Source organism: Ahaetulla prasina, chromosome 5, assembly GCF_028640845.1.
Source record: "Ahaetulla prasina isolate Xishuangbanna chromosome 5, ASM2864084v1, whole genome shotgun sequence".
NCBI classification, from domain to species: Eukaryota; Metazoa; Chordata; class Lepidosauria; order Squamata; family Colubridae; genus Ahaetulla; species Ahaetulla prasina.
This window is the reverse complement of record NC_080543.1, coordinates 24,333,275-24,576,590: the sequence shown is the minus strand read 5'-3', so window position 1 is coordinate 24,576,590 and position 243,316 is coordinate 24,333,275. Positions and strand designations below refer to the sequence as shown.

The window sequence follows — 243,316 nt, the reverse complement described above, 5'->3', positions numbered from 1 at the left end:
CTAAACTAATTGAACAGAATTATTCAAAGAATGTTTGAGGGGGTTACTCAACTCTTGATAGAGCATGATGTCCGTCTCCATGCTTCTGAAACAAAGACATAACTAGAGAGGCCCTGAAAAAATAGATGTTATCATCCAGCTACCTTTGAGATGATTGATAGGTCTTAAAGATTGGGTCATTGGTGATTGGGCATTTCAGATACGTGAAGTTCATCCAGAGAGAAATCAGCCATCTCATGAAAACCTGTCTATGTTATATAATCTAGCAAATATTTTAGTATTGCAAGACCGAGCCTAGTTTTATACTTATTCTTAGTAATAATTCATTTAAAATCTGTGTTGCTTATATGGACTTGGGAAAACTAATTATACACTGATTTAATAAATCCTTTTTTAATTATTGAAGCCCCCCCAAATGTCAATTGAGATCAAATGCACAAAAGCACATTGTTTACATTTCATTCAATGAAATCAAACCTTGTTAGAAAGTATATTTCAAACATCTGCCTTTCAAAGTACACGTAGAATTATTATTTCAAGAGATCTAAAGTGGATGGCAGATGTAATCCTAACTGGCAGGGACACAAGGTTGCTTATTGTTTCATTAAAACACAGGAAAGCCAAGTAATTATGCCTATACTTGGTTGAGAAATTAAGATGACTAATGAAGAATAACAGCTTTGAAGCATGAATCCTGTAACAATTCATTATGTATAAGAAGCAGTTTTGAATACTTGAAGCACAAGAAATAGGTGTTAAATAATTATGGTGATGATGTCATCCATTCAGTTGAGTCCAACTCTTGGCAATTCTGTGGGCCAGGCTTCTCCACATCTTCTGATCTTGGGGTGGCTATATAAATTGACATAATGAATGTGATGGTTGCCCCTAGGTTTACACATCTATCATGTCTGTTGCACTGATTTCTAATTTCATTCCGGGTGCAATTCAAGGTGCTAGTCAAACATTTAAAGCCTTATATGGTACAGGGCCAAGTTATCTATGGAACCACTTTTCCCTATGGACATCCAGCCATCCTACCAGATTAGATAGTGTAGGCATGCTCCTAGTCCTGTCCTTTAAACTTTGCCATCTTATGAGAGCTAGAAACCGTGGCTTGTCCATGGCAGCCCTTGCCCTACAAAATATTCTTCTCCATGAAATTTGACAAGTCCTCACCATGTCCTGTGAAGCACTGAAGACCTGGCTTTCCCCCCAAGCACTGGGATAAGATGAGGTGACAGAACACCAGAAGATTCACTGGCACCAGGTTTTGGTTTTCATACGTTTTGGTATTTGGTTTGGTATTAATAGTTTTAATATCGTTTTTATATTCTTTTAATTTTTATTTGAGAGCTGCCCAGTTTGTTAAAATATGGGCAGCTATATCAATGTTATTAACAAACAAACCAACAAAATCCTGCATGTAGGATTTTTTTTTAAGTATAGGATTTTTAAAAGAATATATTACACTTACCCTCCTAATTTATTAATATCATTGTCAGTGTATAAGGGTTCATGAATTGGAATAGACTGGTAAGGTCAGCCAGTAGGGACTGTTTGGTGACCCAGACGGCTCAGAGCCTGGGAATAGCTTAGGTTCACTGATCTGTAAATATATATATACTGTATATACACTGCTCAAAAAAATAAAGGGAACACTAACCCAACACAATATACTGTATTTAATAAGAATATTTCTTTTGTTCAGATCTAGGATATCTTACAGTATTTTTGTGTTCCCTTTATTTGTTATTTTATTTATTTTTTATACTGTAAGACATCCTAGATCTGAACGAATGAAATATTCTTATTAAATACAGTGCATTGTGTTGGGTAGGTGTTCCCTTTATTTTTTTGAGCAGTATATATATGAGTACCTCTGTATTATATAGATACTGTACTTTTGGATTCTGGGTTCTGGTTCTGGCTTCCGCTGTATGGTATTATATATAAAGAAGTTTCTTATATAAATGAATCCTGCTGAACTGTTTATTTGTGTGCTGGTTGGATTGCTGCAAACTCTAACAATCCTGCTATAATGTCCTGAATTGTACATAGTCTTTCAGGTGTGATGTGACCAATTCAAAGTAGAAGAGAATAAGGGATTCACAAGTATTTGAGAAAATGCTTTTTGTGATACAGCCCAGAACTCTTGGCCTTTCTAGCCGCTGTCTCCTGTGCAACTTGTGGTCAATGACCAAGCCCAATTCCTTTCCCAGTGCTTTAATCCATGAACCTCACATCTTGCAGGCCATATATTTTCCCCAGCCTAAATACAATGCCTCACATTTTCACCCTTAAACAACATCTTGCTTTTCTCAGCCCGATCTGTGGAGATTAGATTGTAGTTTTGTTCTGTTTTCTGAGGTGTTTGCCAGACTTCCCAATTTTGTGACATCTGTAAATGTAATAAGTAGCTCATCAATTCCCCTTTCCACGTCATTAATAAAAATATGGACTAGTACTGACCCTCAGAGAAATTCCTGGAGGACCACACTGGTTCTGCCCTCCAGTTTGATGTAGAGCCATTAGTGCTGACTCTCTGAATGTGTTCAGCCAGCCACTTATGGACCCACCTTATCGTAGTGCATTCCAACTACATTTTAATAGCCTGCAGGAAGTATGTAAAGCGGATCTTATCAAAAGCTTTGCTGAAATCAAGTTAGATTATAATCACAACATTATCCTTGCTCATTAATTACCTTGTCAAAGGAGATGAGAATTTTTTTTCACATGGCCTAATTTTGACAAAACAGTGACAACTAATAGCAATCAGGGCATTGTCTTCAAAAAACATACAACTGGCCTTTAATGTCTTTCTGGTTTTCATGTTAAATTCATTGGGCAATTATTACTAACAGCCTTCTCTTTTCCCTCCCCTTTCCCCTCTTTTTTGAAGAGGTTACTCTTTTCCAAAACACTGGAACTTTCCTGCTTCTATAGGACTCCTCGGAAATAATTGACAGAGGTCCTGACAACGTATTTATTTGTTCCTTTATTTTTCACATTTTTGAACTGCCGGTCTCCTTCAGAAATAAAAAAAATTTTTTTGGAAAGAGTCAAGAATGGTTAAATATAGGTAGTTCTTGACTGATCACCACAACTGAGCTCAAATATTTTTTTTTTTGCTAAGTGAGACAGTTGTTAACTGAGTATTGCCCCATTTTATGACTTTTCTTGCCACCGTTAAGTGAATCACTGCAGTTGTTAAGGGAGTAGCATGGTTTTTAAGTGAATCTGGCTTCCCCATCGACTCTGCTTGTGAGAAGGTGGCGAAGGGTGATCACATGATCCCACTGCAACCATCATACATATGAACCAATTGCCAAGCATCTGAATTTTGATCATGTGATCACGGGGATGCTACAACTGCTGTAAGTGTGAAAAATAGTCTTAAGTCACTTTTGCAGTGCTGTTCTAATTTCAAATGGTCACTAAATGAATGGTTGTAAATTGAGGATTACCTGTAATGTTAACTTTACTTAAAAGGTGAAGGTAGGGCTCTCAGCGCTCCAGGCAGCCTCATGACTGCATGGTCGTCTGAGGTCCCCCCACAAGGCCACAGAGTCCTTTTTTGAAGGCCAGGATAGTGGGGGCTTGCCTCATCTCTGGGAAAGAATATTCCACAGGGTGGAGCTAATAGCAGAAAAGACTGTCTTCCTAGACCCCACCAGTTGGGGTCCTTTAACTGAAGTGTCCTTTCCCTGCTTGATTGGATGGGACAGGATAAAGTAATGTTGTCAATTCCTTCATGATTTCAGCAAGACCTAAAGTCATTCAAATGAACCAGAAGAGCTTTTGCAGTTTTGTAGAAACTGAGACTGCAGGCTGGAATCAATTTCCATGACACAGGAAGAGGACCCGCTTTGTAGTAATTTTACTTAAGGTGATGTGTTGCCAATGTCTTCATTCTCATTTTTTGAAGAAGTTGCTCTTCTGCGTATGGCAGCTAATGGCATCCACATTATTCTTCAAGAAATCTTCAGTTGAGATTAGACAGGATATGTTGGCCTCCTTTTCATCAATCTTTGGTTTCAGTACTTCTCCAAGCTAAGAGTTTACCCAGATGAAGTCTGCTTTGTCATCTGAGAGCACGGCGAACATGGGACACCTGTTGAAGGTGACTGCCAGAATTTCCTCTTTTGTTGTAAAGTCCCATATACAAAAATGAATGTCTATAGCAGGGGTGTCCAAACTTGGCAACTTTAAGACTTGTGGACTTCAACTCCCAGAATTCCTCAGCCAGAATTCTGTGAGTTGAAGTCCACAAATCTTAAAGTTGCCAAGTTTGGACACCCCTGGTCTATAGCCAGTTGACTTGACTGATGTAGAGAGTAAAGAAGATGACCTTGATGGAGATAGGTGGGATCTTTTTAACCAAAAGAACAGAGGGAAAAAAAATTCTTTCCAATTCAAAACTCTGTTTGGTCAACATGTTTAGTAAGCCATAGATTGCTTACTTGTCATAACTAAACACGTCGTCTTTTCCCATGATGCCAAATAAAATCAACTCCCAGAATTCCCATGTTTTAGTATTTAGGAACACAGTGCACTGAATTATAGTTATTTACAGTAGCTATTTGATGTGTGCCATTATCTTGCAAAAGTCCTGCTACAATTCATACTAATTTTTCTTGTGGCATTTTTCCTGCCGCAGATCTTACCATCAGCATTAAATAGTAACATGGTTTTTCACTTCCTGTAATAAATGTTAACTTAATGCTGGTTTTTCATCCTTTGGTTGTATCTAAACAAAATGTCCTTGGCAGTAAAATATATGAAAGTAGTTGGAGCCCTGAGATTACTTCTGGTATTTTATGAATTTCAGAATTGAAGAGAGCTACTGAATCAATAAAATATTGATTTGTACGTGAGGAATTGCATTTGAATTTTGCTTGACACTTACATTCTGTTTTACAAGAAATCACTCAGCCAGTTAGTTTTCATGGAGTATTTTTATATAAAAACTTGGAATATTATTTCCCCTGTTAAAGTTTTATAATTAATCCATTAATCTATAACTAGCTGTAAATATCTTTCACTTATTATGTATTACCTAAAAAAGATCAAAATACTTTGCGCTATTATATAAAAATGATTTAAAAATATATCCTTTGATTGTATAACAGATCTCTTTCATTACCAATATATGACAGTGATAGCACCATCAGACTTAAAGGAATTCTCAATATAGGAGACTTTGTGGGCTGCCCCACTAAAATAATAGCTAGTATTATTTTAGTGGGGAACCATAGCTAGTATTATTTTAGTAGGGAAAAATAATTTTAGAGTTTGAATGCCACAATTAAAAAAAACCCCGATACAATCCACCCAAAATCCCAGAACTTTATGTCAGAATTCCTGATACCGTATCAGCTGGATAGCCCTACTTTACAAATATTTTAAATAAATAAATAAGTAAGCTATTGTAGATAAAAATTATAAAATGTGAATTAAAGATATTGATTCCATGTTTACAAGACTTTTGCCAGGCATTAATTTATTAGCCAGGGTCATTGGTCAACTATGTTTGATAATACTTTGTGTGTTCTGTCCAGCTTTCTCTCCCTTACTATGGTGATATATTACTGATTTCCCTACACAGCTTTCCAAGTTTCCTTAATATTCCGACTCTATCCGAGCCAATGAGGAGGAGGTCACAATCAAACATTTGTGGGATGTTGGGCTACAGAACCATGACAATACTTGGTATGTGTTCTCCATAAACCAGTAAAATAAATCATGATCTAATCAGATGTTTTATCCAAATCCAATACATTTTATGGAATTCATTTGTTTCAAGCATATTTCTTATTAGACCGTCTTTCGTCTGCTCTTTTTAGTAGACTCCAATAAATGTACAGCAGTAAATTAATCATGACAATTATTCCCAAATTGAAGGAGCAAGTATTACTGAACTATTATTAAAATAAACAGATATCTTCAAACACATATTTTATTACTTACAGAAAACTCCAATGGTCATACTGTAGCTGTGTGTGAATGTGAGTGTGTGTGTGCACCAGACCTATTGGTTGTACATCTGGAAAACTATTATTCTCTAACCAGTGATCTCATCTGGCTAATGCACACCATCTAAGGGGCAAAGAGTAAAATCATGATTTATTCGGAATTCTTAGTGAGTTTGCAACTTGCTTATCTGCAGAAAATGATTGGTATAGGTATCAGTTCTCAACCAGTATGATGCCAGCACCATGCACCATGCATCAGGAAACATGCGGTGCCTTTTCATACTTGGGTTGTTCCATTGTATACAAGTAAGCAAAGTGGGAGGGCAATCTGCATCACAATGTATCTGTTGTTATTTTCACTTCCAACTCCATTCCCCTCCCACCCCAGAAACAGTACCTATAATTATTCCAATTTTAAAGTGGAAAACCTATTAAATCCCTTCCTTCAGGGCTTAGAGTTCTAAAAGCTGGGCAATTCCAGAAATGTCCTATTTCTTCTGGTCTGCCAGCAGCCTGTGGACCTGGCAGCGGAGTCGGATACTGAGGAGGCTGGGGAGGACAATGGGCCAGTCCTGGAGTCAGGGGAAGGCCCGGACGAGGGCTCTGCATCGGAGGTAGAGATGGAGCCAGGGCCATCTGGGAGTGATGTGCGGACTCTGTGTCTCCAGAGGTGGACAGCAGAGAGGCAGAGGAACAGGAGAAGCCTGTTCCTAGTGCACACATGTGAAGAGCTGCCAGGAGGCAAGAGCGGCTGAAGAAAAAAGGACAACTCGGGAGTAAGGCCAGAAGATGATTGGCCACTCCCATAAGACTTAAAAGAGCAGCAACGAGCCATTGGGTTCTTTGTAGGAAAGCAACATTGCTGCAATTGTTTCTTATCTCCTGTTTCTGAACTTCGTGGGGTTCTTGCCAAGAAAAGCCTTTGGCAGGGTGTCAAAGAAGACAAAGGTTTGTGATAAGGCCGAAGGACTTTGTTTTGGATTTAATTTGGACAAAGCTGAGAATGAAGTAATTCTACAAGAATCTGAGCTACTAATAGCCTCTGGTGGCTCTGGTAGGACCTCTGGTGGCTCAGCAAACTAAGTCTGTCTGTTATTAACACAGCTGCTTGCAATTACTGCAAGTTCAAGTCCCACCAGGCCCAAGGTTGACTGACTCAGCCTTCCATCCTTTATAAGGTAGGTAAAATGAGGACCTAGATTGTTGGGGGCAATAAAAGTTGACTTTGTATATAATATACAAACGGATGAAGACTATTGCTTAACACAGTATAAGCCACCATGAGTCTTCGGAGAAGGGCGGGATATAAATTCAAATTAAAAAAAACAACAAAAAACTAATGGTCAAGACAAATTGGCAGTAGATAAGAACCAATGGAATTCAAGGAGGGTTGGACTTAGATATGTTGTGGACATGTAAGCACTCCAAATGATGACATGCTTGATGCCCACCTCTGGCACAGCCTGTCATCTCCTACAATAAGTCGACAATGGTTGAACTCCTCATAAAAATCCCATCAACAAGGTCCTACAATGTGTCTTTGAATTTATTAGCAACTATTATTGTATTAATATTGTATTATTTTAGTTCTGTACTACTTCAAAAATTCCAGTTCTTGTCCAATCTTAATTCCAAATAACTGGATTAACATTAGGCATCTTCATACTGTCTTCTCCTATTCCTTTTTAAAAAAAATAGTTTGTACTAGACATTAGCAAAGAGAAAATCTTTCAAGTCCTGTTAGATTCGGGCAATGACGAGGCAGGAGACCAGGATAGTGACAACAGCTCTTTACTATATGGTGAACCCAGCAACCAGTGCTGGGAAAAACCTCTCTTTATATACAGTTTAACCGGGGGCTTCAACCAATCAGCAACGTGCTATTTTCCCGCCAAAACTTTTAAAAATACATTACACTCCTTCCCTCCCAGAAAGCACTTTACCAATATTTACATGAAATTAACATCTTATTTTTCAACGTAATCACGCAAGTAGACTGGGCGTCTCCTGACTCTTTCGGACCTCATGCATTTTCTGGGAGTGAGTCGAGCTGACCGGAGGGACTGTTTGTTCCTCTCAGCTCCTCCTCTAGGCCATCCGGCCCTGGATTATTGCAGAGTCGTCCCTGCTGTCTTCAGGAGGAACCGGTTGGCGTCGCTGGACCTCCTGGAACTCAGATAAGTCCGCGTTTGCCCGGGTTTGAGTCAGCTGTGTATTCATACATTGAATAGTCAGGGCCTGTTTCGTCTGATTCTGATTTACTGTTATCGTTTCCTTATTTGGTCTATGTGGCGCTTCCATACCCGGCCATCCTCTATCTCTACTAGATATGATTTTGGTCCTGTTATTTCTAGGATTTTCCTGCTAACCAGGTCGGGCCTCGCTGTAGTTGTGTGCCCACACTAGGTCGCCTATTGCCATCCCTCTTGTTTTACCGTGTGCCCTTTGTAACCGTCTGGTGTGTAGTTTGGGTTTAAGCGGTCTAGTGGGCACCTAAGCTTCCGACCCATTAATAGCTCTGCCGGGCTGCGCCAGTTGTTACACAGGGGTTCTGTGTTGGACTGCTAGATATGTATCAATTTTGTTTGCCAATCGCCTGGCTTGATTCTGGACAATGCTTCTTTGCGCTCGAACGAAGCGTTCTGCAAGGCCGTTCGTCGCAGGGTGGAAAGGCGCCGAGAGGACATGTCGGATGCCCTCCTCTGCCAAGTACCCTCAAACTGGGTTGCCGTGGTGCGGGCGTTATCGGAGACTAAAGTGTCGGGCAACCCGTGGGTTACAAATAGGTGCCGTAGGACTGAAATCACGGCATCGGCTGTCATGGATCTCATGAGAATGATTTCCAGCCATTTGGAGTAGGCATCGACTACTACCAGAAAGGTTTGGCCGTGGAAGGGCGGCAAAATCGATATGGATCCTAGACCAGGGCCCTGGGGTCTCTCCCATTCCCGAATCGGGGCCGTTGGGGGTAGCGGTCTGGACTCCTGGCAGGCCTGGCATTTCCCTACCCTTTCAGCAATTTCCGAGTCCATTAAGGGCCACCACACATAGCTTCTCGCTAGACCCTTCATTCTCACGATCCCTGGGTGGCCTTCGTGAAGGAGATCCAATACCTTTTTCCTCAATTTTTCCGGGATCACCACTCGATCCCCCATAGCAGGCACCCCTTGAGCCGAGAGTTCCCACGTTTTTACAAACTCTTTAAAACGCCGCGGCGCGGGCCAACCTCTTTGTACCCAACCAATTACAGTTCTTATTGTAATGTCCTTGTACGAAGCCGAGCCACCTCTTTGGATGTGACTGGGCCAGAGTCCAAAGAGTCAATTAGCAGAACTGGTATCCCGGAGTGGGGTCTTGATAGTCTCTGGTAACGGGCATCTGCTCAGGGCGTCTGCATGCCTAATTCCTTTCCTGGCGGTGTAGTAATTTGTAAGAATCGCTGCCAGGAAGATAGTCCATCGGGTCAGTCTTGGCGAAAGTGCCACGGGCGTTGGGCGATCGCCTGCCAACAGACCTAGCAAGGTCTATGGTCCGTGATGATTTCAAAATCACGACCAAATACATATTCATGGAATTTCTTTACTCCTGAGACTATAGCCAAGGCTTCCTTATCAAGCTGGCTATAATTCCTTTCAGTGGATGACATGGTTCGGGAGTAGTATGCAATAGGGGCTTCTGTGCCATTTGGTAACCTGTGGCTGTGTACAGCCCCCACCCCATAGGGAGATGCATCGCAGCTTAACACTAATGGCAGCGTGCCATTGTATTGGATAAGGAGGCTATCACTCGTTAGGAGATTCTTTACCTTGAATGCCCTAGCTTCCGCCTTTCCCCAAGACCATGCAGCCGTCTTTGCTAGTAATTTATGCAGCGGCTCGGCTACTGTTGCCTTATTCCTTAAGAATACCGCGTAGAAGTTGACCAGACCTAAGAATGCCTGCAACTCCGTTTTGTTCTTTGGAACCGGGGCCTTCCTGATGGCCCGTACCTTGCTCTCAGTGGGGTGAATCCCTTCCCTGTCTATCCGGTAGCCCAGGAATTCCACAGACTCAACCCCGATCTGGCATTTGCTTAGTTTCACCGTGAGACCGGCAGACCGGAAAATGCCCAAAACTTTTCGCAGCCTTACTCCTAATTCCTCTAGATTTTCAGCGGATACCAGTACATCGTCAAAGTATGGTACCACCCCTGGGAGGCCCTGCAATAGCCGCTCCATCAGGTTCTGAAATAACCCTGGAGCCACACTAACCCCAAACTGTAACCGGGTACACTTAAAAGCCCCTCTGTGAGTCACAATTGTCTGCGCTTCGGCTGTGCTGCTATCTACGGGCAGCTGTTGATAGGCTTGGGCCAAGTCTAGCTTGGCAAAAACTTGCCCTTGCCCCATTGAGTGCAGTAAGTGCTGTACCACCGGACGGGTAAGCACTCTTTGCAACGCTTTGTTAAGCGTTGCCTTGTAGTCAGCGCAAATCCGGACCGACCCGTCCGGTTTGACTGGGGTGACTATAGGGTCTCCCACTTAGCATGGTCAACTGGCACTAGAATTCCTGGTTTACTAGCTTGTCCAGTTCCCGGTCAATCCTGGGCTTTAGGGCTAACGGGACCCTCCTAGCCTTTAGACGGATAGGGGCAACTTGGGGTCTAAGTTAAAGAGATAGGGGTCCCCGTGTACTTGCCCAGGCAGTCTCTGAAAACGTCCCCAAATTCTTTCACGAGTCGTCTTTGAGGTCGACTTCGTTTCTGAAGATTCCAGTCACTCCCATGCCCAATGCTCGGAACCAGTCCAGTCCCAACAAGCTTGGCAGGGTCCCATCGACTATGGTGATGGGCAGAGTTTTCTTGTATTGTCCATACCGACGTGGACGGACGTTACCCCTCGAACAGGGATGCGATTCCCTTGGTAGTCTTGTACCTTTAATTTCTGTGGTTGCAGCTTGCGCTGCGATGGCGGGTAAGGCTCTCACGAGTGTCCCAGGACATGATCGTGATCGATGAGCCGGTGTCCACCTCCAATCGGCACGGCACCCCTCAATCTTTGCCTTTGTAAAGATTTTTTTCTAGGCGTGTTGATGCGTGACCCACTCTCACGACAGTCTGATTCAACTTCGCCTTTTTAAACTGACCACTGCGGGCGCTTCCGCCCCGCTCTGATTGGCGGTTTGAATTTTTGGCGGAAGGTTGGGGAGCTCGACAGACCTGTGCTAGGTGCCCCTTCCTTTCGCATCGCCGACAAGTTGCATCTTTAAATCTGCATTGTTGTCGTTGGTGTTGCCCTCCGCAACTCGCGCAGTCACCCCGGTCTTCTTTCTCCGGCCTCCCGGTGTGGAAGACTCCTTCCTCTTCCTCACCGTCCGATTCGGCCTGGACCTCTTCATTGTGGACCGGGTTGATTTCGCACCAGCCGTTGGTGTGACTTGCTTTTGTAGGGTTTCCGCCGCTTGGGTAGACATCTCGTGAGCCCTGGCTTCGTCCAGGGTGTTTGCCAGCGTTAGGTTGCTTTTAGACAGCAGCCGCCGCAAACGGATGTCCCTGACCCCGGATGAGTTGCTCCAGCAATGCCTCATCCAAGTCTCGGTACTCGCAATGTCTTGAGGCTTTCCTCAGGGCAGCCATGTATGCGCTGATGGACTCGCCCTCTTGCTGTCTGCGCTCCCCGAATTCGAACCGTTGCACGTACTTGGGGCGGCGTTGGTGCAAATGGGCTTTCAATAAAGTCTGCAGAGTTTGCCACGGTACCGACTGTACCGTTGGCTCAACCAGATTCTGCGGTGTCGAAAACTTCTGGACCGCAGTGGCTCAGGAAATACGCCGCTTCCTGTTGTCTGAAACTCCTTGAAGTTCGTTCGCCTCGAGGAAACACTCAAACGAGCCATGTATGACCCCATTTTCCTTAGCTGGGTCGAATGGCGCTGGCGGTGTGTAGCCGGACATCGCTGCTTTCCGCCTTGTTTGCTGGGTTCGGCCTTCCTGGTGAGTTCAGCTCTTTTCCTGGCGCTCTTAGCCTCGAGATCCCACCTTCGTCGCCAGTGTTAGATTCGGGCAATGACGAGGCAGGAGACCAGGATAGTGACAACAGCTCTTTACTATATGGTGAACCCAGCAACCAGTGCTGGGAAAAACCTCTCTTTATATACAGTTTAACCGGGGGCTTCAACCAATCAGCAACGTGCTATTTTCCCGCCAAAACTTTTAAAAATACATTACAAGTCCTATTCATAGCAGAGGCAAAAAACAAAACTGAGATTGTTCACTTTCCTTTTTTTCCCCTTTTCATTTATGGTAACATTTTAATATCTTTGTATTAAGAACCACGGTGGTGCAGTGGTTAGAGTGCAGTGCTGCAAGCTACTTCTGCTGATCACTGGCTGCCAGCAATTTGGCAGATCGAATCTCACCAGGCTCAAGGGTGACTCAGCCTTCCATCCTTCCGAGGTTGGTAAAATGAGGACCCAGATTGTTGGGGGAAATATGCTGACTCTGTCAACCACTTAGAGAGAGCTGTAAAGCACTGTGAAGAGGTTTATAAGTGTTATTGCTATTTTTATTGAAATTGGCATTTCCTTTCTTTTAAAAAGAAACCGAGTTCCCATGACTTCTTTTATACACACATACAAATTCATCCCCAATGTCAGGGCAGCCTTTGCTGTGGCTTGAGATGAGCCAAATTAACAACAACGCTCATAAATTAGGAATTCCCTACATTGTATTAAATGTGGATTGCTATTAAAAAAAAACACCTGAAGACATAACGTATACTCCTCTACCCTAACCAAAAGCAGAACAAATAGTGTCTATTAGTAAAATGTTTCTAATTATAACACAACCATGAAAAATAATCCATCCTATATCCAAATTAACACAGGCAAGTCCCCACCTACAAAGAAAGCCTCAGGTCAAAACATTTTTTTCTTCCAATAAACATCCTGCCATGCAGTCTGATCACCGTCTCACAGCAGAAATATTATATTCCCTCAGAAGGCATTTTTGAGCAGACATCAGCAGGAAAGATGTGATGTTGAAAACCAACATGAAGAAAACAATTAGAAACAGATACTTTTTCCTTCTTGAGTTCTCCAACGTGATTGGGAAGGTGTTTTATTAGCACCGAAATCCAAAAATAACACTCATGCACACAAAGGGATAAAAGAGGTTTTTTTTGTTTTCAAAAAAACAAGTGTTAGGAAAAATCTGCCAAAACTCATCAGACTAGTTTCATGTAAGCAGCTAATGGAAATGACAATTAAGCAAACTTCATTTTGAGAAGTTGATGTTAGGGAGATTTATTATATTAGTGATAACGTTTTTTTCAAGATGAGGGTCTCAAGTGGCCCTAAGGAATGGTTAGGTAGGAAACCAGTTAGGAAGGATCAGAAAAAAAAATGTAATTGAATTTACACCAAATGAAAAGTTTATTAATTAAATAACAGAGAGCCATTTTGGTGTGGTGATTAAGGCATCAGGCTAAAAGGTGAAGTGGGCACCAGGCTAGAAGGTGAAATGGGAAACCGTGAGTTCTAGTCCTGCTGTAGGCAAAAGCCAGCTGGGTGACCTTGGACCAGGGGTGAAATCAGTGGTGGGATTCAAATAATTTAACAACCAATTCTCCGCCCTAATAATTTCTTCCAACAACCAGTTTGCCAAACTGCTCAGAAAGTTAACAACTGGTTCTCCCGAAGTGGTGCGAACTGGCTGAATCCCACCACTGGGTGAAATCCAGCAGGTTCTGACAGGTTCTGGAGAACTGGTAGTGGAAATTTTGAGTAGTTCGGAGAACCGGAAAATGCCACCTCTGGCTGGCCTCAGAGTGGGGTGGGAATGGAGAGTTTGCAATATCCTTCCCCCAGGAGTGGGGAAGGAATGGGGATTTTGCAGTATCCTTCCCCTGCCATGCCCACCAAGCCACGCCCACAGAACTGGTAGTAAAAAAATTGAATTTCACCACTGCCTTGGACTAGCCACTTTCTCTCAGTCCTAGGAAGAGGGTAATGGCAAACCACTTCTGAAAAACCTTGCCAATAAAACTGCAGGGACTTTTCCAGGCTGTTTTCATAGAATCAGATATGACTGAACAGAAGAAAAAGAAATTAAACATCATGTGAAATGAATACAGATCCTATTCATCGTTTCCTATTTTAAATGTAGGTGCTCGGAACCTGCTTAATGAACTGGATTTAATGGAGAGGATTTACTTCTGAGTCTGCTGGCCAACAGCTCAAACTGCAAGGCTCCAGTTTTGCTATAAATCTTTCCTGCCTCTCAGCTCCATAGGTCTACTCCACACTTTGCTATGAAGGAACCAACACTCAGTACTCTCACATTGGACTATGGTCTTTTTCTAGCCAGATCAGCTATATTTTTCCCTCACAAAGACTGAATATAGAAATGGAAGGAAGCTGACCAGGATAAGGGATGATTTTGGTGCTGTTAAGCATAACCAAGGTTGGTCCTGCCCTCCCCCCTCCTCCCCCCGCAATATCTGCAGTTGGAATAATAATTTGTGAGAACTGAGAAGTTATTTGTTTGTTTCTTATTTATCAAATTTATTGCCTGCCCATCTTAACCCAGGGTAACTCTAAGAGAGGCTTGAGGACTTCTGTAGTGACCCCCATGGAGCTGGCCGTAAAAACAAGAATTTAAGGATCACAGAAAGCACATTCTTATTTCAACTGAAACAACCCTTGTGTACTGACTTTTTTAAAAATCTGTCCTTTCATGGACATGAAGGTCAGTCATCTCCAGGGTAAAAATACTTATGACAAGATTATTTTCAACTGATAGCTATTCTAGTGAACACTGATTTTTTTTTTAAAAAAAATGAACTCCCAAATTCATGTTCTTTGGGTTATTTTATACACCTGAACTTTATTGTTCTGTTTTTCTGTTTTTTTTTTCTTCTGTACCATTGTGTCCAGTTCTCAGAAACGGCCACTGATATTAAGCAAATAACTCTGGGAGGCTTCAATACAAAACTGTTGGAAGAAATATCTTTCTAGTTCAGTTCCAAGCCGGGAGAAAGACACTGGAAACATGGACGCTGATTGGAAAGATGGTTTAATGATGAAGCTGAACCACATGGATGATTCTGGTGCAGCTGTCCTCATGGAGTTGAGGGTGTTTTTATACTTTCTTGGGCTTTGAACTTGAGCTTCCTGTTCCTCTGCAAGAACATGTATTCTATTGATTGTTGTAGGGGTCATAGCTGGCTCTGTAGGTTGTCTGAGCTAAGTTTGATTGAAGTTTGGAAGGTGATGCAATGTCCTTGGGAGGTTGTGCAATGTGGTGAGCTCTGCTGCTAGATGGTAAATCCTATCTTTGTTCAAAGTGTTTGAAGGCCGTACGGGTCTGGATGGGGAGAAACAGGCTCAAGCTCAATCCCTCCAAGACTGAGTGGCTGTGGATGCCGGCATCCCGGTACAGTCAGCTGAGTCCTCGGCTGACTGTTGGGGGCGAGTCATTGGCCCCGATGGAGAGGGTGCGCAATCTGGGCGTTCTCCTGGATGAACGGCTGTCTTTTGAAGACCATTTGACGGCCGTCTCCAGGAGAGCTTTTCACCAGGTTCGCCTGCGCCAGTTGCGCCTTTCTAGACCGGGATGCCTTATGCACGGTCACTCACGCCTCGTGACGTCCCTCGCCTGGATTACTGCAATGCTCTCTACATGGGGCTCCCTTGAGGGGCATCCGGAGGCTTCAGTTGGTCCAGAACGCGGCTGCGCGGGTGATAGAGGAGCCCTCGGGGCTCCGTGTTACACCTATCCTCGCAGACTGCACTGGCTACCTGTGGCCTTCGGTGCGCTTCAAGTGTTGGTGACAATCTTTAAAGCGCTCCATGGCATAGGGCCGGGCTATTTACGGGACCGCCTACTGCTTCCAAATACCTCTCACCGACCGTGCGCTCCCACAGAGAGGACTCCTCAGGGTGCCGTCAGCTAGGCAGTGCCGTCTGGCGACACCCAGGAAGGGCCTTCTGTGGGCTCATCTGAACGAACTCCCCCAGGACTTCGTCAACTTCCGGACCTCGAACCTTCGTCATGAGCTTAAAACGCACTTATTCATCTGCGCGGGACTGGATTAGATTTTAAAGTTATTGGTTTTAAGGGGTTTTTTATTATTTATATTGTTTTTAAATTAGGCAATAGAATAAGTTTTTTAATTGTTGTTTTTTAATTTGTATTTATATGTATTTTAACTGCCTGTGAACCGCCCTGAGTCCTTAGGGAGATAGGGCGGTATATAAATTTGAAAAAATAAATAAATAAATAAATCTTGCTGCATGGAGTAATGGATTACCAAATCTGCATTTCTGAAGCTGGTCTCAGCTTAGTATCTGCTTGGGGGCAGGGAGTTGGGGCTCTGAGTTTCTTTTTCCCTTATGATTTTTATTTCTCTTTTAAGGGAAATATTTTACGCTGCCTTTTAAAAAAATATTTCTCAAAATATTTCATTCTTCTAGGAGAGGGGTGGGTGCTAACTTTCTACAACAAAACAACAGATACAGGTTCAAACAAACATAACTCATACAAAGCGAAAAATACAAAAGCTGAGGCACCTCACACATTGTCATCAGTCACAACCAAATCCTTCAGTCTGTGAGGAAAGCCAATTTTGTATTGCCTTCTGGTTGGAGCCATCTGGCATCTTCAAGGGAGAGGCTGTACTGTATCTACATCTCAGCATATCTGAACTAAAGGCATCGCTGTTTGAGAAAATTTGGTGCCAAAGCAGCTCAATGTATTTCTATTTTAGCTGAGGACTAACCCAAACAATTAAAAGGTTGCCTTTCTTTATGCAGCAGTGAAGATGGTTTCCTCACCCCTCCTCCTGGGCTTCAGTTACTTTAGAAGTCTAAAGCAGATGCTGGCTTAATTTAGCAGGGGTGAAATTGGCAAGAATTCTGGCTATCCTCCCTTTCTTCAGAGGACTAAGAAGCTTTCAAACGACCAAGCTGTGTACAGTGCGCCTGTCTGTCTGTCTGTGGGTTTCTTTTTTGGTATAGTGGAAAGGGGTAGAGATATTGAATGGCTTTTGAGTCCTCTTGAGTTGGAATGGAAAGAGCAGTGATGTGAAAATGGATGAAATGGCACATTTCAGTCCTGCCATCTAAACTCGTGATGGCGAACCTATGGCACGTGTGCCGGAAATGGCACGCACAGCTGTTTTTCTGGGCACGCAAGCTGTCGCCAAGCTCACTTGAAGTTGCGCATGCACGCATGCCCCATCTGGTGTTCAGGCCTCTGGTGCATATGCACGCAATTCAGGGGACCCAGCTGGTCTTCAGAGCTCCCCTGCGCATGCACACGTGTTTATGCCTTCATGCGAGACAACTGGTGCGCAGTGCGCACATGCACAAATAGCATTTGCGTGCATGTGTTGCACGCATGAAAGCTGTGCACATGCGCAGATGGTGAGCTTGTGCACGCAGCGCACTAGTGCACATGCGCAAAAGCTGTGCACATGCGCAGATGGTGCGGTTGCATGCACAGCGCATGGTGGGGGTGCATGTGAAAGCTGTGCGCATGTGCAGATGGTGCAGTTGCACACGCAGCACATGAGGAGGACCAGCGCGTTACCACGGATGGTGCGGGAACCTGCACAGTGTGCGAAACACATTCCTGTTTGGCACTCGGTAAGTAAAAGGTTTGCCACCACTGATCTAAACAGTATGCATTGTAATTAGAAATTACGATCTCTCCTGTTTCATTTAAATTGCCCCTGCATCCTATAACCATGATTAAGGGCACTGGGGAAAATGCATCTGTAGAAGTTTGAATGGGATAGGGAAAGGAGCGGTGGTAACTTGATAGATAAGCAGATTTTCCCTACTAGAATTGTTCAGAAGATGGTGATTCCGCTGCTGCTGCTGCTGTTGCTGCTGAATTGATCACAATGATGATAGGATAATGATGATGATTTTGCAACTGACCAAAATATGGACACGTACTGAATTATGAATGAGGGGATGGGAAGAGATTTTCGGTCAAAAAATATTCAAAAGGTTTATTTTTTGTTAAAAATTATTATTGGTCAATTGGAAGAAAAACATTAGTTTAATTTCATTATGTTCTTCTCCGTGTCCTGAGATTCACTGGGAGGAGTGAAATACATTGGTTTCAGTCACTTCAGACTATTTTGGAGAGATTGTAAAGTTGAAATGGTCTTGTACAGAAATGCCCAACCGGTTAAGTGATATCGAGCTGATGAAGACTCTTAACCACATAGATTTTCTCTATAATGGTCTACTCCTAATCTGGTCCTTCAGGTCTTTCAATAGTGCATATGTTACCACTGTAACTGAGTCCATCCACCATGCTGCTCGTTGTCCTCTTCTTCTCTTCCACCTTTCCCAGCACAGTCTTCTCATATAATGTGCCAAAAATTGGTTTTGGGGTTGAGCCTGGTTACAAATATCTCCAGTGAGAATCCTGGGTTGAAGTGTAGGAATTTAGCACCCACCCCCCTCCTAGAAGAATGAAATATTCTAGGAAATATTTTAAAAAGCAGAATATTATACCTTCCTGGATGAGAAATGGAGAAACATTTTAAAGACAAAGGAGCTCCCTGCAACTTCCTGACTCCCCCCCACCTTTGTCAATGGGCCATTAAAAGCCTCAGCTAAGCTCACTCATTCTCCCCACCTTTGTCAATGGGCAATTAAGGCTTCAACCCAAGCTCACTCAATCCCCCCATGATTTGCAACACAATACAACTGAAACTCACCACATGGCAAGGCTCAAGCAAGCTTGAGAGACAGCCAGCAAGGCTAGCTAAGACCCCCACCCCTGGGAGTCTGACAACCAATCAGGATACTCTTCCTGTGCCCCAGAAAGGTCAAAGCTCAGAAAATCATAAAACCAGGAGCACACAGGATCTCAGCCCTTTTCTGTTCAGGAACTCAAGCCATGTGATCCTGACCACCATTAAACCATCTTTCCAAGCAGCCTCCATGTTTCCAGTGTCTTTGTCCCCACTTGGAACTGAACCCAGATGGATATTTCTTCCAACAATTGGCACCCAGATGGGACTCTGTTAACCTAACCAATGGACCTGGCCCAGGTAAGCCTCCTTGCTATAGCAGACCCATTGAGTCTGTGGGTAAGTTTTCCTGGACCTTGGCCATTTGGAACTAGGTTTTAAAGGGGTTTTGAGTGTTGAGCTCAAAGACTGCTTGGAAAGAAGGTGAGTACCTCTAAATTTTAATTTTAAGCATGGAAAAGTATGGGAAATATGTGTATGCCTGCATGTGTGTGAATGAGAGAGCCCTTCTCCCAATCATAGCTGGATTTTGCATCCTCTGTGCATTTCCTAACCGCAGAAAGACCAAAAGTCTGGAGAGCATGGGGGTTTTGCCAGAGCACAGGACCTTCTGTTAGGGAAGGAGGAAGTGTGTGTGTGGGATTCCACCTAAGAAACAGTCTGATTCCACCTCTTTGAGCAACCTCTAGCCGCACCTCTGCCTACTGCTAGCTCCACCGAGCCATGACCGGTAGGATAGAGAAAGCAAGGGGGGGAAGCCAAATGTGGAACTTTGTGTTTTCGAGGAACGGAAGCTGAGCAAAAGGAAAAGAAGTGTGAAGGGGGAAAAAAAGAAATATATAGGAACTATCGGTGTATCTAAAAAGGAAAGCAAAGCCTAAAGTGGAGCATGTGGAGTGAGAGGAGGTGCTCGTACCTGCTGTAGGGGCAGCAAGGTCCTCCGGGATCACTATTTTTTATTGGTGATCTTCAAATAAGAGTTCCCTTAAGGAAGGGGCCCATACTTCGACAGAAGGGAGTCGAGTCCTTCGGATACCTTTTTTTCCGAAACTGCGGGAGTGCCCGGCTATGACAAAGTGAGCCTCACATTCCGAGGATCATGGGAAGCGTAAGCTCGAGGGTAGAGGGAAATCCCCTGAGAGACATGCTTGGGGCCTGGGACGCCAGGCAGGTGCCAGTGTTGACTGGCATGCGAGAATAGAAATTGAAGAAATTGTGTAAAAAAATGGGCTTTGCTAAGAGATAACACCAGGAAGACAAATTTGGCTAAATAAAGGTACTTAAAAGAAAAGGGAAATATATAAATAGGAATGTTTGGGTTTTTGTTTTGTTTGCTTGTTTGTCTCTTTCTCTGTCTTCTATGGAACCACGTGGTCTGTCTGTTAAGATTTGTGCCTTCCCTAATTTAACTGAGATTTATGGGAATGATCAGTGTGTGTGTAAATCTCAGAGTTTTGTTTTCCTCTCTGTCCTCCTTGTTTTTATGTGTGTATGTCTGTCTTTGTGGGCCCTTGAAGTAATTGTAACTGTAAAATGTATCTGATCTCTAGAGACAAGAATTTTAAATTATTAGGAAAACAAAACAAAAGGTTGAAGCAATAAAATAGGGAAAAGAGAGAGAGAAAAAGAAAGAAAGCTTTTGCCCTATTTTCGTGTCCACCGGAATAGGGTACAGAACTTTTCATTTCTGCTTTTTTTCTCCTCTCTATCTTAAAGTAACAACTCAAGTTTATAAGGAAACATTTTAAGTTCACTTACAAGACAAGTTTATGAGGAAACGTTTTAAGTTCACTTACAAGAGAAAAAAAAATTCAGTCTTGCATTTACTGTGTGTTTAAATGATTTTACCTGTTCCTGAAGCATGTGAATCCAGTTTTTTCTTTCTCATCAGTTGTTGAAACTGCATTTTGTTGAAACTGCATTATCTTTTAGTAACTGCAATATTGATGTGTTGTTTCTTTTCAAACTCTGCCTGCAAGATATCTACCCCCCCCCCTTTAATCCTGTTACAATGCCTTTCCTGAGAAGATTACCCACAAAAGTGGGGAGGAGATTCTGTTCTAATGTCTTTCAGCCCTGAAAAGATGACTCTGTAACTGTGGAAGCAGAGCACATGGTTCCAGATGCTGCCCCCAGAGGAGACCTTCTATTTGTTGGAGCCAGGAATTGAGTTTGAATCCAGCTCCCACTGAAAGCCATCACAGCAACCAGATTTGGAGCAGACCTTTCCAAACCTGACTGACCACCAAGCATGCCACCCAGCAGATATGAAAGAAAGGACCCTGAGATGTACAAGTAAAGACTAAAAGACTCTTTTCAATTCCCAGAAGACAACTGGAAAGACTATGGGGGAGGGTGGAAAATTCATTGTAAGGTTTTCTTTCTTGTCTCATTTACATTGTAATCAGTCTAAAGTATTCATGTAAGGATTGTATTTGAGTGGCTGCCAGTTAGTTCTGAACACCTGAGATTTGAGGGAAATTTGTCCAGCATGTTTGTATTGTTTGTATTGCCTGAATTGTAAAAGTAGCTGCATACACAGGCACACACAGAGACACACACCATTCAGAATTAGTCTATTCCCTTCACTTACCTCCACACAAGACTTCTAAGTTGATTTTGCTCTGTGGCACTAAAAGCCCAAGGAGTCAGATCTCCCTGCTAATTCCATGGGGGAGGGGCATCCCCCTCAGGCAATTCCTCTCTTGAAGAGATAGCAGAAAAAGTGATATCCAAAACCCAAGCCCTGACTATGACTCACAAATGATGCTGCCCAGTTGCCCAGTAAAGCAAGATATGTTGCACTGGTGGTCTCATGAGTAGAAGTCCCAGGGCTCATTGTGTGCAATTTTTTAAAAAAAAAAAAAAGGAAAGGAAAAAGCCTGGATTGCACACTGATTAACTTCAATTTGGACTGGAAAAAAAAATCTTGGATAGACTAAAGTAAGAGCTAGGGCAGGTTCAGTAACCAACCCTTGGAAATGGACAGCCTGTAATTTAAAGGAAAACCATGGCTGTGAAAATTTTGGGATGTGTGCTTGCTTGACCTGACTGGAAGCTCACAGAAAGTGATATCTAACAGCTGAAATTAATTGGCATAGAAAATTGGATACTGTAAAATTCTTACCAGAACTTTTCCCCTGGCTGCTAGACCTTCATGGTTGAAAGCTTTTGGGAGCCACTGAAGGAATCTTTTTTTTTCTGTTGTCTCTATCAATGGCTTCCTTTGCATCAGGAAAATTAAAAGCACCCACTGATTTGATCAATTTTAATTTTTGCCAAGAGCATGTTTCAAAACTCACGTTTTGGAAAAAAAAAAAAAAAAAAGTAGGGATTGTAGGAATTTAGCACCCACCCCCCTCCTAGAAGAATGAAATATTCTAGGAAATATTTTAAAAAGCAGAATATTATACCTTCCTGGATGAGAAATGGAGAAACATTTTAAAGACAAAGGAGCTCCCTGCAACTTCCTGACTCCCCCCCACCTTTGTCAATGGGCCATTAAAAGCCTCAGCTAAGCTCACTCATTCTCCCCACCTTTGTCAATGGGCAATTAAGGCTTCAACCCAAGCTCACTCAATCCCCCCATGATTTGCAACACAATACAACTGAAACTCACCACATGGCAAGGCTCAAGCAAGCTTGAGAGACAGCCAGCAAGGCTAGCTAAGACCCCCACCCCCTGGGAGTCTGACAACCAATCAGGATACTCTTCCTGTGCCCCAGAAAGGTCAAAGCTCAGAAAAATCATAAAACCAGGGAGCACACAGGATCTCGGGCCCTTTTCTGTTCAGGAACTCAAGCCATGTGATCCTGACCACCATTAAACCATCTTTCCAAGCAGCCTCCATGTTTCCAGTGTCTTTGTCCCCACTTGGAACTGAACCCAGATGGATATTTCTTCCAACAGAAGAAAGGCCTAAGACCCAGTGAAATAATTTTAATTGTGATTGAATTTATTGTAATTTATTTCATTGATTCGGCTCTAATCTGGATACAGTCATTTATCTCTGCATTGTTTCTTCTTTTGTTTGCAAGCATAATAGAAGAGTAGCGTATCAAAGTTTAGTATTTCACAAACACATTTTCTTGGCTTGAGACTCTTAAGCAAATAGGATTTGTTTAGGAAATAGAATAGCATAGGCCAAGTGTGATTGGACAAGTGTGATTGGACAGACAAGGAATTTGTCTCTGGTGCATAAACTCTCAGTGTACATACAAGCAACAACTGATAAATCATGATCATAATCATAAAATACATAAAAAACGATCATAAAATACAATCATCATAACTCATAAGATACAACAGTGATAGCCATAGGATACTAAATAAGTAATCAACATAAATCATACTAGGATACTAAAAAACAATCAATATAAATCATAAGACAGAAGGAACAAAGTTATAGTCATAAGATGATAAGGAAATAGGTTAATAGGAAAGATAAGAAGGATAATAGTAATACAGCCCTACTTAGTAGTTGGACAGTATTGTGGGAATTAGTTGCTTAGCAGAGTGATGGCATGTGCCTTAGCCACACAGCAATGATGGTCAGTGATTGGCACATGGTTGACTTTTAAGCAATGAAGTGCTTTTAGCTTGAAAATGGAGCAGTTATAAAAGCAAAAGCTTTTGCAATCCTTTTCTGTTTCTTTTCTTCAAATCTCTGGCATCTTTTCAAAATCAAAACCAATTTTCTGACCTTCATTTATTAAAAATAAATCTCTCTTTTTTTAAAGTGTTCTTACTGATGATGATTTCCAGAGCTGTAGTTCAGCAAAGTGCTTGACAAGGTCCTTTCTAGAACTGCATACGATAAAATGAGCCGTTAGCACTAATTTATCCTAGCTAGTCTCTCTAGGACTGCAAGATAAATAAAACCTTGAGCAACAAAGAAGGTGATTATATTTAATGATGACAGTGCTTGTGAGGAGTTTATAGGGTGTCAGGAGGGCCATGAAGCAAACAACAAATTGAAACACGGACCAGGAAAGAGCAGGCGCTTTAGAAGAATAAGTAAAATCAGTTTGGATACAATGAATAGAGCAGATGATCTCATCGGTTTTGCAAAACAGTTGATTGATATAGGAATTTTACCAATATCTAGGCAGCGGTAAGATTTCTGAATCTCATCATTTTTGCAAGCTGCAAAATGGAACCAGCATTTAGCAGTCCAACTGGAGATCCTTTCAAATTCTCTAAGGCAGACATAGAAGAGTAAATGGAAGAATCGATGAAATTTGCCTCAGAATGGAGAGGCAACATTTATTTATTTATTTATTTATTTATTATTTAAATTTTTATACCGCCCTTCTCCCGAAGGACTCAGGGCGGTTTACAGCCAGATAAAATAAACAGTCCTATTACAGAATAAATACTATTAAAATACCACTAAAAAACTTATTCAATTTGGCCGCAATTAAAATTTAGCAAATAATAAAACCCATTAAAAAACCCATTAAAAACCCATCGATAAAACCCATTAAAAAACCCATAAAAAACTAACCCAGTCCAGCGCAGATAAATAAGTGAGTTTTGAGCTCGCGGCGAAAGGTTCGGAGGTCCGGAAGTTGACGAAGTCCTGGGGGGAGTTCGTTCCAGAGGGCAGGAGCCCCCACAGAGAAGGCCCTTCCCCTGGGTGTCGCCAGACGACACTGTCGCGCCGACGGCACCCCGAGGAGTCCCTCTCTGTGAGAGCGCACGGGTCGGTGAGAGGTATTTGGTAGCAGCAGGCGGTCCCGTAAGTAACCCGGCCCTATGCCATGGAGCGCTTTAAAGACGTTCACCAACACCTTGAAGCGCACCCGGAAGGCCACAGGTAGCCAGTGCAGCCTGCGCAGGATAGGTGTCACTCGGGAGCCACGAGGCTCCCTCTATCACCAGCGCAGCTGCATTCTGACCAACTGCAGCCTCCGGATGCCCTTCAAGGGAGCCCCATGTAGAGAGCATTGCAGTAGTCCAGGCGAGGCGTCACAAGGGCGTGAGTGACTGTGCACAAGGCATCCCGGTCTAGAAAGGGGCGCAACTGGCGCACCAGGCGAACCTGGTGGAAAGCTCTCCTGGAGACGGCCGTCAAATGATCTTCAAAAGACAGCCGTGCATCCAGGAGAACGCCCAAATTGCGCACCCTCTCCATCGGGGCCAATGACTCGCTCCCGACAGTCAGCCGCGGACTCAGCTGACTGTACCGGGATGCCGCATCCACAGCCACTCCGTCTTGGAGGATTGAGCTTGAGCCTGTTTCTCCCCATCCAGACCCGACGGCTTCCAAACACCGGGACAGCACTTGATAGCTTCATTGGGGTGGCCCGTGTGGAAAAGTACAGCTGGGTGTCATCAGCGTACAGCTGGTACCTCACACGAAGCCACTGATGATCTCACCCAGCGGCTTCATATAGATGTTGAACAGAAGGGCGAGAGAATCGACCCTGTGGCACCCACAAGTGAGGCGCGGGTCCTCTGCCCCCGTCAACACCGTCTGCGACGGTCGGAGAGATAGGAGGAGAACCACCGATAAACGGTGCCTCCCACTCCCAATCCTCCAACCGCGCAGCAGGATACCATGGTCGATGGTATCAAAAGCCGCTGAGAGGTCTAATAGGACCAGGGCAGAGGAATAACCCCATCCCTGGCCCTCCAGAGATCATCCACCAACGCGACCAAAGCCGTCTCAGTGCTGTAACCGGTCGGAAGCCGGACTGAACGGGTCCAGATAGACAGTTTCCTCCAGGTGCAGGGGAAACTGATATGCCACCATACTCTCTACAACCTTCGCCGCGGGTTGGAGACCGACGATAGTTACCTAAAACAGCCGGGTCCAGGAAGGCTTCTTGAGGAGGGCCTCACCACCGCCTCTTTCAAGGCGGCCGGAAAGACTCCTCCAACAAGGAAGCACTCGTAAGCCCCTGGAGCCAGCCTCGTGTCACCTCCTGAGTGGCCAGCACCAGCCAGGAGGGGCACGGGTCCAGTAAACACGTGGTGGCATTCAATCTACCCAGCAACCTGTCCATGTCCTCGGAGTCACAGGGTCAAACTCATCCCAAACAACATCACCAAGACCGCCCTCAGATACCCCGTCTGAATCGCCACAATTTTGGTCCAGACCGTCCCTAAGCTGAGCGATTTTATCGTATAGATAACCGTTAAACTCCTCATGCGTCCCATAGCGGGTCATCCCGCTCCCCTGGTGAAGGAGGAGCGGGTCACCCGAACAGGGCAGCTGGGCGGTTATCTGCCGACGCAATGAGGAGGAGGCGAGAACGCCTCGCTTCCCTCAGTGCCACTAGGTAGGTCCTAGTATAGGATCTAACTAGTGTCCGATCAGCCTCTGAGCGGCTGGACCTCCAGGAACTCTCTAGGCGTCTTCTCTGGCATTTCATCCCCTCAGCTCCTCGGAGAACCAAGGAGCCGGTTGGGATCTGCGCGGGTCAGAGGCCGCAAAGGCACGACACGGTCTAAAGCCCCAGCCGCAGCCCGTTCCCAGGCTGCAGCTAGTTCCTCTGCCGTGCCGTGAGCCAGACCCTCAGGAAGTGGCCCAAGCTCCGTCCGAAACCTCTCTGGGTCCATCAGGCGCCTGGGACGGTACCATCGTAATGGTTCCGTCTCCCTGCGGTGTTGGGTAGCGGTCAGAAAGTCCAGGCGAAGGAGAGAGTGATCTGACCATGACAAAGGTTCAATGTCTATTTCCTGTAAGTCCAGATCTCTCGACCACTGACCAGAGACAAAATCAGGTCCAGTGTGCCTCCCGATGTGAGTGGGGCCATCCACTACTTGAGTCAGGTCCAAGGCCGTCATGGAGGCCAAGAACTCCCGAGCTACCATCGATGATGAGCGGCAGATGGCAAGTTAAAGTCCCCATGACTAACAGTCTGGGGTCTCCACTGCCACCCCGCAAGCACCTCCAGGAGCTCGGGCAGGGCAGCTGTCACGCAGCAAGGAGCCAGGTACGCGACCAGCAAGCCCATCTGACATCTATGACCCCACCTCACAAAGAGGGATTCACACCCGGCGATCTGAGGTACAGTGGTCTCCCTCGGCTCTAGACTCTCTTTAATGGCAACCGCCACCCCTCCACCCCTACCCTGGGCCCTCGGCTGATGGAATGCACGGAAACCCGGTGGGCACATCTCGACCAGGGGCACACCCCCTTCAGTGCCCAACCAGGTCTCCGTAACGCCTATAATATCCGCGGCACCCCCCTGAATCAGATCATGTATTAGGGGGGCCTTATTGGCCACGGACCGTGCGTTGCATAACATCAGACGCAGGCCCAGGCTCTGAGGGTCTTGACCATCCGGGGAACGGGAGAAGTCAGGGGGATCGGGGCACGCGATCGCCTGTAAACATCGAATGCGTGACCCCCTATGTCGATACGATCCCCCCCTTCCGCCCCTCAAAATTCTCCCTCATCCTTACCATCCTTCTCTGGGTAAAATTTTAAAATGAGCTGGAGAAAGATTCTGGCTTGGGCACCTATCTTTGTCCACAAAACCTCTTTACCTCCACCTCCCTTCTTTTCGATGGAGAGCAGGAAGATCAATAATGAAAGTACTGTATGTATAAGAATAATTTCAGGACTAAGTGATGTACAAACAAGAGTAAGTCAAGATACGATGATTCAGTGACATGACTAAAAACAAACCCAGATCGCACTTTAGAACCCTATTTTGTTGACATAAATGATAGGTGTTTTCATTTAAAGTCAGTAGATGAAGAAAAAGGAGGACACAAATTAAGTACTTGACAAAGGTGCTTGACTCTACTTTCTTTCTTTGTTTAAGCTACTTACATGGCAATGATCTTAACCAAACAGCAGGACCTTCACAAGTTCCAGCCACCTTATTGGCTTCACAGTTGGAGTTTGGCCCTTGCTGAGAGAAACTAAAAACCTTCCCCCTCACAGAATCAGGAGGGATGTTCTGTTCTGGAATGGATGGTGAAGTGGTGAGTGGCTAGGAATTCTTATCAAGTAAATAAAAGTGATGGAAATAACTTCCTTACTTGCTGTCTAGTATCAGAGAGAGGATGGATAGAAAGATGTAGAAGGACAGGGGTCTTACCAGCTTTAATCAATGAACAAATGCAGATTCTTCTCCTTCCTACTGTCCATGTAGGAGATGACTAGGCTGAGCCTGGGGGTGGGGTCAAGCGCATCCTCAAGTACCATCTAGTCTCAAGTACCTTCATTCCCACAAGAGATCTAAATACGATACATTCATTTGAACTGCTGGACTCCTAATTTCCTGCACTCTCATCTATAGTTTCAGGCAGAAGAGACCCGACAGCTGCAGCCAATGAAAATGGACAAGGTCCTCCAGCCACCCACCTCTTGAAGGAAGCAGAGGGAGAAGTCAGAGACCTGCTGACTCAGAAGGAGAAAATAGAGTAGATGATGATCCAATGAATAATGGAAGCCACCCAACAAAAATTAGTAATTCCAAATTTGAAGAGAATATAGATCAGGTACCTCCCAAGGTCCTCAAGAGCAGAGGTCTCCAACATTGGCAACTTTAAGACTTGTGGACTTCAACTCCCAGAATTTCTCAGGCAGCAAAGCTGGCTAAGGAACTCTCGGAGTTGAAGTCCACAAGTCTTAAAGTTGCCAGGTTGGAGATCCCTGCTCAAGAGAACAGCCAAGTTTCTGTTAATTCATAAGCATTTCTGTTAATTCATAAGATTTTCAAGATGGTCATGACAGTGTGATTCAAACTCCACCTGCTTTTTATATGAGTTACATATACCTCTACGTTGCATATGAAATCAGGTGGAATTCAATTGCTATCTTCATGACTCTTTTACTACATTTTGTGGACAACTCTCGAATTATGACTGTAATTAAACCTGGCAATTAAAGCTGTAATTTGTTTTCTTAATGTATTTATTTATTCTTTTATCACCAAATATAAATATCAAACAGGAAAAAAAACCAGATTAATCTACAGTTTGTAATTTGTGTCTGTCAGAGAGTGGGTCATGATCAGACCTGATTTTATGACCTCTACTGAAATGGTTGTTAAGTGAACCTATTGTTCGCTATACGTAGCGCTTTTCCGCCAGAAACCAGAAGTAAACATCAGTTTCTGTAAAAAAAAAAAAGATTGTGGTCACATGATGGCAGGACAATGTAAATAGCCATAAATGTGAGTCAGTTGCTGAACACCCAAAATATGGTCACATGAACACACGGGGGGGGGGGGCGCTTGGAAATTCAGAAGTGGATAATAAGTACTTTTTCGAGCATCCATCATAATTTAGAATGGATGCTAATTGACCAGGCATAAGTTAATTATATATGAGAGGAACATGGTGGCTCAGTGGCTAAGATGCTGAGCTTGGCGATAGAAAGGTCGGCAGTTCAGCGGTTTGAATCCCTAGTGCCGCGTAATGGGGTGAGCTCCCGTGACTTGTCCCAGCTTCTGCCAACCTAGTAGTTCAAAAGCATGTAAAAAAAATACAAGTAGAAAAATAGGGATCACCTTTTGTGGGAACATAGGAGTGTTCTGTGCGCCTTTGGCGTTTAGTCATGCCAGCCACATGACCATGGAGACATCTTTGGACAGTGCTGGCTCTTCGGCTTTGAAATGGAGATGAGCGCCGCCTCCTAGAGTTGGGAACAACTAGCACATATGTGCGAGGGGAACCTTTACCTTTAAGTCAATTGGTGGCTCAGGCTGTAAGATAGCCTGTTATTAAAACACAGCAGCCTGCAATTACTGCAGGCTCGAATCCCACCAGGCCCAAGGTTGACTCAGCCTTCCATCCTTTATAAGGTAGGTAAAATGAGGACCCAAATTGTTGGGGGGGCAATAAGTGACTTTGTAAATATACAAATAGAATGAGACTATTGCCTTACACACTGTAAGCCGCCCTGAGTCTCCGGAGAAGGGCGGGATATAAATGTAAATTTAAAAAAATTATCTGTATAGAGATAGTATACGTTCTGATTCAACCTCTTTGTAAAATGAAACCTGCCTTCTCTCATAGACTGCAGTTCTTCAGGCACTGTCTAAACAACACAGGCTGCCTAGCATAAAAGTCCATTCATTGTCTGAATTAATTGCAACATCTAAAACCTTATAAGAACACTTATCAGGATGATGCAGCAACATGTTTTTAGAAAGCATTTCAAAATTCAAAGATATTTTTATAATGCGGGGGAAAGTTAATTCATTTCAGGCTGATTATGCTTGTAACCTAACAAGGGCTGGCAGTTTCATCTCAAAGGACAAAGATGAAACAAGCAAGCATATGTAATTATAACTGATTTCCATTTTCTTTCACTCTGTAAGAATGAATGACTGGAGTCATAATTAAACCCTATGTTGAATTAGAGGCACTTTGTGTGAGAGAGAAAAAAGATGTTTACATTAAAAGTGGTCTGTGCAAGAAAAATGGAAAAGGGAAGAAAGCTCTTTCTACATGGTTTAATTAAGAGAGAAAGGTGCATTTGATATTTCAAGCATTGGAGATGCAGCTATTATTCTCTTGCAAAACTAGTAGCAGAGACTGTATTTAGAATCTACTTTATTAAAAATAGGACAAGAGAAGAAGCAACAAAATGGATTTCTAAAATAGGGTTTCTTTACTATCTACAAGGGCCATGTTTGCACATAACAATAATGCACCATAAAATTTGGCCAACTGTATGCTGTGCTGCAGATACGTGTAGCTGTACTTTGTGCCTGCACTTCTAGCTTTCTTCATCTCGTAAGATAAATGACTGAGGCTGACACATTTCCTAAGCAATAATGAGTTCTGGCTAGGATAATAAAATCTCACTTTAATGTTAATAGGTGGTTGATAAATGATGGAAGGCCGATTGAGGCCAATTAATCTTTCAGGCTCTCTCTAACTATTTAACATAGTTGTTAAGCACAATTTTTGAGGGAGATGGGCCACTTAGAAATATTTGATATAAATAAATAAGTAAATAATATCACATGAGTGCACCACGTTATTAGTTGTCCTTACGGACGTTAAGCAAAACACCATGGGCTGTTAAGTGTGATGTCACATGACTGTGACTTGTGATTTCCTGCCAGCTTCCCCATTGAATTTGCTTGTCAGAAACCAGTCAAATGGTGATCATGTGACCATAAAGCATTGAAACCATCACAAATGTGCCGCAAAGGGCTCACAGAAGGGAAGCAAACATAGGGGACCAATTTCTGCAAAAGACAGGCAGATGTAGACCTACCCACATCAAGGCCATCCAATAACGCTTAGCTTCTCTGCACAGGTGGGAAGGGCAAGAAACAGGGGAATGACCAATCAGGTCCCTCATTAATCTGAGCCTGGGATGAGCACCAACCCAATCTCATTACCAACCTGCAGCAAACTAGACTGAAATTTCTGAAATCAGCTCAGCCTTGGATTAACCGTTACACAAAATGAGATTACTTAGGGCAAGGGTCCCCAAACCTCAGTCTATGGATTGGCACTGGGCTGCAGCATGCCAGAAACTGGGCCATGGAAACAAGCAAAAACCCTGTCTGCAGGATGCAGGCAGCATGGAAAACCACGCCCCCTCTGGTCCACAGAAAAACCTCTCTCCACAAAATTGGTCCCTAGTTGGCGGATGCTGATTTAGGGTGAAGAAGACTCCCCAAAGTAAAGGTACCACTATACCCCAAAAGTTGAATACTTATAAATCTATAAGGCTTAAAGAAATTTTCCTACCATGTAAGCAGAAGTAAAAATAGTATCTTGCAGAGGCGTTCTGTCGCAATAACCAACAGGAAGATGTGAAATCTTGCTAACTATTATTCTTTGTGACCTGTGTACCAGCTACTTTCTGTAACATGATGTTGAAAGAAGAGGGCATCGAAAGGGACAGATGACTCAGGTGGTGTAAGAAGATACCTTCCATAAATGGACATTATTATACGCTGACCATGTAATCTAAATGTCAATTTCTTCTTTTCTTGTTATTTTACTTTCTGTAAGAAAGGTATATAAGTAAAATCTTGGGCGGGGCTCAGTGTTCAGATTTCTTACCGCAGGAGCGGAATCTGTTCCAATTGCGCAATTAAACCTTGGTTCTCTTCTCATTCTTGGTTAATGTCTCCTGATTTAAAGACTTAACATTTTAACTTCCTGTAACAAGGGCACCATGGGAAGGGGATACGAATGAGGGTTTTTTTTCCCTCCGGCTTTCATACTCTCAACTCTTTGGCTGCCATAGTTGACTTTAGTTTGACTTTTTTGTCATTATCCATATTTGCCGTGTTTGAGTTTAATCTGCATTGTTGCTGTTTTTTTTAAAAAAGGCTTCTTTGAATTACAAAAGTTTAAAAGTTTGGTTTAAAGGTATCATCCGATATGCCATTGTTTCTGTCTCATAGCGAAGCTGTTGAGGAGCACCTTTACTGACCTGTGTTTAGAGTTTCAGTTGGCCTTAATCCAGGCCTAACTTTTGGAGTAGAAACCAAATGCTGCCTAAATTTACCTTTGGTATTGGACAGAACATAGCTTTAATAATACAAATAATGCTTGGAAAAGGAAACATTCTTTACAACAGTATGCTGTAAAAAAAGTCTATTGTTTGCCTGAAAGGAAATGAAATTAAACTGTACAGGTAATCCTTAATTTACACCCATTTGTTTTAACAACCATTCAAAGTTATAATGGCAGTGAAAAATGTGATTTGCAACCAGTTCGTGTACGTATGATAATCACAGCATCCCCATGGTCATGTGACCAAGATTTGGGCACTCAGCAACCAGCATCTCTGGTCAAGTGATTACCATTTGAGACTTCCCAGTTGGTTTCTTTTGGAATACATTTTCATTATTTTGTGCAACAACTACAGCCAACCAGTAGAAGGCAGTGTTTATAAGTTTGCATCTATGTCTTTTTGTTCTGAGAAAAGTTTCCTGTTTCTTGTTGCAGTTAAGCAGTAGCGCACATGGTGACTGTACACTTTATTTGTTCTGTAGGGCTATATAAACAGAATTTCTAACAGCTTCCAATAAGCAAAACCACCCAGAGTCACTCAAGATAGTGAAACAAGTGGCATATAAATTTAAGAAACAAACAAACAAATAAATAAACAAATAATAAATAAATAAATATCAATGTGGGAAGCTAGATTTGCTTAATGACTATATGATTCAATAACTACATTCATTTAGCAATCATGGTCAAAATGAGTCAGTAAAGGATCATAAAACTGGAAGTGACTTGCTTAGCAATGGAAATTATGGTTGTAAATTGAGCATTACCTGCATATAGGAAATTGTTGGAAGAAATATCCATCTGGGTTCAGTTCCAAGTGGGGACAAAGACACTGGAAAGATGGTTTAATGGCGGTCAGGATCACATGGCTTGAGTTCCTGAACAGAAAAAGGCTGAGATCCTGTGTGCTCCCTGGCTTTATGCTTTTTCTGAGCTTTGAACTTTCTGGGGCACAGGAAGAGTATCTTGATTGGTTGTCAGACTCCCAGGGGGTGGGGGTCTTAGCTAGCCTTGCTGGCTGATGTAATCTTCCCAGGTGCCATGTGGTGAGTTTCAGTTGCTAGATGGGTCCTATTATGTTGCAGATGATGGTGGCCCATTGACAAAGGTGGGGAGAATGAGTTTCTACCTCTGACCCATTGACAAAGGTGCGGGGAAATGAGTGAGCTTGGCTGAGGCTTTAATGGCCCATTGACAAAGGTGGGGGGTGACAGGAAGTTGCAGGGAGCTGCTTTGTCTTTAAAACATGTTTCTCCATTTCTTATCCAGGGAAATATATTCTGCCTTTTAAATATTTTCTAAAATATTTCATTCTTCTAGGAGGGGGGTGGGTGCTAAATTCCTACAAAATAATGTGGTGCTAGCAAAGTTGCTTAAGACTGCCTACAGTTAAGGCCCTATAGTGTGTACTAGTCTGTTATGGACAGAGAGTCGAGGAAGAAAATACCTGAACTCCCAAAGTCGAACACAGAAGAGAAAAGAAAAAAATATCATCTAACCAATAGAAGAAACATGCAAAGTATATCATCTACAAAAGAAGGATATAAAAGCCCAGAATCCTTTGTCCCTCTTGCCCCAGAGATCAATGAATTTATAAGTGCAGAAGATAGTGAATGCAAACTGAATTTCAGAATTTGACTCAGCTGATGTAATATCAGTTAGTGATATTACACAGTTGTGAGCTATCTAATGTCATTTTAAATAGAGAGATCAAAAGACAGGTTTTACAAGTTTAGGTTGAAAATGTTACGTATTTGGATCAAGAACTTTCAAGCGTTGTCTTGCCAGAAGTAGATAAAGCATTTTCAAGAATTTCACCAAAAGGCAATAGAATTTCTTGCTTTTTTAGAAATCTTTCTATCTTGATGCTTAAATAAAATATTATTGAGTGCTTTTAGTGTTGCGTTTTCAAGGAAATGATAAAATTTTAAGCACTGCATTTTGAAATCCTATTTTTAGATTTTTCCCTTTGATCAAAAATCTTTTAGTAAAAACTATGTAAATTTTGAAGGTCAGTAGTGTTCAAAGGTTTCCAGAGAGTTGTTGTTTTCACTTTCAGTTTATAATTGTTATAAATTGTGTTATAATTGGAAGGACTTAAACACAGTTTTTTGACAGTGATTTTAGTAATCATATAAGGAGCCAATGAATTTTTTTCATCTGAATCCATAAGGCCTATTTCAGAAATGTTCTATTCTTCCTTGAACTCAAGAGGCCCCAGTTGGACTGTTTTTCAGTATGAGCAATTAGTGCAAAAATCTGCAATGTTTTCATCATTGTCATGCTGCACATTTATCTTTGTAGAAGCATTTGGCAACAGTCAGGAAAAGCTATCTGCTGAGTATAAAAACAAAACAAAGTATTGGATTTCATTCTTTCTTTTTCTCCTCCATGGCAGAAGTTCATTTTCTCTGTTGTCCATATAAATGTGTGTCAAGGCAACATTGCAGTAACCCTGGTCTGAACTAATTTCCTCTTTTGCTATCTACCATTTAAGCAATGTTTTGATCAGCTCTGAGCAGAATGGAAGAAAGTGAGGACATTCTAAGGAATGTCAAGTACATGGAAAATTGAGCATTTTCACGGTTAAATTTTAGTAAGAATGGAGAAGAATTCAACATCACTTCCAACAGTAGCTGCCAAAATATAGATTAACCCCCAGATCTCTAGTTGGATGACATAAGTTTTAAATGTACTTCATTATTTTATTGTTTTACACACACACATTCTCTCTCTCTCTCTCTCTTTCACACACACACATAATTCCAGAGAGGGATTATGCAAGATTATGGAAGATAGGAAATTTTCCTTCCAACAAATGGAAGTCTGTTCTTATGTGTTATGCAAAGCTATGGCTTCCTTGAAATAAAATTAATAATAATAATGTCAGAGTTGGAAAGGACCTTGGAGATCTTCTAGTCCAACCCCCTGCCCAGGCAGGAAACCCTACACCATTTCAGACAAATGGCTATCCAACATTTTCTTAAAAATTTCCAGTGTTGGAGCATTTACAACTTCTGCAGGCAAGTTGTTCCACTGATTAATTGTTCTAACTGGTTGAGTTCCTGCAACCATTCTTCATATGTTTTAGCCTCCAGTCCCCTAATCATCTTTGTTGCTCTTCTCTGCACTCTTTCTAGAGTCTCAACATCCTTTTTACATCGTGGCGACCAAAACTGAATGCAATATTCCAAGTGTGGCCTTACCAAGGCATTATAAAGTGGCACTAACACTTCACGTGATCTTGATTCTATCCCTCTGTTTATGCAGCCCAGAACTGTGTTGGCTTTTTTGGCAGCTGCTGCACACTGCTGGCTCATATCTAAATGGTTGTCCGCTAGGACTCCAAGATCCCTCTCACAGTTACTACTATTGAGCAAGGTACCACATATCCGGTACCTGTGCATTTTGGTTTTTTTGTAGGTTGTGTTTACATTGCACATTTACATTGCACATTTGCTCAAAAACTATGACAACTCAAGTCATACTATTTATAACTACTATGCCTGGATTAACACTAAACCAACAAATATCAAACCATATTTTAATGTGTTATACAAATATAGATATCTTTGTTCTCAAAGCATCTCAACTGTTCTGCTGTTTGACCAATAACCTCAAATACCTCTTTATAGATTAAGTAAAATGTCTCAGGTTGGATGTAATGAAAACTTAAAGAGAACACAACATGCTTCAGCAGTTGAGCTACATAAATCATGCCCGACATCTCATCATAGAAGTTTAAACTTTTTCTCGCACTGGAGGTAATGATCATTTGCGTAGGCTGCAATCCTAAACATACAAAAATATGTATAAAACCTGCTTACTTCACTTCCTCTACCTAGTAGGCCAGTGTTGGCTAACCTTTTTGCTGTCACATGCTAAAAGCAGGGGTCATGGGGGGGGGTGTTGCATGTGCATGTGCTCACACCATAATTATTATTTATTATTATTATTATTCTTTATTGAATTTTTATACTGCCCTTCTCCCGAAGGACTCAGGGCGGTGTACAGCCGGAGATAAAATACAAAATATGTACAATTAAAACAAATTAAAACATATCAAAATTACAAAAATGGCTAATAATTAAAATTAAATTTAAAATATTTAAGAATATTAATAAAACCCCAATTTAAAATCAAACTATTATGCCAGTCCCGCTTGAATAAATAAGTATGTCTTTAGCTCACGATGGAAGGTCCGAAGATCAAGCACTTGACGTAGGCCAGGGGGGAGTTCATTCCAGAGCGTCGATGCTCCCACAGAGAAGGCCCTGCCCCTGGGGGCCGCCAGCCGACACTGTTTGGCGGACGGCACCCTGAGGAGACCCTCTCTATGAGAGCGTATGGGTTGGTGGGAGGCAAACGGTAACAGCAGGCGGTCTCGTAAGTACCCGGGTCCTAAGCCATGGAGCGCTTTAAAGGTAGTAACCAAAATCTTGAAGCACACCCGAAAGACCACAGGAAGCCAGTGCAGACTATGGAGCAGTGATGTTACGTGGGAGCCACGAGCGGCTCCCATTACTACTCGCACAGCCACATTCTGGACTAACTGCAGCCTCCGGGTGCACCTCAAAGGCAGCCCCATGTAGAGAGCATTGCAGTAATCCAACCGAGACGTAACCAGAGCGTGAGTGACTGTGCATAAGGCATCCCTGTCAAGGAAGGGACGCAACTGGCGGACCAAGCGAACTTGGTAAAAGGCCCTCCTGGAGACGGCCGCCAGATGTTCATCAAAGGACAGCCGTCCATCCAGGAGGACGCCCAAGTTGCGAACCACCTCCTTTGGGGCCACTAACTGCTTCAACAGTCAGCTGCGGATGCAGCTGACTGTACCGGGGTGCCGGCATCCACAGCCACTCCGTCTTGGAGGGATTGAGCTTGAGTCTGTTTCTCCCCATCCAGACTCGTACAGCTTCCAGGCACCGGGACAGCACTTCGACCGCTTCGTTGGGGTGGTCCGGGGTGGAAAAGTACAGCTGAGTATCATCAGCGTACAGATGATAACTCACCCCGAAACCACTGATGACCTCACCCAGCGGCTTCATATAGATGTTGAACAGGGTAGGCGAGAGAATCGACCCCTGAGGCACCCCACAAGTGAGGCGCCTCATGGACGACCTCTAATTCAATACGTCCTGCTCCCGTGCTCCCCCGCTTTTGGCACACATGGCCCGGGAGGACTGGAAAGCCCGAAAATCAGCTGGCCACACTGGAGCTGAGCTAGGGCAACACTCACACAGTGTTGCCTTATATATATCTGTATAGCCACAGATATAGCTCCACATGCCACCTGTGGCACACGTGCCGTAGGTTCACCATCACAGTCCTAGGCAAAGGAATATAGGCCATATTGGAACAAGAGCCATATTAGGTCTTACAGCTTGTCACTAAGGGCTGTTCTAAGCTAACATAGATCATGTAGGCATTGTACTTGAATTCAAGGAACCATGAAGACAGCTTTCTTCTCTTTTTGAGTGGGTCCCAAAGATGCTTTTCATAAAGTAACTGGATTTTCTTGGGGTGGGGGGTTCCTTGAAACATTTCACTTCTCATCCTCATGCTTCTTCAGTTCATTGCGTGGGAAAGTAGAGAGTTAGGTTGTGTGGACAGTCCTTTGAAGCCAGGTAAAAGCCCACCACGTTTGCCTGAACACCCAGGGGCCGGATAGCTCAGGCTGGTAAGGCCTGTTATTAAGAACACAAAGCCTGCAATTACTGCAGGTTCAAGCCCAGCCCAAGGTTGACTCAGCCTTCCATCCTTTATAAGGTAGGTAAAATGAGGACCCAGATTGTTGGGGGGGCAATAAGTTGACTTTGTAAAAATATACAAATAGAATGAGACTATTGCCTTATACACTGTAAGCCGCCCTGAGTCTTCGGAGAAGGGCGGGGTATAAATGTAAACAAAAACAAAAACAAAAAAAACAAAACAAAAGGGCTACTGTGTTTTCTGGCAAATAAATATAAACATATTGTAGCCTTACTCTGCAATTGTGTGGACAGTTAAATGTGTCCCATTCTGTGAAAGCTGACTGACTCTGTATAAAGAGGTGTTAGAACTGCAATCCTATAATAATCATCTTGCATCTGCTATTATCTTGTAAACTCAGTTATATTCTTCCTGTTCTTCATGGAAATCTGATTTTAACTAAATTTTTAATCTATTTCTTTCCTTTATTTTGTGGTTAAGGAGCAACCCCATTCTTTATTGATGTCTTTCCAGTCACTTACAATTATATAATGATTGTTCAAATCAATAGTGAAATTCAATTTTTTTTACTACCGGTTCTGTGGGCGTGGCTTTTTGGGCATGATATGGCTTGATAGGCGTGGTTTGGTGGGCGTGGCAGGGGAAAGGATACTGCAAAATCTCCATTCCCACCCCACTCTGGGGCCAGCCAGAGGTGGCATTTGCCGGTTCTACAAACTACTCAAAATTTCCACTACCAGTTCTCCAGAACCTGTCAGAACCTGCTGGATTTCACGCCTGGTTCAAATGTTGTCTCAAATATAATGCTCAATTTATTTTCCTTTTAATGTAGCCATTGCTACAGTTTAAAGATACAGTGGTTCTGTGTGGAGAATTTAATAAAATGGTCTGTTTTATTTGCTTCATGCACTGCATCTGATAAGGCAAACTTCTAAAGGAATCTGCAAACATTTTGGAGAGCTCTCAATAGGATTCACCACTGAGAATGGGGTACATACTTGTAGTGCTTAAGAATGTCCCATCCAATCCTCGCCAAGCCTTTTGGCCAGCAATGCAGTTTACATTTCCTTTGCTCCACCAGCTTGAATATTTATGAGGTGCTATATGATTTGGTGGTGTCTGGTTCCATGTCTGATTCTGATGTCATCTGTTTTAAATTTAGAATGCCAGTTCTGTTTTGTAATGCAGTAATAATTTGTTTCTTCAACAAGCTACAGAGAGAAAAAACATACCGATATGTTGCATTTCTAGAAAAAGAGCTGTGGTGATTTAGAAATTCCTGTTTGACCATGGCTGAATTTAGTTATGCTTAAATATGATTGGTTGAATACAACACAATTGGGTGGGTTCATATAAAATAACCACCTAAGCCGTGATACATAGTCGTATTAGCTGGAGTCAGATAAAATGCTAAAATACAACCAGCCACACTATTTCAAAGCTATAAAGTCTGCGTGTCAGAGAGAGAAAGTGAGAGAGAGAAGAAAAGAGAAATGACAAATTATGGAGTTACACCTTCTTATTGTAATTATGATCACTTTAATGTTGATCCATAATTAACTGAGCTATGATTTATTGGTTTATCTCGATTGACTAAATGAACCATATAATAACTGCATTCACATACTTGACCCCCAAAATCAAGGCTATAACTTCTGGGGTATATAAAACACAGGTGCTCCAGAGTTAAAGAAGTCAAATGTGGTCCTTCTAGCCCAAGCACATTCAAGCCTGCCTTGCTATTGTTAAAAGGAGTGAAATAATACATATAGACACATTTATCAAATGGATATTTGCCATTTAAATTAATTAATCTTTTCTTTTTGTAAAAATTCCACAGCATGGTTAAAACAAACACAAGAACCGTATAAAACCAAAAGATTCAGAAATAAATCAAACTGAGCATCCTGATACTCACCATAGACCTCCAGAATAATTGAGTTTTCAAAAACTTCCAAAAAGCTGTGACAGATGAGACTTCCTGGGGGAAGCTGTTCAACAGAGAAATAAATGCAACTGAAAAGTAGTCCCTATAAGCCTTTGCACTCCATAACTCATGGATATAGGGAGGTGCAGCCATTTCTCCCAAGATTAACAGGAAAGCTTGCTTGTTTGCTTGATTCCAGTAGAGGAAACTGTCCTGAAACAACTTCATCCCACTCCACCAAAACTCTAAACTGATCTAACTTCACCTTTTTTAAATCCCAATTTCAATACTGCCATCTTCCAAAGTTGATGAAAATAGAAGTATCAGGAGAGTTATTGCTGAACTAAACATGTTCAACTTGAGCCATTTTATGTACTCAAACAATATAGGGCCCATAACAGTGGTGAAATTTGAGGGAGACGGGCTCGTAAAACAAAAATAAAATAACTAGTCAACGACATTTGAGATGAGATCTAATGGTAAATTAAGGTTCATCAAAAATTAGTCTTAGATTCATCAACATCCTTTCTCAGCTTTCAACGTGAGGAACAAGGAGAATTTTCTTTCCTGTTTAAATTAACCACACTTTTTGTACATTGTTACATCTGAAGCCAAATTACTCTACATTTTTAGCAACAGAAGACTGAAATTAGTCAAATTCATACAGCATCTTATGAAGTTACCTTGTTTTCAACACCTATTAACAAGAGTTCATACGGAATGCTAAATTGCAGTTAATGAAAAACAGAACTCTCTTTTTTTTATGGTTCTTGTCTCTTGTTACCTAAAAAAGAAATAACATTTTAGAAATAAAATATATTCATAACTCTGAAAGGTTTAGACAGAAATTAAATACCTTTCATAAATTAAAAACGTCACCCATATCCTAACTCCCCATATTTCACTACGATTCAGAATAACGTCCAACAACTGAGGGAGTACTGGGTTCTTCAGCTCAAAACACATGGCCAGATCAGGGACAATGAGAGTTGTATAAAACACACAGAATAGCACACAGAATAGATTGGGAAACCTGGCCTGAACTCACATAACATCCAAATTTTGCAATTTAAAATAGATACATCAGCATATCAAAGCTATGAGTAACCAATGTGAGCAATCCACAGCAATCCGCCGGGTATAGTGGGCGACTTGTAGCGTAAAGGAATTTTGGAGCTAGTCATTTCCAGAAAATACTGTCTCCTGGGAAACATATATATATATATATATATATATATGAATGTGGAATGCTACACATATGGTGCATTTCAAAGTTTTTGTGCATATCTAGTCTCCCCATGACTAAGAATTACAGAACTGTGTTAAATAGTTATCTATGTTAACTATGTTAAATAACAAGCAAGGATAGAAAGTGTAATGATACTGATCAGAGAAACGTCCTTTGAAGAACAGTTGAAATACAGATAGTCCTTGTCTTCCAACCATGATTGAAAATGGAATTTTCATCACTAAAATGATGAAAGTGCAACTGCTTTGTTCAATGTCATAAAGTGCAACTGCTTTGTTTAACGATAGCAATCCAGGCAGTCCTGGTTGCCATCACTAAGTGAATGCCCTGATCATCAGGTGAGGTGAATTCCTGCTGGCTTCCCGCAATCAAGTCAGTGGGGAAGCCAATAGGAAGTTGCAAGTCCCCAGCCCTGCCAGGTGGAGAGGAAGCCAGAAGGTCCATGGGAAGGTTAGGAAGGTGTGCAAGGGCCTCTGAACCAGTTGGATTTTCAATTCTATAGTCAAGAGGCTTCTGAAGGTGCTCTGAGGTGATAATCCTGCTTGGATTTCAAGCACAGACTTTTTTCAGATAGCCTGTGAAGTCTAGAGGGAGTCCTCTTGGTAGGTGGCATCAATTTCTGACTTTTCCTGCTGGAAAACAAGGAAAAAGATATTGCATATGGTGTTCACATGATCACTGGATGTTTGGCATCTGGTTATAAGGGCCCAGATTGCAATTAGGTGACCATGTAATGGTTGTGATCAGTAGTGGTATTCAGCCGGTGCTATCCGGTTCTGGTGAATCGGTAGTGCCGGATGTGGGACGCTCAGCCCATCCACCCGGACGTCATCACGTCTCATTTTTGATGTTCTGCGCATACATGGAAGGCTCTGCACATACACGGAGGTGGCGCATGTGCTCACATTAGCGAACCGGTAGCAAAGGTAAGTGAATACCACCCCTGGTTGTGATTTTTGAGGGAGATGGGCTCTTTGAAAGAGATTCAGGAATGTGAAATATAAATAAATAAATGTTAGTCATGGATCGTAAGTCCCTTCATTTAGCAATGTCATAATTTTGAACAACCCCTGAATAAAAGGTCATAAGTCAAAGACTACCTGTAGTCATCAGATCATAAATAACTATACGTTGGACAAGTAGATCTTGAAATTACCCACCAATAATATGTGTTTATTTGATAATCTATTTTTCCACAAAGCTGAAAAACCAATCAAACAGAAGGGATGACAGTACATTCTGTTTTTTCTTAGTTCAACCCTGCAATGCAATTTTAGAAATTGGCAGAACATTCTGAGATTGGAGTGTTCTGATCAAACCATAGAATTGTTTGGCAATTTAAAGGAGATAGTATTTTTTTTTTGAAAAAGAGAATTGAAGCTAATATGATAAAGCTCTTTAGTTTCTGGTTAATTGCATATTATTTTATCACAATTTTGTGATCACTCATTGTGTTTTGTAGTAGTTCTCAAATCTGCAGAATGTATTTGACCTGCTGTCAGACTTGAAGAATTAAAAAAAATATATTGAACAAACATACTAGCCTCTCCAATTCTCTTAAAATTTGTACTCTATTTCTGTCCCAAGCACAACCATTCTTGGACATTATAGAGAAAGACTGTTGTAATTGACTGTTGTTATTCAATATTTGTGAAACACAAGGTTAGCCTGTATATACAATTCATATACAATATATATTCAATTGAATTTATTGTGGTTGTTAGACCAGTAGAAGCAGAGAACTTTGAATCTCTCTCTCTCTCTCTCTCTCTCTCTCTCTCTCTCTCTCTCTCTCTCCAATTATCCATCCATCCGTCTTAGCAGATGATAAGTAAAGTCACCTACTAAGAATCCCATTTCTTGGCTTTACTGTTAATTGGTTAACTATCTCTGTTAGATCGGATGATGGAAGAGACCGACGCAGCTCTTTCAGTAACAACAGCTCTTTATTAGTTGTTGTTGTTAGTTGAGAAGTCGTGTCCGACCCATCGCGACCCCATGGACAACGTTCCTCCAGGCCTTCCTGTCCTCTACTATCCTCTGGAGTCCATTTAAACTCATGCCTACTGCTTCAGTGACTCCATCCAGCCACTTCGTTCTCTATCGTCCCTTTCTTCTTTTGCCCTCAATCTTTCCCAGCGTTAGGCTCTTCTCCAGTGAGTCCTTCTTTCTCATTAGGTGGCCAAAGTATTTCAGTTTCATCTTCAGGACTTGGCCTTCTAAAGAGCAGTCAGGGTTGATCTCCTCTAAAACTGACTTGTTTGTTCGCCTTGCAGTCCAAGGGACTCGCAGGAGTCTTCTCCAGCACCAGAGTTCAAAGGCCTCAATTCTTTGGCGCTCAGCCTTTCTTATGGTCCAACCTTCACAGCCATACATTGCAACTGGGAAAACCATAGCCTTGACTACACGCACTTTTGTTGGCAGGGTGATGTCTCTGCTTTTTAGTATGCTGTCTAGATTTGCCATAGCTTTCCTCCCCAGGAGCAAGCGTCTTTTAATTAACAGTACAACCCAACAAACTGCCTGTCTGGCAGCGTCCTCTTTTATAGAGGGCTGTCAGATGGCTTAGCCAATGAGCTTGAAGTATTTTCCCACCGTTTTAGAGGACCTGAGTGAAGCCTATAGCTCACTCCTTATATGGTACATAACAATCTCAGCTGTTGTATGTATTTATTTTTTTGATGTTTTATTGTTTTCAAGTGTTTTAACTATTTTATAATTTCAGAATTGTAAGCTGCCAGAGTCATTTGGCTGAGATGGGCACTATAGAAATTGAACAATAAATAAATAACAAAAAGTTTAAGGCAAAATTAAAATACATTTATAAAACAATCTAACTTATATAAGTGAAGAGGACCAAGATGTAGCCTATATTAAATTATAATTTAATCACTAAAATTATGTTAAATATGACAGCATCTTAAATTACAAACAAAGTAATATTATCTAAAATTTAAATGAATTAGTTAGATAAGAGTGCATTGTGGAAATTTGACCTGTCAGGGTCTGATGCAGTTTCTGTACAACTGCACAAAACCTAGTACATGAGTTGTGACAAAAGATGATGTTTGTCCATCGTGTTCGAAGAGGACCTTGACATCTAACAGGTTGTGGGCTGTTCATGATGTGTCTGCAGGTGGCTGGTAAGGCTGATAGGGGCACAAAATGTTCTGCCACATGTCAGGCAGACATGTGTGGGCACCATTGTTGCAGCATTTGCAACTCTGGCTTTGTGGAGTGCTCGCTTCTCTTGCGCTATGGTTGTTCTTCTGTCCTCTGATGTCTGGCAGTCTTGGTGGATCAGCGTGCGCCATGCTGATCGATCTTATGCCAGCGTTTCCCAGGTGGTGGTGTCGATATCCAGGGACTTGAAGGAGGCTTTCAACGTGTCTTTGTATCGCTTCCTTTGTCCCCCGTGCGATTGCTTTCCTTGAGGGCGAGCTGTTTAGGGATGCGATGGTCTAGCATCCTTGCAACATGGCCTGCCTAGCATGTTTGAGCTTTCATCAGCAGGAACTGATGGTCTGCTCTGGAAAGGACTTCTGTGTTTGGCACCTTGTCCTGCCACCGGATCAGAATTCTATGGAGGCAGGTCATGTGGAAGTGGTTCAGTTGCCTAGCATGCCCCCTGTATACAGTCCAAGTCTCACTGACATACATCAGAGTATGACAAAAGGTAATAATATAATCTAATAATATATAATATTTTATTTTTGTCAAGCATGTATTTTATGACAGATACAAGTGTAAACATAATTATAAATACATGTAAAGAATATGAATAAAAGAAAAGATTAGGACAGGGACGGTAGGCACGCTGGTGCGCTTATGCAAGCCCCTTACAGACCTCTTAGGAATGGGGTGAGGTCTACAGTAGACAGTTTAAGTTTAAAGTTTGGGGATTTGGGGAAGAAATCACAGAGTCAGGTAGTGCATTCCAGGCATTGATCACTCTGTTACTGAAGTCGTATTTTTTGCAATCTAGTTTGGATTGGTCTACCCTGAGTTTGTATCTATTGTGTGCTTGTGTATTGTGGTGGTTGAAGCTGAAGTATTCATTAGCTGGTAGGACATTGTAGCAGATGATTTTATGTACTATGCTTAGGTCAGACTGAAGACGGCGAAGTTCTAAATTGTCTAAGCCCAAAATTTCGAGTCTGGTGGCATAGGTATTTTGTTGCGAGCAGAGGAGTGGAGGACTCTTTTTGTGAAATATCTCTGGACTCGTTCTATTGTATTAATGTCTGATATGCAGTGCAGGTTCCAGACAGATGAGCTGTATTCAAGAATTGGTCTGGCAAAAGTTTTATATGCCCTAGTTTGCAGTTCAATATTACCGGAGAAGAAGCTACGCAAGATTAGGTTAACAATTCTTAATGCTTTTTTAGCATTGCTGTTACAGTGAGCTCTGGCACTTAGATCATTTGAGATGAGTACTCCAAGGTCTTTGGAGGGTTGTCTGTTAGGTCATATCCGTCTAGCTTGTATTTTGTGTTCTGATTTTTTTTTTTTTTTGCCAATGTGTAAGACAGAGCATTAATTGGTTGAGATTTGGAGTTGCCAATTGTTTGACCATTCTGAGCCATTAGACAAGGTCTTTTTGTAGAGTAGCAGCATTGTCAGTGGTGTTGAATAGTTTTACATCATCCACAAAGAGAACACAGTTGCTTATAATATGATCGCAAAGGTCATTTATATAAAATATGAAGAGTGTGGGTGCTAAAACACTGCCTTGGGGGACACCGCTGTTAACAGGTACAGGGTTAGATAACGCATTCCCTATTTTGACTACTTGCTGCCTGTTTGATAGGAACGCAGCTATCCACTTATGCAGGAATCCAGAAATGCCGTAAGATTTTAGTTTTAGAAGTAGCTTGTTGTGTATTGCTGAATCGAAAGCTTTACAGAAGCTTTACAGGTCGTTTGTAATTTGTACTTTACAGGTAGCTTGATCATGAGCAACATCTAGGCCAGGAGTCACCAACCTTGGCAACTTTAAGACTTGTGGACTTCAACTCCCAGAATATCTCAGCCAGCAAAGTTGTGTTGTTGTTTTATGTCAATGTTTGCGTATACTGTTGTGACAAAATAAAATAAAATAATAAAAAAAAAGCTGGCTGAGGAATTCTGGGAGTTGAAGTCCACAAGTCTTAAAGTTGCCAAGGTTGGAGACCCCTGATCTAGGCATTGGTTGAATCTGGGTGGCCAGGATATCTACTAATCAAAGATAGGATGAATCTGGTTTGCAGGTCTCCCTAAAAGGTCCATGAAGAACATATTCTGTAGTTTCTATCTCTCTGGAATCATAGGGGCTATGCAGTAAACTATATGACTATCGTTTTTACAATACCTAATGCAGTGTTAACATTCTTCATTTACTATATGTAAAATGTTATTATTACTATTACTACTACTACTACTACTACTGTTTTTATTTAAAGCTTAACTCCAGAGAGGATGCTACATTTAATAATAACTTCTTGGCTACACTCATTTTACTCCATATGAACAGCTGGTAGTATTTTGCACAACACTTGGACATGTTAATATATTATAAAGTCCAAGTTAAAAAAAAAGATAATCTCTCGTCTCATCAAAGAAAATAAATTCATGATGTGCAGCAAAATGTTATCCATCAAAATCTTTCATACGATGACCAGGGAAAAGTGCTGTTATATTTATGGATGAGTTCCTGCATGCAATAAAAGTAGCAATTAAATAACCCCTTCTCTGCTAGGTACTTTTAAACTTCAAATCCCTTCTCTACTAGGATTTTTAAACTTCAAATGTATGCGTTTTTTCTCTGCAAAAAATATTTTTTCTTTAGCAACACTAGAAAGTATCATGTTAGGTCCAGTATAAGTACTTGAGTACTTGTTTGAATCTGAAAGTATTGGGTATTAGGAATACTACATCTGGTCTGAAAAAATCCAGATGACCAATAGATATAGCAAAGAAATACGGTAAAACCAGAGGGAAAATGCTACCGGTTCGGGCTGGTTCGCTGTAACCAGTAGTAAAAAGTGCTTTAAAAATAAAAATAAAAATTCCGACAGTCATACGTCGCTCAGCTGATATTTGGACCTTTTTTTAAAAAAAACTTTTAAAGCATTTTTTTTTTACTCTGGACCAGTAGTTAAAAATGCTTTAAAAAGTTAAAAAAAAAAAAAAAAGCAAGAAACCGAAAAGTGTGTGTTTGGTGCAGATTGCGCGTATGTGCGCACAGCATGCACCTGGTGTGCAGTGTGCATGCACGCACAGCATGCATCCGGCATGCACCATGCATGCACGTGTGCAGCACACATCTGGCATGCACTGTGCATGCGCGGGGAGCGAACTGGTGGCGACCGGCAGAGGATTTCACCACTGCAGTGAACTCTTATCTTTTGCTGACACCTGAATTAAATCAAACTTCCCTGGAAGGAAGATTACCAACCAAAGAGACAGAAAGGGCCGCGGTGTGGCTCAGGCTGTAAGAAGCCTGTTATTAAAACACAGCTGCCTGCAATTACTGCAGGTTCTAGTCCCACCAGGTCCAAGGTTGACTCAGCCTTCCATCCTTTATAAGGTAGGTAAAATGAGGACCCAGATTGTTGGGGGGGCAATAAGTTGACTTTGTAAATATACAAATAGAATGAGACTATTGCCTTACACACTGTAAGCCGCCCTGAGTCTTCGGAGAAGGGCAGGATATAAATGTAAATAAATAAAAAAAAAACTTGGTAAAGAGAGTCAAACCAGACGATAGCCTGTAGCTATGTTAGGATGACGACTTGATCTTAGGTGCAGAAATGCAGAGAAACTTCTATTTTTGTTTTCATCCATCTTCTCCAAAGATTGTAGACCAGATGTGATAGCCCTATACATCATCTCAATAAATTGTTTTAATAACCCTATTCTGTAATTGATTAATCTGTTAGAATGGAATATGGACATGACAGAAGCTTACCTTATATTAATTAACAATGATCCCTAAGTCATGACCCTTGGTTTAAAATAGTTTGCAAATCCTGCAGATCAGTGAAACCAAAACTGAGATGGCTTTCAAAGTGAGAACTTCCAAGCGTTTATTATTCCAATCATTAAGTAGCACAAGTAAGTAATACTGTAGGATGTCATGCTGATTTTCTGTATGCTGTACATATATTTTAATCCTTGAATTTTGCCTGATTTTACACAACGATATTGCTCAAGATTTCCATTTAACCTCCATGGGGGAGGGGGAGCAGTGGTGAAATTCAATTTTTTTTACTACTGGTTTTGTGGGTGTGGCTTGGTGGGCGTGGCATGGCCTGGTGGGCATGGCAGGAAAAGGATACTGCAAAACCTCTATTTCCATCTCACTCCAGGGGAAGGATACTGCAACATCCCCATTCCCTCCCCAATCCTGGGGGAAGGATATTGCATAATCTCCATTCCCACCCACTCTGGGACCAGCCAGAGGTGGTATTTGCCAGTTCTCTGAACTACTTAAAATTTCTGCTACCGGTTCTTCAGAACCTGTAAGAACCTGCTGGATTTCACCCCGGGGGGGAGCCACTGAATAGAATAGAATAGAATAGAATTTTTTTATTGGCCAAGTGTGATTGGACACACAAGGAATTTGTCTTGGTGCATATGTTTTCATATGTGGAAGAAACTTTTTTTTTTTTTGCATTTATATCCCACCCTTCTCCGAAGACTCAGGGCGGCTTACACTATGTTAAGCAATAGTCTTCATCCATTTGTATATTATATACAAAGTCAACTTATTGCCCCCAACAATCTGGGTCCTCATTTTACCTACCTTATAAAGGATGGAAGGCTGAGTCAACCTTGGGCCTGGTGGGACTTGAACCTGCAGTAATTGCAAGCAGCTGTGTTAATAACAGACTGTCTTAGCAGTCTGAGCCACCAGAGGCCCAGAAAAATTACCAGAAAAATAAATATTGTATTGTTTCCTATATGAGCCACTGCACATAACTTCATAAAAGAGAATTTCATGCTTCCAGTCTTTAGAATTGGGGACAATTCCTCAATGATAATAGAATCTTTTACTGGTAATGTAATTAAAAGTGGCACCTTGTTGGTAAAAACTCCCAAGAATTAATTTTTGAATTAGCCAAACTCTGGCAGGGAAAAAAATCATTTAATTATTAATTGTTGCCATGTCTTCATATCACCATCAAGACACTGTCTTTTGTGTAAAAGTACTGTAAATGATTTCTTCATCGAAGAAATCCTGTATGCATTTCTTATATGCATTTCAACCTTACTTGTTTGCTAGAGTTAAGCAAACCAACCCAGAGTACTCAATGAACAAGCTCAAATTATCCTACTTCAGATACATTAAAGCTCTCTGGAGAAGTCTGTAATGCTTGGAAAGGTGGAAGGAAAGAGAAGATGAGGATAACTAACAGCAAGATGGATGGACATGGTTACAGTGTTAATGGTTGCACCTTTGAAAGATCTGAAGGACCATCTTGGGGACAGATCATTCTGCAAAACATCTATGTAGTCATTCTGAGTTGACACCAATCTGATGGCAGTCACTACCACCATCATCATCGTCATCATCAACATCATCATCATCTTTTAAAAGGTTAATGCTGTCTGTAATAATTTTTTTCAATGTTTAATCATTTCTGAATTGGGGATATGAAGCATTATCTCATCTTAGTGCCTTCACATTTATCTGGTAGGCTGTTCTTACTGCTCTGACTAGGAGACAGCCTTCCAAATTCTGCTGGCTATCTCTCTTTCTTTAGATCCAGCATAAACTCATCCAATCCCTAAATTGTCTTGCTTCCCTTTCTTTCTCGCTTTATATTTTGATACAACCAATCACATATTTCTATTTTGTGTTTGTATTAATGCTATTGTTTGTGTGGGCCTCCATAATCCAAGTTACTGTTTTTCCGGTGGTTTCGTGTTATTGAACATTTAAAAAACAAGGTACCTATATTTAAAGTATGAAGTCTTAGACTAAACCTTGAAAACATCTTCATTTGAATATACCCTAAAATGACATTATCAATCTTTGAACTGATTTGTTCTTTGAATTCACTGTTTTTCCTTCAATTTTTCATCCACACAGTTAAATTCAAGGGGGCTTGCATAATATAATGCAAAAGATAATTGAGCATAATTCAGTGGAGAACCGACCGAACTGTTTGAACACAAAATAACATACTGTATGTATACTGTACTGTGTTGTTTCTGGCACTGTTAACAAAAATTCAGCTGTGTAAAGTTCAAGCACAAAAAAGCCATCAAAACTTTCCCCACAACATGAAAGCAAAATGCACACAAGCGTTAGTCAAACTGGGGTTTACAAAGTATCTCCTTGATAAGAAAGATAGAAATGACACTCAAAGTGTGTACAAAGACTTCAACAGATTGTGGATAAACAAACACTCATTGAATTTGCTTACGTTAGAACTGTAAACTCAAGAGATCAAAAATCTCTGTTACGAGTCTGTATATTTTCTTTTTATCATTATTCTTCTTTGCTCAGAATTGTTTTTCAGAGTCATTTTTGGCAACTTGGCAAAAAGGCATTGTCTCTAGGGTCTGCATGCAGTCCACATCTCCTTTTTTGTGATAGTTATTCAGCAGAGAACTAACTTTTTCCTGAAGTTTAATGGAATCACAAAATTGTAAGTTTGATTAATACATTGTAACTAACTAAACTAAACAAACTAAAACATAATTTGGGTTATTAGTTTTGAATTAATATGTTATGTGAATCCAAGGGGATTGGTTTGTACATCATTGATTAGCAATACATTTTATTTATGACCAGAAGACCCAGAAGCAAATTACGTATGTAATCTTAACTTGATGTTGGATAAAACACTTTAATAAATAAAATATTTAATAAATATTACATAATAGACTTTAAATCCCAGCTCACGGATTTCTTACTAAAAGTTTTGTTTTCATAGCCATAGTTAGATATGGTTTGAACTAAAATGCAAACACAAATAGAATAGAATAAAATAGAATTCTTTATTGGCCAAGTGCGATTGGACACACAAGGAATTTGTCTTTGGTGCATAAGTGTACCATAAAAAGTGTACACAAGTGCATAAAAAGTGTACACAAGTGTACAAAAGTGTCTCAGTGTACATAAAAAGACAAGATACATTCGCCAAGAATCATAAGGTACAACACTTAATGATAGTCATAGAGTACAAATAAGCAATCAAATTATACTAGGAAACAATCACTATCAATATGAACGTAAGGATACAAGCAACAAAGTTACAGTCATGCAGTCATAAATGGGAGGAGATGGGTGATAGCAAACAAAACAAAAAGACCAGAACACGTCCTCACCAGCAATCAACACTCAGATAAGCAGGAATTAACAGAAGGATTTACATCAGACAACAATCAATCAGTAGTCAACACCTAATCAAAGGAGAAAACAACCTACCGAGACGGCAAACTACTGTATGTAAACAGAGGACACCCTACTTCCTTCTAGCACTGAAGATGTTACCTAGTCTGGTAACGAAACATCTGCAAGCAAACAACAAAACTCAGATAGCACCAAGGACTCCAGAATTTTTAAAATTACAATTTTTCTTTTTCACATCTAGCCACTTTTCCCCCATCACTGTTTCTCCGTGGTCCCAGTCATTTGAGGTAGCTGGGTTTCATCCTCACCCCAACACCCTATAACAAGGCTCTTACTATCTGTTGCCCGTTACGCTGTGCTGCGTTACAAAATGAATTTTGAAATCTTGCCTTCAGCATATTTAAACAAAGGTGAACATATCTACTACTCTCAATCAACATTGAGAAAGTCAGAGCAGAAGTCAGGGGTAAAACAAATATTTTCTATGAAATGGCTAAATAAAACGTATTCTTTAGATACATGTAATTTCAACTTAAATAAGCTTGACCCAACAGCTTAATAATATCTGCATGACAAAAGTGATCAGAGACATTATTAAATCAAGAGGGCAGAATGACTACGCAAAATTATTTTATTGCTGCAAAATCTATTTGTACAAAGTAATGTGCTTCACTGTTTTAAAATTGAACATAGCTAGTTTATCAATTCCTTGAATAATTGTATAAAAGTCTGACATATGACAATAGCTACTCCACTGGTTTAATCACCCTGTTTTACTTCTAAAAACGCTTTATTCACCCAAACCCAGGATGGTGCAGGGGCTAAAGTTGACATGGGACCACAACAAACTTGATTTATATATCTGAATATGAACTTGGAGCAATTCCCTACCTGAGCCTTACCCATTGTATGCAGTTACTAATAAAGATAAAATGGGGTGGGGTTAAAGTTAAACCATATCTGCTACTTCCTTGGAGAAAAAACTAAATAAAAATGCAATTCCTCGCCAAAATTTACTATGTTGTTTTGGCAGTTTATGTCATCGTGCAAAATATAAACTGAATAGATATGTCATTGTAGATGACTCTCACTCTGTCAAGGACCTTGGAGTACTCATATCAAATGATCTAAGTGTCAAAGCCCACTGCAACTACATAGCAAAAAAACCTCTAAGAGTTGTAAACCTAATCTTGCGTAGCTTCTTTTCCAAAAACACCACACTACTAACCAGGGCATATAAAACATTTGCTAGACCAATTCTAGAATACAGCTCGCCTGTTTGGAACCCTCACCACATCTCTGACATCATTACAATTGAATGTGTCCAGAAATATTTTACAAGAAGAGTTCTCCATTCCTCTAAAAACAACAAAATACCTTATCCCACCAGACTTGAAATCCTAGGCTTAGAAAACTTGGAACTCCGTCGCCTACGACAAGACCTAAGTTTAACTCACAGAATCATCTATTGTAATGTCCTTCCTGTTAAAGACTACTTCAGCTTCAATTGCAATAATACTAGATTTAAACTTAATGTCAACCGCTTTAAACTAGATTGCAGAAAATATGACTTCTGTAACAGAATCATCAGTACTTGGAATACTTTACCTGACTCTGTGGTCTCTTCCCATAATCCTAAAATCTTCAACCAAAAACTGTCTACTATTGACCTCACCCCATTCCTAAGGGGACCATAAGGGGCGTGCATAAGCGCACAAAACGTGCCTACCGTTCCTGTCCTATTGTTTTTCTTTTCTTCTTCCTATATACATATATGCTTATACCTCCTTATATTTATGTGTGTATATATTATATAATCTTTTTGTATGATACCTACATATATTGTTATGATAAAATAAATAAATAAATAAATAAATAAATAAACATCGCCAAAAAGGTTGTAAATCTAATCCTGCGTACCTTCTTCTCTGGTAATATTACACTACTAACCAGAGCATACAAAACATTTGCTAGACCAATTCTTGAATACAGCTCATCTGTCTGGAACCCGCACTGCATATCGGACATTAATACAACTGACCGTGTCCAGAAATATTTCACTAGAAGAGTTCTCCACTCGCAACAAAATATTTTATGTCACCAGATTTGAAATTTTGGGCTTAGAAAATTTAGAACTTCGCCGCCTTTGGTATGACCTAAACATAGCTCATAAAATCATCTGCTACAATGTCCTACCTGTCAATGGCTACTTCAGCTTCAAGCACAACAATACACGAGCACACAATAGATACAAACTTAAAGTGAACCGCTCCAAACTTGATTGCAGAAATATGACTTCAGCAACAGAGTGGTCAGTGCCTGGAATGCACTACCTGACTCTGTGGTTTCTTTCCCAAACCCCCCAAACTTGAACCTTAGACTGTCTACTGTTGACCTCACCCCATTCCTAAGAGGTCTGTAAGGGTCGTGCATAAGAGCACCAGTGTGCCTACTTTCCCTGTCCTAATGTTCCCTTTAATGTTGAAGACATGTTCTGTGGCTGAATGTGGATTATTTAAGCAACCTCCACCTACTTTAAATGTAGCATTGTACATCAGACAAAATTTATTCTAAGCCCATTTCCTAATTATTTCAGTGTTCAGGTTATAGCTGTCATCTAGTGTTAGAGATGAGGAAAGAAAATAGTTTCAAGATGATTCAGGAATCTGCCTTTTTTAAAGATGAAGTTTGCTTTTCAAATTACATTTTTTAAAACTGAATGTCTGCTATTGTTTAATTCTGAGCTTAATTAGATCTCAGGATAATCTGAAACTCTAGGCAAGTATTGACCAACTGTAGAAAATCCCACTTCCCTTGTTTTGGAAGTAATCTTGATTTGAGCATGCAAGCAGCAAAAGATTGGGGACCTTGTTGAAACTAGTTTGTATAATCCACAGTTTGACACCTCCTGGCCTACTACATACAGTACTTTCTGCTCTATCTGCATGCAGTTGAATGTGTGTATTTCATATTCATGTCCCTTTCATGTCTTCATTTTTCTAATCTTTGGAAACATGTCAGTGCCACCCTGGTTAATGATTTAGCAGATTAAAGTGAGTCACTTTCAGATGAGATGGGTGACCATTCATTCATTCATTCATTCATTCATTCATTCATTCATTCATTCATTCACTTTTTCATATCAGACTTATTAACCACTCGGAGGGTTTCTGGGTGGTGTAAATAAAAAAATGAATTCCATGATGAATGAATGCTATCAGTTTGCAGCTTGCAGATGGGAAAAAAGGTGATTTGAAATGAAATAGAAACCAACTACTGCTTATTTTGGGATCAAACATTGGTGAAGGGGCATTATAGGTTGTTGAGGACAGGGTTAGGGAAGACCTGTCATATGGTTTTGAGGTAAGCTGTCATCTTCCTCTCCATTATCTTGTTGAGGGCTTTAGCTTACAGTTGTCCATAATTCCCACTGCTTTATTCTGTTATGCAGATCTAATGGGGGGGGGGAGGATTACGCATTTGCTAAGGTGCTGCTGCCTGGAAGTAAATTTTGAACAAATGTTCTGTACTGAATTCTGCCATTATGTTTTAGAAAGACAGACCATACTACCATTCCACAATATGCTGGTTTAAAAAAAGATAAAAATGAAGCAGTGATTGGAGCTGCAAACATAGAGATGACCATTAGATGTCTCGGAAGAATTTTAAGTATACCTTTGCTGCCATCTATTGCTCATATGAAGATTTGCATCCCAGGTCTGGAAATCAAGAGAACTCATAAGGTGTTCAAATATTGTTGCTATTGTTATTAATTAGCATTAAGAAACCAGAGAAAATAATCCAGCACAGCCAGTTATTTATTTTCTTTAGCACTGTTCCTACTTCATTCTAGCAGTTTGAAAGGTAACACTCCCCTTTCTCCAAGTGTTTACATTTCAAACTACATTGAAGGTTATATTCTTGCAACTGATTGAAGAGATTTTGTAAATCTGTCTGGCCACGTAGTTAAAAAGTAAGTTCCCTTGCGTGCAGTGCCACTTACCTCCAAATAATCACACAGGAATGTGGTAATTTACTACTGTTTTATTAGTAGTTGGTTGGTTGGTTATTTGGTTGGTGGATTTTATGGAGGTTTTTGTAAGCTGAATCAAAGAAATCGGGACCTTTCTCTCTACTTATTCAGTGGATGCAAATGTGCTTCCTTGTGGTTGTCATGTTAGAGGGGTTACCATGAAAAGCTCCTACGCTTCAAAATTATTGATAATACTTTCGGAAGTGGAAATTAATTCTCTCTTCCCCATTTCTCTTTCCTAGACTTATAACTGAAAATCTATCTGTCACATTAAGCTTATTCCATGAGTCCTACAGGCTTTCTCAATACCTTCTAGCACTGTGTAGCAAAGAGATGGAGACCACCAAAGTCTTATGCCGTGCCTTGTTTGTTTAGGCAAAAGATACTTAAAAATGCATCTTGAGATCTGCCAATAGCGTTTGCTGCCTTTAATAGTCAGAATGAAAGGACACAAACAAAATGTCCACTTGTATGTACAAGTGTTGCTAAGTAAATGTAGAATACAGTCATGGGTGCCTGCACACTGTTACTAGAGGTTAGTAATTCATTATCTCTAAATATAAACATCATTATAACATGCAAAGAACATCATTAATCTCTTGTCACTTTTGGAGCATACAAGTTTCACTATAGAGGCTGGAAAACGGAAAACTCTTTTATTTAACTCTGCAGGTACCCCATGTGATTAGGTGTCCACCAGGGGTGGGTTCTACTTACCTTTACTACCGGTTCACAGTGGGATCACGTGCGTGTGCAGAAGCTTCCTGATGAAGTCGGGGTAGGTGGGCGGAGCCTCTCCCCGATTTTACTACCGATTTGCAAGAACCAGTCCAAACCGGGGACAACCCACCACTGGTGTACACTATAAAATGAAATTAACTTCAAAGACCAACATTTCCAAGAAATGTTGGAAATGTCTTAGAATCAGCCTCCTTCAGTGCTGAGATGGCTGAACATCTGATTTTTCAACTTGACGTTCTTAAAGATACAAATTCAAAGGGGTGCAAGGTAAAACTGAAAGAAGTAAACTAATTTGTTCCTCGATAAGAAATTTTAATTAATTAATTATATCTACTTGTTTTTCTCTCCCAGAAGTAATGGAAGAAGTCAAAGAATTATATTCCCTTTTGTATGCCTATAATTTTTATTAACGCTTAGTTAGTAAAATCTGACTAAGTTTAAAGAAAGAAAAAAGAATAGAGAGAAGTGTTAAGTTCTGGAAGTAACGAGGCTGGAGACCAGGGTAGTGACAACAGCTCTTTAATATAGGGTGAACCCAGCAGCAGGCTGGGGGAAAAACCTCTCCTTTTATACAGTTCTACTGGCAGCTTCGTCCAATCAGCAACGTGCTGATTTCCCGCCCAAATATTTAAAGGTACATACAAGAATACATAACACTCCTCCCCTCCCAGAAAACACTTTGCCTCTATCTACATATTATTTACATGTTATTTCTCGACGTAGTCACGCAAATAACCTGGGCGTCTCCTAGTTCTTTCAGACCTGCGCAGTTCAGTCCTGGGTGGTGTTTTGAGCTGTTCGGAGGGTCTGTTTTCTCCTCCCAGCTCTTTCTCTAGGCCATCGGGCCCTGGATTATTTGCAGACTCTTTTTCTTGGCCATCCGGCCTTGGATTACTTTTGTAATTTTCCCTGTCGTTTCCCTCGGGAACCTGATGGCGTCGCTGGACCTCCGGGACCTCAGCTAAGTCTTGCGCCTCCCCCGGGTCATGGTCAGCTGTGGGTTCAAATAAGGAGTGGTCATGATTTGTTTCATGTGGCTCGGTTTGTTCAGTTATTCGTCTCCTTATCTGATCTATATGTCGCCTCCATACTCGGTTGTCTTGTAATTCGACCAAGTATGACTTTGGGCCGGTTGCTTTTATGATTTGCCCTGCGAGCCAACTTGGGCCGTCCCCATAGTTGCGGGCCCACACTCGGTCGCCTATGCCCAATTCCCTTGTTTTGTCTATTTCCCCCTTGTAACCCTCTGGTGTGTAATGGGGATTCAAACGGTCAAGTGGGCACCGGAGCTTCCGTCCCATCAATAATTCGGCTGGGCTTCTGCCGGTAGCAGTGCTTGGGGTTCTGTGCTGAACAGCCAGAAAGAAATCTATCTTTGTTTGCCAGTCACCTGGCTTGAGCCTGGACAATGCCTCCTTAGCGCTCCGGACGGGACGCTCTGCAAAACCATTCGGCGCAGGGTGGAAAGGCGCAGAGGGCATGACGCATGCCCTCCTCTGCCAAGTATTCTTCGAACTGGGCTGCCGTGAATTGCGGGCCGTTGTCGGACACCAGAGTGTCAGGTAACCCATGGGTTGCGAATAGGTGGCGCAGGGCTGCGATTACTGCCTCGGCCGTAGTGGATTTCATGAGTATGATCTCCAACCATTTAGAGAATGCGTCGACAACCACTAGGAAAGTTTGGCCATGGAAAGGGCCAGCAAAATCAATGTGGATTCTTGACCAGGGCCCTTGGGGGTTTTCCCATTCCCTGACTGGGGCCGTTGGGGGTAGCGGTCTGGACTCTTGGCAAGCCTGGCACTTCCCTACCCTCTCAGCAATCTCTGAGTCCATGAGTGGCCACCACACATAGCTTCTTGCCAGCCCCTTCATCCTTACGATCCCTGGGTGACCCTCGTGGAGGAGGTCCAGTACCTTTCCCCTTAATTTATCCGGAATTACCACACGATCGCCCCATAACAGGCACCCCCCTTGAGCTGAGAGCTCATCACGTTTTTTAACAAATTCCTTAAAACGTTCGCCCGGCGCAGCGGGCCACCCTCTTTGTACCCAACCGAGTACAGTCCTCAACATAATGTCCCGGTATGATGCCCGAGCCACTTCCTTAGATGTGACTGGGCCAGAGTCCAAAGAGTCAATAAGCAGGATGGGCGTCCCCGGAGTGGGGTCTTCGATCGCCCCTGGTAGTGGGCATCTGCTTAACGCGTCCGCATGCCCCACTTCTTTCCCTGGTCGATGCTGTAGTTTGTAAGAATAAGCGGCTAAGAAAATAGTCCATCGAGTCAATCGTGGCGAAAGTGCCACAGGCGTTGGGCGGTCGCCGGCTAGTATTCCCAACAGCGGTCTGTGGTCAGTCACAATTTCAAAATTCCGCCCAAAAACATATTCGTGGAATTTTTTTACCCCTGACACAATTGCTAGCGCTTCCTTATCTAATTGGCTATAGTTCCTCTCTGGGGAGGACATTGTTCTAGAGTAGAAGGCTATAGGGGCTTCTGTACCGTTTGGAAGTCTGTGGCTGAGTACAGCCCCCACCCCGTAAGGGGAGGCATCGCAAACCAGCACTAGGGGCAATGAGTTATGATATTGGATGAGCAGGCTATCGCTCGAGAGCAGGTTTTTTACTGCTTCGAAAGCCCTGTTCTCTGACTTTCCCCAAGACCAAACAGTATTTTTTCCTAAAAGCCTATGCAGCGGTTCAGCAACGGTCGCTTTGTTTTTTAAAAAGACCGCGTAAAAATTCACTAGCCCCAGGAATGCCTGTAGCTCTGCTTTGTTTTTGGGCGCTGGAGCCTTTCTAATTGCCTTGACCTTGCTCTCAGTGGGGTGAATTCCTTTCTTGTCTATCCGGTAGCCCAAGAATTCGACGGATTCGACCCCTATTTGGCATTTGTTTACCTTGACTTTTAATCCGGCTGTCCGGAAAATGCCCAGAACCTTTCTCAAACGCTCCCCCAATTCCTCTACGTTTTCCGCTGAAATCAATACATCATCGAAGTAGGGAACTACCCCTGGGAGCCCTTGCAGAAGTCGTTCCATCAGGTTTTGGAACAGCCCTGGTGCCACACTCACCCCAAATTGCAATCGGGTACACTTGAAGGCCCCCCTGTGAGTTACAATCGTTTGGGCTTCGGCTGTGCGGGCGTCTACGGGCAGTTGTTGGTAGGCTTGAGCCAAGTCTAACTTTGCAAAGACTTGCCCTCGCCCCAAAGAGTGCAGCAAGTGTTGCACCACGGGAACCGGGTAAGCGCTTTTCTGTAAGGCTTTGTTTAACGTCGCCTTGTAGTCAGCGCAAATTCTGATTGACCCGTCTGGTTTTATTGGGGTGACGATTGGCGTCTCCCACTTTGCGTGATCGACTGGCACCAAAATTCCCTGATTTATGAGCTTATCTAGCTCCTTGTCAATTTTTGGTTTAAGGGCAAAAGGGACTCTCCTCGCCTTTAGCCTAATGGGAGCTACCTGGGGGTCTAAGTTGAAGGAAATAGGGGTCCCCTTGTACTTGCCCAGGCAGTCCTTGAAGACATCTTCGAACTCGTTAAAGAGAATGTCTTTCAGGTTACAGTCACTTCTGTAGATGCCAGTCACTCCCATGCCCAGGGCACGAAACCAGTCTAGTCCCAACAGACTGGGCAGGGTCCCTTCGATGATCGTGATGGGCAGGGTCTTCTTGTGTGGTCCGTACTCGACTCGGACGGAGGTGGTCCCTCGAACAGGGATGCGATTCCCTTGGTAGTCGTGGACTCGTAGCCGTTGTGCTTGCAGGTGGCGCTTCGCGACTGACGGCAGTGACTTCGCCAAAGTGTCCCAGGACATGATGGTGATCGCTGATCCCGTGTCTACCGAGCCGGCACCGTACTCCCTCTATTTTGGGTTTGGTGAAGATCTTCTTCTCCACTCGGGTCGAGGCGCGCCTATGACCACAGTCGTTTGGTTTGAATCCGCGCCTTTTTGTTTGAGCCAATCGCGGTCGCCTTGCCGATTCCGCTCTGATTGGCCGATTTGAATTTTCGGCGGAAGGTTGGGCCGCTCGACAAACTTGAGCTAGGTGCCCTTTCTTTCCGCACCGCCGACATGTTGCGTCCTTAAACTTGCAGCGTTGGCGCTGGTGTTGACCTCCGCAGCTTCCGCATTCGTCTCGGTCCTCTTTGTCGCGTTTCTCGGTTCGGCAGACCCCTTCCTCATCTTCACCGTCGGATTCGGTCTGAACCTCCTCCTGGTGCACTGGAGTTGGCTTTGTGCTCGCCTTTGGTGGGAGAGGCTTTTGCAGTGTCTCCGCCGCTTGGGTGGACATTTCATGTGCTCTGGCTTCGTCCAGAGCGTTGGCCAGCGTTAGGTTGCTCTTTGCTAGCAGCCGTCGCCTCAAACGGATGTCTCTGACCCCTCGGATGAGTTGCTCGAGGAGCACCTCGTCTAGGTCGCGGTATCCGCAGTCCTTGGACGCTTTCCTTAGGGCGGCCATGTAGTCACCGATGGATTCGCCCTCCATCTGTCTTCGCTCTCCGAATTCAAACCGCCGCACGTATTTGGACGGCGTTGGCGCGAAATGGTTTTTTAGTAAGGTCTGTAGAGTTGGCCACGATACCGATTGTATCGGCGTTGGCTCTGCCAGGGCTTCCGCGATATCGATGACCTCCGGACCACAGTGGCTTAAGAAATAAGCCCTTTTGCGGTTATCTGGAACTCCTTGTAGTTCGTTGGCTTCTAGAAAGCTTTCGAAATGGGTCATATACGTTCCCCATTTCTCTCTAGCCGGGTCAAACGGTGCGGGCGGAGTGTAACTGGCCATCTCCGCTTTTCTGCCCTGTGTTTGCTGGGTTCGGGTCTATCGTGCTTCAGCTCGGTTCTGGTTCTCCTCAGCCTCGAAATCCCACCTTCGTCGCCAGTGTTAAGTTCTGGAAGTAACGAGGCTGGAGACCAGGGTAGTGACAACAGCTCTTTAATATAGGGTGAACCCAGCAGCAGGCTGGGGGAAAAACCTCTCCTTTTATACAGTTCTACTGGCAGCTTCGTCCAATCAGCAACGTGCTGATTTCCCGCCCAAATATTTAAAGGTACATACAAGAATACATAACAAGAAGTAAGTACAAGAAGAAGAGAAAAAGAAAAGTAAGAATATAACAGAGAAAAGAAGCGACTTCCAAACTTCATCACAAGTATAAACAAATTTAGTAACTCTTCATCCTCTCTAAAATTACGAACAATGATCTCTTCATCCCATCCTGCATGTCTTATTTACAAAAAAAATCCATGCAACATAATCTTTTCAGTCCTGATATCAGCAGAAAGTCCATAAAGAGTGACCAGAACAACATATCCTCTTTTAACAAATAAACCAACTTTGTATTCCCTTTTTCCAATATGCTGATCTTCAAGAGTATGACACTTTTACTTTCTGGCCATTGTGGATGTACCAAATTATTATTATTATTGTTGTTGTTGTTGTTTTTGTTGTTTAATTATTAATTAATTAATAATAATTGTATTAATAACATTAATACAATTGAGCGGGTCCAGAAATATTTCACAAGAGTCCTCCACTCCTCTGCTCGCAACAAAATATCTTATGCTACCAGACTTGAAATTCTGGGTTTAGAAAATTTAGAATTACACCGCCTTCGGTCTGACCTGAGCATAGCTCATAAAATCATCTGCTACAATGTCCTACCTGTCAATGGCTACTTCAGCTTCAACCACAACAATACATGAGCACACAATAGATACAAACTGAAGGTGAACCACTCCAAATTTGATTGCAGAAAATATGACTTCAGTAAGAGAGTTGTTAATGCCTGGAATGCACTACCAGACTCTGTGGTTTCATCCCAAAACCCACAAAACTTTAACCTAAGACTGTCTACTGTCGACCTCACCCCATTCCTAAGAAGTCTATAAGGGTCGTGCATAAGCGCACCAGTGTGCTTACTGTCCCTGTTCTAATCTTCCCTTTAATTGTATTCATTTTATGTATTCAATTCATGCTTATACTTATATATATTATCTATATATTATTATATATTGAGTACTAATATGTACTCAACAAAATAAATAAATATAATAAATAAATAAATAAACCAGAGGCAGAACAGGCCAGTAAGGCTAATGTTCTAAAACAGGTCCTTCTGAAAATGAAGGGTGTTGATTTTCTCTTTCCATTTCTCGTGTATCTTTTCTAATCCTGAATCTGTATCCTTCCTACTCCATTGGACTAAATGGCATTATATTTTATTTCAAGCAAAGGTCCCCAAGCTTTTTGGCTCCACAGATGGCAGGGGTGGCAGTGGTGGTGGCAGGGGGGCAGGAAGTAGTTTTGTGAGTTCAATCTAATCCCATATATGTATAATCCTCCACAATTGGATAACAGCGTTCCTGTCAAACAGACAACAAGTGGTCAAAATAGGCAGTGCCCTATCAAATCCTGTTCCTGTCAATAGCGGCGTTCCCCAAGGCAGCGTTCTTCGACCAACACTCTTCATATTATACATTAACGATCTCTGTGACCATATTATAAGCAATTGTGTTCTCTTCGCTGACAATGTTAAATTATTTAACACTACCAACAATACAGCTACCCTTCAAAAAGACCTTGACTTTGTGTCAGAATGATCAAAAACTTGGCAACTCCAAATCTCAAACAACAGATGCTCTGTCTTACATATTGGAAAAAAGAATCTAAACACTAAATACAAACTCGATGGACACTACCTTATAGATGACCCTCACCCCGTTAAAGACCTTGGAGTTTTCATATCAAACAATCTAAGTGCCAAAGCCCACTGCAACTACATCACAAAAAAGGCTTTAAGAGTTGTAAATTTAATCTTGCGTAGCTTCTCCAGAAACACTACACTACTTACCAGAGCTTATAAAACATTTGCTAGACCAATTCTTGAATACAGCTCGCCTGTCTGGAACCCATACCTCATTTCCGACATTAATACAATTGAGCGTGTCCAGAAATATTTTACAAGAAGAGTTCTCCACTTCTCTGATTACAACAAAATACCTTATGCCACCAGACTTGAAATCCTGGGTTTAGAAAATTTAGAACTCTGCTGCCTTCGACATGACCTGAGCTTAACTCATAGAATCATCTGTTACAACGTCCTTCCTGTTGAAGACTACTTCAGCTTCAATCACAACTATTAAGGGTAATCTGGGCTCACAACCAAGGTTGTGGACTATTGAGCAGAGTACCCTTTGAGATTACGCATGAAAAGCGACTGAGACTGGTTGTGGACAGTAACAGTTACTACACAGACAAACTGGGGTTTGATATTACTTTACTTTTAGGGAAAAAGCAAAATCATAGTCCAAAACAATCCAGGTCATACACATATAAAGTCAGTCCAGAGATATTATAAATACCAAGTCTTCTTACCAAACGTAGACTTGCACAACAAAACAGAGCTTCTTTAGATTCAGCCAAAACACAGTTCAATACACAACAGTTAGTAAATATTGAGAAATCAGTAAATAGCCATGATCAAGCAATGATCATAGAGCTCAAATATACAGTTGCAGCATATCAACAGGTAACAATGCTACAGAGTCCCCACAAGCCATCATTTAGCTTTCCTTATATACATTGGCTACAGAGCTCAGCCAATCAGGATGCATGATGATGCGGCACAGCCTTAAAGCAATATAATACCTTTCTTACTGCAAACATACATAGTTAGTTTATATATTGCCTGGCCAACTAGTTAGACAAATAACAATTTCCTAACAACAACAATACACGAGTGCACAATAGATTTAAGCTTAATGTGAACCGCTCCAATCTTGATTGCAGAAAATATGATTTCAGAAACAGAGTTGTTAATGTCTGGAATGCACTACCAGACTCCGTGGTCTCATCCCAAAACCCCCAAAACTTTAACCTAAGACTGTTTACTGTTGACCTCACCCCATTCCTATGAGGTCTGTAAGGAGCGTGCATAAGAGCACCAACGTGCCTACCATTCCTGTCCTAATGTTCCCTTTGATTGTATACAATTTCATATAGTTATTACATACTTATGGTTATATATATGCTTATATATTGTATAGTTATTTCATGCTTATGCACAGTGGTGGGATTCAGCCAGTTCACACCTATTTGGGAGAGCCGGTTGTTAACTTTCTAAACAATTTGGAGAACCAGTTGTTTGAAGAAATCTTATTTTGTTTTGTTTTTTCCACTTTACAGAGCTAATCCTGTAAGGAAGGCATGAAAGAAACATTCTGGTGTTGTTTCTAGCCTAATCTTTATTGCCCTGCTTACAGAAACTGCTTCTCTGGTTAACCCTTATTACATTGTACCGGCTAAGGCAAAACACCCATTGACGTGAGTGACGTCAAGTTGGCCAAGCCCACCCAGTCACATGACCACCAAGCCATGCCTACCCAGCCGGTCAATAGGGCAGAGAACTGGTTGTTAAATTATTTGAATCCCACCACTGCTTATGCTTATATACTATATAATGTTGTGACAAAAAATAAAATAAATAAATGTGCCTATAAAGCTTTGGATGCTCGCATACCGCTTGTGGAAGTGGTTTCTGAAGGGCTGCGGACCAGTACTGGTCTGGAGCCCAGGGTTGGGGACCCCTGATTTAAAGTGTACAGTTAAAAATGTGAAGAGTGAACTTGAAAGGTACAGTTTTCTAGGTCAAAATAAGATTTATTGTGGCCTAATGCAAAGCACAAGATAATGCTCATCTCCATTTCAGAATTTGATATAAGTTGGCAGATAAAGGATTGCATCTTCCATCGAATCCTTAGACAGCAGTTTTCTTTAAGGGGTTCTAGATGAAACCATATTGTGTGTGTTAGCACATACATTATTTAAAAAATACTGGAGCTAATTTGAAGGCACATTCTAGGAATTTGTCAACACTCTATCCCAAAATCCTCCTTTTGTGTCCATCACTTTGCTTCATGAAAAGGGTTAGTCACCTGTTAGAAAACAACATAATTATCCAACACCTGGATTAGCTATCACTATTTATCTACTGTTTCAGTAGAAAATCATTAATAGCTATAGCTTGATCGAAATTGTCAATCGCCACCATCACCATCATCATCAAATGTAAGTGATGCATCGCACATTTGATAACCTCTTTATTATGAATCTGAAAAAAAATTTTTCACCCATTCCGTCATTATTCATTCTGAACATTCTGTTCATTTCAAAATAATAATAATTTGTCTAACAGTAGGAAGTCTGGTAGTGACAATCTTTTTGGGTGAACTGTGATCTAATTTAATGTCAGAAAAATCTGATGAAAAATGACTAAGCTATAAAAGTTTATTTTATTTTTCATAATGTTCATTGGATGTTCCTGTTTTTGTTATTTAACTGAAAATAATTGTGGTTTTTAGGAAAGGGGAAGGATACAATAGTTGACTGAAACTCTAAACTCTTGGGTATGAGAATGGTATGGGCATATTTAAGCATTCATCTCTGTAGCTTTGCCAGGAGTCTCAGCAATTCCTCACTCTTGTGCAACTAAGCCCTGCCTTCATGCTTTATATCCCTAAATCCTTTAAGTTGTTGATGACTTTCCATAATAGGATTGGGATCATGCCAACTAGCAATTACGAATAACATGAAAGGGGAAAATTGACAAAGACAAGTATGCTGCAGTCAGAAGAATGACAAGTTTTCATACTCATGAAACCAATGGATTTGTCCATAGTTTATTCCTGGTAATGATGATGCATCAGCCTTTGAAATTATGGACTTCACCAAATATGTAATTAGAAGACCACTCTTTATTGCTTTGATTTAAAATGGGCAAAAGAAAAGTGCATCAACAAAATATATAAAGAACTCTTGGAATGCCAAGATGATTGGAATGGTTATTAGACACATTATCTAATGGGACTTCTCGGCAACAAATTAACTATTATTTTATGAGAAGATGTAGCTGGCCCCCTGGACATTCCATTGCTGACCTTGTTGAAAGAAAGTGATATTTGACATTCTTGTTTAAATGTTATCATGGGTCTCATTATGCTTTTCTTGTTTAGTTTTTATGTTTTGCTGCATTTACATATTTTTCAATATTTCATCGAAACCAGCTGAGTTATATAACAGGGTAAATTTATAAAATGAAACTTAAAAAAATTTTTTTGACATGAGTTAGAATTAGCTAACTTATATTAGGGCACTGAACTTCTGGCCCTCCAGATATTAGATGATTAGCATTCCAGATGATAGAATTAGGTTCATCCAGCATGGCTGATGATAATGGAAGATGGGAGTTGTAGTCTAACAGCCTATGAAAAATTATATGTCCTCTTTCAGCTATACAATACAGGATTTTCATAATGGATCAGATGTTTACATTGTTTCATATTAAATGTTTGAGTGCGTGCATGCCATTCTTTTAATTTTTCTAAAAATATTTTGCCTGACTTTTCTTGAACTCTAACGATCTTAGTTGTTTAGGAAAAATAACACAGGAGTTGCTTGGGTAACCAAGCAAGTTTTGACCACCTACAGCTAGCTGTCAATGAGATTGAAATTTGTGGGAGATGGCCCAAGATCTTGAACTAACATTACCAAGCATAAACTGTTGGAAGATTCATCATATTCAGATGATAAATGATAAAAAGGGAATATTCAAAAGACTGGCTGTCAGATTATATGAGGCTCATTATGAATTTCACTGAAGATGGAACTAAGAGTAAACAATGAAATCATTAGATTTTTATTGTGTTTACATGCTGCACTGAGAAAGAAATGCGTGGATAGCATCATCATTTGATCAAGCTCTTCTTTATGTAATACATTTTAACTTACCCTGTTAACTGATCTCAAAAAGCTACCATCAAAGTACAAACTACAAAGTAGATTTATAACTTTGATTTGGCACAGGTTGCAATGTATGATTAGTACATACTCAAAATGATACACCATTTAGGTTTGATGATGCAATGGGTTGTAAGAATGACCATGGGAACAAGAGAAAGAGCTGCAACCAAGATATTGACCAGACAAGAGAAATCAGGGGTGAAAAGTAATTTTAGAAAAGGTCTCAGACTTGATCTTCCCTAATTCTCTTTAAGATAAGGCGGGGTGGGTAGGTAAAGAGGCACATTCGTACTTGCAAGATTCTGTTAATCTAACCCTATAATAAAAGTAGTATTAGTATTCACTTGGTTTTCTAGTCTAGTTCACCTTGGAAGGCTGGCAGAAAAATACATTACACTTCAGTCCATATTTGATGCATGACAGCACATTTCTTTATCATTTATGTAATGTAAATATAGCCTTTGAAAATCTGTAGAGAAAGAAACATATTTATTAGTCAAAGAGGCATATGCTAGGCAGACTGTCATCCAGTGATTAAATATGTTATATCAAAATTATTGTGTAGGTACAGTTATCTCTTGGATTAAGGATTCAGGGTTATCTCTGGGGGAGAGATTTTTAAAAAAAGTCTACCTGTTTACAACAGTAAACAGGTAGTCCTTGACTTACAACCATTTATTTAGTGACTGTTCAAAATTACAATTACTCACTGAGAAAAGTGAGATATGATCAGTTCTCACGTTTACAACCGTTGGAACCTCTCCCACAGTCACGTGATCAAAATTCAGGTGCTTGGCAACCAATATGCATTTATTGCAGCATCTCAGGGTCCCCATTTGTGACCGTCCCAGCTGGGTTCCAGCAAGCAAAGTCAATGGGAGAAGCAGGATTTTCTTAACAACCACAGTGATTTGCTTAATGGTGGCCAAAAAAAAAAAAAAAGGTTGTGAAACCAGGTGTGACTCATTTAACAACTGCCTTGCTTAGCAACAGAAATTCAGGTCCCAATTGTGCTCATAAGCCAAGGACTACTTGTACAGTAATTGAAACTCTGCCCCTCTTTATATGCAACACACACAGAAAAGGAGGCAGGGCTTTGATTGCATGGTCTTATGCGCCATGTTAATTTTCAACACCCCGCCCCCACAACACTGGCGCTCCTGTGAACATTGTTTCATACAGACAACAGTGAGCAGAATAGAGAGGATAAATAGAGTAAAAAAAACAAGGGGCAGTTAATTTTTCAATTTCTTTCAGTATTGTTATGTACATACAAAGACAGGCACATTCAAAAACTGTATTTATTTAATAGCAACGAACTGCCCATTGCAGTAAGTATAATTTTAAACTAGCCACAATTCCTGAGAATCAGCTAATTCTCTGAGGTTGTTTATAGGGGTATAGCGAGTGATCTCTAGCCATTGTTATAGTTGTCACTGAGGAGAAAACAGGCTATTTTAGTGGCTGGGAACAAAAACAACTCAGAATTGTTGCCAGAAACCTGTTTATAAAGAAAGGGGAATAGTCTTCTCTTTATCATTCAAACTGAAATGCTGTGGCTCAATAAAGATAAAAGATCAGAGTCTTCAGTGAAGTCCTCTGTAAGATCTAGGGAATGCAATATGTTGCCATCGTCCATACTGATGGTTTTCAATAAAAGGGAAACATTGGAAAATGCATAGACCGAGCATCTGCGTCCAAGATTTTGAAATGTTACAAGCTGCACGTAGCTGCAGATTTAATACTTTCTGGTGTTCTGATCAGAAATCTGATCTGGAATGTAGATTAAGTCACATTTCAATTAACTTTATAATTAATTTCTCCATCCTCCATTAATTTTTATAAGGAAATTTAAAAGATGCATTTAGGGAGATTCTGCTAATAACAGCAGTGGTGTTTAACTAATTCCTGCTAATAGAAAGAGAAAATAGCAACTGTGTAGCTCAGGTGTCTACAACCCCCCAGTCTGAGGACTGGCACTGGGCCGCGGCATGCCAGAAACAGGGCCCTGCAAACAAGCAAAGCTGCATCTGTGGGATGCAGGCAGCATGCGAATCCATGACCCCTCTGATCTGTGGAAAAACTTCTCTCCACAGAACTAGTCCCTGGTGCCCAAAGGTTTGGGGCCCTCTGGTCTAGCTCTTCTATAGTCTGATGCTCTTAAAAGAGGTTTTAAAAGCCTTCTCACCAATACCTCCAAAGTGACTCTATGGTATCTGGAACTTAATGGAAGCTTTCAGTTAAATTAAATTATTGATAGAAGAGTCATTTCTTTCAACTCAGTTTTAGATCTCATGTGATATACAACAGGCAAGCATTGAAGCTAAAGCAAACTTGAATTACGATGACTATGATACTGATCTATCACTATTGTATGTACACTGAGAGCTTATGGACCGGAGACAAATTCCTTGTGTGTTTAATCACACTTGGCCAATAAAGAATTCTATTCTATTCTATTCTATTCTATTCTATTCTATTCTATTCTATTCTATTCTATTCTATTCTATTCTATTCTAGTCTAGTCTAGTCTAGTCTAGTCTAGTCTAGTCTAGTCTAGTCTAGTCTAGTCTAGTCTAGTCTCTAGTCTAGTCTAGTCTAGTCTATTGATACTATAGTAATGATGCTTAGATACAATTAGATACAATGGCTTAGGACCGGGTTACCTTCGAGACCGCCTTCTGCCACCGATTGCCTTCCAACGACCCGTGCGCTCCCACAGAGTGGGCCTCCTCAGAGTGCCGTTGACCAAACAATGTAGGTTGGCGACCCCCAGGGGGAGGGCCTTCTCTGTGGCAGCACCAGCCCTGTGGAACGAGCTTCCTCCGGGATTATGACAACTCCCCGACCTCCGGACCTTCAGACGTGAACTGAAGACTTTATTATTTCAGCGCGCTGGACTAGCCTAAGAATAAAATGTTTTAACTAAATTTTAAGGGTTTTTAATGGGTTTTTACTGTTTTTAGTGATTTGGCTATGATAATATTTAGTTTTAATTGGGTTTTTAATGCTTATTTATTATATTGTTTTTTAATATGCCTGTGAACCGCCCTGAGTCCTACGGGAGATGGTGCGGTATAAAAGTATGATTAATAAATAAATAAATAAATAAATAAATAAATAAATAAAAATTAGTAAATTCTACTGGTGGAACAAATACGGCTACATTGATGACATATCCGTACACAAATAGACAATTGTATCAACTTCAAAATTTTGCCTGGGCCCAATGTAAATTAATTTGAACCTTATAGTTCCTGAATTACTCCTTTCTATAAAACGTATTTGTTCGGTCCTTTGGTTTTTCTTTAGATCTGTTGTCTGTCTGGCATCTTGCATTAACAATTTTGTTTTTAATTTCCCATCTCCAAAAGATCTGAGAGTCATAATAAGTTTAATAAATAATAAGAAAAATCTTTCTGTGGTTTCCTCCGGATTTAAAAGTTTCAATCTTTTGAAAGAGAAAGGATGGGTGGGGATTAAGAGGCAAATCCTCTCTAAAATAGCCAGTTGATTAGAGGGGATGTTTCTTAAGGGATAAGGGGGTACCTTAATTATGGTTTAAGATATCTACTTTGTCCTTTTTTAAATGTAAAAACCCATCCCATAAATTAGGCAAACCCTTGGCTCCCTTCTGTTCAACTGTCATGAGTTTCTGGCCCTATTTTGATGTCATTGGTGGCCAAAATTTATGAGACCCGCCCTCCCCCCACAGCTACAGAAAATTTGCTTACTTCTTTGCCCTAAGAGGTTTTTTTTAACCTTTTCCACAATCCCCTGCTTGTGTGAGGTTTAAATATTAATTTCTTCTTATTTCACAGAAATTAGGCTAAGGCAAAACAAGATGTTTTTTAGTCATATTTTTCAAAATAACGCTATAGCAAGTTTCTTCTGGTACATCTGTCTTGATATGTACATGGGCCTGCAAAGTTTACAATTTGGTTCCCCAGTTGCAATGGTGGGTTGCTACCGGTTCACCCCGCATCAGGCAAACTCGTAGCGGCGGGGACGGGACGTCCGCCCACCTAGAGACATCCGCCCACCTGCCTGGACATCTCTAGGCATGTGCAGAAGTGTCACGCATGCACCCAAGTGAGCCCATGCCCACGAGTGAACCGGTAGTGGCCAAAATTGAAACCACTACTGCCCAATTGCAATAGGCTCCTCCAACTTAAAAGTGTTTCTTCTCAATGGCTGTTTGCAGGTTGTGTTGGAACAATGAGAATTTTGGAAATTCTAATCCCAACACGTGAAGAGAAGTTGCCTGTGGACCCTCCATAGGCTGTATAGACTGTCTGCCTTTGATGAACGTCTACATCCAATCCACCAATTGTTATGTGCGATCTTATCTTCACCACTTGTGTTAATTAAACAAGTGAAATCTTTCCTTTTGTTTTTCTTTTATGCCAGAAGCTGTTCAAGATAACGGAACAATCTGAAGTGAAAATGTGCACCCGTTATTGCAGAACGGATCCAGAGAAAGACCGAGCTGCTTCCAAATAGCAGGCAGAACTATTTGAAAAGCACTTAAATTGACTTTAATTAATGATTTTTAAATGGGTTATTCCCCTCCAACCTGCCCCCGTACACTTATAATAATATGTGTTCCCTGTGAGTTGGTTCAGAATATTCCAAGCCAAAAAGAACATAGTGTTTTATTCTTTGTAATTGCCAGCATGGGATTCTGCAGGCAGGCCCAGTGGGTAGGAATGGCCTGCACCGGTCCAGAGAACATCCCTGCTGGCAACTCTGTCACAGACATTTTGTAAAACCCTGGGAGAATAGGAACATCTCATTCATCCATACAAACAGATCAAGCACTAAGCGAAGGAAATGTCAAAGATGAAAAACAAACGCCCTGTTGCACCCTGCTGTCGGATCATGTATGACATGAACTAAATGTGAGTCAGCAATCCCATGCACATTTATTTGAAGTAATTCCCATTGAACTCAGCAGGGAGTCCTTGCCATAGGATTAGGTTTTATAAGCGATAAAATATTGACTAGATCTACATGTTGTACCAAGCTCTACAGTGTCTGAATCTTGCTTTGAGGACCAAGCCAATTATGTCTTACTCATGAAACCATGATGAAGCAAACCATGAGCTCTGTTTGGCTGGGTACACATACATACTAGGCAGTGGTGGGATTCAAGTAATTTAACAACCGGTTCTCTGCCCTAATGATTTCACCCAACAACCAGTTTGCCAAACTGGCCAGACAGTTAACAACCGGTTCTCCTGAAGTGGTGCAAACTGGCTGAATCCCAACACTGATACTAGGCCCAAACTAAATCAATGACTGCTTGGTGCAGTGTTTGTTGAATAAGCTGTGTGGAAAAGGCTAAGCAACCCTTAGCATGGGTGTAGCTCTCCATGACCTTAGATGTAATCAATTGTAAGGTCCATCTTTTCCTGCTCTCTTTATCCCCTGCCTCTTCCTCCCTTCCTACTTCTGCACCTATTTTCAGCAAGGGCCTCTCCCTGCAAAGCTTCAGCAGAATACAGTCCTCTCATAGCAGATTCCAGTTTTGTCAAATACTCTGGCACCACACAGTTGTGAAACAACACCAAATAGGATCTTGTTTTGTGGGTTGTTTCTTTGAAAATCTGACAGAAATGAAAATTTCTAATAGGGAATAAAGAGAACCAATGTTATGTATTGGTAGCCCTTGACTTACAACCATTCATTCAGTGACCATCTAAAGTTAGAAAGGTGCTAAAAAGAGTGACTTATGACCAGTTTTTCACACAACCGTTGCAGCATCCCGATGGTCACATGATCAGAATTCTGGCACTTGGCAACTGACATGTATTTATGACAGTTGTACTGTCGCAGGGTCATGTGATCATCATTTGTAACCTTCCCCAGCTGGCTTCTGATGGGTAAACACAGTGGGGGAGGCCAGATTTGCTTATGTACCCTTGAATTACATTAATTGAATGGTTCTGCCTCAGCTATGAACCAAGAAGGCTTTAGCAAATTCCCTCCCTCAGCTTCAAGAATCTCACAGGATTTTTGTGAGGCTAGAATTTTTTATCAGAGAGTACTTGAAGAAAGGGATGGACAATTTTGCCTATTTTAGGCAGTTCCAGTCAAAGATTGTTGTGAATAAGAGATTGCTGTGATACCGTGCTTCCTACAATTAATCAGATGAAGCTGTAGCAAATGATTCTGTTTCCTATTCTGAGCTGTATTTGGGGTGGGGTGTTTTTCAGAGAACAACTGAAATAGCAATAGCACTTAGACTTATATACTGCTTCATAGTGCTTTACAGCCCTCTCTAAGCATTTTTACTGCTTAGGTGATGGCAAACTATCAGGTTGTATTTATTGTCACTAGGAAGGGCAATTAGTGCCTGCAGTGGTTAAGGAAGGAGGCAAATGATGGCTAAGACGCTAAGCTTGTCAATCAGAAAAGTTGGTGGTTCGAATCCCTAGCATAAGTTTCCTGTGTGAGCAGGGGGTTGGACTAGATGACCTCCAAGATCCCTTCCAACTCTCTTACTGTTACTTCAATACAATATGATTGAGCAATGGTGGCACAGTGGTCAGAATGCAGTACTGCAGGCTACTTCTGCTGACTGCAATTTGGCAGATCGAATCTCACCAGGCTCAAGGTTCACTCAGCCTTCCATCCTTCTGAGGTCAGTAAAATAAGGACCCAGATTATTGGGGGGGCAATATGCAGGCTCTGTAAACTGCTTAGAGTGGGCTGTAAAGCACTATGAAGTGGTATATAACTCTAAGTGCTATTGCTATGATGTCATAATGGAACCCCATACATAAATCTGTCTGTCTCTCTGTCTGTGTACATGTTTTGTATATGTATATATGTGTATGTACATATAGGGTTCCATTATGACATCACATTGTAACTTTCATCATTTATACTAATTGCCCTTTCTAATGACAGGAAGTACAATTTGATAATTTGCCATCATCATTTCTGTAAAACTGCTTAGAGAGGATTGTAAAGCACTATGAAGCTGTGTATAAGTGTGTGTATGTATGTATGTATGTATATATATACACGCATCGCAGAACCCAAAAACGCAGTCAGAAAAGAAGAAAAAACCTCCTCCCTTTTCCAGCACCTTAAAACCACAGGACATGAAATTGATTTTGAAGGAATCAAATTAATCTCCAAAACTGAACACTATAACAAGAGAATAATTATGGAAGCCATTGAAATAGAGAAACACCCCCACAATATGAACAAATGGGACGACTCCTCCCGCCTACCAGACATCTGGAAACCAGCCTTGGTCAACAAATGAGTCCCAGCCACGAAAATTGACCCCGGACCCAGGACAACACACAATGCCACTACCAATCATCCTCACCAGATTCAAACCCAAACCCATCCCACAGACGAAACACAACCACCATCCAGAAGCCAGACCATGCTGACACCACTGGCTGCTGCGCCCACTTCCGATCCCCACACAAAGCAGGCTGACACACACCAGGATTTGTGTGACAGGACCTCGGATTTGGAGCCAAACCAGGGCCCGGGATGCTGCATCACAGCCATCTGCTCAAGACATCACATCACAAAACTTCAGAGGCCACAACACCAAAGCTCAGGAACAAAAGACCAGGACCACACCCTCACAGGATGCTACGAAACAGCTGACCAATCTGCAAACACCCACTCCATCTACCAATCAGGATGCAACCACAGAGCCAACCAACCCACTCACAGCAACACTCCCTACCTCGACCAATCTGCAAACACCCACCCCATCTACCAATCAAGATGCAATCACACAGCCAGCCAACCCGCTAACAGCAACACTCCCCACCTCCCCAACAGTATTTATAGAGAGACGGCAGCTCCGACCACTCTTTGCTCGAGAAGCACGAAACCGAAGACACCAGCCTGAAGATGATGAGTGAGACCTCATCGAAAAATCGCCAAGAAACTCTCAACCTTACACGGGAAAAGACCCAAAAATGCCAAGACCTACACACACACACACACACGTACACGCACACGCACACACACACACACACACACATATATAAAGACTCTGCTTGGTAATGAGCTCAACCCATCTTTTCCACAATCTGCTGTAGCAAAATAAGCTGACTTGCAAAGGAACCAAATGCAGTACCCACAGCCTGTAACCACTAGTTGTTTTTCAGATGCTAACAAAACCAGCATGGCAAATATAGAAAGTTGGAGAAAGACTATAAAAATATGAAGAGGGTATATCAGCCCTGAACTGGAGGGGTGGGGCAAGAAATGCCAGCGGCAGAATGCGCTCAACGTATGAAGCCCATCAGATAAGTATGCCCATTCTTGAAGCACCTTGATTTCTGCAAGGTTAGATCAACCCAGAGCAAAATAATCTCAAACTGGGATCAGAAAGAGACTCAACGAAGAGTTTCTTAATCCCTTAGCTGCTATTTGTTTTTTTGTTTATCGAAGTTTACTTTTAGTTCATTCTTTTTTTTTACACAACTTTAAGAGAGAAAAAAAAGCTGTATTAAAATGTATATGCTTTTTTGCATCTACTTGCTAAATACATAGTATATAGTTTTCTATTTTTTTTCAACCCTTCACATGCTGTAACAAGCCTGGTATAACCCATGAGTGAGGAAAGTCACAAGCCTATACAGTGCAACCAGAATCCCAAAACAGATTTGAGGTGCATTTATCCAGACATAAGTACTACCTTGTTAATTTAGATTTACAGAATACAGAATAACAAGAGCTGGAAGGGATCTTGGAAGCCTTCAAGTCCAACCCTTTGCCCAAATAGGTGACATTATACCCTTCCATACAAATGGAATGTGAGCAATCTTATTTATTTACCTATTTATCTATTTTGTAGCAAACTATAAGAAGTCTCTAGTAGTATTAACGGATGAAATAAGCTATATCTTTTAATAAGATTTGTTAGTCGGAAACAGTGCTGCAAAACTCCTGATTTTTTTTGCCACTATAGACTAACAACAACTCTTACCTACAACTCCTGACAAATCATTTAAGTTTACAACCTGATATATGTTTCCTTCCAAAGTCGTTAACTACGCACTGGTTTCAAACTTGGTTTCCTAGTGCATTCATGCCCCATAGGTTCTTCACTTTGCGGTAAGGAAATAGGGACAAAGGAAAATAGTGTGGATATTAGTAATTCAACCAATATGGAATCCAGTGGTGGGTTTCAAATTTTTTTACTACCAGTTGTTGGTGGGTGTGGCATGGTTTGGTGGGCGTGGCTTGGTGGGCGTGGCAGGGGAAGGATGCTGTAAAATCTCCATTTCCACCCCACTCCAGGGGAAGGTTACTGCAAAATCCCCATTTCCTCCCGATCAGCTGGGAATTGGGAGGCAGAGAACAGATGGGGGCAGAGCCAGGCAGAGGTGGTATTTACCGGTTCTCTGAACTACTCAAAATATCCGCTACTGGTTCTCCAGAACTGGTCAGAACCTGCTGAAACCCACCTCTGATGGAATCCCTCTGTTACCTTTTGGAAGAGGAAAGCGATTATTGGTAGATTTTAGATTAATGACAGAAGCTGGTTTATTTTAATGCTGAGCATAGCTCATTAGTAGCAGCCACCCCTGCTAAAAATAAAATTAATTTATCAGAAAAAGTTACTGAAATGGCCATGAATAATGTAAAAGTTGCTGTTCAAAGGCTGTTTATTAAAGCAAGTTTGGACGCGGAGCACAATCATTTTCGCTAGGGCAATGAGACAATGCACCTTTTGTGTTTCCCATCTTAATGGCCAGTACTCAGCTTCAAAACAGAGGTCACTTTTATTATATTTAGTGATTCTGCCAGTCCAATAACACTGTAATAACAATTCCACGTCAGAGCACATCAAAGGCATCAGAAAGGAAACCTCTGCCTCCACCTGCTTTCCCCTAATTTTTATGCTTATAATCAAAAGGCTCCAAGGAAGATCTTTTTATTTGACTGCACAGTAGACAATTAAAGTGGGGTCAGATAGGATCTTCTGCATTCAGGAATTGATATGCAAGAAGGATCTGAGTTAAATTACACCCATAATAAATAGGGTGTACTTCGAAGGGGACAAGTGAAACTGGCATTTTTTTCCAGTTGGCAGCGATGTCTTTACTATATCTTTTGACGAAGAGCATTGACTTCCCCATCTGATATATTGGACTTCTTTTCCCATAACTGTCTGGCAATGGGTCAAGAGAGGCTTATTAATAGATACTGGTTGATTAATTGGCTGCATTTCCACCTTGCACTGCACTTCAATTTTTTTCACTATGGCTCAGGAAAGAAGCTACCATGTACTGTCATCTCATCTCATAAAGGTAAAGGTAAAGGTTCCCTTTGCACATATGTGCTAATTGTTCCTGACTCTAGGGGGCGGTGCTCATCTCCGTTTCAAAGCCGAAGAGTCAGTGCTGTCCGAAGATGGTCATGTGGCCAGCATGACTAAACGCCAAAGGCACACGGAACACTGTTACCTTCTCACCAAAGGTGGTCCCTATTTTTCTACTTGCGTTTTTTACGTGCTTTCGAACTGGTAGGTTGGCAGAAGCTGGGACAAGTAATGGGAGCTCTCCCCATTATGTGGCACTAGGGATTCGAACCGCTGAACTGCCGACCTTTCAATCGACAAGCTCAGCCTCTTAGCCACTGAGCCACCGTGTCCCTCTATTCATCTCATACTAAGTCATAAATCATGATTTATAAACCACAATGCCTCAGTTCAAATATTGCTTTAAGTCCAAATTTGTAAGGGAAGGAGTGACAGAACCTGGGGCTGGAGTTAAAAGAGGGCTCAGCCTAGAATTCTTACATTGCCACAAACGAGCTAAGTCCTACCCTCCTTGAATTCCTTTGACCCTTATTTAATTCCCAGCTGGTGCTAACCATTAGTTGAGAATATTCCCGTGCATAGGTGTGAGTACCAATAAATCAGTTTAATTGGATTACAAGTGGATCTGATCTTTCATGCCTGACAAAATCTTCTATATGTTTTTATATATAGTATATATTGGTTCCTAGCTGTAAGCCACTCATTTAGGATTGGGCAGCCTATAAATAAAATAAATATAAAACCAAATTGGTCACTTGATGGCTTAATACAACTGTACATCCTGTACGACTGAAGGCAAATCCTATAAACTGTAAATCCTGTAGTTTGGAGCAATGTGATTTCTGCAGATATAACAGCAATCCAGAGTAACAAGGAGATTGATATCCTCCATGAGCTCAAGGATTTAACATGAGATTCCTTCATTTTGTCTTAACAACAAGTCTGTGAGGTAGGATGAGCTGAGATTGACTACCGTATTTTTTGGAGGATAAGACAATCCAGACTATAAGACGCACCTACCTTTTTTGGTAAGGAAAACAAGAAAAAGAAATCTGCCTCTGCCTCCCAGCCATTTTGCCTCGTTGCAGCAAACAGCCTGCTTTACTTTCATTTCGTTTTCAGCATAGCTTGATTAGCACAAGAAAAAAAAATTTGCTCCCAGCAATTTACCTCCTTGCAGCAAGCACCAGAGGCCCGCACAGCAATAGGCAATGGCAATCTCTGCAATCTGAAACAGCTGAGAGTGGGGAGGCTGATCCAAGGGACAATCAACTTGTGCTAATTAGGCTTGCTGAAGCTGAAATGGGCTGTTTCTTCTTGCTGCTTGCTGCAAAGAGATAAATAGAATAGGGATAATAGGAATAGAATCAAGATCACGTGAAGTGTTAGTACCACTTTATAATGCCTTGGTAAGGCCACACTTGGAATATTGCATCCAGTTTTGGTTGCCACGATGTAAAAAAGATGTTGAGACTCTAGAAAGAGTGCAGAGAAGAGCAACAAAGATGATTAGGGGACTGGAGGCTAAAACATATGAAGAACGGTTGCAGGAACTGGGTATGTCTAGTTTAATAAAAAGAAGGACTAGGGGAGACATGATAGCTGTGTTCCAATATCTCAGGGGTTGCCACAAAGAAGAGGGAGTCGGGCTGTTCTCCAAAGCACCTGAGGGTAGAACAAGAAGCAATGGGTGGAAACTTAGAACTAAGGAGAAATTTCCTGACAGTTAGAACAATTAATAAGTGGAACGAGTTGCCTGCAGAAGTTGTGAATGCTCCAACACTGGAAATTTTTAAGAAAATGTTGGATAACCATCTGACTGAGATGGTGTAGGGTTTCCTGCCTGGGCAGGGGGATGGACTAGAAGGCCTCCTAGGTCCCTTCCAACTCTGTTGTTATGTTATGTTAAATTGCTGGGAGGCAGAGGCCAAAGAGTGGGGGCCAGTGGGTGGGCGGGGCTACATTCAGTGTATAAGACGCACCCAAATTTTTACCCTCTTTTAGTGGGGAAAAAAGTGTGTCTTATATTCCAAAAAATAGAGTAATTGGCTCAAAATTACTCAATAAGCTTTGATGGCTGAGTCCAAATCTTCCAGTACCTTAACCATTTCCAGTATATTTAGAGTCAATTTATAGGCATTTTTTGTTGCTGCTGGGAAAGAAAAAGTGCTTGTTGACCTCGCCTTGTTAAGGTGTACATTGATTACTTATCTGCCTTCATCTATTGGACCTCCCTGAGCGTATTAGCTGCCTTAAGAACCATTGCGGCATCAATTGACTTAAAATTTGCATGAACCTTCACATCAGGGGTGAAATTCAGCCGGATCTCTCCAGATCGCATGATCCGGTAACGCTGGCAGCGGGAGGCTACACCAACCTGCCCAGACATCATCAAGTCCTGTTTTTTACCCTCGGCGCATGCACAGAAGGTTCTGCGTGGAGGAGGTGTGCATGCTCACATTTGCGAGCCAGTAGGGAAAGGTAAGTGAATTTCACTCCTGGTTCACATATTTTTCTCCATTGTACCACATCATGGAAAGTTACAGCCCAGGCCAAAAACATCATCTTTCCATCTAGCTGGGAGCAGATGGCACATGTCACCTTCTGCTCTGGTTGCATAATTTTCACCTTTGTTGTTTCTGGCAGCAGTTTCCACTTTCCATAGGATACCATTTTGCACCAACCCAAGTAACTGGTTCCTCCATCTACATCAAGAACAAATTAATTTTCTGAGTGTCAGTTCTCATATAGCTGAAGCATATGATCTCCATCCAAGGAGACAGAGGGATGAACAGGTTTGTAATGGAAGAAAGGCATGGTTGCCAATGGGAATATCTTGGGGGGAAAAACCCCACAGGTTTGACTGGCTAGAATGCCTAAGAGAAATATACCAAAATGCAATAATATGTTCCAATTCTGACTCTTGTCAGACTTGCCACCACTTAAACCTCTAAATAGAAACGATCCTTGGCTCCATTTGTTGAGAAAGGCATAATTATATTGATTATACTGATTATATTGATTATACATAATTATACTGATCAAAGAAAGAAGCAACTTAGAACTAAGGAGAAATTTCCTGATAGTTAGAATAATTAATAAGTGGAACGACTTGCCTGCAGAAGTTGTGAATGCTCCAACACTGGAAATTTTTAAGAAAATGTTGGATAACCATCTGACTGAGATGGTGTAGGGTTTCCTGCCTGGGCAGGGGGTTGGACTAGAAGGCCTCCAAGGTCCCTTCCAACTCTGTTGTTATGTTATGTTATGTTATATTGGAAGTCACGTCAATGGTGGGTTTCAATTTTTTTTACTCCCGTTTCTGTGGGCATGGCTTGGTGGGCGTGGCAGGGGAAGGATACTGTAAAATCTCCATTCCTACCCCACTCCAGGGGAAGGATACTGTAAAATCTCCACTCCCTCCCCAATCCAGGGGAAGGCTACTGCGAAATCCCCATTTCCTCCTGATCAGCTGGGACTTGAGAGGCAGAGAATAGATGGGGGCAGGGCCAGTCAGAATTTTTACTACTGGTTCTCCAGAACTGGTCAGAACCTGCTGAAATCCACCTCTGAGTCACATGTATTGCAGTAATGCATAGCCAGAACTGATAACCGCACACCAAAATCCTCAATTTCAACTTTTCCCTCCCTTAGCTACCTTCCACCTCCATGCAATCAGTTGGGTTCAGGCAGGATGTCTTCATAATGGTCTGTCCAAGTACAGGGTGGTATGCAGCTGGTATGCCGGATGACCTTGAAGCAGCGTCTGGGAGAGATACATCGCTTGGTTTTGTTTTCCCCCCTTGCCTTCCCCCCGTCTCCACAGTTCATGGCATGTTCTGACCCGGCTCCCAAACATGACAAATCCTTTGTAGTTACTTAATTGTTCCCTTTATTAGGAGCACCAGCAGCCCTGGCAAAAAGTCTCTCTCTCACACAAAGCAAGCTAACAAGTCTGTCCGGCAAGGAGATGAATAGTTGTCTGCCACACCTATTCATCTCTGCACCTTGGCTTTTATCCCCAGAGCTAGGGTGGGGGTTTTCTAGAAGCAGTGGCTCTTCCATCCCAAAGGACTAGCCCATACATTTCCACTGCTCTCCTCTCCTCTGCCTTCTGTGCATCTGTGCATCAGGCACTGGACCCAGCTGTTCCTCCTATTCCTCATCAGCCACCTCCAGACCTGGGGGCTGTTGACTCTCCATCTGAGGGCTGATAGACAGCCCAGGCTCCGCCTCTATCTCTGACAGCTCTACTCCCTCTTCCCCCAGATTGCCTTGCTGGCCCTGACTCCCTCATCTCCTCATCTGATTCGGCTGCTGAAGAGGCAGGCAGCTGACAGGCCACAACATGGCAGTCTGTCACCGAATAGTAGTGAAGCACAAGCAAGCGATAAGGTGGCAGCTGACACCTCTGCTATTTGCCATCAAGACTATCAGGAATTTTCCAGGTTTCAGATGGAGCTATATTCCTCTTCCACTTTTCTAGAACATTCTCTTTTTTTTTGTTGGCCAAGTTGGCTTTTTAGACCAGTAGTAGTTAATCTGGTCCCTACCACCCACTAGTGGGCGTTCTAGCTTTCATGGTGGTCAGTAGGGGTTTTGTCTGATACAGAAGCACTTTCCTTTTTTTTAATTTAATTGACTTTTTAAAAAATTTTCATAGCATTATTTAAAAACATTTTCATTAGGTTTTCATAAAATTCCCCATGACAATTTAAATTTCTGAAAATATACTATTTTATATTAAGTTTAATTCACGTTACATAAATGAAACTAAACGGTGCTATAGTGCGACCACAAACAAAAGAGCCTCGTCCCAGAATAGCTCACGCATCTCCCCCCACACCACCCAGCTGTAACAGACAAGCAGAGTTGGTAGCCAGCACTGCCCCAAACCCAATCCACAATGCACGAGAGGCATGCGCAGATGACGATACACGGTGCATTACTGTGGAACCGGTGGGCAATTAGAAAATTTTACTGCTAACAGAGATACAAAAGTGGGCGGTAGGTATAAAAAGGTTGATTACCCCTGTTTTAGACAACGATGGATTTAATGAGGGAATATTCCCTTCCTTCCTACATGTGGTATTTTAACTTTATGCCAAGTGTCTATGGAGATTCTCAGTCATCCGGGTTATGGTTGTCCCAAAGGTGCCTTTTTCAAGATGCAATTGGACTTTCTGGTTTTTTCTTTGAAGACATTTTGCTTCTCATCCAAGAAGCTTCTTCAGCTCTGACTGGATGGTGAGGAATGGAAGGATTTACACTCCTTGCAGTCATTTGCATTCTTTTAGCGCAGGGATGTCCAAACTTGGCCCCTTGGAGAGTGGTGGACTTCAACTCCCAGAATTCCCCAGTCAGCAACTTGCTCATATTTATAGCTCATGCTGACTGGGGAATTCTGGGAGTTGAAGTCCACCACTCTTCAAGAGGCTAAGTTTGGACACCCCTGTTTTAGCGGGTCGTTAAGGTCACCCTGAGGTTTATCTATGTCATCAGGGTCACCTGAGTGGTGAAAATTGGTGTGGAGCCTTCTTGAAACTGTTGAATGCACTATGTTGTAGACTGGAGAAAGATGATGTCGTATCCCTCCCCCTCTGTTTGGAGACGGCTGTTCAATTTTGACATAGATGGCCCTCTTTAGCCCCTCTTTCAAACCAGCGATCCTCTCTGTCCAAACTATGGACTTGGTTGTCTTCAAAAGAGTGCCAGGTGCAGAAAGTAAGAAATGAATAAGACCAAAGCATGATGTAAGAAAAGGAAACATAGCTGAAAGTAGTTTACAATCAAAACCATTGACAATACCTAGCTATACATTTCTATACTTGGAAAATAACCTTGTTTGTATCACCTCCATCAGTACATATTTTTACTTTATACATTGATTATTGTTTCTTTCATTTCAGAAACTTTTCAGATTCTTCAGCCACAACATTCCTGGTCTTCCTCTTTTTCCTGACCCATCCTCTCCTCTTTCATCTATTTGTTTAACGATTTAATCCTTATTGTTTCTATATCATCAAATTATGCTTACTGCCTTTCTATTAGCCATTTTGTATTCCTTCTGCATTCCTTCAGCACTCATTAAATCCTGACCTTAATTTTCTGGTTTTACTACACATGCTTCTTAAATACTTTATTCCCGTTATTTTCAACTGAGTTTAATATTCCCTTTAACATACTAAAGTCTCCCTTCCATATAACAAAGTGACAGAGACATTGTTTTCTTTTACAGGTTATTCTCATTTCTTTCAACAAATATTCAATGAACAACAAACATTCATTCCTTGCAACAGACCACCGTCCCCCTGCCAGCATTTACAAATCCAGATGTCCATTCTACTTAACATGCCACCAAGGCATGCCACAGCTCATCAACTTACTCTAGTTTCTTACCATGTATGTATAATTGATGAACGTTTGCTCCATTTTTTTCTGTCAAATATTTCAAACCCTAACCATAACATTTGATATTCAATACATTGCTTTAGATGCTTACTCCTGGTTGTAACATACAAACTAGGCATTTGTTATATTTATTTATTTATTTATTTTGTCAAATACATATTAAATAATATATATAAGTATAAGCATGAATTGAATACATAAAATGAATACAACTAAAGGGAACATTAAGACAGGGACGGTAGGCATGCTGTTGCTCTAATGCACGTCCCTTACAGACCTGTTAGGAATGGGGTGAGGTCAACAGTAGACAGTCTTAGGTTAAAGTTTTGGGGGTTTTGGGATGAGACCACGGAGTCTGGTAATGCATTCCAGGCATTAACAACTCTGTTACTGAAGTCGTATTTTCTGCAATCGAGATTGGAGCGGTTCACTTTAAGTTTGAATTTATTGTGTGCTTGTGTATTGTTGTGGTTGAAGCTGAAGTAGTCATTGACAGGAAGGACATTGTAGCGGATGATTTTATGAGCTATGCTCAGGTCAGACCGAAGGTGGCGTAGTTCTAAATTTTCTATTTAATATTCACCCATGACTTATTGTCCTGTCTTCTGAAAAAAGTCTGAATTCCAAAGAGCAATACCTACAGAACAGAAATTGGGAACTATTTTGGAGATTGATGATGCTATCTGTTCAGCGGTTTCCAATTCTCAGTGAATTATTATTATTAATAAATTTTTAAAATTATTTTTATTTAGTTATTTAATTATTTTTGAGATTATCAGAAACAAATTAACCAATAAAAGGATATTATTTGTTATCAGCCCATTGGGCAATTAGAAAGAATATATATCATCAAGTGTTTGAATCGAGACCAGGGGTGTCAAACTCAAGGCCTGGAGCCCAGATCCGGCCCATGGTATACTTTGATCTGGCCCATGGGGCCACCCTGGAAACAGCGAAGGACTGACCCGTGGTGCTTCTGTCAGCAAAAACAGCCTCCCACGCTCTGTTTTCAGCTGCCACAGCCGCCTGCTACTCTCTGCAAATGAAAACAGGGGGGTGCAGCAGTGGTGGGTTTCAAATTTTTTTATTACTGGTTCTGTGGGTATGGCTTGGTGGGCGTGGCATGGCATGGAATGGATGGGCGTGGCTTAATGGGCATGGCTTGGTGGGCATGGCAGGGAAGGATACTATAAAATCTCCATTCCCTCCCCAATCCAGGGAAAGGTTATTGCAAAATCCCCATTTCCTCCCAATCAGCTGGAACTTGTGAGGCAGAGAATAAATGGGGGTGGGGCCAGTCAGAATTTTTACTACCGGTTCGCCGAACTACTTCTGCTACCGGTTCTCCAGAACTGGTCAGAATCTGCTGAAACCCATCTCTGGCGTGCAGCCCTCCTGAGCTCTGTTTTTACTGGCAGAGGGCTGCAGGAGGCCGTAGCAGTCAAAAACAGAGCTTAGGAGACTGTTTTCGCTGGCAAAGTGCTAGGGCCACCAAAAGAACCCTGACAGGACTGAGGTTGAGCTGCCATGTCCCCCCCGCCCCCCCGCCCCCCGTGAGGTCAAACACAACCCTGGTGCGGTCCTCAATGGAATCGAGTTTGACACCCCTGATCTAGACGTGTGAAATGAATATTTTCCCTATCCAATAAGAGAAAAAATCAACTTTTTAATACTAGGATATTATTGATTTTCCTCTCCATTAGTGTAATGACCTAGCTGGCCTTAGATAACCATTTCTGTCAGATTTCATTCCAGAGACTACTACTGTATAAATCTCTGCTCTCCAGATATTCAGGCCCACATTCTATAACTAGCTAACAATCGAACCATTACAAATTCACAGATCTGTCTGGACAAGCAGACAAGAAGTCATATATACATGCATGCATACATACACGCAGTAGATGGTATGTGTATTACAAAATGCAGAAATCAAGATAGATATGCACAAACACACACACACCCCTCTCTATGTCCCTACCTGCTCTCCACAGGTTTTAAATTGTAGATCTTTCCCTTTTTTTAGGCAACAAAAACTGGGCCATTCTGTTGAAAATAGGGAACACTACGTAACAGTTATACCTGTCCTGAGAATTATTGATTCCCACCTCATTGTCTTCAGCCCTTACACAACCGTTAAAGCAGTTAGCAGCCATCTTTCAGAGATTCTTTCATTTGGATTCCTGGACTAAAGGGAATGGTTTGTTCAATGGCCTAAAAGTGTCATTTTAAAAATTAAATTCTTTCATTCTTTAATTAAATCATGTAAAAAACTCTTTAATTCTGTGACTTCGTAATGGCATAACCTTGTTAAAATTAAATGTTTAGTTTCTAAAGGAAAGAAAGGCTAGAACCATTTTATTCTGAAATGCTGTCACACACTTTTGTAATTGCTTTGGTTCTAATGAAACCAGGGCTAAGGTTTTGGCATGGGTTTGGATATAACAGCTGTCTGCCTGCACATATCAGTAAACAGTATGGTCCAATGTAAAATCAGTGCTCCATTGCATTCCATCACTGACCTTTGATGCATCATTCTGCTGAACATGCTCTGTATTCTGTGGCTTTTGTCTATTAATCTTCTGTGGTTCTCTAACTGCTCATGTTGTTGCACAAACTGACCTGGATCAAAATCTTTGTGTATGTGTGTCAAAATTTGCTGGAGCATTCCAATTTATATTATGCAAGAACAGCATATTTATTGCTTAGAGAGTTTACTTTTCCCTCTAGTGTGAAAGAAAAAAAATATATATTACAGAAGGAATATTACAGCCTAGGGAAGCAGAGAAGTGTGGATAATGAGAAAGTAATAGGTAATAGGTTACAACATTTGCTCTTGGCAGGGCATGGCAAGCAGGATATGGTTAATCTGGCAGTTGGGAACCACAAAGAAGACAAGACGGAGCTTGTTTGAATATCGTTGGTGGAATTATAGGCAGGCAGAAAACTACCAGAGATTATTTCTAAGAATTATTTCTAAAAGGTAAACAGGTATTTTTAAAAGGTAAAGTAAAAAGGTAAACAGGTATTGTAGTGACATATGGGACTTGGTCCAGAGGTACATTTCAGCAGGTTCTGACCAGTTCTGGAGAACTGGTAGCGGAAATTTTGAGTAGTTCCGAGAACCGGTAGTAAAAATTCTGACTGGCCCCAGCCCCAGCTATTCTCTGCCTCCCAAGTCTCAGCTAATTGGGACGAAATGGGGATTTTGCAGTAACCTTTCCCTGGGAGGGAATGGGGATTCCAGGGAGAGTCCCATTACGAAATTAAAAAAAAATCCTTGACTCTAGACTATACAGGGGTCGCTTACAATATTTGGTCCACTGGAAAGTGTTATGTATTCATGTATGTACCTTTAAATATTTGAGCGGGAAATCAGCACGTTGCTGATTGGACAAAGTCTCCAGCAGAACTGTATAAAAGGAGAGGTTTTTCCCCCAGCCTGTTGCTGGGTTCACCCTATATTAAAGAGCTGTTGTCACTACCCTGGTCTCCAGCCTCGTTACTTCCAGAACTTAACATTGGCGACGAGGATGGGATCTCGAGGCTAAGGAGAACCAGAACTGAGCTGAAGCACGATAGACCCGAACCCAGCAAACTCAGGGCAGAAAAGCGGAGATGGCCAGTTACACTCCGCCCGCACCGTTTGACCGGCTAAGAGAAATGGGGAACGATATGACCCGTTTGAAAGCTTTCTAGAAGCCAACGAACTGCAAGGAGTTCCAGATAACCGAAAAGGGCTTATTTCTTAAGCCACTGTGGTCCGGAGGTCATTGATATCGCGGAAGCCCTGGCAGAGCCATCGCCGTTGCAGTCGTTGTCGTGGCCAACTCTACAGACTTTACTGAAAAACCACTTCGCACCAACGCCGTCCAAATACGTGCGGCGGTTTGAATTCGGAGAGCGAAGACAGATGGAGGGCGAATCCATCGGTGACTACATGGCCGCCCTAAGAAAAGCGTCCAAGGACTGCGGATACCGCGACCTAGACGAGGTGCTCCTCGAGCAACTCATCCGAGGGGTCAAAGACATCCGTTTGCAGCGACGGCTGCTAGCAAAGAGCAACCTAACGCTGGCCAACGCTCTGGACGAAGCCAGAGCACATGAAATGTCCTCCCAAGCGGCAGAGACACTGCAGAAGCCGGTCCCACCAAAGGCGGCGAAGGCAACTCCGTGCACCAGGAGGAGGTTCAGACCGAATCCGACGGTGAAGATGAGGAAGGGTCTGCCGCACCGAAACGCGACAAAGGGGACCGAGACGAATGCGGAAGCTGCGGGTCAACACCAGCGCCAACGCTGCAAGTTTAAGGACGCGACATGTCGGGCGGTGTGGGAAGAAAGGGCACCTAGCTCAAGTTTGTCGAGCGCCCAACCTTCCGCCGAAAATTCAAATCGCCAATCAGAGCGGAATCGGCAAGGCGACCCGCGATTGGCTCAAACAAAAAAGGCGCGGATTCCAACCAAACAACTGTGGTCATAGGCCGCGCCTCGACCAAGTGGAGAAGAAGATCTTCACCAAACCAAAAATAGAGGGAGTACGGTGCCGGCTTGAAGTAGACACGGGATCAGCGATCACCATCATGTCCTGGGACACTTTGGCAAAGTCGCTGCCGTCCGTCGCGGCGCCACCTGCAAGCACAACGGCTACGAGTCCACGACTACCAGGGAATCGCATCCCTGTTCGAGGACCACCTCCGTCCGAGTCAGCACGGTCCACACAAGAAGACCCTGCCCATCACGATCGTCGAAGGAACCCTGCCCAGCCTGTTGGGACTAGACTGGTTTCGTGCCCTGGGCATGGGAGTGACTGGCATCTACAGAAGTGACTGTAACCTGAAAGACATTCTCTTTAACGAGTACGAAGATGTCTTCAAGGACTGCCTGGGCAAGTACAAGGGGACCCCTATTTCCTTCAACTTAGACCCCAGGTAGCCCCATTAGGCTTAAGGCGAGGAGAGTCCTTTGCCCTAAAACCAAAAATCGATAAGGAGCTGGATAAGCTCATAAATCAGGATTTTGGTGCCAGTCGATCACGCAAAGTGGGAGGCGCCAATCGTCACCCCAATAAAGCCGGACGGGTCAATTAGAATTTGCGCTGACTACAAGGCGACGCAACAAAGCCTTACAGAAAAGCGCTTACCGGTTCCGTGGTGCAACACTTATTGCACTCTTTGGGGCAAGGGCAAGTCTTTGCAAAGTTAGACTTGGCCCAAGCCTACCAACAACTGCCCGTGAGCGCCGCACAGCGAAGCCCAAAGCGATTGTAGCAGGGGGCCTTCAAGTGCACCCGATTGCAATTTGGGGTGAGTGTGGCACCAGGGCTGTTCCAAAACCTAATGGAGCGACTACTGCAGGGGCTCCCAGGGTAGTTCCCTACTTGATGATGTCCTAATTTCAGGGAAAACATGGAGGAATTGGGGAGCGTTAAGAAAGGTTTTGGGCATATTCCGGACAGCCAGATTAAAAGTCAAGGCAAACAAATGCCAGATAGGGGTCGAATCCGTCGATTTCTTGGGCTACCGGATAGACAAGAAAGGAATTCACCCTACTGAGAGCAAGGTCAAGGCAATTAGGAAGGCTCCAGCGCCCAAAAACAAAGCAGAGCTGCAGGCATTCCTGGGATTGGTAAATTTTTACGCGGTCTTTTTAAAGAACAAAGCAACCATTGCCGAACCGCTGCATAGGCTTTTAGGGAAAAATACTGTCTGGTCTTGGGGGAAGTCGGAAAATAGGGCTTTTGAGGCAGTAAAGAACCTGCTCTCAAGTGATAGCCTGCTCATCCAATATCACAACTCATTGCCCCTAGTGCTGGTCTGCGATGCTTCCCCTTATGGGGTGGGGGCTGTACTCAGCCATAGACTTCCAAACGGCACAGAAGCCCCTATAGCTTTTTACTCTAGAACGATGTCCTCCCCAGAGAGAAACTACAGCCAATTAGATAAAGAAGCACTAGCCATTGTGTCAGGGGTTAAAAAATTCCACGAATATGTCTTTGGGCGGGATTTTGAAATCGTGACTGACCACAGACCGCTACTAGGGATACTGGCTGGCGACCGCCCAACGCCTGTGGCACTTTCGCCACGCTTGACCCGATGGACTATATTCTTAGCCGCTTATTCGTACAAGCTGCAGCATCGACCAGGAAAAGAAGTGGGGCATGCGGACGCGTTAAGCCGATGCCCACTACCAGGGGCAATCGAAGACCCCACCGGGGCGCCCATCCTACTTATTGACTCTTTGGACTCTGGCCCAGTCACATCTAAGGAAGTGGCTCGGGCATCATGCAGGACATTGTGTTAAGGACTGTACTCGGTTGGGTACAGAGGGTGGCCGCTGCGCCGGGCGAGCAGTTCAAGAATTTGTTAAAAACGAGATGAGCTCTCGGCTCAAGGGGTGCCTGTTATGGGGTGATCGTGTAATAATTCCTGATAAATTAAGGGAAAGGTATTGGACCTCCTCCACGAGGTCACCCAGGGATCGTAAGGATGAAGGGGTTAGCTAGAAGCTATGTGTGGTGGCCACTCATGGACGCAGAGATTGCTGAGAGGGTAGGAAATGCCAGGCTTGCCAAGAGTCCAGACCTCTACCCCAACGGCCCCAGTCAGGAATGGGAAAAGCCCCAAGGGCCCTGGTCAAGAATCCACATTGATTTTGCTGGCCCTTTCCACGGCCAAACGTTCCTAGTGGTTGTTGATGCATTCTCTAAATGGTTGGAGATCATACTCATGAAATCCACTACGGCGAAGCAGTAATCGCAGCCCTCGCCACCTATTCGCAACTCACGGGTTGCGGACACTCTGGTGTCCGACAATGGGCCTCAATTCACGGCAGCCCAGTTTGAAGAATACCTGGCAGAGGAGGGCATCCGACATGCCCTCTCTGCGCCTTTCCACCCCGTCGAATGGCCTTGCAGGCGTTCCATCCGGAGCGCTAAGGAGGCATTGTCCAGGCTCAAGCCAGGTGACTGGCAAACAAAGATAGATTTCTTCCTGGCCATTCAGCACAGAACCCCAAGCACGGCTACAGGCAGAAGCCCAGCCGAATTATTGATGGGACGGAAACTCCGGTGCCCACTGGACCGTTTGAATCCCCATTACACACCAGAGGGTTACAAGGGGGAACTAGAAAAAACAAGGGAAATGGGCATAGGCGACCGGGTGTGGGCCCGAAACTATGGGGATGGCCCTAGTTGGCTCGCAGGACAAATCATAAAGACAACCGGCCCAAAATCGTATTTGGTAGAACTACAAGACAACCGAGTGTGGAGGCGCCACATAGATCAGATAAGGAAACGAATAACTGATCAAACCGAACCAAATAAAACAGATCATGACCAATATCCGTTTGAATTCACAGCTGACAATGACCGGGAGGCGCAAGACTTAGCTGAGGTCCCAGAGTTCCAGCGACGCCATCAGGTTCCCGAGGACTACGTGAAAAATAACATGTAAATAAATATGTAAATAGAGGCAAAGTGTTTTCTGGGAGGGGAGGAGTGTTATGTATTCATGTATGTACCTTTAAATATTTGAGCGGGAAATCAGCACGTTGCTGATTGGACAAAGTCTCCAGCAGAACTGTATAAAAGGAGAGGTTTTTCCCCCAGCCTGTTGCTGGGTTCACCCTATATTAAAGAGCTGTTGTCACTACCCTGGTCTCCAGCCTCGTTACTTCCAGAACTTAACAGAAAGGGTACCCGTTGTCTGAAGCTACTTGGGTAAAAAGTTGGGATGTAAATGCTGATGCTCTAGTGAAGCAATTTCACGATAAATTCCCTGAGAAACCTAAGGGTCCTCCAGGAGGGGGGAGAGGGGGTTAGGAGAGTGTGTACTGGCCGTTAACCCCTTATTTTGCATTTCTGTCTGTTTTGTTTTCCAGGGTGTGGTTTCTTCTGCAGGGGGGGATGCCTGTCAGCTTTGGAAGCCATACTAGGCCGAGGGCTTCCACACGCTGCCACTTTCTCCTGTGTGGGAAAGGAGGGGAGGGGGGATGATTAGACATAACAACTTTCTTCTGCCGGTCAAGGTCAGGCTAAGTTCGCATCTGGAGAAGGAGTGGCCGGAGTGATGTCTCAAGATGGGACAGTTGAAGATTGGAGCATGTAATCGGCAGAGGGGTCATGAGGGTGGGGATTTTGGGGTTTGTATTACTGAGGGAGGAACCTGGATCCCCAGATTCGGATTTCCACCAACTGTGCCAGATTACCTATGCTAGTAAAAGAACTTTGAAAGATGTTGGCCTTGGAGTCTTTTTCTGCAGGGAGGGTTTTCTGGGACGCTGACAACAGCATCCTTCCCCTGCCACACCCACCAAGCCATGCCACGCCCACCAAGCCATACCCACACAACCAGTAGTAAAAAAATTTGAAACCCACCACTGACCTGGTCATCTTGTAGAAAGCGGCGGAGTAAGCAATCAGCCATGTTCTTTTAGTGACCTACTGCAGTAATCAGCATTACGCAGGCAACAGAGTTTCATGAAGTGTGCAGTTTTCATTTATATCACTATGTTCTAAACGGTAAACTGGTTTGCAGGGCATTTCTTTCTCTCGAAGTAAATGGGTGAGGAAATTATGGATCATCTTAAGCCAACCTTCCTTAGCTTGGTACTCTCGGAATGTACTATGTTTCAAATCCCAGAGAATTCTGGGAGGTACAGCAGCTTGTGGCAAGCAGGCTGAAATGTACATGCCTGTTTAGTCTGTTTAGACTACACTGACCTATTTGGTTGCATTTCTTAGTTGAGATGCCAGAATATCACCCCTTCTCCAACTGATTGTGAGTCTATTTATATGACTATCTGCCTGCTCATCCATCCATCCATCCATCCATCCATCCATCCATCCATCGATCCATCCATCCATCCCACATTTTATGGTTCTGTTGCTTTCATATATTTTATAATTACTGGAATGTTAATGTTATGTTATGCTTGGGGAGAAATCCATGAACTCAATCATATTTACAATGATGAGTTTATAATAAATATGGTTAAGAAAGCTTCTATTATACAATCATTTACGCAGGTTTCAAATGGCATTAGTTAGATGAATCAAACTGGATATCTGGCGACTGCTTGGATAAATGTAGGTCTTCCTGAGCTACCCTTAGAATAATTTGCAGTCCCAACACGAATATTCAGTAATTTCTTTGATTCTGCACATCTCCGTGTTACTTTCTATTACTTCTCCCAATCTTGTCAGAATACTATTTTCTGGTTCATCTTCTAGTCATATCACGTGCTCACGTGAGATTAGATATTCCTGTATCATCACCGTTTCTAATCCCAAATTTCTCAAAACAAGTTCAAAGCCGACCTATAAGGATCTTCACTTCTGCCAATTTGAAATGCAGAGAACACACAGAGATCATGATGTGTCAGACGTCTGATCATGCACCGCAACAAAGCTTGTCTCCCCAGATACCTAACTTGGTAAGCATGATCTTATTTTTAGCACTAAGGTTATAGACACAGCATAACAACATAAAGAAAATCTGCCCGCTGCAGAGCACAAAATCTTTTTCTCTCTTTTTGCCTTTTTCTCCCATCTTATCAAGTCAATGGGAATTTGTCTATTTTCTTTGGGAGTGGAAGCTGTATCTGTTTAGTACAGGTAGTCCTCGACTTACAACTGCAATTGGGACCAGAATTTCCACTGCTAAGCAAGGAGGTTGTTAAGTGAGTTACGTCTGATTTTATAAACTTTTTGGCCATGGTTGTTAAGCAAATCATTGCAGTTGTTAAGAGAAACTGTGTGGGTGTTAAGACAATCTGTTTTCCCCTATTCACTTTGCTTGTTGAAAGCCAGTTGGGAAGGTCACAAACAGTGATTATGTGACTCCAAGATACTGCAGCCATTGTAAATATATGCTGGTTGTCATCGTTTGTCTTCATTCCATGAAAAATAAAAATAAGCTCTCAAATCAGCCAATGTAATCAAATACATTCAGAGCTGGTTCTGAACCAGCCCAAAGCCTACAAGTTAGCTGTGCTCATTGTCCTCCACTGATTTGGGTATTTTTAAATTTTCATAGAAAAAAGTAAAATAAGAATGCAGTGGCTGGAAAATGTAATACTAAAGTGTGTCTTTATGGAAGCATCTAGATTTGGGATCCAAACAACCCATTTTTCCTCCATGTTGAAATGAAACCAATGTGGTAGCACTTCTGCTATTAATCCAAATACTATTCTATAGTAGTAATACTTTTCCCAGAATGACTTGGCTGCCATTCCCCCGTAGCACTATCCCCGAACAGAAGAGAGGGAAAAACTGCACTCAGTAATATATTTGCTTTTCCAGCTCCCAACTCCTGCAACTAGGTGTGGTTTTGAACTTTGGACATAATGGTATAACTGGTAAAGGATGGAATGCTTCTTTACAGAGTCACATCTGTTGTTCCAAAATGTAATTAGTTCTTCCAGTAACTTGGAAGCTTTCTTGATTATTCTTGCTCCAATGATACCTCCTGCTTTATTTAACTATTACAAGAGCTCAGATTTCAGAGCTCTTCAAATTTCTGAAGAAGAAAAGTAATAAAGGATTTCTTTCTTACAACCCCAATGTAAACAAAAAAGTCAGCAATCAACTACAACCTTTTCAAAACTGAATCATTATAAATATTTTTAAACCTGGAAGACAAAGTGAATAGGAAAGGTATGCTAGAATATTGGATAGGCTGATTCAGAATGCTTATGATATGGTTATCAGTCATTCAGGTAAGCAAGAATTAACAAGCTACCCAGTTATGTTTAGTAGCTGATTGTTTTCTTTCTGCAGCAAAAAAATGTGTTTGTTCACCCCTGGAAACCTTCTATAATGCCAAATCAGAAAGCACCAGCGTGTCTACCATCCCTGTCCTAATGTTCCCTTTAATTGTGTTCATTTTATGTATTCAATTCATGCTTATACTTATATATATTATCTAATATGTACTCAACAAAACAAATAAATAAAAAAAATGCGAATATATTCAGAAAGGTAAAATTAAATATAACTTTTAAAAAATATTTATTCCCAAAATATGCAAGTATCATTTATACTGTATTTTGTCAGGGCTTTATCAGATGAGATGGAAATGTATATAATGGACAAATTATGCTTAGGTTATTTAACACTTTCAACAACAACAAAAATAAGGTGTTCATTTATAACCATAGGGGCTGAGCATAAAACTGTTTCTATAGGAAAATTAATGAATGTTTAATTAATGAAGAGAGATCACCCTTTTCAAGAAGTGTTAATGGAAAAATAAGTAAGTGGGACAGGACACAAGTTCATTTTAAGGTCAAGCTCATCCACATGGAAGCAATATATTTTCCCATGGAAATCTGTTTTGTTGAAGTTAACCTACGCTGTACATTCCATTTCATTACAGATGGTATAAAATAACTTTAAAGGATAACGAAAAAGCTCTCCATGAAGTGTCAAGGGGCAACACAATTCCGTGGAATAAACAGCGTGTGTTTATAAATAAAAGAGCTTGCCAGACAATCTTGATTACTTATTGTGACAGAGTTTTAATATTCCTGGACAATGGGAATGCCGACAGTGAAAGGATTCTGTGAGTTCGTTAAAATAATTGATGCAATCGCACTTCAAAATATTGATATTGGCATGGATACAGACAATATCACATAGGCTGGATATTGCCAGAAAAACTATAAACATAAGGTTACAGCAAATCACATGCTATCCAACTGAGCAAGGATTAGAGAAGTACCAGCTGACATAGTTGTACTGATCTGTTTCAGATGCAAAATGCCTTTAATAACAACCTGATTAGCTTCTTAACAGAAATTTAAAAATGGGCAAAGAAGAAACCATGGGCAGAAATCTATATTTACAAATGAGAGAATTACATAGAGAATAAAACAAATCTATAGATTTTTTTAAAAAAACGGGCTATGCTATAAAGGTTGGTTCTTCAGTTTGTTGATTAATTCATGAAGTCCCTGCCATTAGAGGTGGCCTTCATCGGATGATGATGAGAGTTTTAAAAGGAAGCTGAGTATAGGACTGTATTGATCTGGACCCCTTTATATACAATTTCCTGAATCACAGACAGAAAATCTTAAAACCAGCTATTGAGGACCAATAACGAGGGAGGGTTATTACCTTCCGGTCTGTGCTTGGGACTTTCCCAAGTACATGTGGTTGGTCAGCATGTAGCAGAGATTGTTAAACTTGATGCATTTGGGGCCTGATCCAAAAGTGCAAGGAAATATGCTTGTGTTGTTGGTTAACATTCCCAGCATTTTGTGTAGCTCATAGCTCAAAAAGAGAGAAAATATTACCTCTGGTCGAATGTAGTACAGGGACAGGTTATGTCCTCTTGTGCTATGCTAAGGCTAGATAAGAGAGAGTGACAGAGAGAGAGCGGGAGGGAGGGAGGGAGGAAGGGAGGGAGGAAGAGAGAGACACAGAGAGAGAAACACACACACACACGCACACAGAGAAAGACCCAAGGAGGACAAAGACATAAAATATAAATGTATATGCTAAAAATATGAACATTGGGAAACATTTCAAATAGAAATGCAATATATATATCAGCGTATGACAAAGAAACCATAGCATCAGTAGTGGGTTTCAATTTTGTTCACCAACGGTTCACTCATGGCCACACACACACACGTGTGCATGACGCTTCTACGCATGCACATAGACGTCCGGGTGGGTGGGTAGGGCCTCCAAACTGGTAGCAACTGGTTAGCAACCTCCAAACTAGTAGCAGCTCACCACTGCATAGCATGTAACCTGATGAATTATTGTGAATGAATTATGCCAGTTGTTATGTCAGCCGACACTCTTAATAGGCTCCTTTCCCTTACCCTGACGGTGGTATGATACATCTCATTTCCTAAAGAGTTTTATAATACAGAAATAAACATTTTACATTCTATCTACTGATATAATCATTCAAAGCATATGAAGATTGGAGTGGAGGCTGACATTCGCCCTCCTGCAACAAGGACGCCAGTCCTAGAAAGAAAAAGAGAAGTTAGGGTTTGTCAGGATATTTTTATAGAATTGTGCTATCTTTTCCGATGCACGAACATCTTCTTTGTTCACCCATTCAGCTTGGGATAACGGAAGTGTTTCCAAGAAATAAGATATTGAATTTTATTTCTATGTTTTCTTGAATCTAAAATTTCTTTTATTTCAAAGTGTTGTTCTCCTCTATGAGAATTGGTATAGGAGGGGTGTATGGTTAGGACGGAAAGTAGATGTGTGTTCAGGTTTCAGCAAACTCACATGGAAAACGGGTGGATTCTCCTAAGTGTTTTGGTAAATCTAGTTGTACCGTCACGGGTTGATGATTTTACTATTGGGAAAGGTCCCACATATTTGGGTCCAAGTTTTTAGATTTCTGAGTGGTTTGAAGATATTTGGTGGAAAGATAAACCTTATCGCCCACTTGATATTTATTCTCAGGGACCTTTTTATCTGCTTGTTTTTATGCGCACGATGAGCGTCGTCGATCGCTTTGCGAGTCATTTTCCATGTGCTTTGTATTTGATCTATCCATTCTGACAAAGAGGAAACAGTAGTTTCTTCCTTTGGGAGTTCCAACTTAATGTCAGGCTACCTCCGACTATAATTAGGAAAGAATACACCTTGACTTCATTTGGAACAAAGACAAGTACTTTTACTTTTTACAGTCATGATAGCAGCCAAGCTAAGTTGGAACTGAGACAAAATATGGCTAACATATCATATCCCCCCATTTGTCCCTCCTCCCTCCAGGAGGTCAGGCTGGTTTGGTCCAATGCCAGCTTCTTCTCAGCCCCTCGTGGTAATCTTCTTCCACAGGTCTCTAGATGTCAGTCATCTTAGGAATGCAGTGTCTGTTAGAAAACGCGCGCTGATAACACTCAGTCGTTAATCATTCCTCCCCCCTGTTATGTCAGCCGACACTCTTAATAGACTCCTTTCCCTTACCCTGTACGGTGGTATGATACATCTCATTTCCTAAAGAGTTTTATAATACAGAAATAAACATTTTACATTCTATCTACTGGTATAATCATTCCAAAGCATATGAAGATTGGAGTGGAGGCTGACACACAGAGAGAGAAACACACACACACACGCACACAGAGAAAGACCCAAGGAGGACAAAGACATAAAATATAAATGTATATGCTAAAAATATGAACATTGGGAAACATTTCAAATAGAAATGCAATATATATATCAGCGTATGACAAAGAAACCATAGCATCAGTAGTGGGTTTCAATTTTGTTCGCCAACGGTTCACTCATGGCCACACACACACACATGTGCATGATGCTTCTACGCATGCACATAGACGTCCGGGTGGGTGGGTAGGGCCTCCAAACTGGTAGCAACTGGTTAGCAACCTCCAAACTAGTAGCAGCTCACCACTGCATAGCATGTAACCTGATGAATTATTGTGAATGAATTATGCCAGTTGTTCAATGCTATTGATGGACATCTTCAGTGTTGTGCTCTCAAATTCCATCAGATTGGAATCAACAATCTTTTCAGTACAGGTTGATCTGTGAAATAAGATTTTGGGCCACCCTGGCAGCAAACTATTGCTGAGAAGATGAAAAATATTGCTCAAAAGTCTTAGCTAGCTTTGGCATCTTCTAAAGAAGTTGGAACGGTGTCATCCCAAATTCCCTTTTGTCTTTGCAAATGCAAATTTTAAAATGAGACTTTTAAGATACACCCCCCCCCATTGTGAAAAATTGTTTTGTTCAAGTTGATGCGCATTTGGGCTCAAGTGCATTTTCTGTTTTGGTGTCTTAGCTTGAAAGTTTGTGGTTGCACACTTGACAGGAAACTGCACCCAAGGATTGACTTGACAGATGGAAGAATTGTCTCTTGGAAGCTTGCTGATTGTTTTTCAGCATTGTAATGTAATGAGGTAACACAGAAATTACGGCATCCTTTAAAATGTGGCATTGCAAATATTACCATAAATTCATTACAATGTCTAAAACAAGCCACTTATTCTGAGAAATGCTATTACTATGGATTGTAGCCATTCAGCACAACAGTTATTAGGGCCTGAAAAAACACAGATTATATTATATCATACTGTAAAGACATCAGAATTCCTATAAGATCCGACATACATCTTCACATGTTTAAATTATAGTTCACGGACAATGACATTTTATTTTTTGACTGCTCAAAATTAGCCCCGTAGGCACAGAACTTGTCCAGAATCCAAAATGCATTAATTTTTCTGTCAGACCTCAAGAGAACATCAATTCCCACTTATTTTTTCAACCAAAAGGGAACTCCTGCTGAACAGAATAAAGTAGTAAACCTCAAAACAGCAGGAAGAATCAAGATACTAGTCCTTTGGATATTGTTCTAGGCAAGAGTAGGCTTAATTAAAGAATGGATATTTAGGAGATAAGCAAATCCTTGTAGACTTGTCTGCAGTGATGTTAATGTAATTACTATGCTGCTGTATTTTTATACTTTTTAATTTGATAGCTTTTTCCCAATGGAATTTGAACTGGGTTTTGAGTGAAATCTTAAGAATATTCCCTATTCCCTTTCAGAATCATTGCTCCACTTTTCATATGTTTCTCTGAAGATGGATAATAATTTTAAAAACTCAATAACTAAGTTGTGCTGAGTCACTGTTCTATGGCTTTAAATGGCTGGATTTGTATGGTTTTTTATGATTTAGCAGGTTGTATGTACACATATTTTCTACTAGACAGAATAGGTTTTATACAGCATTCATGCAAGCCTACTCATTACATATTCAAAATAGCAATAGCACTTAAGACATATATACTGTTTCACAGTTCTTTACAGCCTTCTCTAAGTGGTTTACAGAGTCAACCTATTGCCCCCAACAATTTGGGTCCTCAATTTACCCACCTGGGAAGTATGGAAGGCCGAGTCAACCTTGAACCTGGTGAGATTCAAACTGCCAAATTGCAGGCGGCCAGCAGTCAGCAGAAGTAGCCTGCAGTGCTACACTCTGACCACTGTCTTGCTGTGGTTTATTTATTTAAAAAATAAACTATTGTTTTAAAGCTGGACAGGTTTGTTTGAATGCAGGCATGCATTCTTTCAGACGCTGAGAACTGTTTTACGTTAAATTTGTCATCTTGTACAACACTTTACAAAGTTTTGCAAAATGCAAGAGGGTGATTTACCTCCATGGTAAATTTACAATCTAAAATTCTACATGGGTTGGGGCGGGGGACAACAAAGAAAATGGTGAGAAGTGCAGGAAGGACTAAACCAAGCATGTTCTCTTCTCCTATCTGGTGGGTGCCCTTCAAACATATTGGGATTTGAAATTCGACTCCTGGAATATTTGATCAGGATAATCCCAGATGATGATAATGAAAATGTTTCTGGAAAACAGTACAGGATAACTTGAGAGACATTTGAAAAAAAAATGAAAGAGGGTTTGGAAGTCTAAAAAAGAAAATATAAAGAAGTTGTGCTGGATTCACAGATGGCCATGCTATCATCATAACAACAGGAAGAACCTCAATTTTTCACCAGCCACAGTAAAATAGCTGGAGGACAGGGATGATGGGAATTGCAGACAAGCAATAAACCGATAGTTATGGGTTCTCCAAACAGTTCAGATAGGAACCAATTTTTTTCCAAGGTTACAAAGAGAAACAGCTATATTTTTAAAAACTATTTAGGAAGAAGGTACATGAATTGGTGGGTTTCACTTACCTTTGCTTTACTCGTGCTCTACAAATATGCGCAGAACATATTTGATGATGTCCGGGTGGGTGGGCGGAGCCTCCTGCCGCCGCTACTTCCGGTTCACCCGAATCGGGGTGAACCGATAGCAATGCACTACTGAACAGAATAAATAACTGGAATAAAGAAGATGGAGAAAAAAACCTAACGTCAAAGCTATATAGTTCAGAGGTCTCCAACCTTGGCAACTTTAAGACTTGTGGACTTCAACTCCCAGAGTTCCCAGAACTCTGGGAGTTGAAGTCCACAAGTCTTAAAGTTGCCAAGGTTGGAGACCTCTGATATAGTGCACAATAAGACATACAGTACATCTGAGAAGACATGGATAGTTTTCAAAATAAAGGTAAAATTTTGTTTTGCAAATTAGAAAACATATAAATTTGTGGACTTCAACTCCCGGAATTCCTCAGCCAGCTTTGCTATTTACAATCTGGTGTTGGAGTTCTAAGATCACTCCTCACAGTCACATGACCATATTTTGGCAATTGACTTGCATTTACGGCTGTTTGCAGCATCCCATGGTCACATGACCACGATTTACGCTGATTTTGTTTGAAGTCAGTATTTACGTCTGTTATCTGGCAAAACTCAGGTCAAAATAAACAATGGCTTCACTTAACAATCACCATGTTCACTTACTGACTGCGGCATTCACTTTACAACTGTTGGGTTTGTGTAATGACCACCACAAAATAAGGTTGTAAAAACAGGCCCAGATCACCCACCATCATGACCTATGACTGTAATTGCCAGGCTCATTTACAGTCATAAGTCAAGAGCTGCCTGTATTTTAACTGCAAACACTAGGTATTTTATTTGTTAGTAAGCTGCGCTGAAAAAAAACCATTATCATTATAACATATCTATCTCTATTGATCTGTTGTCAGTCCTGTTTCATTTAGGTTTGGAGTTTGACAGCTTTTGCATCGGGTGAAATCCAGAAGGTTCTGACAACCAGCAAAGGTTGAGGCTTCAACCAATCAGCTACGTGCAATTTTCCCGCCCAAAATTCCCTCTCAAAGTTCAAAATACATTACAGTTCTGACAGGTTCTGAAGAACCGATAGTGGAAATTTTGAGTAGTTTGGAGAACTGGCAAATGCCACCTCTGCCTGGCCCCAGAGTGGGGTGGGAATGGAGATTTTGCAATATCCTTCCCTCAGGAGTAGGGAGGGAATGAAGATTTTGCAGTATCTTTCCCCTGCCACACCCACCAAGCCACGCCCACAGAACCAGTAGTAAAAAAATTGGAATTTCACCACTGTTTTGCATAGTCAGATTTCACATCCTAATGCCAGTGGTGGGATTCAGCCACTTTGCACCACTTCGGGAGAACCGGTTGTTAACTTTCTAAGCAGTTTGGCAAACTGGTTGTTGGGAGAAATCATTAGGGCAGAGAACCGGTTGTTAAATTACTTGAATCCCACCCCTGCCTAATGCCCTCCAGATTGGTTAGTATAGTCAATATCGGGTAGAAATTTTACAAGTCCAGTCCCAACACATCACAAAGATGTATTGAGTAATGTTATTATAAGTAATAAAGTCCGCCACAATTTTTTAAAAGATATACTGTTACAAAAAAAGAGAAGTATTGACATCTTAATTCTAGAATCTCAATCTCAACCTCCCAGCACATATGGATGAAGGTTAATGTTGTTGGAAGGCTTATGATGACACCGGTAGTGTGTTTTTAAAGATGTGCAAAAGAGGACAAAATTATTGCCCTTTGACAGTTGCATAAATGAGAAAATTTCAAGAGGTGAAGTGTCCATGACAACATGAGCCAACTGAAATTCTGTCTTCTACAACAGTTGAAGATATGGGAACTTTATTTATTTATTTAATAGATTTATCTTCTTTTCTAACCTTTTAAAAATTGGGTTGAGAATAGAAAATGGTTTTGGGAAAGCAACCGTTCAATGTTTGCTTCTATAAATACTTTCTAACACCAGCAGGCTAATCTGCAAGATTGGGATAATAGTGAAACTACTTTACAGTTCTTTGAAGATAAAGAAGTTAAATCCCAAAGTGCTTTGTAAATGAAAGAAGGCATAATAATGAGAGTTAACTGACAGGTGGTGCTATAGCATAGGGGCTGCTCCGTGGACCAGAAAGTCCCTGAATAATATCCCAGCCTAGTCTTAGAGAATATCCAAAATGTGTTCTTAAGAAGCTCCAGTCCTGTGCTCCTACCAGCTTGTCAGCTTAAGAAAATCCTGTCGAAGTTGAAACACTCTGACAACAGCCTGTAAAGTATTCAGTGGGCTCCTATACATGACCTCCCCTGGTTAATTCCCCCCATTTTTTTCTGTTTCCTCACTTTCTAAAAAAGCAGTTGTTAATTGTATGCCTTCCTCTTCCTGGATGTATCTATCTTACAAAGTTGAATTCAGCTTATATAGTGAGCGCGAAAGCATCAAAAGACACAGGCAGTCAAGCATAACAATCTGCCTTAACATTAAAAAAAAAAAAACCCTTCGTTATTGTCCTGTTGGTCTTACATTGGCAGAAAACATTTTCAATCTCTATTTTTTCTTTCTCTTTAGTTTTCCCAGGACCTTTATTTTAAAATAAATACAAAAAGTTCTTGAGGGTTGTTGGTTTTTTAAAAAATAATCTTGCAATGTTTTGAACCAGCAACTTTCTCTTTAAGGAGCAATTGTTATAAATGTGGCGCTATTTTAACACTCAAGATAAATATAGAAGACATTCAAGCAGTGGTAAAATCTGAACTGGTTTGCTACCAGTTTGGTGGCCGCACATGCGCAATGTGTGCCAAGTGTGCACTACGCATGCGCATGCACAATGTGCAACAAATGAATGCTGTGCATGCATGTGCATTACACACCAAAAGGAGGCTTGTGAAGGTAAGTAGAACAGCGAGGGGGGGGGAATCAGCTGTGGCATGCGATCTTGGGAACCTTTTTAAAAAACTTTTTTAAAGCATTTTGTACTACCAGTTTGGGCAAATAGGTAGTAAAAAATGCTTTTAAAAAGTAAAAAAAGTTCCGACGATCACACCTGTGCCGCATGATCGTAGGAACCTTTTTTTAAACTTTTTTAAAGCATTTTTTTTACTACCTAAAAAGTGGGGGGGAAAAGTTCTGAAGATCAGCTGAGTGACGTGCGAATGTTGGAACTTTTTTTTTTACATTTTTTTACTAACGGTTCGGAAAACCAGTAGCATTTTTACTAGCAATTCGGGAGAACTGGCCCAAACCGGTAGCATTTCACTCCGGCATTCAAGACCATGGTAACTATTAATTGTTGAGGTTAGCCTGGTATGAAGGAAAACATCTCAGCCCAGGCAGGACTGCTTGAGAGGATAGAAGGAAAGCAATACTATGGAATTAGAGGAGGAAAATGTGTCCAGAATTAGCAGTTGTGTTTTGGGAGATATGGGGATGGGAGAGTGAGTAGAAAGCCAAATTGCCTATTGTTGGTCTCTAAAAATGGTTGCTTGTTTATTCTGGTAATGGGTCAACTGGTAGTGCAGATAAGCCCTTAGTCCTTCTGCTGCTGTGCAATATGGGAATGATAATATTGATCCTTGTGATGGCTTGTTGCAAGGATTATTGAAATAATGACTGACTAAACATTGGATTAAGCCTTAATGTTGTTTGCTTGGTTTTGGCTTAGTGTGATATGTGAATCAGACTGTTCTGGTTTGTTCAAGCAACCAAGCATTAAAAACCATGGCTTAGTATTATGTGAGAAGACAATAATTGCATATAAACATATCTGAAAGCTCAGAAATTTGTAACTACAAGTTTTATGTATGCTTACTCTAAATCCCTACTTTACTAAAGAGATTTGCATAAATTCAAAAGCATTTCTATTTAAGCAATGTATGTGTTGAATAATAAACAGCACTGTTAAGCTTAGGTGTGCAATAATTAACACAATTATTATTATCTCGTATTCATTAAACATGAAACTCAATCAACTGACAATTTAAAAATGTATCACAAGTATCATTGAGTGGCGCTGATACGAGTTGCTGCCAGCATCCTAGGTATCGACCAAGTATCTTCTTAAAATGTACAATGTTCCAAGTAGCGCAGGTTTTTTTGCAGTTCCGCTAGTGTTATTGCAGGAAACTGCAATTTTTTGATGTATGTTATTATATTATTTGCCACCTATCTCATAGTTCGAGGAGACTGAGAGACTTATCTATGAACAAAAATGTTGGCTTATTCTCATAACATCATTAAAGCAAGCCTTTATTTGAGTTACTTTCGAAACTACATGTTTTTTTTAAATTTTATTTTGTCACAACAGTATATACAATCATCAACATAAAAATAACTCATCATGAGAGAAAAAGTATATATAAGTAAAAGTATAAGTAAAAGTATGCATATAATATTATAATGAAGAGAACAATAGGACAGGAACGGTAGGCACTTTTGTGCTCTTATGCACGCCCCTTATAGTCCTCTTAGGAATGGGGTGAAGTCAATAGTAGACAGTTTTTGGTTGAAGATTTTGGGGTTTCGAGTAGAGACTATAGAGTCAGGTAGTGAGTTCCAAGCGTTAACAACTCTGTTACAAAAGTCATATTTTCTGCAATCAAGTCTGAAGCGGTTGACATTAAGTTTGAATCTATTGTTTGCTCTTGTATTGTTGCGATTGAAGCTGAAGTAGTCTTTTACAGGAAGGACATTGCAATAGATGATTCTGTGTGTTAAACACAGATCATGTCGGAGTCGGCAGAGTTCTAAGTTTTCTAAACCCAGAATTTCAAGCCTGTTGTATAAGGTATTTTGTTGATTTCGGAGGAGCGAAGAACTCATGACTCAATGCCAAATATTTTCCAAAATTCAAACTTGCCCTGATTTTAAATTAAGAATAAGAAAATCCCACAATATAAGGGCCTGCAAACATTGTGGCAAAAGAAAGCAAAGACAATACCAATAATAATAGATGTCTTAGGTACAATCCCAAAACATCTGGAGTACCACTTGAAAACGATCAACATTGATAAAATCACCATTAGTCACCATGCAAAAGGCAGATTTACTTGGGACAGCTTACGCCCTGAGACATTACCTTTAATATCACGAAAAACAAGAATATCTGCCTATCCCATGTCCTTGGGAAGGATTTGATTAGTGATTCAAAATGTCAAATGTAGACTAAGCATCTAGCTGACTGTGTGACCAACCATAATAATAAAAATAAAACTTTAGCCGTGGCTGCATTCCCTTTAAAGGTGTCTCACAGTCTTCCTACATCCCTTCATCAAAGAGCCAAGGAAAGCTGAAATTGAAATACTAATGAAAAATATTAATTTTGACACAATGGAACATTTTGACAGCCTTGGGCAAACCCTTGCTCCAGTCATCTGAAGATACCATTATAATTTTATATTCTAAATTATAGCCATAGGTGATGTTCTGGATGTCTAAAAGAATCAGCTGCATTGCCAACACTGTATGAGTTATCTAATTAGCTGTCATCTGATGCTAAGACAAATGTCTCATTAGTATCTTATTAACCCCAACACTTACATAAGGCTTTGTTGTGCAATATGCTACAATGAGATGTTGAAAAAACCCCACATAATTTTGCTAAATGCTCTGCAAATAGCCAGTACCAGCTGTGTGGGGTGGAGTCATGCTATTCAGAAGGTGTATCCACAAAGGATGCATGTGGGTCAAAATTAGCAAATTTGTTTATAAAAAAAGACCAGAGCTTCAATCATTACATCATGCCTATCTTCCTACAGATTTTCAAACACCCCCCCCCCACTTGCAGACATCCCAGTCAACTTGTGTAAGATTCCTTGTGTAAGATGAACAATATGTATTGAACGGTATTTCCTCTTCCCATCCCCAAATATAGAACGCACCCAAATCTAGAGTTATTTCAAACTTTGGCAATGGCTGCATTTGCATAGCACCTTTGACCATTAAAAGGTAAAGGTTCCCCTCGCACATATGTGCTAGTTGTTGCCGACTCTAGGGGCTGGTGCTCATCTCTGTTTCAAAGCCGAAGAGCCAGCGCTGTCCAAAGACGTCTCCATGGTCATGTGGCCGGCATGACTCAATGCCAAAGGCTCACGGAACGCTGTTACCTTCCCACCAAAGGTGGTCCCTATTTTTTCTACTTGCATTTTTACATGCTTTCGAAACTGCTAGGTTGGCAGAAGCTGGGACAAATAACGGGAGCTCACGCCGTTACACGGCAGCCCTAGGGATTCGAAGCGCTGAGCTGCCGACCTTTCGATCGACAAGCTCAACGTCCTAGGCCCTGAGCCACCGCATCCCTTTGACCATTAGATATCAACTTTTATAATAATGTATTATCCCAAAGATGCTTTTTTTTCAAGAGGTAACTGGACTGTCTGGTTTTTCTTTGAAGATGTTTCGCTTCTCATCCAAGAAGCTGCTTCAGCTCTAACTGGATGGTGGGTAATGGAAGGATTAGAGCCACTTAGAGCTGAAGCAGCTTCTTGGGTGAGAAGTGAAACATCTTCAAAGGAAAACCAGAAAATCTAGTTGCCTCTTGGAAAAAAAAAACACCTTTGGGATAACCATGACCTGGATCACTGAGAATCTCCATAGACATAATAATGTGTTGTGCTGGTTCACTTAATGATGAGTTTATTTTTTCCAAATCAGTAATCAAGTCATGCAAAACACAGTTAGGTAGTATATACATTAGCCTCCTGGATGAAGTATTCTAGTGGAATAGCTATGTGGCACCCATTTATTTTGTTGTCATAGGTGTTGTGGTGGGGTGGGGAATCTAAAAATCAAATGCATCTACAATTGTAGGACTGCAACAATGCACTCAGGAAATTGGCATTCTTTCTATTGTGTAGTTTGGAACCAATTGTGACATTTTTGAGCTTGACTTTTGAGATGTCCCCTCTGTTGTCCTACATTAAATTGCCTTGTTAGGACAAGTAACTTACATTCACTCAATATATCAGCTGGAGCTAGATTTAAGTGCCACATGTTGTGCGCAGAAATGAGTTATTCTGTAGCTCCTTCTTTCTATTATTCAAGACTGTGCAACACATAACATGGATGGTGTCATTGCTTCCTTATGGTCTTTTGTCACATCTTAATGCTCTGGTGAGAACATCAAATAATCATGGATCTTTAAGCTCTGTGGGAAAATCAACCGGGAGATGATGCAGCTAAAATTGGTGATTTGCAAAGACCCTACTATTGGTTTGTTTCTGATTCAGTAAGGGATGAATGGTTAATGAAGAGAAAGATTAAGATTGAAACCAGAAAGAAGTCTTCCAAAGGAAAGACATATCACCTTAATACAAGTTGTTCTACCATACCCACAGCAGATATGATAGACCAGGGGTCTCCAACCTTGGCAACTTTAAGAATTGTGGACTTCAACTTCCAGAGTTCCTCAACCAGCAAAGCTGGCTGAGGAATTCTGGGAGTTGAAGTCCATAAGTCTTAAAGTTGCTAAGGTTGGAGACCCCTGTGATAGACCAGTGTTTCTCTACCTCAGCAACTTTTAGATGCATGGACTTCAACTCCCAGAATTCCATGCTGGCTGGAGAATTCTGGGAGTTGAAGTCCACATATTTAAAATTGCCAGGGTGGAGAGTCATTGTGTTAGATTTCACATCTCAGAATCTTCAAGTAACACACACATGTGGAAGTGGTGTGCTTCTTAACACATAGATAATAGCCATTTCCCCATTCTTAAAAGCACAGCAGGTAAGAGCACCTGGATCTGAATGGTTGGATTTTAAACATCTACACACATTCTCTTATTTTACCAGCTTAAAGTTGTTACAACAATTGGTATACACTTATTTGGCAGTATAAGTGAATTTCTAAAATTCCTGGTCTGCAAGAGAAGATAAATAACTACACAGACAAAATGTGAATTATCAGGTAAATCTGTATTATATAGAATTTGATTTTAACTGAGTCTGTACCTAAGCCTTTTGAACTTAATTTTTCTCTTGTGTCTCATATCCTTCATTTTTGGGTGCATGATTGATTTGACAAATGAAGAATATACGAGTGTTGTAATGACTGCATAGGTAGCAGTCACAGAAAATCTAAATGAAAACGAAGTCATTTTCTTAAAACAAAACCAAAGGGCAGAGATAGCAAAATATAATAGCCAAGAGAAGCAAATGTTGGCAAAGGAAAAAATAATAATTGGGCTTGGGTTTATAGTAGTTATAGCTTTCCAGACAAAATCTCAAGATTTGATGACTTTGGGTTATATTCAGGAGAGTTCAAGACACAGAAAAAATAGGTGTGTCCCAATTAGTCAACAAGAAATTGGATGAATTATTTGATTACATACAAAGAAGTAGAGTCTAAAAATAAAAGAAGGTTGTCAGAAAATTACTGTGGCTGTCAAATTGCCATGAACTTTGGTGACCTGGACAGATGTGCTAATGCTTCACAATTGGGTTATTTTTCTACCAGACTGCTCTAAATTGGCCAATGCAAAGGATTGCTTTTGTGGGTTTATTGGCAGGGTGGTGGCTCTTAATTTGATAGGCAATGCACGATTTCACTTCCTGAAATTTAATCAGGCACCTCTTCTTAATCCAATTATACATGCAAGCAAACAAAGTAATCAAGTCTCTCTTGTTCCTGATTGTCTCTCCGATGTCTCCTGCTGTGCCACCTTTCTCCAAAATAAAATGGAGCCTAAACTGGAGTCTTAAGCCCAAGTCTCTTGGTAATGTGACAAAAAACATAAAGCACCAAAGTATACATGTTCACAAACCTAAAACATTTGATGTTTTTGGTAACTCGAAGCATTATAACAACTGGACAAGGAATTTGGTTACGCAGCAATGAAGGTCAAGTGCAAAGAAAGGGACATCCTCAAGAAGTTGATCTTCTTGAGGAATTTAGCTATTTTTATCTATTAAAAATTCTATATTGTCTGACAATATAGAATTTTTATCTTCCTATCACATAGAAGAAACCATCCAAAGGATGGCAGTGGCCCTGCTTCCACAGCCCATAATAACAGTCATATTTCAATTTATTCTCCTTACAAATATTTCCCTGATGCGTTCTTAGGAGTATAGAAAATGGTTTTGCATTGAATTTCATTATTAACCCATCCAATTCAGAAATGACCAATCTGTGGCCCCAGGGACCACATGCAGGTCACAACGCTGTTTTCAGCCCCTGAAACCTCTTGCAACACATGGCAGAATTTTGACATAGAGATTAGCAAAACTTGATGCCGTTTCCTCCTTTTTTGAGTGAGGAACCTTTTGCCAAATGTAGAGTGAGCTGTTACAGAGACTTAGCATTATTTTAAAGAAAAATCCAAACACTGATCTTCTCAAAATAGGAAGACCAGACTCTTCGCTAAATGTGGTCCCCAAAAACTTAAGATTGCCCATCCCTGATCTAGCCTGGTGCTCTCCAGAGTTGTTAGGCTACAATTTCTATCATCCCAATAATAATTGAAAGTCCGAGAGATCTGGAAAATGCTAGCCTGCACTGACTGATTTTGATTATTTATTTTTTTAGCATTTGGGAAAAAATCTAGTCCCTTACTTTTGACAATTCATTATCTTACTTTTTCTTATTAGGCGAGGGCAGTATACATAACAGTTCCCCCCTCCATTTTTTCCTATGACAACTCTGTGACAATGAATGGCTGGTTCAAAATCACCTAGAAACGTTCCTTAGTTGCAGGGGTCTTTGACCTCCCTAATCCAGCCCCTTCACTTTTATTCCATACATGGCTATCAAGCAAGATGTACCAATGTAACCCAGGACCTTTGTTTAGCTTTTTTAAACAAACAATCCCTTTCCCAAGTGATGTCAGCACATAAAGGTGCTTCTAGTGAGTCAGGCCCTTAGTTCATCTCTAGTGTTCTGACTCATGTTAGCATTCTTACTATAGCTCAGTGTACGTGTTTAGCAGCTTTGTGCTGGATTTAATCTCTTTATGGTGTTAAAGGAGCAATATAGAAGATCTAAAGACGCTTTGAGGACTTTCAGATGGAGTTTTCCTAACATCACCATCTAAAATACACGTACACAGAAACAAATACACGATTAGCAGTAAGAAAACACAGGGAAGTTAAGAAGCAGAATTTGTCTCTTCTAGACTTTCCTTCCAACTTGTATAGTTGTATAAGTAAAAGAGGCAGGGCAATTGCACACTAAAATCTTCACCTGGAAGAACCTTTTGACTGAGAAACAACAATGTTCTTTCTTTTTAAAGTGATTTTTCTATTGAATTGGGGATGCAAATTAGTTCCAGTGAGCAATGATGCAATTAAGTGGATCTGCTGAATTGGTGATTAAGTGACATGGCTGCTGGCAATATATGATTATGATTGCAACATCCCCATATGTAAGAAGTAGGATTCAGGAATTCAAAGGCTTATAGCATATATAACAATTTTTTTTTTAGCAAACTCTTATCCAAGAGAACTGGCAGAACTGAATGAAGACTGGCAAGTTTCATTGAGCATAGAATAAGATACATTTTTAATACTTTCTTAAATAAGCTACAATTGGCTGAATTCACATATTGTGCTAAGTCATACACCCCAATTTATTGATTTATTAAATTTACACAGCTGCCTATTTCACCCTTCTGGGCAGCGCACAAATAAAAAAATAAAGCCGAACAATTAACATTATTAAAACAAAATCATTAAAATACAATTAAAAAATAACAGGGGAGAAGCATTCTACACCTAATAAAATATAGCCATTTAATGGGCTCCACCATACTTCCATGGCACCCCTAAGTCAATGGTAGAACAAAGTTTTAAGGGCCCTCTGCAAAGTCAATAGGCTCGGGTCAATCTCACCTTAGGGTGGGGGGGGGGATGATGTTCCAGATAGTGGGGGCCACATAGAAGTCTTCTCCTGGATCATGCCAAACAAAACTCCTAGGCCAACAGGACCTGCAACATGTCCCTCCTGCTGGATCTCATGGGACAGGAAGATGAATGAATGGCCATAATGCCTGGGTTCCCAAATGCTATAAGCCAATAACAACCCAGCAGACAATTAATGGTTTCATTGGCAAAATGTGCTAAGATATACAGGTATGCCTCCACTTACGACCACAACCGAGCCCAAAATTTCTGTTGCTAAGCAAGACAGTTAAGTGAATTTTGCTACATTTTATCACCTTTCTCACCTGAGCTGGTAAGTGAATCACCGCAGTTGTTAAATTAGTAACACGATTGTTAAGTGAATATGATTTCCCCATTGATTTTGCTTGTCAGAAGGTCATAAAAAGTGAGGATGTGACCTTGGGACACAGAAATGGTCATGAATATGACCTAGTTGTTAAGCCTCCGAATTTTGAATATGTGACCATGGGGATGCTGCGATGGTTATAAGTGTGAAAAATTGTCATAAGTTCCTTTTTTCAGTGCCGTTGTGACTTCGGTCAATAAAGGAATTGTTGTCACTTGAGGACTACCTGTGACTATGAAATCTGGGCCCCCAAAAATGTAGATGACAACAATGAAATATCCAACTCTTAGCTGTTTAGTGGCTAACTGGAGTTTTGTAGCACAGATCTGATAGCCCTAGTCTTAACCCAACATGTAAACCAATTCCTTCTCTGAATAGTTGGGGAAAGGGAGGATAGAAACTATAGGGGATAGAAACAAGTGGGTCAAAATGACCACGCTCCGAGATGTGGCTTTTCACTCTGTAACATATTGTGACAGAAGAGAGAAAATATGTACAGAGAAAACTTAAATTAACTACATTTAATTAATTTTAATGAAACATAAAACATTTCTTAAATTAAAAAATAGTTTTTTGAAAATCCTCTGATACCTCACTGAATGGCCAAATTCAGCCCATAGCCAGCAAAATGTACCACCGTTAAGTTTGTGTTGGGTGAACTGTATTCCCTTAACTTAGTTCTGCTCAGTATTGTTGAACAATTTCAGATTCTAATTGTGAGAAGGATAATAATGTAACAGCTCTTTTACTGGTGATGGCTGGAAAACTTTGCCTTTCCTTAGAAAATATTTAAGATATTGCTTTTTTACGCCAATGAGCCCTGCTGAAGAAGTTGCAACCACATGGCTAGTCCTCACCAATGATGAAAGATAAAACTCCCATTCATACAAACAGAATCTTAGGTTTGCTAGAAGCCAGTTCCCACTGTCTGTCTTTAACAGAGTTAAATAAGCAACCACAAGTTTTGCAGACTTGTTCATTTAGGAAATTAAAAAAAACAAGAAACACAGTGCACAGCTTGATAATAGTATATGTAAAAAGATCTTGGCATTTTAATTGATCACAAATTGAACATGTCAGCAATGTGATGTGACTTTAAAAAAATGCAACTGCAATTTAGGCTAAATCACTAGAAATATAAAATTTCCTAATGAAGATGAGCTGTATTGGGCATACATCACCTGAGGTAGCTAATCCAGTTCTGGATACTACAGGGGATTAAGATAAAGGCAGGCATAAGATTATCAGTGGAGTGGAAATTAAGTCCTGGAGGGAGAGATTGAAAGAACTGTGTATGTTTAACCTTGAACAAAGATGACTCAGGAGGCACATAGTAACATTTCTTAAGCATCTGAGGTATTCACACAAATGAAGGCATGACTTGTTTATTATTGTTGCAAACTTCAGGACACAGAATCATAGTCTTCAGTAATACAATCAGATTCTGGTTGGATATTAGGAATAATGTCCTAAAATAAGAGGAGTGGAACCAATGACCTCAAGAGATTGTGTTGATATGTTCTGCTTGGGAAAGCAGAATTCAGTTTATGTACAGTACTAAAGTGAAAGTGGATTTGATGGCTTCAGAGCAATCTTCTAATCCTCTGATTATAGAGGATTCCCAGATTAATTATGCAACCTAGGCTCACTGGATAGAGAATAAGTCGGGGTGAAATTCAGCAGGTTCTGGAGAACCAGTAGCGGAAATTTTGAGTGGTTCGGAGAACTGGCAAATGCCACCTCTGGCTGGCCCCAGAGTGGGGTGGGAATGGAGATTTTGTAATATCCTTCCCCTGCCAGACCCACCAAGCCACACCACACCCACCAAGCCACGCCCACAGAACCAGTAGTAAAAAAAGTTGAATTCCACCACTGGAATAAGTCCCATTGGATTCAGGGCAACCTATTGCTGAATCAGTATGCTTAGGACCATCCTATCAGGCTGTAGTGTAATCTTAAATTTATTTATTCAAAAGTGAATTCCAAAATATTCATGGGGACTGAGTCTTTAGAAAATGTGCTTGTGATTGCAGCTTCAGACAGTTTTGGTTTTAATGAATCTACAGTGGGTCCAGCATTCCATCCTCATGAGAGTGAAAAGAGAAAGCTCACGAAACACACACACATTCTACCTGAACAGTAATATCAATCTGCTAATTTGGAACCAATATTTTAATCTGCTTTTCAGGCACATGTCATACGAATGCCAGAAAAACTCTGATCGAGGTACAAAATAAACCAACTTAATCCTGTACTAGTACAGTTTGCTACTGTTTGCTCCATGCTGTGCAATTCTTGGTGGCTTCTGTTGGCTTGTATCCCACAAGGCTCATGGAAGTAAGGTGTGACATTTTCTAATAGGATCTGCCTTTACGTACTTCCAAGACTGCCCTTGTGTTCCTAGGATGTGTACACTGTGCCTATTCTCTCCGCCGACTTGAAGCACTACATGTTCTGAAACTTCTAGGAAGCACAGTTCATCAAGTCCCGTTTCCTCTGAGTCATGTCTAGTAGTTGCAGAGCTGTTGTGCACAGCATTCTGTTGGCTTTCTTGACTAAAGAGGGAAAGTAATTGAGCAGTAAAAGCCAATAAAGATTTACAAAAGTGACAATATTTTATTCCAGCCAGTGGGGAGCATTACACAGTATGTTAAACTTATTTGAATCCTTGTTTTATAAGCCTGGTTGGATTTACATATTTTGTTGTTGTTAGTTGTGAAGTCTTGTCCGACCCATTGCGACCCCATGGACAATGTTCCTCCAGGCCTTCTGTCCTCTACCATCCTCTTGAGTCCATTTAAGCTCACATCTACTGCTTCAGTGACTCCATCCAGCCATCCAGCCATCTCGTTCTCTGTCATATGTAATATACGTACACAATGTAAGCCGCCCTGAGTCTTCGGAGAAGGGCGGGATATAAATGTAAATTAAAAAAAAAACTTTAAATAATGGTTGGATTCACACAATATTCTAATATATATGTGTGTGTGTGTGTGTATGTGTGTGTGTGGTTCACAACTATGAGTAACCCTCATCTATATTTTTTAGTCTTCTTCCACCTAATTGGCAAGGCCTGCATGAAGAAGAATGCCTTTCAAGATATCACAAAGAATTAATAAGTGGGTTGTCTTAGATGTTCTTTGACTATGTAGTAACCACAACTACCAGAATTTTCCATCAGGGTATGCATGGGGAAAGACATTCCTCGTAATTGTGACCTATAGTAGGGCACTGATAGTTGCTGGGTTATAATTGAGTTTCCTCTCCCTGTTCTAGACAATATAGAGAGGAAGAAGGGACATATAATATATAATATAATATAGAAGGGGTGCGGTGGCTCAGTGGCTATGATGCTGAGCTTGTTGATCGAAAGGTCGGCAGTTCAGCAGTTTGAATCCCTAGTGCCGTGTAACGGGGTGAGCTCCTGTTACTTGTCCCAGCTTCTGCCAACCTAGCAGTTCGAAAGTAGAAAAATAGGGACCACCTTTGGTGGGAAGGTAACAGCACTCTGTGCACCTTTGGTGTTTAGTCATGCCGGCCACATGACCATGGAGACGTCTTCAGACAGCGCTGGCTCTTCGGCTTTGAAACGGAGATGAGCACCACCTCTAGAGTTGGGAACAACTAGCACATATGTGCGAGGGGAACTTTTACCTTTACCTTTTTATCTAGCCAAGTGTGGCTGATCAGATCTGGTTAAATAGTCAGGCGAGAGATCACCAGGAATTTTCAAGTCTGTAGACTAGACTGGGAAGTTGGAAAAAAAATATTTACCAGATGTTCCTTATTCCATCATAATAGAATATACTCAGATCTCCTCTCTAGCATTATCCAGGATAACATCTTAAAAGACTTTGTATTAATAGAACAGTGGTAGTCAACCTGGTCCTACTGCCCACTAATGGGCGTTCAAGCTTTCATGGTGAGCGGTAGGGGTTTTGTCCAATACTGAAGCACTTTCCCTTTTTTTAATTTAATTGACTTTTAAAAAAAATTTCATAGCATTATTTAAAAACATTTTGATTAAGTTTTCATAAAATTCTCTGAGAATTTAAATTTCTGAAAATATACTATTTGTATATTTGTATCGCCTGCGCATAAGTTTAGTTCACGTTACGTAAGTGAAACTAAATGGCACTATAATGTGACTGCAAGCAAAAGAGCCTCTCTCAGAATAGCTCACACATCTCCCCCTGAACCGGTGGGCGGTTAGAAAATTTTACTACTAACAGAGATACAAAAGTGAGCAGTAGGTATAAAAAGGTTGACTACCCCTGGTATAGAACATAAGTAATAACAATATGCTTCACCATCTTTTAAAAGTGCACCAATGCATTTTCCCTGCATAGTTCCACAGTGGATAGGGAATTCTGGGACTTGAAACCCGTACAATTTAAAATTGTAGAAACACTGCTCTAATCTCTCATCTACTCCCTTATATAGAGAAGTGTGCTGTGCTAGGCACAAACTATCACCATAATGAAATAAAATCAAAGTGGAGTTCTACATTTCCTGGAGAAGAAAACATCAGGTAAAGAACACTGATTCTGGGTCAATACAAAAAAACAAAACGAAAAAAAAGGGACAAAGTATGTTATGGGCACACCCTCAAAGTTGAGACCAATCCCAGGAATCAACAGGGTGTGTGAGTATGTAACACCTGGAGCTTGTGGTTCACTTAACTTTGTGTGAATTTCTTACACATAATGAAGTTTCAGAAGAACATCAAAAGGAATATTTAGTTACTTCTGTTCTCATGGTGTATGATTCTCAGTTCCTCTGGTTTTAATTCCAACGGAGCTTGGAGAAAAGTCAAATATGTGAACTTGGTTTTAACTTGTAGCATCTCTATAATTATGCCATGTTTGTTTCACCCTCAAAGGAACTTCCGCTCTTGAGACTTCCAAGATTTTTCTAGAACACAAAGAACTAGAAAATCCTCAAGCTGTTGTCCAAAAACTCAAACTAATGCATTGTTGTTGTTTTTTTAAAAAAAGATGTCTGTGAATTAAAAAAGAAGCAACTAAAGAATACAGCAAACTTAACTCATAAACAGGAATTAACACCAGGATTAACATCAGACAAACAATCAAGCAGAAAACAATAATTAAGGAATTACAGACTCAGACAAACAAGCAATAAGCAACAGCCTAACCAGGGAAATTCCAAGGAAAAAAACAACATTCCCACCAACAATAGGGAAAGCTACAGTACATAAATAGAGCAAACCTCCTCGCATGTAGCACTGAAGATGTTACCTAGCCAGGTAGTGAAACATCTGCATGAAAACAACTTCAAAGTGCACCAAGGACCTCCACAATTCAACCTAGAGCTACATATAGTGTCTTCTATTGGTAAACTTGACTGAGAACCACTTACTGAGCTTCATAATGTCCAGTTCAATCTTTGACTGGTCTCTGTCTGCTTATATCAATCAAGCACAGACCTCCAGAGGTCTGCTGTTTGCAGAAATAAGCCTCCATATGAGGGTCACATACCATGTTAAGCCATGTTTCTTTAACCACAATTTCGGTACATGACAATGACCTAGTATACACACATACTAGGTCAAAATGTTGTTTGATTTAGTATATTTGAGAATTCAAGCAGCATGGTTTACAAATCATGATTTATGATGTAATACGTTATACAAAGCCAGCCAACTGTGGCTTAATAGAATCATAAAGACAAAATTGGCCATTTCAGCCAACAGATCAATTTTACACTGTACAGTGTAAAAATAAAAATTAAAGCATCCTAGTTTGATGTCTGTATAGCATCTACTTCAGAAAATCAAATAAAGGAAATAAAGGACCAATCATCCACCTGCATGGATGATTGCTCCACTGTTAAACTAATATTGTTAACAAGCTTTTGTAACATTGAATGTGAATCCATTTTTCAACATCTTAAAATCCTTTATTCCCTGCTTTCACTCAGCAAGCTCATCTGTCTGGAACCCGCATTGCATATCGGACATTAATACAATTGAACTTGTCCAAGATATTTCACTAGAAGAGTCCTCCACTCCTCTGCTCACAACAGTATACCTTATGCCACCAGACTTCAAATTTTGGGATTAGAAAACTTAGAACTACGCTGCCTTCAGTCTGACCTAAGCATAGCTCATAAAATTATCTGCTACAATGTCCTACCTGTCAACAACTACTTCAGCTTCAACCACAATACATGAGCACATAATAGATACAAACTTAAAGTGAACCGCCCAAACTCGATTGCAGAAAATACAACTTCAGCAACAGAGTAGTCAGTGCCTGGAATGCACTACCTGATTCTGTGGTTTCTTCCCCAAACCCCAAAAACTTTAACCTAAGACTGTCTACTGTCGACCCCATTCCTAAGAAGTCTGTAAGGAGCATGCATAAGAGCACCAGCGTGCCTACCATCCCTGTCCTAATGTTTCCTCTATTTGTATCTATTTTATATATTCAATTCATGCTTATACTTATATATATTACCTAATACATTATTGACAAAAAAAGAGAGAGAGAGAGAATGGGTCTGTGACATCCTTTCAAATACAGTATCTCTACCATCCATGAATGTCTATCAGGCTGGGGAAATTTATTTAATAAAAATGATGGCTATTGCAGTCACCACACTAAATCTCCATTTTTTTCATGTGCATTGCATGTGCAACTGATCTATAATCACAAAATTGCAGTTACTATCTTGATTTTTTTTTTTTACCACTCTCTCTGGATGATACTCCTGCATTCTCAAATCACCTTTTCCGACACTAAGCAGGTCTGACTTCTTCACATTTTTCTTCATGGGACTTAATTTCTATTCCTTTGATCATATATTATGCTTCCTGTAAACCTGTTACTTGATCTGTTTCAGTTTCTCTGAACTTTTCCTAAAGTATTGAGCCAAAGAATTGGACAGAATATTTAATTCAGAGTCTGATCAAATGAAATGAAACAATTACTTTTCATGATTTGGAAATAAAACTCATTTTTGGCTACATTATTTGCTGGTTCATATTCCATTTGCAATTATCCTGAGTTCTATTTTGCCAAGTCAGGTATTCCCCATCTTTTACTGGGTGCTAATTTTTTGCTTTTTAAGTAAAGAATTGAAGGTTTATAAACAAAGGTTTGTCTATAAACAAACCTTGAGTTAGGATAGATTTACACAACACATTATGACTAATATGCAATTGGCTAGTTTGTATGGGTCCAGCCAGTGTGGTTAATTTATGATTTACTATGTACGTGAACCTAACCAAGTACTTTAATTCATTAAGGAAAATTATGAGTTATTAATATATTGCATAAAGCTCATGGGGGAATTAGCAGAATGAACAATATACAGTTTATAGACAGTGGAAGTTAATAGATTTCACTGCTGCTTCACTGCTACTCTGCACCTGCCTCTAATTAGTGGCTCAAGCAAATGATAAATTAGGACTCAGAAGCTGGCTATCTTCCTTTTGTGAAAACAAGACACTTTTTTTTTTACATAGCCATGTTAAAATTAACCTTATTTTCTGCATTTGCAGCAAATGAATCCATCATGCTAGCAGGTTTTGCATAACACCAGAAGTTAAACTATGGTTACGATTTGGTATGTTATATGAACAGTCAAATTTCACAGTCAAATTTCATTTAAAATTTGGAACATTGTTATAATTTTACTGACTAATAATTATTTAACATTATTTTCCCCTCAGGGAATTGTACCTAGCTTTGGGATAGTTTTTAGTCGTGAAAAAATAGGAATAAAAACTTCAAAAATATTTCAATTAAATGAGCATTAAGAGACATACTTAAGTCCTACTGATTTAAATATAAATGGATATATAATTGTTGTTGTTGTTGTTGTTAGTTGCGAAGTCATGTCCGACCCATCGCGACCCCTTGGACAATGCTCCTCCAGGCCTTCCTGTCCTCCACCATCCTCTGGAGTCCATTTAAACTCATGCCTACTGCTTCAGTGACTCCATCCAGCCACCTCGTTCTCTGTCGTCCCCTTCTTCTTTTGCCCTCAATCTTTCCCAGCATTAGGCTCTTCTCCAGTGAGTCCTTCTTTCTCATTAGGTGGCCAAAGTATTTTAGTTTCTTGCACCCTAAATACAATTTCTATTCACTGTGTGTGTGTATGTGTGTGTGTGTGAATACACAATTCTTTGCTCATTGTCCATCATCAAAAAAGAAGAAAGGAAATTCTTTCTAAATTCTAGATTACTAAAGACAAAGATTATCCAGCAACTTCTAGTATTTGTAATTAATGCACAAAGAGCAAGATATATAATGGGAATAAAGAATCCAGTATTTCTCAAACTTGGTAACTTTAAGTCATGTGAACTTCAATTCCCAGAATTCCAGCATTCTGACTAGGGAATTCTGAGAGTTGAAATCCACATGTTTTAAAGTCATCAAGTTTGAGAAACTGGAACTAAGAATCTAATGGTACATTTTCTTTAATTGTTACAATGCTCTAATACAGCTTTACCCAACCTGGCCATTTAATTCCCGAAGAGGGACTTTGCAAATATATATAGTGTTTTCATATGCTGTCTATGCTGTTTTATGCGTTTATATATTTCTGTTACAGTACATTTCACTTTTTACCGACCACAGTAAAGCTTTACATAAGGCACACTTAGTAATTTAATGAATTAGTATTTGATTCTCGAACTAGTTTTATAATTTAGGCAATTTTTATTCTACCACTTGTAAGGTTTTGTAGTTTGACCCATGCTACTTAGTTCTATTAATCATTCAAAAATGCCTATGTATTTGAACCTTAGAATCTTTCCCCCCAGAATTTACAACATGCTAATCAATAGCTATATATAATAAAGATACTAATTCTAATATTCAACTTTAACTATGAAGACCATCAATGGTCTTGTTTGTATAGCACCTTAAACCACAGTAAATTTTAGTTTAATATGTTGTTTGAACCCCTTCCATATGGCTCATTTTCTGGTTCAATTGTTATGACAACCCATATGGTTGGGGTTAACTGATTAAAATGATAGTTAAAATGGGAAGCATTCATGTTTGTTTTAATACCTTCTCTGCAAAGCCAAGGGCTTCTGAATTCTACACCCATAAGGAGACAAATGTTTTTTTTTCTCCTGAAATGGAAGTCAATCATAATTTCCTTGTTTCAATATCCTCAATCAGAGCAACCTGAAACCTGTAATATACTAGTCATTGATTCACTCAATTCCTATGGGTCAGCAGTTTGACCGTAGCTGTCTACGGCTAATTTGCAGGAGGGACACTGCAAGTGATTTTTTCTTAATGTAAATGTTCAAGCCATGTAGGTCTTCATTTTGTGTTGGAGAAGGAGCCTTGTTTCTCCCTATACTGGAAAAATAAACAAGCCCAGGGTCTTGCAATTTTGACTTTTGTCGCAATTCCCTCCTTTTTACAGTTGATCAGCAAAAATAAGCTTACCTTATTTTTCAAACTTCTGGCTGGTTTTTTTGTTGAAGATTGGTAAGATATCTTGATGTATAATGATTGTAAAAATCATTATAACAAACTGGTTCATGAAACTTTCCTTACCATAATCACCACAGAAGCAACTTGGGTTTAACTGATAATTCTTATATCCAACCCTTTTTTTATAACCATGGCACCTTCAACTCCCAATATTCTCCAGCAAGCATGTAGGAGAATTCTAGCAGTTGACATCCAGCCATTTTAAAGTTGCCAAAATTGAGAAGGATGTATTAAAAGGGATTCTGAAACACATTTTATACTGATATTCAAAACAAAACTTGAACCTCAGAATCCTATAGTTCTAAGATTATGTAAAGGCGCCTTACATCAAATCTTAAATAGTAGAAATAGTTCCCTCAAATCTAAGATCGATACTTAATAATTCTACAATTTTTTAAAGTATTGTCTTTTAGCTGTTGTTTTATGCCTCTTTATTTTTAATCTTAGAGTGCTCTCTACAAGATTTTTTGCAAATTCATTAAAACAATTGACACAGGAAAAATAATTACTGTAAGTACTTGCCAATCAGGGATAGAAACATATCAGCAAAAGTCTAGGAAAAGAAATGCAGCGCAATTCTACATATAGCTCCCAGAAAATAACTTCATTAAAACTTATTTTAAAGTAAGTAAATTGTGCAGAAAAATTGTAGTCAGGTAGGTACTGGAGGTTATTTTTTCCCCCAGGGTACAAGTTTTTCAATATTTTTAATTCTGTGGAAGGGATATGGTCAGGTACAGATTACAATGTTTAGGAGTTTTAAAAAATAGTAACTATCACTATTTTTATGACACACAACCATGTTGGTGGGGAAAAAAAACACACACATTGCCATAGAAGTACTAGATACGCACTTGTATTTAAAATCAGTACAGGACCTAGTTTCCCCAACAACAATAAACCAGTGAAATATATTGGGTTGTCAGAAAATTAATTAAAAAGTCACTCTGAGTTTCCAGGGCTGATGGTAAATTAGAGCTTGAGGCTAGTGGTGGGTTGCTACCAGTTCGCCCTTGATCGGGCAAACCGGTAGCGGTGAAAGGCTCCACCCACTCACCCGGACGTCTCTCTACATGCACAGAAGCGTTGTGCCCGTGAGTGAACCAGTAGCGACTGAAATTGAAATTCACTACTGCTTGAGGCCCTGTTCCTAACCTTATTAGCTACACAATCTTGACTCTCATGGGTTGTTTTTTTAAAAAAAATATCTGGTCATTTTGATGTGCTTGCATTTTAAAATTATATATCAGTAATCCCTATTTGAGAAACCACCTGATAAAACCCTTGATAAGCAGCATAAATTTGGTTATCACAGTAGAAAACACCATGTATGTACAAAAACATTACGCAGAAGGTATTAGATGGGTGTCACTTGGTCCTAGAATTACAATTTCAGCATGATATACAGGGGAGTGTTCTTTCTGATTTCAGAAAAGTTATGTGAAAAAAATTGAGTTTCTTCCAAGTTGAAAGATAGGATAAAATATATATAATAAGAGTAATAGCAAGGAGTACAAAGGTATGCACAAGCTGCTTGCTGTCATAGTACGACAATGTTTAACTTGAAAACTCAGCTAAAATTGCTTTAAAATGAGATCTAATATTCCCTTAAATCAGCAATGAGTTTGAATGCAAGAAAGATAAGACAAACAAGAATATAAACTTAAGATTTCTGGCTCTAGACTTCTTTTCCTAGCCTCCTACACAGCATTACAGATGTTTCTTATTTTAAAAAAGTATTTTCTCTCTCCTCACATCACAAGTCTTGCAAGCCCCTTATTTCTGTAATTTTGCACAATGCAGTATCACACTGTAAAGTTAACAATCTAGCTAACAATTTTCATACATCAACATAAGCCTCTTTATTTGTTCTAATAGGGTAAATATGGATTTTTAAAAAAAGATTAAAGTTTTAAACTGAAAGGTCATTCTAATCAATAGTTTTAAAATATTTCAATTAAAAATACCGGGAATGGAAGACTGAGTTTATTTTACATACTAACATATAAATTCTGATTTGTCATTGGTGAAAGGAGCTTTATTTATTCAAATTTGTTGTAGCCACCCAAGTGTGACTGACTCATAATTACAATTTATTTATTCATGGTTTATTGAATAAACTACAATTGGATGATTTTACCTGAAGGTAAAGCAAACCATGATTTGCAAGCCATAGTGGCTAGATTTACACAACAAACTCTGTCAGAACAGAAAAAAAATTGCATTATATGTAAGTCTGGTCAATATATTTTTCCATTTTATTTGCTTTTGTGGCAACTTCTTTATCTCACCTTAAATACTCACTACATTTTTTGGAGATGCATGATTTCAGGCTATATATATATTGATAAATCTCAAAGCTGTAGGCTAGACAGAAATCATACATATACGCAGTGGTGAAATCCAATTTTTTTTACTACCGGTTCTGTTTTACTACCGGCTTGGTGGGCATAGTGTGGCTTTGTGGGCGTGGCAGAAGGATATGGCAAAATCTCCATTCCCACCCCATTCCAGGGGAAGGATAGCGCAAAATCTCCATTCCCACCCCACTCTGGGGCCAGCCAGAGGTGATATTTGCTAGTTCTTTGAACTACTCAAAATTTCTGCTACCGGTTCTCCAGAACCAGTCAGAACCTGCTGGATTTCACCCCTGCATATATGGTACATGCCACAGACAGGAGCTTGTTTGGCATAGTGATTAAGGCATCAAGCTAGTAAGCAGGAGACTTTGAAGTTCTAGTCCTACCTTAGGTACAAAGACTTAGGTATACAGGTATCTCCCAGAGGAATCACAAACTTGCTAAAGACATTTTGGTCTAGCATGTTGTGTAAATCCATCTAATTCACAGTCCAATATGGTGTGAGAAACAATTTCATAAAGCATTCAAGTCCTGGTAATTTCCAGTACAGTATAGTTAAAATAGTCAAGATGGAGGCTGCAACGATGTGATCAGATTTCAACCTTTTTATTTGCATTGTGAAATGGGCAAAAGTTCAATTTAATGTTGTGGGCATCATTTTGACCGTTTTGGCCATATCCTGGGGACATCCCCCACTCCCCATTCTAGCCAAATGCTTCCTAGCACCTTCAAAGTAATATCTGTGGTCAATTCTCCACATTATAGTAAGCCATACTATAATCTGGCTGTATTTTAGCATGTGGGTATGAATCTAAGCCAACATCAGGGCTTTAATTCAAAATTAAAAGTAGCTGAAGTGCTCTTTTCTTTTAAAGAAAATAGCAGAACGAATGGTAGGGAAGTATGGGTTACTGGATATTTGTTCTTTGCATCTCTCATAAAATGCCAAGCAGAGAAAGAGTAATATTTATTCTTCTCTTCCTTACTAGTAATTATCTCTTTCCACTTATTACTATAACCATGTTTCTTGTATCTTTCAATTTATATTGTTTTTATTTGCTTCCTAGTATGATTTGATAGCTTATTAGTAACCTTGACTATCACTTAAGTATTGTATCTTTTTATTCTTGATGAATTTATTTTATTCTCCTTATGTACACTGAGAGCATTTACACCAAAGACAAATTCCTTGTGGGTCCAATCACACTTGGCCAATTAAGAATTTATTCTATTCTATTCTATTTATAAAAGCTTTGCCTGGAAATACAACTCCAGACCTATTATATATATTATGAGGTCGTATGGATGTGGCAAAGTATTCAATAAATACTTTGTCTGGAAGCAAGGGTGAAATCCAGCAGGTTCTGACAGGTTCTGGAGAAACGGTAGCAGAAATTTTGAGCAGTTCGGAGAACCTGCAAATACCACTTCTGGCTGGCCCCAGAGTGGGGTGGGAATGGAGATTTTGCGGTATCCTTCCCCTGGCATGCCCACCAAGCCACATCCATCGAGCCATACCACACCCACCACCAAGCCACATCCACAGAACATTCACCACTGGTGGGAATGGAGATTTTGCAGTATCCTTCACCTGGAGTGGGGCGAGAATGGAGATTTTGCAGTACCCTCCCCCTGGAGTGGGGTAGGAATGGAGATTTTGCAGTATCCTTCCCTGCCATGCCCACCAAGCCACGCTGATCAAGCCATACCAACCCACCAAGCCACACCCACAGAACCGGTAGTAAAAAAATTTGGATTTCACCACTGGTGGGAATGGAGATTTTGCAGTATCCTTCCTCTGCCCCGCCCACCAAGCCACGCCCACAGCACCGGTAGTAAAAAAAATTGGGATTTCCCCACTGCCTGGAGACATCCTTTTTCCAAGCACGCTGTACTTGCTTGTAGCCAGACCCAGTGACCTGAGTTAAACACCCTTCTTAGGAAACTGATACACGATCTGGCTTGTTCCTGGTTGCCTTCCCCACTTCAGTTTCACAACCAAGAGTCGCCAACGAGCTCTTCTCCTTGGGGCCCTTCGCCATTTCATGGGGTCTGACAAAAATATTTTTATAGGGTTGATCGATTCCACATGAAACCCGATTTGAGGTTACTTTATCAATTCGATATATGTTATAATATATTAATTTTAAAAACGTGTCCTGTCAGTAGGGAGCGGAGGAGGAAGGGATTATGGAAGAGCGGTTGTTTTAGTAATATTGAGATCAAATGAAGGGATAGTCATACAGATATATTAATCCTTTTTTTTTAAATTTGCAAAGGGCTTCTTCGGTCGCAGTCCAGGAAGTCCAAAGACCCGATAATCGAGGATTAATATATCTATATGACTATTAATATCTATATGACTATTAAGACATGATCCCTTCGTTCGTTCGCTCCCTCAGAAATGCAAGTCAAACGGACGACCGCGCCCACCCCCCACCTCAGAATTCTGCAGTCTCAGTTGTGGGCGGGGCTAAGAGTGCGATTAAAATAAGAGGCGGGGCTACAAAGCACGCCGGCTGGGCTTCGATTCCCCTCCGCAGGAGAAGGGGAGGGGCTTGTGCCTCGGCTTCCATTTCTGGGTGGAGCCTGGCCGCGAAACTCGGGTAGCGTTGGCCTCGAGGTGGGCGGGGCCAGCCGTGCCGCTGTCTGCCGCACTCGCTTTTGCCTCTCGCTTTGCGCGGAATCCGCTGTTGGCGCCGGCAGTTTCCGCGGCGGCGCCGCTTTCTGCGCGCTTTCCCGTTGCGTTCGCTGCCTTTAATTCTCCAATGAGAGCCGCCCGGAGAGGCTCCGAGGACGGCTGCTTTTTTTTGCCCAGGATTGAGGACCAGCCTGGGATGACCTCAGGCTCGCTTTGGGCTCTTTGAGCAGCGCGGCCGGTCCAAGGGAATCTAATGGAAGCGATGTCCCCGCAACAGGATCACGTCGGCCAGGGGCGATCTTCTTCTCTGACCGGGGGCAATCGCCGTTCCGCCGCTCCGGAGGGCAAAAAGGTGAGAGCTCCGACGCCGCCTTCCCCGGGGGAGAAGCCGCCGACCCGGCAGGAATGGAAAGCCGGCTTCTTCCTTAGGCAAACTGGGCGGGGAGAGGAGGCTTGCGCGTTTTCCTTTCCCTGCCCGATCCTTGCAGGTGGATTGGATGGATGACCCTCCATGTGCTCGTTTCCAGTTCATTGCAGCCTTTTCCCACGCCCGGGAGGGCGGGGAGGGGGCTGGTCGTTGTGCAGCCCCAAAACCTGAAAGCTTTGGCGGGTTGACTTGGTAGCAAAACCCCGTGGAGACCGGCGGGATTCCCTTCAGGATAAAGGCTGGCGCTGCGATCTGTCAGTTAAAGGGATTTTTTTGGGGGGGGGAGTTCCCCGGGTGCTGCTCGTGTCTCCCCTCCCTCTTTCTCCTTCTGCCCTTCCCTCGGGGTTTCTCTCCCCGCCGCTTATGCCCCGGGCGGTTTATATCCCCCTTTTCCTGAATGGAGTCTTTTGCCTCCGCGTCTTGCAGAAGTGGGGTGGGGGGGAATGAAACGTGAGAAGGCGACCCTATGAAGATCGCCATCCCAGCTCTGCCCGGGAACCTTTTCCCGTATAGCCTGTAGCCGGCGTCACTTCGGGGAGGGGAAAAAACGCACGCTGGGCCCGCGTCCCTCCTCCGAGGACTTTTTAGCCGTTGGTCATTGGGAGTCGTGACTCGGAGGAGCTTCGCCCGCTCGCCCGAGCCCCGATCATCTAGCGCGCTTGTGCCCGCAATACGCCGCCTCCTTTCAAAGCATCAGAGGACCCTCCGCGTGGTTGGAAGGGGAGGTGCGTGATTTCCCCCCTCCCTCCTTCCCCCCCCTTCTTTCCAGCTGGAGGGTTTGACTCCCCACCCCGGGTTCTCTTGGGTCGAGGGGTGCCTGCACTTGACCGACCGGGGATGGATGGATGGAGGCGAGCGCGCTGAGTGACGATGCGCTCTTGCAGCCGTGCGGGGAGCGCGCCCGTGGCTTAGAAATAGTACTTTTCTGAGTGGTGTGTGTGTGTGTGTGTGTGTGTGTGTGTGTGTGTGTGTATGTATGTATGTATGTATGTATGTATGTAGAGTCCGCAATCTACTAACTTGAAGATGGTTTCATACCAAGGACCGGCTGCTCTGCTAGCATCGCCTTTGGAATAACAGAGCCGAGTCTCCCACTGTGCTTTTTCAGTGGAAGAGGCGTAAATCCGAGAAAGGTTGGCACCTCGTTTCTGTTTGACTGGTTTCCTCCTCTGAAAGTGTTCCTGTTGGATATCTAATTCTGAGGGGTCCCCCCCCCCTTCTAAGCTGCGAGTCCTGTGTAGGAACTTGAACAGTGAGACTTAATTCACAGGCATGGGGTGATGCTAATGGGAAGGCTCCCAGTGCTTTCTAGAATAGAATAGAATTTTATTGGCCAAGTGTGATTGGACACACAAGGAATTTGTCTTGATGCATATGCTCTCAGTGTACATAAAAGAAAAGATACCTTCATCAAGGTACAATACTTACAACACTTAATGATAGTCATAGGGTACACATTTAATACTTAATGATACAACACTTAATGATAGTCATAGGGTACAATAAGCAATCAGGAAACAATCAATATCAATATAAATCATAAGGATACCAGCAACAAAGTTACAGTCATAAGTGGAAGGAGATGGGTGATGGGAACGATGAGAAGATTAATAGTGCAGCCTTAGTGAATAGTTTGACAGTGTTGAGGGAATTATTTGTTTAGCAGAGTGATGGTGTTTGGGGGGAAACTGTTCTTATGTCTCGTTGTTCTGGTGTGCAGTGCTCTATAGCGTCATTCTGAGGGTAGGAGTTGAAAAAATAACTTTACATAAGGGAGGCTAGTGTTGATAGTCCCAAATTAGATTTCGGGAGAGAAGAAAGAGATTGGGGTGAAAACTCTGATCAATAGGCAACCAGTAATTGTGTTTCTATGAGTCTCTCTCTCTCTCTCTCTCTCTCTTTTCCCCCCCTCTCTCCCTCTGTGTGTGTGTGTGTGTGTGTTGTGTCTTTTGTACTAGATTCCAACAGCCGAGGAATTCTAGAGATGTACAAACAGGACATTGGGATGTTATCTTTTCTTTCTATATTTGTTTTCCTCTGACAGCAGCTAGATTATGACACATGCCGGACCTGGAGTTGCTTTTCAATATGACTTTATTTAGGAATATATCATGTTGCATTTCAAAACAGTTTTCTTAGAGTGGTGCATAGAGAGCTACCAAAATTTTGTAATGATGAACAATCTGGTTCAGGACTGGCTTGTTTCGGCCAGACTTGCATTGTTTTAAATATTGCATTTTTCCTTCTCTTTGCCAGTTTTGGTCTTGTGGTTAAAGGCTCCGAGCTTAGAACTGGGAGACCATGCGTTGTAGTTCTCTCGTAGGCATGAAAGCCAGATGGGTAACTTTGGCCCAGTTACACTCTTTCAGCCCTACCCACCTCATAGGGTTGTTTGCTGGGAAAATAGGACGACGAAGGAGTATTACATATGTTTGCTTCCCTGAGTTATTTATGAAATAATAAAGGTGGGATATAAATAAATGTTGTGACCACTGGTAATCTTCAATTCTGACTGGATTTATGCAATTCTTTTTCTTGTTCTTGTCTTTCTCTAAACCTTAAGATTCTCCCAAGCCTTCCACAATCTTTCTTTTTGGTGTGGAAGGTGCTTGTTTGGACTGTTTAAGGATGCAAACTCAAAGAATGAGTTTCTTCATAGTATATTGCTTAGTTGTTTGTAGTGGCTTGTGGTTCTTATGCTTGGAGTAGTAATTCTTTTGAATTTTTCCCACTTTATTATACATATTTTTACCTTGGCATCCAAGACAATGAATGGCTTGTCCCTGTCAAAACCTTAGAAATCAGCTCTCTTCTACAGACCTTTGTATTCATTGGTTGCTGCCATCCATTTATGAAATATGGATCACTTTTTCTCTTGTAGATATAAATAGAAATGGATCTGAGACCATACTTTTGTTATACAATCTGTTCTGTGGGCTTGTCGATCGAAAGGTCGGCAGCTTGGTGGTTCGAATCCTTAGTGCTGCCGTGTAAAAGGGTGAGCTCCCGTTACTTGTCCCAGCTTCTGCCAACCCAGCAGTTTCGAAAGCACGTAAAAATGCAAGTAGAAAAAATAGGGACTACCTTTGGTGGGAAGGTAACAGTGTTCCGTGCGCCTTTGGTGTTGAGTCATGCCAGCCACATGACCATGGAGACGTCTTCGGATGGTGCTGGCTCTTCGGCTTTGAAATGGAGATGAGCACCGCCCCCTAGAGTCGGCAACGACTAGCACGTATGTGCAAGGGGAACCTTTACCTTTACCTTTTAAGTTCTTTTTAAAAAGTATTTCCAGATGGCCAGTTTTCTGAATCCAAAGTCCCTTACTCTAGAACAGTGATGGCAAACTTTTTCGGCACTGAGTTCCCAAACTGGAACACGCATGCGCAGGTGCGCACCGGCCCTCTGGTCTTCTGGTTTTGCATGGTCACAATGGAAACCCGGTGGCTGGCCAGAAACCAAAAGAGCAGCGTGTCCTAGGTTCGCCATCATGGCTCTAGAAGACGTCTTCTTGAGTTTCTGAAACTTGAGTTCCTGAAACTACAGATGGAGTGTATTGTGAAGTCAAGGATGGGTCTAATAAAAGTGGGATGGAGATGGATAGAGCTTTGAGTGATTTACAGTAGATGGGTAAAATTTCAGATGATTGTATTGGTCCTAAAAAAGTAATAACTAATAAACTAATAGCGGTCCCTGCCACTGATCATAAATTTGGTTGCCAAAACAGAATGCCTCAGGTAGAGGTGATGATACCAGAGACTGCCATTTGTCAGAAATGGTGTAGGGTTTCCTGCTTGGACGAGGGGTGGGGGTGGGGGTTGGGTTGGACTAGATGACCTACAAGGTCCCTTCCAACTCAGTCTGTAAATCTGTAAAATCTGTAAATTTTGGAATTGTATCTTTTTTTCCTGTCACAGAGGAGAAGCCATTTTTCTCGCTCTTTGTTTCTTTCTTTTTGAAAAAGAAAAGATTTGTGGACTTGCTTCTGGGATTGATCACAATTTTTGGGCTGAGCAAGTTCTTAATAATTTAGATTTGTGAGCATGAAACACTGGCTTGCACTTGGATTCAGAGTATGAATGTCTAGGCATCCTCTGAAAAAGAAAAAGAAAAGAGATTTTCCATACCCGAAGTCTGCCTGCCTCAGTTTAAGAACTGAAGTTTCACGCCCACACTTAGAAAATTTGAGTACAGGAATTTTCAGCAGGATTTCTAGGAAAGCAATATAGTACAAGCAAGGATGAGTGACCAGCTTCAGACGGCATCGTGAGAAAGGCTAGAATTGTTATCTGAATGGTGCAGCAAGATTATAAAAATAAAGAATGGCAGAATCTAGTAGGAAAAGGAGCATTTGAATTCTACCTCAGGCAGGGAAATTTTGGGTTAAGATGAGGTAACCAATAAGGTGATCCTTGAGGTTGGAAACCATCACTTCAGTAATGAAGATATTCCGAGTGTTAAAATGGTGTTTTAGTGCTTGTATGCTCCTTGTGCAAAATTCCTCCCTTTCGCTTTTATGTGTGTGGGCTTGCCACAGTGTAAGAAATCTGGCAAAAAAAGAAGTGTGATTTATGAGTCAGTGATACATTGGGATCCTGAATACTTCAGCATCTTCTTCCTTCTCCCCAGTTTTTTAAACACTGTTCCTGCTAGAGACTATTCCAGAATAAATAGAATGAAGAGTAAAGGAGGAACCTAAGAAGGAAATCTCCTATTTGCAGGGTTTGCATTAAAATGTCATTAAATCCCGGCCAGCACATTCTCCTTAGAGAATTAGTACAGCAGTCTGCCAGATGCTTATTGGGATTTTAAAGCCTGCCTGGGTTATTATAGAGCACATCATAAATATTTCCAGTCCCGATCACGTTGGGAGGAGAAAAATGGGAACACCATATATGTAGTTTCTCTCTTGGATGTCAGCCCTCAAGCCCAATGTGAGACTGGTGTACTAATAAACAGCTCACTGGAGTCAAGGACATTGAGCATCCGAAATGTTCTGCAGTTTGGCATCCAATCGAATGTTTCATTTCAACAAGAAATCATTTTAGTTTATCCTCACAGGAATAAATGCGTTGGGTCTGTTGCACTGGGAGATAGAAACATATCCATCACCCCAATCAGTCATATATTAAGTTTTTCAGGACATCCAAAAGGCTAAAGAAACTTGCTGGAGGATAAGGTTTTCAGTTTCCATGACCACTGGAGTGTCATGACTAAGAAGACCCCTTCCTATTGTGGTGTGTGTTGTTGTTGTTAGTTGCGAAGTCATGTCCGACCCATCGCGACCCCATGGACAACATTCTTCCAGGTCTTCCTGTCCTCTACCATTCTCTGGAGTCCATTTAAACTCATGCCTACTGCTTCAGTGACTCCATCCAGCCACCTCGTTCTCTGTCGTCCCCTTCTTCTTTTGCCCTCAATCTTTCCGAGCATTAGGCTCTTCTCCAGTGAGTCCTTCTTTCTCATTAGGTGGCCAAAATATTTCAGTTTCATCTTCAGGATCTGGCCTTCTAAAGAGCAGTCAGGGTTGATCTCCTCTAGAACTGACTTGTTTGTTCGCCTTGCAGTCCAAGGGACTCGCAGGAGTCTTCTCCAGCACCAGAGTTCAAAGGCCTCAATTCTTTGGTGCTCAGCCTTTCTTATGGTCCAACCTTCACAGCCATACATTGCAACTGGGAAAACCATAGCTTTGACTATACGCACTTTTGTTGGCAGGGTGATGTCTCTGCTTTTTAATACGCTGTCTAGATTTGCCATAGCTTTCCTCCCCAGGAGCAAGCGTCTTTTAATTTCTTGGCTGCAGTCCCCATCTGCGGTGATCTTGGAGCCCAGGAAAATAAAATCTTTCACTACCTCCATTTCTTCGCCATCTATCTGCCAGGAATTGAAAGGGACGGATGTCATGATTTTAGTTTTCTTAATGTTGAGTTTCAAGCCAACTTTTGCGGTGTGTAAGTCTCACTAAATTAGCTTCTGAAAATGTATAACTAAGATGGCATAGTAAATGAGATGATTGTCCAGCTGCATATATACCACAGGTGTCAAACTCGGGTGTCACATTGCCATCACGTGACGTTTTGTGATGTTTTTCCCCTTCGCAGAGCTGGGGTGGGTGTGGCCTGAGCGTAGTTCATCCAGCCGGTGGGCCACCAGTTTGACACCCCTGTATATAGGTGGTCTTCAACTTATAACCATTCATTTAGTGACTGTTCAAAGTTACAATGGCACTGAGAAAAATGACTTATGACCATTGTTCACATTGCGATCGTTGCAGCATTCCCATGGCCACGTGATCAGAATTGGGGTGCTTGACAATTGGCATATGATCGCCATTTGTAACCTTCCCAGCCAGCTTCCAACAAGCAAAGACAGTAGGGGAAGCCAGTTTCATTAACAACCACACGATTCACTTAACAACTGTAATGTTCTGCTTAACATGCGGTAAAAAGGGTTGTAAAATGGAACAAAACTCACTTAATTTTGCCTTAGTAATGGAAAACTTGGGCTCAATTATGGTCTTAAGTCAGAGATTATCTATACCAGGGGTCTCCAACCTTGGCAACTTTAAGCCTGGTGGACTTCAACTCCCAGAATCCCCCAGCCAGCAAAGCTGAGGAAGTGTTGAAATCCACAAGTCTTAAAGTTGCCAAGGTTGGAGACCCCTGATCTATACTGTATGGGTTTTTTTGTGTAAAACGCCACTTCCTGGAAAACCCCCCAAAGTTCTTGAGAATATTTTATTTATTGATTAAAGATGCAGTATTTGTAAAGTCTGTATAATATCCAGAAAAACTTAATCTATGACTGATTGAGGTGATGAATATGAGAGGTGTGTGATACTGACTAAAGTGTTGGAGTAGGAATAGACAGATCCAGATTGTAATCAAACTTTTTTTTTTTGTTTACATTTATATCCCGCCCTTCTCCGAAGGCTCAGGGCGGCTTACAGTGTATAAGGCAATAGTCTCATTCTATTTGTATATTTTTACAAAGTCAATTTATTGCCCCCCCAACAATCTGGGTCCTCATTTTACCTACCTTATAAAGGATGGAAGGCTGAGTCAACCTTGGGCCGGGCTTGAACCTGCAGTAATTGCAGGCTATTGTGTTCTAATAACAGGCTGTAACAGCCTGAGCTATTCCGGCCCTTCATCACTTCAGCCACAGAGGTGACTTAGGTGACTTTAGACCAGTCGCCCTCTCTCAGTCCAACTTTGTAATATTTTAATTTTATTTTACCAAATGTTAAACTGATTTTCAGTGATAAAAGCAAATCCCTAAAGAGGAATACAGGATGTTTTGGAAAAGTTATTGTCAGGTACTACCTAAGTGGCTTTTTCTCATCCGGTTGTTCTCTTCTCATACAGTAATCCCCTGATTAGCATGTTAGTGGTGTTAGGTTAAATTAAGGGAAGAATTCTTGTTTTTACATTTTCTTCAACTTAGTGCTCTTCAAAGATACCAGATTGTACTTTTCAGAAATGTAGGAGTGCTGGCTGCAAATGCCGTGATTCCTGTGCAAATCAGCCAATTGTGAAATAGTTTGAGTAGGATAAGTAATAAATCATGATTTATTTGCATTGCAAATCTGCAGTAGCTGGATTCACACACCAAGTCAAAGCCAAAAATACACGTTCAGTACGATACATTTGCATGAAGAAGGTATGAGCAGAAGAAAGTCCTCTGGTAGCATTTCTCTGTGTGTGTATTTTGTAGTTGCATAGCAGGCAGAAGTTCAAAAGGTGAATAAAAGTTTAATACAACAACAGATTATTATCTTAAGAGCTGCATGAATTTCTGCTTGTCTCGTATTTGGGAGATCTGCCAGAAAAGCTACTTGTGAACATTGGTCTTGGTATGACAAGCTGTTCCTGTTCATAAATCATTTTTTACATGAAACTATTGAAGTTAAGAACTCTTTGTTATAAAATGCTCTGCCTTTGGGTGTCTAGCTCTTGCATCAGGTAACTATGTTGAACGCCTCAAAGTCATATATCAAGCCTTTGTATACTGAATTGTCATATTACAGAACTTCTTATGGGACCTGGGATTCAAGCTGTTTTCAGTTATTAATATAGTTCAGGGGTGTCAAACCCGATTTCATTGAGGACCACATCAGGGTTGTATTTGACCTTGGGGGCTGGGGTGGATGTGGCCAGGGTGGGCGTGGCAAGCTTGATGTCACTCGTGTTGTGGGCGTCTGTGGTGGCCCAAGATCTCGGACAACGAAAATGGGCTCCTGACCTCCATTTTCAGCCACGACGGCCTCCTGCTGCCCTCTGCCAGTGAAAACAGAGCTGGGGGGGGCCACACACAGCCCCTCCCCAACTCCATTTTCACTGGAAGAGGACAGCAGGAGGCTGTCGCAGCTGAAAATGGAGCCTGGGAGGGCAGTGCATGGCCCCCCCAAGCTCAGTTTTCCCTGGCAGAGACACCACGGGCCGGTCCTTTGCTGTTTCTAAGGAGGCCCGCGGACCAGATTTAAGCACCTTGGGCCTTGGGTTTGACACACCTGATAAAGTTCATTAAGGAACATTACCCCAGCTTTATATGTAGTTTTATGTGAATGCTGGAAAAAAGGTTCAGTGGGTTAGGGTTGGCTGCGGAGTTCATGCTCTGTTGAATTTAGAAGGACTTACATGGGTTTGTTAAGAAGCTGAAAATGATTCCAAAATAAAGGGTGAAACTATAGCTAGTCCCCACAGTCCCTTGAATTTGTTGATGTCTTGAACTATTTAAATCATTTTTATCACTGTTTTTGTTATTCTGACATCATATGATCATGTCTGTCAGAAATTATCAGGCAATATATTATTGCTAAACATTGGTGTCTGATGATCTCCACTGGGAATGGTAGAGCTTTAGTTCAACACATCTAAAGGGCCTTGGGTTGGGATTGGAGGAAGCTGCTTCCAATAAATATTGTTTTTAAAATAATCGTTATGAATTTGCTTCTTCATTTTACCAGGTCTAGGGACAGCTTAAAAAGTAACCTGAAATTATCACAGATCTTAGCAGAACTAGGGGAGACATGATAGCAATGTTCCAGTATCTCAGGGGTTGCCACAAAAAAGAGGGAGTCAAACTATTCTCCAAAGCACCTGAGGGTAGAACAAGAAGCAATGGGTGGAAACTAATCAAGGAGAGAAGCAACCTAGAACTAAGGAGAAATTTCCTGACAGTTAGAACAATTAATCAGTGGAACAACTTGCTTGCAGAAGTTGTAAATGCTCCAACACTGGAAATTTTTAAGAAAATGTTGGATAGCCATTTGTCTGAAATGGTGTAGGGTTTCCTGCCTGGGCAGGGGGTTGGACTAGAAGACCTCCAAGGTCACTTCCAACTCTGATATTATTATTATTAAAGCATGAATAAAGAAAAAAAGACAGGAGATATAGTTACGGCACCCACATTCCTCACTCAAAAACCTCTATTCTTACTACAACTATTTTTGCTGTAATAAATAACTAAAGGGACATCACTCACCCTTGTTTTACTCCCTGATGTATGCTGAACCATTTACTAAGCAGTCAGATTAGTTTTAGGAATTAAATGGAATGTTTAGCATGCTTGGATTTATAGCATTTGTTTCAGTTCCCTTCATCCCATATACTTCTCTGAAATAATTCTTCTTGCATTCCCTCACTTGAATTTCATCCCAAGTGTGTTTCATTTCTTCAGTTTAATTCCAGGCAGTCTGCAGGATGCTCCTTTTTTAGCTCTCTTAACCTACTGTACTTCCAAAAGTGTGTGTGTGTGTGTGTATGTATGTATATGTATATGTATATATATATGTATATGTGTCAGGGGTGAAATCCAGCAGGTTCTGGAGAACCGGTAGTGGAAATTTTGAGCAGTTTGGCGAACTGTAGCAGAAATTTTGAGTAGTTCGGAGAACCGGCAAATACCACCTCTGGCTGGCTCCAGAGTGGGATGGGAATGGAGATTTTGCAATATCCTTCCCCAGGAGTAGGGAGAGAATGGGGATTTTGCAGTATCCTTCCCCTGCCACGCCCAGCAAGCCACACCATGCCCACCAAGCCACGCCCACAGAACCGGTAGAAAAAATAATTGGATTTCACCACTGATATGTATATATAATTTCTAGCAAAATTGCTATGTATTTTTTCTGCTTCTTTTAATCCCAACTATTTCATGCTCACTTTGACTATGTACATTCATTGCAATCAACTTTTTTCCCCTTATAAAGATATTATACAATATCTTTAGCTCCTTATATTTTTACAGTAAATCATTCCCATTCATGCATTTTTTTTCTTCAGCTATTATTTCTCTATTTCATCATTCCACTGGGCATCCTTTTTTCATTCTTTCTTTGGCATAATTTCATGCTCTCGGTATAGTAACATACTTCTTTTAACTGTTCCAGGTGGCTTCCTCAATCTCTTTCCTTATGTCCACTTTCGACTGCATGTGGCTGGCCGATCTTTCTAACTAAATTAACTTCTCAGCTGTTTCTTCCAATTTTATGATCTCGATTTAATAGGGAACTAGTATGTTAAGATGATAGTATGTCAAACGTGGGTTTGAAGACTTGTTGGTACTTAGAAGGCATCTCTTTTTCTTTCTTTCACTGAGAAAAAAATCTGTCCAGAATTGTAAAAAATGAAGTTGGTTGCTCTAGAATAGAATAGAATAGAATTTTTATTGGCCAAGTGTGATTGGACACACAAGGAATTTGTCTTGGTGCATATGCTCTCAGTGTACATAAAAGAAAAGATACGTTCATCAAGGTACAACATTTACAACACAATTGATGATCAATATATCAATATAAATCATAAGGATTGCCAGCAACAAGTTAGAGTCATACGGTCATAAGTGGAAAGAGATTGGTGATGGGAACTATGAAACGATTAATAGTAGTGCAGATTCAGTAAATAGTCTGACAGTGTTGAGGGAATTATTTGTTTAGCAGAGTGATGGCCTTCGGGAAAAAACTGTTCTTGTGTCTAGTTCCTTTCACAGAGTGAACTTCAAGGTCTAATAATTTTTTAGAAGTGGGCAGTCTCTACTTATATATTTGCTGCCCATTTCACTGAGATTTTATATGATTAAAGTGGCTTTGATTTGCAGTGCAGACATGTTTCAATTTTCCATGATTAAAATGATTAGGATAGCAAGGTAACCTCTGTGTGTAATTTCCTACATTTTTAATGACATGGTTTTTTTAAGAAAGTTCCTATCTAGACACCTTTCTCCATCTGATACCCTTCATATACTGTAGATATGACTGTGATGCCCAAAATTACTAATCCGAAAAGTGCTGGCTATAGTTTAGTTGGGGTAGAGATCAGAATGAAATTTTAAATGCTTTCTGCTTCATTGTTTTCCTGAAAAGTTAGAAGGTACAAAGCAAATAAAATTATATTTGATTTTTCCGAATATAATGATCAGCAGAAAACTATAAGAATATAAAAGATATAAATAAAAGATATAGTTGCCACATTCTGGGTCCCTTCCATCCAAAATATAATGCTAGGCTACATCTTTATAAAGCACCATATAAACTGATGATACATATCAAGTGTTAAAGATGAATACAACCACCCTAAGTTGTAAGGAAGATCAATGAAGAAAATGAGCATGGTTTAGGCCTTTAGGTTTTTTTTAAAAAGTTGGCAGTTATTTTGGTCTCCCCAAAATTAATTGGATAACTTTAATTTATCTAGAGCAGGGCCCCCCAGCCTGTGGACCATATATAACCCTGGAGAGCTAGTAATACTGCTCCACATGATCATAAACATTTAACATTATGTGATACTTATATACATTAACTATATTATATATTCTATATGCGGCCTAAGATTTCACTCAATGTAGTCCAGGCAAATCGAAAAGTTGGACGCCCATGATTGAGAGTGTGAATAAGCAGCTGGTGACCCAAAAGCATATTTGGCCGATAGGCATTTTTCCCCTTTACCTAATAAGCAAACTTATCAGATTTTAAGATGATGAAAATGTTTACATTTTGTTGAATTTGAGCAAATATTGCTTTTTCCTATCTTTTTTTCACTCACATATAATGCCCAAACAATAGAGATTAATACATTTGTGTGTACACCTTCTGCAGGATAGGGTGTGATATGGTAAAATTTTAATCCTGATTTGTTTAATATACAGTATCTGACCATACATATTGTGGCCAGGTGATACAATAAAGCTTTAATTTACTTGATATGAATTTGAGTGCAGTGCTCCAAATTTTTATCTACTGATTGCCCCCATCTATTTTCTTTAGTTTTATTTTTATTACGATTTTCTTTTTTCATAACAATTGTATATTTCATTTCATTTCATTTTATTTATTAAATTTCTATACCGCCCTTCTCCCGAAGGACTCAGGGCAGTTCACAGCCAACGTAAAACAGAATTCATACAATATATATAGATAAATTAAAAACACTGTAAAAATCTGATATATTCAACAGAACTGTGACATTATTGTATATTTTGGATCTACCTTCCATATATTTTTTATATACATTATATACATCTAATCATCTGATTGCCCCCACCTAACAGAACAAGAGAGTTGTGTCCAAATCAGCTTGTGTAAGGCAATTAAATGTATGTTAATTTTACATGAATCATTTGCAGCAGTTTATAGCAGTTGCACAATAACTTTATTATGCAAATGACATAACTTATGCCAGTTGCAGGAAATGACATGATTAATGTAAATGAAGCAATTCGGTATTTAACATTAATGAACACCTCCCCACCAAATTGGTCCAGTTATGATTTCACTCTACTGCAAAATGTATATTGCTAATTTCTGGGTGATAGAAGTGGGTCATATATCATCCGGATGTTTTACATTAGACAAGGTGTACTGTGATGTGAATGAATCATAGAATCATAGCCTTCCATTGAGGACCTGTATACTGCACGAATCAAGAAGAGGGCCGTGAAAATATTTGCAGATCCCTCGCATCCTGGACATAAACTGTTTCAACTCCTACCCTCAAAACGATGCTATAGAGCACTGCACACCAGAACAACTAGACACAAGAACAGTTTTTTCCCGAAGGCCATCACTCTGCTAAACAAATAATTCCATCAACACTGTCAGACTATTTACTGAATCTGCACTACTATTAATCGTTTCATAGTTCCCATCACCAATCTCTTTCCACTTATGACTGTATGACTATAACTTGTTGCTGGCAATCCTTATGATTTATATTGATATATTGACCATCAATTGTGTTGTAAATGTTGTACCTTGATGAACGTATCTTTTCTTTTATGTACACTGAGAGCATATGCACCAAGACAAATTCCTTGTGTGTCCAATCACACTTGGCCAATAAAATTCTATTCTATTCTTCTAGACTTATTTTAAAGGAAGGACGTTTAGAATTTTGCCTCTTTACCATTGCTGTGATTTTTGTTTCCATGCTTCATAATTATATCCAGTAATTAATCCAAAGTCACTCAAGTTATTTAGAGTTTTAGGGAAAGAGATAAATTTAGTTTTGTGATAATTCTATAACCTTGAGAGCACATTGCTGAATAATAGTATCCAAGACCCAGCTGTTCTCTATGACAATGAGATATCTGAATGGACATCAGAAATTGGCACATTTTGTGTAGATTTATCTGTGCTTGGAACTAGCATTTTTTTACATTCTATTGGAAAAGAGGACGGGCATACTCTGTTAAGTGTTAATCTGCTTGCTTTATTTATGTACATTTGTGTGCACTCATGTGAGTTCTTGGTTGAATGGCTGGAATTTTTTAAAGAAGATGATTTCTGCTGAAATTCTGGAAAGTAATCTTGGCATTAAATCTTACGGGAGGAGGTTTCTTTTAAACATACCAAAATCAAAGTGTTTTTCTTTTCTTTTCTAAAAAACTCTTGTCTGATGGAATAGCAAGTTGTAACATTTCTATTATTTTATATTTTTTAATTTAAATCAAGTCGTTTTTTCTTTTTTTTCACTATTGATCATCTATACCACAGGTGTCAAAGTCAAACTCGAAGTTTTTTCCCTTCGCGGAGCTGGGGTGGGCGTAGCCTGTGCATGACGCATCTGGCCTGAGGGCCACTAGTTTGACCCCCCTGGTCTATACCTACCATCAATTTTCACTATATACATGATGTTTTATAGGCATTCCGTCTATTCAAACTTGGGACAGTTGGGGGGAATGAAATCCTTTTAATTCAATTTTACATGGAAATATGAGGCTGATAATGTGTGTCAAATCTCTAGACGTAGACTTGAGCTTCGTTTTATGACCAAAATTATGCATTCTGTTTGCTTGGCCATGCTGAATTTTTTAGTAGGTAGATTTGTCCTATATTTATTTGGATTAAAAGTTTATTTTACCCGGTGCTTTCTCCTTCATATGGGGGACGTTGTGGCAAAGTTTTACAGAATTGAAATCACAATAGCCCTTTGTCATGTTGTTTATTTATTTCTTGTATTTCGTATTTTAGGGCACACTGGTAGATGAACATTTTGTCTAACTTTTAAGTATTCCAAGAGAATGTTTCAAAAACGTTCTTTTGTTTGTGGTGTCTAAAAGAGAGTTGAGTTCCTTAAAAAGTACACTGGGCATGATTTGAAAGAGAGCTCTTGCACATGCCTGTGATTCATTAAAACCAGTGGTGAAATCCAGCAGGTGCTGACAGTTTCTGGATAACCGATAGCGGCGGAAATTTTAAACAGTTCAGAGAACTGGTAGTGGAAATTTTGAGTAGTTCGGAGAACCGGCAAATACCACCTCTGGCTGGCTGCAGAGTGGGGTGGGAGTAGAGATTTTGCAATAACCTTCTCCCAGGAGTGGGGTGGGAATGGAGATTTTGCAGTATCCTTCCCCTGGAGTGAGATGAGAATGGAAATTTTGTAGTATCCTTCCCCTGCCACGCTCACCAAGCCACGCCTACCAAGCCACACCACGCCCACCAAGCCATGCCCACAGAACCACTGATTAAAACAGCCTTCTGTGTCAGATTAGAAAAAAGATTTTGCTGTTTTAAGGAGTCCATTAAAGCAACTCTTGCATGGTTGAGAGCTGCAGTGTTATAATATTGTGAGGACATCATTGCCATCTTTAAAGACTTAAATCCTCCCCATTCTAGCTCTGGTCTAGTCTGGTCTGCTTTGGTTTGCTTTGGTGACTAAAATGTTCCCTTACAATTGCCACTAGCCCTTGAAATAGTTTTAAAGAACTCTTAAGTGACCATGATAAACATTTTGGACATTGCAAACATTGGAAGTAGTGGATTATATTTTAGTGGCTATGATTATTTTAAAGCCAAACTTTGAATCCTAGCAAACAATTTTTGCTTTTGAGTGTTGGTGCAGGAGAGAAATATGCACATACATATATTCCACTTCAAGTGTTTCCCAGTTCTTATGATTGTGGAGGAAAAATGTAATGTGTGTTGGGCATTCTTTGTTAAGATATTAAAGACAAAAGGGAACATAGATCTCATTTCTAGTCTGTATTCCTTTTTTAAAAAATTTGAATGTCTTTCTAGACTTTAATGGAAATAGCAATAGTTAAAAATACATTGTTAAAAATGTATATTATTTCATCAAATTTAATTTCTCCCAACTATTTCTATATCTTTCTATCAACTGTTACACAAATAGAATAGAATAGAATAGAATTTTTTATTGGCCAAGTGTATATTTATTTATATAAATATATTTATTGGCCAAGTGTATATATAAATCCTACAGAAAATTATAGTATAAATCTATTTTGGGGTAGGATTAGAAACTTTCAATTCCTCCAACATATAAACCTAAATCCCAATTCAGACATTTCTTAAATAGTTGCTTGGAATGTTGTCTGTTATGACGTTATGAAATTTTTCCTTTCATTCAGGAAACAGGACACAAGACACTGTTTCGTGACTGAATACTGTAAATAGATCTCGACTAAGCCTGGAGAAATAATAATCCATTTGTCTAAAAATGAAACTTCTTGATTCATCTAATGTTTTTTTTTCCTTCCTTGGCAGAAATGCAAGTTGTCCACAAAAATAATGGCAGAGCTTTAGATTTATAGTACAGCTTTGTATTTCTACCCAGGAACGAGCGGCTGCAGTAAAATGAGTTCATGCTATAGCTTGGAATATGTGTGTATCAATTCATCTTTAAAATACCTTTTTCATATCAACGTAGCCCATCGTTCCAACATTGCAGGTAGGACAGGAAAGTGTGTAGCGTCCATCAGCCTGGAGGCAAATTTGAATATTGAAAATCAATAATGAGTTAAGTTGGATTGATTGACCAAAAGAAAGGAAGCATACAGGTAGCTCCCAACTTATGACCGGTTACTTAGCTGTTATTTGTAGTTGTGATAGACCTTCCAAAAGGTACTTACGGTTACAAAGTTTTAAAGTTCGGACAGCCCTTCTCCTACAGTCATGTGAACTCAATTTGAGTACTTGGCAGTCAGCTCTAGGTACAGTGGTTTACAGTGTCCCATGTTCATGTGACCACGATTTACAGTGTTTTGCTGAAAAATGGGGTTTCCTTCTGGTTTTCGGCAAAAATGAACAATACGTTTGCTTAATGACTACAGTGTTTGCTTAAGAACTGGGGATTCACTTAATGATGATGATGATTCATGTAATGACTGCTACAAAAACAAGGTTGTAAAATTGGGCCAGTCCTGTGATAGCTCATTTTACCACCCTGAAGACTTAGGGCCGTAATGGGCAAACTCCACTACAGTCATAAGCCAAGGACTACCTGTACTTCTTATGTTTTAGATGAAACATACATAAACCTAACTTATCCTTATTCTGTATCAAAACATGCTGCTCGTCATCTCCAGGTCTTATAATACTTCTTCTAAAAATAGCTTGTCAATGTTTTTACGTTCACTAGCCAATATAATGAAGGTGGTTTATTGCACGTGAATCTCTCTGAGGCTGCATTCTGTTTCATGTCTGTTTTACAGAAAGTGCCATCAATATTTAGTTTGTTTGTTTGAGTGATTATTTATGTATTCAGTTTCTAAGCCACTCACCTCAGCCAAGTGACTTTGGGGGGCTGGGGCGGGGGCTTGCCATTCTAAAACTATAAAACAGTTAAAATAATTAAAAACAATAAAAACATCCGCAAAGTAAATACAAGTTTATTACAATAACTTTAATAGTGTTCTGAGGTAAAACCGTTCTGAGTAGCAACCAAATGCAGAGGGGGTCTGAAATGGAAAATCGGAAAGTTTTAACCTGCATTTTATACTTCCCTTTTAATAATTGTCATTTGAGTTTCATTTTTTGAGAAGTTCTTTCAGCTAGAAGCCGTTTGCGGCTTTCGTAAACAGTTATTAAGTGCAACCACTAGTACTTTTGCCTATACTAAAAAACAAATCCTCAGAGGGACCTTGTTTCAAATGATGCAATTTGTGCTGATTCTGTTAATGGTTGAATTGGCTCAAGTATGAAATAGAACTGCCCTTAATTAAATTAAATTAAGAGTGAGCCAAGTTCTAACAAGCACAATCTTCCTGAGGAAAACTAAAAAGAATGTGATGAATTGTTAATTAAAATAAGTTTAATTATAGTTTATTGCTTGTATATTGAGTACTGTATTATCCTTTATTTAGTATATAACCTCTATCCAAGGCTGTAAGTGAAACAATAAAACTGTAAAACAGACAAATCCAAATTTCATAAAGCCAGCACACATAAACTCATAAAAAAATATTAGTTATTTTAATGTAGATGCCAGTCTTGAAACCAGCCATTTCCTGGTCATCTGTGCCCTATTCTTTAATACCTTACACAAAGACGTCTTGACAACCCTTCTGAGTGGCAATACTGTAGGGAGGAAACTTTCTTGTCTTTGATTGGCAGCTGTCCCACAATGAATGGACCTTGACTGAGAAGGCCTGCCCCTGCTGTCCCACTCCTGTCTTCCTGGGGAGTAGAATCCACAATATTGTATTCCTTTTTTGGCCAGAGGGTAGGATCTATATTATTCTTTTTTGTCCTGCTTGTATTGAATGGACGGAATCTACCAGAGCAGTTGTCTCAAATACCGTATTTTTCAGAGTATGAGACGCACCAGAGTATAAGACGCACCTTAATTTTTGGTGAGGAAAACAAGAAAACAAGAATTCTGCCTCTGCCAACCAGCATCAAGATCAGCCATGTCCAGACTTCCACTTGATTTTGATAACGAGCAGCACAGATCTTTTTATCTGTTTAAAACAAACCCTATAACTCTACATGCGTTTAACTGAAATGAGTGGGGTGGGGGATGATTTTCATGGGGGCAGAAGAGGGACTTGGCATTGAAGGCTCTGCTCCCGAGATGCCCCCGTCTTCCTACCTATAGCTCTGGGGGTAGGGTCGGAGCACAGCCTGAGGAACAAACCTCTTCAGGATGATCGGGGGGGGGGGAATCTGCCCAGCAGCTTTGGCAAACAAGGCGGGCCTCAAGGCGGTCACCCCCTGGCCAACCCAGTGGGCAGCTCAGGCCAGACAATGGTTGCGATGACTTCAGTCCCCAGCAATGTGAGGAGCTACTGCTGCCGCCATCACCTAAACCCTTTCTATGCTCAGGAGCTTAGCTGAGCGGGAGCCATGAAACGTCCCTCCTTTCCAGCCACCACTGCCCATTGGCCCGATTCCCTAATGCAATTTTCAGAGCCACTTTTCAGGCAGCGGCCAGTTCCCCTGCAATGTGCAATGGGGAACCAGGAACCGTTTTGGATTTGGGGAGGGGATTGCAGCACTGCCGTCTGAAAATGCTCCTTCCCGTTGCACATTGCAGAGCCGCACACCCTCGTCCTCCTTCTCAGTAGAATTACCTCTTTCCTCCTAGCCAAATCTGCCACCTAAAACGTGAAACACTTTTTTTTGCCTCTGCACACCCCACTTTTGGAATCAGGAAGGGGATCGTGGGTCTGCTGCCTGAAAACGCTTTCCTTTGTAATCGGGAAATTCTGAGCCTCTACGCACGCCCTGTGCTTACCTGCATCCAAAACGGGGCGCGTGGAGACTCCTGGGAGAGGGGGAGGGGGGCAAGGCCAGCCAGGAGTGGGATTTAGGGGTTCTCCGAACTGCACAGAATCTTAGCTAGAGGTTCTCCCGAACCCCTGCGAATCCCCAGAAGCCCAACCCTGGCTGTACCTTTTGCTTCTGATCTAGATAATTTATAGTATTCTAAAAAATTCTCCTCTGTTCTTAGGACTGAGAAAGGTTTTCTACTTGTCTGTCTTAAATGATCTTCAAATGGAACCGATCTTGTTTCTTTGTATTTTTAGATCTTTCCTTCCATACTATAAAAATATCTCCTAGAGTCACCTCAGTTTAATAATAAAATAAAATTTAAAAATGTTCAGGTTTAATTTTGTTTTGATGTTTCAGCAGAAAATGAAGAGCTTGGCCCAAAGACGTCAGTCAGCACCATCCCTGGTTCTCAGCAAAGCTCTGAACAAAGCCAGAACAAGTGCCAGGTAAGACGGACTCTTATTTCTTCTGGCTCCATTTTCTTCATAGTGTGGTTTTGATGAGTAACTGTATCATACATGGCTAAACTAGTACCTGGAGGTTAAACTGTAAGCAGTTTCATGTTTAGAATGTTCTTGCCTTGGGCAACTGGGAGGTGTGGCGAAGAAAGCAAAGTTAGTAGAAAAACAGACTGCCCCCAGAATTCCATCTCCGTTAGATTAGATTTAGATTACCCAACCCTGACCCAGAAAAAGGACTTTGTGTCCTAAAGTTCCCTGGTTTGTGAGAGTTGCAAAGAGTGTCTGTATTTTTGCAAAGCAATGATGAAATTGTTTCTTTCTTGAGTTGACATGATGGCAAGTTCAATCCCAAAAAAAGATACACAGTACTTTATTTCTGCCAATAAAGCAGAGTTCGCTACCAGGATGATTTCTTTACAAATCTTGGCTTGTTTTAACTATGGTTTTATATCGGAATTCTGGCTTCTTAGATCAGTTGTTTTCCAGCAGCTATAAATGAGATGGTGTGAGTGGAAAACAAAGCTTTATTCTTTTTATTCTAAATCAGCTCCAATTTCCATAAATGCTTAGACATGCACATCATATGGTATGAGATTTTAATAGTAATACAGTTTTAGTTAAATTTGTAGTTGAGATGTTTCTGGTTTAAGCTAAAGGCTCTGGAGTTTAAGTATTAATTTCATTCTTAATAATTGTTTTCACCAATGTTTCTAATTTAGGTTGCCTTCTCAGGTGACATTTCTTCTTTCAGGAAAAAAAACAACTATTTTCTTAATATTTTACAGACCAAGAACAACAAAATCACCATCAATTTGTGGGAAAATGATTTACAGCAAAATCTTTACTTGGACAACTATAGTAAAGTTACTGTACTTGTTTAGGAGTAATTTTTAGCCAACATAGCATTTCTTTGCTTTTTATGTAGACAGTTACTTCAGTTAATTCTCCCAAAATGCAGGTCAGGAGATTTTTGACATTAATTTTCAACTGCATGAAATGAATGCACTATGGGTCCATCCAGGATAGTAAGAAATATGAATTAAAAAGCTGCTTTGTAATAAATCTTCGGTATGAAAATCCCAGAATTCTTTGCAAGGACAGTTTCATTGGACAGTTTGCAAAATGTAGTGTTTGGCAACAACTTCTGAAAAACTACATTTCACTATAAAATGGTTAACAGATGATAAAATTACTGGGATGTTTGTACAGCATTTTCTGCTTTACATTGGTCACCTCAAGATTAACTGATTTTTTTTTTTACACTTTTGTGTTTAATTATTATCCAATAAATTTCTAAGGCTATATTTATAACTAATTTCTCCTACTCTTATAATTTATTGGAATTGCAGCCATTCAAGTCACTGGCAAAATTGCAAGCAAACACAACTAGCTCATTTTAATACTTATTCACATTTTTTAAACAAAATATTAAGTTCAAGTTTAAATAGATTACAGTTTTCTTTTGGTACTAAATATTAATACTAAATACTAATACTAAATACTAACATTTGTTCAGCAGGCTGAGGCAAAGAGGCAGTCCCGGAACCAGTGAAATCTGGGGACTGGGCAGGGGTCAGAATGTATCTGCCCTCAGTGTGGAAGGGATTGCCATTCTCGAATTGGCCTTTTTAGCCACACTAGATGCTGTTTCCAGAGCACGATACCATAGTCTTTTGAGACTGAAGGTTGCCAATAGAATAGATAGAAAATACTAATGTTAATAGATAGTCATTCCAATGTCTTATGAGTATTTGATTAATCACTACAAAACTCCTTCCCGGCTGCATCTTACATCTGTAGAGGTTTTATATGAATATCCTATTTTAGCAGCTGATTCATCTCTGTATTTATTGACCTTAATGAGAGAGTTTGGTTAGGAAATACTTGGAAAAGCTGGCATATTTATATTTTCATGGCCTTTCATAGGCAATTCTGATGTATCTTTTTTCCTGCTGCATGACAATCACGCCATAGGCTACTGATTTAAAACAGTTAAAATACAGTAACTAATTTAAATAATATTTAAATGTTCAATTAGATTGAATATTTCAAAGTGGCATTTTTAAAACTGATTTTTTAAAAAAAATATTTCTTGGTCTAAAAACTTGATTTAATAGCTATTGTTGAATTGAGTTGAACCATTTCTGAAAACTACTGTGAGCCTTTAGCCATTCTACTTTGTTGTGATTTATTTCTGCACAATTGTTTCGTAAATCTAAAGTAGTTTTCAGCTTTACTGAAAAGAAACTTGTATAAAAGTGAAATCAAAATGAATGACTTTATTCAAAAAGAGCGATACAATCAAACTCCTACTGTGCATTTGTATAGATCAACCTGTGCTCCCCTTTAGTTGTGAAGCTCTCAAAAACTGGTTTCATAGTTATTTCTGAAACAAAGTATTCAGAGTACTAAGGCATTCCTTACTGACTATCTCCTTCTCCTGTGATCCAAAAATAGGGCTAGAAGTGTGTTGTTGTTGTTGTTGTTGTTGTTAGTTGCGAAGTCGTGTTCGACCCATCGCGACCTCATGGACAACGTTCGTCCAGGTCTTCCTGTCTTCTACCATCCTCTGGAGTCCATTTAAACTATGCCTACTGCTTCAGTGACTCCATCCAGCCACCTCATTCTCTGTCGTCCCATTCTTCTTTTGCCCTCAATTCTTTTCCCCAGCATTAGGCTCTTCTCCAGTGAGTCCTTCTTTCTCATTAGGTGGCCAAAATATTTCAGTTTCATCTTCAGGATCTGGCCTTCTAACGAGCAGTCAGAGTTGATCTCCTCTAGGACTGACTTGTTTGTTCGCCTTGCAGTCCAAGGTGCAAGGTGAGCCTTGGAGGTGTCTTCTCCAGAAGTGTGTAGGTTTGTAAAAATAACACTTCTTTTTGGAGGCATTATCTACCTCCTCTTTTGGCCCTATCCATCCTATGTTCCTAGAATTGATATTTCTTTGAGCTCTCATTCTTGTTTGTCAAAACAGTTTCCTTGTATATAAAATGAAAACCTAGTTAAAACCAGATAAATTCTCTTGGCCAAGAACCATGAACGAAGTGATGATGGAAAGTGAAAGTGCAATAGTGATATCAACCCATTCTATCTAAAATTGTACAGGAGGAGTGCTGTGTTAGTCTGTGGTAGGCAAACATCAGGAGGTGTCTCATAGCATTTTTCAGGCTAACAAATTTTATTAAAAGGTATTTGAGCATCTGAAGAAGTGAGCTACAGTTTACAACGTCTTACGTGTTTTAGTAAAATGTGTTAGCATGAAAGGGTGCAGACTCCTGGTTGTTATTTGTTAGTTGTTATTTCAGACTAACTGGATTCATTAGTGTTCTTATATCTAATATTTCCTAGTCTAATCTGAATCACAAATTGAAGCAAAAATAGAACACTAATAATGGTGTCTGATCACTTCCTGTCTCTGGCATTTACAAATCAGTTTGATCTCTAAACAATCCTGTTCTCTCTTCTGTTTGTTGTCATAATTATGAGTGCAAGATAATTCTTCTATTCTCCTTTTTCTGTCATAATCTCACCTATCAGATAATGGTGTTGGCATGGCTTCTTCCATAAATAATACTTCCACTGAAAATACTGCAACCAAGTTCACACTAGACATATGTTGAAAATGGTAACATCAAGCAGCATCTGCTCACTTACGGTCTGCCTTTTAAAAAAACAGATCTTGCATTTAACTCCACTAAAAATTTATTCAGGAAGATATTTGTGAATATGGAAAATACAATTATGATCTACTTGTTTAGCTCTGAAATTTTATTGTGTGGGAAGTGTCTCAGTGGTGATTCTTCATGCAATGTTTTAGATTTGTCTGAAACAAAAATCTCTATTTTTGCTTTTCTATGGAGAGATAATAATTGAAATCAAGACTAGCTAACAATTGTATTAGTATGAGTCCAAGAGACCTTTGTTTGCATAAAGCATGAAACCATATTGTATTACTTTCTGCTTTTGAGCAGAACAAAAATGTTAAAAAGGGATTTTTTTTTTCAAATTTTAGCCCCTTCAAATCTAGCTTTCTGATGATTCTTTGTTGATTCTAGTAGATAATTGGCTACTGATGGAGAGAACTCATTTGGTGAAGATGTGGCTGACCCATCTGCAAATTGTGTCCCTCCCCTCCATAGTTATCTGGGAAAAGTTTGAGCATGTGAGCATTATTAATTAATTTGGACAGGATTCTTGGAATAGTGAGATTGGCCACTTGGTTTTAGATCCATGTCCCTCCTACGGTACTTGATCGAAGTCTCCTGGGAGGTGACATGTGGTTGTGTCCATTTGTTGGTGAATAGTTCTCTGTAAGAGATAGTGGTTCCACCCAACTTAAAAGAGGAAATTGTCTGACCCCTTCCTCAAGAAGCCATCGCTGGACTCAATGGAACTGGACAATTTCAACCTAGACTCCAGCCTTGCCATTTTAGGGAAGATTGCTCAGGAGGTGATCAGTTTCCAATTCCAGAAGGCTTGAAAGAAGGAAAGAGATTATCTCTACTTTTATGGTTGAATTTCAAGAGGGAAATATAGTACCAAGATGGTATTTATTACATTTGTGGATGACCTCTGGCAGGACTGGAATGAAAGCAATCTTGACCCTTCTTGGTTTCTCAGCAACTTTCAGTACCATCATTCATAGCACCTTCTGGACCAGCTCAAGAAAGCCTGGTCCTTTCTCCAAGGGCAGTTGTCCAGAAAAAAAAACCCAATTCCAAGTAAAAACTCTGAAGCAAGCATTTTTCAAAGTTCTATTTACTAGGCTAGGTAAACTGGCACATCTGGAAAAACCCAAATCTGAGAGGTCCGGTTGATTTTTCCTCAGTAAATCAAAAAAAACCCAAACCATCCCCTGACTCCGCAGTCGATCACATGCTCCAATCACCAACCGTCCCATCTCGAGACAGCACTCCGACCACTCCTTCTCCAGATGCAGGATCGGCCTGACCTTGACCGACAGGAAGAATGCTATTATGTCTAAAGACAACCCCTCTACAAAATCCCCCCCTCCTACTTTCCCACACATGAGGAAGTGGCAGCACGGAATCTTCCGGCCTAGTATGGGATACTGACAGCAGTATCAGTTGGTATTGGCAGAAGGGAGGCTGGTACCCTTGTATGATGCTTCAGGATTGTACTTTCTGCCTGCTTCTACCTAACATCTCCATAAAGTTAGTGTTTCTTGAATTATAACCTATTTTTGAACTTTCATATAATTTGCAGGTTTTAGATACTTTTTAAAATGGAGATGACCATCATAAAACTGATAGGCAACACATAGCAACACGAATTTTGTGTTCTATTAATGTAGGGGAAGGAATGGCAGAACCAAGTGGTGGAATTAAAAGAAGGATCAACCTAGAATCTCTATGTAGCCTCAAGCGGACTAAACCCAACCCCGCCCCTTTGAATTCCGTTGACCCTTTGTAACACTTAGCAGGTGCTGAATCTTAGTTTACAATATTCCTGTGCAGAGGCATAAGGAGCAATAAATCAATTTTATTGGAATTTCACATGTGGACCTGATCTTTTATACCTGACAATTAGTTTTGCTTTAAAATCCTATTCATAATTACAATTTTAGATTTGCAGGCACATAGGAAAAGATGCAGTTTTTAAGGCATTTCTCCCATCCATGATGAACAATACTAAAGCTCCATGTTTCATGAAAATTCTCCTCTTGTCTAAATCACAGTAAATGATTTTGACATATTATTTTCCAGCTCTGTGCCAAATGCTAAATATTCCTAGATAACAGTGATCACATATGTTATCTGGTAATGCAATCAGTTTAGCTCCAATATGGAAATACAGTTTGTACCTTAAAGAATTGTACTCTGTGTCCTCGAGGGTTTAATTTGGATAGTCTGCGTTACATAGCTGAGAGATAGTAGAAGATTTAGTAAATATAAATTATTAAAAGAACGTAACTGTCCAATTCCAGTAGACAGTGTTTCATTAAACATGCCCCCATGGGCTGTTTTCTAAAACAAGAAGAGTGTTGGCTAATCCCCTGCATTCATTTTTATTTTTAATATGCATAGGTTTTTATGGGAGAACAAAAAAACATGACCACACTTCCATTGTCACCTTTAGGTTTCTAGAGCTGTTAACCATACACTTACTGTAACTGCTGTTCATCTTTACCAGAAGACCTGGATGTGTTTCAAACTAAAAAAACCTTTTCTAATCAATGCAACAGATTGCATTCCTTTGATGAATTTCCTCCATTTTATATCTCCCAATTAGTTCTCAGTGCTTCGAAATAATTATCAGAGAGAAGGCATGCCAAGTTCAGACAACTAACAAACTCTCCTTGTTTCCTGGGATTAATTGGTACTTTGGGCTAAGGGTGTAGCCTCAATTAGTGGCTTGTTGACGATTTGTTTTACAGTTTTTGACCCAAGTTTCCAGATCACATTATGGTTAAAGTCTTATTTGGGATGATGAAACTGATAAGCAAAGCAACAAGACGAATCACAATATGAACTTGCTTGTGGTGACTTTTTCTTGAGAACATTGTGGAAGTGACCAGCCATTGTTACCTTCTAATATTTTATAAAGTTTCCTAATCTGTTTTAAAGCTCTAGGATTTTCCAGGAGGCTTCCCATTTAACTACTTATCAGGTCTGAACCTGTTTAGCTTTTTGAAATCAGTGAAGAATCTTGGTTTTCTGTGAAATCATCTACTGTAGATAGTTGCACTGTCAAACTCTGAAACACTAAGCACAACATCCAAGACTGAATTTGTCCTCTGCAGTTGCCTCAATTGGCCAATGAAAATACACAGGGCTAGAGACTGGGGCCTAGTGAGCAGTGAACACTAGACCAGGGGTCTCCAACCTTGGCAACTTTAAGACTTGTGGACTTCAACTCCCAGAATACCTCAGCCAGCAAAGCCAAGGTTGGGGACCCCTGCACTAGACTGTTGCTAGAAGTCAAAAAAAAAAAAAGTGAAATGTAGATAGATGTTTAATGAAAGCATTTTTTTCTATGAAGCTTTTTTTTTTTTTAGAAATTTGACTAGGAAAACTCAGCATAATTTTTGAAGTGAGAAGCAATTGATATATAATTACCGTATATACTCGAATATAAGCCGATCCGAGTATAAGCCGAGGTCCCCAATTTTACCCCAAAAACTGGGGTAAACTGGGACTCAGTATAAGCCGAGGTGGAAATGAGGCACCTACCGGTTGGGGAAAGCCTCCTCCTCAGCTGAGAAGGCTGGCGGCTCCCCGCCCGCCCTCTCACTGCACCGCAGGGCTTCCGTCCTAAAATGTGAAAAAGAAAAAAACTGAGATAGCGTATATACTCGAGTATAAGCCGAGGGGACGTTTTTCAGCACAAAAAACGTGCTGAAAAACTCGGCTTATACTCGAGTATATACGGTATTTAAAATAAGCCAATACTGTTGCAGTTTCTGGTGTGATGTGTGAACAATGCTCCTGCGGCTTGTTCAGTGGCACCACAAGTAAAACAACTTTAGATTAACACAGTGTGAATTCACAAGTCATGTAAGGACTCAGGCCACATTTTTAAAAAATCTCTAAAGGAGTATCATAATTGTTTCTCATCAACGACTGAAACAAGTATGAAAAATGAAGCCGTGTTCGTAGTTGAAGTGAATGTATGTGGGTAGGAAATCTCCAGGAATCTGAAGGTTAGCAGGGACTAAGCAGTGCACTATTATTGCCAAGAAGATGACTTAGACATGCCATAAAGTCAAAACTGATTGAAGAGAAATGTTGCTCTTATCTATCCATAACAGATGGATACTTGCAGTTACAGTAGTCCTCGACTTATGACCACAATTGAGACAATAACTTCTTTCTCTGATTCTGCAGTGGGTTTCAATTTTTTTTTACTACCAGTTCTGTGGGTGTGGCTTGGTGGGTGTGGCTTGGTGGGCGTGGCAGGGGAAGGATACTATAAAATCTCCATTCTGTCCCCAATCTAGGGGAAGGTTACTGCAAAATCCCCATTTCCCCCGATCATCTGGGACTCGGGAGGCAGAGAATAGATGTGGGCGGGGCCAGTCAGAATTTTTATTACTGGTTCTCCGTGAACTACTCAAAATTTCTGCTACCAGTTCTCCAGAACTGGTCAGAATCTGCTGAAACCCACCTCTGCTCTGATGAAGCCATCAAGTAAGTCATGTCCAATTTTGTGAGCTTTTTGACACAATTGTTAAGCAAATCACCATGATCATTAAGTGAATCATGTGATCATTAACCTACATTGAGTTTAGTTGTCAGAAGCCTCCTGAGAAAATTGCAAATGGTACTCACGTGACCCGGGGATACTGCAACTATTATAAATATATGCCAGTTGCCAATCACCCAAATTTCGATCATGTCACATGGGGACACTGGTTGTAAGTGCAAGGACTTGTTGTAAGTCATTTTATTCAGCGCCATCATGGCTTCAAACAATTGTTAAACAAATGGTCTCAAGTCAAGTACTTATTTTCAAAGATCCCTTACATATAATCATGAAATTCATTCCTTTTGCTATTTTTTTTAAAATTTTTCATCCCTAACTGAATGCTTGTTCCAACAGTGCATATTTTAACTTAGTCTACCCTTCTTAAATAAAACTGAAAATGTAGGATGTGGGGAAGCTGATCTCCTTGAGAACAACTGTACCCAAAGAGATGAGATTGAGAATGTCATTTCTAAAAATCTGCAAGACTAGCATGGCTATATCGCCCTTCAGAATTTAAAGCTTTGAAAATGTATTGGTGCCCTACAACTGCTTTGCAAGCAGTTGAATGTGTAACATTATCATACCAAGTAATTGTGCTATTGTATCTTCAGCTGCAAGTCATGGATAGACCCTGCAGAGCGTTCTACCGAGAGAATTAAAACCATCTAACCTCATAGTTATGAGGGCAAACACTGTTGCTATTATGGAGCAGTCCCAGAATAAACAAGGATATGACCTGCACACCTGAGAAAACACCTTATTTCGGTTCTCTCTATGGAGCACTCGATAGTGGAAAGTCCTTTTGTCATTGAGCGATCGGGCAAAAGGTCTACCCTTCCCTGTTAGACGCTTCTCGTCCAGCTCAAAGTGGAGAGAAATATTCACATTTTTCAGCCATGGGGAAGTGAAAAAACTTTGAAAAAAAGTGCATTCCTTTGTCATTCACATGACAAATAAGCAGTGTTTCCTTGTTTTAAGGTAGTGAACTGTGAGATAGAGGTAGCCCTTGCTTTCCATTTGTCCTACTGTGTTTATCCACTCGTAGCCTCTCTCGTTCCATTTTTCTTTTATTAATGTCACTTGGCACAAATTCTTAAAATTTCCTTTTTGGCTCTCTCAGCCAAAGCTTGGAATGTATCACTTATCTAGGAACCCAGCTATGTGCAATACACATGTCCATGTTGCTTTTGATCCCAGCTAATTAAGGGTCAGGACATGCAAGAGTTATTTGGTGCTGTCATCCTGTGATTTTTTTTTTCCTGTAACATTGCTATGAATTGAAATTGGCCTCAAACGTTGTCTCAAAACTGGTTGAAACTGAAGTGGCTGCACCTTCAGAAGCCAGAATCAAAATGCTGATTTTGAAACGATTAGTTTAAAAGCTCCTGGGTAAAGCTATAGGGCAGTGATGGCTAACCTTTTTGCCATTGCGTGGCAAAAGTGGGGGGAGTGCGGAGGGGGTCATATGCACATGATCACACCCATAATTCTATGCGCCCCACCCCACCAGGCATGCGTGCGCAAACCCCCCCGTGCTCTCCCCGCTTTTGGCACGTGATGGCATGGTGGGCCATCGTGGCACTGGAAGGCCAGTTTTTTGCTCTCTGCAGGCTCCAGAGTCTTTCTAGGAGGCTGGGGAGAGCGAAAACAGCCTTCCCTATCCACCCTGGAGGCCCTCCAGAGGGCGGAAACAGCCTTTTTCCTGACTTCCGGTGGGCCCAGAAGGCCCAAAAATCAGCTGGCCGGCGCGCATGTGCACGCAGAGCTGAACTCCCATGCCCACCAAACTGGCTCCACATGCCACCTGTGGCATGCGGTGCCATAGGTTTGCCATCACAGCTATAGGGAATTATGCCTTTTCCTTGTTCTGCCCATTTACTCAAGCTGTCTTCAGAAGTCCTCTGGATATTATTTTGGAAGCTAACTGGTTGGGGGATTAGGGACAAGCATAGCACCATGCCTTCTGGAATATCTTTTCTGGAAGTCTTATCCAGAAATGGCACATAGTTCCTTTGACTTTCCAACCCCTAGGAGAAGAAGAGATCTTGTTTTTCATGGCCTTTTACAATTTGATTTTGGGCTTTATTCTGCTGTTGAATATTATTTGGGGTTTCCTCCAACCTCCAACTTCTTACTTGCTTTGGAAATAGCACTCATTCAAGGTGCATATTTGTTCAACAAATAAATAGGTCAATTTTAAAACAAGTATTTATGAATGCTTTGCCTGAGACAGAAAGCACAAAATATAAATGCTTGAAATTCCCTGTTTCATATGCATGAATTGTTTCAAGTATTTTGCAAGAGAGCTTAAAAAACATTTCACAAGGTGCCTACCTGTCCAGAAAGACCACAGTTGAACCCAACATTTACATTTATGTTGCTAAGCAAGACATTTGTTAAGTGAATTTTGCTCATTTTTCCATTGACTTTGTTTGTCACGTGATCACATGACCTTGGGACACTGCAACCGTCATAAATATGAGTCACTTGCCAACTGTCTGAATTTTGATCATTTGACCATGGGGACGCTGCAATGGTCGTAAGTGTGAAAAATGGCCATTAGTCACTTTTTTCAGTGATGATATAGCTTTGATTGGTCACTTAAATGAACTGTTATAAGTCAAGGACTACCTGTAGTTGGATGGGAACATTCTGAGAAATTTCAGGACTGTAGGCTAGATAAGGAACTCTGAAAACATCCTAGAACAGGGGTCTCCAACCTTGGCAACTTTAAGACTTGTGGACTTCGATTCCCAGAATTGAAGCAGAAGCAAAATTCTGGGAGTTGAAGTCCTATATAAATATGATTAAATAAATAAATAAATAAAATAATAAGTCCACAAGTCTTAAAGTTGCCAAGCTGGAGACCCCTGTCTTAGAAGCAGAAGTTGCAAACTGCTCCTGTATTGTTTTCATGAAAACACTAAGAATATGATTATGAAGTCATCCTGAATCAAGCTTGATTCAAAGAAGACTTTCCCTCATGCAGTGGTAAAATCCATTTTTTTTACTACCAGTTCTGTGGGTGTGGCTTGGTGGGCATGGTGTGGCTTGGTGGGCATGGTGTGGCTTGGTGGGCGTGGCAGGGGAAGGATACTATAAAATCTCCATTCTGTCTCCAATCTAGGGGAAGGTTACTGCAAAATCCCCATTTCCCCCGATCATCTGGGACTCGGGAGGCAGAGAATAGATGGGGGCGGGGCCAGTCAGAATTTTTATTACTGGTTCTCCGTGAACTACTCAAAATTTCTGCTACCAGTTCTCCAGAACTGGTCAGAACCTGCTGAAACCCACCTCTGCTCTGATGAAGCCATCAAGTAAGTCATGTCCGATTTTGTGAGCTTTTTGACACAATTGTTAAGCAAATCACCATGATCATTAAGTGAATCATGTGATCATTAACCTACATTGAGTTTAGTTGTCAGAAGCCTCCTGAGAAAATTGCAAATGGTACTCACGTGACCCGGGGATACTGCAACTATTATAAATATATGCCAGTTGCCAATCACCCAAATTTCGATCATGTCACATGGGGACACTGGTTGTAAGTGCAAGGACTTGTTGTAAGTCATTTTATTCAGCGCCATCATGGCTTCAAACAATTGTTAAACAAATGGTCTCAAGTCAAGTACTTATTTTCAAAGATCCCTTACATATAATCATAAAATTCATTCCTTTTGCTATTTTTTTTAAAATTTTTCATCCCTAACTGAATGCTTGTTCCAACAGTGCATATTTTAACTTAGTCTACCCTTCTTAAATAAAACTGAAAATGTAGGATGTGGGGAAGCTGATCTCCTTGAGAACAACTGTACCCAAAGAGATGAGATTGAGAATGTCATTTCTAAAAATCTGCAAGACTAGCATGGCTATATCGCCCTTCAGAATTTAAAGCTTTGAAAATGTATCGGTGCCCTACAACTGCTTTGCAAGCAGTTGAATGTGTAACATTATCATACCGAGTAATTGTGCTATTGTATCTTCAGCTGCAAGTCATGGATAGACCCTGCAGAGCGTTCTACCGAGAGAATTAAAACCATCTAACCTCATAGTTATGAGGGCAAACACTGTTGCTATTATGGAGCAGTCCCAGAATAAACAAGGATATGACCTGCACACCTGAGAAAACACCTTATTTCGGTTCTCTCTATGGAGCACTCGATAGTGGAAAGTCCTTTTCTCATTGAGCGATCGGGCAAAAGGTCTACCCTTCCCTGTTAGACGCTTCTCGTCCAGCTCAAAGTGGAGAGAGATATTCACATTTTTCAGCCATGGGGAAGTGAAAAAACTTTGAAAAAAAGTGCATTCCTTTGTCATTCACATGACAAATAAGCAGTGTTTCCTTGTTTTAAGGTAGTGAACTGTGAGATAGAGGTAGCCCTTGCTTTCCATTTGTCCTACTGTGTTTATCCACTCGTAGCCTCTCTCGTTCCATTTTTCTTTTATTAATGTCACTTGGCACAAATTCTTAAAATTTCCTTTTTGGCTCTCTCAGCCAAAGCTTGGAATGTATCACTTATCTAGGAACCCAGCTATGTGCAATACACATGTCCATGTTGCTTTTGATCCCAGCTAATCTAAGGGTCAGGACATGCAAGAGTTATTTGGTGCTGTCATCCTGTGATTTTTTTTTCCCTGTAACATTGCTATGAATTGAAATTGGCCTCAAACGTTGTCTCAAAACTGGTTGAAACTGAAGTGGCTGCACCTTCAGAAGCCAGAATCAAAATGCTGATTTTGAAACGATTAGTTTAAAAGCTCCTGGGTAAAGCTATAGGGCAGTGATGGCTAACCTTTTTGCCATCGCGTGGCAAAAGCGGGGGGAGTGCGGAGGGGGTCATATGCACATGATCACACCCATAATTCTATGCGCCCCACCCCACCAGGCATGCGTGCGCAAACCCCCCCGTGCTCTCCCCGCTTTTGGCACGTGATGGCATGGTGGGCCATCGTGGCACTGGAAGGCCAGTTTTTTGCTCTCTGCAGGCTCCAGAGTCTTTCTAGGAGGCTGGGGAGAGCGAAAACAGCCTTCCCTATCCACCCTGGAGGCCCTCCAGAGGGCGGAAACAGCCTTTTTCCTGACTTCCGGTGGGCCCAGAAGGCCCAAAAATCAGCTGGCCGGCGCGCATGTGCACGCAGAGCTGAACTCCCATGCCCACCAAACTGGCTCCACATGCCACCTGTGGCATGCGGTGCCATAGGTTTGCCATCACAGCTATAGGGAATTATGCCTTTTCCTTGTTCTGCCCATTTACTCAAGCTGTCTTCAGAAGTCCTCTGGATATTATTTTGGAAGCTAACTGGTTGGGGGATTAGGGACAAGCATAGCACCATGCCTTCTGGAATATCTTTTCTGGAAGTCTTATCCAGAAATGGCACATAGTTCCTTTGACTTTCCAACCCCTAGGAGAAAAAGAGATCTTGTTTTTCATGGCCTTTTACAATTTGATTTTGGGCTTTATTTTGCTGTTGAATATTATTTGGGGTTTCCTCCAACCTCCAACTTCTTAATTGCTTTGGAAATAGCACTCATTCAAGGTGCATATTTGTTCAACAAATAAATAGGTCAATTTTAAAACAAGTGTTTATGAATGCTTTGCCTGAGACAGAAAGCACAAAATATAAATGCTTGAAATTCCCTGTTTCATATGCATGAATTGTTTCAAGTATTTTGCAAGAGAGCTTAAAAAACATTTCACAAGGTGCCTACCTGTCCAGAAAGACCACAGTTGAACCCAACATTTACATTTATGTTGCTAAGCAAGACATTTGTTAAGTGAATTTTGCTCATTTTTCCATTGACTTTGTTTGTCACGTGATCACATGACCTTGGGACACTGCAACCGTCATAAATATGAGTCACTTGCCAACTGTCTGAATTTTGATCATTTGACCATGGGGACGCTGCAATGGTCGTAAGTGTGAAAAATGGCCATTAGTCACTTTTTTCAGTGATGATATAGCTTTGATTGGTCACTTAAATGAACTGTTATAAGTCAAGGACTACCTGTAGTTGGATGGGAACATTCTGAGAAATTTCAGGACTGTAGGCTAGATAAGAAACTCTGAAAACATCCTAGAACAGGGGTCTCCAACCTTGGCAACTTTAAGACTTGTGGACTTCGATTCCCAGAATTGAAGCAGAAGCAAAGCTGACTAAGGAATTCTGGGAGTTGAAGTCCCTTGGGAGTTCCCTTGGGAAGTCCCTTGGGAAGTCCCTTGGGCGATAGGGCGGTATATAAATATGATTAAATAAATAAATAAATAAATAAATAATAAGTCCACAAGTCTTAAAGTTGCCAAGCTGGAGACCCCTGTCTTAGAAGCAGAAGTTGCAAACTGCTCCTGTATTGTTTTCACGAAAACACTAAGAATATGATTATGAAGTCATCCTGAATCAAGCTTGATTCAAAGAAGACTTTCCCTCATGCAGTGGTGAAATCCAATTTTTTTTTACTATCTGTTCTGTGGGCGTGGCTTGGTGGGCATGGTGTGGCTTGGTGGGCGTGGCTTGGTGGGCATGGCAGGGGAAGGATACTGCAAAATCTCCATTCCCACCCCATTACAAGGGAAGGATATTGCAAAATCTCCATTCCCACCCCACTCTGGTGCTAGCCAGAGGTGGCATTTGCCAGTTCTCAAAATTTTGAGCATTTGCCACTGCTCAAAATTTCCGCTACCGATTTTCCAGAACATAACATAACATAACATAACATCAGAGTTGGAAGGGACCTTGGAGGCCTTCTAGTCCAACCCCCTGCCCAGGCAGGAAACCCTACACCATCTCAGTCAGATGGTTAGAACCTGTCAGAACGTGCTGGATTTCATCCCTGCCCTCATGCTTTTAAATGACTTGGGTGCAGTTGTTTTTCCTTTTTCAAAACCTTAAGAGTTTTCCATTTGTTTATAATAATAGCTCAAGATGGTAATTAATAAAAAACCAATATAGACTTAATGAGGATTTCTGAGTGTTAAGGAGAAAATGGCAACCATTTGGCAATTTAATGTAATTTATATAATAAACTATACATGAAGCTTGACTTTTGTTACATTCTATATATTAATGAACTACACTGCAGATTTGCATGCATTTTGAGCAAAAATAATTTAATTTTAATTACTATTACAGCTCTTAATAAAAATAATAAAGAAAAGTTGTAGCCTACTTGCAAATTATCTTTTCATAATACCAGCAAGCTATAATATCTGAAAGGGGCAAAGTTAGACATTTAAAAATTCCACTGCATCAGAAATAGGCAGTGTGATTCCAGAAGAGACTTTTCAGATGTTTGCAGACTTCATAGAGTAATTTGAAAGGAGAGCATGAATCTCAAGAAACACAAATTACAGCTGGGATTTGCATTATTTAAAGAGTTATGCCCTAATATACATCCAATTAATAACTGACAGTATCATTTTGTAAACAGGATGTGGTTTATATTTTTAGAGCTCTTAATTGAATTAATATGATTCATCATATTGCACCCCGATGCACTTCTCACTCCACATATTATCTTCCTTATTCTTTACAATGAACTGGTGAATTTCTACTTGGGTGATTCTAATTATATGAGACTTATTTTCCAGTAAAGAAAATAAGTCCAAAGCCAAAAATTTCCATAAGAATTTTTATTGTGAGGAGAACAGAATTTCTGCCTGTCTTTTTACAGTATTTTCTCAACGGTTGAAATTAGTGAGCAAACTACTCATCATATGAAAAAAACTGCTATAAAATCTTGTGGCCTTTTTTCTCTCTCTCAGCCTACAAGCAATTTACTCTGGAAGATCTGAAAAATTAACTGAAATAATTTGTATACCTCAAAATACTAAGAAACTAAATTTTGGGGAGCAAAAATTTGAATGTTTGTGATTAACATCTGTTGTGACCTTTACTCTTGGCTACAACAAAGCAGTGATGCATAAAATTTGATGTGATTAACATTGATAAAACCAAGTATTGCATTTCACTGGATGTGCAAACTACCCAACAGAGACAAATAAGATAAATAAATGTGCTTATCTCTGGTAGTTTTTGTAGGTCCATGAAGTATTGTGAAGAGATTACCTCAGGTCTTGATTATTTGTTTGAATGAATAAACCATCTTATAAAGTTAGATGTTGTTAGTCTCTCTAATCCCCATACCTTTTACCTTAAACTGTCTACCCTGGACCTTTTATGTTTCTTAAGAGGTCCCTAAGGGGGCGTGCATAAGCGTGCCAGCATGCCTACCGTCTCTGTCCTACTGTTTCCAATTATATGTAATCATTCTATCTGTTTATGGCTATGTTTTGCCTATTTATATCCGTTTTTCTGTGCCAATTTTTTTCATGTGTCCATGTCTATGTCTATACTGATACTTGTTTCCTTGTTCTTGTTGACAAATAAATAAATAAATAAATAAATAAATAAATAAATAAATAATAAAGACCTGTACTGTAAAACTGACAAAACATCTTGTTTAATTTTTACCAGCTTCACTACAACAATTTGGTGTAGTTTCAGATCATTTCCAAAGTATGAAATAATGTCATCTTAATATTCTACTGCTTTCTGGGATGTACAATTTCCTCTTAATGCCTTGAGAGTGATTTATCTATTAATTTAACCTGTGGAGGTACTAAAAGTGAGCAGTGTGCTTCTTTCTGTCTAATGGCATTCATTAGCTGGGTTTGCTATAACAGTTTTTCCTCATATGGGTGTGGAACTAGGTTTAGTTTTCTCATGATTATATAAATAGAATAGAATAGAATTTTATTGGCCAAGTGTGATTGGACAGACAAGGAATTTGTCTTGGTGCATATCCTCTCAGTGTACATAAAAGAAAAGATACCTTCATCAAGGTACAACACTTATAACACTGAATGATAGTCATAGGGTACAAATGTAACACTTAATGATACAACACTTAATGATAGTCATAGGCTACAAATAAGCAATCAGGAAACAATCAATATCAATATAAATCGTAAGGATACAAGCAACAAAGTTACAGTCATACAATCATAAGTGGAAGGAGATGGGTGATGGGAACGATGAGAAGATTAATAGTAGTGCAGATTTAGTAAATAGTTTGACAGTATTGAGGGAATTATTTGTTTAGCAGAGTGATGGCCTTCGGGAAAAAACTGTTCTTGTGTCTAGTTGTTCTGGTGTGCAGTGCTCTGTAGTGTCATTTTAAGGGTAGGAGTTGAAATAGTTTGTATCCAGGGTAATGAGGGGTCTGTAAATATTTTCACAGATCTCTTTTCAATTCGTGCAATATACAGGTCCTCAATGGAAGGCAGGTTGGTAGCAATTGTTTTTTCTGCAGTTATATTAATATAAAATTATCTTCTGATGCAGGGATGATCCTATGGGGTTCCAGATTTGCTGAATTATATATAATTCTCAGTATTCCTAACCATTGGCTTTGTCACTTTGAAGGCTTTTGGAATTGTCCTTTTGTGACATTCAGAAGGCCATAAACGTTCCCTACTTCTAGCAGAAATGAATTATATAAATAATCTGCATTGAATGAAAGGTGGCAGAAATAAATGACTCTGTACTGATTTATCCATTTTAAATGTTTTGAAATAAAATATCTGTCCGATCAACTGCTGATATAGTCCAGCTTTCTGTTTCACAGTGGCCTGTCACATGTCCACGGAAAGGACATTTTAATAATCCCAATCAAGTCAAACTTGTTTTCAGAAGCATCCTGCCTACCATGATCACTGTTGTATATTAGTTGTCATGAATAGCCGTGTTGTGTCTTGCCCGCTCTCACCTCAGCCGGGGTCTGCTTATCTGCTTCCAAACGCTGAAGAATGTCCTAGTATGCCTCCTGGCCCCAGCCCTGGCTCCATGCCCAGACAGGCTGAAGAGGAAGAAATACCTCCAGCCCCCAGCTCTGGCTCCATGCCCAGGCAAACGGAGCAACTAGACCCCTCCCCCTCCTCCACAGCATGTGAGCCTGAGGAAGGTCAATTACCAACAGCTGCCGATTGGAGTGACCCTCGCGTCAGAAAACTTGATAGGCGGAGGCAACAGAAGGAAGGGAGGGGCAGGCCTGGATAACTGCTGAGTCATGGAGCCACACCCCATGGCCTATATAACGGATCTGCTTTCTGGCATTCTCTGAGTCAGGCAAAGTCTAAACATATCTTGCTGAAGTCACTTTCTGATCTCCTGCCTGCCCTGAGGACTTTGCTAGTCCTGGCAGAGCTGCAGAGGCACGCCTGATTCGGATTTCCCTGACCCGGCCGTCAGCGGAGGAGTGGGACACGACAAGCCGTATACTTTCTGTTGAAAGCCTGGCTTTCATCACCAGGCTTTTAACAGATGAATAGGAAGACATTAACGGATTTAGAGCAGTAGAGAAATACATCTAAGGCTATCCCATAGTCTCTAATCAAAATAGATTTTGACCATGAGGCTTAGCAAAGTGGAAGAGTTGCCCTTCGAGTGAACAATATGATGCTTATAGAAGATAATGCCAACTGTATTTATCTTTCTACTGTGCCGGTTTAGGTGGAATTTGGGTCATTGTACATGTACTGTACTGTTGTCACAGAGGTCAAATTCAGAAGAATAAAGAAAAAGAGGTTAATCCGCGGAGGTTAATTTCTGTACAGTGGGACAATCAAAATATAATTTGATTTGATTGCTTATTTTTACCCTATGACTATCATTAAGTGTTGTACCTTATGATTCTTGATGAACGTATCTTTTCTTTTATGTACACTGAGAACATATGCACCAAGGCAAATTCCTTGTGTGTCCAATCACACTTGTCCAATAAAGAATTATTCTATTCTATTCTATTCTATTCTATTCTATTCTATTCTATTCTATTCTATTCTATTCTAATGTTTTATATGCAAATCAAGTTCATGCTCTTCAGTGAGCTCTAGTTTCTCGATTTAATCTTTTGGTTGCTATCCGGTGTTTTAAGCATTTCAATTTGAGGTTTCGTTTGACCTCCGAAGACTAGGCCATAGTTTTATCTTAAATAGATACCCAGGAAATTTATATTTCATTTGTGGAACTTAGTTTGACATGTGGAATCTATTAGCTTGAAAAGTTCAGGCAGCTGCATAGTTTACTTGGAGGTGCTTAAACCTGTACAGTGTTGAAAAGAATACTTTTAAACACCAAACTGGCAAAGAAGGTCTACTCCTGCCTGCCTGATAATCCAGTCTCATTGAAATAGTGAAACTTGCCAGATCCTAAAAAGGTTCTCCAAGCCACTGTAAACATCCCTGTCCTTTAACATGCTCTCCCCACACTGCCAAATAATTACATATGTTTGCATTTGATTAAGCTGCTGTTGAAGTGGGGTTATTGATATGCTGCTTTTGGTGGAAATGTTCAAGTTATGTGTTGTGTTGTTGTTAGTTGCGAAGTCATGTCCGACCCATTGCAACCCCATGGACAATGTTCCTCCAGGCTTTCCTGTCCTCTACCATCCTCTGGAGCAGGGGTCTCCAACCTTGGCAACTTTAAACCTGGAGGACTTCAACTCCCAGAATTCCCCAGCCAGCATTGCTGGCTGGGGAATTCTGGGAGAAGTCTGCCAGGTTTAAAGTTGCCAAGGTTGGAGGCCCCTGCTCTGGAATCCATTTAAGCTCATGCCTACTGCTTCAATGACTCCATCCAGCCACCTCATTCTCTTGTCGTCCCCTTCTTCTTTTGCCTTCAGTCTTTCCCAGCATTAGGCTCTTCTCCAGTGAGTCAAACTCAGGTTATGTGTAGCTCCGGTTAACTGCACTGCCCAAATGTGAACATCGTTTTAGACAAAATATGCTTTAAGTTGTAAAACTGGTTCTGCCATTTAAGATCCAAGATGGTGATTTTTGCATTCATAAATGTAGAGGCGAGCAAACTTTTTTTTTTTTTTTTTTGCCTGAAGCTGCATTTCTCCCATTTGCCCTGTTTGGAATTCACAGGTGGTTATAGCTGTTGATGTAAAAAAAATAAAAACAAGTTAACAGTTTTTCGATTTTTTTTAATACCCTAATATCCGTAACACGGCAAATCAGACCAGGGAAGGGAAGATTAATGGGTGCTGAGGGTATTTTCAACTTCTGTAAAACAGTCCCCTAAAAAAGTTTGAAAGTTTTGGCCTACCCTGTGTCAGGCCTGGAAACCTACGGCCTAGTATGGCAGCTGTTGTTGGAGCTCCGGGACGAATCCTACCAATCACCCATAGGTTATCTCCCCATTTAATGGAACAAGAAAGTATTCAGAATTTGCAAACTATTGAAAACAGTTTCTGTGGTTTCCTCCTTTCTGAATTTGGATTGTAAACTTTGGGCAAGGTTTAGTCACCAGGGATTTTTAATAACATATGACATTTTTGCTTGTTTCTGTCTCTGCATCTAAGCTACTTGCAAGTTGCCAAATAATCACTAGTCTTCCTGATTTTGAAGCTGATGACATGATGGGAATTGCCGTGAAAGTGCTTGGACATCTCACCGGTCTTTGTCCATTTCACAGTCTTTCTACTGTCTTTGTCTTGTTGAAGACTGGTTTCCATTTGTGGAACAACATCAAACAACATCTGTGTGCTGGTTTTGCACCGTGAAATTTTTAGAACTGATTTTCTGACCAGGTGGAGGAATTAATTTTGTATTAAGGAAGAATATTTTTGTAAAGAGGTATTGGAGAAAATCTTTCTCACAAAACGAGGAGCTTTTACTGTACTTGTTGACTAGATTTATATTCCACCTTTCATTTAGGAGTCAGTGGCAGTGTTCACACTTCTTGCTTGTCCTATTTTTCCATACAAGAAGAAGCCTGGGAAGTGCCTTAGGCTGAGAAAGAGTGGCTGCCTTCAAATCATCCAACAAGCTTCCATGGCTGAGGGACATCCCTACTTAGTGTTTCCATCAGCCTATCTGTCTCTGCTCCTAATCTTACACCTTGACCATTACATTTCTTCCTATGATGATTACCTTTACTGATGAAATGGTATATAGCCATTGGCAAAATAATAATTGATATATATGTCCTTCACTGATTGATAGCTTTCTCTTCAACTGATTTAAGAGAACTTGTATGGATGCAAAGTGTTACCCAATTTATATCTTATCCTTGGTGGCAATTGAAGTATTTGAATCTTGTTGCCTATTGAATAGAATGCATACTATTGAAGTTTCTATGGAGTTGGATTATGTGTGTGTTTGTGTGTGTATGTATTTATTTTAAACCTTGTTATTATCAAGACACCACCTTCTTACAAAATAGTATTTAATTTATGGAATAATAGGAATGCAGCTCATTTTGGCTTCTGCTGTGAATGAAAGTTGTTGTTGAAAGCCAGGGTCATTCATTTTGCAGTTTGAAGTGTGTATAATGCCTATTTTACAAGATATGGTGTATTATTTTAGACATATAATCTCTTGGCACCAATTTTTCTCCAGCTTATTCTCCAGCTGTTGGCATATTTATTTCCTAAGTACTGGATGATTCTCCTTTCCCATCACATCACAAGTTAGAAACTGGTGGCAATTTTTAGAAAGGTTCCAGAGGAAATCACAGGTGGTCTTGTGACCCAAACTGTGCACTTTTTTTCTGAACCCAAACCCATTGGTGAATTAGCAGAAATAAGACGAGCAATGGCTGTTAATTGGCCTTTGGCAAATTATAGTTTTGCCTTTTTCACTGATTACTTACAGTGTGTGCCATGAAGTTGGGTGCTGAACTGTAGTGACCGCATATATTTTTCTCCAGGACAATCTCTTGCCAATCTAGTCCATAAAGTCTTTCAACAATGCATTATTTGCTACTCTGCTGCTGGTTGTTGTCTTCTTCTCTTTCTTTCCAAATCCCCCCTTTGTTTATTCAACTTATATGTGAAATATATATTGAGGAAAGCTGTTTGGAAGAAAGGAATTGTGATTTTAAGGTTGGAGGAAGAAACATCAGTATCCTGCAGTTTGGTGATAACATTACACTGATAGTTGAAAATGCAAAGGATCTAAAGCTCTAGTAATGAAAGTGAAGATGCAAAGTGGAAAAAAAATGAGACTATAAAGAAAACCAAACTAATTACAACAGGTATAGCAACCAGCCTTAGAATTGACAGTGAACATATTGATGTAGTGGATAGTTTCTGTCTTTTAGGATCATGAGCCCTGGTGGCGCAGTGGTTAGAATGCAGTACTGCAGGCTACTTCTGCTGACTGCCGGCTGCCTGCAATTTGGCAGTTCGAATCTCACCTGGCTCAAGATTGACTCAGCCTTCCATCTTTCCGAGATCAGTAAAAGGAGGACCCAGATTGTTGGGGGCAGTAGGCTGACTTGCTAAACTGCTTAGAGAGGGCTGGAAAGCACTATGAAGCGGTATATAAGTCTAAGTGCTATTGCTCTATGTCTGCATTGAGGGAAACAACAATCAAGAACTATGCCACAGAACTGGAGAATAGCCATGAAAGCTTAAACCCTACCAAGTATCTATACCTACAGTGTTCAGAATCATGCAAGCAGTGGTATTTCCTGTGATGCTCTATGGAAACAAAAGATAGACTTTGAAGAAACAAGATAGAATATTAACACTTTTGAACTTTGATTTGGAGATTTGGAGAAGACTCAGAAATCTTCTTAGGAGATCAAGGAGAATACCATGGACAACCAAAACCAAATTAATGGGTCATGGAACAAATTAACCCAAAGTTCTCACTAAGGCACAAGCAACTACTGTTCATATTTTGGACACATTATGTGAAGATCTAGCTCTCTAGTGAAATCTGTAATGCTGGGAAAGATGGAAGGGAAGAGAAGAGAAGAGGGTGACCAGTAGCAAAGTAGATGGACTCAATTGACAATGGTGATGTGACCAACTTGTAGTACCTGAAGGGCCATATTGGAGTAATATGGCTTTGGAGAAAATCTACCTTTGTGGTTGCTAAGAGTCAATAAGCCACTAGAATGACAAGAATCAAAATCTTCAGCCAGTGGAATTGTGGAAGTTATGACTTGAGGAAGGTTGTTCTGTTGCAACACCAGCAAACTAACGATGACAAAGTGTTAGCTTTAAAATATTGATTGGCTCTTGTCTGATACTGCAGACAGATGTTAATAGAAAGTACCAATCATATTTTTTTTGTAAAATTTGAGGGATGATTAAGTTGCCTCTTTTATTTAAAAAGCAATTGAGAATCTTTGATCAAGATTTGCAGAGGAAATAACCAATTTTTTTAAGGGAACTTAAACTTCTCCCGGTGTATGTATGTCTCTTTGTGTATGTGCATAAGAGAGAGATTCATTATGCAGGGAATGGGGTGGGGAATGCCTTGGTCACTTCCCTTTTGGATTACTGCCACATGGAAGCTACAGCTGGTCCAGAATGCTCAGTGATAGGGCCCCATTGTTTTATCCATGTTACACTTCTGTTGTGTGAACTAAGTAGCTCCCAGTTTCCTTCCAGGTGCAATTCAATGTGCTCATCATTTACCTTTAAAAGCCTACTATGTTAGATAGAGTAGAAATGCTCTACTTAGGAGGCCTGGTGGCACAGTGGTTAAGTGCAGCATTGCAGGAAAACTGCTCACAGCCTGAAGTTCGACCCTGATGGGGTCTCAAAGTTGACACAGCCTTCCATCCTCCCGAGGTCGGTAAAATGTGGACCCTGAATTGTTGAGGGCAGTATGCCAATAATGCTTCAACATTGTAAACTTCCCAGAGAGTGCTGTAAACTGCTGTGGGGCGGTATATAGAATAGAATAGAATTTTTATTGGCCAAGTGTGATTGGACACACAAGGAATTTGTCTTGGTGCATATGCTCTCAGTGTATATAAAAGAAAAGATACCTTCATCAAGGTACAACACTTAATGATAGTCATAGGCTACAAATAAGCAATCAGGAAACAATCAATATCAGTATAAATTGTAAGGATACAAGCAACAAAGTTACAGTCATAAGTGGAAGGAGATGATATAAGCCTAAATGCAATGCTATTGCTATGCTCCTAGTGCCCTCGCTTAAACATTGCCCTCTGTGGAAGCTAGGAAGTGTGTCTTTTCTTTGATAGACCTGTATCATGAAACACCTTTCCTGTGAGGTTTGGCAAGTCTCATCCTCCTAGCCATCTGAAAAGGACTTAAGATCCAGCTTTGCCTGCAAGTACTGGAATAGCTGAGATCAATGAGAGGTTTTTATTATTTGTGTTTTTAATATAAGTGTAATGTATCTTTAAGGGTTTTGGAGGGAAAATAAGAGCGGGAAATAGCACGATGCTAATTGGCTGAAGCCTCCAGCTGAACTGTATATAAGGAGGGGTTTTACCGTTGTTTGCTGCTGGGTTCACCATATAGTAAAGAGCTGTTGTTACTCATCTGGTCTCCTGCCTCGTTATTGCCCGAATATAACACTGGCGACGAAGGTGGGATCTCGAGGCAAAAGAGCACCAGGAACGAACCCAGCAAAATAGGGGCGGTTAGCAACGATGTCCAGCTATACACCGCCAGCGCCATTCGACCCAGCCAAAGAAAAATGGGGGTCATACATGGCTCGCTTCGAGTGTTTCCTCGAAGTCAACGAGCTCCAAGGAGTCTCGGACAACAGGAAACAGGCGTACTTCTTGAGTCACTGCGGTCCCGAGGTTTTCGACACCGCGGAATCGCTTTCTGAGCCAACGCCGGTACAGGCGGTACCGTGGCAAACTCTGCAGACTGTTTTGAAAGCCCACTATGCACCAACGCCTTCCAAGTTCGTTCAACGGTTCGAATTAAGGCAGCGCATGCAGCAAGAGGGCGAGTCCATCAGTGTGTACATGGCAGCACTGAGGAAAGCCGCGAACCATTGTGAGTACCGAGACTTGGAAGACGCGTTGCTCGACCAGCTAATTTGCGGGGTCAGGGACATCCGTTTGCGACGGCGGCTGCTGTCTAGAAGCAACCTAACGCCGCAATCGCCCTGGACGAGGCAAGGGCTCACGAGATGTCTACCCAAGCGGCAGAAACACTACAAAGCCGGTCGCGCCAGGGCGGCAGCGAAAACAACCCGGTCCACAACGAGGAAGTCCAGGCCGAGTCGGAAGAGGAGGAAGAGGAAGAAGTCTTCCACACCGGGAGGCCGGAGAGGGAAGACCGGGGCGAATGCGCGAGTTGCGGGGGCCAACACCAACGGCAACATTGCAAATTTAAGGATGCCACGTGTCGGCGATGTGAAAAAAAAGGGCACATCGCGAAAGCCTGCCGAGCGCCCCAACCTTCCCGCCAAAAATTCAAACCGACCAATCAAAGCGCGGGAACCGCGAAACGGCCCGGGATTGGTCAAGGGAAAAAAGGCGCGAAGTTGAATCAGACCGCCGTGAGAGTGGGCCAGGCATCAACACGCCTAGAAAAAAAAATCTTTGTTAAAACACTCATCGAAGGAGTGCCGTGCCGAATGGAAGTGGACACTGGATCTTCAATTACGATCATGTCCTGGAGCAACTTAGAAAAAAACTTGCTGGCTATCGCGAAACGCAAACTGCGGCCACAGAAGCTACGAGTGCAGGACTATCAAGGGAACAGGATCCCTGTCCGAGGGGCGACGACCGTCCACGTCAAGTATGGACAGTTCGAAAAAACTCTGCCCATCACCATCGTCGATGGGACTCTGCCGAGTTTGTTGGGACTAGACTGGTTCCGGGCATTGGGCATGGGAGTGACCGGAGTCTTCCGAAATGAAGTCGACCTCAAGGACGAACTCATGAAGGAGTTCGAGGACGTTTTCAAAGACTGCCTGGGCAAGTACAAGGGGACCCCTATCTCCTTCAACCTAGACCCTCAAGGTGGCCGCATCCGTCTAAAAGCTAGGAGGGGTCTCTTCGCCTGAAGCCCAAAATTGACCGGGAACTGGACAAACTAGTAAGCCAGGGGATACTAGTGCCAGTCGATCATGCGAAGTGGGAGACGCCGATAGTCACCCCAGTGAAACCAGACGGGTCAGTCAGGATTTGCGCTGATTACAAGGCGACGCTAAACAAAGCTTTGCAAAAAAGCGCTTACCCCGTCCCTGTGGTACAACACTTGCTACACTCGTTAGGGCAGGGGCAGGTTTTTGCTAAACTAGATTTGGCCCAAGCCTATCAGCAGTTACCCGTAGATAGCAGCACGGCCGAAGCTCAAACAATCGTAACGCACAGGGGTGCTTTCAAATGCACCAGGTTACAATTTGGGGTCAGTGTGGCACCAGGATTATTTCAAAATTTAATGGAGCGGCTTCTGCAGGGGCTCCCCGGGGTGGTACCGTACTTTGATGACGTACTGGTATCCGCCGACAATATGGAAGAACTTGGGGTGCGACTGAGAAAAGTTTTAAGTATTTTCCGGTCCGCCGGTTTAAAAGTCAAATTAAACAAGTGCCAGATCGGGGTAGGATCCGTAGAATTCCTGGGCTACCGGATAGACAGGGAGGGGATCCACCCCACTGAGAGCAAGGTTAGGGCAATCAGAAAGGCCCCAGCACCCCAAAACAAAACAGAGTTGCAGGCGTTTTTGGGTCTGGTAAATTTTTACGCGGTTTTTTTAAAAAACAAGGCTACCATAGCCGAGCCGCTACACAAATTACTAGGAAAAAATGCTGCATGGTCTTGGGGAAAGGCGGAAGCTAGAGCATTCGAAGCAATAAAAAACCTCCTGTCTAGCGATAGCCTATTGATACAATACAATAGCACACTACCATTGGTGCTAGTTTGTGATGCATCCCCCTACGGGTTGGGGGCTGTGCTCAGCCACAGGCTGCCAAATGGCACAGAAGCCCCTATAGCGTTTTACTCCCGAACAATGTCCTCAGCTGAAAGGAACTATAGCCAGTTGGATAGGGAAGCCTTGGCCATAGTCTCCGGGGTAAAGAAGTTCCATGAATATGTTTTCGGTCGCGACTTCGAAATCGTCACAGACCATAGACCCTTACTAGGGTTGCTGGCGGGCGACCGCCCAACGCCCGTGGCACTTTCGCCCAGATTGACCCGATGGACTATCTTTCTGGCTGCATATTCTTACAAACTGCTACATCGGCCAGGAAAGGAGTTAGGCATGCAGACGCCTTGAGCAGATGCCCTTTACCAGCGACTATCGAAGACCCCACTCCGGGCACACCTGCCTTGTTAATTGACTCTTTGGACTCTGGTCCAGTCACTTCCAAGGAGGTGGCTCGGCTTACAAGGACATTACATTAAGGACTGTAAGGGGTTGGGTGCAAAGAGGATGGCCCGGTGCGCGGGGTGAGCGTTTTAGGGAATATGTAAAAAAGGGCGGGGAATTGTCGGTGCAAGGGGGGTGTTTGCTCTGGGGGGATAGAGTGGTGGTCCCAGAGAAATTGTGGAAAAAAGTTCTGGAACTTCTGCACGAAGGCCATCCTGGAATCGTGAGAATGAAGGGTTTAGCCAGGAGCTATGTGTGGTGGCCCTTGATGGACATGGAGATTAGCGATAGGGTTGGGAAATGCCAAGCATGCCAGGAATCCAGACCACAACCACCAACGGCCCCAATCCGAGTGGGAGAAACCCCAGGGCCCATGGTCCCGAATCCATATCGATTTTGCCGGCCCTTCCACGGCCAAACATTCTTAGTGGTGGACGCATTTTCCAAATGGCTGGAAATCATTCTAATGAAATCCATGACCGCAGAGGCTGTAATTTCAGTCCTGAGACACCTTTTTGTAACACACGGGTTACCAGACACACTCGTCTCAGACAACGGGCCACAGTTCACTGCAACCCTATTTGAGGGGTACTTGGCGGAAGAGGGCATCCGGCATGTCCTCTCGGCGCCTTTCCACCCTGCGACGAACGGCCTTGCAGAGCGTTTCGTCCGGAGTGCAAAAGAGGCATTGTCCAGACTCAGGCCAAGTGATTGGCAATTAAAAATTGACACCTTCTTAGCGGTACAACACAGAACCCCTTGTGTAGCGACTGGCCGCAGCCCAGCCGAGCTACTGATGGGGAGAAAGCTTAGATGCCCGTTAGACCGTTTAAACCCGAACTACACACCAGACGGGTACAAAACAACACCGGGCAAAACAAGAGAATTGACAGTAGGGAGTTCCGTATGGGCACACAATTATGGTGAAGGCCCAAACTGGCAAAAGGGAACAATACTAGAAACAACCGGGCCCAAATCATATCTCGTAGAAATAGAGGATGGCCGGGTTTGGAAACGCCACATAGACCAGTTAAGAAAAAGAATAGCCACCAGTCTAGAAACAGACGAAACAGGCCCTGACTATCCAATGATTGAATCCACAGCTAACTCAAACCCGAGAAAACCGCAGGACTTATCTGAGTTCCAGCGACACCAACCGGTCCCTCCGAAGGAAAGCAGGAACGACTCTGCAAGTAATCCAAGGCCGGATGGCCTGGAGGAGGAGCTGAGAGGAACGAACAGTCCCTCCGGCCAGCTCGACTCACTCCCAGATAATGAACTGCGCAGGTCCGAAAGAGTTAGGAGACGCCCTGCGTACTTACGTGACTACGTAGAAAAATAATTATTCATTTTATGTAAATAGGGGTAAAAAGTTTTCTGGGAGGGGAGGAGTGTAATGTATCTTTAAGGGTTTTGGAGGGAAAATAAGAGCGGGAAATAGCACGTTGCTAATTGGCTGAAGCCTCCAGCTGAACTGTATATAAGGAGGGGTTTTACCGTTGTTTGCTGCTGGGTTCACCATATAGTAAAGAGCTGTTGTTACTCATCTGGTCTCCTGCCTCGTTATTGCCCGAATATAACAATAAGTATATATTAATTGTACAATTATATAATTGTACAGTGCTGCTTTTTATAACGGGAGTCACCCAGAGTTCAGTGTAAGATTGGCGGCTATGAAAATATTTTAAATACATAAATAAACAAATAAATAAAGACCAAAAAAAGTGATTTGAATCAGAAATATGTTCTGGATAATGGCCCCTACAGCTGTTCTCCCCCTACCTCACCCCCAAAGTAAATAAATTAAAAATAACTTGAAACTCATTAATAATGTAACATTAAGTTTGATATGTTCACAAAACATTTGCTTTTTTCTCCTGAACTTCTGCTGAATCTTCTCCTGAAAACTCTTGAACTATTTAAAAAAGATTTTCCATTGTTAACAGAATGTTTTCGTTCTTGGAATCCGGCTGTAATAGCACTTGAAGATATCCTGCGAATGATAAAAATTCAAAAGAGGATTGGCTGTCCTTAAAAGAACGAAGCCTCCGTTACTTTTTTCTCTATCTGTCTATTTTCTATTGGCAGTTACATGACTATAATATATGGGTATAATTTTTCACCCTCACCGAAAACTTTCTTTTGCGACTTTTCAAAGGAACATATCAAAACAACAACCAGAGTGTATTTATTGATTGGGAAATATCATTGGTTATAGTGTGATTATTATTTTTTACTCTCGCATTATTGAATTCAATTGACATTTTTGAATAGATGTGTTAGAAATTGCCAGATGTGCTACCTCTCTTGTACATATTGCTTTATTTTTCATAATCTCTGCCTCAACATTTTAGTTTAAAATCCCCACAGCATCTTGGAAAAAAAGTCTGAAAACAGAAGCTTGTGGTAGAAAAGGCTACTAATTGTTACTGTTTAAGTATGTTCTTCTTAACTGAATTTAAAAAGGTTATTCTCTATTATGTTAAGGGAGATTTCCGGAAAAAAAATTCAGACTGAGGCAAATCTCTGTTTGTTTGCAAGCCTCTGCTATGCTCAGAGAAACTCTTGCAGAATTCCTAACATTGTCACTTTCGCAACAGGCAGAGACAATTGCTAAATCTTGTTTTTAACAGTTTATTTAGCTAGATCAAGCTGTTTAGTAAGCCCTCAGAGATTTCTTTTCATTGCTGACGTGGTGGCTAAGGTTGTCCTTGACTTACAGTCATTTATTTAGCAACTGTTCAAAGTTAGAATAACACTGTAAAAAAAGTAACTTACAGGCAGTCCTCACATTTACGTCTGTTCAGCATCGCTGTTATTTGCAACCTTCCCAGGTGACATCCAATGAACAAAGTCAATGGGGAAGCTTTAAGATGTGCTTAAAGACCATAGCAAAAAAAGGTCGTAAAATCAGGTGCGATTGAACCTTGCTTAGCAATGGAAATTCTGATTCCAATTGTGGTCATAAGTTGAGGAGTACCTGTATTTGCTTTGTTCTGATTCCTTAGGAAAGCAGCCCCTTAAACTTTGTCCTCTCTTGTCTTCTCTATCTCAAGTGCCTTTGTGCCAACTTCTTCCAATTTCACACTCTTGACCATATTGTGTGATTTTTGCCTAACGTTATTCCATTCATTGTAGTGCCCAATACCAATTTTCAGATCACAAATCATCAGTTTCTTTGTGTGATTAATTTTGTGTCTGTCTCAGAGGTGACAGTCCCCTGATTCTAAGCCTTGTTTTCATATCTAGCATTTTTAAAAATCATTCATATATTTAATTGTTGTCCCAGTGGGGTATAACAATGTATGTTTATTGGTTACCTTATCACTGTGCAATAAAAATACAGAATATGATTGATGGGCAAAATTCAGGTTTTAAGAATTAAAAAAGTGCCCATTAGCAATAGTTTAACATATTACAATTACAATCAAGGAAAATTAGATTTAGGGAGTGAAGAATATGCTTATATTGTTGAACTTCATGGGCAAAAGATGTCAAATGCCAGAAAAATGGGCAATAATTTTATGTTCATGGACAAACTGTGTTTTACCCAAGAAACATAAGGGTACAATAGGGATACATTCCCAAATGGAATTCTGCAGTGAATCACAGCTTCTACATTCCATAGCCAACAAGCTCATGCTGGACTGGTTTTGAATTTTGCTGCATTTATATAGATATTCGGTGTGATTAAGATAATTAAGGTAAGATAATTTGGATGAAAAGGAATCAAAATTGCATTGTATTATGCAATTTTCATGCTTCCATAAAACCAAGTATGGAGTAATCATTAGATGGACCGAGCAAGTGATTGGAAAGCAAGTAAAACTTGGCAAAGGAAACCAACTCAACAATTGTCTGATTCTTGAACTGGAGAGATCAAGTTCAACCTCTTTCCTCAGCATAGAAGCTCAAGCGACTTTGGGCTAATCATGCTCTCCCAGCCCAACCTGTATCACAGAGCGGCTGTTGTGGGAGAAATGGGAAGAAGGATAACTGTATACCCTGCCTTGAACTGCTGAATAAAAGGCATGTTTGATTATAAATCTGATAAATTAATACTTCCTCACTTTTACTGTTTCAGCTTTCCTTTGTTCTTTCTTGTACTTTGAAGTATTTCAGCCTTTCTCATGTGTTTCTCTCTCCTACCCCAAATCGATGAACAACTCCTTTCTTTTTAAATCTCATTTCAAGGACGGCTTCTTCTGATCTGCCAATTTTTCAAAGCCAGATACTCTTCCTTTCTGATTCCCAGCTGCTTTTGATTCAGAGGTGGAGTCTTGTGAGAACCATCTATTTCTGCATTTAAACTGTGTCAGCTGATGGGATCCAAGAAGTGGGCCTTCTTTATAACAGTGCCTGCCCACCAGAGATCTGTGTGGTTTCTACCATGACCTTGTTCGAAGGACCTCTTAAAATTGGTTTTCTCTCCAAGTGTCTGGGTGGATGGCCCCTTTGGGAAATGTTTTGTGTAAGCGAGTACGTGGTTTTACTCAATTTGAATACTAGCCATTTTGTTTTTCCTTTTCCATGTTCTAATTTGTATTTTAGTACAAATATGCTGCTCATAGAGACATACAAGGCACCTTTACAACATCGATAACTCTTCCATACACAAGAGAAGAAACAGTAGGCCAACCAAAGTTTCAACAGAAATACACTTTCTACCAGGGGTGCTATTCAGCAGGATCTGACAGGATCTGGAGAACTGGTAGTAGAAAATTTTGAGTAGTTTGGAGAACCGGCAAATTCCACCTCTGGCTGGACCTAGAGTGAGGTGGGAATGCAGATTTTGCAATATCTTTCCCCCAGGAGTGGGGTGGGAATGGGGATTTTGCAGTATCCTTCCCCTGCCACGTCCACCAAGCCATGCCCACCATGCCACACCATACCCACCAAGCCATGCCCACAGAACTGGTAGTAAAAAAATTTGAATTCCACCACTGCTTTCTACCATTCAAGCAAGCTATACATGGCAAAGAAAGAAGAAAAGGTGTCCTTTTGAATTGTATGCACCCAGGGAGATAGCACGAATTGGTTCTATGATGCCACTCTGTTTATTCCCTCTTCATGCAAAAAAGTAAGCCCTAAACTTGTATTGTTAAAATACATTTTAAAATCCATGTTATAATTGCTCAGATGCTTGCCCAAGCATTGCTCCAAGAACTTCTGTGCTGAACATACTATCCAGCATGTGTACAATATTGGGTGAAGTATATGATATCTCTGGTGAAATTTGATTGTATATTCTTGCAGCATTGAGTGCTATGCAAATAAAAGTAGTAAATACTTTTGATACATTCTGCTCTCCTTATGTGAGGGTGGGCAAGCCTCTTTGAATTGTTCAGAACAATATAAGGACTCTAAGTGCAAATTAAGTAGACAGATGGCATTGACTAATCAGTGCTTTGAAGTCTACTAATAATGAGAACTCAGTTTGGTTGCTAAGATCCAGCTAGTTACATGTACAAGTCACATTTCATCAAACAAATCTTGAATTAATCATGTTCAGAAGGTTTGTTTTTAGAGAAATTGTTCTATGAATCTGAAAATTAGGCAATGAAATAAAAAAAGTGAAGGCAGCCATCTGCTTGATAGAATGGTATCTTTTTTCCCCCAAAATGAACTTGACTTTGCCATCTTTATAAAAGCTACTGAAAGCACATATACAGGATAAAAATATTTAATACAGATGGCTTAATAAGAGAACTGAAGCAATGCTAAAACTAATAAATGGATTGTTAATTCAGACTTAGCTTCTGTGTTAAGATAATGGTCTTTAGATTGGCTTGTTATGAATCCTCTATATATTTTGAAATTCAACGAGGAAAACCAAATTGAGAAAATGAAAAAGTAAATAATCATGATGTAACAACATATGGTTATTTGTGGAGTAGTATCGGTGTGGAAATGCTAGCTTTTAATGATTTCAGTTGAAGTCTTGCTCTAACATAATATTTTCATGGTTGTACCATGGGAAAAAGTAGATGGATTTTTGATGAAAGCACCCCCCCTCCTGCCCTGTAACATATGTGCCATAATTTGCACAGCTCACAGCTGTTAAGGTTCCTAATAATTCATCTGGAAAAAAACTCATTAAATAAGTTCAGTCATAAGTGGGTTGCAACCACCCAGTTCATGGATTTGCAAATGTGCATGACATGTACAGAGTTTATCCTTAATATCTGATGGGTAATTTAACAAGGTCAGTGTAAGCAGAAACAATTGCTAGTGCTTGGGGATGAGTAATTCAAAGATCTAGGTAAGACCAGAAAAATCTGGTGCCAGGCCAATGAGAAACAGTCTTAGAATGGAATGTGTATAGACATAAGTACGGGAATGCAAGCACTTTTTAAATATATATTTTTCTTTGCTGTTGTGATAACTGTGGCTTAAAGTTGTGAATTAGATCAGGGGTCTCCAACCCAGAGTTCTGGGAGTTGAAGTCCACAAATCTTAAAGTTCCCAATATTGAAGACCCCTGAATTAGATGTTTTGAATTTAGAAGGCCATGGTGACAGTGCTGAGATAGCAGACATCTTTTCTTTCTGTATCTCCTAAGATTTTTCTTGTTTCTGGTTCTTGCCTCTGATTGCTTGAGTGAAAGCCAACACATGATGTGATTGTCAGCTACCACTTTGTCTGTTGTGGTTGGTTAATTGCCTGAATTGATAAGAGGAATAATCTATGATAATTCACCCCTGATTATATTAACTGCACACATGCAAACAGTGGGCTGAACTTGTCAAAGAGAACAGGTCAACTTGCCTCTTTGATGCCATTGTTTCTCCAAATAGGAAAATCGAGTTGCAATTCAGGGAAAGTATAGAAATATTAAAATGAAGCAGAGCCCTTTCTTCTAATTCATTGTACATGTTTTGACATTTTTATTTTTTCAAATAAATGTAGGTATAATTATTGCATTAGTCATTTATTTCCTCTCTTGCTTATCCTCATCTTGTTTCTTCTCATCACCGTTTTTCCACTGTCAAAAAGAAAATATGTTCCATTTTTTACAAACAGAACGTTCAATTGGTAACTTTTCTTTCTCAAAAGCTTCTAGAAATGTTTTGATTCCTTTGAGGCTCCTCAAGTTTCTAACAGTATAATACACCTGCTGTTCCCTCATAGGGATGCCAAAAATACAAATAAGTTTACTAAGTAAGCTGCCTGAAATGTATTCAGTTAGAAAAGGTATATGTGTTATAAATAAAAGAAATAAAAGCATATATTGATTTTCAGAGTTTAGTTAAGTTGTTTGCATGGAACCTTTAGAAAATAGAATTTGCATTTGGGGTGAGAGTGGGCTCCAAAGTAGGCATCAGGTTTCCATGGGCCTTTAAAATAATGATTTCTTTGGCATGCATTTGGTTAGTGAGAACCTCTGAATACAAGCAGGACATACAGGTAGTCCTTGACTTAAGACCAGAATTGGAACCTGAATTTTCAGTGCTAAGTAAGAGAGTTTTTAAGTGAGTCGCATCTGATTTTATGATTTGTTTTGGTATGGCTTTTAAGTGAATCAGTGTAGTTGTGTAGTTAAATCACACAATCGTTAAGCAAATTTGGTTTCCCACATTGGCTTTTCTTGTTGGATGCCAACTGGGAGGTTACAAATGACGATCATATGACCTCAGGATGCTGCAACTGCCATAAATATGAGTCAATTGCCAAGCATCTGAATTTTAATCAAATGATCATGAGGATTCTACAACAGTTGTGTGAAAAACAATCATAAGTTACTTTTTTCAGTGCTGTTGTAACTTTGGTCACTAAATGAACTGTTACCTGTAACCTGAGGCTTGCTGATTATGAATGTTCATACTTACATCATCTATTACCTATGTGTGACTACATCATTTTCTTACCCTTTCCTGAAACATATGAATATCAGTGCATTATTTTGCATGTAGGGGAGATCCTACAGTGAACATTGTTAAATAAATACTACAGTAAGCCTTGATTATTGATTTTTGGGGTCCGGTGTTTGATTGCATATTAGCATCCTGAATGCTTCAGACCCTGCAACAGTCATAACAACAAAGACCAGTCATAAATCAATTTCAGGGCCATTGTAATTTAGAGTAGTCATTAAATTGATGGTTATAAATTGAAGGCTACCTATATAAGCCACAACCCTTTCTTCTCTATTTTTGTTTCTAGTATATCCTATGGAATTTAGGGGGCTATAACTAGCTACTTCATTGAAAAATTGCCTTTAGGAGAACAAATACTATAGTAAGATCCATGTATGCCAATAGCAGTTAGTCTACTTGCTTACCTGCCTGCGTGTTTGTTACCTGTTGGGAACTGGCTCATATTGATAGGTGGGTTGATTGCTTCCAAGACAGATAACTGTTGCTGAATATGAGGTTAGCTGATTGTCAGAGTAGAAAGCCTTATTATAGGGAACATTTAACTGGAGCTGGATTTCAGGAGATTCACTATTTCCTTTACTGTAAATGAATACATAGGAAATAATGAATTAGTTGCATTAGGCCTAGTTATTCACTAGCTGCCAATATGGCAAATGACCCAGGCATAGTCGCTGGAGGTGATATTTTTAGTTCTCTTTTAGTAGTAATAAGCTATGGAAGGGACTTATTTCTTATCAGAGAGGCCCCTGAATTGTATCCCAAACTTTGACAAAATGATGTGGCTAGCAAAATGATTTCAGTAGCTGGATGAAAGTGTTGGGCAAAGCACCTTCAGAATTGATCGTGAAATCTCTTTTGTGTACTGAATTGTTCTGGACAAAGCCTGGATATTCATTAAATTGTGCATTAGGATACTATCTTGTAACTTATATTGTATTGATACTGTAAGCAATGGAAACAAATGCAGCTCTTGGCATTGTTGGTGGAGTATGGTTTGCTAAGAGCAAAAGAACATTTTGTTTTATTGTACATCAAAGGCTTAGGAATCCTTGTTTCCTCAGGAGTACATAGTTCTTTCCTGATTTAAAATGATCATGCACTAACAGTTAGATAAATATGGCCTGTTTGTGCTCATTGTATATTTTTCTTGCTAGTTTAGGCTCTCCTTGACCTTCCCATACAGTATCCAATGCTTGATATACTTGTGCTTTGATTGAATCCGTTGTGACAGCTGGTGTACAATGACCCTTATCTGTTTGCTTGTTTGCTGGGCTCTATTATTGATCATCTGTGTGGGTGAGGTGTCTGCCTGGATGAAGCTATCAGCAAATAGATCAGCTTTATATTTGATTTGACCAAACTGCACTTCTTTTTATAGAAGGTTTCTGATTAATGCTGAGACTTGGCAAACACTGAGCTTTTTGTGTGTTCACTGATGTTACTCGTTTCCTTATTTCTGAAAGTTTATAGAGGAAACAAAAATCTTCCCAAAGGACATTTTCAAAGACTGCATGGGAGTCAGCATTTTTTTTTTGTATAAAAAAAGGGGCTGCTTCAAACATAATCAATGTGTTATGGATTTCAAGTGTTCCTAAAAGTTTCACTAGTTTACTCTAGTGTTGTATAAGAGGGTCCTCTTTTTCTTTAATTAAAAAAAAAGTTAGTAGTGATGGCAATAATACAATCATTATGTTGAGGGAGAAGAAATAATGACTTTCTTAAAGTTACTTAGCTATATTTTTATTTACTATATGGAAATAACAAGCATGGTTTTTAGCTGCTATGCAGTACTCCTTGATTTATGACTACAATTGGGATTGAAACTTATACCACTAAGTGATGTAGTTAAGTGAGCTGTGCCCAATTTTACGTCCTTATTTTCTGGAATCGCTAAACGAATCACTGCAAGTCATTGAGAGAATCATGTAGATGTTAAGCGAATTTGGCTTCTCTCACTGACTGCTTGTTGGAAGCCCCCTGGGAAAATTGTAAATGCTAATTTACACTGACCTTGGGATGCGGTCACCATGCCAGTTGCCAAGTGCCCAAATTTTGATCATGTGACCACATCAGGGATGCTGAAATGGTTGTAAGTACAAAGATGCTGCAAGGTTATAATTCATTTTTTTCCCAGCACTAAATAAAAGATGGTAAATTGAGGACTACTTGTAAGAACTATTAATGCCAAACAGTTCAGGTTAGTCATTAATCATGTTTCCTTCTTTTAAAAAATGCAGTAATTAGTCTTGTCCTGTTCTTCGTCCTCTTTTTAGCAGTCTCTTTGTCCCATTTCACTGCATTATTCTCCATTCTTTGTGGATTATAAACCCCATTTCCAAGAGACCTGTAGTTTTACAAAAGTAGGTGTAGAACTACCACTGACGCTTTGGTTTGGCATTACGTCATTGGATTAATAATGTGATCATTGCTTCATATTGGTCCATCTGGAGATAGGTATTAAAATTCCAGGATGAAAATAAACACATTAGTACACATAATACAAACATGACATTTATTTAGAAACATGGAAGGGCTCTATTGCACAATTGGCTTCTGTTTTAATGTCCTTGATCAGATGATACCACAGTGTTTATTCCAGGGGCAAAATGCTACCAGTTTGGATCAGTTTGGATGAACTGGTATAAAAAATGCTACCGGTTTGACCAAACCGGTATTTCCAACGATCAGGTGGGCGATGATCAGCTGTGACACATGATTTATATTAGCAAGAATCGTTGGATTTCCTGCTGTCTAGCTAATCTAAATTGTGTGGCACAACGGATTCCCCCCCCACCCCGTTGTTCTACTTACCTTTGCAGACTCGGAAGGTTTCAAAATGTTCCTTTTTTAGCGCTGCGTGGGTGTACCTCAGGTGCACATGTGTGCGCGAAGTGGGCACTCAGTAGCAGACTCATAGAACCTGCAGGTTCAGAGAATTTCACCCCTGGTTTATTCTCACTCCATAGCATGGACGTTTTCTTTTGTTTGCTATTTAATGCTTTCATTATGAACATTTCTAGGACAACATCTTTTTGAAAGTTTCTTTTGATTTTCAGTATTTGATTTTAGATTTTTTTTTCATACTGACCGCTAAGTAACTAATTCTTGGAATTGCATGCCAGCTGAGAAAACGTTTTCAGGGTAACTTAAATACGCAGGTAGTCAAGTTCAAAGGTCAGGATATTGCATGACAACAAGACTGCAAAGGAATGAATTTAATAAGACAATGGCTGCTTTACCATGAAGATGTATTATGTGAAAATCCTTGTTCTGTGCAAGATGCTTAGTTTGTATTTAAGAACGCATGATAGGAAACGTACATCTACATGGACAATTTCTTGATCCATTCATTAAAAAAAATCTCTTAATTGCTTAATTAGGAAACCAAGCTGTCATGCTATAAAGCAGTATTGATGTCATCTTTATTTCTAAGAAGGGTCTTGGACCCCATAAACTTCCTTGGAAAAATAATGAATGGCAATTGCTTTTCTTCATAAATGTGCTCAAAGGGTCATTCTGCTGGGTGAGCAGATAGAGAGATGTCAAGGAATATTCTGATATATTGGTGTTTTATGACTGTTTCTTGTAAAAGGCCACCTCATGCTGTCTAACTTCTAAATGGTCCTACCAGATTGATGTAATTCCAGAAATAAGGACAAAGTCATACATAAGGCCAAAATTATCAGTAAAAGTTATCCGTAAAAACAATGACATCTGGTTTCTCCGAGTGATTTTTTAAAAAAATTATTGGCTGAAAGCCATGTTGCCATGGAATGAAATCATGCCTGGATTCTGGGTTATTTCCAGGTGCTGCGGTGAATTTTTCAAGTGCTAAGATATCCTTGGTTCAGTTTCAAGCTGCAGCTGCTGTTGAAAAACATAACCTAGCAGTTGCACACTTATTAAATTTTAGGAGTGGTTCATTAAAAGGTGATTTAGTTAATAATTTATTCATATTCCTTGTTTGTGGCCAGCATTCTTCATTTTTCCACCGTTAATTCCTTTAATGAGGTCTTTTGTTTGCGAATCACTAATATCTGTGCCAACCTAGCAGTCTGAAAGCACGTAAAAAATGCAAGTAGAAAAATAGGGACCACCTTTGGTGGGAAGGTAACAGCCTTTGGTGTTTAGTCATGCCGGCCACATGACCACAGAGATGTCTTCAGACAGCGCTAGCTCTTCGGCTTTGAAACAAAGATGAGCACCACCCCCTAAAGTCGGGAATGACTAGCACATATGTGCGAGGGGAACCTTTACCTTTACCTAATGTTTGTGATGGAGCAGCTTAAAGGGTTTGCATCCAGTTTTGTTCCCTACATGGGTAGGTTTAATATTTTGCGGAAGAAGACTGCAAATCAGTTATTTCTGCCTCTTCTCAGTATTTCCCATGGATTAGATAAAGTTGAATAATGTTGAAATAATAAATAATAATAATCATCTGTTTGGGCTTTCTACTTAGGCTTCCTTTACTTCTCCTGAGCTTATAGGATTCAAGGTTCTTCCAGACAATTAGACTCTCAACCCTTCTGAACCCAAGATTGTAGGGGCTATTTTGACAACTTTCAGATCTATCAACACAGCCATTACTTGTCTATTTTGGCCTCATCCTGCCTTCTCCAAACTGGACCTAAACATGTATTCCCTTTCCCCCTTCACAAAAATAAAAGAGAATAATTAATGTGTTTATTGGCAAGAGTTCTACTGCTTTCCAAGCTTTTGATGCAATTCAGCGTTTGGACTTCTTTGCCTAATCATGCAGGCACATTGCCATAAATGGATCCCAGAATCCTTTCATTAAAAGCATCCAAGCACAAAACTTTGCAGCGTTCATGACCTTGAAATGGCAGCTCCCTACTCATCAATACAGAGATATTTTGAATGTGCTCAGCATTACGTTGTGTCATAATCCACATTGAGTGGTCATCTTGCTCCACTACCAAGGTTGCATTTTCTGTCAAAATGTAACCTTTTCTTCTCTTGAAGAGGGTATATAAAAGCAGAAGATACAGTGTGTGTGTTTTTACATATTTTTGAATTACATGCTTTATTTTCTATTCTTGTTCTTCATCTTCATTTTCTTTTCCTGTGACCAAATTATGGTTTTAGGCTTAATACTGGAATCTGGCAGCTTTGCCTTCTGTATTCTTACCAAAAAAATAAATAAAAATAGTTTACTCGGCAGAATTTTTGGATAAGGACAACAGGAATAGATTACCTCAAAAGCTGCAGGATACGTCCATCTTTAATTTTGGGATTCAGATGCTTGCTAATTATTGCAATAGCATGAGAACTGATACTTGTGCCAATAATAAACAAGAGCGCAAGGTTGAATGAAACAGTAGGAAAGGAAGATTTGGGTTGCTTAAGACTATGGTGTCAAATTTACTTTGTCATGTTGCCATCACATGATGTTTCGTGACGTTTTTCCCATTTGTGGAGCTGGGGTGGGCATGGCCTGCACATGACACATCCGGCCCAAGGGCTGCCACTTTGACACTCCTACAGTAAGACCATTGATACGACTGACTTAATTTGGCTTAGCTGATAGGTGAAACTCCTACTGATTTGGGGACTTTTAAAAAAAAGCATGCAGACTCTTCACTAATAAACATGTTCTCTGGCTTTGGCTTTAAGAAAATATGTTTTCTTAGGAGTCCATCTCAACCCTTTTTTCCATTATTTATTTGGAAAATATTTTTAGAAATCATTTTCTGTTTACAGATAGTATCAGTAACAATGGCAGCATACAACTGTAGAGTATCGAAGCATATACCTGCCGATTTGGGTTAATGTCAGGGTTCCAAGTAACACCCCCAACGAAAGAAGACTCCGAGACTTTAAAGTTCCATTTTATTAGAGATGTCATATTGGCACATCTGGGGAAACCCGAATCTGAAAGCTTCTAGGTTTTCCCCACCGAAAGGAAACTCCCTACCCAGCACCCACATGTCCATCACATAGTCCAATCAAAGCACCTTCCCATCTAGAGATGCCTCCCAGTTATACCCCTCCAGGTGCAGGGCAAGATATCCTTGACTCTCTGAGAAAGGAATGTTATTATGACTATATATCACCCCTGCTCCATACAATCCCCACTCCCTGTTTCCCACAGTACTAAATGTAGCAGGCCTGAAGACCCAATGCCAAAGATGGCTTCCAGGCCTGACAATACCATAATCCTATACAATATAAACTTTCATTTAAAGCCTTAAAGGTCTAGGAGTTTGGTGTCAGTGTCTTTCTTTACTAGGCAATAATAACAGGATGGCCTCCTACATTAAATCACTTTGCCTTTAAATCTCTATCATAACAGATACGATATCTGTATCATATCATAATTTCCGGCTTCCTCTGGCTATTTCTAAAAATTCCTGGGCGATGTTTTAGGACTTTTAACTTATTCCCTTGCATTAAGATATATTCAATTAGGTTTTTCAGGCCTTTTAAGTTTTCACATCAACTTTCCTTAATTATGTCGAGAATTGGGCATTAGTTGTCTCCCAAATAAACCCCATGGATGCCTGGGGAATTTCCTTGTTTGCAAACAACAGAAAAGGCAGCCACATAGCCTAATATTTTGGGTCTTAACCTGCATATTTCTTGAGCATGTTCCTCCTCCAACTACTACTACTTATAAGTCTTAATTCTGGAGAATGGTATCTCTTACTACCTGCTTTAGGTTGCTTTACGAACACACACACAAAAACCAACTTTCCTGTCTCCCACAGAACAACAACAACCACCTTCCTCACTGCTCACCTTTACAACCAACAATTGTGTCTCTGGTCTCAGTTGCCTTTTTTCCAAGCTGTCTTACCTTCTTCTGCCATGGTGTGAAATTTGAATGGATATGCATTAACGTATTACGAAGTGGAAGAGGGAATAATTTAAAATCTCTCTAGCAGAGCCCTTTTTCCAGTAGTACCCCTATAAAAGATAATTGCAACAAGCTGCTATCAGGCTCGAACTGCTGATACCCCTTAATCTATTCAGCTGGGGTGTTGTTAATCTTTCTGTTTAGCACTTCTCTCTTCAGACCAGCTGTTTGGAGTGGGAAAAGAAAAGAAAGATTCTTTGATTCTTACAGCCCAGGAAAACAGAATTTAAGTAATCTTCTGCCAATCCTGAAAAGGGTAGTTGCATCTTGCACATGGCTTCAACCAGCAAATGCTCTGTCTTACACATTGGAAAAAAGAATCAGAACACTAAATATTTGATGGACATTACCTTGTAGATGACCCTCACCCAGTCAAAGACCTTGGAGTTTTCATATCAAACAATCTAAGTGCCAAAGTCCACTGCAGCTACATCACCAAAAAGGCTTTAGGAGTTGTAAACTTAATCTTGCGTAGCTTCTTCTCCAGAAAGATTACACTACTAACCAGAGCATACAAAACATTTGCTAGACCAATTCTCGAATACAGCTCGCCTGTCTGGAACCCACACCTCATTTCGGACATTAATACAATTGAGTGTGTCCAGAAATATTTTACAAGAACAGTTCTCCACTCCTCTGATCACAACAAAATACCTTATGCCACCAGACTTGAAATCCTGGGTTTAGAAAATTTAGAACTCCGCCGCCTTTGGCATGACCGGAGTATAACTTATAAAATCATCTGCTACAATGTCCTTCCTGTCGAAGACTACTTCAGCTTCAATCACAACAATACACGAGCACACAACAGATTTAAACTTAAAGTGAACCGCTCCAATCTTGATTGTAGAAAATATGACTTCAGTAACAGAGTTGTTAATGCCTGGAATGCACTATCTGACTCTGTGGTCTCATCCCAAAATCCCCAAAGCTTTAACCAAAGATTATCTACTATTGACCTCACCCCATTCCTAAGAGGTCTGTAAATGGCGTGCATAAGAGCACCAATGTGCCTACCATTCCTGTCCTAATGTTCCCTTTGGTTGTATCCAATTCGTATGGTTATTTCATGCTTATACTTATATATACTTTTGTGTTTGACAAATAAATAAATAAAAATAAATAAATAAATAAATAAAAATAAATAAAAATAAAACATTTGTTGTTGGACGCAACAAAGGAAATTGTTGCTAAAAGAGTAATATAGAACAAACGAGGAAGGGGACAATCACCCCATAAATTTCAGGTAAGGTTTATGTATTGACCCTACCTAAACTAGTTACATTTGGTGGGGAAATACTCAGATGCTATGATGTGTCTGTACCTGCAAATATCATACCTATGCAAGCCATGGAATTCTCTGTGACACTTTATGGAAAAGAATGTTTGGACTTTCTGAGAAGTGGGATAGAAAGAATATAAACGTTTTTTAATTTGGTATTGGAAAAGATTCTTGAGAATACTGTGGACAGCTAAGAAACTAAAGAAGAAGATCAATGAACAAATCAATCCAGTGTTCTCCATCAAGGCACAAATGACCAGGCTCAAATTATCCAGACACATTATGCAAAGACCTCTGAGAAAGGCTCTGATGCTGAGAAAGGCAGAAAGAAAGAGTAGACCAGGATGACCGACAGCAAGTTGAATGGACTCGTTGCAGTGGCAGTGTGGAAAAGACGGGTTAGGGATAGATCATCATGGAGAAAAATCTATGTTTGTGGTCACTAAGAATCAACAGTGACTTGATGGCATATAATCAATTAATCAAAGTAATTACTAATCCCCTTGGTTATGTTCTTGGGTTTCAACTAGGGGTGAAATCCAGCAGGTTCTGACAGGTTCTGGAGAACCGGTAGCAGAAATTTTGAGCAGTTCGGAGAACCGACAAATACCATCTCTGGCTGACCGCAAAGTGGGTTGGGAATGGAGATTTTGCAGTATCCTTCCCCTGGAGTGGAGTGGGAATGGAGATTTACAGTATCCTTGCCCTGGAGTGGGGTGGGAATGGAGATTTTGCAGTATCCTTCTGCTGCCATGCCCACCAAGCCACGCCCACCAAGCCACACCACGCCACAAGCCACGCCCACAGAACCGGTAGTAAAAAAAATTTGGATTTCACCACTGGTTTCAACATATATTTAGGAAAATTAGAGGGAGCTATTTTTAGGTCAGTGTGGTTGGATATTCATATTGCCTTTCATATTTGTCCACATTGTTCATTTTTTTCCTGAATGCTTTTGATTTCATTGAAAGCCTTGGAAAGACTGCTTGTTGCTTTGCCCAGTCAAGGACAGGACTTCATATATGATGTCCTAGATCAAGGGTCTTCAACCTTGACAACTTTAATCCTGGAGCTTTGCTGGCTGGGGGATTCTGGGAGTTGAAATCCTCCAGGCTTAAAGTTGCCAAGATTGGAGACCCCTGTCCTAGATCCAGCCAACAAATCAGGAGTTATGTAGACTGAGTCCACCTCTCTATTGTTTCTTGAGGAATTAAAAAGGTACAATCTGTTTTTTCCCCCCTGGTACTTCTTTTGTTCAATGTGGATTATATGAGAGAGGCTACTTGGAGGCGAAAGGGAAGGGCCTCATTTCCATCTTTTTGAGCCTTTCAGCATCAAGTCAATTTACCATGTATCCATTGTTGTGCTGTACCAGAAAGAGCTGGTCATAATTTATAACTTCTGATTGGTACTGAAAGGAACAATTTGTCAAGCAAAGTCTAAAAATACTTAAACATATTGAACAACTAAGAGGTGTATAATAAAAAGAATTGTGAATGCTTTTTAGAAATCTTGGTTTTAATCCTCTGAACTGAACGGCTCTGACAACACAACACAAATGAAGCAGTAGAATATTTTGTGTGTGTACTTAAAAAAAGAAGCAGCCATAATAAGGGTTATTTAAGGATACTTCCTGTTTCCGAAGTAAGAGGCTGCTTGTTCTCAAAAGAAGTCAGTAGGGCTATTTGAGAATGATTAGCTTGGGTAATACAGCCTTATTTTTGTTTGGGGAATAATCTATGTCAAAAAGCTGGTGTTTTCTGAACAACATACCTGAGGGTGGTGCTGGCCACACCCTTTTTCTGAATCATGAATGGGATTTTGATTCTGGCAAGATGGCTTCAATTCAAAGCACTGGAATTACGTTTCAGTCTAAAACAGAGATCCTCAAATTTGGCAGCTTTAAGACTTGTGGACTTCAACTCCCAGAATTCTCCAGCCAACTCTTCTGGGAGTTGAAGTCCACAAGTCATAAAGCTGCCAGGTTTGAGGACCCCTGGTCTAAAATGTCTTTAGCTATCACACGGAATGGGATTCTAACTCTAAACTGGATAATTGGATGGATAGATAGATGGGTGGATAAATGGACGGATGGACAAGCAAGGGCAGAAATGTAAGATTGACTTAAAGACCTCCCCAATGCAGATAAATAAGCTTAAATTGTATATACAAGAATAACATTATCTAAGAAGCAGTTTAGGGACATGGTGGCTCAGTGGGTAAGACTCTGAGCTTGTTGATCAAAAGGTTGGCAGTTCAGGGGTTCGAATCCCTAGTGCCGCTTAACAGGGTGAGCTCCCATTACTTGTCCCAGCTTCTGCCAACCTAGCAGTTCGAAAGCATGTAAAAAATGCAAGTAGAAAAATTGGGACCACCTTTGTTGGGAAGGAACAGCGTTCTATGCACCTTTGGCATTTAGTCATGCCGGCCACATGACCACAGAGACGTCTTCAGACAGCGCTGGCTCTTTGGCTTTGAAAGGGAGATGAGCACCACCCCCTAGTGTCAGAAACGACTAGCACATATGTGTGAGGGGAACCTTTACCTTTACCTTAAGAAGCAGTTTATATGGGGGCTACAGGTAAGGGCTACAGTAGTGGAGGATTATGTTTCAGATTGCCACTTTCTGTTTTCTACTGCAGATTTTGAACTGCAGGATTCAAGCAAGTCTGCATTTTTTGTTAGACCCTGCCTCCAGGCTGGTTGGAAAAAAAAATGACATTTCAGCTCCAATTGGCATGTAATAGGATATGCCCATTAGTGTGGTCCTTAGCCACCCAGAGTCATTGAGAGTCGAAAGGCATACAGGTTTAATAAGTTTTAAATTAAATACAAGTTCAGTAAATCAAATTACTGCCATCTTTGTAAATAGAACAGATGTCTAGGTCAGGAATGCTTTCGAATCATAATCCAGGAAAATTCTGCGCTGTGAACAGCAGAGGGCAGGACTAACTGGAAAAGCCCCGTTAATATATGCCGATTCAAAATATGAACTTCACTTCTGAATAGAGCCTTGTTCTGCCAAGGAATCTTTAAACATCTGTGATGAAAACTGTAGATTCAGTGACATGATCTAAGGCAGCACATTTAGCATATGCAGGATACGGTCCAAGCTTGCTGGCCTACTTATTGACCCATGTAAACTATAACCTAAAGCAAACTTTACATACCTTTATAGCTGCATATAACAGGGGAGTGTCATGCATAATGAGAAAATTGGGGTTTTTTTTACCAAGGAAAAAAAATCATCATTGGAGTTAATATGGTGCGGTGATTAAGGTTTTGAACTGGGATTGAGGAGATTTGGTTTCAAATTCCCATCAAACCAGTAGCTTACTGACCCTCTGGTCTAGACATTTTTCTAATTCAGTTAAAGTGGGGAATCCTCCACTTATGTATACTATCTTTAAGTTAACAGAAGAAAGTCTGAATATGAAAGTACCAATATTAATAGCTAAAAATACAACTACTCATTAATTATCCAAGGAACATGAGTTTTCCTCAGAATGTCTCTCCTTAGATCTTTGCAGTGCTTTAGCACCTGAATTTCAAGGCGCAAGAAGCGTACCAGAAAAAAACAACGTTGCAACATGTCAATCCCATGACATGTTGTATCCAAGATGGCGCCACCCACAGCTGCCTCAGTGAAATGCTCTCTAATTTCCTCAACAATGTCAAACTATTCACTAAGTCTGCATTACTATTACTATTAATCTTCTCATCGTTCCTATCACCCATCTCCTCCCACTTACGACTATATGACTGTAACCTTTTGCTGTATCCTTACGATTTATATTGATTGGTTCCTAGTATGATTTGATTGCTTATTTGTACCCTATGACTATCATTAAGTGTTTACCTTATGATTATTAATGAATGTATCTTGTCTTTTTATGTTCACTGAGAGGGTATGCACCAAAGACAAATTCCTTATGCGTCCAATCTCACTTGGCCAATAAAGAATTCTTTCTTTCTTTCTTTCTTTCTTTCTTTCTTTCTTTCTTTCTTTCTTTCTTTCTTTCTTTCTTTCTTTCTTTCTTTCTTTCTATCTATCTCTATCTATCTATCTATCGGATTCAGAAGTTACAAAATTCTTCATGTAGGTTGTTTTAGCCACACTTTCTTGTAGAAATATATGGGCCACTTAGAAGCTTTCTTGTTTTGTCTAAGCAAATTCTGATCGTCCATTGTAATTGTCTCTGTTCTTTATGATGATTTTGAGAAGAAGATAAAATCAAATGGCAGTATTTCTTGATTCCCCACATCCTTATTCTCTACTTGAAGGAAACTTGAGAGGGTTCGTAGCACGTAGGGGGCAGGATCATATCCACTCGTAACAATTCTTAGTAATGCCAGATTGGATCCAAATCAATGATCAATGACTTCACTTTCAATACAAATCTGATTATTTCACTTAATTTCAGTACTTGTATCTAGAGTGGAAAATAGATATCGATCTATAGTAGTATCTCACAGTCATTTATTTCCACTTGTTTATTAGTGGAAACAGCCAATAGATAATCAAACATTTGTAGGAATTATGGAATAATAAAGTACTGTGTTCTTTACAAAGCAGAGACAAGATGATAAATCTGGATTATTGCTGACTTGCAAGGCGGCTGCAGATAGTTGCTTTTCTGCCAGTGGATGTGAGTCATATTCATGCTGAAGTTCATGTCCTTCCAGCACCAGCTGTCAGGGTTTCCCAAGTCAGCAATATTATTAGACCCCCTGAATATTCCAGCTGCACTCAGCAAGGGTTGTAACAAACACTGAGATGGTGAAGCTAGGAAGCAGCCAAACACAGCATGAGCCTCTCTACCCAGATCCTGAAAGGTTCTTTGGGTGGCCAGCTGTTCCCATTGCTGTCATTCCAACAAGCAGGACCAAGCAAGGGAGGTTTAAGGGGTCTGGGAACAATGTATAATAGTCAATGCAAAGCAAGAAAAGGAAAGGACAGTTATGTATAAAACTGTCTTGTTCTGATAACGCTCGATTTTGTGTGTTTTATAGGGTAGCAATAGCCAAATCAAAGTTAGATTAGAATCTGGCTTGCTTTTGAGGAAGATTTCTTTCCTTTGCAGAGGGAGAAAACCAGAAGAAATTTGTGGAATCTAGCTAACTCTAACCCTCCAGCTAATATAGAGAGTGTAATATCTTTGCTTAAATTTCAAGATCCATTTGTGCCTCCATAATTTGTAACAGCATCATGGACTGCTTAGAATTGGGCTTATACAGTTAACTTTCAGTAAACTCCCAGCTTAGCAGACATGAAACTTCTGGTCATTGCCTAGTTATGCCTACATAAAAAAATCCATTTGCCTTATCACACACCTATGTCAAATATCCATGAATAAAATCCTATTCGTATTTAATAGACAATTGGTTTACTGGAGCTCCTCCCCATTAGGCAGTAAAATTAAGGACTGGCTATAATTTTTATCCCTAGATGTTATAAATGCCAATAATAAATGCAGGTGAATTAATAAACTTCTGTAGAAAACCAACAATGGATAAGAGCATTATATTCGGGAGGGGGGAAAAACAGGCTTCAGTTTGACTCATAGATTATTCATTTTGATTTTGTAACAGGGAAGGCTGCTTCTCGCCAATCAGTCCGGAGACATGTCCGCTGGTCCAGTCCTTCCTTTCTCCAGCTCGAGCATTCCTATTGGAAGGACATGTACAACTGAAGACAGGCCTGCAGACTCAGGAACGACACCTGTTCCTCTTTACTGACATCCTTGTCGTTGCTAAATCCAAGTAAGTTTTCTTGCAGAATATGTCCTCTTCATAACAGTCAACATCCCTGACTGTATTTTATGTTATGGGGTTGGCGGGAGGCTCAAAATTGCTTTGCTTTGTTTACTAACATTTAGATTTCTTTAAATTATATAACAGGACATTAGATGCAAGCAGAAGGTTGGGTGGTTGGGAGGCTATAGTTCAGTGGTGGGTTCTAACTGGTGTTATCACCGGTTCGCTTCGTGCATGCGCTTTGCTCGCTTCGCTCGCACGCTTGCACGCCAAACTTACGCTGTACACAAGTGCATTGAATTGCTTAACGGCTGAGGCACTGCAATCCGCTCCACTGCACCTTTCAGGTGGGCTAAAAACGAAGGAATAAAGGTAGGTATAGTGTGGGGCAGGCAGGAGGGCCAGATGATGGTCGGAGCGAACCGGTTTGCTGTCACATCAACATCTCCGCTACCGGCTCTGCTGAACCAGGGAGAACTGGTAGCAACCCACCACTGCTATAGTTAGCAAAAATGAATAACCTTTGTTATTATTCTGTGTGGGTTTTCATTACTAACCAATGTGCTCATTTGAAAAAGATTGAGTGAATGCTGTGAAATGTTTTTGCTTCTTCACAAGGTAATAATCAAGCAATGTGAAATTCTGGGTCATTAACTTGATTGGGAAATCAGAGGACTCCAGTGCCTGTCACCATTCTGTTTCCTTCTACTTTGTTTGGCTTTAAAATTAATGATGCTAGTGCTGTTAAGAAGTTGAATGCGGAGCTTCAAAAAAGCCCCTTCATTTATCTGTGTCTAACGTGACCTTTGAGAATGCTTCTTCAAACTAGTAACTAGTAACTTCATAAATTGTAGCTTAAGGAAAAAAAGAAACCAATTCTTCTCTTGCTGTTGTATGGCCTTATACAGTCTTAAGTTACTGGAAATGGAAATATCCTTTTATGGTTTGCAAAAAGAGTCAGTCTAGCTGTGTTCTGCTAAGAACTTAGATTCGGCATTTATCTGTACGATTACAAATATTTTCAGAGCTTCAGAAAATATGTCTCATCGGTGACATCACATGAGATGTTTAACTGTGATTAAGGGGTCACATATCATTGGGAGCACTGTTTGCTCAAATGTCTTCTCCATCCTTTCAGAGAAGTTTCCCCCCTCCCTAAAACTTTTATAAAGGCAACCAGGTATTCACTAAACAGAGATATTAGATTAACTGAAAAACGCACGTAGCTTTAACATCTACATCAGGGGTCTATAACCTTGGCAACTTTAAGACTTGTGGACTTCAACTCGCAGAGTTAACTCTGGGTGTTGAAGTCCATAAGTCTTAAAATTGCCAAGGTTGGAGACCTCTGATCTACATTGATCACGTACCACTGAAACCAGAGGAGAAGATGTTGGGAAGATGATTCAGATTGCTCTTGACTTTTTTTTTTAATCACTGGAAAAATACACACCGTTCAAATATTCTTACATATAATTCAATATGCTGGGAGTGTTGTATGCATGGCTTGTCCCCATGTACTCATGGGACACACCCAGTGGTGGGTTGGCCCCGGTTCAGACTGGTTCTATAGAACCGGTAGTAAAACCGGCGGGAGGCTCCGCCCACTGACCTGAACGTCATCAAAAGTGATCTGTGCATAGTAAAGGTAAGTAGAACCCACACCTGTACACACCATTCTCCTTCAGTTGAATGAACAAAGTAAGAATTGCATTGTTGGATCAGTACTGCTTAGTCCTCTATTTTTTTAACAGTGGCCCTCCAAATGTTTTTATGAAGCTTATAAGTAGATTAATTACTAATTTATCCCCCAAATAATCATGGAAAGTTTCTATTTCGACTGTCTCCAGGTTTACATAATTGCTTTTTCATAGAGACGAACGCATGGCCACAAGCTCAAGACAGTCATTCAGCCTACCACTCCTGATTCTTTGGCAAAAAAGGATTTTTCATTATGGCTTTTCCTTCATAGTTTTTATGCTTAGCTGCACATGAATTGTTGCTCGGGTTTGTCTATAGTTATAAACACTGCAGTACAATGAGGTTGATATGTCAGAGTTCCAGTTTATAACTTTGATTTAATTCTGAATTGTCAGATGAATAATCGTTAAGATCAGTGTCAAGCTTGAATGCACATAAACAGCTTATTCAGGCTCTGTTGTGTTTAGTAACATCTTCCAAACACTTTCTGTTAATTCAGAAGCACAAGGAAGACAAAACATTATGTATATGTTTACAAAACACTGCACTTCCAAGAAACCTGTTTCTGAGATACAATCAGTGTAAGGACCAGGGTTTTGTTTCTTTCAAACTAAATAAGAACTGATTTATATATCTGCTTGCTTTCCCTGTTCCAGTTTTACTTTCCATAAGTGAACTCCAATTTCATTTGAACAGAAGGGTTTTTTTGTTTTTGTTTTTTTGTTCCAGTGCTATTCCTGAAACTGCTTTTCCCTGGCCGAAAAAAAATCAGCCACTGATGTCTAATGACATGTAATTTTCTCCTAAAGCAATGACTGGATATATACAATGAAGCACTAAGCATAAGAGCCCTGTCCTTCACACGCTTTGCTAATGAAGTATTAATAAATTACTTTGTGGGAAAAAAAATATTATGTTAACAGGATTGGATGATCTTTCTAGGCAGACATTTTTGTTTTCACAGTTCTTATTTTAAGAACTGGTATTTTCTCTGATTTGCTTGCTAATAAGCATTGTTCTTTTGCTTTCTTTCCCTCTTGGAACATTTTACTCAAGTATTATACATTTAAAAAAAAAATTAGGTTAATCTCCTTTCATATCAGATCTTCCAATTCTGAGCAATATAGGTAGTCCTTAACTTACGACCAGAACTGAAACTTGTTGTGAATGAATTGCGGCAGTTGTTAAGGGAAATCTGCCTGTCCCCATTAACTTTGCTTGTCGGAAGCTTGGCTGGGAAGGTCCCAGATGGTGATCACATGACCCTGGAAAGCTGCAATTGTCATGTCAGTTGTCAGTTGCACAAATTTTGATCATGTGTCATGGTAATGCTGCAATGATTGTGTGAGGAATGTTGGTATGGCACTTTTTTTTTTAGTGCAGTTGTAACTTTGAATAGTCACTAAATGAATGATTATAAGTTGAGGACTACCTATAGTTGACTTGCTAGGCAAGATATTGTGCAGCAGTTCCATCCAGAAGACAAAGTTTTGTTGAAAGCAAAGTAAGTTAACATGCCAGAAAAGGAAGCAGACTCGTTCCATCATGAGCACTTTGGAACAACTGAAGGCCATATCTCTGTACTCAGGCTTTCCTGTGCTTTTCAACACAGAAATCTTCCTTACAGCCTCCAAGAGTGGAAAGACCGCGGGTGTGAAACTCGATCACGTCATGTGACATACTGTGACTTTTTTTGCCTGTGTGGAGCCGGTGTGGGCGTGGCCTGTGCATGACACATCCGGCCTGTAGGCTACCAGTTTGATATCCCTGGGATAGACAATCAGTTGTTCCGCTTTTTTCCCCTCCCTATTATCCTTAAAGGCAAATAAGCCTTGTGTTTTTTTTTTTGGAACAATTATTTATTAATTTTTTAGTTTCCCTCCTACACACATACATGATTTATGAACAGAGTGTTGTCCATATCATATCTTATACAATTCAATGTATTCAAATATATTTTACTTAGTTACAGTTTTTGCCAAAATATTCTTTTTTCATAGTTTTTATTCATTTCCTAATATTTCCTTGCTCATTTTATTAAGTCACATCTTCTTTCGCCCTCAAGTTCTAATTTCTCCTTTTTTATTCGTATTCATTCTCTTTCATTCTTTTTTTTTAACTATTTCAATTTTTATCCTAATATATTCAAATATATTCGGGGTTGCCTTTTTTCGATTTCATTTTTTCCTTTTCACAGCAATCTTTTCTTCTCCTCTCACTCCTTTACCTCCCTCCTTTCTTCCTATCTCCTTTCTTCTCTCCTCTCCTACTCCTTCTCTACTTCCCCTTCCTTTCTCCCCCTCCACCCTACTTTCTCCCTATCTAACCTTCTCTCCTACTCTTATTTCCCTTACCTTTTCTCCTCTCCTCTCCTCTTCCTTTTCTCCTTTCTCTCTCCCTCCTTCTCCCTTTCCATCTCTCTCCTTCTTCTTATCTCTCTCCATTGCTGTATTTATTTTCATATCAATATTTCTGGTGTCCAGACAACCCCGGTTTTCTCATTTATTATGCATATTTCTCAAACCTCCCCTCCTATATTTTAGTTATTAACATTGTCTTCATCTTATTCCATTTATATCATACAATCAATTAATGCCTCCCTTGGCCTTGTGAAAGTGGAAGGAGACACAATGACACGAATGTTTTAATTCATAAGTATCAGACTTCATGGAAGCATGAAGCTTTGTTCATAATTCTCCAACTATTTGACCCTGCATTCAGTAACTGGCTAATCATTATTGCAGAAGTCATATCTACACAGGAGACCAATATCTACAGAATATATAAATCCACGGATATGTGAATGTGTCATGCTCAAGAGTTTAAATCCTAAATCTTTTTCTTTATCTTTTGTAAAAATGGATTTTAGCCTACTAATTTCCCACGCTGGAATGCCGAAGACATCTACTCTGTGCTTATGTAATGATCTTTTCTTCCAACCTTGCTAACCTGACCCCTCATAATAAGCTGGTGTAAAGCCTTAAATGGTATATTTTAATCAAGGTTTCAACAAAGCTGTCTTTTAGTACAACTTCATGAAGCAAGAGGCCACTTCTGGGTTCTGTATTAGAGCAGCCATGTTACATGAATTGTGGGAACATTGGAAGGAAGAAAATAGTCTGTTTCCACACTTTAGACCAGGGGTCTCCAACCGTGGCAACTTTAAGCCTGGAGGACTTCAACTCCCAGAATTCTGGAAGTTGAAGTCCTTCAGGCTTAAAGTTGCCAAGGTTGGAGATCCCTGCTTTAGACTGTAGAGAATGGAAGGGGGTCTTTCCCCCCTCTCAAAGATAGGCACTCCAATGATTGGAAGTCAAACTCTATGAGGCAAAACAAAAATGTGGGAATCTTTTCTACTTATCTCATAGAACCCTGCTTTTAACCTCTACTTATTTGAGCGCATGCGCTTCATTTGAATTTTCACCCTTTATTTTCCTAAAAAGGGATTAAATCCTTGAGAGATTACAAGAAAATTATATTCCTCTGCCCCATAATTGTAGAATGTCCTTCATCAGTGTTTATTTCGACTTGAAAATCATTTATTGTCCTAACAGAGTGAGTACAAGGTAGACTTAGACTTTCGTTTAGTGATCAAAGTTATCATGGCACTGAAAAATGTGACTTAACGTTTTTCACAGTTACGACCTTTACAGCATCCCCATGGTCCTGTGATCAAAATTCAGATGCTTGGCAACTGGTTCATATTGATGACCATTGCTGTGTCCCAATGCCACATGGTCACCTTTTGAGACCTTCTGACAAGCCAAGTCAATGGGAAGCCACATGGCCAATAAAGAATTCTATTTCTATTAACTTGTCAACTGCATCTTCACTTAACAACTGTGGCAAGAAAGGTTGTAAAATGTGGAAAAATTCCCTTAACAAATGTCTCACTTAAGAACAGAAATTTTGGGTTCAGCTGCCCATCTCACCTAAGTTTCCCTAAGTGATTTTCTACTTGGTCAAATAAGTGAGGTACAGAGTAAAGATCTGTGAAAGCCATATTAGAGTATTAGCATAGGATTCAGCATCTCTTTACCTCCCCCTCCTTGGAGAATTTCTAATCCAAAAACAATTGATTTGGAATTGCCAGAATGGAGCTTAGGGGAATTGTGTCATTGAAGAAAAGTATTTGAATCTTCCTTTATTTCTGTGGACATCATGCAGGCAGCAGCTGCCAGTGAATTTTATGCAGACTAGTGTTTGCATCTGTGGACATTTGGGTTACTGCCAATTTCTCCAGGGGGTGAAACCTACTTACAATGAGGTTGTTTTTTTTTTGAAAAATAGAAGCTTTATCAATATAAGCCAGTCCTCTGAAATCCTTAAAGTTTAAATACATCCATATTTGAGACCTAAGGAGCTGCATATGATTAATGGTAGGTCTATGCTGTAGCTTAGAACAAAATTTGAAAATGCCCATAAGTCTAAGGATGAATAATTTGATTTTCGTTTCAGATTGCACCTGTCTCTTTCTGGCCTGCTAATATTAATTTTAAAAACTCCAAAATAAGAAGGGTTTAACTGGAATTTAAAATAGGAAGCTACCATAAACATAATGAAACATACTTTGGTAAAAAGAATTTCAGTTTCCTAAAAGACCAGTGGCCGGTTTAGGGCAGGGGGGGCTCTAGAAATTTTAGAAGCATTCCTGCCACCATTTGTCATTTATTTAATAGTCAACATCTAAAGCATGACCTCTAACTTTAATCTAGGCAAACAGGACAATTTCTAGGGTCCATGCTTGCAGTTGTGTGAGCTTTCAGTCTAAAGTAGGGATGTCAAACTCGTGACGACATGTGGTCGTCATGTGATGTATCACAACTTTCCCCCCCTTCGCTAAACTGGGGGTGGGCGTGGCCAGCACATGACGCATCCGACCTGCGGGCTGCAAATTTGATAACCCTGGTCTAAAGGGTCAGAGGCAGGAGAACAACACAGAAAGGCTTACTGCATGTAGTTTTCCATTTATGCCCAGAGAAAACATTCTTGATTATTTATTAAAACATTTTATTGCAAATAACTTGAATACCCTCGTGTTATTAATAAATTATCTGTGATATGTAATATAAGAGTTGTGTTAATGTAATAACTATAAAATTGGAATGCATGACCAAAAATCTAAAAATCAACAATGAGCAGTTTGTTTTTATGTACTTATATTTCACATTTCTGAACCACCCAACTCTTTCAAAGGAGGATTCTGGGCGGTATACAATAAAACATCAGAATATAAAACAGTATATAAAAATTAAAATGTCAGAGTTATATTTTCATTTTATGTGTAATGGCTCTCCACCAGAGCGGGAAGTATGTTTGTCCTATTTGTATATTTTAAGAATGGTTTGAGATCTTGCATATAGATTCCTGAGAAGATAAAATGAATAGGCCCTAATTTTCTGCTGTGTTGGTAGCGTTATCAACTTAACAAGATGAATTACTTATCAATATAGACTAGTTGTGGATGATATTGAAATATAGCAACCAAAAGGCCTTGTAGTGCAGGGGTCTCCAACCTTGGCAACTTTAAGACTTGTGGACTAACTCCCAGAATCCCTCAGTCAGCAAAGCTGGCTGAGGAATTCTGGAAGTTGAAGTCCATAAGTCTTAAAGTTGCCAAGGTTGGAGACCCCTGTTGTAGTGTGTGTGTGTGTGAGAGAGAGAGAGAGAGAGAGAGAGGGAGAGAGAGAGAGAGAGGGAGGGAGGGAGGGAGAGAGCGCACATAGTCTTTGTATGTTTTTGTTTCTTTCTTTCTTTATATTTTTCTATCTATAAAAATGTGACTTTTTTTTTTGTAATTGCAGGTCCCAGTTTCATTTCAAACTGAAGAGCCAGGCCCGCCTATCTGAAATGTGGACTGCTTCTTGCTTGGAAGAGGTCTGTGAGAGCACCACTAATGCCGACCGATCTTTTGTTTTGGGATGGCCCACAACCAACTACGTCGCTAGTTTCAGGTACAAGAGATTCTTTTAATTGATTTCTCTTATCATTGCATATATCCCAGGGTGGTTAAAGACACTGAGCTTGTCAACTGGAGAGCTGACAATTCCGGGTTCGAGACCCAAGTTCCGTGTGTTCCTTGCCCTAGCTCCTGCCCACCTAGCAGTTTGAAAGCATGCGAATGTGAATAGATTAATAGGTACCACTTCAATGGGAAGGTAACAGCATTCTGTGCACCTCAGCTTATAGCCATGCTGGCCACATGACCACAGAAATTGTCTTCGTACAACACTGGCTCCCTTGGCCAAGAAACAGTGATGAGCACCATGTCCTAGGAGTCGGATATGACTGACAGGGAAGCCTTTAGCTTTACCTTTTTGCATATATCCAACTGAGTCACCACTTAAGAGTTACCTTGGGTGTCAAAACTATATTCTGAAGCCATATTAATATTCAATTATTGAGTTTAAAGAAAAGTTGATCCATACTCCTTATCTTATGACTGAAAAATTAGAATGAGGATCAGAGTTTGCATCTAGTTGTGGTTTAACTTTTAGCAGAATGCAGTTATGCTGATTCAAATCAAGTTATCTCATTTTGCCATATTCCCAGATTTTTAAAAGCTTCTTTATCCTCCCAGACTAGAGTTGGATGGTTGAAAGAAGATAAGTAGAGACACAATATGTGGAGCAGAAGCTACCCATGAAAGCTAGAGCTTGTCATAGAAGATTTTTAAAGGCCTGAAAAGACAGTGGAACATCGAAGTATGAGTGAAATTCTAGGGCAATTTATGAATTGAAAGGAGATGTTTTTTGGGGGTATTCTGGTTTCATAACATTTAGGATTTTAACAATCAAGACATTGAAATAAATTGGTAGTCAGGCAAACAGCTTTATGTGTGACTATATCAGTACCCAGAGACCTTGGGCCAATCAATCTCTTTCAGCCCTAAGAATGAGGCAATGGCAAGCCACATCTGAAAAACCTTGCCAAAAAAACTTCAGGGATTTGCCCAGGCAGTTTCCATAAATTGGATATGATTGAATGTAAGAAAAAAGAGTCTGTCAGCCCTACAAAATCATTCTATGTGACCTACTATACATATTCTACAGTATCATCCACCCACCCACCCACCCACTCACCCCCCGAAATCTACACTCCAAAGAGGTTTCACCGTTTGATTTACTTCAATTTATTTCACAGTTTGGGAAAATACATACTGATTCACCATGATAATGTGATTGTTATTTGAGCTCCTGTATCAATGAAGAAATACCTTTTAATGGATATTCTTGCTTGACTTTCATGTTGACTTTGAAATAGTCCAACTTTAAAAATGTTGGAGTGTCTGTCAAAAGGACATTCTAAATGTGTCATTACCAATGCAGAATATAGTAATGAATCATAGAAATTAATTACATTCTCCAAAATATCCACTCATTATATATTTTGATTCTTCATCATTTTCAGCTTGTTAGGTCTGAGGATCGATTACAAATGAATACAGATTTTAAAATTAAACTAGGCAGTGTGATTAAAGTTCTTCTACAATGGATCTTCCACTCACAAAGCACTATGTGACCTGTAGTGGCATTTCAGTAGCAGAACAAGTCTCTGTTCTGGATGGAAACCTAAATAAGGAGTTTTTATATAAATAAAATTGCAGTCTGGGTTTACTGTTGTTTTTTTTTCCTTTTCCTTTTCAAACATACTTGACCTGTTGGTTCCCTGCTTAGCAGATTTGCATATTTTACTCTCGTAGTTGATTTGCTACTCTATTCAACTATTCTGAACTGTTATCTAAGTTGGCTTATATACTGTAAAGAGATTCCATTTGGAATTGATTTGCTAAAGTTTAAAAATGTGTTCTTAATTATTTCAGTTCCGTCGAGCAAAAAGAGAAGTGGCTCACTTCCCTTCAAAGGTACTTTGCTTTTTCTGTATTCATATTAGGAAGTCATTGCTAAGTTAGCCAGGTGCAAAATTTGTATTTGAAAAGGTTCAAGCACAAAGTATCCTGATTTAAATTTGAAACAGCTGCTTTTTACTTACTGGAAATATTTTGACGTCTAACATTCTAGTCCGGAACACTTCCAGCAAGGTCAGAGCTAACCTGTTTGAATTCAAACCAGTTGTTGCAAAATCTTATCTGTCTAATTTAGATCAAACTTTAGACAGTTTCTCATTTTAATGAGTATAGTTCAGAGATATACAGCATTTTTTTAAGCTAGTTGGGCACATTTGAATTTTTGAGAATATAGGAACTTGCTGAACAGCTTTCAAAATCTGGGTGAAATTGAATTAACATAATGCTTCTTGCCACCAACTCTATTCGGTACTACCATACCTTACTTTCTTTTTCCAGGCAAGTAAGCATATTTCCTTTAAAAACTAAAACTAAAAGAGCTTTCTTTTATTTTTATTTTGGAAAAAAAGTATGGAGTTTATTCTTAGAAATGCTCATTCTTAGAAATGAAGTTGATGCTTGAGGATAGCGCTTTGCTTTGTACTATGTCATCTTCTGTATTTTTGAAAAATATAAAAAATGAAGTTGGGGAAAAATGTCAGAGAAATGCTGAGAAATGTCTGTGGATACATTGCGGTCCCTAAGTTTAGCCTAAATGAGATTATTTTATGGTCTTCAGAAATGCTATCATAATGCCAAGTGAGAAAGACTTGAGAGATGAATAAGGTGACTGAATTTGATTGAATTCTTACTGAATACTATTTTGTTACATAATATGAAATAAATATATATATACACATTTATTTTCTGAGGTTTTCGCGGGTGTTTGTATGTAGGTCTTTGGTTATTCGGGTTTTCTCCCGCGTAAAATTGGAAGTGTCTTGGCGACGTTTCGAAATCTCATTCTTAGAAATGCTCATTCTTAGAAATGCTCATTCTTAGAAATGCTCATTCTTAGAAATGTTTATTCTTAGAAATGCTCATTCTTAGAAATGAAGTTGATGCTTGAGGATAGCGCTTTGCTTTGTACTATGTCATCTTCTGTATTTTTGAAAAATATAAAAAATGAAGTTGGGGAAAAATGTCAGAGAAATGCTGAGAAATGTCTGTGGATACATTGCGGTCCCTAAGTTTAGCCTAAATGAGATTATTTTATGGTCTTCAGAAATGCTATCATAATGCCAAGTGAGAAAGACTTGAGAGATGAATAAGGTGACTGAATTTGATTGAATTCTTACTGAATACTATTTTGTTACATAATATGAAATAAATATATATATACACATTTATTTTCTGAGGTTTTCGCGGGTGTTTGTATGTAGGTCTTTGGTTATTCGGGTTTTCTCCCGCGTAAAATTGGAAGTGTCTTGGCGACGTTTCGACGAAATCTCATTTGTCATCATCAGGCTAGGTGTTTACAGATTAGTGCTTCTAGAAATGTGTGATGGCAGCTGTTTCTTCCTTTTAACTGCTAGTGGGGGTTTGAACTGATTGGTTGGGAGCTTGAATCAGAACACAGCCAAGCTCCCAACCAATCAGTTCAAACCCCACTAGCAGTTAAAAGGAAGAAACAGCTGCCATTATTTCTAGAAGCACTAATCTGTACAACCTGATGATGAGGATGGATTGAACATGAACACTTCACTGCGAGAAAACCTGAATAACCAAAGACATATATATATATATATATATATATATATGTATGTATGTATGTATATATATATAGGTCTTTGGTTGTTCGGGTTTTCTCCGTGTAAAATTGGAAGTGTCTTGGCGACGTTTGACGAAATCTCATTTGTCATCATCAGGCTAGGTGTTTACAGATTAGTGCTTCTAGAAATGTGTGATGGCAGCTGTTTTTTCCTTTTCAAACATACTTGACCTGTTGGTTCCCTGCTTAGCAGATTTGCATATTTTACTCTCGTAGTTGATTTGCTAAAGTTTAAAAATGTGTTCTTAATTATTTCAGTTCCGTCGAGCAAAAAGAGAAGTGGCTCACTTCCCTTCAAAGGTACTTTGCTTTTTCTGTATTCATATTAGGAAGTCATTGCTAAGTTAGCCAGGTGCAAAATTTGTATTTGAAAAGGTTCAAGCACAAAGTATCCTGATTTAAATTTGAAACAGCTGCTTTTAACTTACTGGAAATATTTTGACGTCTAACATTCTAGTCCGGAACACTTCCACATGCGGGTGAAAACCTGAATAACCAAAGACATATATATATATATATATATATATATATATATGTATGTATGTATGTATATATATATATAGGTCTTTGGTTGTTCGGGTTTTCTCCCGTGTAAGATTGGAAGTGTCTTGGCGACGTTTCGACGAAGTCTCATTCGTCATCTTCAGGCTTCAGCTTCGTGCTTCTGGCAGCAATGTGTGATCGCAGCTGTTTCTTCCTTTTAACTGCTAGTGGGGGTTTGAACTGATTGGGTGGGAGCTTGGCTGTGCTCTGATAGGATGGGGTTTTTTCTGTGCTCTGATTGGCTGGGTATGTGTCCTGTGTTGGTGGGGGCTTGGTTGTGCTCAGTCTAGTCTGTGCTGCAGGGGGATTCCAAAGAAATAAGATTACCAAGCTAATCCAAAAAGAACCCCCCACTAAAATCCAAGACAGAGAACAAGAAAACGGCACAGCCCTCCTCCCATATATAAAAGGGACCACAGACAGAATCAGCAAGATCCTCCACAAACACAACATCAAGACAGCATTCTGCACAAACAGAAAAATATCCACCATCCTAAGAAACCCCAAAGACAAAATTGAGTTAGAAAATCAAGGAGTATATGAAATCCCATGCACCGCCTGCCCCACCACATACATTGGACAAACCAACAGAAGAATAAGTGCACGCATTGAAGAACACAAGAACTCATTCAAAAAAGAGGAACCAACTTCTTCCCTGGTCCAACACTTTAAAGTCACAGGACATGATATTGACTTTAAAAGACCAGAACTATCGCCAAAACTGAACACTTTAACAACAGAATAATCAGAGAAGCCATTGAGATAGAAAACGCCCACACAGCATGAACAAACGAGATGACACCTCCGCCTACCAGCCATTTGGAAACCCGCCTTATTGACAAACGAGTCCCTAACACGAAGAATGACACCAGACCCACACTCACGAGGTCCACACAGGATGTCACCACCGCACATCCACCCAGAAAGCAGACCCAAACCCACACTGATCATGAAGCACGACCAAGGACCAGAAGCCAGACCGCAGCTGCAACATTAGCCATTTCAAACCCCTCCAATCCATACATGCAGCAGACTGACACCCACTATGAAGATGTAGCACGACCACAAAGCCAAACAACAGCTATGCAGCTCACCAGCTCAAAACCCCCTGCAGCACAGACTAGACTGAGCACAACCAAGCCCCCACCAACACAGGACACATACCCAGCCAATCAGAGCACAGAAAAAACCCCATCCTATCAGAGCACAGCCAAGCTCCCACCCAATCAGTTCAAACCCCCACTAGCAGTTAAAAGGAAGAAACAGCTGCGATCACACATTGCTCCCAGAAGCACGAAGCTGAAGCCTGAAGATGACGAATGAGACTTCGTCGAAACGTCGCCAAGACACTTCCAATCTTACACGGGAGAAAACCCGAACAACCAAAGACCTATATACAAACACCCGTGAAAACCTCAGAAAACAAATATATATATATATATATATATATGAATGAATGAATGAAAGAAAGAAAGAAAGAAAGAAAGAAAGAAAGAAAGAAAGAAAGAAAGAAAGAAAGAAAGAAAGAAAGAATGAATTTTATTAAGGAAATATCCTACAAGCTTCTTGGCTAGCTTTGCTAAAGATGAAATTGTTCCTTAATGTTTGTAGCTATTATTGAATGCATTGTCATTTCTGCTTTGTGAATTTACTTATAAAGGCTAATTTCAATTTTTGCTTGTTTCAATAGTCGACTCAAAGAAGAGAAAGCAAAAGACTATCCCAAGAGTATTCCGTTGAAGATTCTTGCAAAGGATATTGGAAATTGTGTATATGTAAGTGTTTCTGTTTGAATGAGCAGTGTGTCCAGCCCAAATGTTTTGTCAGCTTCTTCAGAAGCAGCTGTAAAGAAACAGATGATGGACTTTTGAGTTGTACACAGAGTTCACAATCTTCTTCATTTGTTTGGCTATTCTGTCTGGTTCCTCAGATTTGGTTTACTACTGTGGCTAATAGTCAGTGCTAGCACTCCTTCCTGATCAAGGGATATGCACGTTTGAGACTCAAAGAACCGAGGTTGGCTAAATGCTTAAGAATTCCATCTGTCCATCATGAATACATAACAGTTACATGACAGTGCAAAACTTTAATGCAGAGCAGTGCACTAAAACACAGTACACTGTTAATGTCTATGGAGATTCTTAGTCATCCAGGTCATGGTTGTCCCAAAGATACTTTTTCAAGAGGCAACTGGACTTTCTGATTTTTCTTTGAAGACATTTCGCTTCTCTTCCAAGAAGCTTCTTCAGCTCTGAGTGGAGTGGAAGCATACTGTATATACTCCTTGCAAACAGCTGGTCATTTGCATTCTTTTAGAGCAGGGGTGTCAAACTTGATTTCATTGAGGGCCACATGAGGGTTGTGTTTGATCTCAGAGGGCTGGGGGGTGGTGGCCAGAGGGGGCGTGGTCATGGTGGGCGTTTAACACAGTCTCAAGATGTGCTTTTTCCCTTCTTTCTTTCCACAATTCTTTACCATAACCATTTTCCTATCTCTTCTACCAGATATTACATTTATTACTTATTCTTCATACTCCACTAAACTTTTTATTTCTAAATGTATACCCCATTGTTTAATACTAAATTGCTTTTCCAGGCAGAAAAGCTATTTATACTATTGTATTTTTTATTATTCAACTAATAATAAAAATACAATAACATAAATAACATGATAATACAAGACCTAACAGCAGAGGTATATTTCCAGGATAGTAAATAGAAATGGTTGTGAACTATAGATTGGGGGCTTTTTTTGTATTTTTTTGTATCTTTTTAAATACAAAGATAAAACATTCCATCTTTTCTTATGCAGTGTGTCATCTTGGCGCAAACATCTCTGTGCTATATCATTCCTCATTTATCACATCTTTCACATTCACATTCACATTAATATTCTAATATAGTAAACATTTAAATATTGTAAAACTCTCCATTTTCTTCTTAGTATCTTTTAGTAATAATACCATATTGACATCAAATATAATTATTCTCTTCATATACATACTAACAATTTTCATTTTATTTATATCTCTATCTTAATATATTTTCTGGGTTGTTTTTTTTTGTCTTCTTCATTCCAAACTCCATTTTTATTCTCCAACCATTGGTAAAATACTTCCCATATCATATAATATTCAGTTTGCTCTTTCTCTTTAATTGCTAATGTTAATCTATTCATTTCTGCACATTCTAATATTTTCCTTATCACCTTGTCTCCACTTTTCCAATGTTGTGCAAATACAATTCTAGCTGCAGTTAATACATGAATAATTAAATATACATTCTCTTTATTATAGGTTTCAGGTGAAAATCCTAACAGAAATATTTCTGGTTTCAATTCAATATGTTATTATCTCTTCCAACCATGTCTTAATTTTTTTCCAGTACTTCTTTGCTTTTCACATGTCCACCACATGTGATAGTAAGATCCAGGTAGTTGGTGACACTTCCAATATTTAGCTGATTTATCTTTAAACATCTTCGCTAACCTTGCCGGTGGTAAATGCCATCTGTAAAACATCTTATAAAAATTCTCTTTATATGCAGTTGACATTGTTAATTAATAATTCCTATCCCACAATTTCTGCCATTTATCTAATTCTATTGTGTAACCAAAGTTTTTCGCCCATGCTATCATTGTCTCTCTTACTTATTCCTCTTCCAATTTTATACACAATAGATAATTATACTGTTTCTTTATTACCCTCTTTTCTGTTCCTGTTAGGATTCTATCTAACTCTGATAATTCTTGGTAAAAGCCCTGTAATCTAACATTTAAAACAAAAGAAGAAATGAGTGAGCAAGGATCGATATAACGTGGTATTCACATGTGCAGATATGGTCTAGATATAGATTGTTGATTGTAGATTAAATGGACCCGCAGAATATAAAATCTAGCATTAAACTGTAGTATTAACATAGGATGTTGCTTGTTTTCTATCCAGATCAGGCACCTACTTGAGGCCACATAATTGTAATCCAGTCCAATCCAATCATCCTGCAGCATTCTGCTGGCTGTGCGGAGGCCCCAGTTCTCCAGAAGCACTCTGTGTGGCCTGTTTCTGACTGGCAGAGTGCTGCTGGAGGCCAAAAAAAGGCTACGCGGGGGCCGCACATGGCTCCCCCTGTGGCCCATTTTGGCCGGCAAAGGCACCGCGGGCCGGTCCTTTGATATTTCCAGGTCAATCCTGCGGGCCAGATTTAAGCACCCTGTGAGCCATATCCTGCCCGCGGGCCTTGAATTTTACACCCCTGTTTTAGAGAGTAGTTGAGGCCACCTGGAGGTTTCTCTATGTCGTCAGGGTCACCTGAATAGTGCAAATGGGTGTGGAGCCTTCTTCGAACTGTTGAAAGGACCATGTTGTAGACTGGAGATAGATGATGTCATATCCCTCCCCCTCTTTTGAGAGAGGGCTGCTACAAAAACTAGAAAGTCCAGTTGCCTCTTGCAAAAGCACCTTTGGGACAGTACACTGTGAAACACAACAGTTGAGAACAGTGCAAAACAGATGCATATTTCTCTCCAGGACTGATCATTCTTAAAAGTGCAATATACAGTAATAATACCAGAAATACTAGTGAGGAGACAATAGTGTGGTTTTTTAAAAAATATGTTTGGTTTGTGGATTGCTGGACATCCCAGGGGATCAGCTTCATTTTATCTGCAAATTGGGGTTAAGTGGAGGGGGTGGTGATATAAGCAACCCAAATTATTTTTATCACATTCTCACCAAAGGCAAGCTGTATGCAAATCTGCTGACCTACTCCTGGGTGCCAGATATCACTACTTTGCAGAAATGTTAGCTTTGTTTTGTTCATGTCATAATTATTCAGGTGCATCCTGGAGCAAAAATAGTCTTGAGATCATACTGCTTCAATTTACTTTTGTGGCACCGGACTGTATAATTTTCTGCATCTCTTGTGGCGGAAGGCTATTTTGAGCAGGTGGCGAAAAGGAAACTCGCAGAGATTTTGGAATTGGAAGTTTTGTGGGCTGGTTTTGAAGTTAATTGTGAAACGTTTAATATATATGTTGATTTAAAAGAGGAAATCTTTCTCCCAAAAAGAATGTTTCTGCCTTAAAGAATCGTCTTTAAGAGCTCCTGGTTAAGATTTTTGCACTCATTGGAGATTCTTTCTGAGAGGGATTGAAATTATGGATCATGGTATTTGAAGGAGTATTCCAGACTCCTATCGGCTGTGATTACAAGATTATATTTAATGAATCTAGAAAGAAGACACCTCCACCAACTTAGAGGAGTTCAGAATCAAGTTTTTAATTAACTAGAGCTTCTTGTGTCATACAACCTAGGAGTGAGGCTTAATATTGTGGCTAAATCCTGGAATAATATTAATTTTTTAAAAATAAAACATTGGTGCTTAGCACATTTTGTCATAGTAGACGGTACAAAAACATTTACTTAAGGGAAGGTAAAAGGGAAAACTTTCATGTTCCTTATTTTTTCTGTAAAGAGAGTAGAAAATGTCTACCAGCACTAAACCCACTGTTGCTTATATACTTTGGGCTGAAATTCAATATAGCATGAGGTGCAACTACAAGCAATGTGTAAAATAAATCCCTTATTTAAAATCTCAGAATAAGAATATTAAAAAAAAAACACCCTTTGCCAAGATCTAGTTCTAGTTTACATGCAGTTAGAGCACGGCTGTCAAACTCCTGGCCCGCAGACCGGATGCGTCACGTGCTGGCCACGCCCATGCCCAGTTTAGCGAAGGGGGGAAAATACATCACATGACGCCGCTGTGATGATATGAGTTTGACACCCCTGAGTTAGAGCATCTGGTTTTTGTTTTTGTTTTCATCCTTTGAGCTTACATATAGTTGTCATACCCAAATTCTGACTGACATTTTCATCTGCTTTTTTTTATCAAGCAACAGTGCAGGTTTAATGTTTCTCTTTATTCTTCACAGTCAAAAACCTTAACCATTACTAACCTGGACACAGCAAACAACGTGATCCTCTTGGCCCTCCAGCAGCTTGGAATTAATGTGAGATTGATTGTTTATTTGTTCGTTTGTTCATTTATTTATGTTGGCAAATAATGACACCATTCGCAGTATTATAAAGTAATCCTGATGCCTGAAAAACATCATTTTGCCTTATATAAGTTTGGCCATCTTGAAAAATAATTACTGGGATAAAGAAAGTACTTATTTCAGAGGAGGAAATATATTGCTTGAATTCAATTTTCCCCCTCCTCTGTTAAGTAGAGAATATGAACCATCTTTCCTTAAAAGCAATACAGAGCTACACTAAAAACCAGACAAACTCCTAGAATATATCTAGTGCCAATAGGACAATACAGTAGAATAGGACAATACAGTAGAAGGTCAAATTCTTCAATTAGTGTCCCCGTGTTTTGCTTCATTTGATCCAAAACTATTTCTTGTCTTGTGTACTTTGGGAACTATTTGACTGGCTGTTGGCTGTCTTATTAATATCTCTCAAACTTTCTTAAGTCAGGAAGTTCCCAGCATAACCACAGACAAATTTGAAAGTATAGCTCAAGTTCCTAGACACCTGATTTGTGTTTCTGAAGTCTTGGAAAAAGTGTATTAATCAGCAGGCATCAATCAGTCCATCTTGTTCTTTCAAAATAGTCCTTCCAAAATAGTGAAAGTTCAGAATTGGGCTGTCTTCTACCTGTTGAAGATATGGGCTGTTTGATCCCCGACTGATTGCTGCCTTCTAGCCTGTAGCATTCATGGGAAGGCTAAAAGAGACATGTAAGATTACACCATTGCAGTTGGAGATTTTGATTACAGTACAATGGCTGTACTTTTGATACTCTTTCATCCCCCATTTTCAGCAGTATACAACATAACACTTTCAGCTAGCTGCATGAAGTCCCAATAATGCTTCTATTTTAGGAACACCCACCCCAAAATTACTAGGAATTCCCCACTTCAAACAAGTAAGCAATTTTTCAAAGGACATTTTTATCCAGTGCCGAAAAATGCCCAAACAGTATAGCTTGTGTCACCTAAGATCCTGGAATGCTATGGCATGCTAAGAAACGGGATTTTTCTTGTATGGGAAAAAAAAAACTCAGAAAGCTCAAACTGCCCAAGGAGCTGCTGATACAGTTCTACAGAGGAATTATTGAGTCTGTCATCTGCACCTCTATAACTGTCTGGTTTGGTTCTGCAACCCAACAAGACAGACACAGACTTCAGAGGATAATTAGAACAGCAAAAAACAAACAAAAACAAACTATTACTACCAACCTGCCTTCCATTGAGGACCTGTATACTGCATGAGTCAAAAAGAGGGCTGTGAAAATATTTACAGACCCCTTGCATCCTGGACATAAACCGTTTCAACTCCTACCCTCAAAACGACGCTATAGAGCACTGCACACCAGAACAACTAGACACAGGAACAGTTTTTTCCCGAAGGCCATCACTCTGCTAAACAAATAATTTCCTCAACACTGTCAAACTATTTACTAAATCTGCATTACTATTAATCTTCTCATTATTCCCATCACCCATCTCCTTCCACTTATGACTGTAACCTTGTTGCTGGTATCCTTAAGATTTATATTGACTCAGAGATGAGTAAATTGACATTTGAAATTAGAGATCAAGAAGATAAGCAATATTATAAAATATGGGAGTTATTTTATTATTGGCTAGAAGGAAAGATATGTTAAAGACCCAGACCAAATAAGAGATCTAGATGATATAAGATAGATGTATGAAAGAGATGTTTATCTTGAGATTGCACAAGAACATATGTAAATGCCCCATCAGCACATTGTAATTGATTTGATGAGATTTTTATGTTTATTCTTTGTTAAAAAATAAAAAACTTTAAAAAAAAGATTTATATTGACTGTTTCCCTCTGACTATCATTAAGTGTTGTACTTCATGATACTTGACGAATGTATCTTATGTACACCGAGAGCATATGCACCAAGACAAATTCCTTGTGTGTCCAATCACACTTGGCCAATATTCTATTATTCTATTAAAAAAGACTCCAGCTCATTCTGAATGGATGATTAGATTCTTTGGAGATTCTCAACCATCCTGCTCTGGGTTGTCCTAGAGGTACTTTATTAAAAAGGCAATTCAATTTACTTGTTGTTTTTTTTAATTTGAAAATGTTTCGCTTCTCATCCAAGAAGCTGAAGAATTGAACTGAAGAAGCTTCTTGGATGAGAAGCGAAACATTTTTAACAACAACAACAACACAACCACCAAGGAAGTACATTTGCCTTTTGGAAAAAGCACCTTTGGGACAATGGGTAGTTACCAATAAAGGAGAATATTTGTAGCTCAAGGTTAAAATTAGGGGCGCTTGGTTGTTTTCTTGTAGACATTTCATTACTCCAAGTAGGTAACATCATTAGTGCTAATAACTTCATATTTATTATATTTATTATGATATTTGGGTCCTGAAATGTCTGTAAGAAAACAACCAAGCTCCGAGAGCACCAAAGACTCCTCAATGGGTAGTTGGCCATACCTGCAGGTGGGAAGGGAGGTGACACGACAGAGTTTGATAATCCAAATAGGCCAGGCCTCCCATTGTCTGTTGATGCATTGCTTCAAATGTGAGACTGTCTGAAAGCTTTCCCATTGTGAGCACCAAACACCCCGATCCATATTCTCAACAGCTGTTTCCTGGAAAGATGAAGCAGAAGTGTCTCCCTCCTTATCTTCTATTTCCATTCTCTTTTGCCCGGAAGGAAAATGGGACACATTTCCACAATCACTCATATTCTGATCTAAAAACTAGAAGGGCAATCCAGTTGAAAGATAAAGATCAGGAGTTTAACTTGGAACCAGTTTGGAGTAGGATAGCATAGAAACACTGGTAGTGAAAGCAAATTAAACCTTGCTGGTTATTGGCACAATGTATATTCTAGGAGTTCGTTTGTTTGGTTGTTAGTGTAGCTCTGTATTCTTTTGTCGTTCCTGCTCTCTGGGGGTTTAATGAATCCGCAAGGCACCCCCGTATTCGCTGTCTTTTGTGTTGTTCGGTTTTGGCTTCGCGAACATACTGTTTTTAGAAAAGAGCTTTCTGACATGTTCCAGCTTATTGGAAATCTTTGCAAAGGGGGAGCGGGAAGCATGAAATCAATTGGGATGGAAACAAATTTCAAGATGGAAGAAATGCTATGTTTTTCGCTCCTTTCCCCTTTCATTTCCTTCCTTTTCAGTTCACAGTCATGCCATGTCACCACAGTCTGGGGAGTTCCATATGTGGAATCAGCAGCTGCAGTCGAGCCCTCTCCACAGCACTTAGATTGCATACAATTGTCACGCCTGGTCAAAATACAGCCTTTCGTGTTTTTACCCAAATGTGTAGGGAGCCTCTCAGAAGCTCTGTCGGGGCACATATTACAACAGATGTGCCAATAGTGTAAATATTTAAGTGTTCTGCTATTTGATTTCTGTTAAAAGTCAGTGACCTCTGCTGTGGTCTAGAACAGCTGTGTTAAGGACACATGTTTTAATTTATAATGTTAAATAAACCAGCTTTCTGTTCATTCTAACAAATGTTGGATTGTATTTTTAAAGGGTTCTGAGAAGGATTATCAGCTGTGGGTTAATTCTGGGAAAGAAGATGCCCCTTATCCTCTTATTGGTAAGTGTATGGAAAGCGTAGACTAATGGTGTAGAATTTGCTTTGTGTTATATTCCTTTAACCTCCTTCAAAGGTTTCAGAATCAATAACAGCTAAAAAAAATAACAACATACAGGTAGTCCTTGACTTACAACCACAATTGCGACTGGAATGTCCATTGCTAAGCAAGGCAGTCTTTAGGTGAGTCATGCCCGATTTAACAGCCTTTTTTTGCCACAGTTGTTAAGTGAATCATGCAGTCGTTTAGCGAATTCTGCTTCCCCCAATAACTTTGCTTGTTGGAAACAAGCAAATAACTACCCCCAATAACTTTGCTTGTTGAAAGTCCACAAATGACAATCACACGATAAACACTTGCTGGTTGCCAAGTGCCCCAATTTTGATCACATGACCATATAGATGCTGCAACAGTCAGAAATGTAAGGACTGGTTGTAAGTCATTTTTTTCCAGAAATGTTTATAATTTCAAACTGTAATGAAACGGATGGTTATAAGTTGAGAACATATAACAAAATAGATTAAACTCAAAACAAAATCGTATTAAACGTTACTCGTGATTTTTTTATTCAAAGACAGCCTAGATAAGGATATTTTTTAAGTCATCTAGAACAGGGGTCTCCAACCTTGGCAACTTTAAGCCTGGTGGACTTCAAGTCCGGGAGTTGAAGTCCACCAGGCTTAAAGTTGCTAAGGTTGGAGACCCCTGATCTAGAACAGCACCCCTCCCCCAACCTTTTGGGCACCAAGGACTAGTACCATGGAGAAAGTTTTTTTCCGTGGACCAGAGGGGGCGTGGTTTCGTGTGCCGCCTGCACCCCATGGATGGGGCCTCACTTGTTTGCATGGACCGGTTTCTGGCATGTTGCAGCCGGTGCCAGTCCACAGACTGGGGTTGGGGACCCCTGATCTAGAAAATCTTTACTGTGAGCATTTCAGAATAAATGTATTTTAAACTAATTGATAGACTGCAACAACAGTATGGCATTTCCTCCTCTTTTGGGGACGCAGGTTCTGAAACCTCTGACTTTCTGTTGGATTGATGGGAATTGGAGCCTATTAATATCAGGAAGGCTCATCAGGAATTTAATTTCATATGTGAAAAATCGAAACAGGCGTCACTTATTGCATGAAGCCATTATATGGTTAGGGTTTGGCTGTGCTGTCTGTCTATATATCCAGCCACTGTGATTTGTAAAATGTGATAAATGGCTTCAGATGTGCAAATCAGCAACAATATCTGTGGACAAATCATGGTTTATCGTAGTACATTAAAAGAAAAGCAACAGAGTTGTTCCAAATGCAATTCTTATCTGCAATTGCTCTTGGCACACTTACTGAAGATAAGATGACATATTCTTGGCTGATTTTGTCAAATATGTTTTTCTTTAAAAATATGCCGCGAGTTCAGAAAACTTACTGTGACATCCCACTTTTACTTCCTTTTTAAAAAAATAAATATGTGTTGTGGTTTTGGCACATTGAGCTAGTTAAGTTGGGGTAAAGGAAAAGAGACTGTTGCGGACTATGGAATTTTTATGATGACTTTGGTTTGGTTTGGATTTTTTTTAAAACCAGAAGCAATACAGATAATGACTGGGGTTATATCATTCTCTCAGAAAAATTTATCAACTGTCTTTGATATTTTCTTGGGAGCGTGTGTGAATGAGGGTATGTGACTGTGGCCAGTTGTAATTGTAGATTTAGATGTGACCTCAGACTACTGAGAACTGTATTTCTAATTCTGACTTGCAGAACGCCTTATTTTGTTATGCTCAAAAAGATAGGCCTGGCTTTCATAAACCGCCTATTGAAAATACCCATTTAAATCCATTTAACCCCCTCATTACAAATTACAAATTGCTAGTAATCTGGCTATTTTTATAAGAAAAGGCTAGTCCCCTCCTTCGATTTAGGGTTTTTTTTTCCCCCTTTCCCTTTTCTTTTCCCTTTGTCTTTTTTGCATATTTCGACAGATTTTGACAGCCTTGTAAGAAGATGAGTTTGGAAAGCCTCTTCCACTGAAAGTGGGGAACATAGTTTGCTCTTTCTGAAACCCACATAAAGTGCTAAAGCACGATGCCATATCTTCCAATATGATCCTGTGAACTTAAGGAAGCCCAGGCTTCTCTTCTTAACTCTGTTCTGATCAGCAGTGGGTGTTGCACAGATGCAGATTGAAAGGCAAATTGTTGCCTTTTGGCTTTTTGTTCCTTGGCTGCCATTATTCCCACGGACATACTTAATACATTTTTTAACATTTTTAGCCTTTGCAGGGCTTCACTGAAGCACATTGGCATACAACAGGTTATTCTAAAACAAGACAAATCTGGATTTGAATTTAATGTTGAAATACCTCCTTTTTCTCCAACATCATAAAGTTCCTTAGCACTGGCCGTATTTGTTTTGATCTAAAAAAGTAATTGTAATTGTGATGTTGCAATACTTCTGAAGAGTCAAGCCAACTTAGAATGCCAACAATGGCCAAGTATTGGAGCAGTCAAACCAAATCACAACTATCCCTTCTTGTTAGCATGGCCATTCCATTTGATCTATTGTAACTTGCAGTGGGCAACATATTCAGTGGCGCTGTTAGAAAATAAAACAGAACCAATCCCAATTTATTCAAAAAAATAAGCAATACCTGCGGATTTTACTCCGCTAGTCCTTGCCAACTATATGGGATGGTGCTCATCTCCATTTCAAGGCCATTGAGCCAGGACTGTCTGAAGACATTTCCGCGGTCATGTGGCCAGCATGACTTCATGAAGCACTGCTACCTTCTCAAAGAAGTGGTACCTATTTATCTACTTGTATTTGCATTGTTTCAGACTGCTATGTTGGCAGAAGCTGGGGCGAAGACAGGAGTTCACCCCGTCGCATGGCACTTGGGTCTCAAACTTGAGTCATCAATTTTCCAACCAACAAGCCCAGTGTCTTAACTGTTGAACCACTGTGCTGCTCCAATTTATTAAGCCATCTAAGATAATGACAATCTCTACTTTCGTATCTATGATTTTACATATTGCAATTCTATTTGACATGTGCTGTGAACAGGTGGCAGAACTTTTTCAACCATGCCTGACTTGAGAAGATATACAGGTCAAGCTTGATTAATATTTGAGTGGAAGAATTCCAAGCAGTGTTGGGCTGAATGCTCAGCTGGGAAATCACAACACACACTAAAAGAAATCAGTGACAAACTACATCTGTGCTCTTTCTATACAATTCCATAAATTGTATCCATGTAGCGCCCCCCCCATTGAGTCAGTTAGAAATTGAAGATGCCCTCTGATCAGTGAGACACATTTGAAAAGATTCAAGTGGGCAAATAAAGCTGGAATTTTGGATGGTTATTTTTAAAAGAAGGGATGTGGTGGCTCAGTGGCTAAGATGCTGAGCTTGTCAATTGAAAAGTCAGCATTTCAGCTGTTTGAATCCCTCATGCCGCGTAACGGGGTGAGCTCCCGTTACTTGTTTCAGCTTTTCCCAACCTAGCAGTTCAAAAGCACGTAAAAAATGCAAGTAGAAAACTAGGGACCACCTTTGGTGGGAAGGTAACAGCGTTCCGTGTACCTTTGGCATTTAGTCATGCCAGCCACATGACCACGGAGACATCTTCGGACAGTGCTGGCTCTTCAGCTTTGAAACGGAGACGAGCACCGCGCCCTAGAGTCGTGAAAGAAGATGCAAAATAGATGAGTTAAGCTTCTGTTTGACTTAACAAATCTGTTTTATTACTGAAAAATAAAGCCCAATACTCATTGCAAGGGACAGAAACTCATTTAGTGATATTTTTCATGTTATCTGCAACTTGCACTTGCAGCTTTTAATTTTGTTTTGAAGTACAGCCTCTGGCTGTGAAATATAGTTGGTACTTAAGAGGTGTAGGTCATGATATCTCAGTAGATGTTTGGATGGTTTGCAAAACTTTAGCAAGAATTTTTAAAACACAATTGTGTAGTGATTATAACAGCAAAATTTAGCAGCTCCTAAATTAGCTTTTGAAATGAACAAAGTGTGTTTTAAGCTCTTCTTTAAAAGCAAATGTTATTACAAATATCCAAGAACAAGTCAAGATTCCAGCAACCAGGAAGTGTTATATAGGAAGACTGTGGACTGAGATCAGTTCTGCTGCTGAATACAGATTCTGTTTTCTGAATTGGAGTATATAGTTGCTCAGTATTTTAATTCTAAGTACTTGTCTTTCAAATTGATGGTTCTTGGAAGTTCTGGTAAAAGACCAAAATAGGGCCAAATAATCTGAAGTGAATTTACTGCGGGCTGTGTGTGAGAAAATATTCAAATAACATGTGCATGTTTTTCTTCAAGAGAGGAAGGTAATATATATACATACATATATATGTTTTCTGAGGTTTTCACGGGTGTTTGTATATAGGTCTTTGGTTGTTCGGGTTTTCTCCCGTGTAAAATTGCTCCCAGAAGCACGAAGCTGAAGCCTGAAGATGACGAATGAGACTTCGTCGAAACGTCGCCAAGACACTTCCAATTTTACGTGGGAGAAAACCCGAATAACCAAAGACCTATATATATATATACACACACACACATACACACACACACACACACACACACACACATATATATGTTTTCTGAGGTTTTCGCGGGTGTTTGTATGTAGGTCTTTGGTTATTCGGGTTTTCTCCCACATAAAATTGGAAGTGTCTTGGCAACGTTCCGATAAAGTCTCATTCGTCTTCTTCAGGCTGGTGTTTACAGCTTCATGCTTCTAGGAACAATGTGCGATCGCAGCTGTTTCTTCCTTTTAACTGCTAGTGGGGGTTTGAACTGATTGGTTGGGAGCTTGGCTGTGTTCTGATTGGGTGGAGGTGTGTTCTGATTGGTTGGGGGTTTGGCTCTGCTCTGATTGGATGGTGAGTTTTGCTGTGCTCTGATTGGATGGGGGGTTGTTCTGTTTGGGTGGGGGGGCTTGGTTGTGCTCAGGTTAGTCTGAGTTGCAGGGGGATTTGAGTTGGTGAGCTGCATTGCTGTTGTTTGGCTTCACGTTCATGGTCGTGCTACATCTTCATGGTGGGTGTCAGTCTTCTGCATGTATGGATTAGAGGGGTTTGAAATGGCTAATGATGCAGCTGCGGTCTGGCTTCTGGTCTGAGGTCGTGCTTCACATCCACCCAGGAAGCACGACCAAGGACCAGAAGCCAGACTGCAGCTGCAACATTAGCCATTTCACATTAGCCTCCAATCCATACATGCAGCAGACTGACACCCACTATAAAGATGTAGCACGAACACGAAGCCAAGATACTGTGAGTGAGTGAGTGAGACCTTGTCAAAACGTCGCCAAGATACTCTCAACCTTACACGGGAAAAGACCCAAAAATGCCAAGACCTACATACCTATATCCGTCAAAACCTACGAAAACAAATGTATATACATACATACATACATACATACATACATACATATGTATATGTATATATGTATATATATATATATCAACTGTTTTTCTTCTTAACTAGTTAAAAGGCTAATAAGTTGAATGCAGAGATAGAGTTCCCATGCTGAGGTTGGACCTTGAGGTGATTTGATCTGCCTCCCTTTCCTAATAACCTCTTCCAATTGCCTGGTTCACCGTAAGGACTTCTCAGTTTTATGCTGAAAACAGTGAAACTTGCTATGAATGCCAGAGTAGCCAAAGTTGGCTTCCTTAAGCAGTCTAAATCCTTCCATTGTAAGGATACAGATACACACTAACGTATCCTACACTGTGGGATATACTGCTTATCAAGGAAAATTGGAGGAGAGGAAAAGAATAACATGTTTTCATATGGTATCCAGATGTCGTTTTGCAAGCCTCGGGCTACAAACTCAGAAATCTCTGTTATTTCTGTTCATTTGAGATATACAAAAGCCGAGGCTTTCAATGCCCAGTGGTGACTTGACTGACACATATTGCTCTGCATTTGCCCTGTGTCGGAGAAATAATAATGGCTGTTCTAAGAAATAATAGTGGATATACTTTAAAGTCACTGGATATGTCAGCCTTTCGTTTTGGTTGGCCTATGCCCACATATCTGGCACTGTCAGTAAGTAAAGCACACAAGTAAAGCATAAATTTTCCATTTTTAGCAGACAGAATCTGAAATTGGGCTAGAAAGTAAGGGAAGACAGGATTTGGAAAATCCTGAGTACCGGATAATTGATCATAAAGATAACATAGTGTAAATCAGAGGTGGGATTCACGTACCTTTCCTACCGGTTCGCAAATGTGAGCACGTTTTTGTGCCTCCTCTGCGCATGCACACGGCCTTCTGCACATCCGCAGTGGATTAAGTCCAGGTGGGTGGGCGGAGCCTCCTGCAGTTGCCGCTACCGGTTCGCCTGAACCGAACAGAACCGGCTGAATCCCACCTCTGGTGTAAATGTCTATGGATATTTTCAGTCATCCAGGTCATGGTTGTCCCAAAGGTACTTTTTCAAAAGGCAACTGGACTTTCTTTGTTTTGCTTGAAGACATTTCGCTTCTCATCCAAGAAGCTGGACTGAAGAAGAACTCCGGAACTGAAGAAGCTTCTCGGATGAGAAATGAAATGTCTTCAAGCAAAACAAAGAGAGTCCAGTTGCCTTCTGAAAAAGCACCTTTGGAATAGCATAGTGTGAAATCAAGTGAGTACGATACATTCATTCTAGGGATTACAGTCCATTTTTAAAGAATAAACATTATTGTGACATTCTGGTAGGTCTTGTTTTTTGGAGTATTACTGTTGTTTTGTTTTATATGCAAATTAAAATTTCTTCTTTTATGAGCAGGACATGAATATCCTTTTGGAATTAAAATGAGCCACATTCGTGATACTTTGCCCCAGACACAGGGGTCAAAGGATGGGGATTGCCCTTTGGATCTTCAGGGAACCTTCCTAATAGAACAATTGCCCCGTGAGCTTCAGTGCCAGTTCATTCTCAAGCCAAGTCGACTGGCCACTGGGCATCAGTTGAATGGTGAGTGTTCCCACTTACAAAAGGCTTCATTCAGCAAGCGTCCCCCGCTCAACCAGTAGTGTTGTAGGTGTAGCCCATTAGATCATGCAGAATGCGTTTATTATCGATTCCTATGACCAGTGGATTCCAGTTGTTCTCTTGTAGTTATATATTGCTGACGATGGTAGGATGTCATAATATTATAGAATGGCAGAGTACTAGAGAATCTAAAACATGCTAAAACAGTGCATGATTTCTCTTCAGATGAAGAAGGTATTGAGAAGGCTACAAGAATGGGTCCTCTAATATTTTCATTAACAATTCAGGTCAATAGTTAGAAGAATTGCCTGTCAAATTGGCAGATGGCATAAAGACAAAGTTCAGAGCAATCTGAATAAAGAAATGGGCATCAAGTTAATGCAATTAAATTCAACATAGAACATTCTTAATTTAGAACACAAAAATCAAATGCACAAGTATCGATATTGTCTATACCAGTGATGGCGAACCTTTTCAGCACCGAGTGCCCAAACCGGAACGTGCAAGCATGCATGTGCGCGTGCCGGAGCCAGAGGTGGGTTTCAGCAGGTTCTTACCAGTTCTGGAGAACCAGTAGTGAAAATTTTGAGTGGTTCAGAGAACCGGTAGTAAAAATTCTGACTGGCCGTGTCCCCATCTATTGTCTGCCTCCCAAATCCCAGCTGATCGGGAGGAAATGGGGATTTTGCAGTAACCTTCCCCTGGAGTAGGGTGGTAATGGAGATTTTACAGTATCCTTCCCCTGCCACGTCCACCAAGCCATGCCCACCAAGCTATGCCATGCCTACCAAGCCACACCCACAGAACCGGTAGTAAAAAAATTTGAAACCCACCACTGGCCAGAGTGCTGGAAACCCGAAGACTAGCTGGCCAGTGTGCATGCGCACACTGGCCAGCTGGCCTTCGGGTTCTGGGACACACATGTGCGCCGAGCAGCCAGAGCCGGAGCACCGGAAACCTGAAGACCAGCTGGTCGGCATGCGTATGCCTGTTTCTTGGCTGTTTTTTTGGCTGTTTTCAGAATGTTTTGGGACCATTTTCAGGCCATTTTCCGGATCATTTTCGGGCTGCTTTTGGCCTGAAAAACGGCCCAAAAACAACCTCCCAAATGGACAAAAACAACCTCCCAAATGGACAAAAATGGACAAAAACAACCTCCCAAATGGACAAAAAACAGGCATGCATCTGCTAGCCAGCTAATCTTCAGGTTTCTGGTGCTCCAGGCCGTTTTTTTTGGGCATTTTCTGGCACTCCGGCACCCACAAACACCAGCTGGCCAGCAAGCATGTGCGTGCTGGAAAACAGAAGAGCAGCTGGCGACGGCGTGTGTGCCCACAGAGAGGGCTCTGTGTGCCACTTCTGGCACGCGTGCCATAGGTTCACCGTCACAGGCCTATCCCCTCATCTTAATACCTTAACCACAAATAGTGTTTGACTTTCCAGAACAGGAATAGTTTTCTCTTCTAAAATAAACAAAAAGCAAAATTTACTTTCTTTCTTCCTTCCTGCCTTTCTTTAGAGCTAAGCCAAAAGCCGTTTAAAAGGAAAAGATCAATTATAAACTGGGCCTTCTGGCGAGAAACAGGTGCTCCAGTGGACCATTTAGTGCCATCTCCAACGTCTTCCAAATCAGGAAAGCTGTTCGGCCTTTCCCTCTCATCCATCTGCGAGAATGATAATCTGCCCAAACCTGTCTTGGTAAGTATTTTTTACATCCCGAGCAGAATGATGACAACTGTCTGGCTAAAAATGTGCACAAGTAGTCCTGGAACACATTTGGGCTGTTGAGAATATGTAACAGTCAATCTCTTCATTGAAAAAAATACAAGTAGTCTATGATTTACGACCACAATTGAGCTCAAAATTTCTGTTGCTAAACAAGACAGTTGTTAAGTGAATTTCGCCATTAAGTTAAGTTAGCAACATGGTTGTTAAGCGGATTTTGTTTCCCCATTGACTTTGCTTTTGGATCCCAGGTCATTTCATTAAAATATAAAGTCGCTATTGGCCAATCGATAAACGCATGAACATTGCTGTAATAGCAGAGCATGTAAGGTACTTGGTACTTGTACCTAATATTTTAGATTAGGGGTGTCAAACTCAAGGCCCGGGGCCAGATCCGGCCCATGGGGTACTTAGATCTGGCCCACAGAGCCACCCTGGAAACAGCGAAGTACCAGCTCGTGGTGCCTCTGCCAGTGAAAATGGAGCTTGGGAGGGCCGTGTGCGGTCCCAAGAGCATTGCAGGAGGCTATTGCAGCAGAAAATGGAGTTTGGGAGTCTGTTTTTGCTGGCAGAGCGCTTGGTCCGCCCCTGACATGAATGACGTTGAGCTGCTCCCCCAATCCCTCCAAGGTCAAACACAACCATGATGCGGCCCTTGATGAAATCGAGTTTGACACCCCTGTTTTAGACCGTAGTAAGAGAATATATGTGGTTAGCTATGAGGAGTACTATAATAAAACCAGTACACTATATCTACGACATTATCTTAATAAGCAACCAATATTATGACTTGTTCTTTTCTTATATTTAGGCTTTCTGTTGAGATACTGAAGGCTAAAGCATAAGCTGGCATGTATCTGCCAAAGATAATTTACAAATTAGGAGCTTCTTCAGAGATTTCCCTTCCCTTTAGAGCAACTTTATTCCTTTTCTTCTTCATGCTAAATGCTAAATGCTAAATTTCTGCATTATTTGTGTATCAGAGTACCGTATATACTCGAGTATAAGCCGATCCGAATATAAGCCGAGGTACCTAATTTTACCACAAAAACTGGGAAAAACTATTGACTCGAGTATAAGCCGAGGGTGGGAAATGAGGCAGCTACTGGTCAATGTAAAAAATAAAGATAGAGCCAAGTAAAATAACATGAATATTTATTTGAACGAAAAACAATAAAAGTGCAAAAGGGGGTCCCCAAAAAGAATATGGTATCAAAAATACAGTATCTTTAAAAGTAACAGCAACCAAGCTAACGAGAGCTAAAATCCCTCAAAACTGGAGTTCTCCTCCTCATCATCTGTTTGTCCAAACAGAGCTTCAGCTACTTCAGCTTCTGTGATGTTATCCGCATATACGTTGTCGTCATCACTGAGTTCACAGTCGTCATCATCACTGCTGTCACTCTCATACAATGCGCTGTCTTCACTGCCATCCATAGCATTACTAATGCCACATTTCTTGAAGGCACGTTGCACCATGTCCTCTGGAATATCTTCCCATGCATCACGAACCCACTGTGCTATTAGTTCTATGTCTGGCTTTCTCAGATTTCCAACTTTTGTCAGACGAGCTTGACCAGATGTCATCCATTCATGCCACATCCTTCGCACATGGTCCTTGAAAGGTTTATTTAAACTGACATCTAGGGGCTGCAATACAGATGTAAGCCCACCTGGAATAACGGCCAAAGTGACTTGAGATGACTTTGCCAATTTTTTTATGTCATCAGATGTGTGGGCTCTGAACATATCCCAAACTAACAGTGATCTTCTAGTCCAGTCCCCACTCCTCAAGCAAGAGATCCTATACTGTTTCAGACAAAGGATTGTCCAGTCTGTTCTTTAAAAACCCTCCAGGAATGAAGTGTCCAATAAGGTTCAAATTGCAAGTACCGGTAGTCCTCAATTTAAGACTGCAATTGAGCCCAAAACATTGTTTTGTTATTTTTCCCTAACCGTGTATGTATCCCCTGCCCCCATTTCGTCAGGCTGCCATCAAAGCGAAGCAGGGCTGAATATTATTATTATTATTATTATTATTATTATTATTATTATTATTATTATTATTATTATTATTATCATTATCATTATCATCATCATCATCATCATTATTATTATTATTATTATTATTATTATTATCATTATCATTATTATCATTATTATCATCATCATTATTATTATTATTATCATTATCATTATTATCATTATCATTTTCATTATCATTATTATCATCATCATTATTATTATTATTATTATTATTATCATTATTATTATTATTATTATATGATGATGATGATTTTTTTGCATTGGACAGAGCGAGCTTCAGTTTACCAAACTTTGTATCTTTTAATGAATCGTGTTAGTCTGGAAGGGACTGTTTGAACTCACAAAACACTTGCAACTTTTAGTTCCGTGCTGAGGATTTTTGGAAAGCAGCCCAGCAATATTTATTTATTGCTCGGACTGCACTTATTTTCACTCCCCTTTTCTTTTCTTTTCCTTCCTCCTCCTCCTTCTCTGCCTCTCTTTCGTCCCCCACCTCCCGGGATCCTTGCGGGTCGAAGGTTCTGCCCTGCCTTACACCAGCCGCCCACCTATGCCAAGGTCTCCTGGCTCTTTCGCTCTCTGTAAGCAGCGGCTTCTCGGCAGCGTCGCCCCTCCCTCCATGGATCGGCTCCTTCCCCAGCACTGAAGGCATCCTTAGGAATACACCTCCACCTCCAGGAAAATAAAAGAGGCAGAGAAGGTAAATCGCCCGCCCGTTCGGAAAGGAAGGAGAGGACTCCAATGGAAGAAGGAGAGGAGAATTACCAATAACAAACACAAAGCGCTGGGTTAGAGGTGCCTTGTCATGTACAAGGAGATCAGAGAGGGCAACCACCATGAAACAATAATCAGACTCAAAACGGGCTGCTTATTTGCCATTTGCTCTGGGTAGAACGGGTTTTTTTTTAAAAAATTGGTTTGGAGAAGGAAAGCTAATTTGCTGATCTGCGAGGGTCGGTTTCTTTTGCCTCCTTCTTCTTCCTCCTCCTTCTTCCCACCCTAGCTTGCAATGCCCCATCTCTCCTCCTCCTCCTCCTCCTGCCCCCTCTCGGGGAGAAATTGTTGTTCTTGCCGTATTTCTCCGCTTTCCAAGAGGCTTTTCTTTTCACCTCTTTCTCCCCACCTCCCCAATTTCCATAGGGAAAAAAACCCTAGGAAAACTTGGCAAAAATAAAATAAAATAAAAAGTACTGAGTGCAAATGTTTTTTTATACTGTAGTTGGAGTTTTCCACGTTTCTTTCACATTCAAGGCAGCATTCTCCCCCATCCTCGCTGCTTTTCCAAAACATGCTTTGAAACCTTTGCATTTTATTGGGATGTATTCGTGACAACGCCCCTCCGCCCCTCCGAGGCGAGAGGAGGCAGTAAGAGGAGGCGAGTGACAAACAAATAAAGAGAGTTCTTCTAGCCTTGGCGTTTGACACACTCGCCGTCCTCTCCAGCCAAAATTGAGTGCGGCGGCAGTGGGGTGGGTGGGTGGGGGAGGCCGCCGTGAAGTGCCGGCTGGGGAGCCGGGATTGAAGTGCCGGCATGCTTTGCCAGCTCGGCCGGCTCGTTTTGGGCGGCGGCTGGCCTCGGCGTTTTCTTCCGCCGCTTTTGATGGCGGCGGCGGTGGTCGGCGGAGGCGGAGGGGCGTTCGACATTTCGCCTCTCACTCGTCCTCCTCTTGCCCGCGGTGGGGGCGGAGGCGTTGTCACCCTCGCCCTCCTCTCCAGCGAAATTGAGTGCGGCGGCAGGAGGCCGCCGTGAAGTGCCGGCTGGGGGCCAGGGCCAATCCCGGGCTCCCCAGCCGGCACTTCACGGCGGCCTCCCCACCCCCACTGCCGCCGCACTCAATTTCGCTTTCGAGAGGAGGCGAGTGACAACGCCAAGCGAGAAGAACTCTGTTGTTTGTCCTCTCGCCCTCCTCTCCGGCGAAATTGAGTGCGGCGGCAGGGAGGCCGCCGTGAAGTGCGGCTGGGGGCCAGGGCCAATCCCGGGCTCCCCAGCCGGCACTTCACGGCGGCCTCCCCACCCCACTGCCGCCGCACTCAATTTCGCTTTCGAGAGGAGGCGAGTGACAACGCCAAGCGAAGAACTCTGTTGTTTGTCACTCGCCCTCCTCTCCAGCGAAATTGAGTGCGAGCGGCAGGAGGCCGCGTGAAGTGCCGGCTGGGGAGCCCAGGAGCCAATCCCGGGCTCCCCAGCCGGCACTTCACGGCGGCCTCCCCACCCCACTGCCGCCGCACTCAATTTCGCTTTCGAGAGGAGGCGAGTGACAACGCCAAGGCGAGAAGAACTCTATTTGTTTGTCACTCGCCTCCTCTCCGGCGAAATTGAGTGCGGCGGCAGGGAGGCCGCCGTGAAGTGCCGGCTGGGGGCCCAGGAGCCAATCCCGGGCTCCCCAGCCGGCACTTCACGGCGGCCTCCCCACCCCCACTGCCGCCGCACTCAATTTCGCTTTCGAGAGGAGGCGAGTGACAACGCCAAGCGAGAAGAACTCTATTTGTTTGTCACTCGCCTCCTCTCCAGCCGAAATTGAGTGCGGCGGCAGGAGGCCGCCGTGAAGTGCCGGCTGGGGGCCAGGAGCCAATCCCGGGCTCCCCAGCCGGCACTTCACGGCGGCCTCCCCACCCCCACTGCCGCCGCACTCAATTTCGCTTTCGAGAGGAGGCGAGAGTGACAACGCCAAGGCGAGAAGAACTCTATTTGTTTGTCACTCTGCCTCCTCTCCAGCCAAAATTGAGTGCGAGCGGCAGGAGGCCGCCGTGAAGTGCCGGCTGGGGGCCCAGGAGCCAATCCCGGGCTCCTCCAGCCGGCACTTCACGGCGGCCTCCCCACCCCACTGCCGCCGCACTCAATTTCGCTTTCGAGAGGAGGCGAGGTGACAACGCCAAGCGAGAAGAACTCTGTTGTTTGTCACTCTCGCCTCCTCTCCGAAAGCCGAAATTGAGTGCGGCGGCAGGAGGCCGCGTGAAGTGCCGGCTGGGGAGCCCGGGATTGGCTCGGGCTCCCCAGCCGGCACTTCACGGCGGCCTCCCCACCCCACTGCCGCCGCACTCAATTTCGCTTTCGAGAGGAGGCGAGGTGACAACGCCCCTCCGCCCCACCGCGGGCAAGAGGAGGCGAGTGAGAGGGGCGAAAATGTCGACGCCCCTCCGCCCCCGCCCCTCCGCCGACCACCGCCGCCGCCGCCATCAAAAGCGGCGGAAGAAAACGCCGGAGGCCAGCCGCCGCCCCAAAACGAGCCGGCCGAGCTGGCAAAGCATGCCGGCAGCATTTGGGCTCGTCCTGCCGGCCCAGCTGTTCCCGAGGGCAAAAAACCCTCTCCCTGGGTCGGCTCTGCAAGGGTAGACTCGAGTATAAGCCGAGGGGGCGTTTTTCAGCACAAAAAACGTGCCGAAAAACTCGGCTTATACTCGAGTATATACGGTAAATACAACTTTTCTTGAAACCATGGTTCAAGAAAAGGTTTCCTAACTGTGGCTTCAAACCATGGTTGCAGAGGAAACATTTACCATTTACCTTGCCAGTTTTCATGTACACGTAGATCTCCCAAAGATTTATTTGGTGTTGCTATATACAAATTAGATATACATATGCATTGAGCTTATCTTCCCCTTAAGAGTACAGGAATTTGTGCATAAACCACAACTCCCACAGTTACTATATTTGGAAATGAGACATGCCTCAACATATGGTTCTTTCCAAAATATCACATTTAAGGTTTTTTTTTAAAAAACAACCATGTAACTTACAACTCTGATAAGTTAAGTGTAACTAAAAATATGGTCATAAACTCTACTTTGGTTTTTGCACTGCAAAATTTGATCAGTATGAGGAATGATTTCAGATTAGCAAAGTACCAAATACTTAAAAAAGAAAAGGGAATGGATGCCTCAACACAACCAGCTAAATGTGAATGATAAAGAGATGATAAAGGAAGAAAGAGACAGACTGAACCGTTTCAGAAGTCTGTTAAACATCCTCCTAAGGCAGCATTCTAAACTACAGCAACTTGTAAGATGAATATACTTCAACTCCCAGAATTTCCCCAACCAGCAGGACCCTGTGTGTTTGACGTATTTGCACAGAGCATCAAAAGCTTATCCAGAAGTCTTAAAGATACCACATCCTAACTTCATTAATAGTAATTCAATCTGTTAAAAAAATAGAGCTGACTTTGGAGATGGGGAAGGAATGAGCAAGCCATTAAGGAGGGATGTTCAGAAAAGAATACAAAGTTCTAAGAAAAGAGAAATGTGAAGAATAAACTGAATATAATCCAGCCTTGATTTCATTTAACATAAAGTGGGACTGAGAAGAACTTGGAGAGATTACGTAGCCAGAGAAAAACCTGACTGCCCACCCCATCCCAACCATCTAATTCAGGGGTCTCCAGCCTTGGCAACTTTAAGCCTGGAGGATTTCAACTCCCAGAATTCCCCAGCCAGCTTTGTTGGCTGGGGAATATGCGAGTTAAAGTCCGCCAGGCTTAAAGTTGCCAAGGTTGGAGACCCCTGGGACTCTAATTAGAGAAGATAGTAGTAATTCTTGAATCACATGGAAATCTCCTGACTCAAAAACAGGAAGTGGACAAACCTCTCAGAAGACTGAGGAAAACATGAAAATGGTATGGAGAGATTGAAGAATGTTGCACAGAGTTCCAAACCTGTTAAAGAACGGTCTTTATATTCTGATGCTTCCTTTTGTCCTGAAGAGGAAGAAGAGAAGGGCTGGGAAGTGGCTCACCAGGCTAATGTAGCCTGTTATTAACACACAGCTGCCTGCAGTTACAATTACTGCAGGCTCAAGTCCCACCAGGCCCAAGGTTGACTCAGCTTTCCATCCTTTATAAGGTAGGTAAAATGAGGACCCAGACTGTTGGGGGGGGCAATAAGTTGACTTTGTATATAAATATACAAATAGGATGAGACTATTGCCTTACACAATTTAAGCCGCCCTGAGTCTTCGGAGAAGGGCGGGATATAAATTAAAAAAAAAAAAGGTAACTCTCCATCAAGGGACTGAAGCGGCTGTTCTAATAGAAGTGGTGTTATATATTAATGCATATATTAAGATCCAGAAATCTGAGATGAGGGTCCAATTAAGAGCATTTGGGAAAGAATAAAGGTAAAGGTAATGGTTCCCCTTGCACATATGTGCTAGTCATTCCCAATTCTAGGGGGCAGTGCTCATCTCCATTTCAAAGCCAAAGAGCCAGCGCTGTCTGAAGATGTCTCCGAGGTCATGTGGCCAGCATGACTAAATGCCAAAGGCGCACGGAGCGCTGTTACCTTCCCACCAAAGGTGGTCCCTATTTTTCTACTTGCATTTTTTACGTGTTTTCGAACTGCTAGGTTGGCAGAAGCTAGGACAAGTAACGGGAGCTCACCCCGTTATGCAGCACTAGGGATTTGAACCGCTGAACTGTCGCCCTTTCTATCGACAAGCTCAGCTTCTTAGCCACTGAGCCACAACGTCCCTCCAATAAAAGAATGGGTAACACCAAAAATCTGGGGAAACTTATTTTGGAGATACATTGAATACTACCAAACTAAGTAGAGGACCTAGATAATACATTTCTGGACCAAATTACAAAGCTTTCAAGGAGAGATATTGTACATGGTAATAATGGGAGACTTCAACTATCAAGGCATCTATTAGAAATATAGCTTGGCCAAGAATGTAAGGTCTCTTGAACTCCTCAGTGGTCTTGCTGAGGAAGATTGAAGAAGAAATAAAGAGATTGGTTCTTACAGTATCAGTCTGATGTTAATTCTAAGGAAGAATTGGTCAAAGAAGTAAAAGAAGTGAGAATTTCAGGAGTTCATGACACCTTAAAATTCAAAATACCACAGAAAGAGAAGCTGGAGAATAGAATAAAATGTGTACTAGGATTAGAAGAGTCAATTTCAACAAGCTTATAAAGGAACCGCAGAGGATATCATGGAGAGTAACCTCAAGTCAAAGGAAGCATAAGAAGGTTAGGTTAGAAACTTCCGAAAAATAAGATACAGGAAATGCAATCATATGCTGTTCCAGTGAAAAAAAACTTTGAAAACTGTGGGTGCCTAGGGAATTTTTGACTGAGCTAAGAGTTGAAAAGGACATATACAGGAAATGGAAAATTGGTGTATGAACAGATTGCCAATATTCACAGATAGAAAGGCTGATATGCAAAAGGAAATTAGGATTGCAAAGGAAGCTAAAAAGTAACAAAATCATATTTTGGCTTTGTCAATAGTAATAAGGGAAAAAAAGGTAAGGAAAGAGCACAATGCTAAAAGATAGTAATAGGTGACAATGAAAAGGCAGAGCTTCTTAACACCTACCTTGCTGTGGTATTGTCCTGAAAGAGGAATTTTTCTGAAATGAATTTAAGCAAGACTGATGCTTGGAAGGTGTGAGAACTTCAAAGAGACCTGAGGAACATCTGGTCACCACGAATCAATTTCATTTTCAAGACCTGACTGAATGGAAATGGAAATTACAACTGAGAATCACCTTCTATGATCTTTGAGAAGTCCTGGAAGAATGGTGTAATACCTAACAATTAGAGAAGGATAAATGTTCCTAGCATCAAAGAGCGGTGTGGAGAGAGAGAACTTCTCTCAGACTAATTGATGTTGATACAGAGCAAATGACATCATGCAGCGTGGGTACTAAAAACCCCTAATAACAGGAAATGCAATCCTAGGCATCATGAACAGAAATGTAGTGTCAAAAATCAAGAGAAAGTGTATTTCGTTATCTGTGAAAGCTCAAGGTTGTGGGTACCTGGGCTAAACTGGAAAGATAAAAACATGTGGGGTGAGAATGCAGGAGGAGACCATACCAATTGGTTTGGAGTTGACTATTTTATTTATTTATTTATTTACTTATTTATTTATTTTGTCAAGCATGTATAAGATAACACATAAGTATAAATATGATTATGAATATAGGAAATGGATACGAATAAATAGGGACAGTAAGACAGGGATGGTAGACACATTGGTGCGCTTATGCATGCCCCTTACAGACCTCTTAGGTGTTGTGACCTGAGGCCCAAGTAGTGATTACTAAACACAATCAGTCCTGAACAAAGATATTTTATTAAAACAGCTGAGAATTAATTCATTCTCAGCTTAGTCCAAAATGAATTCTTCATAAACAGTCCTTCGGCCTTATTGCCAACCTTTGTTGTCTTTGGCAACCTGCCAAAGGCTTTTCTTGGCAAAAACCTCACAAAGTTCAATAGACGCTGACAAGAAGCAATGGAATCAATGTTGCTTTTCTACAAAGAACCCAGTGGCGCGTTGCTGCTTCTTTAAGCCTTATGGGAGTGGCCAATCATCTTCTGGCGTTACTCCCGAGTCGTCCTTTTTGCTTCAGCTGCTCTTGCCTTCTGGCAGCTCTTCGCATGCGTGCACTAAGAACAGGCTTCTCCTGTTCCTCTGTCTCTCTGCTGTATGCCTCTGGAGGCTCCAGAGTCCACACATCGCTCCCAGAGCATCTCTGCCTCCGACGCAGAGCCCTTGTCCGGGCCTTCCGTTGACTCCAGGACTGGCCCATTGTCCTCTCCAGCTCCACTGCCAGGACTGCAGGCTACTGGCAGACCACAACACTAGGAATGGGGTGAGGTCAACAGTAGACAGTCTAAAGTTAAAGTTTTGGGGGTTTGGGGATGAAACCACAGAGTCAGGTAGTGCATTCCAGGCATTGACCACTCTGTTACTGAAGTTGTATTTTCTGCAATTGAGTTTGGAGCAATTTACCTTGAGTTTGTATCTATTGACTAAGGTGACTAACCCCTTCATAAGTGCTGCTAAACTTCTAATGATTAGTCCATAGTTGTGGAATTATGAGAGTGTTGCAGTGATGCAAGATCTTACTGTCAGCCTCATAATAGTGTTTTCCTGGGGTTTGTAAAGGATTGATGAGCCTCCTTGTGTAAAAGGGAAAATCTGTTACATAAACTATAGTGCAATTTTCAAGGGTTGGGGTTTTTTTGCAATTTTTCTGATAAATAATATACTTTCAGAACTTTTATGTACACTGAAAGCATATGCACCAAGACAAATTCCTTGTGTGTCCAATCACACTCGGCCAATAAAAAATTCTATTCTATTCTATTTTCTCAAGAAGTCTGATTTTTTTTATTACTGTTCAGCCAGATTCAGCATTCAAAAGCCTTAATGTGAAATCTATTACTCTTGTCTAATCTGTATTTCTCCATACAGGGGCACAACTACATTTGTGTTCTCCCTGCAAACCTAACAGTGATCTTGAATGTTTTCCCCCAAAGTACCTCAATTGTTGAGTCTTCTTTTGAAGGCCACCTTGAGAGAGGCAGCTTGGGGAAAGGACACTGCTGAAACCTTATGTGTGTGATTAGGCTAGTGAAGAGAAAACTGTGGTTGCTAGAGCTTTTTCAGAATATAGTATCTGCTGAAATCACTTGCCCTGTTTCATGTACTGATTATATATTTATTTTATAGGATATGCTTTGCTTTCTTTATCAAGAGGGACCGTTTACTCGGGGTATTTTCAGACGTTCAGCAAATGCAAAATCCTGCAGAGAGCTGAAAGAGAAGCTTGACTCGGGTGAAGACGTACACCTATTTTGCGAGTCCGTGTTTGTGATAGCCTCTGTGTTTAAGGTAGATGGGAATATCTTTCACTCTGGGTAACAGTTACTTGACCATTGAAATTGCCTGTCTCCGGATAGGAAGATGGCCTTGTTCCTTTTTAAAAAATAATCTAGAACACTGTGGATTAATCCAAGGAACTTGTAGACAACTCTGTTTGCAAGGAAGTTTTTCCCCAACCCTGCTACCTGAAATTGGGATTTAAGACAACATTAACAAACAATTCAGAGACCCAGCACACGCAACATGTGTATTCGTCTAGTGCTGAGATGTTCCTGTAACCATTGATCTTCCCAATCATAGAATCCTCCAGATATTTGATTTGAAACTTCTCTTTGGAAATCAGTGAAAGCCTAGGCTCCATTCTGCATATAATTGCTAGAACACGTAGACTCTCAAACTTTTTTAAAAATGTATATTTTGAAATGATTGCTCAGGTATATTATGTTTCTCTTCTCTTTCAATAAGGATTTCCTTCGTAACATCCCAGGAAGCATCTTGTCATCTGAGCTCTGTGATCAGTGGGTTTCCATAATGGATGAAGGGAACCATGAACAGAAAATGAAAATCATCCACAGGTAACATTGCTTGTGTTAATTTCCTGTGTCTGTTTTTCAGCAAATATCAAGGGATAGTGATAGGAAGCCAAACTGTAAAGTGTAAGTGTGTGTGTGTGTGTGTGTGTGTGTGTGTGTGTGTGTGTGTGTGTGTATGTATGAGTGTGCACACACACACATGCACAGATACATATTTTACAGTTTGGCTTCCTACTACTGTTCCTTGATATTTTCTGAAAAACTGACACAGGAAATATATATGTAATTTCCTTCAGTAATCTTCCACTTGGTGGGAAATAGGTTTCCAAATGGAGAGCACAGATTTGAAAAAAGGAGAATTTTGAGAGTCAGTTGTGAAGCCCTTTCTGTTTGACTTTGTGTTTCTAGACTAAAGGAACAGCTTCCAAGAGCCAATGTAGTGCTGTTGCGTTACCTCTTTGGAGTATTACACAGCATACAAAAACAGTCTGAAGGCAACCAGATGACCGCGTTCAATTTAGCAGTGTGCATCGCACCCAGCTTGCTCTGGCCTCCAGCTCCTGCAAATCCTGGGACTGAAGGAGAATTCACCAAGAAGGTAAGCAACAGTCCTTCAGGTTCTTCTCTTGGAACTACTTCAGATATTCTAAGGAATCAGTAGAAGAGGAAGAACAAGAGTACAGCATCTTCTCAATTATTCTGGATCATGTCCAAAGAGGGGACATAAAATAGGTATAGCCTATTTTGAAAAAAGAGTTGGGAGTATGCAGATTTACTCACATTTAACCTGTTTTCTCAAGAAATAGGCCAGTAGGTCTCAATTTCTGAGTGAACCTGGATCCCTTCCACTTTAGAAAGCTCTGTACAGTACATAGTTAACGGCAATATGGGATGTGGCTTCAAAATGACTCATTCTATAAAGAGCTTACTTTTTTCTACCATCCAACATTGCACTGTTCTGTCTTCCCAACAAGCATTGGTGCATGTTAAGACACAGATGCTTTCCTGTATTAAGCATCCAGTCTGAACTAGTTCATTCTCGTAGCCTTTCCATATTCATCTGCTTGAATATTTAAGCTGACCTCAAGCAGGTGACCCTGTTTCCCCACAGAAATCAATAATATAGTTGCTAATGTGAAGGCATTCATGGACAAGAATTTACACTAGGTACTAACAGATGAGGGACACGGTGGCTCAGTGACTAAGACGCTGAGCTTGTCAATTGAAAGGTTGGCAGTTCAGCGGTTCGAATCCCTAGTGCTGCGTAACGGGTGAGCTCCCATTACTTGTCCCAGCTTCTGCCAACCTAGCAGTTTGAAAGCACGTAAAAAATGTAAATAGAAAACCAGGGACGACCTTTGGTGGGAAGGTAACAGTGTTCCGTGCACCTGTGGCGTTTAGTCATGCCGGCCACATGATCACAGAAACGTCTTTGGACAGCGCTGGCTCTTTGGCTTTGAAACCGAGATGACCACTGCCCCCTAGAGTCGGGAACGACTAGTATATATGTGCGAGGGGAACTTTTACCTTACTAACAGATGAAGAGCAGCCATCTTCCTACATCTCTCCCTTTTTGCCAATGTGATCAGTAATCATTGTGGAACATTTTCAGATTCCAGCCCTGTATTGGGAGGCAGCCTAGAACAAACAGGTTGCAATAGGAGGATTTGTGTGGGAGGAAAAGAACTGGCACAGAAATAAGGGAGCACATAATTGACAAGAGATAATAAGGAAAATGTTCTAATACTGAACTGAAGAAGGATCTGCAGGAAAAGCCTGCTCTGTGCCAAGGGAACAGCAGGGTTAGAAGGAAGTCTCACTTGGTTTTATTTATTATTTTTTTGTCTTTGAAAGAACATGTTTTATATATAGGATGAGGTTTGTCATTAAAGGGCATTCGGAAGGTTTTACATAACTGCACATTTTTTTTCCCGTAACATGTAATACTAATACTGAAAATGCTGTGACATTAATTGAAATGAGTAAAAGTAAAAGCAAGTTAAAAGTGAACTTTCCTCCTGGTGGGCCACCAGAGGCAAGCTGGAGTCTGGTAAGGAACTCTTTTGACTTACCTTGAATTCCATGGTGACCTTCGTGCCTTAATCTCAGCATCCTTCTTTGTTCACAGGTTTCTGTCCTTGTACAGTTTCTCATCGAAAATTGCTGCAGGATCTTTGGGGAAGAACTTACCTCTGTCTTTGCAGATATTATGCCCAAACACGATAACCGGGAAGACGGTTCAGGTAAACTGAAAAAAAAAAAAGGCAGAAAAGTGTAGTGGGAGGGAAGTGCAATATTCTAGCTTTTTAACCTAGTTTTCACAACTTCTTGTTTTGCCTTTTTTTTTAAAAAAAAAATCAGGATTGCAATATATATTTTAGATCACACAATGGGGCTAGTCAGCGGGTGGTCAAAAATACAAGAGCTTCTTAGGAACAAGTCACATGAAGGTGACTGAGTAGCCTTTCACAAAGCCATCACTCTGCTGGAACATATCTCAGGATGTCTCTTAAGAATAGATAAAATTCGTTTAACAACTGAAAAGCATATTTGCATGTTTGTTTGTAAAATTTATTAACTGCCCTTTAATATGATGGCTTACCATATTAAAAGATAAAACTGTATAATGTATAATAGTAGAATTAACAATACTATAACATCAAATATATATATGTATGTATGTATGTATGTATATGTGTGTGTGTGTGTGTGTGTGTGTGTGTGTGTGTGTATATATGTATATGTATATGTATATGTATATATATGTTAAAATGTTCCAGAGAACAGGTGCTAGCAGCGGAAGAGTAGGCCCTTTTCTTGGACCCCACTAGCTGGAATACTCAGGGTAATGGGGCCTGCAGCATGCCTCCTGTGCTGGCATAGGTGGGGCAGGCCAATCCCAGTGGGATGAGACAGTCCTCCAAATAGCCTGGACCCATCCCATGAAGGACTTTAAAGGTAATTACCAGGACCTTGAATTACACTCGGAAGCAAATCAGCAGCCAGTGTAGTTTGCAGAGTGGTGGAGCTATATGGGCCACGCTTGGGCCCAAAAAACCTGCCTCCCCCCCTCCTTCCCCGCACTCTGCGCCAGCTGCAGCTTCCAAATGCTGCAATATTGACTTCTGAAAAGTAGTAAACAAACCTACTGTTGTTTTATTCAGTATTTTTGCTTTAGATCAGGGGTCTCCAACCTTGACAACTTTAAGATTTGTGGACTTCAACTCCCAGAGTTCCTCAGCCAGCAAAGCTGGCTGAGGAACTCTGGGAGTTGAAGTCCACAAATCTTAAAGTTGTCAAGGTTGGAGACCCCTGCTCTAGATTGAGCTGGTGAAACCTTAAAATTTGGTAACACCTGTTTTCATATTCTTGTAGATCTCTCTTCTTTTCACCTGAATGACTCCTCCTACGATAGTTTGGAAAATGAATTAAATGACTACACAGACCCCGCATTTAACAATCTTTTTAAAAAACGAGGGAAAGAGAACAGGAGTAGAGACTCTGTTTTGACTTTGAGTGACTGTGATTTGGACTCGCCAGAAGCTGGAGATGCTCAGATGAAATTACCAATCAAATCTCAGCCGGTATCCATTTCTGTGGGCTTCCATCACAAATCTTCGTCACGGGAGCACTCTGAGAACGAGTCTCTGTGTTCTCTCACATCAGGTTATTCATCAACGGCCATCTCAGATGTTCTGAAAAGCTCAAGAAGGCATAGGCGCTGTTCAGAGCCCACAATTGGTCTTCTTGACTCCAAGTTCACACCACTCAGTGGGTTTCATGAAAGTGCTGTGCGCAAAGCCAGCTGTGATGCTGTTCTGTCCCACACAAATGAAGACTATCTCGAGCAGTTTCGTTCTCTCCAAGTAGAAGGCCAGAAACTTATAAATCAGAATTTGGTTATGGGGATAGAAGTAAGCAGCAAGGATGGTCCTGAAGGTCATATCAGTGAAAAGAAAGATGTTTCTAACCGTCTCCTCCTGCCACCACCACTTAGGTTAAATATTTGCTCAAGGACTAGCTGCTCTAGCCTTTCATCACCAGGAACTTCCCCATCAGGGTCTTCAATGAGCTCTCTTGATAGTGCTTTTTCCCAGTTTTCGGACTATTCGGTGTTTACCCCAACTGAGGCTTCCTCTCCTCTAGACTGTACCTTTCAGCCACAGAGGAAATTTGGAGAGGTTTCTCCTGATTTTAATCCTTTTTCAGGAGTCCACCTTGGATCCGGAGTTAGCACTTTCTCTAACCAAGCCAACAATAACCAAACCAGCAGCTTGATACCTATTAAGAAAGACAACCTGGAATGGCTTCCTCACAAAAACCCGGTCACACTGCATCCCAGCACATGGTTGAAAAGTGGTGCTTCCACCATGAAAAACTGGACTCTACGGAAAAGGGAAAGAGCCTCCAAGCAGGATGAGAAAAAGAACACTTCTGTGAAAATAACTTTGGAGTCAACAACATTTCCCTCTGAGAGTAATTTAGCTCAGGGGCAACAAGGAATGGGCAGCATTTGCGCAACGGGTGTCAATTCTGTGACGGGGCACTTGGGGAGTGGCCCTTCTCAGGAAGTTGGGCAGCTCTCTAGCCTTCCTTTTTGTGCCATGGATGCCCAGGAGAAACGGCTGAAGGCCTTGGAGCTTTTAGCAGAGCAAAGCAAGGAAGAGGAAGAAGAGGAAAATTCTACAGTGTTTCTTTCTTACAAACAACAACTGCCCAGTCTTAAGCCACAGTTGCAAAATAAACCCAAGCCAGAAGCTGATTTGGAGGTTGACCATCAGCGGGTTATTGAGAGAAAGTTAAATGAAGCCGCGCATTTCACAGGAGTTGCAGTCCAGCAAGCAGCAGATTCCAAAACTGATAAATCTTCATTGAGCAGAGAGCTCAAAGATGCTGACATCAACCTGGAAAATGAATGTTGCGCTTCTTCACACTTCATCGAGGCTGGGGGTGAATGTTCATTTCAAATGGCTCCAAATAATAAAAGCTTTTCCAAAACCCCGGAAGGAACCAATGCTAATAAAATGGAATGGCTGAAAAAGTTGTGCAGTGATCCCAAATTCAAGGACACAGACCAGAAATTTTTCACAGAGGAATCCTATGTTTGAGCAACTGATATCAAAGAATGTTATTTCAATTTAACTTGGTGTTGCTTTAATATCCCAGGGGGATATCGTCTCATCAGGGAACTGAGGGAAGTTGCGCTATTTGAGGGATGAGCGGAATGATTTTCTTAGCTATATTCTTGCAATTTTTAAAGGCATTTCCTGGTATCTAGGAAAGTCACATGAAATGTTTTAAGAGAAACACTTGATTATATAACACTAGCAAACACTTGTGTACGTGCTTGCTATATAACTTTTTAAAAATAGCTCGTATATATTCCGGACATTGTAAATTTATGTTTTGTGTCCATGGTGATTTGGCTGTAATGTGTTACGATCAGCTTGGCCTTCATAGCTTTGGTATTGTATTGCTCTTTTGAAGCCAATGGTCCATTTCATTGTTCTCCAAGAAAGGTTGTCTTCAAAGTTTTATGAGGAATCTGTTCAGTAGTTGCAGTCACTTTCTTCCCTTACCAAAAGGGTGGGAGGAAATAAAGGATGACTTTTGGTCTTTTTTGTAGCTTAAAAATCCAAGTTATATGTATATCCCCATTCTGTGTTCCATTTGGCTATTAATTTTTATTTGTTCCATATTTTTTTTTTTATGATGATGCTCTCCAATGGCATTACATTTTGCTGGTGGTGGTAGTGATGACATTGCAGGCAGAGCTTACATAATTATTCTGTGTCTTTATTATAATATATTGAAAGTAATGCATTTATCTTCCAAAAGCTTCATGATTGTATAATATATCTTGGTGATTTTTTTTTTTTTTGCTATTGTATATGTTCTGAAATAAATGTGTATTTTTGTACATGTGGAAAATCCTCGCCTTTTGAGTGGGTGGGCTCTGGCAGGGATGTGTAACCATTCAATGAAATACAGAAGTGCATGCAGTCCTTGCTTAATGACCAAAATTGGGACCAGCAACTCTGATACCGAGTGTTGCAGACGTTAAGTGAGACATCACAGGACTGCAACAGACTTAGGACGTTACTTCTGCCGTGGTTGTTAAGTGAGATATCATTTGACCGCACCTTGCAATTACAATGCCAGTTTCTCCGTTGACTCTGCTTGTGGAAGCCAGCTGTGAAGTGCACAAAAGATGATCATGTGACCCAGGGATGCTATGACAGTCATAAATACAGTGGTACTCATTGTTAATTGGTTCTGGGAGACATACTGAGTACTAAAAATAAGTACCAAGCAAACCATGTGACTTGCCACATCACCTTTTGTTTTGGCTAGGAAGGACTTTCTGTCTGTCTCTTTTCCTATGTCAGAGACCGTTCCCAGCATGGCCGACTTCCTGTTCGCCCTCTGCGAGCATCCTCCACTTCCTTTTCTAGTGACAATCCTAGCATAGCCAACTTATATCAAATCAAGACCAGATCAAAGTACAAAATGAAATTGAATTAATGTGGTAAATCATTTAAAAATTCTCAATTTTTTTGGTCACATGAAAACTACAAAATGGCAGCATATTTTGGAATAATTATTGAGTATGGAGTGTTTGCTGGTTGTCTATCTAAATAGGTCATCAGTCTTAATTTTTGCAACCCTGTGATTTCTTCTTTTTGTATTCCCAGTTCCCTTCAGGACAACTCTTCTACTGTGTGAATTCTTGCCTTGAACTATTTGAATGGATTATTCAGTTGATGAGGCAGGAAATCAACCAT

The 243,316-nt window shown here is 40.7% G+C and overlaps 1 protein-coding gene across 1 annotated transcript; it reads left to right on the top strand.

Annotated features, from left to right (window-relative positions):
* Nucleotides 1–126,126: 126,126 nt before the first annotated feature.
* Nucleotides 126,127–242,459, top strand: ARHGAP20 (Rho GTPase activating protein 20). The gene is made up of 15 exons (XM_058186162.1): nt 126,127–126,472; nt 145,914–146,002; nt 194,969–195,139; nt 202,639–202,788; nt 206,710–206,751; nt 208,685–208,769; nt 212,926–213,003; nt 216,548–216,614; nt 223,405–223,593; nt 225,131–225,309; nt 235,846–236,007; nt 236,464–236,573; nt 236,940–237,129; nt 238,660–238,774; nt 239,907–242,459. Exons 1-15 carry the CDS (start codon nt 126,374–126,376, stop codon nt 241,637–241,639), a joined length of 3,459 nt encoding a protein of 1,152 aa, XP_058042145.1. The 5' UTR covers nt 126,127–126,373; the 3' UTR covers nt 241,640–242,459.
* The last annotated feature ends 857 nt before the right edge of the window (nt 242,460–243,316 follow it).

Bases quoted from the DNA above. Each gene is read 5' to 3' on its own strand.
- ARHGAP20 (XM_058186162.1), top strand. From the start codon at position 126,374: ATGGAAGCGATGTCCCCGCAACAGGATCACGTCGGCCAGGGGCGATCT. The intron at 202,789-206,709 runs GTACAAGAGATT...TAATTATTTCAG, and splicing joins AACTACGTCGCTAGTTTCAG to TTCCGTCGAGCAAAAAGAGA. The intron at 237,130-238,659 runs GTAAGCAACAGT...CTTTGTTCACAG, and splicing joins AAGGAGAATTCACCAAGAAG to GTTTCTGTCCTTGTACAGTT.